This window comes from Lonchura striata, chromosome 19 (genome assembly GCF_050655825.1).
Source record: "Lonchura striata isolate lonStrDom1 chromosome 19, ASM5065582v1, whole genome shotgun sequence".
Lineage (NCBI taxonomy): Eukaryota > Metazoa > Chordata > Aves > Passeriformes > Estrildidae > Lonchura > Lonchura striata.
In genome coordinates, this window is record NC_140721.1 from 10,733,555 (window position 1) to 11,012,066 (window position 278,512).

The following is a 278,512-nucleotide window of genomic DNA, read 5'->3' on the forward strand; positions in this document are numbered from 1 at the left end:
TCTGTACATGGAAAAGAGTTTTCAGTCTTACAGCATGAATTACCAGCTCTGAGTGTTTGATATCAGTAATAATTAAGTGTGGCACCTGTGCAAAAATAAAATTTTAGGATTCTAGATTAGGGGTCCAAAGGGGACAAGATGGAGGAAATTGGGTGTGCCTTGTCCTTTTTCTCCTTCTCCATGCCCTCCATGTTTCACTGTGGTGTTGGCATTTTTCTGTTGGTTCAGGCTGGGGACACACTGTCCAACGTAGGTGACAGATATTGGCACGTTATTGTAAATCCAGCCCAGGGAGTTTCTGGTATTTAATGTTTGTCACATCCCACTGAGGGCAGAGCCCCACACGCTGCCCTGCAGGACAGAGCTGGGCAGGGCAGCAGAACATGTGAGAGATAAACAGAATAAACAACCTGGAAACCAGAACAGACGAGTTATGGCTTCTGCTTTGGCAGCGGGGCTGACAGAGACTTTCTGCAATCCAGGGATCATCAATAGCACAGATTCTGAAACTTGCCCATCCCTGGCCAAAGCCCAGGGTCCCCAGGGATGCTGTCCAGTGCTGTCCAGCAGGGACCATCCTTTCCCATCCTTTTCCATCCTTTTCCACTGTTTTCTTCCACAGCCAGCTCAGCCCAGCAGGGAGCTCCACACCAAATTCCTCGTGGGAACCCCTTGGCTCCCTCAGTCATCCCCTCTGCAATGGGACATCCTGGTGGGCTCTTAAACCCCTCCAGAAGCCCCCTAAAGACCCTCCAGCATTGCCCTGGGTGTGTGGGGCTGGGAGTTCCCTTGGGCACACAGCCCTCAGTCACCAGGACCTGGAGCCCATCCCTGATCCTGGATTTCCTCAGGAGGCTCCATCCCCCAGGGGCAGCAGCTATGCAGCTCCAGGAGGGGCACAGAGGGCAAAAAAAGAGCAGAGAAGTATCAAATATGACTCACTTCAGGGTCTCCAGGATTTTGGCTGGCTCTGGCTTGGAGCTGGCTCAGTGCAGTTCTCCCCCTTGCTCCAGTTCCTGCCAGGGCTTTATTTCCCCATCCCAAAAATACAGAATGAACAGAGAAGCTCTGGAGGATTCAGGCACTTGAACACGTCACAAATGTGCTGCTTCATAAATCCTGGTGTGGCTGAGGGCTTGGAAGCTGCAGGAAGGGATTGATGGATGGCTTTTTCCATTCTTATTAAGCCTAAAAAAACACTTTCCCAGGAGCCATAAGGCCTTGATGCCTCCTTCCTCCTGTCTTTGGGACACTGAAGGGAAAGAAAAAATAAGAATATTCCTTCTCCTGCCATTTCCTCAACTGGACATGGAGCAAATCCCCTCAACTCTGGAAGGTTTTGTCTTCACACTTGTGCAGGTGGGGCTTGGTCAGGGAATTCCTGCTGCACCTGGGGCTCTGAGGGAGGGCTGGCTGTGCCAGGCTCTCCATGGGCACAGGACCCACCTTCCTCTGCCCCTTGGTGACAGAGCCCGGAGTCCCAGGGCTGTGATGGATAACCCTCCATCCTGAGCTCATCAGCCAGCACATCAGCCTCCTAAAACTTCATATTTTTGTGCCTCCAGGTGAGGATAGAACACCTCCAATCCATCATTTCCAGCACAGCAGGAAGGATGTGGCTGCAGTGCCAAACTGTTGCTCTGGGAATGGTGTTCATGACTCAGCCACCGCTCCTGGTGGAACTGGATAAGAATTAACCCCTCCTGTGTCCCTCTGCCACCTGCAAGGGCAGCTCTGAAGGGTCCGATTTGCTCCTAAATTTTTGTTGCTCTTCCGTTCTGAAATTGGAAACTGCCATGGCCAAAGATGGTTGAAAAAGTCACACAGCCTGAAGGCTTTTCTTGCACAAATCACAGAGTCACTGTGGTTAAAAAACTCCTCTGAGATCATCAAGTCCAACCACCCAGCACTGCCACAGCCACCACTGCTCCATGTCCCCAAGTGCCACATCCACAGGGACTCCACCCCTGCCCTGGGCAGCTGTGCCAGGATTGGACAACCCTTTCCAGGAAGGAATTTCCCCAAAATCCACCCTGAGCCTGCCCTGAGGTTCCCTCTCCTCCTGTCCCTGTTCCTGGAGCAGAGCCCAACCCCCCGGCTGTCCCCTCCTGTCAGGAGCTGTGCAGAGCCACAAGGTCCCTCCTGAGCCTCCTTTTCTCCAGGCTGAGCCCCTTCCCAGCTGCCTCAGGAGTTCTCCAGCCCGTTCCCAGCTCCTGGGTGTTTCCACCCTGATAGTCCAAAGCTCGTTAGTGCTGACTCAGCACCTTCACTCAGTGACTGTCACAGCCTGGGCTCTCTGAACAGCCAGACCTTAATCCCTTGGGATTTCACCCATTAAAAAGCCAGTAAGGACCCTCAGCCACTTGCCATGCGCTGATGGCAGTTGGTGGCCACGAGGCCGTGCTGATTTTTTTGGGCTGTGATGGGTTTGGGAGTGACAGACACTGAGAGCTCAAAGGAAAATGTCCAAACTTGCAACTGATCCAGGCCAGCTCTTATTAGAAATGCAAGGAAAGAAACCAGGCATATGCAGGTAGCACCAGGATGATTTATTTTATTACCCCTACAATTATTATTAGCACTCAGAAGCTCCTGAGGCACAGCAGAATCATTGGAATAAAACATGGAAGCAAAGTGCAGAGAAGGAATAGAAGTGAGGTATGCAAACACCCCATGCCCCAGGAAATATTGTGACCCGGCATTTCCACTGCTGTGAAAATGGGAGCCTTCCCTGGGAAAGCCAAGGAGCTGTTTGGAACTGAAGTTTAAAGGTGGCAGCACAGAACAGTCCTGGATTGTGGAGGGAATGCCACGACTGGGGGATGACAGGGAGATCACCTCTGGGCACCCTGGGGCTCTGCTGGAGCTGGAGCCTGGGTGGACAGAGGGGGCTCAGCCCCAGGGCACAGCCAGCCGTGCCCCCAGGCTGCCCCCGCAGCCTCCTCCTGCCCCAGGGCTCCCGGGGGTCCCTGCAAGGGGACGGGCCGGGGCTCCTCGGGTCAGGAGCAGAGGTGGGAACACCTCCTTGCCTTCCCTGCATCCCTGCAGCCTTGCTGGGCTCCTGCTCGCTCCAGGGGCCATGGGGATCCTCCCACACACCCAGATTTGCCTGGGTGTCCATCTGGGATCCTCTCCCATCGAGTCCTCTGGAGCAGCAGCTCAGCCCAGCTCAGTAAACTCATCAAACCCCTCAAACCCATCCAATTCATCCAACTCATCTGAGTCATCCAATTCATCCAACCCATCCAACCCATCCAACTCATCCAACCCATCCAACTCATCCAACCCATCCAACTCATCCAACCCATCCAATTCATCCAACCCATCCAACCCATCCAACTCATCCAACTCATCCAACCCACCCAACTCATCCAACTCATCAAACCCCTCAAACCCATCTGACTCATCCAACCCATCAAACCCATCAAACCCATCCAACTCATCCCTGTGGACTGAGCAGCTTTAGGGCTGGCGGTGCCAGCACAGGCAGGGGTCACACCCACACAGAGCAAAGGCCACCACAGGTCACCTTGTGTAACTTTTCACCCGTCCTGGAGCCCATGGCCTCAGCAGGGCCCTGACTGCTCAATGCCAGGGATCAGGAAAGGAGAAGAGATGGAAAACCAAAGGGCTGGGACATTATTCCTGCAGCAGAAGCCTGCGGTGGTTCCAGACCTGAGCCTGTAGAGCAAGAGACTAAAAAAGGACAGGAAAGGAAGAGCTGACCAAGCAGGACTCTCTTGGTTATCCTGAACAGCCCTAGGCCTCTCTTGGCTCCTTGGTTATGCTCTCCTGGTTATCCCACTTGCTCTCCCTGGGTTTTAGTGTGGGCCTGAACCTGCCGAGCTCACAGCAAAACCACTCATGCTCCCAGTGAGCTCAGGCAGACATGAAACACCTCCTTTGAAGCAGGGAAGACATTTGGTTTTGCAGAAGTGTTCCTTGTGCTCTGCCCAGGAGGATGTGATTGGGAGGACACAAAGCTGACATCAAGAATTCCCTAAATCCAAGTTCTGAAATGCATCTGCCATGGAGCCCCAGCTGCCCAGGGTGAGGTGTTCACAGCAGCTCCTTTGCTGGCTGGGGCTTGCTCCCTTCTCTGCATGTGCCAGCAAGACTATTTCTATTTTTCAATCAAGTCTCCATCAGTGTTTTTTCTTCTTTCCTGAGTTTTGTTGAATTTCAGGACTGGGCCAGTTCGAGGTTATCAGTAAAGCTTTCCTCAGCTCGTTGATGTGGTGCTGAGGGCCAGGTCAGGGTGGGGTTATCATTCCAGACTTTCTCTGCTGGCTGATCCAAGGGGAGGCAGAGAACTCCACAGAGGGGGTTCCTGGCCCTGGGACCTTGGGCAGGGCTTTGCTTTCAGTTCAGTCGCTGCTGCCCTGAGCACACCAAACCCAGGCTGGGGTGGATTAAGGGCTCAGCTCCATTCATTTCCCAGGAAATCAGGTCACCTCTGGAACAGCTGGATTTCCCAGAAAAAGAGGAGGCTGCGCTAGGAGGGGATGGGGACGTTTGCCCTTCAATTCAGTGAGGATGAGAGCAGGCACAGCTGGGCCAGGGAGGTCTTGTCCCTTGGCCGGGCACCAAAAGCAGCCTCAGCACCTGAGGCCACAGGCAGCAGGCTCTGGAAGGAGCACCAGGCGTGTTCCACGTGCAGAACGTGCACCAGGAGCCTGGGAAACCTGCCCTTAACGGGGTTCTCACACAGAACTGAGGCAGAGGACAAAGTCAGAACGCGGTTCAAGCAAAGACAGAAGAAAGAGATCTCCCAAAGCTGCTGGCATTGCCAAACTGCAGTGGGAAGGGTGAGGGGCAGGGGCTGACCCAACCCCTTCTTCCAGAAGTCGCTGCTGTGCTCTCAGCACTGCTGCAGCTGCGGCTTCCCTGTGCCTTTAACTGGAGTTTCATCCCGCAGCTGCCACAGACCCCTGTCAGGGTGATGAGTGTCAGCACTAAAGGCTTTGCATTTTTAATCGAGGAGCAAAGCTCTCACTGAAGGGAAGCTCAGCCGAGCAGCCCTCCTGCCTTTGGAGCTGCCTCTGGAGGGGAGCTCAGTTTTGCCATGGTTTATTTGTGCAGAATGTGCTGTACCCGCTGCTCTGCACAGCAAACTCAGAGCCCCGAGCGAGCCCTGCCCAGCCGAGCCCCTGGGCTGCCCAAACCCTCCCCAGACAAAGGTAAAACCCTGCTGTGCCACCGCCGTCCCTTCCTGGGGAACTGATGAATAAATAATCCCACTTAACTCCACTTGACCCCTATCGTTAATATTTACAGCCGAGGGAAGGCAGGGCAGGGCTGGGGACCCTGCCCTGGTGCCACAAAGCTGGAACAGAGATGTAAACAGCCCCCCAAGCATCCCCGGGGTGATGGTCCTGCAGCACCCATGGGCGCAAGAGGCTGTGCCCGTGGAGGGGCTGCTCTGCTGCATCCCTGGGAGATGTGGCTCCAGGAGGGGTTGGGAAAAGCCCAGCAGGGTGCTCGGGAGAGGCTGACCCAGCTCTGGCAGCTGCTTTCTCACTCCCACCACGGAATCCAGGCCTTTCTCCCTAAGCCTGGCTTTGGTGTTCAAGGTTTAACAGCAGCAGAACGAATCCCTGGCCAGCAGAATCCCAGGGAGCACCGGGGGCACAGGAGTGAATCCAGGCCAAGGGGTTAAAGTCTCACAGCATTGCTTTGTTTGGGTCCATTCCTTGGCTGAATCACACTGGGCAGGGGCAGGGGGCTCCAGCAGGCAGAGCTGGGGCTCAGGGAGCTGGGACCATCCTCCAGGAGCACCTGGAACCCTCTGGAGCAGGGCTGTGTCCACAGGGGAAGTGTGTGAGAGCCCGGGGAACCTGGAGCCACAGCACCACCAGGGCTTGTGGGGACGTTTCTGGGCTCCTGCCCCGTGGAAAAGGAGCTGATCAACATCCTGGAGCTGCCTGTCCTTGCTCTGCACAGCAGATTTACAGCACAGCCCTGCAAGGACACAGCTCCCTGTCCTCGGGAGGACAGGCACTGCCTCTCCTCCTCCTCCTCCTGGCCCAGCAGCTCCTTCCCTGGCTCTGAGACCCTTTAAAGAACCCCCAGCCCTGGTTCTTCCCTCACCTTCCCCAGGTTCAGCTGTTGTCCCCTCCCTGCTGAGCCAGCCCAGCAGCACAGGGGCTCTGCAGGGACCTGCCCGGGGTCACAGCAGCCTCTGGTCCCCTCCTCTCCCTCATTGCCAGCCCCCGAGGCACCAAATCCCTGCTCTGCCTCCCAAAGCCCTCTGCTGTGTCCATCCCCATCCTGCCGGGCTCTGGGAGCCCTTCCCTGCCCCCTGCCCCTGCACTCAAATGTATTCCCATGCTCCCAGAAATTCACATGTTAACCGTGATGGGAGTAAACCTTTTCAATTTAACAATTTCCAAGTGCCCGAGGGCTCTCGGCTCCCGTTGGTTTCCCTCTCCCTTCCCAGTCCCACAGCCCAAAGGAGCCCGTTCAGGGGAGATCCGCCCCTGCTGGCCCTGCAGGGCTCCTGGAGCCGTGTCTCCCTCTGGAACACAGCAAACAGCTCCAAGTGACAGCACCGGTCATGCCACCAATCCCTCCCATCCTCCACCATGCTCCTGGAGGCTCACTGGAATTTTTGCCACGAGGTTTTTTGGTTTGGTTTCATGGCTTTATTCCCTCCACCCTTGCAAACACGAAACTGCTCCTGCTAAATGCTGTCCTGGCTCTTCTGGCTCTTCCACTCTCATCCATTTCCCCATTTCCATCCCCCTCCCTGCCGTGCCCAAGCTTTTATCTCATGCATCATTCATCCCAGCTTAGTGCCTTCTTTTAGGGCAGCCTTCAGGGAGCTGCAGATCTCCTTGAGTTCCTCCTCTCCTCCTGCCTTGCCCTGCTCTGCACTCACACACACTTTCCCTGGAGTTTTCCTGGGAATGCTGCATCCGAGGCAGAGCAGGAAGGAGGAGAGCAGCCTCCACACACCTTGCAGCAAACCTTGGGAGACTTCCATGAGCTTTTTATGTGCAGAGCCCAGCCGTGGGCTGGGCTGGGCTGGGCTGGCAGCTCTGGCACTGACACAGTGCCAGGGTCAATCTGTGGTGTCCAGCGTGGTAAAACTCCAGGTGGAATCATCCAGGAGCTGCCAGGAATGTTCCCCTGGGCTTCGGGAGTGCCCAGGGAGGATGCTGGTCCTGCTCCCAGCACTCCTTTGGGAACAGCTGCTACAGATCCCATCCCTGCACTGCCAGCTGGAATTTTAACTGGGATCAAGCACCCTCAGGCCACTGAGGTGTCCCTGCAGCTGCCATCACAGTGGTGTCTGTTGGAACTCAAAATGTCCCTCAGATATTTTTTGGAGGTTCTAGGTCCGGGTCAGAAGCATTTGAGACCCTGGCAGGCAGCTGGGAACAGCTGTGATTTTGGGTTTGAGCCATAGAATGATTTACTAACCTTGCAGGAAGAACAAGAAGTCACAAAAGTTTAGATATTAGAGTAGAAGTAGTCACAAAGTAGAGGGAAGGATTTTTTAATATTTTACAAACACCTGTACAGGGGGTTTTTACTTTGTACATGGGGGTCAAAGGTTTTAAGATAGAGGAATGTAGGCCAGTCCTGTTTCCCCTCTTTCTTCTTCCTTACCTCCATGTTCTTAATGATATTAGCACTTATAGATTAGTTTAAAATAGAAAAGCACCATTTAATATAAATAATAAATATTGGGGAAAAAGCTGTAAACATATATCACGTAATGTATCATATAAAAAATAGCAGCAGCCAAGGGCAAAGAGAAAAAAAAAAAAACCAAAACAAAAACAAAACAGACAGAGAGGGTGTCAAGAGTGTGTGTGCCCATGGCAGGGGCTGGAAGAGGTGAGCTTTAGGGTCCCTTCCAACCCCAAATGCTCTGTGACAGCTCATCACAGCACAAAGCTCCCCCAGATCCCCCAAAGTGCATTCTTGGTGATACAAAGGACAGTTCCTGGGGAGCAGGAACTGAAAGACAAAACACAAACAGGAGGAAAAGCTTGGGAAGGGCTCTCCAGCCCCTTGGTGGAACCTCCCAAATTTCTGTTGGTGACAGAGGCCTGTGAATGTCCCAGCTCTGTTCCTGAGCCTCTGTAGGAGGTAAAAGCTGCTGAGGAATTCCCCCCTGTGCCCAGGGCTGCCAGGAGAGCTCCAGCTGGGATTTGGGCTGTGGCTGGAGGGGGAAGGAGGAGCCAGAGCCATCCCCACCTCCCGCCATCAGGAGATGCTCTGGGTGTAATTCCCAGGAGTGTGGGACAAGCACACGGCCAGAGTTTCTCCACTGGGCCAGAAATGCACACATAAATAAAAATAAAAATAACTCTAAATCTAAATATAGCAGGTGCACGCGGCAGGCACGAGGTTTTCCATCTTCCTTTTGGGGTGTTGGATGCTTGGCTGCTGTGCCCCAGGGGCTGTGGAAGGGCTGCAACAGGGAAAGCCATATCCAAAGCAGCCCTGGAGACCTCCTGGGAGTGCTGGAGCTTCCCCAGGCTGGGCTGAGGCACAGGGGAGGTGCCTTCAAGGCAGCTCAGCCATATCCAGTGGCAAATCCCACGGATCTGGGATGTTGGGGCTGATCCCAAGGCCGTGCTGGGATCCAAGGCTGGGATCCTGGGAGGAGGGGGGCCCATCCAGCTGTGCCCAAAGCACATCCCAGGAGAAAAGCAGGACACCAGGAGTGCTCCAAGGTGGGCTGATCCCACCTGGAGCTCCAGGCCTGGGGCAGGGATCAGCTCCAATCCCTTACTCAGCGTTTGCAAAGCCCCACTGGCTGTGGAGGGGATTTCAGATTAAGCTCTTTAAGCAACAAAGCAAGATCTCTCTTTTAAACCTCTGCTTAATCCCATAATCTTGAGGGAAGGCCTCTCCTCCCCCTGGGGGAAAAGGAAAAGGAGTTTTTTTTGCTGAGGGAGACATAATGACTTCATCCCCACAAAACTGAGTGATATTGGCTGATTGGGCACAGAAGGCCTTGGGGAAAGATGGATTTTGGATAACAGATCTTGAGGGGGGAAAAAACCAGATACCCCCAAACCACCCTAAAACCACGGGAAGAGACAATGGGAAGGGGGAAAAGGGTCCTGCTCTGGTGGCCTTGAGGTGCAAAGAGCAGAGTGGGTTTGCCTTGGCTGGATTTACCAAATCATTGGAGGATTTGAGGAGTCCCGTGATGGGACAGGGAGCCAAATCCCCCAGTGCACAGCTGGCAAGCAGGAGCTGGACATTTGGGATGGCCCAGGGCAAAGCTCAGCTCTTTCGGGAGATATTTTGGGATGGAAGGCACCTCTGGAGGCTCCAGCCCAAGCTCCTCACCCAGGGCCAGCAGTGGGGTCACTCCAGGGCTGGTCCAGGTGATAAAACCCTGCAGGGACTGAAGCCTGCCCTGCACCTCCCACCTGCCAGGGAGGAGCTGCCACTGCCCTGTGCAGGAGGTTTGGGATCTCCAGGGCCTCCAGGCACAGGGAAAACAGAGCACAGGAGCACAAAGCCTGGGGGCTTCACTGACCGAGCTTTGAAGGCTTTAGATGGGAGATAAGAAACATCAAAACCTCACATTGTGTCATCAAAGGAGGAGTGAAGTCTGCAAACAGCCTAGAAAGTCCTGAATGCTATTGATAAAAAATAATATTGAATCTCTAAGCAATGTGAACACTCATTTTCTCTCTCATGCTGATTTTGCTATGAATATTTCTGAGTTTATTCAGCACTGCTCATAGTTAAAGTGATTTCAGCACTAATACCCAAAGGAAGGAGCCAGTATGGGCTGGAAACCTGTTAGAGATGTGGGGCAGGAGGCTCCTGCCAACATTCCTCCAGAACTGCTCCTCCCTGGGTTAAAGTCTGGGGTCTCAGTGTGCATGGTGGGAAAAGCCCCTCCTTTATTCACATAACTGGTTTTTATACAGTTTTACAGACCTCGAGTGGGACTCCAATTAGTCAGGAGCTTTCTCACTAATTACTTTATTGGTCAGTAACAAGTTGTTGCCCTGAATTGATTGGTCACTCCAAGCCCCAGTGTGTATGTGTAGGAAAAGTTGTTTGTGAGAGATAGTTTTCATTTTCCTATCTGACAGTGTAAAACCAGTTTCTACAGGTGCTGTTCCTGGTTTTTACCCAGGAACAGATTGTTGTGTCAATGAACTGCTCACACCAGGATTGCTTTAACACGGGAACTTGCAAAGCCTGACAAGGCCAGCCACTGAAATAACAGAGCAGGCCTGGTTTTATGAGGCCTTTCTTTATAATATTTCTACCTTACTGCAACACTTTTCCCTGGGGAAGACAAGTCTGTCCAAAGTTCCATCACCCAGTGCTGCCAGCAGCCCTTGCTGCCTCACAGGAAGGTGTGGGGGTCAGTCAGAAAGACAAAAAAAGGAACTGGAGTTTTACCTGCCCAGCCTGAGCTGGGAAAGCAGCACATAAAAGTCCAAGTGAAAGCTCCAGACTTGAACAAAAGCATCTCCACTGCTCTGGCTCTCAGCTGGGATGGCTGGGACTGGGATGGAGCTGCCCCAGTCCAGAGGGGCTGAGAGAGGATGGGAGCCCCCAAATCCCTGAATCCCAGCAGCCACCTGGATGTGCCCTGCAGGGAAAGGGGAAGAGGATCTGAAGCTGTTTGAGGCTGTCCCCTCCTGTCAGGAGCTGTGCAGAGCCACAAGGTCCCCCTGAGCCTCCTTTTCTCCAGGCTGAGCCCCTTCCCAGCTGCCTCAGCCTCTCCTGGGGCTCAGCCCCTTCCCAGCTCCGTTCCCTGCCCTGGACACGCTCCAGCCTCCCAGGGACATCCCAGAGTCGAGGATCCCCATGCCAGGATGCACCAACAGCAAGGACGGCACCAAACCCATTTCCCCGCAGAACTTCCCAGCCAGGTCCCGTTTCCACAATTTGGTGGGACCAACCTCCCCGAGGGGACCAGTGCCACCCTCCCTCAGAGCCATGAGGCTCCGGAGATGAGGATGGATTGACAGGAGGCTCCAGCTGCTCGTTTAGCAGCTGATTATTGCTGCCTTTGATGCTCTCCCCGCTTCCCAACCAAGGCGTGTTCAGCACTGAGAAGATTTAACAGCCCAGCCGAGCCCAGCCCTGGCACAGAGAGGGAGTTTAGCAGTGCTCGATTTCCCAAATGGTGCCCCAGAGGGGAGGATTATGTTGTTATCAGCATCCCTAAAAATCGCGGTGATGGGAATAGCAGAGACAGGGAAAGGATGGAGGATTTCTGCTATCAGGATTTCACCACCTTTTTACCACCAGGTTTCTGAATTTTTTCAAGAGGTTTCTTTGGGCTTGGTTGGTTGTTTTTATTTTTTTCTGGAGTAATTCCTTGCAAACCTTCTCACTGACTTCAGTCTGTCCTCAAGTGATGAGGATTTTATGATTTAAATTTTTTTATATGGAAGATGCCCCCAGTCACTGTGCCCTGAGGGTCTGAGTCCCCATGTCCAGGTGAGGCATCCACCCACCCCAGCAGCTCCAGAGGGCCTTGAGTTTGTCCTGAAATGGGATGGGGAGAAGGTGGGAATACATCCATGAGGCAGAACCTGGCCCCAAGGAATCCCAGAATGGTTTGGGTTGGGAGGAACCTTAAAGCCCCTCCAGTCCCATGGCAGGGACACCTCCCACTGTCCCAGGCTGCTCCCAGCCCTGTCCAGCCTGGCCTTGGGCACTGCCAGGGATCCAGGGCAGCCACAGCTGCTCTGGGAATTCCATCCCAGCCTCTGCCCACCCTGCCAGGGAACAATTCCCAATTCCCAATCTCCTACCCAGCCCTGCCCTCTGGCAGTGGGAGCCATTCCCCGTGTCCTGTCCCTCCATCCCTTGTCCCCAGTCTGGCTGGGTCGAGTCCCTCCCTCCTGTCTCAGTCTGCAGGTGACAAAATGAGGACGATGCCCTTCCTACAATTAATTCCCATCTCTTCTTCCTTCCCCTTCAGGGCACAGCAGCAACTTCAACATCATAAATTATTTAGGAGCGGAGCCAGATGAAGCCAAAGCTGATGGATGACAATGCTGTGCTTGGGGGAATGTTTTCCTGCTGGAGGGTTTTTGGAAACAAATATATTTATCCTCATTCCAAACTGAAACACAGCCCCCGTTGCAGGTGACTCAGGCCTGAGTCAGGATCCAGCGGGAGCACAGCTGGGAAGAGCCCCTGGAGCAGCCAGGAGGGGTCCAGGCTGTGCCAGGGAAGGGGGACTGGCCCAGGCCCAGGAGTCCTCAGGGCTCCTCAAATCCTCCCTGGCTTTAAGAGGTTGAAGTGATTTTTGCCCATTTTGCCCCTCGGATGGAACTTTCAGGTTGGGTTTGGAAGCACCAGGCCCCCCTTTGCAGGAAGGGGCAGCCAGGACACGCTCTGAGCCTTGCCTTTGGCAAAAGCCCTGAACCAGAGCGGGGGCAGCTCTCTGGGGGTCCTGGGCAGCCTCGGGGGCAGGAGGGAGGATGGGGAACCCCAGCAGTACCGTGGGCTGTGATCCAGATCACACCCCATGGAAAAGGGGCTGGGATTACAGGTATTGAGTGAAGAACACTTAGGGCTGGTCCTGGACTGTGACACCCGAGAGGTTCTCCCTGGCCAGGAGCTTTCACTGCCCTTGGCAGAACAGAAACCCTCCCTGAACTCGGGCACTTTTTCCCGGAGTGCATCCCAGGCCCTGAAAGCCTCCCCGAGCAATCCCAGCCCCTTTTAGCTCCACCAGGAGCAGTTCCAGGTGAGGCAGGAGGTGCTGTCGCTGTTGAGGCAGGACAGGAATGAAGAGACTGACTCAGAAGGCTGTGAGAATAAAACTCCAGTTTATTCAAAATACAACACTCTTTATACAGAGCTCTGTGAGGGCCAACTCCATTGGTTCTGAAGTGAAAACAACCCACAGCATTGGTGCAGAGTGCTTGACACACAGTGACAGAACTTAACTATAAAAAATGTGAAAAACAAGAGATATAAAGAATTATTTACATTCTTTTCCAGCTCTTTCCCAGGCTTCTGCCTGGATAGAAACTCTCTGTTTCTTTCTTTGACTGAATCTGAGACCCACAAGGTGCTGCTGTTGGAGGGCAGCAATTCAGCAGGGTCCCAGAGCAGAATCCTGGAGCAGGATCCTAGAGCAGGGTCCCAGAGCAGGATCCCAGAGCAGAGAACCAGAGCAGGGTCCCAGAATCCCAGAGCAGGATCCCAGAGCAGGGTCCCAGAGCAGGATCCTGGATCATGATCCCAGAGCAGAATCCCAGAGCAGGATCCCAGAGCAGGGCCCCAGAGCAGGGTCCCAGAGCAGGGTCCCAGAGCTCCAACTGTGCCAGCCAGGTCCCCAGTTCCAGGTGTCCCCAAACAGCCCGAAGGTTCTGTTCTGGGGACTTGTGTTCTCTGGTCCCTCTGGAAGTGCTGGGTGTGAGCACAGCCTGGAGGGATTTGGGCACTGGAAGATTCACTCTGAGCACGAGGCAATTCCTGTGGCACTGCAGGAGCAAATCCTGCCCCAGCTGCTCCGGAGCAGCTCCAGCTGTGGCCCAGGTGGGTGTGCTGGTTCCACCCTGCCTGGCTGTCCAACAGGGCAGGGGAAAGCCCCGTTCTAGGCCATGGCAGGTGCCAATTCCCATGGGAACACCGTGGCACTGACCCCGTGTCACCCACGCTGTCCCCTGCAGTGCCCTCCCTGCCCAGCGCCAGCGGGGAGGAGCAGGGAGAGGAAGGAGGGAACGCAGGGACACAGAGAGGATAAGGAAGGATGGAGGGAGTGTGAGGACAAAGGGGAAACCAGGAGATGGAGGGAGGGAGCACAGGGAAGATCAAAAAGGTTGGAGGGAACACGGGGAGCACCAGGGAGAGGAATGGAGGGAGCACAGGGAGCATCAGAGGACATCAGAGGCCTCTCAGCTCCAGCAAGTCCTTCCAGCTGAGCCCCGTGGAGCTGGGACCCTGACAGGGACTGGGTGTCCTGGAGGGCTGCAGAAGAAATGGCACCAATGCTAAGGACAGAGCAAACACAATTTTTCTTTGAAGCCCCCCTGGATTCTTGAGGGAAGGCACCGTCAGAGTTATGGAGCACCTCACACCACGAGCTGATTCCTGTGGCAGCCCCAGGATCCTCCAGCACTGGGGCTCCTCTCCCAAAGCAGCTCCTGCAGCAGCCAGCAGGGAACTGGGATGGACTGGGAGGGTTCTGCCAGGGAGGTGGGTACGGGATGGAGGGAATTTAGGAAAGAGAAGAGGTGTTGAAGGGCCAGGATCCATCGAGGGGAATGTGGGTGGGTCCTGCTGGACACCAAACACACCCAAAATTCCAGCTGATGGTCCAGGGTTAATGGGAGTCTTGTGTCCAGGGTGGGGAACAGAGCTGGGAAGGGCTGAACCCCAGGAGCAGCTGAGGGAGCTGGGAAGGGGCTCAGCCTGGAGAAAAGGAGGCTCAGGGGGACCTTGTGGCTCTGCACAGCTCCTGACAGCAGGGGACAGCCGGGGGGTCGGGCTCTGCTCCAGGGAACAGGGACAGGAGGAGAGGGAACAGCCTCAGGCTGGGCCAGGGGAGGATCAGGGTGGACACCAGCAGGAATTTCCCCATGGAAAGGTGCTCAGGCACTGGAACTGCCCAGGGAGGTTTGGAGTCCCCATCCCTGGAGGTGCCCAAGGCCAGGCTGGATGGGGCTTGGAGCAGCCTGGGACGGTGGGAGGTGTCCCTGCTGTGGCAGGGGTAGAACAGGATGGGCTTTAAGGTTCCTTCAACCCAAACCATTCTGGGATTCTGTGATTTTTTTAAAACATCCTCAGGAAAGGCACCCACCATCCATCACTCACAGACCCTCCCAGTGTTCTCCCTTCCACCCCACATCTGTTAGGAAAGCTCTTATACAACATCTGTGCTTCTCATCTCCTTCCAATCAACCTCCCACCCTCCCTGACAGACAGACCCTGCTCAGCAGCCACACCAGAGGCAAAACTCCTTTATTTTCCTTCTGCTTTAGAAACTCTTTGTACAGCTTAAGAAAAGAGGTTGCTTTTAAAAAGCAATGGAATCCCCATGCCAGGGATGTTCCATCTACAGCACCGAGCACACCCAGCTGAGCCTGACAGGGCCCTGAAGGACTGGACCTGGTGTTTAGGGCTGCTGGGAGTGGGATAAACTGTTCCTACAGCTCATTCCCAAAGCCATGAGGTTCGAAGACACTTGGGGAGGTATCAGAAGCTGCAGCTGGTATCCATAGGGGTGCTGTTACACCATTCCCAAGGTTTGGCTTCTTGGCAATGGGGTTTTTACAGGAAATGTCACCAGTGTTTAAAATATCTGAACAAAGTCCCTAAAATGATGCTCCCAGCAGGGATCAGCTTTTGGATCTGGGTCTGGCTGTGGCCCTGATCCAACTTTGTGGGGCTGAAATCCACTGGCATTTTTCCTTAGGGCTGTGGAATGTTTTGCTGCCAGGCTCTCCTTACACAGGAGTCCAAGGAACCCTCTGGCCCCACATCCCACTCCAGCCATTCCCCACTGGGGAGATCCCAGCAGTGCCCCCCACCCACTGCTGCTGAACCGGTTCTGATTTATCTCGAGATAAGAACGCTATCAATATTTTCATCCAGGAAGCCCTAAAAACAGGAGGGAAGGGTTAAATCCAGGCTTGACCCTCTTCTCAAACATCAGGATAATCCAGCTGGTCCAAAATGGTGTCAGCCCGAAATGGAGTCCGGGGAAGCCCAGGGTGAGGCAGCCCCAGCCCTCAGCACCCCGAGATGTCCCGTGCCTTGTTCTTCCGCTGGAATCTCACATCCAGGGGGTCAAAGCCCCGTTCCCTGGCGCCAAAGAGGGCCCAGGGAGGAGTCCTGGCCGTGTAGTCGGCCGCCGTGAAGGTCCTGGAGCCGCCGCTCCGCTGGTGCTCCCTGACCAGCTCCTGGAAGCGGCCGTAGTCAATCCAGGTCCTCCACTCGCCGTCCACCCGGAACTGCAGAGAGGAGACAGTGAGGGAGCACCAAACGCAGCGTGTGCTCAGAGCTGGGGACAAACCAGGATCCCCAGCTGGTGTTTCACTAATTCTGCATCACCTGGAGGTGCAGCTAAAGCCAGCCAGAGGCTCCTGTAAGATCCAGCTTTAACAGGAAAATGGGAGGAACTCCCAAAGCCAGCAGAGAACCAATTCTCCACCTCTGCTCTCCCTTGTGAGATCTCCCCAAAGATTTGCTTCCAGCTCTGGAATTCTCAGCACTGGAACAACCTCATCCTGTTGGAATGAGCCCAGAGGAGGCCCAGGAGCTGCTCCCAGGAGGAGCCCTCTGCTCTGGAGCCAGGCTGGGAGTGCTCACCTGAAGAGGAGAAGGCTCCACGGAGAGCTCAGAGCCCTTTCAGGGTCTGAAGGGGCTCTGGGAGAGCTGGAGAGGGAAAAGGGCTAGAGAGATAGGATACAGGGAATGGCTCCCACTGCCAGAGGGCAGGGATGGATGGGATATTGGGAAGGAATTGTTCCCTGGGAGGGTGGGGAGGGGCTGGGATGGAATTCCCAGAGCAGCTGTGGCTGCCCCTGGATCCCTGGCAGTGCCCAAGGCCAGGCTGGACAGGACTGGGAGCAGCCTGGGACAGTGGGAGGGGTCCCTGCCATGGCAGGGGTGGCACTGGGTGGGCTTTAAGGGCCCTTCCAACCTGTCCCAGGATCTCCATGAGGGCTGCACTGTTGGATGCTTTGCTGGAGCCTTCAAAGTACCAATTTCCCTTCCACTTTTCAGGAGGCAGGATCCTAAAATGCCTCCCAAAACCTTCCCAGGCCTTCTGACCTTGCCCTTGACACTTCCACGGGAGTGGGGAGCTGGGAGAACTCTGCAGGACAGGGGTGGGTTTGGGGCCACGCCCAGGTACCCCTCGAGGAGGGACCTTGCCAAGGTCACCCCAACCCTGAGCGTGGGACTGCGGCTCCAGGGCAGCACCAGAGGGACGTGCCAAGGGATTGGGACAGATTTGGGATGGATTTGAGTGACTGTGGACAGGGAAGGAGGGCTGTGTTTGGGAACAGGGGAGATGAAGAGGTTTAATGACACAAATCCTCTTTCCATTGAAGAATGGCTCACTTTGACAAGCTGGAGCTGCATTTGTCTCCCAGACATGCTCTGCCCATTTAGCCCCAGCCTTGGCTGAAGCTTTAATTAGGATTTATCTCAGCTAAGAGCTTATTACGCATTTCATCCAAAAAAAGAGGGAAAACAGACCGGCTCCTTGGTTATTGTGGATTTTTTTCCCCCCAAACTTGATGGCTGTGCATTTCAAATGACACTTGACTTTGTGCCCAAGAGCTAAAAGCTTTTTTGGTTGGGAAAACTGCTGACACCCCTGAAATTCTGCAGTCAGCCATGGTTGATGCTCCTCCATCCCTGCCCATGGAATTACAGCGCGTCCCTGCTGGAGCTGGAGCCAGGAGGGGACACTGCACAATCACAGCACTGGGAGCCAATCCTGGCATTAATCAAGGTGCCCAAGGCTCATTTTTCTTGTGCCAAGGTGGGGTCGTGTGTGAGGCCACCAGGAAAGCAGCGGCAGAGGAGATATCGTGTCACCTGTAAAGGAAAAATCCTGATCCCAACGAGGATCGGGGCTCTGCAGAGCTGAGCTCCCCACCAGGGGTGAGGAGTGGCACTGGATGGGCTTTGAGTTTCCTTCCCACCCCGAGCCACTCTGTGATTTTGTGACCCCATTCCCACCAGAACAACCAAGCTGGGATCCATTCCAGAGCAGATCAATCAATATAAAGCCACCATTTCTAGTGCAGTGACAGCACAGCCAGGAACCACAGTGCCAGAGGGGCAGGAGTATCATGGGGAGAAATGGCTCCTGCTGAGGAATAAATCCCAAACCCAGAGTGGGGAAGAACAGCCCCAACTGCCCAACTGGGATTTACAGCTTGGATTTAACAATGTTGTGATTGTTCCACGGGGAACAAAGATTTAGAGCTCAAAGCAGTTTCACAGCATCCATACAACAGGTGAGCCAACCCTAAACATCCCCGGGATCCCAGCCTAACACAGGCAGGTGTTTTAGAGAACTGTTCACTGCCAGTGGAGCCCTTCAGGGTGATAAATATATGGACACAAGGTAAATGGCTGGGAGCCCTCCCCTGGTTCTTCCCTAAGCTGGAACCACAGAGTGTGACAGCTCCTTCAGCTGGGCCTGGGCTGGGCTGCAGAGGGAAACTCTCCCTCCCTGAGGGCTCTGCCCAGCCCTGGGGTGACTCAGGAGTTTCCCTTGGGGTTCCAGGAGCCCCTGAGCTCCAGTCCCCAGGGTCCCAGCACCCACTGCTCCACACAGACGTGGCACGGGTGCACAGCCAGGAAAACCCTGATGGAATTCTGCAGATCCTCCAGGGCAAGGAGCACTGCTCCAGGCAGGCATTACTGATGGGATACAAGAGGCACAGAAATGAGGGGAAACTTTAAATCCCAGGCAGGGAGGGAGCCCAGAGGTGCCTGTGCCACCTCCCTGCCGAGGCAGGGCCATCCCAGAGCCCAGGGCACAGCATTGTGTGCAGAGGCTGGGCAGGATCCCCGCTGAGGGAGACTCCAGCCCCTCCCTGGGCAGCCTGGGCAGGGCTGGCACTGCCCAGGGCAGAAGTTGTGCCTCCTGTGCAGGGGCAGCTCCTGGGCTCAGCCCTGCCCGTGGCTCTGGTGCCACTGCTGGGCCCCGGAGCAGAGCCTGGGCCCTGCTCTGCCCTCCCTGCACACAGGGACAGCCAGGCCTGAGGGCCCCTCTCAGCTGGGGCTCCTCTCCAGCCCGAGCAGCCCCGGCTCCCTCAGCCTTTCCTGGCACAGAGATGCTCCAGGCCCTCCTCATCCTCACACCTGAGCTGGCCCCGCTCCAGGAGCTGCTGTCCCTGAGGATGCAGGGCTGGACACAGCACCCAGAGCTGCCCCAGGGCTGGGATCCCTCCCTGACCTGCTGGGTCAGGACAATGAATTAATTACCAATTCATTAACCTCAGGACACCACTGGCCACAGGGCCTGTCCCTCACAGAGCCCCCAGCCAAACTGGGAGAGATCCATGGATCCATATATGCAAACTGGGAGAGATCCATACAGCCAAACTGGGATAGATCCATATATCCAAACTGGGATATATCCAAACTGAGATACATCCACAGATCCAAACTGGGATATATCCAAACTGAGGCAGATCCACATATCCAAACTGGGATAGATCCATAGATCCAAACTGGGACATATCCAAACTGAGATAGATCCATATATCCAAACTGGGATATATCCATGTATCTAAACTGGGACAGATCCATACATCCAGACTGGGATATAGCCATGTATCAGAACTGGGATATATCCAAACTGACATGGATATATCCATGTATCCAAGCTGGGACAGATCCAAACATCCAGACTGAGATAGATCCATAGATCCAAACTGGGATAGACCCAAACTGAGATATGTATCCAAACTAAGACAGATCCATACATCCAGACTGGGATATAGCCACATATCCAATCAGAAACTGGGATTAAATGGAGAGCCAGGTTCCCTGGAAGCATCTGCAGAGCCTGGCTGAGCCCTCCCTTTGCTCCTGAAGTCCAGGAGTGGCTCTGACCAGGACAATTCTATACTCCTCTTAGGCAGCAGATTCACAGCTGCTCTCACTGCAGCAGGAGCAGCTCCTGCTCCCAAAATCCATCGACATTCCTGAAGAAGAGCCACGCTCCAGATTTCTTTTCTTATCAACATATTAGTAGAGGCAGTTTGGGGGGTGGGAACATGTGCACAGATTAATGCCAATCCAGGAGGACCATGCACTACATTCCCCCAGACATGAGCACTGCTGAGAAATAATCCCAGGTGCATCTGACAGGATAAAATATGGGAGAGAGGCTGGGATGTGACACAGGGAATGCTGAGGAATGGAAGGCAGCTAAAACCAATTATTTTGTCCTACCAAGGGTAATGTTGTCTTTTCTCCATGCTGGCACAAGGAGGCTCCTCCTGAGCCTCCCCTGGCCCAGCCTGAGGCTGTTCCCTCTTGTCCTGTTGAGGATTCAAGGATACAAAGCCCTCAAATCCAACAGATGGATTTTCCCTGAGGGATGCACAGGATTTAATGGTTTAATCCGGAAATTTTCACGAAGTTTTAAAGACCATACACCAAGGAGTCAGCCCCACAAAAACCCCACAAACAAACAAAAACCCCAACCCAGAACAACCAAAACCTGCCCCTTCCAAACAAAACAAAAATAACCATAGATAAAACCCCACAAACCTCACCCCAAAAGATGAACCCCCAAAATCACAATAAACAAAAATAAAAGAAAACAATACAATTCCCCCCAAAAATCCAAACTCCCAAAACCAAACATCCTAAAACAGGAACAAAACCCCAAACCCAAATGAAATGCCAGAAAAAAACTCCAAATCCCTCCCCCTAATATAATAAACCCAAAAAAACCCAAAAGCAAGCAAAAAAAAAACAAACCCAAATCAAACAAAAAGAGCCCTCCAAGCCAATCCCCAACCCAACCCAAGCTCACCAAAACCAAACAAAAAACAAAAACCAAAGCAGCCTATGACTCCTCCCAAAGTAAACCAAACCCCAAAACAAAACAGACAAATGCAAAAGAACCCCCACAAGAAATCCCAAACCAAACCCAAATGCCACACAAAAAACAAAACCAAAAAACAACCCAACCAAACAAAAACCCAAAGCCAGCAATGAAGCACTTGGTGCACAGAGACTTTTGGGAATTTTTTGGCATTCATTTTTTGGCATTCCCAGCCTGCAAAGATCCCAATCCCTGCACTCCTGAGCAGGAAGCAGAGGGAGGTTAATGAACTGGTAATTAATTCATTGTCCTGACCCAGCAGGTCAGGGAGGGATCCCAGCCCTGGGGCAGCTCTGGGTGCTGTGTCCAGCCCTGCATCCTCAGGGACAGCAGCTCCTGGAGCGGGGCCAGCTCAGGTGTGAGGATGAGGAGGGCCTGGAGCATCTCTGTGCCAGGAAAGGCTGAGGGAGCCGGGGCTGCTCGGGCTGGAGAGGAGAGCTGGGGCTGCCCCTGGATCCCTGGCAGTGCCCAAGGCCAGGCTGGACAGGGCTTGGAGCAGCCTGGGACAGTGGGAGGTGTCCCGGCCATGGAGGGGGTGGTATTGGATGGGGTTTAGGTCTCTTCCCACCCAAACCATCCCCTGACTCTGATCCCATAAGCAGTGGGATGCCAGGCACACAGCCTCTCCACAGCCCAGTCCATGGGGCTGAAGGAAAACTAGCCCAGGGACACAGACCTGGGAATATCCAAGCCTTAAATGCCTCAGCAGCTCTGCAGAGAGGATCTGGGAGCAGCTGCCAGCACCACAATGCCCATCAGTTTTAGCTGGGAACAAGGAGCAGCCCTGCAGTTCACCCTCAGGGACTTCAGCCTGTGCTCAGCAGCCATTGGAGGTGTCAGGGCACAGGGAACACCTCCAGAGGCAGCACATGGAATGCTTGGAGATGGAATTCACTGCTCTGCAGATTGAATTCATTCACTGTTCTGGATCCCCAAAGAGTGGGACAGCCTGAACTGCCCTGAAGTGAGCCCAGCAGTGCCACAGTCCCTGTGCTGATCCCCCTGACCCCGGGGTGTTGTTCCAAGGGAAGGTTCCTTATGTCAGATTTGGGGTTTTTAATCCCTGCCCAGCTGCCCAGGGAGCCAGGTCTTCACCTGGGCAGCTCCCACTCCCAGGGATGGAAGCCAGGTAACTTCAGCACAACGGAGAACTGCTTCTCATCACTGACAGCCAGCCCAGCAGAGCCACCTTCCTGCTGCCAGGAGACACGGGAAAGGGAGAAAACCTTCGGGAATTCCACCATTCACAGCTGCTCTAAGGAGGCTGCTCGGCTGCTGAGACACTTTGGTCACACCTGGGGTCACCCTGTCCACACCTGGGGTCACCCTGTCCACACCTGGGCTCCACACCATCCCCTGCTCTGCTACAGATCCCGGGATGTTCATCTCTTTGTGACCCTCTGCCTCCAAGTCTCCCCGTGATGCTGTCCCTGGATCTGGATCACAAGGACAGCTGCCACTCTCTGAAGGACAGAGGCAGGAAGGAACTGAACGTGATGGACTCTTTGTCCCTGATGCACCCCTTGTCAGGGGATGTGCAGCTGGGAGTGAAGTGCTTCCTTTTCCTCCCTAAATATAGCTGGGATGCTCAGCGTGGGATGCTCAGCATGGAACATTTCAGTGCCTGTCCCCGAGCTCTGGAGCTGCCCAGGCCCACCCCAGCAGGAAAAGGCCAAATGCCTCCTGGCTGGGATGGTTTTGTGGCTGAAGGACAGGGATGGGCACCTCTGGCCAGGCCGTTCCCTGTCCCCAACACCTGCCCTGGAGGTGCTGTGATACCCCCAACACTACAGCCACACAGAATCCTGGATTGGCTTGGGTGGGAAGGGACCTTAAAGCCCATCCCACCCCTGCCATGTCACCTTCCATGATCCCAGGCTGCTCCCAGCCCTGTCCAGCCTGGCCTTGGGCACTGCCAGGGATCCAGGGGCAGCCACAGCTGCTCTGGGCACCTGTGCCAGGGCCTGCCCACCCTCACAAGGGTGTTTGGGTATGGGAAATGAACTTATTGAAGGGATGTCCCCAAAAACCTGTCCCTTTGTGGATGACCCTGCTATGCTGGAGAACACAAGGCTATCCCAGACCACATCCAACAGGGAGAGAATCCAGCTGGTGAGGCAAGGAAGGGCTGGAGCACGAGGGAGTGTCTGGATCCAGGGATGGACACTGCTTGTGCAGTCTTTCTGGGGGCTGTTGGTCCCTTCTCCCAGGAACAAGGGACAGGACAAGAGAAAACAGTCACAAATTGTGCCAGGGGAGGTTCAGGTTAGATATCAGGGAAAATTTCCTCACTGAAAGGGTGGTAAGAGCCTGGCACAGCTGCCCAGGGCAGGGCTGGAGTCCCCATGCCTGGAAGTGTCCCAAAGGCAAATGGATGTGGCATGTGGGGACATGGTGGTGCTGCTGGGTGGACAGTTGGACTTGATCTTGGAGGGCTTTTCCAACCAATCCCAGACCTATCAGATTAATTAAAGCATAAAGGGCTGATGGCAGCAGGGTGCTGAGCCCACACTACTCATGCCACCCTGTGAGCTGAGACCTCCAGACAGAGCAGGCACTGGAATTTTGGGAGCATTCCCTGAGCTGTGCATCCCCCAGTGAGACAGAAATCAGCCCTGGGGTCACAGGGATGCTGGGACATGGAACCCTCCTGTCCTGCCCCAGAGCTCTGGGATCCCAGTGCCTCAGCACCCACTGAATCAGGTGTTATAAAGCCCCAGGGAGCTGGAAAACAACCACCTGCTCCAGGGGGGAAAGGGTTAATGAAGAAAACGGGCTGGAAGTGCTTCAGGACAAGGACACAAGGGTGGAACACGCATGGAAAGCAAATCCAGCGCCATAGGGCACAGGGACTTAGTCCAGAAATGACCAAGATATTGAATTTCCTTCAGAGAAATCCTCCCTGCGAGGCAGCTGCAGCACTCTCAGGAGCTCTTTTGGTCCTCCTGCGGGTGCACTGACTGTCCCAGCCAGGAACAGCAGCAGCCTCAGGCCTCTCTCTGGAAAAGGTCCCTGGAATTAGCTGTTCCATTAGAAAGTTGCTGCTGTGTCAGTATCTCATCCCATTAGTTCAAAGTGATGCCATAAATCCCATTTTTGTGACCATGGTTTATGGGATTTACTCAAAAGCAAAGAGAATCACTCAAGAATTCAGCACTGTTGTGTAGGAATGTGCCCCCTGTTGATGGAGTGACCAAATTATCCTGTCTGCTTAAAAAGGAAAAAAAGCCCAGAAGTTTCCCTCCTCAATTTGCTAAAAAGACACCTCATAGGACCTTTGAGACTTCACCTCAAACCTGGGGCTGCCAATTGGACAGATGACAAAAGGTAATTCACTAGAAAAAGAAGAGAACAAAGGAAATAATCACTTTTGTGGAGTGTTTTAGCAAGAGCAAGAGCCTCTTGTCCCTAACTCAGTTTTTCTCTGTAAGAGCTTTGTTATTTTGCCTTTTATTAAACCTTTTTCTGTTTCCAACACTACTGGGGAGCAGAGCACAGGGGTTGTTCTCTGGGGTGAACTTTAGGGCTGTGGGAAGGGTAAGTGCAAATCCAACACCTTGCTGTGAGGATTCAGTTTTTAGGACTTTTTTGAGCTCCCCAGGGATCCAAAGCTCTCTGAGGTTCAAATGGGACCCTTAAAATCCCCTTTCTCCCTAAATCCCTGCCCCTGCCAGACTTCAGAGCTCAAGTCCTGAACTGTCACTCATCACAAGCAGGTGCCAATCAACGAGTGCCATCCATCCCAGGCAGCAGCTGCAGGATGAATTATTCCTGACACTCCCAGACTCTTTCCTACAGGCTGGTGTTCAATGGCAGCATTCAACTTTATCAGGAGCATTGTTTGAACACCTCCAAACTCAGACCTAGGAAAACACAGTTAAATAAATCACATTTCTTAATGGTTTTTATTACACTTCTCCTGCAACTCCTTAATTTTTTAAACACTCCTTTGATTTTGCAATTACTCACTCCAGTTTAATCAATCCCAGAGCACAGGTTTTCCTGCAAATAATAGGCACTGACAGATTATATTCTCCACTAGAGCCTGAAACTCAAAAATTAAACCCTAATGGAAATAAATTTATTTTTTATTAGCTATTTTAGCACTGAGGACAGATTGTTTCCCACAGACACCCTCTGCTAATGGCTGTGGAAGTAGAAGCAGCTGTTGAATTCCTCCTGGACAGGTACCAATTTATTCTCTTTGCTAATGGTGTTACTTAAATTCTGCCTCAAGAAGGTTTCTGCAATCTGTTTGTTTGCTTTCCTGGACTTTACAATGCAAAAGGAGGTTTTGCTTTCTCAGGAACAGTTGCCAGTGGCAACAGCCAGGAGTGAGGCTGTAAATAAAACCAATTTAAGGTGAGATCAAACACAACCAGTGCCAGGTGTCCTGGTTTTCTCTGCTCCTTCCCACCTGCTTTCTTTGCAGATTCCAAAGTAGATTTAGATTGGATATTCAGGAGAAGTTCCTCCCTGGGTGGGCAGCCCTTGGTACAGGTGCCCAGAGCAGCTGTGGCTGCCCCTGGATCCCTGGCAGTGCCCAAGGCCAGGCTGGACAGGGCTGGGAGCAGCCTGGGACAGTGGGAGGTGTCCCTGCCCATGGAATGGGATGGGCTTTAAGGTCCTTCCAACCCTTTAGGGTCCTTCCAAAGCATTCCAGAAATCTACAATTTGACCAGGTGCTCAGCAGGCATACTATTATCTTTTTCTGCTATCGTTCTATTAATCTTTTCTGAAGCTCAGAAAGCAAATATGTACTCATTATTTTTAATTTCCTGCATCCTTTAAACATATTTTTTGGCATTTCACTTGTATTTGATTTCCTTTCCAGTACTTGAAGGGGAGATAGTGATGAACATTTCCAGCAGGACCTAATGCAAGGGCTGATGGGTTTAAATAGCAGCAGGGTCAATTTCCATTGGATATAATATTGTTTTACCATGAGGGTGGTGAGGCCCTGGCAGAGGCTGCTCAGAGAAGCTGTCATGACAATGCAGACCCTGAGGGGCTGGAGCATGTCCAGAAGAGGGTACAGAGCTGGGAAAGGGCTGAGCCCCAGGAGAGGCTGAGGCAGCTGGGAAGGGGCTCAGCCTGGAGAAAAGGAGGCTCAGGGGGACCTTGTGGCTCTGCACAGCTCCTGACAGGAGGGGACAGCCGGGGGGTCGGGCTCTGCTCCAGGGAACAGGGACAGGAGGAGAGGGAACAGCCTCAGGCTGGGCCAGGGGAGGCTCAGGGTGGATTTTGGGGAAATTCCTTCCTGGAATTTGCTGTCCAGCCCTGGCACAGCTGCCCAGGGCAGTGGTGGAGTCCCCACCCCTGGAGGGGTTTAACAGCCCTGTGGCACTTGGGGACATGGGGCAGTGGTGGCCTTGGCAGCGCTGGGGGAGTGGTTGGGCTTTTCCAGCCCAAATGATTCTGTGGTTCTGTGATTCAAATGTGGTGATTCTGCCTCTGGAGAGGTGGCTCAGAGCAACAGGAAAATAACAGAGCATCCCTTGGCTCCGAGTGGCATCCGGGGGTGTGAAGGGCTGGAATCCTGGGCACACCATGGATTCTCCTGGCTAGTGGGAAGCTTTGGAATGGACTGTGGCAGCAGCTCTCTGGCCACAGAGAGAAACACAACTTTTCCAGGCCTCTCTGGGAAAAGTCTGTGAGAAGATCAGACAAAAGAATGAGAAGCCATTCTTATCTCAACCTGCTGCACCTGTTGTTGGGAACATGTGGAATGTGTTGCGGAGATTTGTTTACCAAAGGATGGTTTCTTAATTTGCCAATGGTGATGGGTTTTGACTGAAGGACCAATCAAGTCCAGCTGTATTGTAACTGTATAAAAAAGCAATGGGTTTAATACAATAAAGCAATTGATCAGCCTTCTGTGAATCATGGAATGCTAATTATTATCTGTCTGGGGGCCAGCTGCAGTGAAAATGGGCTGCGCAGGGCAGGGGTGGAGCCCCATCCCTGGAGGGGTTTAACACAGGTGTGCATGTGGCACTTGGGCACATGGGGCAGGGGTGGCCTTGGCACTGCTGGGCTGCACACAAAGACCCCAGAGGGCTCTTCCAGCCTAGGAGAAGAAGGCTGTTAGAAGCAGAGAAGGCAGCAGTGCCCTCCCCAGGCAGGCTCACCTTGCTGTGGGCCAGCAGCAGGCAGTTGGAGTGCTCGTGCTCGCAGGCGATGCCGTAGTCCGGGAGCAGCCGCGCCAGCTCCCGCACGAAGCTCACCACCTCCCCGTGCCACGGCACGTTGGCCATGGTCAGGCTGCTGGCAGAGCTCTCCCCGCAGTAGGTCACACCCTGGGGACACAGGGAAATGGGACAGTCAGCTCAGCTCAGCCCCCCAGCCCTGGCAGTGCCAGCCACAGCAGAACCTGCAGCTGCGGCTCTGCCCCCTCACACCCAACCCCACGGCAAGGTCACAGATCTGGAGATGGCACCAAAATGGGTCCCTCCTGCAGTGACACACCCCCAAAGCACCGTGCCAGGTGTCCCCAGCAGTGACACACAGGCTGGCCTTGATCCTGCAACACTGCTTGAACAGGAAAAAGCAGGATGCTCTCAAGTGACCAAGGGGTTGGAAACATGACAAGTCTGAAGAGTCCCATGGGCAACCAATGCCCTGTCAGTGAGACAGTCCCAGACATCCTGTCCATGTGCCACAGAGGGAACGAGCTCTGGGCCTCTTCCTTCCAAGCCCAGGCTGTGATTTCTGCCCTACCCTCCTGTACCTGTACCCAAACCCAGCAGGTCCTTGGGTGGGCCGTAGCCACCCCGTGCCCATGGAGGTGATGGGCACTGGGAGCATCCCTGGCACAGGAGAGACTGACACAAAGCTCAGTCCCTCCCTGGTGGGACCACTGGAGCTTTGGGAAGCAGCTTCTGGGTCATGTTCTGGAGGCCCCCCCAGAACTGACCCTGAGAGGTGACATCATTCAAGGACACCTCCCCTGCAGATCCTGGGGTGCCAGGGAAACAGGGCTCCTGCTCCAGCTCCCTCCCCAACCCCCCCAGCTCACATGGACAGAGAGCCCAGAGCAAGACTCGTGTCCCTCTGTCCCCACACAGAGCCAGGACATGAGCACTGCTGCTCTGGGGGACTGCTCAGGGAGTGCAACAGCTCCAGCTCTTCCCCAGCCCATCCACCCCATTCAGCTTCTGAATCCAGAATTCCTGAGGCTGGAAAAATCCTCCAGGATCACTGAGTCCAGCCTGTGACCAGTCTCCACTGTGTCACCCAGCTGAGAGCACTGAGTGCCATGTCCAGCCCTGCCTTATCCTGCCTCACCACTCAGGGACCAGCTACTCCTAATTTGGAGATGTGATCACCTGAACCTCCCAAATTACTGATTTAGTCTCAGCCATGATGTCACTTCCTCCTTTCCTCCCTCCCTCCTTACACTTTCATGGATGTTATGTCTGGCCTGCTTGTGGTTTTCCCCCTGGGAAGAACACTTTGACCTCTTTAAATGGAATTTGCATCCAGGTTCATGTGTGGCACCTGCTCCAGCTTGCCACCATGCTCCTAATTCCTGATTTACCTGCACTTCCTTGGACATGGAACGTGCAGACAAATCTTTGCCAACATTTTCAAACAGAGCACAGTGCACACACAGGCTGCAGGAGCAACAGCCTGCTGCTACTTGGGAACTCTACAAGTTTTGGAAGCAATTACTTTCTCACCCATAAATTTATGAGGGACTCCCCCCATTAATCTGCCTAGGCACCATAACTCAGAGCCAGCCTGAAGGAAGACTGACAGGCCACAAGCCAGGGAGTGCTCAACAGGAGCAGGCTTTTTTAGCTCTGTAAGTCTGAACCCAGAGTTTAAACATGTTTGTTCTTGATTAGTCAGTGTTATATCAGAGCAGCCAGCCACTCAAATCAGGGGTTTGGATCCCTGTTGTGCTGTGTTTTGCTTTGAATCCATGTTTGCCCCTGTTCTCCTGCCTAATCCCCTCCCTTTCCCAGTTGCCAGTTTTCCCAAGCCCTTCCCTAACCTCCTCCCTTCCAAGTTGTCAATCCTCCCTATCCCTGCCCCTTTCTCCAGAGAGTTCTGTGTCTGTCTTGTTGCCCTTGACACCCCATTTGTTATTTATATTATTCCCCCCTCCTTTTTCCCTGATAGACTCATAAGCTATTTGCCTCACCTTATACTCCTCTCTTACCATATCCTCATTGGTTCCCCAAAGTTAAGCTGGAGACACACAGCAATATTCTCTCTGCACTCATTATCCAGATTATGATTTGAGCAGCATGAGAAATGTATGAGTATAGAGGGGGGAGATTCTTCAGAAGCCCCAACATGATTCATGCTCTCAGCAAACTACAAAGGTATCGTTTACAAGCAAAGGAAGCACAGAGGCAAATGGAATAACTGAGCGCTTGGCTGGCTGATTAATTCCCAGCACAAATCAATGGGAATCAGCTTCCAGCACACCGAAGGAAAGCAGCTTTCAACTTCCCCAACTTCTTCAAACTGGATTTAATTAACAGCTGATAGCACTTAAAACCCATGTGGAGTTGATGAGGGCGGTCACGTTCCGCTTTGCAGGAGTACATGAAGACAGTTATTAAGACATCAAGAATTAAAAAGGAAAGGATCCCATTGTTCACCCGGAGCTCTCTCCCCAACCTCCCTGTGGCAGGAACAGCAACGATTCTGCCTCTTAATTACCTGCTTAATAAGGATGCTTTGAGCAGCCTAATCCACAGAGCTCTGGCCAAGTACCTTGAAAAGCAGAAGCCTTTGAAAAGCATCACAGCTCTTCTGGTTCTGCCAGGATGAATCCAGAGCAATTGTGCTGGGCACTCTATGGAGTTCACAGAATCATGGAATGGGTTGGATTGGAAAGGACCTTAAATCCCATCCAGTGCCACCCCTGCCATGGCAGGGACCCCTCCCACTGTCCCAGGCTGCTCCCAGCCCTGTCCAGCCTGGCCTTGGGCACTGCCAGGGATCCAGGGGCAGCCACAGCTGCTCTGGGCACCTGTGCCAGAGCCTGCCCACCCTGCCAGGAGCAATTCCTAATTCCCAGTATCCCATCCATCCCTTCCCTCTGGACACAGCCATTCCCTGTCATGTCCCTCCAGGCCCTTGTCCAAAGTCTCTCTCCATCTTTCCTGCAAGCTCCCTTCAAGTCCTGGAAGGTCACACTGAGGTCACCCCAAATGTTCCCAGCCCTCCCATCCTTTCCTCCCAGCAGAGCTGCTCCATCCTTGCTCATCCTGGAGCCTCCTCTGGGCTCCTCCAGCAGCTCCAGCTCCTCCTGTGCTGGGCCCAGGGCTGATTTTCGGCTCTAAGGGAGCTGATTGAGCACAAGTGGATTGCTCAGAACCTGTGCCAGGGTGGCTGCTGATGCTGTGGGAAGCAAGGGAAGCACATTCCTGCCCCCAGGACCTGGCTCCTGCCCCGGGATGCAGACAGCCAGCACTCCTTTCAACCAGCAGGGCTCTGAAGGAAACAACTACAGCTGACAGTGCTTTGTTTCTCCACTCGCACTCCAGACTTCCCAATTGAATTACTGAACAAAACAATTCTCTTCACTCTGGGCCCACAAATTATAAATTTAATTGAGGCTCGTGCAAATTAACAGAGAACGAAGTGTAGGCCAAGCTGCTGAGTGACAGAGACACTGTTTAAAATCTGGGCCAGCCATGACCCCAGACAAATATCAAAAGCCTCAATGCCACACTGATTGCCATCTCTGCAATGAAAACATTCCTGAGCTGAGTAGCAGCACTCCCCAAATTACAGCCACAAGGCCTCACAAGGCTCCTGCTGCAGTGGATTCAGCCAGGATTTGACTCCTTGGCTGCTTTTAATCATCACTTTCAAGCTGATTTAACAAAGGCCATCAATCCTTTGTGTCACTTCAGTCTGCAGGGAGGACTGGAGATGGTTTCCACCCATCAGCCTGGAGAAAAGGAGGCTCAGGGGGGCCTTGTGGCTCTGCACAGCTCCTGACAGGAGGGGACAGCCGGGGGGTCGGGCTCTGCTCCAGGGAACAGGGACAGGAGGAGAGGGAACGGCCTCAGGCTGGGCCAGGGGAGGCTCAGGGTGGACATCAGGGAAAAATTCTTCATGGAAAGGGTGGTGCAGTCCCCATTCCTGGAGGGATTTAACAGATGTATGGATGTGGCACCTGGGGACATTGGCAGTGCTGGGAGTGGTTGGATTCAGTCCTGCAGGTCCCTCCCAGCCCAAATGACTCTGTGATTCTCTAGCAGCAAGTGGCCAATGCTGGTCTTTTTTCAGGTGTGAAAATCATACATTGCTTAGGTTTATTCACAGCAGGCACCAAAATGGGTGATTCAGCTTCACCTCTTCATCTAAATTTCAGCTGGGATGGCAACAGGATTCTGAATGGATGTTTGACAGGTGGGGGCAATCACCTCTTACTGCATGCAATTAAAAACTCATTAAGGCACAGCTCATTTTCCTCATTATTTTAAGCAATTAAATAATCTTTACTGTTTAATTTGACAAGAGTGAGCAGACTGGGACAGACACCTCCCTCTGGCCCTTCCTTGCACACATGTACTTGGGTCACTTCAGTTCTGCAGCCAAGCCTCTGGTACTGGAGGATCTGCAGGAGCTGGGCTGGACACTGAGATTATCCAACTACATGAACAAAATCAGCAAGCAGGGAAAGAGCTTCCTAGTGACTGAAAACCTTCACAAAGGCTTGGAAGATTCTCTGCCATGACTTGGATCCCTGCTGTGCCCAAGTCCTGCCCTCAGACACCATGGCATGGACAGGCTTGGGATAAAGGGCCAGCCTGGCAGCCTTGGGTTTCTTCCTTAAATTCTGAGGGATAGGGGGAAGCAGGAAGGCTCTGCTCAGGCTGGAGCTCACACCAATGCTGTGAGCTGAGTGCCAAAGCTTCACTCTGCCCAGAGCAGCTGTAGCTGCCCCTGGATCCCTGGCAGTGTCTGAGGCCAGGCTGGATGGGGCTTGGAGCACAGCAGGAGTGGCACTGAATGGGCTTTAATGTCCCTTTCAACCCAAACCATTCCATGATTCTAGAATTCAGCAAGGACAGACCCCTCAGGCTGAGCCCAGTCACTGACCTAGCACTGCTGAGCTCACCCTAACCCATGTCCCCAAGTGCCATGTCCAGTCATCTTTCACATCCCTCCAGGGATGGGGGCTCCACCCCTGCCCTGCACAGCCTGTGCCAGGGCCTGGCCTTCCTTTCAGTGAAGAAATTTCCCCAAAATCCTCCCTGAGCCTCCCCTGGCCCAGCCTGAGGCCATTCCCTCTCCTCCTGTCCCTGTTCCCTGGAGCAGAGCCCGACCCCCCGGCTGTCCCCTCCTGGCAGGAGCTGTGCAGAGCCACAAGGTCCCCCTGAGCCTCCTTTTCTCCAGGCTGAGCCCCTTCCCAGCTCCCTCAGCTGCTCCTGGGGCTCAGCCCCTTCCCAGCTCCGTTCCCTGCCCTGGACACAAAAATGCTGTACATCAAACAAACCTCTGGCTTTCAGAACCCAAAGATGGCAGCATGGGAATGAAAGGAGTTCTGGCTTGTTCCAAACCTTAAATACAACCATCAGCTCTCTACAAGTGTGACAGTGACACACTGGCATTAGAACAGATTAAGGCAATAAATCAATTTGATGCATTTTTAATGACTGAGTCTCCCTTTACTGTTGGCTTAAGTGGGAGAATGGGGTCCCACAGAGTTACAGCACTGTGAGCACTCATGGAAATGAGAACAAGCATTAAGCCCTGCAAGAATCTAAATCTCTCTCCATCCACCCCCTGAGCCTCTCTGGAGCAACACTGGATTAGCTCCTTCATCTGAAATGGACATCATTTATCCCAAGTCTTCAACCAGAAAATCCCCAAGCTCAGCCCCATTGTCAGGCAGAGCTTTGCACAATCTCCTCATCACTCTTTGCTGGCTGGCTCTGAGCACCACCTGGTCCTTGGCTTTTTACCCTGGCACACTGAGGGGCTGGAGAAAGGAATGCTGAGGCCTATGCACATCCCAAGTATGCTTTATTCCCAAAGGAACACAAAAAATTACTTACAGTCAAAAATACCAAGTGTTTTGGGGAAAAATGCCAAGTCTCAAATGTTGTGTGAGCAGCACAGTTTGAGGCTGGACCTCCAGTGCCACCATCCCACTGCTGGATTCTGGGAATGTTAGCCAGCCCCTCCCTGTCCCACCTCACAGGAGAGCTGTGTTCAGAGCTCCCAGAATAGGGTTCAGAAATCCATGAATTTCCCTGTCCCAGCTCCCACAGACAGGGTTCAAAAATCCATGAATTTCCATGTCCCATCTCCCACAGACAGGATTCAGAAATCCAGATAAACCCCTGTTTCACCTCCTACAGACAGGGTTCAGAGATCTATGAATATCCCTGTCCAGCTCCACAGACAGGGTTCAAAATCCATGAATTTCCCTGTCCCAGCTCCCACAGACAGGGTTCAAAATCCATGAATTTCCCTGTCCCAGCTGGAGGAGCACCAGGAGTACACCTGTGAGCCCTCACCTGTGACCCTCTATTTCCTTGGCAGAGCAAGGCAGGCTTTTTCCAGGGTAGAGCTGGACTGTGCCAGGACTGTGGCACTGGGAGGCACAGGGAAGAGCAGGGAGACAGATGTTTGCCCTGGAGAGTTCCTGGGGGAATCAGTGCTGGAACATCCATTGGCACCGCCTGATCTCACTAATTAACATTAATGCCCCAGGCAGAACCAGCCCCACAGCCTCTGCTCCATCCCTGCCCTCCCCTCCCTGGCACGATCCTGCACAGCCAGGGAAACACCCAGGAAGGTGGAAAACCGAGGGGTTTTCTCCAAACCAAACTCCAAAGCCGAGCAAGGGTGAAGCTCCCAACTTTAGCAGCATGCCTAGAGAGAAAAACTCTCCATGCTGACAGAAGGTATCAAACCTTCACAGCAAAATCCAGGCTTTTTTTTCATAGCAGTAGTATAAAAAGGTTAAAAAATATAAAAGAAAAGGTTAAAAAATGAAAGAAAGTTAAAAAATATATTCAAGAGAAGGAAAAGAGAAAAGAAAAAGGACAGTCCAGGAGTAACAGAGTTGCATAAACTGCTGTGCTCTCTGCAGGAGCTGCTGGGTGAAAATGCTCAGAGCATGTGGGAAGTGCCTTTTTTATAAGTTTGTAAGGTTTTTTTACAGTCTCTATTTATTGAATTGATTAAGCCCACGATAAAGCCCCTCCTGCCCTGTTGTATCTCACATCTGCTGGCAGCCCTCAAATCCAGCCAAACACAAACACATCACTGAACTTTCCACCTTTTCCCTGGCAAACCTCAAGACCAGGATGGGAAGAATCCTACCCCAAACTACCAGCTGAACCTGGAATATTTTGTTTTAACTGATAGTTGGTATAAAGAAAGAATATCTATTTATCTTTGTCTCTGATTATTCTGTTACCTTTGTTTTCACAGAAATACAAAGAAAGGCCAGAGAGTGATGAGTCTGTTGGGCAGAAATCGAGGCTGGCTGGTCTAAAGTTTGGTTTGTGGCACAGGCAAACCTGCTCCAAAGGCACACACAGGATACTAGAAAACACTACACATTCACTAATATTAAAAGCAAGAGAGGAGTTTCTTATGCATCACTTCAGAAGAATTTGACTCACTCAGAAAGTTTAGACTAAAGGCAAGGGGAAAATGGGGACAAAACAATGGAAAATACTGCTGGAAAAACTTAAACAGCTCCATGTAGCTCACCTTGACCTCAATGAAGTCTGGTTTCCCAAGGGATATCAGGTCAGCATAAGCTTTGAGTTCATCCACATTCCAAGCTTTCACCAGGGTCAGCCTATAAACAGTGCGTTGTTGCTGGAATAAAGGAAAAATCCCATTAATATCCCATGCTGACCCAGGAACAGGGAAAAATTCCATTGACATCTCATTCTGACCCAGGAACAAAGGAAAAATCCCATTAATATCCCATGCTGACCAAGGAACAAGGGAAAAATTCCACTGACATTCCATGCTGACCCAGGAACAAAGGAAAAATCCCATTGACATCCCATTCTGATCCAGGGAAGATGTTCCAGTCTTGCATACAGATTCAAACAGGAAAAAGAAATGAAATAATTATTTTATTCTAAGAACTCAGAGACCGAAGCAAACCTGTTCCTTGAGGAAATCTGCTCCGTTCACCTGGGCTGAGCCACCTGGTGCCACACAAATCCTCCCTCTGCAGACCTCACATCCCAGGCACTTTGTTTTGTTAAACAGGGGTTTAACTCAATGGCAAAATAAGCAGGAAATGTCTCTCAGATTTGCTTCCCCAGGCACAAAACCTCCCTATCATTTACAGATGTTTTAGTGCCTCCAGCTGGATCAGCACTGGGGACTCTCACAGAAACATGGAATGATTTATGTTCGAAAAGCCCTCAAAACATCGAGTCCAACCTTGACCCAGCACTGCCAAGGCCACCACTGCCTCATGTCCCCAAGTGCCACATCCACAGGGCTGTTAAACCCCTCCACCACCTCCCTGCACAGCCTGGTTCTGTGTTTGACAACCTTTCAGTGAAGAAATTTCCCCAAAATCCACCCTGAGCCTGCCCTGGCCCAGCCTAAGGCCATTCCCTCTCCTCCTGTCCCTGTTCCCTGGGAGCAGTTCCCAGAACTTCTCTGCTTGGAGTTATTCTGATTTTCACTCCAAGGGCTGCTCTCCAAAGGAGTCACTGGTGACAAAAGGCCTCTCAACACAAGCACTTGACCATGGAACAAATCCACTCCTCACTCCTCACAGCCACTTGTTTCCTTCATCTTCTACTGATGTTCTATTTCACTTATTTTTGGAATTTATTGTTATTTATAGAGCAATTTTCTGACAAATCTGCAGTTTGGATTAACTCCTTTGCTGTTCCTGCATACTGTGGACTGGAAAATGTAAATACTGATCCCAGTGTGGGCATCAGGGGAGAGATTGGGATTCTGCCCCTGTGCCCAGGTGAGACCCCACCTGCAGAGTGCCCCAGCCCTGGGCCCAGCACAGGAGGAGCTGGAGCTGCTGGAGGAGCCCAGAGGAGGCTCCAGGATGAGCAAGGATGGAGCAGCTCTGCTGGGAGGAAAGGCTGGGAGAGCTGGGAATGTTCACCTGGAGAGGAGGAGATTTGGGGTCACCTAACTGTGGTCTTGCAGAACCTGAATGAGCTACAGGAAAGATGGAGAGAGACTTGGGACAGGGGATGGAGGGACAGGACCAGGAGGAAGAAATTCCTCCCTGTGAGGGAGGGGAGGCCCTGGCACACGGTGCCCAGAGAAGGAACATTTTAGTCCTTCAGAAACTGACTGCCACGTCAGTGAATTCTGTCCTCTGTATAAAAATCAAGGTATCACTCACCTACCCCCCATTTCTGTGTGTTCCACAGGGGGAAAAGTAATTTTACACCAATTTGCTATGCAAACCTTCTAGGTTATTTACTAAGCAATAACTAGAAGAGAAACAAATGAACACCAGGAACATCTTCTTCCAAATATGTCAAGAACTAAACCAGCTGACCTCTACACATGGCATTTAAGCAGATATTTAAAGAACAAGAAATTCTTGTGATTTGAATGGATTGGCAAAAGAAAGGTCAAGAGACAAGCAGGAAATCAACTGTTAATTACTGAAGAGAGAACAGTAGAGGAGCTAATACAGAAAAATAAACACGGTGTTTGCACATACAGGGGAAGAAGAAAGTAGAGGGAAAAGATCTGAGAAGGAAAATCTGCAGTGCACACACCCGTCAATCCTGTGCAATGATTGGATACCAATTAACGAGAACTGGCTCCCCAAAGGGCAGCTCCCAGTGGGGAACAAGTGCAGCAGCTTCAAGGCACCAGTAAATACCAGTTTGTATTTAACATAACTGGTCCTGTTTCACAGCAGCCCCAGTGAGAGCAGCACATCCTCCCAGGCAGGGAAGTGGGGCTTTCTCCCGTTTAAATCTCATTTTACTGCTCTCCAATTCACATCCCAGCTCATTGAGAAGTTTAAGGTCAAGGACTTCATAAAACTAAACGTGCTATCAGAGAATTTAAAGGGCTTCTCCCCCCCGGGGCAGCCCTGCCGAGAAACAACTGCAGCCTCTGTGTGCACCACTGCAACACCTGAGCTACCCCATAACCTGCAGAACTCACCACAGCTGGGCAGGGAGAGCACAGAAGGAAACTGAAACTCTGCCAAAGGCAGAGAGCAACCAGGTAGAAAAATCAGAAATTAATCTGGAGAAGCCTCTTTCCAGAGGGCAACATCTCTGCAGTGCTGTTGAGCAGAGAAACACTGGTAGAAGGCACAGATCAAAATGAGTAATATCCCAAAACGTTATCTGGGAGCAATCCTTGCAGACTGCCTGCAGTACAAACAGTCAGGCTGTTTTATTCATGGATTATTTGTATTTGTTGTACAATAGGGCCCCAGGAGATCCTCTCATAAGCACAGCAAAACAAGAAATAAAGAGCTTAAGCCGTGAGAATTTAACGATCTAAAGCATCAGGATATAAAAGCAGCCCAGGATGCTCCACACTCGGTGTTGTCACAAAAAGCAGCTGTTACTCCACTCCAGTCATGAGGAGAACACAGAGGAAGAGGAGTCAGTGAGAAAAACCCTCCAGATGGGTGGCAGTGAAGGCTGTGGGGCTGCTTTATCTTTGTGCACAGACCAGCCTGGAACGGAGGGGCAGCTCCCAGGGTCCCAAAAATGCAAGTTGGGAACAGCCACCTGAAACTCCTGAGGGTGAAGGAGGGCAGAACGAGCCAGGGAAGCTCCAACCTTTTCCCTTTGGGCAATTCCTGCTAAAATCCTTCCAGGCTACCCCAGGAAGCACTGCAGCCCTTCAGTGTCAGGACAGGGCACCAGGGAGGATCCTGAGGATAAAGAATCCTTCCACTAGGTGGATCTGAGATCTTGGTCTCAGCATACACTGACCGACACATTTTGGCCCCAAACCACTACTCATGGAATCACAGACTGGTTTGGGTTGGGGCCTTAAAGGGCATCAGCTCCAGCTGCTGTGGGCAGAACACCTCCACTAGAGCTCCTGGGTGGAGCCAGTATCCAAACATCCTCAGAAAATGAGGGGATTTTGTCAGAGGTGTGGCTTCACACAGTACTGGATGCTCTTCTTGTCCCCCTTGCCCCGGGCACTGTCACAGCTGCCAGGGCCCCCTCCCTGGCTCATGCCTCCCTGCCTGTCCCCTTCAGAGAGCTTGGTGATGTGGGGTTATGGGGCAGCTTTCTGTGGGGACAGGAAAAGCAGACTGGAAGCTGGGCCAGGGCAGGGTTAGCTTGGATTTCAGGGCAAGGTTCTTCCTTCAGAGGGTGCTGGCACTGCCCAGGGAATGGGCACGGCCCCGAGGCTGCCAGAGCTCCAGGAGCTCCAGGGATGCCCAGGCTGGGATTGCTGGGGTGTCTGTGCAGGGACAGGGGTTGGACTGGATGATCCCTGGGGGTCCTTCCAGCTCAGGACATTCTGTGATTCCATGAAAAAGACCAAACCTTCTGTCCCAGGGTGTCTCATGCCCAGTCCCACACCAGCAGTGCCCCATGGCCAGAGCTCAGAGTCAGGACTGGGATTACCCTGACACAGTCAGGACTGGGATTACCCTGACACAGACAGGGCTGGGATTATCCTGACACAGACAGGAATGGGATTACCCTGACACAGACAGGGCTCCTTCCCGTGAGCTGAAGGCTTAGCTGAGCCCCCAGGGTGCTGCACCCCTGCCCCACTCCAGCAGCTCCTGAAACACACTGGGAAGCTCCCTGGTGCATCTTGGAGAGCAATGGGACAGCTGCCATGGGCCAGCCCAGAGCAGAGGGGCAGTGCTGACTCTGAGCCTGCTCCCAAGGCAGGCCATTATCCCTGGAAGCCATCCTCACATCCTCCAGCCTGTTTCATGTACCAATGGATCCCTGCTGCCTGTGCAGGCTTTGCTGCTGGCCCTATCTCTAAGGCACAGATCTGGCCAAGCCTCAGCCCCAGCCCAGGATACCTCACCAGAGGACTCAGTGTCACTCTGGCAAAGTGCTCCCTTCCACGAGGGATTTGGGCTGCTTCTTTTTTATAATTTCTTTTTAATTCTCTCCTCCTCATTGTTCATCTTTTCCTAGATCCAATGTAATTATTCTTCATGAAACAGCAGGTCTAATCCCAGGAGGAAAAGGGAACACATCACCTGCAAAGAGCAGGACACAGGCTCTGTGTCCCTGGAGGGACACGGGCTTGGCTGGGGCAGAGAGCAGCTCACTTCTCCAGGTGGGGCAGAAAGCATCTCCACGCCCTCACCTTGGATCCTGTCACTTGAACTCTTTTGTTCAGGCAGAGTATCAATGTCCCCCTGTTTGGAAGCAAACAGAACTGCACCGAGATTTTTGTTTCAGCTGCTGGCTTAGGTTCAGGTATCCTGAACACTCGCATTCCTTAGGTACTGATAAAATTATTTTATTGCCATTTCATCTACAGACTCCTCCACAGAAATCCCTATTTTTGCAGCTAACAAATCTCAACATTCTCAACAGAAACACAGTACAGCTGGATGAAAAAAGCACTCTCAGGGGGAGAGAAAATGACGGTGCAAACGCTAAACAGAACCTACCCTTTGTTTCACACAACTTCACAGCCCTTTCAGCACTGGATGAGGAGCAGGAACCACTTCAAAGGCAGCTCAGGATTTTCTTCCTCTCTTCAAGGAAAGGCTCCACTTGCAAAAACTCCTTTCATGGCACAATCTCCGAGTTTTTGAGCTGGCAGGGGCTGCTCTGACGGTGGCACGGGCGGGTGGGTGCAGCCCCAGCCCCGCAGGCTCAGCCCGTCCCTGCCCGGGTTATGCAAGCAGCCAGCGCTGAATACAGATAGCAAAGCGCTTTTCACACTTGGAAATGACTTGTCACAGGGATGTGGATCGGGAAGAAAAGCCCCTGCAGCCAAATCTCTTCCCCACAGCCGATAAGGAACTGCTTTATGCAGAAACCTTAGCAGGGAGGGAAGATCCAAAACACAGCCCGAGGAAATCTCAGATCCCAACCAGATTCCAAAGGTTTCCAAAGCCCTGCAGTTCAGCCAGAGACAGAGCCCCTCTGAAAGGACGGGAGGTCACTCCTGCCTCTCCCAAATCCAGCTCTCAAGGAGCTCCCAGGAGCTCTGCAGGTCACACAATCCTGGAATGATTTGGGTTGGGGGGATGTTAAAGTGCATCTCATCCCACCCCTGCCATGGCAGGGACAACCCCCACTGTCCCAGGCTGCTCCCAGTCCTGTCCAGCCTGGCCTTGGGCACTGCCAGGGATCCAGGGGCAGCCACAGCTGCTCTGGGCACCTGTGCCAGGGCCTGCCCACCCTCCCAGGAACAATTCCTGCCCCATATCCCATCCATCCCTGCCTCTGGCAGTGGGAGCCATTCCCTGTGTCCTGTCCCTCCATCCCCCATCCCCAGTCCCTCTCCAGCTCTCCTGGAGCCCCTTTAGGCTCTGGAAGAGCTCTGGGCTCTCCCTGGAGCCTTCTCCTCTCCAAGTGAGCACCTCCAGCTCTCCCAGCCTGGCTCCAGAGGTGTCCCAGACCTGGGAGAAGCTCTATGGCCTCCTCTGGACTCTTTGTAGGACCCATCACACTCCAGAGCACCACCAGGGAAGGCTCATACCCTTGGAAGGATACAGATGAATCCCTTATTTTGGAAACCAGGAGCTGTGAGTGCTGGGGAGTGACTGTCACCCCCTGTGACACTCACTGCAGGGCCAGGGAGGGCTCAGCTGAGCACATTGCACAGAGCTGAACCCAGCACAGAGCACAGAAGTTTTCAGCTTCCTTTCCTCAGGCAAATGAGCATTAAAGCAAACCCTGAGCAGGCTCTGCTGCGTAGGAACCCACAAACCCACGAAGCATTGATGCCATCAATACCCAGGTGAGAGCAAGTGCAGCCTTTGTCTCCAGTGCTAAAACTGGTGCTCATTAGCATAGGCTAATTAACACATTAACTCTGCTGTGAGACACCAGCAAAGCTCAGAGCAGGGCTTTGAGTGCTCCAGAAGTCAGTGCTGAACCCAGGCTCCACCTGAGGCTCAGCTCCAGATCCCTGAGCTTCACCCTGGATTGTCCCCACGTCATCCCCAGGATGGGGACAAAGCCACCCTCACCCTTTTGTTGGACCCTGCACAACATTTCACCTCGTATTAAAGGACCTTCTTTGCTTCCTGTCTGGGTGTGGAGAAAAGCAAATCCAAATTATTGATACTCAGGTACTTGGGGATGTGGATTTTCCATGATTCTGGAGTTTCTGAAGGTTCAAAAGCTGTAGATGGATCACTGGGCCCTGTGTTTTCCTGCCTGCAGTGACCCAAAAGTTACTGTAAACTCTGAGCTTAACTGGAATCGAGACATTTCTAATTCTGAGAGGCAGCCTGGAGTTTTCAGCCACATTGCACTTCCAAAAGTGAGGTTTTATTTGGATTTGGATAAACCAAGTTTATTACTGCATAAAACAAGCAGAAAATCATTTGTTGTTACATGGGCATAACAAAAAAGCCAAATACGGGTATTTAAAGTAGGGCTCAGAACTTACCCAAGATCTGTGTTTTCTAGTATGTCTAAGCACAAAAATATCTCTTTAGGTGCTCAACTTTTCTCATCTGAGATTTAAAACCTTTCCTCAAAGCAGATGGAGTGTGTAGCACCTCTACCCCTGGCTGGGAGGTAGAAAGGGATGGTCTTTAAAGTCCTTCCAACCCAGCCCATTCCATGATTCTGTCATCTGAGTGCTAATGCCAAAGCAACTGGGATGTTTCTACAGAATAACCCCAAACTTAAACAAAACAAACATAAACCCAAACCAAAACACAAACCTGGCACTACTTTTCCATGCAAAAGCCATTCCTGCTCCTTGTGAGGAAATCAGGCAAAAGAACTAATTAGGGAATCAGGAAAAATACAATTACAAGGTGATGTCCACATGATGAGGACTGGTCCTGCATCTTGTCTTGAACCTGGAGCCTGAGGTAGTCCCTTTAAAGCAGTTTTTAATTCTTCCAGCTTTAATGTAAATGTGTAAGATCCAAAATTGTCTCTCTGAAGTATAATTATTGTGAAGAGCCAAGCCTAATCTCTATATGAAATTCCTTGTTCTTCCAACGCCTTGAAGATAAGATGAAAACTGTCCTGAATAATAATGAGGAAAACAGCGAAGTTGGACTTTTGGTCTGCATCAGGCTTTTTATCACCCAACACAACTGCCCTGGTGTCTCCCCCACCTCTGAAATCCTGCCTGGAAAGAACAAGAAAGTTCTGCAGTGAGATTAACTCAACAGCATTAATTCCCAAGCTGGAATTTTACACCAGAAAAGCCCCTCAGCCTCTGCACAGCCCTGCTGATGTATGAAGCACAGGAATAAGGGATCAGGACTGGCAACCAAGGAGAATAAAACACCAAATTTCACTCCCTCCACACTCACTCCTCCTGTACTCGCTTGTAATCTACTTTAGTGCTTCATACTTCAGCAGAAATTAATCAGATTATTGAAAAATTTCTAGATATAAAACAAAGTACAGCAACAACTTTGTTTTGAGAGCTGAAAATGTTGTTCTTAAGTTAATCCATACCATGACTGTTCTTCATTCATTTTCCATGGACTCGGTTTTAACACACTTGCCCTTGGAAATCAGCACCAACAACATTCCAGTGATTATTCCTTTCTTTTCCATATTTCCAGTGCAGTTTCAAGGAATCATGTAAAATTTATACCCAGGGAAAAAGAAGCCCAATGCAAAGGGACTTAAAATAGAACAGCACGAAAACAGATCCTATCAAATCAGCAGCAAAACCCACTTCAAGCTTGCTGTTAACCAGGCTGAGCTGGTTCTTCTCCCAGGAAAGGGTGGATGTTTAACTGCACAGAGGCAGGAAAAGCATCAGCAGGAGCCTGGGGGTGCCACAAGCACAGCACTGCCAGGCTCCAGCCGGGCAGAGAGTGGAACAAAAACCCCTTCCAGCAGCAGAAAAGTTCCAGTGAACTCCTGAACAGTCCCTGTGACTTTCACAGGACCCCAGCAGCAGCCTGGCAGGAAATGCTGCTGTGAAAGCTCCCAGGACAGGTGGGATCAGGACCTTTTCCATCCCTGGGCTGGAGCAGCAGCTGCTGCAGCAGCAGGGACCTGCCAGGCACATCCCAGGGGACAGGGCCTTGTCCTGCCCCAGCTGCTGCTCTGCCTCATGACAGGAGCTCAGCCAGCCCTGACCTTGGCTCCAGCCCATCTCTCCCTTCCCCCAGAGCTGCTGGCTCTGGAGAACCCCTAGCTCCTTCCCTCTGACCACAGGGATGGCTCCTCCTCTACTGCCCAGGACAGGCAAAGGCACAGGATGGGAGACACTGAATGGGGTCAGGGGGGAAAAGCCCTCCAAGGTCCAGTTCAGCAGCACTGAACTCACTGAACTTCCGCAGCACTGCCAAGGCCACCACTGACCATGTCCCCAAGTGCCACATCCTCAGGGCTGCTCAATACATGCTCGTGTCTGGTCAGATGTGGGAAAGAAGAGGCTTCAGAGGGGGGAGAGCTGAAGGAAAATCTGGGACTTGGTCCAGCCTCCTCTCCTGTCACATTCCCCAAAATGTCCCAGACACAGCTCCACAAGCACATCCTGATGTTCCATGACCTGGTCTCTCAGGCCTGGAGAGTCACCATGGCAAAGCTGTCATCTCATAGTGACAAACCTATCACCTCAGGGCACAGTCAGACCCCAGCAGTGCAGGGAAGGCAGGAGAAACACAATATAAAATAATAAACTACAGGGGAGTTCCAAAGAAGGGGTTGGGAATGGAACAGAGCTGGGAAGGGGCTGAGCCCCAGGAGCAGCTGAGGGAGCTGGGAAGGGGCTCAGCCTGGAGAAAAGGAGGCTCAGGGGGACCTTGTGGCTCTGCACAGCTCCTGACAGGAGGGGACAGCCGGGGGGTCGGGCTCTGCTCCAGGGAACAGGGACAGGAGGAGAGGGAACAGCCTCAGGCTGGGCCAGGGGAGGATCAGGGAGGATTTTGGGGAAATTTCTTTATTGATTGGGAGGTCAGGCCCTGGCACATCTACCAGGGAGGTGGTGGAGTGCCCATCCCCAGGTGATGTGGGCACAGGGTCAGTGGTGGAAATGGTTGGACTCAGGACCCTGGAGGCTTTTCCAGCCTCAGTGTGGCAGGAGGAAGTTGGCCTCTAACAACAACACATCAGCATCTTAACACAGACTGGTGAAAGCTGAGAAAGAGCCTGAGAGTGGCATTTGCTTGGGCAAAAAGACAATGGGGGAGAAGAGCAGCTCAAAAAGAGCAGCTCAAACCCAGCCCCATTCAGGCAAAGGCTGGGGCTGAGGCAGGAGCTGAACATTCCCAAAGCCACTCCAGCTCCAGGGCTGGAGCCCAGCTGCCCCCCAGCACTGCCAGCTGCCCAGGAGTTTTCAGCCATCCCAGTTGTTTCTACACCCAGCCAAAGACTTGGCTGCTTCCTCACAGATCTCTGTAGTTGGAAATCTCAGGCAGGAAAACAACTTCCCATTAAGATTTCCCATGGGCCTGAAGGAATATTCAAAATCACTGTTTTGCTCAGCCATAGGGCATACAGGGAAGGAGAAAAAACTATTTAAAATAACCCTGTAATACCAAAGGGTTGAGGGAGTAACTGCAGGATCAGCCTGGAGGAGGGAATGTTTTGGGGTGATGCATCTGTCGTCTCCCATCACCTGAAGGATTCCACAGGAAGGATGGTGAGGGACTTGGCACAAGGGCCTGGAGTGCCAGGACAGGGGGAATGGCTTCCCACTGCCAGAGGGCAGGGTGAGATGGGATATTGGGAAGGGATTGTTCCTGTGAGGCTGGCACAGACAGGAGCTCAGCCACAGCCTGGGAAGGGGTGACTGTATTTATGGGAATAGTGACACTTGTTATCCTGGGAAATAACAGACCAGCAATGCAACTTCCAGTGATGAAAGCAGAGATTAAGCTGCCATAAAAACATAATTACCTTGTTAAAAAACACTCTTGCAGGCTGTGAAGCAAATGATTTATATTTTTCTTCTGGGTTTTGTCCAAATGATTTAAAATAGATCTGCAAACCCCACCAGGGTTGCTGAAAATCCTGCCCAGTTCACTTCACAAAGAGCAGCGTAAACAAGGATCTGACATAAATTTCTCATATTGATTAAGCAATCCTTGCAAATTCAGTGCTCTTGTAAAGCCTTAATTCAAGAGTTGGGCTCTAAAAGAAGAACAATTATGGGCTTTAAACATTTTAAGTGCCCATTCTGGTAAATAGGTGAGCTTGAGCTGGGGCTGAGAGAACTTCTGCAGGTGCTGGAGCTGAGTGGGGGAATGATAAAAACCCCAGCAAAGAATTTACTCAAGTCCTGGTGCCTGGGGATTAACAGTGCAAGGTGTGCTCCACCTGAGGAGGGGATACCTGAAAGTTCAACACCTCACATTACAACACTCCTTTAGAGACCCAGGGTCCATGAAATGCCTTCAGATCCTGCTGCTCCCACAGCAAGCTGGACTCTGAGAGCCCAGAGGAAGATCAGAGTCCCCAGGATTGTTAAGCAAATTCCAACTCTGAGCTAGAAGGACATAAAAGCAATGATGCAAACACACACACACTTGTACAGCTCTGTAAACAGTTGTTTTCTATTACATGTATTTATTATGGATCATCAACTCTCCAGTTTCAGGGCTCATCACCCCCAACACTCCAGATCTGCTGGGTTTAGCACTAAGCACTTACAAAGATCATTTGCACTGCATCTCATTTGGTTCTTGCACCAAACGGATTTTGTTCCCCTTGTCCCATCACTCTGTGCCTGTGTAAAAGTCCCTCTCCCTCCTTTTCAAAGCCCTCTTTAGGCTCTGGAAGGGGCTCTAAACTCTCTCTGGAGCCTTACCTTTTCCAAGTGAACACCCCCAGCTCTCCCAGCCTGGCTCCAGCCCCTGGAGCATCTCCATGGCCTGCCCTGGACCCACAGTTCACATCTTCCCTGGTGAATTCTATGAATTACCACATTATAACCAGAATTATATGAATTTCTGGGAATTCAATGAAAGATGCCCCAGCTGCTTTGCAGCTTCAGAGGGGACTCTGAATCCTTGAGTGGCATTCACAGTCTCTGGACAAAGAGACATAATTCTGTCTCTCAGGAGAAACACAGAGAGAAGAAGAGAAAATAACCTTTATCTCTGCTCCTTTGTTTTCCCCATGTGGAATTTGGTGTGGAGATTAATTACCTGAAGTGATTGCTGGATTGGGTTCTGGTGAAGGTTGTTTGGGTTCAGTGACCAGTTGGATCCAGCTGTGGCTCAGGCTCTCAGCAGGAAGTCACGAGTTTGCCAGTTAGTTGATAGATAGGTAAGTAAGAAGTAAGTATGTAAAATAGTATAGTATCTCTTTAAATAGTATATTAATGTAATATAGTATAGTTTTAATAAAGAAGATCCTTCAGCCTTCTGATCTAGAGCCAGACATCAGCATTTCTTCCCTGAGTTGGGGTTTGCCCACATTTTTTTACTACATCCTTGTGCTGCAGTTCCTGCATTTCTGCCATTGCCAAATCCAACAGCAGCTTCATCCAAGGAGAACACACAGGGCTGGGCCCCCAACTACACAACCTGCAAGTCAACAGCCTCCAGAGGAGTCACTGGAGCAGCCATGGAAACCATGGATGGTCTGTGAGGTCACAGCCAGCTCTTAGAGCCAGCAGCACCCAGCTGCCACCCCCAGCTCCCCATGTCCTGCTGGGGGTGGACAGGAACAGAGCCAAGGCACCCACACACCCACGGCACCAGGGAAGCAGCACTCCGTGGCATGAGCCTGTTTACTGCCCAAAGTCACCCTGACCAAGGCAGTCTGGGGTCTCTGTGACCCACAGGAGCTGAACTGGGAGCTGAGGGAGCTGATCAGACAGCAAGACTGAAGGTACAGCCATTCCCTGAGCTCTGCTGAAGGATCCTGCCCTGAAGGTCCCAACAAACTAAACCAGGTCCAGTCCCCTTGAAGCCAAGCACCTGGGTCTCACCCCAGGGCAGGAGAACCTCCCCAGGGCCACCAAGAGGGCACATGGCACTCAACAGCCCTGGGCACCCTGTCCATGTGTCCAACTGTCTGTGTGCCCATGTCCGTGTGTCTTTGTGTCCATGTGTCTGTGTGTGTCCCCGTGTCTACATGTCCCTGTGTGTCCCTGTGTCCACGTGTGTCTGTGTGCCCATATGTCTGTATGCCCCTGTGCCCATGTGTCCCTGTATGTCCCTGTGCCCATGTGTCCATGTGTCCCTGTGTCTGTGTGTCCCATGTGTCTGTGTGTGTCCCATGTCCCTGTGTGTCCCTGCGTCTGTGTGCCCCATGTGTCTGTGTGTCCCTGTGTCTGTGTGTGTGTCCCATGTGTCTGTGTGTCCCTGTGTCTGTTCCATGTGTCTGTGTCCCTGTGTCTGTGTCCCATGTGTCTGTGTGTCCCTGTGTCTGTGTGTCCCTGCGTCTGTGTGTCCCATGTGTCTGTGTCCCTATGTCTGTGTGTCCCATGTGTCTGTGTGTCCCTGCGTCTGTGTGCCCCATGTGTCTGCGTGTCCCCGTGTCTGTGTGTCCCTGTGTCTGTGTTCCATGTGTCTGTGTCCCTGTGTCTGTGTCCCATGCGTCTGTGTGTCCCATGTGTCTGTGTCCCTATGTCTGTGTGTCCCTGTGTCTGTGTGTCCCCGTGTCTGTGTGTCAGTGCAAGCCTAGCTCCAGCACTCCAGCCCTGTCCCCCAAGCACCCCTGCACTCAGCCCATCACAAGCACCCTTCAGGAACGGATTTCTCCCCCTCCAAAGCAATGTCCTGCTGATTCTGCCTTTCCCAAGCCCAGGAGGGTGTTCCTACCATCACCACATTCCCAGAAAATCCCTTTCCTAGCTTGCAGTGTTTCTGTCTGTTAGGCACTGCCCATTGCAGATGAGCAAACACATCGCTCCTGCAGGTGTTTTGTCAGCTTGTCTTTCCTGAAATGCCAAATGCAAGGATCCAGAGGAATGGATTCAATGAACCCAACCAATGCCTCTCACCTGACTCCTCGTGTGAGAGCTGCTGTGATGGCTCAGGGAGGAGAGAAATCCAGAGTTAATGCATTTAGGAACTTCAGTGTGGTGCACTGCCCTGCACAGGCCCAACCTGAGCCATTCAGCCCCGTCAGCTCAGCTTAATGGGCTGAAATGAAACCTTGGCTGGAAGCAAAGTGAAGCCCCAAGTTTCCCTTGTTGCCACAAGGAGAATTTTAGGGCTGCTCTTTTCCTTCTGGAGAGTTCCCTTAAAAACACACATGGGATCAGTCTCCTCAGGAGGCCGCTCCGTGAAAACTGCTCCAGTTCACAACCAGAGAACAAAAATGTGCCCAAATGTCCCCAAGGCCACAGAGGCTGCTGGGGGAGCTGGGAGTTCCCAGAGCCAAGTCCAGGGAAGGGAATAGCCCGTGGCTGGTGGTTGGGTAATTAATAACCTGGAAAGGGAACAGAGACTGGTTTGAACCAAGCTCCCTAAAAGCCAAGGCTGGCATCTCTCAGGCAGCTTCTAGAAGAGCTCCAGGCAAAGGAGAGATGCTCTTGAACAGAGGGTAAGAATTGCAAATGCTCCCTACATTTCTGCAGCAGAAAAGCTGGGCAAGCTGGAGAGTGTCTGCTGCCTGAGGAGGGAAGGGATGAGTGCAGCTGGATGGGGAGGAGGAGGAGGAGGGCCCAGTTACTGCCACTTCCCAAGACCATGGGATGGGGCAGGGCTGCCCTGTCCCAACCCTGAGGTGGCACTGGGCACCCTCTGCCAGGCAGGAATGAGAGGAGGGGCTTCACCTGGGATGATGGATGGGAAGAACAAGGATTCCACCCACTGCCTGTGCCTGGGGTAGCCACAGAACCGTCCCTTCCCCCAGCCTCACTCCCTGCCTCCCCAACACACACAGGACAGCAGCTGGAATAGCACATCCCTTTGACTGGAGCTGTGCTATGAACATCTCCCCCCTTCCTTGCCTGCAAGCAAACCAGGAGGGACTGGCACAGCCAGAGAAATGAGATTTTGCTCCCTCAGCAGCCAAGCATCTTGCTGAAGCCTGGTTTGGATTGCTGTGAGGACACTGAAAGGACAGGGTGGATTTCAGAAGCAATAACTCCATATTAACATCATACCTGTGTCACACTCCTCAGGCTGTATTGCCCAAGGCTTTCACCACAAGTCTCATTAGCAATCCTATTAAAACAAGAACACAGCTGGTGGGAGCATTTACTGTGCAGAAGAGTCAAATTCTTCTAAATTTATAGTGGCAAAATTGATTACTGATTCTAACATCTGTTGCAGATTTTACATTTAAATTCTCCTTAAAAAATCCCTCTGCTCAGAAACATCAGACATGGCTCCCCTCCCCCAGGAGCCACATAAATCATCTCCCTGCAAATCGAATCTGTCTTTTCATAAAAACAATTGTTCCTGTCATTTATTACAAAATAATCAGCACTAAAACCTGCTGAGGATATAACTCAATGTATTTATGCTGTTTGTAATTACACAAAGACAAGGGTAACATGGGAGACAGGATAATGTTGGGAAAAACAAAAAGAGTCAAGTAAATAGCAGCAAATGCAAGGCTGGGAATATTTAAATATCAAACTGGTCTCTTCAACACCCAGGGCTGCAACAAGAGCTACCTGTGAACAGTGTGAAAATGCAGACCTGGAGACAGCAGTGGGAGATGGTTTTGTATCTCGTGCCTTCCCCTGCATAAACCATTCCTAGCACGTGCCAGCAAGGAACATCCAACCACCAAACCCAGGCACTGCCTGTGTGTGATATCCTAGCACAGGCAGAGGGAACCATTTCCCTTCTTGATCTTTTTTTAATAAAGGAAAAACCCAGGTGTCTGCTCCACCTCTCCCAGCGAGCCCTGACCCTGGTTCTCCAGGAAATCCTAATCCCCTTGAAGCAGAAAGAGCTTGAGGGCAAGGTTAGATCCCAGATCTGGAGCAGTGCTGTGTGTGATGTCCAAAGGCACAGCCTGAGCTCCTGGCAGTGCCAGTGAGCTGCTTCCTTTGCTTTGTGACCCTCCTGGAAGGACAGGAAGGACAAGGTTCTGCCCCATCATCAGTTCCCACAGTGCCATACCATCCCATTAACCTGCAGGGCTCATTCCTGCTCTGTGCATGGCTCCAGGCTGTCTGAGAGAACACTGGCACCTGGCCCCTGCTGGTCCCTGCAGCTCAGCAAGTCCTGCCAGGCCAGCCCATGCATGGCACAGGATTCATCATGAGGAACTCAAGGGGTACAAGACAGAGCAGGTGACACCACACCAGGGCTGGAAGACGTTCCTCAGAGCACAAGTGACAGGAGGGACCTTCAGCCTAGAGCACAGCAGGCCCATGGACACCCATGGACCAGCAACCACTTATTCAAGAGCTGTTTTGCTCACCCCAGGTCAGGAGGAGCATTCCCAGCAGGTCAGGGAGGGATCCTGCCCCTCTGCCCAGCCCTGGAGGCAGCTCTGGGGTGCTGTGTCCAGCCCTGCATCCTCAGGGACAGCAGCTCCTGGAGCGGGGCCAGCTCAGGTGTGAGGATGAGGAGGGCCTGGAGCATCTCTGTGCCAGGAAAGGCTGAGGGAGCCGGGGCTGCTCGGGCTGGAGAGGAGCCCCAGCTGAGAGGGGCCCTCAGGCCTGGCTGTCCCTGTGTGCAGGGAGGGCAGAGCAGGGCCCAGGCTCTGCTCCGGGGCCCAGCAGTGGCACCAGAGCCACGGGCAGGGCTGAGCCCAGGAGCTGCCCCTGCACAGGAGGCACAACTTCTGCCCTGGGCAGTGCCAGCCCTGCCCAGGCTGCCCAGGGAGGGGCTGGAGTCTCCCTCAGCGGGGATCCTGCCCAGCCTCTGCACACAATGCTGTGCCCTGGGCTCTGGGATGGCCCTGCCTCGGCAGGGAGGTGGAGTGGGCTGCATCCCCATTCCAGTTCTCAGCAGAGGATTCCCATTTGTCCCAGCTAATGCCCCTACTGCTTGGGAAAACACTCGCTTTATGGACAACAGCCAAGACAAATTCCCAAAGTTCCTCAGCCTGCAGAACTGGATCCAGTCAACCTGAGGGAAACAGAGCCCAAACCAAAAACCCGAGGATCCCAAATCTGACTGGGGGGGTAATGAGAGCTCACACACAATGGGTTGTTTTCTTGCTCAGCATATCTAGTTAAAGGTATTTTGGAAAAAAAACCTCAAGTTAGTATTAAAACCTCCAGGGATGGAAAATCTCCCCCTTCCCTCCTGAGCTGGACCCTCATCATTGGTTTGCAATTCATTCCTCATTGCACAGGGATTAGGAAGCAGCAATGGCTGGAAGAAACATCTTTTAGCAGAGATTTCTCATCCTGATGATGAGACAAGGATTCACATCCTCAGGGCCTGCTCCAAGAACTTGTCTATCAAGCCAAGTCATCTCTCAATCACTCTTACAAACTCAAGGCTGTCAGAGGGTGAGGTTCCAAAACTCAAATGTGGTGTTTGGGAAGGGCACAGCCTAAATTGCACCTGCTCACGTCTTTCCTTTCTCTCTCCATTTAATTTCAGGGCCAGAGGACTCAGGACAAGAAACAAAGGAGCCTTTGGGAGTCTACCTGCTGTTTAACATAAATTCCTCTCTCAAAAAGTGCTTCTCAGCACAGAAAAATTAGCATGGAGATCATTTCAATGACAGCAGCTCTAGAAAGGATCAAACTTGCTCCAAGTAGCAGTGGACAAAGTGTGTGTGTGTGTGTGGGGGGGGTTCATGTTGTTTGCTGCAGAGAGAAATAGCACAAAAGGTTTTTATCTTTTCTTCCTGGGCTTCCTTTGAAAATGGATGTAGCAACTAATCAACTAATCCCTGACATGTTGGATGAGGCTTGTCAGATCATCCTGGAACAATTTGTTATTAAATTCATCCTTTTACTGAGGCTCAAGAACTTTGTGCAGAAGTTCAATTAAAAGCATGAAATCCATTATCAGCATAACTGTGCCAAGGCCAGGCTGGATGGGGCCTGGAGCAGGCTGGGCTGGAAGAAGAGGTTAAAATGAGGTGAGTTTAAGGTCTCTTCCAACCCAAACCATTCCAGGATTCTGAAGTTCTATAACCACCTCACTGGGACAAGAAGCCCATCTTTCCCTAGGCCCTCCCGTATTTAACAAGACCTGGGCTTTGGCTGGAGGAAAGAGAACAGCCAACACAAGCATCCTCTCTCCTTTCTCACTTAAAACCATTTCTTTCCCTCTTCCTTTCTCCCACTTCTCAGTCTGGATTACCAAACCAGAGGATTTTTTTGTTACCACCCACCCCTGCAGCCTCAGGCAGGGAGCAGGGAGAGAGCAGGACCAGCACCTCCCAAATCCCACAAGGGTGATCACAGCAGGTACAACTCATGTTCCTATAAACTCCCTTTGCCCACTTTTATTTTTCAGTGTGCTCAGCTCAAAGCTGCCCATGACTGCTCAGCAGTGACTCAGATGAGCTGCAGTACCAGCTCCTCTCCACCTTGGAATGACTGAATCAGCCTGGAAGGGTTGTCAGGCACTGGGAAAAACTGGGATTTGTATTTGTTTTCAGATAAATTAACATCACCTTCCCAACACAGTGCAGCAGCATTCCACACCCAGCCTGGAGAAGGGTCTGCATTTCCCAGGAATTTGCAGGTGCTTTAGCTGCCACCACCTCCCAGATTCACAATCCCACAGAACAGCTCTGGGCAGGGCAACTGGGAGGGGAACAGAGAGCTGCTGCTGCCCAGGAACACCTGGAGGTTTTGGGAACCAAAATCCTGTGTTTGATCAGTGCAGGGATTGTCCCCTGTGCTGGCACTGCTGAGGCAGACTCCAACCCAAAGTCAGTTTTCTGCCCCCCAACAAGACAGACCCTGAGGGGCTGGGGTGTATCCAGGGCAGGGAACGGAGCTGGGAAGGGGCTGAGCCCCAGGAGCAGCTGAGGGAGCTGGGAAGGGGCTCAGCCTGGAGAAAAGGAGGCTCAGGGGGACCTTGTGGCTCTGCACAGCTCCTGCCAGGAGGGGACAGCCGGGGGGTCGGGCTCTGCTCCAGGGAATAGGTGATAAAGAGAAATGGCCTCAGGCTGTGCCAGGGGAGATTTAGGCTGGATATCAGGGAAAATTCCCCATGGAAAGGGTGGTCAGGCCTTGGCAGGGGCTGCCCAGGGAGGGTTGGAGTCCCCACTCCTGGAGGCGCACAAGGAAGAGCCAGACATGGCATTCAGTGCTCTGGGCACAGCTTGGACTGGATGGGCTGGGACAGCTTTTCCAACCTCCCTGATTTTGGGATTAAGAGAAAACCAACAAACAGCAGCTTCCCCAAGAGTTCCTGCTGCCCCCACGTGAGATGCTGCCTCGTGCAGCTGAGCAGGGCTGGCAGAGCAGGGTTTCAACTGGAGCAACCATTAATTGGCTCTCGTGTTATCAGTGTTTCAAGGACCCTTCAAAGTGTAGTTGCTTGGAGAAGAAAATGCACCTGCTAGTGGAGCTACTTTTCTCCTCTCCTCTTCACCTTGACCAGAGTATTTTTAGCTGTATGGACAGACTTGCCAATACTTTCACCTTCAATTGTTTGCAAGGAAACTTCTCCCAGTAATGAACACTCAGGGTCAAGAGAGGCAGCAGGAAAGAAACCATGGGCAAAAGCAACTTCCCAAAAGGTTTTTTCAGTACTTTATGCCTTCAGTATTTTAGCTCTACTTCTTCCCACAGATTTCCCTGCTCACAGAGAATTTAGTTTCCACTTCATTTCAATGTCCTTAGTGTTTGGCCTGAGGTTTTGCATAGGAGAGCTGCACCATCACACACAAAGCACCTGACCATGCTGCCCACATGCCTTTGCAGCAGAAAGTGCCACTCAATTCCTCTGAGTCCCACAGATCCACTAATCTAAATTCATTTGGCAGAGAATGGTCCAAACACTGTCATCTGAGAAGGCTGGAAAACTCATTATTCCTACAAAACCTCATTATTCAAAAGCAACAGTCTCTCTTGGCTGTTCATCCCAGCAGGTAACATGTCAACAGCTGCCAGATCAGAAAACACAGCCCTGGCTTCCACCAGAGCCCAGGAGCAGGAACAAGAGAGGCAGACATGCTTGTGAGGCACTCTTCTTATCCACTCATGTGCTGCTGGGGCCAGAAGTGCTTCATTAATTACTCCAAAGCTCACCTGTCACACAGAGCCTGAGCTGACACCACCCCGAGGCCCCAGACCACTGCTCAGCTGAGTCCAACACGCACAGGGCAAAGCCTCCCCTGCTGCTGTGCTCAGAACCCATGGGCTGGCTCTACCTTCCACAAAAAAAAAGCAGATTTCTCAGGAGCAGGAAGGTGACAGAGCTACTGAAATCCAGCACACACATTTTAATGTCCCTCATATGCTGCCATTTCAAAGGAGCCCCTGAGAGCCAGAGCAAAGGAACACAGGGGCTTTACAACTCTTCCCTGTATTTCCAGCTTTCCTTCAGCAGCCTGTTTTTAGTGTAACTCCTTTGTTAAGAAATCTATTATTTGATAATCTCTTCATCCCTCACAGCACTTGTTATTCACAGCATTTACTGCCCCATTTGACACACACATTCTGCCCTGGAAACCCACTCAAACCTGCTGTACTTCATACACCTGAACACCCCAACCATGGAAATATACTCCCAATACACCCAGAACCCACTCCATGGTCCATCTTAAAACCTCTCAAGTCTTCTAGTTCTGCAGAAAGTAGAAGCAGGTAAGGTGAGAAGGAAGAAAAAGAGGTGGTGAGTCAGCAAAGTGTAGAAGGAAGAAAAAAGCCATTTAAAAATCCATTCTTAAGTGGGTACCTTTTCAGCTAAGGCCTTTAAGCTGTCTAGAAACCTCTGCCAGAAGTCCTTGAAGAGGGGTCGGTCAATCCTCCTCAGGCTCTCCTTGGTGCTGGCATCCACACTGACGTAGAGCTGGGTCACAGGCTCCAGCCTCCTGCAAAGGGAAAAGGGAACTGCTGCTTTCACAAATCTGCAGCTTGAGTTTGTGCTCTCCTACAAAAGCAGGAAGAGGAATTGGACAATATTTCCAGGGAAAGTTCATCTTTGCCAAGTGTCATAACCACACCAAACAGCCCCAAGGCTGAGAACTCACACACACAGCCCTCGGCTGACAATGTCTTTGGCACTTCCTCCCTGCACCAGGGCAGATTTCACTCCAGTGGAGCTGTGACACACTGGGAAAGGCTTCCCAAAGGAAAGGGTTCAGGTGAGGCACGGGGAGGTTCTGCAATTCACAAAGCTGTGCCCTTTCTCCAAAATCTATTTGGCCCATGGCAAAATAATCCCATTCAAAAGAAATGGACAGCAGGAGGAATTTCTCCATGGAAAAGGTGGTCAGGCACTGGCAGGGGCTGCCCAGGGAGGTTTGGACTGCCCATCCCTGGAGGTGTCAGAGGAAGGGTTGAATGTGGCACTCGTTGCTCTGGGCTGGGGACAAGGCAGGGATGGGGCACAGATGGAACTCAATGATCCTGGAGGGATTTTCCAGCCTTAGGGATCCTGTGACTCTGAATTTAGCCCTAATTCAGCCAGTTCCTACTGCTGGACATGCCAAACTCCCTTGACCTGCAGTAGGATCACCAGTGACATTTTTGCAGGGATATCAAAGCTGTTTAGAAAATAAATCCACACACAAATCACAGCTGTGTTCTCCTTCCATTGCCAAGGTTCTCATTCCACAGAAATCCTGGAGCAGAGCCTTTCTGGTCACAAGTGCTGGTCCCAGCACCTGGGAGCCAAACACCAGGAACTCCTGGAGGAACTAAACCTCCTTTGCCATGGGATGAGCCTGGGTAGAAGCTGATCCCTGTCACCATCACACCAAGTCATGGAGGACAAGAAGGAGAAGGCCAGGACATGCCCAAATCCCTCCATCTTGACCCCGTGAATCCTAGTCTAAAAAATCCCAAAATTCTACATTTTCACCCTGCGTTAACTCAACTACCACACTACTCAAACCCTTGTGGCTTGTAATTCCTCATACAGAGTTGGTAGTTTTTTCCACGGGTTAAAATGGAAGCCACAGGTGTTTTTGACTTCATGCCAGGGTCTCCAAGCCCCCTGCCAGGGTCTGGAGCCAGCCAGGGCAGCCAGAGGGATGTGCTGGACTCCAACAATCCCCTCCATAAATGCCAAGGGAATAAAGGAGAAGCAGCAGCACCACAGTCCATCTGCAAAAGGATCAAAGGGATTAAGAACAACCTAGAAAGGAGCTCCCTCAGAATCCCAGGATCACTGAGGCTGGAAAAGCCCTTCAATGTCACCAAGCCTAGCCTGTGCCCAATGCCCACCTTACCACCAGCCCAAGGCACTGAGTGCCACATCCAGGCCTTCCTTGGGCAGCGCCAGGAATGGGGACACACCTCAGGTTGGAGACAGAGCCTTTCCACTGAGAGAAGTGACCAAGGCAGGGAGTGTAACACACCCACCCCTCATGGCACCCCCCAACCCGGGGGCTGCAGCATCAGCAATCACATCCCAGTGTACCACAGAGCTCCCAGCATTTGGGGGCAGCATTTTGGGAGTGTTTTGTGTGAAGTCTGTAATGAGCAGGCACCAGTCCCAGCTTCATTTGGTTCTCTAGAGAAGATGAGGAGAAATCAAAAGCTATTGTTCAGCTGCCAAACAGTGCCACCTAAAAATACACTGTCACCCAAAGGTGACAGGGACAAGAACTGGCCAGAGTGAGACTGATCAGAGCTCTTTGTGTCCAGAAAAATCCACTTAATGTGGACACTCAACCAACCATTGGAACTCATTCTCTGTGTGTGTATTTAGACAGCAAAATGAAACAACCCAGAACAAACTGAACATTTCAGGTTAAAATCTGAGTTTTGTAAACAAGTTTCTCTGGACTGGCAACCCAAGCCACAGACTCCAAAATGACCAAATATTCTGGGCCTAAGTGAAGTGTTCAGTTTCCAGGAACACTGAGCCAAACTCTTTCTTTACTCAGTGCTGCCTTTGCTTAATTAAAAGAGGCCTTAGTGAAGATAGAGCAGGTGCTTTTCAAAAGAGGGCCTAAGAAAAATCATCCCTTCTCAAACCTAGGGACAGGCAGGAGCCAGACACAGTCGGCATGGGGGAAATGAGGAATTTGAACTGATCCAAGGGAGGGATTTCAGCCTCAACAGGAATGGCCTACAGGGCTCTGCATGGCTGGGATCAGAGCCTGGGTGAGCTGGGCACATTCTGCCAAGGGGAACAAGGGGGAACAAGGAGAGAGGGTAGCCACAGGTGCAGAGAGAATAAGGACACACACTGGTGTCCCTGGGACAGCTCCAGTGTAGAATAACAGCAAATCCAGCTGTATGGTACCAGGAGGGATTTGCTAGCTCAGACACCTGAGGTGAAATCCAGGAGACCAAATCCATGGCATTTACACATGGATGTAAGCAGAAATCCCAAGCTGAAATCTTCAGCTGACCTGTGCCATCAAATAAATCCACTTCAGGCCTCCAGCCCTGAGGTGGCTTCACCAGGCAGGCAGGACAGAGCCCACAAGGACCAGGAACAGCAACATCAAAAATGACCGTTTGCTGGTGGGCATTTATAATCATCTGCTCATTATTGGCATTATTATTGATCATAAAGGCAAACCCAACACACGAGGGTTGTTCACAGCCATGGATCAGAGACAGGAGCCAGGTACAGGTTCAACAGGAGATCACCTGGTGTAAAACCTCCCTCAGGTTATTGTGAGCTTGCAGCAGGTGAAGCTGCAGCCCGAGGAGAGGAGGAGGAGGAGGAGAAGAGGAAGGCACAAGGGGCACCCACAGAAGCCCCTGTCCTGAATCCAGCAACACCCCAGACCACACTGCTCTCTCCCAGAAGGGGCTGGGAGGGACCTTAAAGTTCATCCTGCCCTGGGCAGGGACACCTCCCACTGTCCCAGGCTGCTCCCAGCCTTGTCCAGCCTGGCCTTGGGCACTGCCAGGGATCCAGGGCAGCCACAGCTGCTCTGGGCACCTGTGCCAGGGCCTGCCCACCCTCCCAGGGAACAATTCCTAATTCCCAATATCCCATCCATCCCTGCCCTCTGGCAGTGGGAGCCATTCCCTGTGTCCTGTCCTCCATCCCTTGCCCCCAGTCCCTCTCAGCTCTCTTGCACCAGAGGTCACCCTGCCTATTGCAGGATGAACTTTTTGACTACAGCTCCTCTGCTGACAGCACAGAAGTGAGTTGGGTGCCTACTTCAGTTCCCATATTAAGTAAATCATCTGCTTTGATGAGCCAAAGATCAGTTGCAATTTTTAAGACAGCAAGACTAGCATTTTATCCCTTTCTTTTTTTGTTTCTTTTTAAAAAGATTCAGCAGATCTGAAAAGTGCAGCTTCAAAATAGTGTGTGCTCTCTTTTTAAACTGCTATATTTAGGAAAGAGCAATTTCTATCTACCAGGCACATAATACATTACTTTAAGTAACTTGATTACACAATTATTCAATCATTTGGAATGCCTTTGTAGTGTATAATTACTCACTCCCAAACTGCCTGCAGCCCCCCCTCAGAGCCAGATCCAGACCACGAGGAGTGCAAAGGAAGCTGTCCCAAGAGCACAGAGGAGGAGCTGGAATGAGCTGGATGACACACCAAGGCCACTCTGCCCACAGCTCCCGGGCTGGATTTGCTGCTGTTCTCAACTGCTGGGACTCTGAGCAGCCCCAGCCTCCCTGGAGCCTGCATTTCCCCACGTGCTGCACCTCCTTTCTACACTTTGGTAACAGCAGCCTGGGTGCTCCAAAGCATCACAAAAAGCGATTTTTTACCTTTGGAAAGACTCTGAAAGAGTTCATTAAAGTGTTTGGAAGATTCCACTCAAGTGCCCCTGAGGGAGATTAAGTGGATCCCACTTTGCTGATGAACACGTGCTTGTCACCCCTGCTGATCCTGCTGGGGATGCTGGGCTGGACAGAGCTTTGGGCTGAGCCTTTACAGCTGCTCCTCTGGGGTCAGAACAAAGACCAGCCCCAAAAGGCAATCTCTGAGCTCAGTGCCCTGCTCTGGCTGCCAGAAGGACAGAAGTTATTCCTGCCCCAGACACAAACCACAGCTCACTCACTGCTCCCCTCCTGCCATGCCTTCAGAGATGCCACATGCCATCCTCTCCACTTCTGTCAGCAATCACCATTTGTTTAGGAGGTACAGAAAAGAATCAAACCGACGGGGAGAAAGGGATGAGAAGGAGCATGAGGAGACTGAGGTTAAAATCAGATGCTGAGGGGGATTTTTTATTGCCAGTGCTCATGTGGAGCTGACTCTGAGCAGCCACTAAACAGGATTAGGACACAGGTCAGCACTCCAATGTTTCAGAAGCAAGTTTAGCAGGAATTTCCTGCAGCTCTTACCTGATCTCCTCGGGGAACTGAGCGTTGGTGACCAGGAAGGTGGAGATGCCATGCTGGTGCAGAAGCCTCACAAAGCTGTTGATGTGTGGGTACATGATGGGTTCCCCCACCAGGGACAGGGCACAGTGCTTCACTGCCAGAGCTTCCTCCAGCCGAGCTGCCTTCACTCCTGACACACCTGGAAAGGCGAGAACACTCTTAAATGAACAGTGCATGGGGTCCTGAGCAACCTGGTCTGAGGGAAGGTGGCCCTGCCCATGGCAGGGTTGAAACAAGGTGATTTTTAAGGTCCCTTCCAACCCAAACCCTTCTGTGGCTCTGTAACAAATCCCCTTCCCAAACATCTGTATCCAAAACACACCCTGGCACAGAAGGGCTGAGAAGAGCAGCTGGAGCCATCCCAAAGCAGAGGGGAGACCAGGTCAGAGCCAGGGCTCTGCAGCACCCACTGCCTGGGGCTGGGTGTGCCCTGGGCACTGCTGAGAGCAATGTGCTGGTAACACTTGAGCCAAAAATAAACACTGAGCCAAGCTCTCCACTGCTGAGACCTCGGGGTGCTGCTGAGTGCTGAGACACAGCCACACACACAGGGCAGCTCAGTGCCTCTCCCAGCAGGTGTGTGCAGAAAGCAGCCTGGGTCATGGCTGTGCCTCCAGGAAGGACAGCTGAGCACAGCTCCCCAAACACAGCAAGGGACTGAACTCGACTGCAAACACAGAACAGCTCCACAGAGGATGTGATCAAAAGAAAACCCAGCACATGGCACGGTCATGAACAGCCAGTGAGCTTTCAGAAGGAAAACACAGGGAGCTCAAATGTAGCATCCATGTGAAAACACCACCTGAGTCCCACTCCTGATGCCCACGGGAGGGAGGGGGAGCTGGATGCTGCTCAGCCCACCCACACCTGACCAGGTGCTCAGGACCCTGGATGAAATCAGCTGCCTCCAAACAAGCTTTTGTTCCAAATCTGTCACTTCACATTTCTCTGACGTGCCTTGATGTACTCAAATCCTATCTGAGGCTTTGGACTGGGGGCTGGTCTGTTTTAAAGATAAAAAACAAAGCCTGGAGTGTGAATCCAGGTCCTCAGCTCCCTTCTCGTTGCCTTGACGCTGCAGTACAGAAAATTACAGCTCTGCTGCAAAGCCCAGATAAAAGAGGTGTTTGTGGATATTGCTCCAGCCTCACATAGCAAAGCTGGTTTGGAATCAGAGCAGGGCTCAGTGCATTTTTAAGCAGGCAGGCTCAGTCCTGAGGAAGTGACAGGACTAATGGTTATTTCATTGAAACCTGACAGCACTAAATGAGAGCTTTATTGGAGAAGAAAGCAGCATCTCCAGCACACGCTGAGATTAAGGACTAAGTTTCACATTCCTAAAACTACTGCAAGTCAATTTTGGAATTAATTAATTTCTCTCTCTCAGCATTTTGCATCTGGACTCTGATAATTACCCTGCCAGCTTTATAAGCAAAAGAACAAAATCCCAACATCCCCTAAAGTTTGAGTGGAACTTTCCCAAAACACTTTACACCAAACCTAGTACATCCACCCAGGGGAGGGAGTGGGTTTGTACCATTTGAGTGCACAAACCACCAGCCCAGCAGGCATAAACTGTCCAGGATTGGTGTATTCCAAGAGGGCAGGGACTCTCCTGAATCCCTATGGCTCTGCTCCTGCCATCAGCTCCCAGCAGAGCACATCTCCCTGGAAAATCTGATTCCAGCTGCTCCACTAACTTGGGAAAAGACAGCATCCCCTGGCACAGCGCTCTGGGGAGGCTGGGGGCTGACTCTGGTACCCCTGTGAGGACCTGAGCAGCACTACAAGAGCCTGGGAGCCAGAGGGATGAGAGCCCTGCTCTATCCACGCTGATCCATGGGTACTCCGAGGATCTCCTGGCACAGGTCATACATTTCTCTTTGGTTTTTTCCCTTCATTATCAGACTCCCACTCTCCCATTCCTGAGTTATGTTTCCCTCCTGTGTGTGCCCTTTGCAAGGGCACAGAGATTTACAAGTCACTCCTCAGAAAAATGTATCCATCAAATAAACTTTGCAGCCTCGCTCCCTATCAGTGAGGTGTCTCTCCATCATTTAATCCAAGAGAGAATTATGGGGCTTTAATGGCTGTGCTCTCCAAACCCAGCACAAACTGTGGCAACACTAAAGCAGAAGATGATTTATCATCACCCACAGGCTCCCAGAGTATAGAGGACTATCCTGTAGGGTATCCTAAAGGATAAAGGGACACAAGAATTCTGTTCCTTCTAAGGAAATCTCATTTTTACTGCAATGGGTCAAATGAATAAAGCACCAGATGAGCTCACCTGTTTCTCTGGCCCACGGAAGGGTGTGTGCATGGATCTGCCTGCAAAGCTGTGGGACTGGGACTGCAAAGAGCAGCACCAATTTATTCAAAAGGCTCAGGGAGGTACCTGAGCAGCATCCCCAGACACTCCAGCCCTGAGGACTCCCTAGCTAAGACACTTCCTGTGTTTTGATTCCTCAGAAACCCAAACAGTCTATGTCAAAGGCCAGGGTCCAACACCTCAGCCCTGCTGGGACACCTCTGGAGTCCCTCTGGGCTCCCAGCCAGTGCTGCGGGATCAGACACATTAACGTTGGGAAATGGAGATGGAATCCAACCATTCCCCCAGCCCTGCAAGGTCACCATCAACCCATGTCCCCAGGTGCCATTCCACACAGTTTATAAATCCCTCCAGAGATGGGCACTCCACCTCCCTGACAGCTGTGCCAGGGCTGGACAATGAATTCCAGGAAGGAATTTCCCCAAAATCCACCCTGACCCTGCCCTGGCCGAGCCTGAGGCTGTTCCCTCTCCTCCTGTCCCTGTTCCCTGGAGCAGAGCCTGACCCCCCGGCTGTCCCCTCCTGTCAGGAGCTGTGCAGAGCCACAAGGTCCCCCCTGAGCCTCCTTTTCTCCAGGCTGAGCCCCTTCCCAGCTCCCTCAGCCTCTCCTGGGGCTCAGCCCCTTCCCAGCTCCGTTCCCTGCCCTGGACACACCCCAGCTCCTTGCTGTCTTTCTTGGAGGTGCCCAGGACTGGAGGTGCCCCAGCAGTGCCAGCACAGGGGACAGAGCCCAGCCACAACCCCTCCTCCCCTCCCCACAGCCACTTGGGGACCACCTCACTGCTCCAGCAGGTGGTTCCTGTGCTTTTGCTGGTGTTTTCCTCAAACATCAATCCCAGTAAAGGCTCCTGGTGCCTGTGCAGAGCTGCTGGGCTGGCTGGAGAAGCCAGGCTCCTTCCTCCAACCCTGGCACTGGACAGGGGGACTCTGCTCTTGCCAGAGCTGAACCTTTGCCTGTCCCCAGCTCAGTTCACTCACTCTGCTCCTGCTCAATTTGGCTTTTGCTGCTTCCACTCTAACAACACTTCCCCACACACCTGAGGGAAGAATGATGTAAAATTCACTACATGGAGCAGGAGCTCCTGGGCTTTTCTTACCAATTTTTCTTCTCCTTAATAAACCTTTGACTCACAGCAGCTAGGACAGGAATGTTGCCATCTAGCACTAGAAAAATAAACCAGCCTTTATTTTCCCACTTTACAGCACAGTTCTAGTCCAGAGCTTTTCTGTTGTCTCCTTTCCCAGTTCCAGATCAAGGGTAACTGTGCTCAGATGCACAGGCACATTCTGAGTAATATTTATGAATTTGTTTAACAAAAAAATAGGCTCCAAAAAGAGAGAAGTGGGATGTCCTGACAGGCCCCTGACACTTCAGCAGTATTTCAGATGCTGAAAAGTCTATCCATAATCATCCCCTCTCCTCAGCCCATTTTGGGAAGACAGCAGGGTCAGAAGGTTATTCCTCAGTGCAGGGTGATAATGGCTCTTCTCTGGAGACTTGAAAGCCTCCAGGGCTGGAGGGTCCCCACTGCACCAGGCCTCACCCTGGCTGAACAAACTCGTTTTGATGTGTAACTTCACCCTCCCGAACAGAAACCAAGTCTGTTGTCCCTTGCTCTGGGGACAGGGACAACAGTCGGATGGGACTCCAGCATGGACAGATCTGATCTCCTTCAGAACCTCCCAGTGCTCAGAACCAAGGAATAACTCAGGCTGGGAAAAACCTCCAGGATCATCGAGTCCCAACCCTCCCCCAGCACTGCCAAGGCCACCACTGCCCCATGTCCCCAAGTGCCACAGGGCTGTTAAACCCCTCCAGGGGTGGGGACTCCACCACTGCCCTGGGCAGCTGTGCCAGGGCTGGACAATGAATTCCAGGAAGGAATTTCCCCAAAATCCACCCTGAGCCTGCCCTGGCCCAGCCTGAGGCTGTTCCCTCTCCTCCTGTCCCTGTTCCCTGGAGCAGAGCCCGAACCCCGTGGCTGTCCCCTCCTGTCAGGAGCTGTGCAGAGCCACAAGGTCCCCCCTGAGCCTCCTTTTCTCCAGGCTGAGCCCCTTCCCAGCTCCCTCAGCTGCTCCTGGGGCTCAGCCCCTTCCATGCATCCATTGGCTTGACCATGCTGCTTCTCCAGGTGCCCCTGGGGTAAAGCCCTGCCATGAGTGTGCCTCTTACCCGCCGCCCCCCAAATTTCCCTGCAGATCTGCTGAGGCTGTTTCAGTACCACCATCCCCTAGGGCAGGGGATGTTTGACACAGTGCCAAAGAAACCCCAGGCTCAGGAGTGAGGCTTCACTGGAGCTGCTTCTCCAAACCTGCCACGTGAGGAGAATGAAGCCCATGGGGCCCTAACCTGAGCTATTTTTCCACCCATTATCCAACTGCAGAGATTGAGACAGAGCAGCTCTGCTCTGCTGACAGAAGGGCTTTGTGCCTGTCTCATGCTGGATCCATTGGATTCTCTTTGAGCACAGACAACCTAAACAACCGGGTTCCCAAAATGACAGCCAAGGCCAGGGCTCATCTTACACATTTTATGGCTGTTCCACTCCATTTGTGCTGCTCAAGGCAGCTGGGGAGAGCAGAACCCTGGAGCTGTCCCGCCAAGGTGGCCAGCCCTGCCAGCACACACAGCTGACCTTGGCACAGCAACCAGATCATCACATTTGGGAAATAAAACCCCCAGCCCTCTCTACAGTTATAGACACAGAATACCAAACTTGCAGGGAATTTCTGTGGGAAGCAAGCTGCAGTGCTTTCCAGAGGTGGAACTGCAGCTTCAGTCACAACCACATGTACTGAATAATTCCTGAATATAAAAATCCCCTGCTTGCTGCTGTTTCATTATTCATGAGACAAACACAACCCAGAAGTTCCAGGGCTAACACAAAGCTGGGTGTTAAGGCTGGCAGTGTATTTCCTGTCACGTAAGAGGCTGATTGCTTTTGCTTCCTACCTGCCCTCACTCCTCCAGAGGAGCCAGGATCCCCAGTCATCCAGGCTGGCTTTAACCACTGTGGAAGGCTCTGTGCACACCAAGGGAAAGGATTTGACAACTACCAGGATGCACCAGAGACAACTCCACTCTACTCCCTCCAAACAGCACACACTCAGTGGCTGAGCCTCATTCCAGAAGACATTAAACATGCCACAGCAGTTTCTTCTCCCCCATCTCTTGATACCCTGAACCTCAGGCCTCCTTCCCAGAGGAACAGAATGTTCTCACCTGTTCTGGAGATTCTCCTCTAACAGCACCAGGGGTGGGGACAGAGGAGTTACCTTTGAACTGCCTGATCATGTTCTGGTGCTTCTCGAGGGCCTCCTGCAGGATCAGCTCAGGCTGGTCCATCTTCCACCGCCACTCGGTGCCCACGGGGTTCGTGTGGTGTCTGAGGGAAGAGGGGACAGTCACTCACTGCCACCTGGAACACACCTGCACAACTCACCTGCCACCTGGGGACTTTGGCATCAACAACATTCAAAGCAACAAAAGACCCTCAGCAACTCCTGCTGCTGCCCCAGCCTTTGGGTGTCACCTCTGAACACAACTCTTATACCCCTCTCCTTCTGGTATCCCAGAGGAAGGAATGGTCCTTGTGGATAATATTACACTTTATACAGATATTTTGAAGCACAGGTGAAAGGTTTCTAATCTAAAATAATATCTGCAAAAACCTCTGTAAAGAAAGGGAAACTGGCTCTGCCTCCTGTTCTGCCCACAGCTGCACCAAGCTCTGGAGAAAGGAGGTCCCAGACCATTTTTCGTTCCATTTCAAAGGTACCAAGCACCACCCTGAGGACAGGATTTGTCTGTACCCCAATCTTTGTGTGGTGCTCTGGTACCAGGAAAGATGAGGGCAGGCTCCTCCAAATCCCCCTGAAGAGAGCAGGAAGCCTGCCCTGTACCAGGGATCCATTCCTGGGGGATCTGGGTCATCTCCCAGATTTTAATCCCCTGACCCAAGCAGATTGCACTGGAAAAATCCCAGATCTTCCATCTGAAGAACAGCTGGGCCACACTGGGGTGGGAAGCCAACCTTGCCTGGAAAGGATCACTGTCCCCATATTTTGTTTTCTTGGAAAACAGCAAAGCCAGCCCAGGTAAAGGGACCCAAGCATCTGGAATACCCACGGAGCTCCTCCTCATTTCTTACTTTATTAGCATGACAGGATCATCCAGCCCTTAAATATCATCTTAAGGAAGTCAATGGAATTCTGTGTTTTCACCTCCTTGCTCTCTCTCCATCATTTCCTGCTTCATCCCAAAATATGCTCCAAAAGTCCCTTCAGATTTTCCCTACCACTCCCCTGGCAGCCCACAGAGTTCATTAAAAGCAGAACATCGTGCAGGGTCTTTCAAAAACCTCCTGGACTGACCCACCTCTGGACAGGAAAACAAGGCCAACCAAAAATACACTCCTGACACTCTGTTTTCCAGCCAGGTGACCTCTGCTTCCTGCACCCTTCTCCACCATCCCTGGATGTTGGATTATGCCTTGTTCTGACCCAGAGATGGGGCAACTAAGAGGCACATTAAAAACTTTTATTCCATTTTCAGTCTCATGAGAAGGCTGAGACCATACAGACGTTATTTCACTCCATCACAATCAGAACTATTTCCTAATTACAACACATTATAAGCATTTCTTGGCCTATCAGTTTTTGCCACACCATGCTGTAGATGCCTTAAAGCCAATTATCTAAAATTACCCCTCATGGGTCCTACTCCAGTGCATCTTTCATAGTTCTGTTTCTCCAAAGTCTTATTCGCAAGGCCATCCTTTGAAACTTGTTTCTAGCTCCACTTCTTGTTTCTAGCTCCATTTATCTCTCAACAGTATCTGACCTATTCCATGGCATTTCTAAGTCAGCATTTCTTATCTCAAAGTTTACATACACCTGCACACTATGGGAGCCTTCTATCAAGCTTTGAGAATGCTCTACAAATCCATTTCCCACATTTTCCCCTCTCTCAACTGGAAAACCTTCTTTGATGGCCTTGTTCATCATTTGTCATGCCCAGTAAAGTCCATAAGGCACCATTACTAACATTGTCACTATAACAATGTGAGGGTGGGCAGCCCTGGCACAGGTGCCCAGAGCAGCTGTGGCTGCCCCTGGATCCCTGGCAGTGCCCAAGGCCAGGCTGGACAGGGCTGGAGCAGCCTGGGACATGGGAGGTGTCCCTGCCATGGCAGGGGTGGCACTGGATGGGTTTTGAGGTCCCTTCCAACCCAAACCAGTCTGGGATTCTGAAACTCTCCGAGTGAGAAACACCTGCACTGTCTGATAGTCCTAAAACAAATTCCAAACCCAGGTTCAATAAAATCAGGCCTTTGGCCCAAACATTTCTTCATCCACTTCAAGAGCAAAGATTCAAACACTGTTCTCAAACTTCACCACCTCAAGGATACTTTAAGCCAAAACAGCTTTTTGAATTTCCCGTTTATTTCCCCATCTGGCAACATGGAAAGTTTTCTGAATGTCAGCTCTAAAAGGCATTTATAAAACTTTTCCATGTTTAACTGCAAAACTTGTACCTTGTATATTTAATAGGGCCAGCTGGCAGGAAATCAATAGGCTCTGGGTGCACCCTGGACACCTATTAGTGTCCAACAGGCCCTGCATTTTTAACACATCCTACTGTTTAATAAACACACCAGGTCAGGTCTACAGAGCTGCTTATTTGGCAAAAAGGAGGTTCCCTGCCAAGAGGAGGATAAAGCAGTAATGCCTTGGGCTCAGGAGGTATCAGAGCCACCTTCCCACTGCCCCCAGGCTCTGTGAGCTCCCATCACCCACCTCTGGCTACACCAGCACTGAGCAGGAATTTGTGTCAGGGATTCCTTCCTTCCTTCCCAAAGTAACACAAGTAAAATGAAATCTCACCCAAACCCACACACAGCAGAAAACCCTGATTTTAGCAGAGATTCCAGGTGTGAAACAGGTTTGGTGTACTCCTTCAGAGACACCTCAGTGCCACAGCCCCACAGCTGCAGGGAACATGATGGGAAGCTCCTGCTGGCTGCCCTGGAATCTCCCCAGCCACCCAGCCTGCTCCCATCCAACTTCCCCTGCAGTCTCAGCACATTTCTGATCCACCAGGAGCCTGGGACAGCATTCCCAGTGTCCCTGGCAGGTTCTGGGACCCCTGTGAAGGTGCAGCTTCCCAGGGCTGTGATTTGCCTCCCCAGTTGCTTGGGGGCTATTTTAATGAGTCAGCTTTTGCTTTATACATTCTGCAACTGGTTATTAAGAAGCTCTGAAGGCAGAGACAGCTCAGGCATAAAATATCATTTACTGCAGGCATTGACTGAGTCAGGGTGATACCTGGTGGGGAACAGGAAGGTGAGGAAGTGCTGGTGGCAGTGACATGAGAGGACAGAGCACATCACTCCCAGGGAGGGCAGGAGCAGAATAAAAATAAGAAGAGGTCAAGAAGAAGTATCAGTGAACCCTAAGAGCCAGCAGGGAGATCCCAGAGGAGAAGAGCTTAAGGGAAAAGAACTTCAGGAGAATTGGCAGTTTTAGAAGCCCTATTAAGGCAGAAGTGCAAACTGCAGCAATAAAAAGCAAAGACAAAACAACAAAAATCAATCTGCTCTTCTGCAGCCTCATGAGTCTCCAGCTGCAAACAAAAGAAGGAGCACAAAAACACAGGGGCATCAGCAGAAAGGGGAAGGCAAAACATCAGCCATGACCAGGAAAGGACACACAAAAGATATCCTAAGGACTTTCCCCGGAATGATGGGAGGAGAAAGAGGGAGACCACAAAAAAAGATTGACTAATGCACAAGCCAACCAAGTTTAATGTTCCTGCTGGTACAAAAATAAACCTGGCTGTACCTTTTCTTCTGCACCTCCTGAGAGCAACAGGAGGAGCCCAGCCTGGGCTGAGCAGAGATCAGGACTAAGATACAGAATCTGAATTCAAAGTTTTCCCTAGGATGGTTAAAGTCACCCTGGAGCAGGCTGGATAAATTGGCTGACAGGACCAGAGGGTGCCAGGGGTGGCTTAGACTGGATATTAAGGGAAATTTCTTCAAGGAAAGGGTTGTCACAGGGCAGTGAGGTGGAGAGGTTTAAAAGTCCCATGGATGTAGCACTTGAGGACAGGTCTGGTGGCCTTGGCAGTGCCGGGGGAGCAACTGGACTCAAAGATCTTGAGAGGGCTTTTCCAACCAAAAGAATTCTGTGATTCCCTTCCAATTGAAACCTTAAAGATGATTTTCAGCATTTCAGCTCCATCCCAACTCTGAGATGCTCCCTTTCTAAAGAGCAGGATCTCCTGAAAGGCAGGTGATGTTCAGTGTCCTGTGCTTGTATCCACCCACTCATCCCATACCTGAACCTTGCTCAGCACAGCTTCCCAGACCATTCCAAAACTCACCTGGATGTCAAAATGTGTAAATTCCCTTTAAAAGCCCCCAGTCACCGCCTGCATGAGTGACTGCTGGACCTGGCACCATCCCCTGCAGGGACACCCAAGGCCCACCGTGGACATTTCACAGCCCATAATCTGTTTATATTCACTACTGAGGCCATAAATTTGGGAGCTGATTGTAACAAGTCCCAGGACCTTCAAGAAGCCCAAGTCCAAGAGGTCGCAAAGTGCTATAAAATGAAAATCAGATATTTCAACCCACACATAAACATTTTCTCCTAAAAACACCTCAGATGTCAAAGCTGGTAGAGCAGCACATGAAGGCACTGAGACTTTTTTTTACCACTTTTTTTACCAGGGGCATGTACTGGGCACACTAATGTGCTGTCCCTCACCCCAATTATTTAGTCATTTCAGGAGCTCCTGGCAGACAGGCCCAAAATTCAACAAACCAATGAAAAATCCAATGTGAGGGATGAACCTTGGTCACAACCAATCCATTCTGGATACAAAACCATAACCAAACTGAAACCCTGGGAGAAAAGAGCAGCAGCTGGGCAGAACCAGGGCCTGGGGGCTGGATGTGCTCAGAGACTCTGAGCTTTCAGGCTCAGCTTCCAGGTGTTCCAAACCCGCAGTGTTCACTCCTTTGATATCAATACTCCCCATTTCCCCGAGGAATTTACCCTCTGGAATCAAGTTAGATATTGAGGAGAAGCTTTTGTTTTCATCTGTTTTCAGTTTCTTCTTAATTTTTTAAAGACCTTAAGTACTTCTCTTATGACAGATTATTAATTTTTAATCTCTGTATTTTGCAGGGCTTACTGTGATGCCTGGCTTTGGGCCACCCACTGATTTAATGTCTGAACACAACTTCAGTTGCTGTCTACAAGCATAACCTGAAACCTCCAAGCACATGTAAAAGCATGAAAGTTACAGCAAAAGAAATATGAGCCAATTTCTTCATAGGATATTTCACTCTGTCTGGTTTGCTGCCTCCTCAGATGCAAAAGTAATAAACCATATTAATTTAAATCTTATTTAGCTGTTCCATCTCTCCACAATAATTGATTGGGCTTTGGACACTGAGCCAAAAATCCTCATCAAATCAGGTCTGCCTGGTGCCTGTGCTGCAGGGAGGTGTCACAGAGCTCTGAACCCACACTTGCTCTAATTGATTAAAAGATTTGGTCACTTGTACATTTCCATTTAGGCAATTAAGCCAAAGAGACACAGCCTCAGTGAGAGCAGCTGGGAGCAGGGATGGAAAGGGATAGACTCTCTTGGAGGACAGGATTATGACTGGGGATGTTGCAGTAATTCAGGTGTGGGGTGTCCTCCTCAGTGCTTTTGATGGAATAGCATTGGGGGACATCAAACAATCCACCTTGGAGAATCATGGAATGTCCTGAGCTGGAAGGGACTCCTAAGGATCATGCAATCCAGCTTCTTTCCCATCACAGACACCCCAGCAATCCCAGCCTGGGCATCCCTGGAGCTCCTGAAGCTCTGGCAGCCTCGGGGCCGTGCCCATTCCCTGGGCAGTGCCAGCACCCTCTGAAGGAAGAACCTTGCCCTGAAATCCAAGCTAACCCTGCCCTGGCCCAACTTCCAGTCTGCTTTTCCTGTCCCCACAGAAAGCTGCCCCATAACCCCACATCACCAAGCTCTCTGAAGGGGACAGGCAGGGAGGGGGCCCTGGCAGCTGTGACAGCTCCCGGGGCAAGGGGGACAAGAAGAGCATCCAGTGCCGTGTGAAGCCACACCTCTGACAAAATCCCCTCATTTTCTGAGGATGTTTGGATACTGGCTCCACCCAGGAGCTCTAGTGGAGGTGTTCTGCCCACAGCAGCTGGAGCTGATGCCCTTTAAGGCCCCAACCCAAACCAGTCTGTGATTCCATGAGTACTGGTTTGGGGCCAAAATGTGTCAGTCAAGACCAGCCAACTCCAGTGATATCCAATTCCCAGGGAGAGCAGCTGAACTGCAGCATTCTTGCCAAAGTGAGGAAGAGAAAATAAACAGGCTTCTTGGCCTTTCCTTCAGCTACCCGGGGAGAGCTCGGTGGTTGTTGGAAACACTGGCAGAATCCTGAAATTGTTAAAATCCTGAAAGAAGAGATCAAGAAGAAAGAATCCCAGCAGCCTTATCTGCAAGGCAGCATGCAGAGCCGCACAAGGAGCCCAGCACAAAACCTCTATGAACAACATACTGCCAGAAGCAGATCAAAACTGGGATTTCACATGTCTGCAGCAGCACAGATGGCACCTGCTGCTCAGGAGCTGCCTTGTTTATCCTGCCCAGCCATCAGGGCCTGCAGTTCCACTTCAGTCTCACACACAAGGTGTGGGGGATAAAACAAGAAGCACAGATAGGCCTGACTACAAGGTTTGGGAGCTGGGGTGGCATAGGATCAGTGGGAATTGGGTGTGGCAAGGAGGGAGGGAAGATCCCTCTCACAGCCCTGGAAGGCTGCAGCAGCCCAGGCATAGGAGCTGGAAAAAATCACCAAAAAGAAACCTTATTTCAGCAGCAGCTCTGGTTTAAGTCAAGCTTAATGTCCTGAGATGAGCCTCAAACTGAGCCTTACATCTTCCAACTTAAACCATCCAGTTTCCAGGGAAGGATGAAGATAGCCAGCTGCATTCCATATGGGAGAGTCCAACACCTGCCACCCACCTCACCCAGAGCAGGGAAATAAATGAATCAATGCTGAAACCTCTGAGCTCAGTGCCCTGGGAAGCCGTTTCCTTGTACTCAGGTTGGAGCCAGCAGGAAAATCAGCACTCATTGTCATCAGGCTGCTGCTGCTGCCAGATCCCTCTGAAGTGACAAGTGACAGTGACAGGATGATGAGTTAGAGAAACAGGGAACAGTGCCACCTTCTCCAGGTCTCTACACTAATGGACTGATTTATCAATTATTGATAAATCTGTACTATCTCATCTATCAGTTTCTGCACTCTCCAGTTCACACCTGCTGGATTGCCCTGATTCAGCCTATTCCACATCCAGGCTGCTACCAAAAATTCCTGAATGAGGGCATTTGGAAGAGAAACTGGGAAATGCTCTGTGGAGCAATGCTGGGAACAAAGCCCCTCATCCTGACCACTTCTTGTTTGCTGTTTGGGATGTGCCTTGTGTGTGGGGACAGAGGGATAAGCACAGGCAGGGCAGTGTCCCTCGCAGCACAGTCCCACTGCAGGACTCCATGAACACCACGTGGAAAACAGACACAAGCAGAAGGTTTTCCTGGCCAGGCACTGCCCTGCTCTGAAGCAAAGCAGAAGCTGCACATTAAAGGTGCCATTTGCTGTCTCCTTCCCAGCCAGGAAAGCCCAGGATGAGGAAAGCCCATCCAGAGCACCAAGAAACCCTTTGGAACAGACTCCCAAATGCAAGCTGCAGAGGATGCCCTGTGTCCAGTGCTCACATTTAACATGGGAGACAGCTTCCTAGCACCCACCAGGTTAGGGAAGTCCTTTAAATGACCCCATGAAATACCTGCATTATTAAAACCTGAGAACTATGGAAGACAGAAAGGGGCACTCAGAGGAATTTGGATGGCTCTGCATGGAAATATTATCAACAATCCCAGAATGGTTTGGATGGGAAGGAACCTTCAGGCCCATGTCATTCCACCCCTGCCATGGCAGGGACACCTTCCACAGGTTCAGGTGCTCAGAGAATACTCACTGGGATGCTGGACCACCATCCCCCAAGCTGGGGGATGGAATGGGTGTTATTGGCAGCCTGAGGTAAGGTTTGAGTCCCAGAGGAAATACAGCTCCCATGGGATGACTTAGCAGGGTGGAAAACAAAAGAGCTCAAAGCACAACCTCCCTCTCCTCCCACTGCAGACGCTCTCACGTCACTGCTGGCATTTCTGCTGAACCTCAGCCTCTTTTCCCAATCCCACCCTGCACTCCCCCAGCCTGGCACACACCTCCCTTGGAAGCTCAGGCAGGAGTGAGTGAGTAGTGCTAGAGAAGCTCTGATCCAGCACAGCTCCTTTCCTTCAGGATTTCACCACAAAGTCAGTTCTCTGAGGAAAGGGGAGACTTTCCTTACCATTAGGAAGTTACTGAGTTGAAGATAGGTTGTCCTGCCTGGAAAGAAGGAGGCTCAGGGGGGACCTTGTGGCTCTGCACAGCTCCTGACAGGAGGGGACAGCCGGGGGGTCGGGCTCTGCTCCAGGGAACAGGGACAGAGGAGAGGGAATGGCCTCAGGCTGGGCCAGGGGAGGATCAGGGTGGACATCAGCAGGAATTTCCCCATGGAAAGGTGCTCAGGCCTTGGCAGGGGCTGCCCAGGGAGATTTGGAGTCCACATTCCTGCAGGTGCCCAAGGAAGGGCTGGATGTGGCACTCAGCACTCTGGGCTGTGACAAGGTGGGGCTGGGGCACAGTTTGGACTGGGTGATCCTGGATGGCTCTTCCTACCCCAGTGTTTCTGGGATTTATCAGCTGCTGTTTTAAGAAGGCAACAGTCACCGAATGATCACTTTTCACTTGTTTAGAGCAGTGGAATTGGTGGGGGTGAAGGTACATGAAATATGGACATTGGTCCCGTTTCCAAAGACACAGATTTGCTCAGCACCTCGGGGGTCCACACAGCACACCCAGCCCAGACTCCCAGAGCACAGCTGGCTCAGGGACAGCTGGCAGTGTCCCACCCTGGCCAGAGCCCACGGGTGCCTTACCTCCAGCAGAAGACACACTTGTTGGCACAGGCCAGGCTGGGGGTGGCCTCCATGCAGCGGTGGCTCTCAATGCCATAGAAGGTGTGCTTGTAGCAGCCCCCGCGGCCCCGCAGCATCGACTGAGGGCAGGGAAACACACAGCGAGTGTTAAAAACCTGCCTGGGGCCAAACTGAGGGCAGGGGAACACACACACCACCAGGAGAGCTAAAAACCCAGCTGGAACCAAACTGAGGGCACAGACACACACACACACAGACACATAGGAGAGCTAAAAACCCTTATAGGACCAAACTGAGGGCACACACACACACACACACAGAGGAGAGCTAAAAACCCTTATAGGACCAAACTGAGGGCAGGAGAACACACACACACACCAGGAGAGCTAAAAACCCAGCTGGAACCAAACTGGAGGCACACACACAAACAAACAAACACACAACAGGTGAGTTAAAATTTCCCATGTACACACACACACACACAACAGAAGAGTTAAAATTTCCCATACACACACACAAACACACAACAGGAGAGTTAAAATTCCCCATATACACACACACACAAACAAACAACAGGAGAGTTAAAATTCCCCACACATACACACACACAACAGGAGAGTTAAAATTCCCCATACACATACACACACACACACACACACACACACACACACACACACCAGAAGAGTTAAAATTCCCCATGTGGAGCCAAACTGAGGGTGGCTGTGGATCTGCTCCCTTCAGCCTCCTCTGACTTCAGCTCCAAGTCCAGCAATGCCCTGAGCAGGGCTGAGGGACACCAGTGCCACCTGCCCCAAAAAATTCCCAGCTCCCTAAAAAATGTGACTCACTACATGCACCCTTGCAGCCAGACTGCATTTAGGAGGTCAAACTCATCCCTGTGTTAGAGGAGAAAGACCCTTAAGCTGCTCAGTCCCTTCTCTGGCAAACCCCAGCACATCAATGTGCTCTCCTGCAGCTTTTCAGCCTCAGCCCATGAAGAGCAGGTGAAGCCTCTTGAGCTGCAGGAAGTGTTCCTGGAAAAGCCCACTCAGAAGCAACAAGGATCCATTTCAAGCCTGTCCTGCTGAACACTCCATTCTTTTCATTTATCTGGCAGAGTATTTCTTGCAGCACTAAATTAAATAAATGCCCTGACCTTATAAACCCTCATTCAGAGCCGGCAGTGGCTCCAGCAGGAGGCTGCACTTCCCTTCCCTGCACAGCCACAGCAGCTTTCCCAACAGGATTCAACTCCTATTTATCATGCAGGCTGCTTGCAGAAAAGGCTGTCTTTCATTAGCTCAGTTAAATAATAATAAATTAGAAAGAAACTTTACTACTCTCAAGGGAAAATCTGAAATAAAACACAGCAGCTTTCAATCTGTCTTCCTCTTCCTGGAGAGTCCTGGTGATCCAACAGAAAGGAGCAGCAGGGAAAAATCTACAGCTAAACCTAACTGGCTGTACAGGTGGAATATTAAATGACATGGAAAGTGCTGTTGATTCTACCCATTCTTCAAATGAGAGAGACTTCAGGAGATTCACAAATTCAGGAGAGCAAGTTATATTTGACTTTTCCTAAGGCAAACAGACTCTTCCTAAAACATACAGGGTTTCTGTTTTTTCTGGAATTTGACAGAACCAAATCTTTTCCATCTGAGATACCTCTATGAAACTCCACTTGATAGTTATCCTGCCAGCCCTGCTCCTGCTTTCCTCTGATATAAATCTCCACAAAGGCTCCTGAAGGCTCTCACACACTGGTGTGAACTTGAGGCAAAGCCACTGCCTGGAACCAATTTCAGCTCCGTTTTATTAGAAGACTTTACATTCAATTCCTGCTTAAGCTAAAAATAGTGTGAGCCCATCTAAGCACACAGAGCTGCTATTTATTTTGTGAAATGGCTTTACAGTGCTGCATTAAAGTCTGGGTCGTTCATAAAAATAGGTTCCCTGCCTTTCTCAGTCAAAACATGGAAGTTTGGCAAGTTTTTCTTTAAATGTTTTGTGATCATGTCTGCCACTAACAACCAGAGAAGAGGGAAATGGGTGTAAGAGTGACCAGCAGTGGGATCAGTGCATCCCACACACTCCTGACAGCCCAGGGTGGGCTCTCTATGCTGCTCAGGAGAATAAGGCTCTTGAAACACTTCATTGACACCAGGCACTGCAATGAAAACTCTCTGCAGCCACCCTGGGATGGCATCCTAAGGGCTCTTTCAAAAATAAACAAAGTTAATCATGCAGCAAAGGAGAGCTCAGCCAGCCAGGACTGATCACTGCCACAGCACAGGAATTACAGATGTGCTGGCATCTTAACAAGGTGCTGATTCCAGAGGTTCCCATCCAGGGATGCTCAAGGGTGCAGGATGTTGCAACATGGTGGGTGAAGGGCTGAGCCCCAGGAGCAGCTGAGGGAGCTGGGAAGGGGCTCAGCCTGGAGAAAAGGAGGCTCAGGGGGACCTTGTGGCTCTGCACAGCTCCTGACAGGAGGGGACAGCCGGGGGGTCGGGCTCTGCTCCAGGGAACAGGGACAGGAGGAGAGGGAACGGCCTCAGGCTGGGCCAGGGCAGGCTCAGGGTGGATTTTGGGGAAATTCCTTCCTGGAATTCATTGTCCAGCCCTGGCACAGCTGCCCAGGGCAGTGGTGGAGTCCCCACCCCTGGAGGGGTTTAACAGCCCTGTGGCACTTGGGGACATGGGGCAGTGGTGGCCTTGGCAGCGCTGGGGGAGTGGTTGGACTCGATGATCTGAGGGCTTTTCCATCCTTAATGATTCTCTGATCAATACTGCTCCCCAAATATACAACATTAGAGACTTGTGAGCTCCAGAGGGCCATGCCAAGGATAGCTGAAACCGCACCTACCCTGAAGGGGCTGCAGTTTATTATCGAGGGCTCTGTGCCTCTGCTGGGAATATTTTTAAGTCTGGAAACTGCTTGAAGTTCCAGCTCCTCCAGGATCCACATGCAGGGCTGGGAGGAGGCTGTGTCACACAGGTGCACTCATACCCACAGGTGTTGTACACAGCCACATCCACACTCGCCCCACAGAGCAGGGAAATCATTAGCAACAGTGGAATCATTAACACCTCCCCTGCAAATCTGATCTGATAAATGCTGAGAACCAGAGGAACCCTGACTGTCACAACCCATCCCCAGCACAGGGGGTTCAAACAGCCTCAGGTGTGGCAATGGCTGTGGTACCCCTGTTCCACAACCTCACACCAGGGATACAAACTTCCCACTCTTCCCTCACGTGGATTGCAGTGGGCAGAAGATGTTTTAGTAGACAGCAGAACAACAGGAAAAGCCAGAAAAGGATGTTCCCAGCTCTATGTCACAACTCTGTTCTCACTCTTTGCAAAGGGGTTTTAATAACTGGAAATGCAAGGTTATAGCTTGAAAGATGGAATTTGGGTTTGTGCAAATAATAGCACGTTTTAAAATGATAATTCACCAGGAAATTGGAATACCTGAGCAAGTCTCTAGCATTGTTTTTATGTATGAAATGAGAGAAGGGAACAGAATGTACCTTTGTCCATCGGCAGAGCTTCACCCCAGAATGGCTCCCAATGAGTTTATAACCTGAAAACAAAGCACAAATCATCAAACAATTGAGTTCAGCCTGCAAGAATTGACACCCAAAACATACCAAGTGCTATCTAGAGTGACTGACACCATGGACTCAATGTTGCTCTTCCCCACTGGCCCCAAGGTGACACCACCAGCAATGGCAGTGTCCAGGGACCTCAGCCAACTGCAAATGGTTTCTTTTATGGGACATGCATTGATATTGCTGAGTCTGGTTTGAATCAGGTGCCCAGGGGACTCCTGCATGGACAGGATGGCAGAGCCTGGCTAGCCCAGGGACAGCTCACAGATCCAGAGCAGGACAGGGAACGAGGAGCGTGTCCCTGGCCCCTGACCCCACAACAGCTCCCACCCAGCACCCAGGATCGCTGTCCCAGCCTGCAGGAGGGAGGGCACAGGAGTGGAACACAACCAGGGCTCAGCCTGAACCCCACCTCAGCTTCACCAGTTCCACGGAGGGAGCTGCTCCTCCACACCCAAAGGAAAGCTGAGCTCAGATCAGCTCCTCAGTCCCCAGCCAAGATCAACACAATTCTATTCCAATGGGTCCTGGAGGATTAATTGCACAATGTTCGTTAAGCACTAAGCGCTATTATTACCCAAACTGCCCGAGTGGGGCTATATTCCTCTTTGAGAAAAGTGCTTAGAGGCCAATATGTCTGAAGGATTAAAAATCCCTCCAAAATCAGCATAAAAATAAGAGGGATTTGAGACACCTCACTGTGTTCCTCACAGCGACATTCACACATCACTGGCCTGGCTGTCCCCAAACTCAGCACCTCTCAGCTGCCTCCTGCACCTTTCTGCTGCTCTTTTTAACACTTTCAAGACAAGGAAAAAATAAGTCTCCTTCCTGCCAACCAGCACAAACTTAACAGGGAAAAAGCCTTCACCTCAGCAAACTGGCCTTCAGCTCCTCCACAGCAGCAGCACAACTGCCCTGCCCTGCTCGTCTGTCCCTGAGCTGCTCTGGCACAGCAAGGTCCCCAAGCAAGGAGAGAGCAACTGCATCCCAAAGTCCACCACACCTGCAAGGACACAGAGCCAGCCAGGAAGTGCAGGAGCAGCAGCTGCCACACCAGCTGCAGCAGGCAGAAATTAAACTGAGTGCACACAGACAGGGCTAACAGGCAGCCAAACAATGCTCTGCTCCTGCCACTCCAACCCAGCAGGGACCTACCCAGGCTCCTCTGCCCATTCCACTTGATGGTGTTTGATCCATCTCCTCACACTGGAATATACAGGCAGAAGGTGGGACAGGGACTTGGTACAAGGGATGGAGGGACAGGACACAGGGAATGGCTCCCACTGCCAGAGGGCAGGGATGGATGGGATACTGGGAATTAAGAATTGCTCCTGGGAGGGTGGGCAGGCCCTGGCACAGGTGCCCAGAGCAGCTGTGGCTGCTCCTGGATCCCTGGCAGTGCCCAAGGCCAGGCTGGACAGGGCTTGGAGCAGCCTGGGACAGTGGGAGCTGTCCCTGCCTTGTTCCCTTAAAGTCCCCTCCAGCCCAAACTGTTCTGGGATTCTGTGACAGCCCTGCTAAGACAGTCCCCAAAGCCATGTGCAGTCCTGGAGCCACCTTTCCCTCAGACTGACTCAGACTCAGAGGAAGCTGGTGCAGGTTCCAGGGACACAGCCACACACACAGAGCTGCACGTGGCTGGAACCCAACACTTCCCTGCCCTGGCTCTGTCCTGCCTCTTTCTGCAGCTTTTCTCTGCAAACAGCTTGTCCAGCAAGGTCTAATCTCAGCTGAGACCTCTCTGCTAAAATGTGTGTCCTTTGTGGATGAGCAGCTGAAAGGTGCTGCATTCCTCCTCCCTCTAATACAGCTGTCCAAGGCACACTCTGCTGCTGTCACCCAGCACAGTCCAAGCCTTATTTTTCCCATTTCTCCAAATTCAGCACCATCAGTCATATAAGATTATTCTCTCACAGATCACTTGTCAGTAACAGAAACATCGCTGCTTTCAAATGGGTTTTGCAGCAAAATTACATTGGAAATAGGACATGCCCACCCAGATCTGCTCCTGAACTGTTTGAGGGAAGAGAGGAAGCAAGGTGCCAAGCTCCAGAGCTCCAGCATTTTCTCTTAGGTTCCTTAAATCGACTTCCACATGTGGAGCACCCACAGCTTCCTTTAAAGGCCAAGAAAATTGTACATGTTCAACATCCAAACAGTCTTACACACGCCAGCCAGCTCCGGGGATGACAGGGGGGTTACTCATCTCTGTCACTGCCAGGAGTCCCAGCTGTGGTGACAGGAGGGAGCAGCAGAGATGTGCACAACCCTAAAGACACAGAACTGGGGTCCTGCACCATGTGGGGAACTGGGAGAAGGTGTGGTCACCCAGCACTAGGTGCTGGCCATGCCAAGCTTCTGACACTTGGGAATGAGAGAAAATACCAGAGGCCAAGGTGAGAGACATTTGTTCCACCCCTGCTGCCAGTGAGCAGAGACTCTACAACACTGCAAAGCCATTCTTCAGCACTGGCTGCACTGCTGGGAAGGAGGCAGCAGAGCAGTCTGGGCCAAAAGAGAGGACAAAAGGTCAAGCAAGAAACTGGGAGTGTCCTAAAATCACAGAACTGTTCTGGCTGAGAAAACCCCCTGAGATCATTGAGTCCAGCCGTTCCCCCCACTCAGCCTTGTCCCCAGGTGCCACACACACAGGGCTGTTAAACCCCTCCAGGGGTGGGAACTCCACCCCTGCCCTGGGCATCCCTTTCAGTGACAAATTTCCCAAAATCCACCCTGAGCCTGCCCTGGCCCAGCCTGAGGCCGTTCCCTCTCCTCCTGTCCCTGTTCCCTGGAGCAGAGCCTGACCCCCCGGCTGTCCCCTCCTGTCAGGAGCTGTGCAGAGCCACAAGGTCCCCCTGAGCCTCCTTTTCTCCAGGCTGAGCCCCTTCCCAGCTCCCTCAGCCTCCTCTGGGTCTCCAGCCCTTTTCCAGCTCTGTTTCCTGCCCTGGACACACCCCAGTCCTTCAATGTCCTCTCTGCAGCGAGGGCCCAAATCTGACCCCAGGACTGGGGTGTGACCTCAGCAGTGCCAGCACATGGGGACAGCACATCCTTACTGCAAATCTTCAAATTAAATATGTCAAAACTGTCATCAAAGCCCACCTGAGTGTCTCTAGCCCTGCTCCCACACTGCAGCTCCTGCTGAGCCTCCCTTCTGGAAGCTCAGGCCAGCTCCACTCTTCCAGCAGCTCTGCCACAATGTCCCTGTGGCTCTGCCAAGGCCAACAGTGTTTGAATCCATCCTCCTGATGGCCCCAAGTCTGGAGCTGTGGGTGCCAGGACTCCCTGTGAACACATTCCCCCCTTGCTCTGAAGGGCTGTGACTCGTGACCAATAACTCTAAGTGGATATTTGGATACAGCACCTTCCAAACAATCCAATGTTTGATGGACCTGCTGTTCCCCACCCCTGTGTTCCTTCAGACATTACAGCTGAACAAACCAATTCACTTATTATTTCCACAGTCTAAGATGCAAAGGATCCCTTCAATTATGAGCAGGCTCACAGTAGTCAGCTCAGCTCCCAACTAAAGGACAAGAACATCTCATCTGAAGGTTGGGTATGAGCTGATCCTGCTCTAGATGATAAATTTTAGATAATCTAGAAGCTTGCCAAACTTCACTGAAATTAAGTGTCACTTTTATAGACATGAATTAAGCTTTTAAACAACCTTTGGGGTGAAATGAGTGTTATCAGGCAGTAACACCAGGCTGAGGAACATGTGGTGATTGCTCACCCTGACAGGCCAACTGGAGTTTAATAGAGCACAGAGGGACTAGAGAGATGGCCAAAGTCACAGCTCCTGATTGCTCCAGAGGCTGGGGCAGGATTGTGCTCAGCTCTTTGGAACCACATTACAGCATTTCCACACCATCCTGGAAATAAGAGTTTAAAAGTCCTTTATCTGAAATTCAAAGAACTCCTGGAGGGATCCAGCTGAGCTCTCAGCACTGAGCCAGGACACTGCTGTCTGTATTCCTAGGGCACATTCCAGTATTCAGGTGCTCTGGATGTGGTTTGCCACTTTACCAGTGCCAGACACACATCCAGTCTTTCCAAGCTCCTGGACATGGATGAATTATGTCCACAATGGAGCAAAACTGTTATTTTTAAGAGCAGAGCAGGTCAGCTGAATTTCTACAAGCACAAGTGTCCCTATCAGGAGCCATGTCACACCCCCTGCAGGCTCTGAACAACCCTGAGAGCTGTGCTGAGCGGCCTTCAGGGACTGCAGACCATCCCCAGGTGACAAAATGTCCAGAACAAAACTCACTGACACAGAATCCCTGAGGTTAGAAAAAACCTCCAAGACCATTCATTCCAAGCTGGGCCCAATCTCCACCTTGTCCCCAGCCCAGAGCACTGAGTGCCACCTCCAGCCCTTCCCTGGGCACCTCCAGGGATGGGGACTCCAAACCCCTCCTGGGATGGGAACTTCCAGTGCCTGAGCACCCTTTCCATGGGGAAATTCCTGCTGGTGTCTACCCTGAGCCTGCCCTGGTCCAGCCTGAGGCTGTTCCCTCTCCTCCTGTCCCTGTTCCTGGAGCAGAGCCCGACCCCCCGGCTGTCCCCTCCTGTCAGGAGCTGTGCAGAGCCACAAGGTCCCCCTGAGCCTCCTTTTCTCCAGGCTGAGCCACCCCAGCTCCCTCAGCTGCTCCTGGGGTTCCAGCTCTGTCGGAACTCAAAATGTCCCTCAGACATTTTTTGATGTTCTGGGCCCAGGTCAGAAGCATTTGAGACCCTGGCAGGCAGCTGGAAACAGCTGTGATTTTGGGTTTGAACCATGGAATGATTTATTAACCTTGCAGGAAGAACAAGAAGACACAAAAGTTTAGACGTTATAGTAGAAGTAGTCACAAAGTAGAAGGAAGAATTTTTGAGTCCTGTACAGGGGGGTTTCTGTTTTGTACATGGGGGTCAGAAGTTTTAAGATGGATTTGGGATTTGGGCCTGCCCTGTCCTCCCTCTTTCTCCTTCCTTACCTCCATGTTCTTGGTGATGTTGGCACTCACAGATTGGTTTAGAGTAGAAAGGCACCATTTAATATAGGTAATAGGAATTGGGGAAAAGCTGTAAACATGTAACATGTAATGTACCATATAAAAGATAGAAAAGCACCATTTAATATAGGTAATAGGCATTGGGGAAAGGCTGCAAACATGTAACACGTAATGTACCATATAAAAGAGAGCAGCAGCCCTGGCGGGGAGAGAAGAAGCAGTCGGGGTCAGAGAGGATGTCAGGGTGTGTGTGTGCCTCTGCCTGAGCTGTGAGCAAACCACAGCAGCTCCAGGAGAAAAATCTTTTAGATAACTTGCAATAAACTGCCTTGAGACTGGACAACAGAGACTGCTGAGCCTTTCTTTGGAAGCACAGGCTGGAGGAGAGACTTTTCCACCACATGGAGCTACCCCCAACCCAGGGTGAGTTCCAGCACAGCCCCTTCCCAGCTCTGTTCCCTGCCCTGGACACTCTCCTTCATGGTCTGCATTGCCCTCAGGGGCCCAGGGCTGCCCCCAGCACTGGAGATGCCCCAGCAGTGCCAGCACAGGGGACAATCCCTGCTTGGTTGTCACCATCCAGTTCAGATCTCTGCATCACCAGAAGTTTACTTTGACCTAAAATCCCAAAGCAAAAGATTCAATACTGAAAGAAAGAAGAAAAATATGTGGTTGAAAAATCTCCAAAAACCACAAGGAAAAGACCAAGCTATCCTTCTCCAGGAGTGCAGGCTCTGTGTCTAGATTGCAAGACAAGAGGTATTCAATTGCCATCTGTTAGAGGTATGGCAGTTATCTTCTCTTAATTGGGCAGTTTTCCTTATCTCTTCCACAACCAGTCCTCTCTCAGGGGAGACATCTGCTGATAACAGGCTATTGAATGTCACTGGTGACTGATAAAAGTTGCAGTATCCCATTGGGAGATGCTCTGCCCAGAGGGAGGAGCCAAGCATTCCTACCTGGATATAATCTTGAGTTTCTGGAACACCAGCATGGCTTTTTCTGCACTGGATTTCCCAGAGGAACAGCTGCCTCTTCCACTGTATCTTCAGAGGAAATCTAAACCCTTTTCTATAGGATCACTGCTCTCACAGAACCACAGCTGGCACTCCAGGAGGACTGCAGCCTTAATTCTCAATTGCACTGCTGCCAACACCCTGTCCAACAGGGGCTCAGGTTGTATTCTGACTCTGTCAGTGTTGTTTTGTTTCACTGCATTGTTTATTTTATCTTTTTATTTTCTTCCCTAATAAAGAATTGTTATTCCTGCTCCCATATTTTTGCCTGAGAGCCCCCCTTAATTTCAAATTTATAACAATTTGGAGGTAGGAATCTACTTTTTTTTTTTTTTCCATTTCAGGGGAGGCTCCTGCCTTCCCTAGCAGACACCTGTCTTTCCAAACCAAAACACTCTGGGAGCTGGGAAAGCCACTCTGAGGCCTCGCTGTGCCTCCAAACTCTGCTAGCTGTCACAGGACTGCCCTGAGAGCAGCAAATCCAGCTGCCACTGCTGCATGGAGCTATCCAGCACTCTCCTGCAATAAAACCACTGCTTTGAGGCTGGGATTATCTGCTACAGCTGCAGCTCAGGGCACTCTCACACTAGCAGAAGTTTTACAGGGAAAAAATTCCCAATTTCCTGCGGTTCTGAAAGAGTGCAGTTTAACAGGGCCAGAGCTGAAGGTCGGTGACAGCAGGATCCATCCCCACCACCTGTAAGGACCATTTTCCACATTGAAACACAACTGCTGCGCTTGAGTCACCACCCAGACAAAGAATACTCGAAAATTAATAATAACAAGAAGGGAGAAGGAGGAGGAGAAGGAGGAGGAGAAGGAGGAGGAGAAGGAGGAAAAGAAAAGAAGGAGGAAAAGAAGGAGGAAAAGAAGGAACCTGTTTAGATTATATCAGTATTTTATACAAATCTAGAAAAAAGGGGACACTGGGAAGTGGAATTCTTCAGATTGCTGAAGCATGACAAGAGATACCTCCAGGTTCATTTCTAGAACTGCTCAACATTGAAGAAATTCTTACCAGGTCCACCAAGACCTATTTTAGATCGTCTCTTTGTTTGAAAAAATGTTCTTAAAAAGTATAAAAGGCTCATGATTTGGGAAGCATTGCTCCCATGAGCTGAAAGCAGGAGTGGGACAGAAGCAGGGATCACTGGACTGTCCCTTGTTAGCACAAAGGGATGGGAGGTTTGGCCTCCCAGCTGCCTCAGATCCCTGTCACTGTACACAACACAAACATCTTGAACGCTTTCAAGACACAGTAAAAGCCCCCTGGGGGCAGTGAAAGGGATTGAGCTGCTGCACAGACAACCCAAAGCCAACCTAGAGCCAGGGAAATGAGACTGGCACAGTTCAGGGGTGGGAATGCCAGGAGCTACCACAAATTCCAGCCTCCACAGCTGATCATAAGACACCTCCAGGATTCTCAAAACCTGGCGTTTCCCTTTGACTCAGATGTGTCTTTTAATCCAAGAGCACCTTTCCCTCTGAAGCACAGGACTATAAAAACTCCCACAGCCAAAGGCACCATTTCCTGTCCAGTGATGGAAACATTTGCCAGAAACAGCCTCAGAGAGCACTGCCACTCCCACCTGTACCAACACCAGAGAAAGGCAGCAGAGCCTTCTGTACCTGGCCCCTTTGTCCAAAAGCACCACCAAGGCAGAGCATTCCCACAAAGGGATCCGTGGACTGGTTTGGGTTGGAAGATCAAAGATCAATCAATCCAACTGGTGATTCAACCATTCCCATGGGAATGCTCCCCACTGCCAGAGAGCAGGGATGGATGGGATATTGGGAATTAGGAATTGTTCCCTGTGAGGGTGGCACAGGGTGCCCAGAGCAGCAGTGGCTGCTCCTGGATCCCTGGCAGTGCCCAAGGCCAGGCTGGAGACATTGCAGCTTGGGGCACTCTGGGACAGTGGAAGATGTCTCTGGCCAGGGCAGGGGGTGAGATGAGATGAGCTTTAAGGTCCTTTCCAACCAAAACCAGTCTGGGACTCTGCAATTCTTTATTCACAGAAAAACTCAAGAAATCTGCAAGCACTTGGTGTTTTTAAGAGCTGTTCCTCAGTGTCAGCTTTGGCTGAAGTCTGGAATGGGAGGTTCCACCTGCACAAGTCTCCTCCTGAAGCACCCAGAACACACCAAAGGTAACACACAGAACTGCTGACTGCTATGAGCTGCATCTCTTTTCTGTTCTGTTTTCCTGAGACACTTTTCAGTCATTCATGGCACATTCACTTCTCCACATTTCCATTTGCCTGAACTGTCCCCTTGTGTGGGGCAAGTGTCACATTACAAAGAAAGGACAGCAAATTTTATCCTTGCCTGAACATATCCTGTACTTTGTTCCAGCTTAGACTTAATTTCAAAGCCCAATACTCCCCAAAGCCCTGCCAAAACCTAAAACAAATCAAAAAAGGATGCACTTCAAATATAAATGTGTTTATTTTTATTTTCCTCTTTGTCATACATTCTACCAGCTCTGGTAACACATGAGAGAAGAACCAGACCCCTAAATGTGATTTATCGATCTCCTCTGCTCCTGCTCAGGTGCTGCAGCTGTGGCAGCACATCAGAATTGCAGTCAGCTCTCCACCAGCTCCTGGCAGCTCTCACACAGTGGGGCTTAAGCATCTTCTGCTGCCTGAATCCCTTCCTTTTACCTCTGTGTTTGCCCTTCATTTACTGACATTTCCTAAAGAATTGATCTCTGTGCCTGGGCATGGTCACTATATTTATTCTGCTCACCACAAGTAATTTGTTAGCTAGCAAAGTAATTTTTAATCTGCCCACAGCCGGTATTTGATTTCTGTAGCACATTCTGGGGACTGCACCAGTATCACCAATCCCAGAGCCAGCTGTGGGCTGCTAGTGCCACCTGGAGTTAAACAGCTCCTCCCAAAGCCTGCCAGATCCCAAACTCTGGAGCACAGAGCCTGCAAAGCACCCAGCCAGCAGCACAGGACATTTCAGAGGCTCAGCACAAAGAGCCAAGCTGAGCTGGGCACAAGAGCTGCAGGAACTGGGAACCTCAGCCCAAGAAGGGCCAGCAAAAGCCACCAAAGCTTTTAGAAACCTGAACTCCAGGCTGGTAAGCACTTGAAAAGCCCAGTCTTCAGTCAGCCTCTTGCCTGCCTTTCCCCACTAAAAAACACAGGCCAAACCACAGATTTAGCACAAAGTCAGAGCACGACAGTTTAACTGGCTGCTGAAGCCCAGACTATTTCTTAATGCACCACTTGTCTTTGCAGACAAGTAAAATAGAGGTGTCCTGGGCACCCTGGGGCTAAATTGTAGCCTTCCTTAACCAGTAAGGACAGAACCAACTGGACTGCAGCAAAACTATCCTTGTGGGACAGAATAATTTATCCAATGTCAGCAGGGTCAGCCTTTGGCATCATTAACCCATTCCCAGAGTGCTGCCAGACAGGAAGAGCAGGGATTTGTTTGGCCCTCTTACAGCAGGAGAGAGCAAAACAAAGAGCATGGCAGAAACACAGTGTGAGCAGCTTAAGAAATCCAGGAATGGTCTGACCTGAAGGAACCTAAAACCCATGCAGTGCCACCCCCTGCCATGGGCAGGGACCCCTCCCACTGTCCCAGGCTGCTCCCAGCCCTGTCCAGCCTGGCCTTGGGCACTGCCAGGGATCCAGGGGCAGCCACAGCTGCTCTGGGCACCTGTGCCAGGGCCTGCCCAGCCTCCCAGGGAACAATTCCTAATTCCCAATATCCCATCTACCCTGTCCTCTGGCAGTGGGGAGCCTCCTCAGCAAACATTCAGCTCTCAGGGCTTTGGGCTCACTGCTCCTGTTCCATTCCTGCCCCATTAAAGGAAGCGCATCAGAGCTGACCTGGGGCTGCTGAACAACCCCTGTGACATGCCAGGGCTGATGGAGGTGTCTGGCACTGAGACTCATCATGTCTGATCCCCAAATAGCTCAGGCAGGCAGTGAACAATTCCTCTCCCAGCTGCCAGCATCCAGCAGGATGTGGCTGGCTTCAGTCAGACCATCAGCGTCAATAAAACATTTGGCAAATCCAGGAGCAGCTGTGACTGATGATGCCACCAACCCCAGCAGAGCACAAAGTCCTGGTCAGCCCCTGAGTCATGAACAGCCTGACTGGAAGGGAGCACAGGGATCATCCAGTGCAGCCCTGGCCCTGCACAGACACCCCAACAACCCCACTTGTGCATTCCTGGAGCTCTGGCAGCCTCGGGGCCGTGCCCATTCCCTGGGGAGCCTGGGCAGTGCCCAGCACCCTCTGGGGGAAGAACCTTTCCCTAAAATCCAACCTGACCCTCTCATGACACACTGAAGGATGTTTTGGATTTTTTGTTTGTTTTACAGAAAAAGAAAACCCTACTGTGTTTTTCTACTTTCATCTTTCCTATTGAAACAGCAGCTCCAGACTCCCTCACCAAGGATTTAAATGTACTTCCTGAGAAATCAGGAACACTGGAAAGGCTCATGAGTCCTTCACCCTATATTAAATCCTTCTGGCACCCAGGCCAAGCAAAAGCAACTTTCAGCCCAAAAGGGATTGTGTCAAAAATTTACAAGCAACCCCAAAAAGCAAATGTGGAATTGGGCTGTATTCACCAAGCACCACAGGAAATGTGAACATGGAAAGCTTGTTTCTACTTTCAGTTTATTTCATTTCTTTTTGGCTACACAGAATGACTGAAGCACTACCAGGAGCTCTGCAAACCCAACTAACAACGACTGCCAGCCTCTCCACAGTGCATTGGCACTCACCAAAGCCTCAGAGCTGTGCTGCTGTTTCAGGTGGAGCTGGGCACTGATGGAAATGGAATTGGAATTGTCTTGCCTCTGCCTGGGACTTTCAAAAGCAGCTCTTGCTGAGAACCTGCTATCAAGGTATCTTGCTGTTATCAAGGTACCTGCAAGCAGGCAGCTTCAAGGGTTCATACCTCTGCAGCCCAATGGGGAGGCTAAATTTAGCCAATTTAGCCAATGCCAGGGCTAAAATAAAAACCTTTGCTTAAGCACTGCTCCCTTTACCTCGAGGAAGGTAAATTGCTTTGAAGGTGAATCCACAGTGAATCCATAGTCTGAGGAGATGCTGCTCCAAGGAAAACCTCTTGTTATGCAACTGCAGTATCAAAGAACAGCTCTCCCTGAACCACTAATACTCATTTTCCTTCTCTTGGGCTAATTATGCCCTCAGGGATACTCTTGAAAAGACACTGAGCCTACACCCAAATAAACCAGTTGGTGGAAAATAAATGAGATAATCTTTTGACTACACTGCACTTGTTATTTTAGGGAGAATGATGCTGAGGGAAGAAGGGAATTGTTTTATTTCTGTAGCCACAAAAGCCTTTCTGGTGTGTTATTTACAGGGAAAAATGTTATATGACATAAAAAAAAAACCCACAATGCAGTTTCTCTTTCTTACAGTTGAGTGACCACTGAAGAATTTGGTGAGAGCAGAGGAGGGAGAGCTGGGAGAGGCAGCTGGGATGTGAGGACACAACAGTTTAGAGTCTTTGAAAATGCAGATTTATGTAAGCAGATCCTACCAGTGGCTCCAATACTGGCACTACCATGAGCACTGCAGGAAGGGAAAATGTGGACCCGCTTGTCTGGATAACAAATTCCTGTCCTTGGAGTGTCACAAGGAAATCAGAGCTCTGTGGGGAGCCTTCTTAGAGTCAAAAGAATTATGGCAGAAAGACTTTCCAAATGGCCACTTTGTACAAGAGCACAGTTCCATTCACACCCAAACTCAAATGAGGAGGGACTGGTTGTTGGAACTTAGGTTTGGTTTAGGGGTTCTGTCTAGTGGTAAAGTCTTTCTTCTAACATGTGCTTTTAAAGAAAACTTAGCAGTTTCTTGTTGTTTGGTCTCAAGGTAGTTTATTGTAAGCTATTTAAAAGAGTGTCTTTTTTGGCTATTGTGGTTTGGTTAGCAGCTTAGGCAGAGGCACACATACTCTTTATACCCTCTCTGACTGCTGTCTTTTTCTTCCCTCCCCCCAATTTTGGGCTGTTGCTATTTTTTATACGGTATATTATGTGATAAATGTTTATAGTTTTTTTTTAATATCTATTACTTATATTAAATGGTGGTTTTTTATTTTAAACTAATCTGTGAGTGTTAACATTATTAAGAACATGGAGGTAAGGAAGAAGAAAGAGGAGGAACAGGACTGGCTTACATTCTTTTATTTTAAAACTTTTGACTTTTACATATAAAGTAAAAACCCCCCTGTATAGGTGTCAAAATTTTCTTGTATAATACTAAAAAATTTTTCTTTCTATTTTGTAATTATTTTTACTGTAATATCTAACTTTTGTGACTTCTTGTTTTTCTTGTAAAGTTAGTAAATTATTCCATGGCTCAAACTCAAAATCACAGCTGTTTCCAGCTGCCTGCCAGGATCTCAAATGCTTCTGACCTGGGCCTGGAACCTCCAGAAATGTCTGAGGGACATTTTGAGTTCCAGCAACTGGTGAGACCAAACCAAAGGGAAATGCTCCAACCACCACACAGAACACAGGGCAGGGCCAGCACAGAGCACTGCCCCCATCCCCTGCTTTCTTTAGTAATAACTAAATATATGAATGTGAGAAACTGCATTGACTTGTTTGTTCATCAAAAGTATGAAATTAGGATAAAAGGGGGGGAAGTCGGGACATGGAATTTGCAGGCTGGACTGGTAACCACAAACAAAGATTGTGAAAGATTTTGCAGGACTGGCTGGAACTGATAACCGCAGTGGAAACCCATTGTTGCTGAAAACTGATAAACCACAGTGGAAGGAGACACACCACCCCACTTGTGAAATCCATTGTTTTTGGGACTGATAACCACGGTGGAACGAGACTCACCACCCCCACTCATGCAAGATAAAAAGGGACTGAAGAGAAGGAAAGGGTGTCAGCTTTTGGTGGAGCCAGGCTCCCAGCTGAACCCAGCGCTGTTTTGCTTGCTATCGCTTGCTGTAATTAATAAAATTATTAATTGATCTTAAAAGGCTGAATCAAATTATTCGCCTCAACTTATAACATGAATACATAAAAACAGAAGGCTACTACCTTAAACACAAAATCAAGTAAAATATAAATACAATGCAGTCAAATACATGACAAACAAACCCAAAGTAACTGCCACCACACCATACCTTCAGGGATGAGACTGAAAAGATGGACTGGTCCAAGGACTGCACTGGCCCCAGCCAGCAGCAGCTCCCTGAGGGCCATGAGGAGAAGGCAAAGTCTCTGCCACTCCTTGTTGAGCCCTTGGGTCATTCCTCACACTTTGCTTCCCAGCTGTGCCAAGGCTGATGCCAACCCAGTGACCAAAGCTGGCAGCCATAGGCTGGGCAGAACACTGGGCACTGCAAAGCTCAGGCCAAAGGGCAGCTGAGCCCTGGGGCCAGCAGGGCTGGGCTGCACAGCTGGACTGGCCCAGCCCTCAGTGATGCAGGGGCATTCTCAGGAGCTTCCAGGGCAGCCCCATCCCTAGAAGTGCTGAATAATTGTGATGTGGCTCTTGAGGTCACGGCTTAGTGTTCAACATGGGCGTGATGTTGCATTGGTGGTTGAACTTGATCTTAAAGACCTTTTGCAACCTTAACAATGCCATTATTACGCTGATTTAGCAGCAAACACTCCACCCCAAGAGAGAAAAGAAACCAGACCAAACTCCCCTTTAGTCTCCATGTAAGCAGCAATGGGAAGCTCACATCAGCCTCCTCCTGGCTCTGCCACTCCCAGCTGAGGCTCCTGAACTGCAGGGCTCAGTCTGGCTCCCCTCAGGCTGGTCCTTTGCTTTAAAGAAAGACATGAAATTCACTCTAACTGCTCTCATTGGAGAGCTGCTGATCTAAACATCTACTGGATGGTTAAAATTAGTTTGAACTAATTCCTTTTCTGGAAACAGTGTTTCAGCAACAAATCAGAGTTTGAAACGGAGATAAAAGCAAGGGACAAAGTTGCAAAACAGATGCAAAGTTGATCATTAAACACTCCCTGACAAACCTACACTGCGGGAGCAGCAGTGTGGGACCATGGGCACATCTCTCAAGCTGCCCCAGCAGATACATTCAACCATGGGAGCTCCAGGCACTGCATGAGGAGCTGCAGCAGAGTGTCCTGGGGGCCAGGAGGGCCACTGGGATCATCAGGAAGAGCATTCCCAGCAAGTCAGGGAGTGATCCTGCCCCTCTGCTCAGGCCTGGTGAGGCACCACTGCTGCAGGGCTGTGCCCAATTCTGGGCTCCACAGCTCAAGAAAGACCAGCAGCTCCTGGAGAGGGTCCAGTGGAGGCCAGAAGGATGATCTGGGGTCAGGAGAGACTGTGGGAGCTGGGCCTGGTCAGTCTGGAGAAGGGAAGGCTGAGAGGAATCCCATCAATCCATAAAATATCCCCAGGGGTATCAGAGGGTTGTACCAGGCTCCGTTCAGTGGTGCCAGTGACAGGATGAGGAGCAAGAGCCATGAACTAAACCACAACAAATTCCATCTTCACCTGAGGAAAAACTTCTTCCCACAGAGTGCAGAGCTCTGGAACAGCTGCCCAGAGTAGGCTGGAGTCTCCCTCTATGGCCACATCCCAAACCCCCTGGGACACATTCCTGTGCCACCTGCCTTGGTGCTGTGGGACTGGGTGATCTCCAGAGGCTCTTCCAGCCCCAGCCATTCCGTGTGTCCTGTCCTGTCTGTGGGTCAGGCCTGCCATGAGAGCCCAGGGCAGCCCCTCAGCCACACAGAACCCCTCTCCCACTGCTCTGCTCAAAGCCAGCTCCAAGGCTCCAAGCTGTGCCCCAGCTGCTCTGGCAAAGCCTCACCTTGTTTAGTGAGAGCCTCCCTCAGGGCTGGGGTGATCATCTCTCTCCTCTCAGCTCCAGCAGCTCCTTCCTGCAGCTCCTGCTCTCTCTGTTGGAAGAATTACAGGGAATTACAGCCAGTTAGAGCCAGGCCTCACCTCCAACACTGGGGCACACCTGCTGGATTGACTCAAGCCAAGTGCCACACAGCAATTCCTCTCATCCTGCATCTCATCCTTCTTCCCAGCAGTGACTTAGGGCAGTAAACTGGAAAAGAAATACCCCCCAGAACACCAGTTTTGTCCCACTGACACAGCAATAAAATTCCCAAGGATATTTTAACAACCAGGGAGTGAAATCTCATCCAAGAGCAACTCCAGGTTTTAAGCCCCAATGTTTCATGAGTGCACAATAACCAAACCAGTGTGTGCCTGGAGTGCCACTGCTTGGGAGAGCTCAGGGAGCACAACCAGGAGTTCACAGAGCAGCTGCTGGAGCAGCAGCCACCTGCACCACCAAAATTCAGCCACAGCAAAGGCCTGCAGGAAAATGCTGCTCCCCCTGTGCTGCCCACAGCAACCCATGAAGGTCTGGCTTCCAGCTGCTTCCACACACAGCTAAGCCCTGAGCAGGAGTTGCAGATATTGAGATAAAGTCATAGGAGGAGAAGCAAACCCTGGCACGTAACAAGTGGTGACTCCCCTGCTGTGTGAGTGTCACTGCTGAGACTTTATGGGTATTCATTGTTTCATGTCTGCACAAAGAAGCATCAAAGTGGAAATAATTACTTGGATATTTCATGCAACTTGTAATCTGTCAGTCCTTTATGGCTTTCATTGAAGGAGTTATAGATAAACAACAAAAACCAGCAGAGGACATTTTGTCTTGACAACATTGAGGCTATTTTGCATCCAAGCCTCTTTTGTGCCAAAGCCATGGAAAAGTTAATGGAAATGCTTTCAGTTTGAGTCTCCTCACCAACTGTCAGCATCACTAAGGAAACCAGTGCTCCTGACTTGCCAAACTGCTCTTCATAAACAGGGAGAGGAGTCTGGCTGCTCCTGCACATAAACAGACTGCTTCTGTACCTGAGCAACAGCTCAGAAAATAAAAGGTGCCTCCAAAGAAAAATAAATTTGAATATTAAAACCCCCACACACAGAAGTTCAAGGACAAAACAGAGCTCCTAATAAACACTTGAGAAGGAAATAGGAGAGTAAAACATTTAGTGACAGAGATTATTACCTTCCCTACTCATTTTGGATAAAACTGCCCACAGCCTCAGGGATGTTGTTCAGAAATGTATTTTTCAACAACCAGTGCCACAACATGGTCCTTTCTGAAGGAGAAAGCTGTATCCACCCTCTACTTCCTTCCATTCAGCTTCCTGAGCCTTTAGGCAGGACTTCATTGGTTTCTCTAACACATCAAAACTCTCCTGGAAGCCTACATCTAATAATTAATTGCCATTTAGTGGGTTTTAAAGCTCATTTATTGAGCCTTGATCTTAATTTATCAGCAAGACTCTTCAACAGTAAAATATTAATATTGCTGGGAAAGCTTCATGCATAAGGAAGGACGGAGATAATAGATAAAAAACTTCATCTTCCAAGTGCTAAATAAAGAGCTTGTCCTGCCACAAGGCATCACTTAACCTAGGCCACAGGCAAGGCCCTACCTTAGCACAGACTGAGACCTGGGCTAGAGGAAGGAAGCCCTGCCCATGGCAGGCAAGGGGAACTGGAGGAGCTTTAGGGTCCCTTTCCACCCAAATCACTCCCTGATCCTGTGATTTGGGAACCCCTCAGAGTCCTGAGCAGGATTTAAACCTCCTGGTCTGTGCTTTACCATCTCAGGCCAGGCCAATCCTCCCAGAAGAGCTAAATCTCCACTATGGAGCACATCCTAATATTAAAAACGCAGTCATTGAATTAACTACAAATTAGAGATCCCATCCAAGAAAGCCTCTAAACAAAGTCCTTCTGCATGTAAAACATTTGCATTTCTACCTGCCCGTCACTGCAGCACCTGAGAAAAGCACTTCAATAGAACAACATCCAATTCCTACGTGACAGGGCAGAAATACAGTTCAATTATGATTTTTCCCTCACAGGGAGGATCACAATTCTCCCTGCCCAGACCCCGATGTGAGAGCCTGTAAACAAAACCATGCTTTGTTTTTCCCTGTCCTGCAATACTTGATTTGTTCACTTTGGCAGGGCACTGGCTGCACGTACTCCTGGTAGGAAATGGAATTCACTGCACAGGCATTTTCACTTCTTTGCTTAATAAACCTTTCAGATCTGTTATTGAGGGTTGGAGAGGAGGGGAAAAAAGTTAACTTTGCCCAGAGGAAACTTCTCCAGTTGTGGTGATTTAGTAGAAAGCCCTGCAGTAAATCCAAGGCAAATCATTGTCTTTCCATAACAAATCAAGCAAGCAGTGACAAGAGCCAGCTTTTTAGGCCCATGTAATACTTCACTGCCAAAAACTGGAGGTGCAGCTCACAAAGAAGTGGGCTCAGAGATGAGGAGAACCTCTGGATACACCCCAATTCCTTGGAAGGCTCAGCAGGCTGGAGGGGTTTGGTTGTGGATAAAGCCAGCTGAACCTCTGCAGCACCCTTCCCTTTCCCTCTCACACAAGCAGCACAACAGGCAGAGGCAGCACATTCCCAAGGCAAGGAAAACACAATTTCCATGCACCAAGATTCCCTGCCCCAGGACAAATCCCAGTGCCAGTGTTTCAAAGGGTTTCCTCCAAATCTTCCAAACTTAGCCCCAGCCACCCCCAAAGGTGGCCACCAGGATGTGCTACTGCCGTTTGTCCTTCCTGCAGTGCCCTCTCCAGGATGGCCAGGTGCCTGACACCTCCCTGTTTCCCACTTTATCCATCAAGCACTCTTCAAAGTGATCAATGCAGGGGGGAAAGAATAAAAAAAGACACTGAAACTCCACACAGAGGCAGAGAAGGTTGTGGCTGGTCAGACTCAGGAAGAGGAGGTTGTGTGGAGACCTCAGAGCACCTGCCAAGGTCTGGAGGGGCTACAGGAGCCTGCATCAGGAACTGGAGTGACAAAACAAGGAATAACAGGTTCAATCTGACAGAGGGAAAGCTGCAGTTCAATATAAGGAGACATTATTTCCTGTGAGGATGGGCAGGCCCTGGCATGGGGTGCTCAGAGCAGCTCTGGCTGTCCCTGGATCCCTGGAAATGTCCAAGGCCAGGCTGGACAGGGCTTGGAGCAGCCTGGGATAGTGGAAGGTGTCCCTGTCCATGGAACAAGATGAGCTTTAAGGTCCCTTCAAACCCAAACCATTCTATGATTCTCTAAATTAACTGCATTTAGCACTTTTAGCCTCATGGCTCTATTTACTGATGTGCCATGGCAGGGAAAAAAAAAAAAACCTCCCCTAAAAGATTTTATTCTCAGAAAAAAATTTACACCCAATTATGACTCAACTTCTTTCCTGCCTAACCTCTCAGTGGTCAGACAAAGGGAAGCCCTGGCCTTGCCATGATTTACAGCCTCATCCACCTACAAGCTCCAGGATCTTTTCCCAAATGAAAAGCATTAAAGCAAAGAGGAACATACCAGGGCTGGAGCCAGCACTAACAGAACAGCACTGAGGGAACGCTGGCCAGGTTGTCAGAAAAAGCTGCCTGGCAAGAAGGATTAGCAACACTTGCCCAGGAGCTGAGGAATGAACTATTAAAGTTCATGAATTGCATGAACGAGAGTTAAACTTCACAGAGCAGAGCTCTGGAAGCAATGCCCCAGGGGCAGCAGGACAGTCAGCAATGCTGGCAGTTCCTCCCCTCCTCAGCCTCCTCTGGCAGGGGCACCAGAGACAGGACCCACATGGGGATCTGGGGAGCTAGTGGGACCCCAGGCTGACCGTAGGAATGGCACTCCTTTCCTTACAAAACAACCTTCCTGGAGGGCCGAAATACATGGGAAAACAGAGATAGGGAGCCCACTCCACAAAGACGCCTCTGAACACGAGCACAGGAGCAGAGGGTGCACTCTGGGGACCACCCTCCTGCAGGAACACAGCTGTGGCTGTCACAATTCAGCTGTGACAGGCAGAGACAGAGCTGCAATCTGCTGAGCCCAGGGATGAACACCCCGTCAATCCCACAGCACCCTGGCCCTCGCTGCTGTCAGTCACCAGCAGAGACAGCCTGGAGCTCCTGCAGCAGAGGAGAGCTGAGAACTCTGAGTGAGCGAGCTGTGAACCAGCTAACAGCCCAATAGACAGCAAATCTTATTAAAAACAGCTGCCAGAGCCTACATAATCACAGGCTATACACCCACCCCAGCACTGCCCAGTGGAGCACAAAGGCTGAGAGCAGCACAAGCAGTGAGAGGGGAACAGGGCAATGAAGCACCTGGCCATGACTGAAACATCAGCTGCCTGGGGCACAAGGGAAAATTGGGGCAGGTGCTCTCAAAAAGGGCCCTAAAGTCACAGAATCGTGGAATGGATCAAGAAGGACCCCAAAGCTCACCCTGTATGGCAGGGACACCTCCCACTGTCCCAGGCTGCTCCCAGTCCTGTCCAGCCTGGCCTTGGGCATTGCCAGGGATCCAGGGGCAGCCACAGCTGCTCTGGGCACCTGTGCCAGGGCCTGCCCACCCTCCCAGGGAACAATACCCCATCCATCCCTGCCTCTGGCAGTGGGGAGCCATTCCCCATGTCCTGGCACTCCATCCTCCTTGTAGGCTCCCTTCAAAATCGGGAAGGCCCCTGAGAAGTTCTGTCTGATACCAAAAAAAACCCAAATTCAGAAACAGGACTTTTCTCTCAAAGTAGAAACCCCTGTGAATTTTAAACAAGGAGGTGGAATCCCCATCTCCCTCCCTATGCTGTAGGATACAGAAGGTCCCTGGTGTTGTCCTGAGGCAGCAGCTCCCAGCTAAACAAAGGAAAACAGACCTGCTGCTTCATCCTCATGGAGGGAATTTTCCATTTCCTTTTGTCTGAAAAGTCAGTGCTGAGATTTCTGGACATTTACAGCATTTAAATCCCAAACTCCTGCACACAAGCAGTGACAGGAGCTTATGCTGCCATCCAAGTGCATCAGCCTGAAAGGGCACTGAGCATCTTCCTTGAAATGCAGAGGCAAAAATGATCCCACCAAAGTCACTTTCTCACAGATTCAACATCAGCTCAAGTCCTGAAGGACAAGAAACCTCCCAGGTCACAACTTTCCAATGTATCTGGAGGGCTGCACAGGGGGTTCAGAGTGCTGCACTGAGCTCCAGCAGCACTACTCTGCTGTAGGACAGCTTTTACAAGGTGCTGCTGAAGCACAGCTTCAACTCACACACTGCTGACGGCCCCTGCCAGAGTTTGTTTGATTTGGGAGACTTCCTTGGACAAGCCAGGAAGAAGATTGATTTTGAAAGGCACCAAAGGAGTCAAAACTAACAATGTGTCTGTGTCCAACCAAAAGGCACTGCTTATACTTGAAAACTGAGCCATATTTTCACGTTTTCTTTCTTTTGTGCTACGAAAATGCCAACTGAAGCCCAGTTAACACAGTTTCACAAGTGTCCCAAATGCCCAAATTCAAACCAGTAAGATTTTCCATTCAGTCTTTTCTGCTCTCTCACACAGAACAGGCAGCACACAACCTTCCACACTCTTGCCATCTTCTGCAGTTTCTTTTTTAAACAGATCTGTAAAGACTTCTCCACTCCTTTCCTCTCCATGAGTTCAGGACTAAAAGGAAATTTAATATTTAATTTCAACAGCAATTTTTCAAGTGGTCAAAAAAAACCACAGAATCCTGGAATGGTTTGGGTTAGAAGGGACTTTAAAGTCCATCCAGTGCCACCCCTGCCATGGGCAGGGACCCCTCCCACTGTCCCAGGCTGCTCCCAGTCCTGTCCAGCCTGGCCTTGGGCACTGCCAGGGATCCAGGGGCAGCCACAGCTGCTCTGGGCACCTGTGCCAGGGCCTGCCCACCCTGCCAGGGAACAATTCCTGCCCAATATCCCATCCATGCCTGCCCTCTGGCAGTGGGAGCCATTCCCTTGTCCTGTTCCTCCATCCCTTGTCCCCAGTCCCTCTCCAGCTCTCCTGGAGCCTCTTTAGGCTCTGGAAGAGCTCTGGGCTCTGCCTGGAGCTTCTCCTCTCCAGGTGAGCACTCCCAGCTCTGCCAGCCTGGCTCCAGAGCAGAGAGGCTGTGCTGCACTGATTTGCAAAATTTCAGGAAGTCTGCTCAAATCTGTCATTAGAAAAGTAGGAGACTTAAAAAACGCACAGCAAAAAGAAAACCACCTGAGAAATGGAGCACAAAGTTGGTGAGAAATGGTGAACAGGAGAGCTGGGCTGCTGCAGGGTCAGTCCTGACCATCTCCACCAAAGGACGTGGTCAGGAAAAGGCTGCAAATCAATACTCAGAGCTCTCAAATACTTTTACCAAGGAAGTCACTGCCACGCCACATGTTAGAGACTGCAGACTGCACATCCAGACACAGGTTACAATAAAGTTATTTTTGGGGGGGGGGGTTTCTTTGCCTTTTATCTCTCACAAGCCTCACTCAGAAAATGCCTCAAGATCTCTTATAATTTTGTTTAGCAATTGTAATCCTTTCCCTTAGCCAAGGTTTAGAGAAAAAAGATTTGAACCCAGGAAAGGAGAAGGGCAAAGTGTCCCTATGGCAAATCCTGCTGTTAATGACAGAAGTAGTCCCCAAGAAGTAATTTAATTTCTTAAGGCTCATTTTAAAATGTAGACTCACATTGTATTCTGAGCCACAGTAGCACAGGTCAGAATCTGGCCCAGAGCAGCTACTGCAGATAAGGGCACATTTTTCATAAAGAAATCCTTCACCCATTAAAAGCCAAAGCTTTTGGAGCTGTCCACGTCAGTTTTAACTGCAAGTTACATACTCAAATTTTGTTCCATTTGGTTAACATATCATTGACTAGTCTTTCCTCCTTTCAAAAGTTCCTAGCTGTAGCAGAAAGTTGCACACGATCCTTGGTCTGTAAACCTAAGGCATTAAATGCCTCACTGCCCACTGCCCCACTCCAACCAAACCCAGCTTCCTTAAGAGTTCTTTCACCCAAGGCCTGCAAGGTTTGGGCTTCCACAGCAGCCCCAGGCACCAAGAGCTCCCGGGAAATGCTGGAAGGGGTGGGATTTACAATGGCTAACCCAGGGGGACTTTTCAGGGACCAAAGGGGCCCAGGGACACAGAGGGACACAAACCAAACACACTGGGGCAGGGTTTGGCTCCTGGAAACTCTCAGTGTGCTCCTATCAATCCCTCTCTCTTTCCATTGCAAATAGCCTGTCAGCATCATTACACTCCTTATTGTAGAAAACATGAGCATTAATCTCAAAATTGCATCAACAAATATGCCCATTTGACTGCTTCCAAACCCATCAAACAAAGAATCAGGACATTATTATTGCTATTACTCATGCCTGAAGTTTAGAAATGTGAAGGTTAATAAAGTCATTCTGTTCCCTGGGAATGAGTGTAGATGGATCTGTCCTTTCAGCTGATCTCCCAGCTGGGGGAGATAATCCACACTAAGAACTGGTGTCCCTGTTATTAATGGCACCTTGCAGGCCACAAACACCATCAAAGTTAATTTTCCCTGACAAACCCACATCAAAGGAGGAACTCTAGAGGAAAGGCAAAGTGTGCCACAACCACAAAACTCCAAAGTCTACCTCGTTCTTAAATTCATTAAAAGCCATCAGCACATATAATGAGATTTGGTAAACTCATGTGGAATTTGCTGTTGGATCAGCTACCAGATAACATACTTGAATATATTACCAATATCTACCCAACCTTGTGTCAGTTTGGGCTCAGACTCAGTGTGCCGAAGGCACCATCACCATGAGCTGTGTAACTTCACACTCAGCAGCTCTTCAAAAATCCATCTTTTCCCTAACTCAGTTTGTAATAGCTATAATTCAACCTGGCAGAGAGGTTCTGGCATTCCCCTGGAACTCCTGAATCCATCTGCCTGGTCCACATGGCTGCAGGAATCCAGTACCTGCTTCAAGCCCTTTGACAATACTTTACAAACCTGCAGAATATGGGGGGGAAAGCTGTAAGACAATCTCAGCCTTGACTTCCATCAAGGCAAACAACAAAAGGCAGATGTAAAATGAAATTAAGATGACCAGCAGAGATGTGAGCAAGGATTTATTAGATTTCTCCACAGCCTCACTCTGCCATCCCAGAAAAGGCAGGACAATAAGGAATTCCAACTATCTGTGCCAGCACAGCTGCCTTACCTACTAGTAAGTCTCACAAGAGCCAATCCATGCAGAAGAGATGAAAGCTGGACACAAAACCATTCCAAATTAACTACAGTGCACAAGGCAGAACCTGCTGTTCCACATCCCATAGGCAGAGGGGTGAATACCCAACAATGACACCCATAGAACTCCTGCTGGAGAGCATCAGGCACATTCCTGACCCAAGGAACTCTGAGGAAGAAAAACTGTCTGTGACATAACCCTAAAGATATCCAAGTTCCTCTCAAGACTTGCTCACCTGTGTGTGAGCAGTTCAGATCTCAAAGCCCAGAGCGCTTGGCTGCGTGGACAAGGAGTTCTGGAGAACAGGTTAGGTCAGGGAAAACAACAGTGTCACACCCATTTTACACAGTTCAGCATTCCATGAGAGGGAAAATGGGTAAAATGGCCAAAGGCAGAATGACTCACCTGGTACAGGAAAACTCTCAGTGTAGACTCGGAGCCTAGAAAGGGGACAGGACTTAAACAGAGGTGCCCTTATGCACACTCAGAGTGAGCTCTCAGGCCCACACCAACACTTTCCCCCTCAGGATTTGATCTTCTGCAGGAGCAGTGTTCAGCTCTCACAGCAGAACAGCTCTGACAGCTCCTCCAAGGAAAAGGCTCAAAGGATCAACACCTGCAGGTTCCAGCTCCAGGTGAGTGTCTGTGTTTAGGCAGCAGCTGCCCCTCTGATCAGGGTGGCACTTGGGACACAGCCACAACAACCTGATCTGCAGAGTCACAGCTACTGCAGAACAGGATTACATCCAACACCCAGACCTCTCCTGGCTCCAGCAGAGCACCAGGAAGGCTGAGGAGAAAGCAGTTTGGATCCTGCCTCAGCCAAGGCACAGACAGCAGTGAACTTTCTCTGCCTGTACAAACCCACACCACACTGACCTCAGCACTGACTTCTTCCAGTGAACAGCAGAAAGTATTTTATTGCTATGCTCATGTTTTATTTGTAAACTGGCCTATGACAGGTGGTTTTCCTGGGTTATGCTGCTCCTCGATCGTGACGTTGCTATATTCTGTCAGTCAGGGAAAGCTCAATGCCCAATTCTTCACACGACCGCTGGCTGTCACCACTGCCCGGCAGAGCTGGAGCACCGCCCAGGAGCTGCCGCACACCCCGCTCCCTTTTGGCCGCTGACCTCTAGTGGCGAGCACAGGAGAGAGGAGACAGGAACAACGTTCATGTTCTCCACGAGGAACCGCGGTCCTTTCTCGCTCTGAAAGGGAGCCAGAAGGTTCCCCAGCCTTCCCTCACGGGCTGCGGTGCACAGGCCGATCCCGGCTCCGGGGCAGAGCCCTCTCACAGCAGCCAGCCTTGCCCCATCACTGGGGCTCCTCTCCTCACAGAGCTGGCTACAAACAGCAGCGTTTGATTTACCTCCTTCCCCTCCCTAAGGGGAGGAACAGAGATCCCGTGCTCCCCTTGCAAGCTCCTGCCCTCCAAGCACACACACTCCTGTGAGCCACAGCCTGGCTTCAGGTAGCCCAGCAGTGCCACCTCAGCTCAGACCACCGATGACATTGCTGTATTTTCACAGAGTCACAGAGCAGCTTGGATTGGCAGGGACCTGAGACCATCTCATTCCACATCACTTCCACAGGCAGGGACACCTCCCACCGTCCCAGGCTGCTCCAAACCCCATCCAGCCTGGCCTTGGGCACTGCCAGGGATCCAGGGGCAGCCACAGCTGCTCTGGGCACCCCATGCCAGGGCCTGATTTTGGGAAACAGCTGTGAAAAGCCCCACAGTGCAGACACACCCAAGGTAGGGAAGGTGTGATTACAGAGAGGTCGGTTTGGTGAGAAGGGCATGGACAGCACCATGCAAAGGTCCCTGAGAGCAAAGGGGGTCAGCAGATGGGCTCAGAGCACATCACAGGCCACCACCCTGACCAACAACTGCTCAGCCAGCAAAGGCTGGGGAGCACAGCAAGGCCCTGCAGCTGTTCCTCTCCCTATTGCTTGGTATGAGCGAGGCGAGTGTGACACATCCCTGTTCAGACTGAGCACAGGAAAGGGACACCAACAGAACCACTGGGAACAGGACCCAGCAAAAGCCTGGGATGGAGCAGGAACTGGGGCTGGGTGACATGCCCAGTGTCTGAAACACAGACTTCACCCCAGGGCAGCAGTATCAAGGAAAGGTGCTCTGGCAGCTGGGTGCTCCTGCTGCATCTGCAGCTCTGCCCCTGTCCTCACACCTGCATTTCAGTGACAACCCACAGGCAGTACAGGAACAGGACTTGTGTTCAGCCACTGCACTGGGAATCTCAAGTGCAGTCAGATCCAGTGATAGCTCTGCAAGTAGATCTTCCTTTAGACTGGAAGTCACAGGTTACCGCTGCAGCATTTGCTTGGTAAGCAAGCCACAGAGTCAGTCTGTGACTACACCAAACACATCTCCAAAGATGTTCTTTTTGGCAACAGGTGTGCTTCAACAGCTCGTATTTTACTCTCCCTTTAACCAAACCCTACAAATTCAAATCCAATCAGTTCTATTTTAATCAATCAAGATGCCCAGTTTACAAGACCTGACCATTCCACACCCCCTCTAACAGCAGTACCTTTGCTTTCTTCATGTAGCCCATGACATTGCCAAGATCTTCAACATCAACTACAGAATCTGTGCCTCCAGCTTCCTCCTCACTACTGGTTTCAAAGAATTCCTCTGCCTATGGGAGAGAGCAGAGAAAAAAACATTAAGCATTTATCTCACTGGTAAATATAAGACTAAGCTAACCAGTGCAATGAGCTTTCCTCATCAGTGAAGACCACTCAAGTAATAGCCTACCAAAACCTGTAGGACAGAAATAGAACCCTGAACCCCTTTAAACCCAAGTGCCTTGCTGATAGCAAGATTTATTCCTCCTGTTCTGCAGCAGCCAGCACTCCCAAACCCAGCCAGAAGAACCACTTACTTTCCTATAAAATTCAACCCAGCAATAACTTCCAACCCACAGTATATGGCTCGAGGGAGGATTAACGTGCCATAGCAGCTCTGGGTCTCGGACTGGAGAGCAATAGAAAGGATTTCTTAGTCCAAATCTGCAATCAATAAACACTCCAGAAAAGAGAAATGATTACAGGCAGACACACACAAAGAAGAAACAGGACTTGCTCAGGTAACACACTCCAGCTGCCTTTGGAAAACCCTGGGATGCAGGCAGAGCAGCTGAGCTTCACCAGGTTGAAGTGGAAGCAGGTTAGTGACTCATAGGGAACTGAAGGGTCCCCTTGGGCTTGGGACATGGCAAAGGCTCTGCTGAGAACCCAGCCTGGTTCCATGGAGCATATGTCCCAGCTCTCGGGGGTCTGGGGGTCGAGATAACCCCAAGATCATAAAAAGTCTTTTTCTCCCAGCCTGCACAGCCAAAGAAGTTGGAATGAGCAGGGTCGGCTTCTCAAGGTTGTTTATTTTCTCCTATCTCTAACATGCTTTCTCAAGGAGCTGCAGTCTGTCCAGCAGGTCAGTCTGTGACAGACTCCCACACCCTTGGGGTGATGTTACCATTTTATGCTAAAAACTATGTGTACTATGTTTACAATAACGTGCCAATATCTATCATTTATGTTGGACAGTGTGTCTCTACCTTAAACCAACATAAAAGTGTCACCATCACAGCAAGACATGGAGGGCAAGGAGGAGAAGAAGGTCAGGACACGCCCAAATCTCTCTCTCTCGTCCCCTTGAACCCCTTATTTTAAAACCCTAAAATTCTACTTTTTCACCCTGGGTTAATTCAACTACCACACTACTCAAACCCTTGTGGCTTGTAATTCCTCATACAAAGCTGGGCTGAAATCAAAGCCACAGGTGTTTTTGACTTTGTGCCAGGGTCTCAAGCCAGCCAGGGTAGCCAGAGGGATGTCCTGCGTTCCTACACCCAGCCAGGAGCAAGACTCCCTCATCACACAAATGCCATTGAGCCTGGGTCCATCACTAATCCTTTGGTCCTTCTTTCGGATGGCTCATTCTACTTGTTTTTGCCATGGGATCTCAGCTCTCTTCTCCCCCTGCTCCAGAACAAGTCTCAGGCTCCCACAGCAGCCCTCTGGACTGCAGGAAGAAGTGGAGAAGTCAAACAGTGCTCCAAATAAAATAAGGCCTCAAGGATTTTGGCTGTACCTCAGTGTTCTCCTGCTCCGACGTCCCATGTTCATGGTCTGAGCTTTCCTTGCTCTGCTTCCCTGAAGATTTGCACTTCCCCTTCTTGCACTTCCCACTGCAGGGCTTCTTTTCCCCTCTGCAGAGTGCCTGGAGCCGAGTCAGGAATTCGGCTTTCCAGGCCTCAAAGTCAGCCTCAATGCTGCCATGCTTGCTCTGGGCCACATTGCTGTCCCCCTCAGCCCGAGTCATGATCCTGCTGGCACTCAGCATCCACAGCCACCTGTCCATCCTCCTTCCAACCTAGGGCAGGAGGAAGGGTTGGAAAGGAAATTAAACCAGGACCAAGTACAAGCAGCCAACCAGAAAAGCAAGGATCAGCCCTGGGAAGAGCCAGTGAGCTGCATGGCACTGCAGGGTAAGGACCTGGGGAGTCCCTCGCAGGTGCTGGCTCAGCACAGACACAGGGCAGCCTAACCAGCACCACACCCCCTCAGACTCCACTGGAAAATCCCTCTGCCATCCATGGGGTGAAGGGATGGGCTCTGGGAACAGACTGCTCTGTGTGGTGCTTGTTGGTCAGAATGGCCACATGTGTGACACACTGCCCCAGCTCTGAACATAACCTGTGACAAGTGATGCCATTTTTCTGTGTGAGGTAAGACCAATGATCAGGCAGAGGTACTGCCACAGTTCACATCAGAGAATAAAAAGCTAAAACCCACATCATAAAAAAGAGCCACGTTTAGAAGGCAGCAGCTTACAGTGCTGTGCCCTCAGGTGACTGCAGAAAGCTTTTGAAGTTGGGAAACGATCTCCGTAAGGATTTACCAAATGTGTTACCACACCTCCCAGTGCCTGTGGGACTCATTTCCCATCTGAAATCCAACTGCTTCAAAGCTGAATTGCCCAGGTGGCCAAGAAGGCAAATGGCACTGGCTTGTACCAGCAATGGTGTGGGAGCAGGACCAGGGAGAGCAGTGACTGTCCCTCTGCAGCAGCACTGCTGAAGCACCTCCAGTGCTGGGGGTACTTTTGGGCCCCTCACCCCAAGAAAAACCTTGAGGGGCTGAAGTGTGTCCAGGGATGGGAACAGAGTTGGGAAGGAGCTGAGACCCAGGAGAGGCTGAGGCAGCTGGGAAGGGGCTCAGCCTGGAGAAAAGGAGGCTCAGGGGGACCTTGTGGCTCTGCACAGCTCCTGACAGGAGGGGACAGCCGGGGGGGTCGGGCTCTGCTCCAGGGAACAGGGACAGGAGGAGAGGGAACGGCCTCAGGCTCGGCCAGGGGAGGCTCAGGGTGGACACCAGCAGGAATTTCACCATGGAAAGGGTGCTTAGGCATTGGAAGGGGCTGCCCCAAGAGGTCTGGAGTCCCCATCCCTGGAAGTGCCAAGGGAAGGGCTGGATATGGCATTCAGCACTCTGGGCTGGGGACAAGGTGGGGATCAAGTACACAGTGGGTTCAGTGATCTTAGAGGCTTTTTCCAATCTCAATGGCTCTGATATTCTGCCCAAGCCCTAAACCCAGTGCCTCACCCAGTCAGCACAACAGCTGCAATTCCCACACAGACCACCAGCCTCATTTGGGTTTGATGCACTTCATGCAGCTGAGGCTGTTGAGGAGCAGAAGCCAAGCAGGGAGCTGGAGGGACACTCACTGTGTTGTAGTGATCCACATAGGCCGAGTTCCCCAGCCCGAACACGGCATATCTCAGGCCCTGCAGGAAGCTTTTCCCAACACGGAAATCATTGGCTGCCTCTTCCAGCCACTTGCAGAACCAGGCTGCGCTCTCCGGGGGCTGCCCCTCTGTGTAGGTGGCCACCAGGAACACACAGATGTTCCTGCTGCTTGTCTGGTCATACAAACAGGACAGGAGAAAAAAAAAAAAAAATTACTGCATTTTCCAGAACCTTGTTTGAAAGCAAAGAGTCACAACACCCAGACACCTGGGAGAAATCAAAAGACAAGGCTGTCTCCTGCTGGGGTGGGATGGTGCAGGTGACAATCCCAAGGGTGCTGAACAATTTGCACAGTACCTTAAATTAACAGAGAGAGGTCAAGCTGAACAGGGACACAGTGACAGAGCAAAACTGGACATCCAGCCTCATCAGCAGCTTCCTGACCCAACTCCTTCATCAGGGAAGTACGCCATGGATAAATACTTCAAACTTCTTAATTTCACATTTACAGGTGTGTTAGGGGCAGTATCAAATGCTGGCAATTCATACTGATACCTGAAGGAATTCCCAGCATGTAGTTCCCACCAAAACTTTTTGTTAGGATTAATTAGAACTCTAAAGTAGCATCTATCAATACTGACGGAAGAAAAACCCATTAAGGATTACTCCACATAAATACACCTCACAAGGAGTTTCTATCTTAAAAGCCTCTAAAGGCTGCAGAGGCATTGCCACCTTCCTGCTCTGGTTCTGAAACCTGTCCAGGTGTACAGGGCACCTGGAGTAACCTCTCTCACCCAGCTCATCCCTGAGTTACAGAACTAGCTCATACAGAGTCACTGTCACAACAAAATGTCCAACCAGTGGTTCAAAATTCTCAAAATGTAGGTATTTTCTGCTGAGGACTGATGGGCTACATTTGCATAGGTAGAGAGGCAATTCAACACAAAGCTTGGGGGATTTCCAGAACAATAGGAGACGAATACAAGAAGGAAATAGCTTTGACAACCCCAGGAAAAACTTGTACTTGTTACTGGTGTTTATGCCATACCCACCTCCTCTGCTAAACCATCTTCTGGATCATAGTCTCCCATGTTAATGACTTCCACATGCAAATTAAGGGAAGTAACAGCTTCAGCCAGAACCTTGGCAAATCTCTGAATAAAGAAATATTGGAAGTTATCAATTACTTCAAGCCACACAAGCCCTGCTGTGCTCAGCCACAAGACTTCTCCCAGCACAGGAAGAATAATGACACAGGTGGCCTGGACAACTGGTACTGCAATTCCTCACATTAAAACAAAAATGGAGTACACTGGCTGAGAGTTACAACATTATAATGACTAATCACTTCACAGCTACACATACAAATTACATTTCTTCACAAGAAAGCATCAAACCCAGAATTTCTCTCTACAAAGCCTTGCTATAAAATTAAAATTATAGTGCAAGAGTGAACTTTTAGCTTTATAATCAACCTCTCCTGCACACCTTGCTTAAAGGAAGGAGGAAAATTGTTACTTTTATTTAATTTTTCATTTATCTTGCACATTGGGCAATGATTGTAACAAGCTAATCAATGTGCTGATGAACTCCCAGATCTGTACCCAAGGTAGTGTTTTAAGGCAAGCAACTTTCTCAGATCCCAACAATATTTCAAAGCAATTTCACAGATGCGCAATAAAAGTACAGATACCTTTGCTGTGCCAGTCTGAGAGCCATAGAAGATCTTCACTCCAGCAACATGGACCTCCTGTGCCTGATGGGGGGCACATCCATTTCCCAGTTTGTCTGATGTTCCCTCAGGGGAAGATGGATTCCTATGGGATTTCTCACCCTATGAAACAAGAGCTGTGTCACATGCAATCCCTTCTTCAAGGGCTGTCAAACCAAGAGCATTTAACATTCAAATCACGGGACCACTCTCAGTAACAGACAAAGCATTTTGGTTCCTCTGACACCCAAACAGACCAGGACCTGCTTTCCTGACCTAAGGCACGCTACAAATACCCACTTGTCCGGGTATTGATACAGCTGAACCTCCCAAGTCCTGCAGCAGATCTTTACCCACCTGCAGGAGGAGGTTTTCAACTCCTGAATGGCCTAATTCCCTCCCATCCCCAAAACAGCCCAACCCTGTCATTAGCATCGTGAAAACATGAAGGTGCAAACACTGGGCACAAGCAGAGGGGTTTACCTGGAGTGACAGAGCAATCCAGGGGAACACATTCCCCCAGGAACAGTGTGAGGAGTGTCCCGCTGAGCTCTGCCCCAACATCAGAGCAACAAGAGTATTAGTGACCCACAGACACAAATAAGCCAGGCCGAGGATCATAACCAGATAACCAAACTGCATTTGGGATTTGCAACACCCTCAGCAGGCCCACAGCAGGTGCCTTTAACCAGTCACTACTCACTTCCACCTAGGTTTTTGGGGTATTTTCAGAGAGAAGTGCTGACAGGCTCCATTACCTTCCTTTTGGTTCTGGTGGTGGTGAACTGAATGACAATCCAAAGGCTGATCCCAAAAGCAACAGCAGAATAGACGTAAAATCTGTGCAGCCATACGGACACCAGGCAAGTATAGAAGTAGCTCCACATATCCATTGAGACATCTAAATCTAAAATATCACAGATTCCTACAGAGTGAATATGGAATGAGCATACACAAAATAATCACAAAGTACCCACAGCCTCACACCATCAGCTATTGCCCAGGCTTTGCAGAAAACAGCTTCTGGCTAAAGACAAGGCACTAAAATTGAATCAAGAAGCATTCACCTCCTCAGGTGTGTCAGATGAGCTCCAAGCTAGGACTCCATACTGTCAGAGGGAAACTCTGGGTTTTTCCTTATAGGGCAGCACTGTTACAAGGAAAAGCAGAAAATACTTGTGCTGTCCAAGTGCCTGAAAGGAAAAAGATCTTATGAAACATCCAGTGGGTCATACTGGCTTTAGTTTTACACAATCCAAACAAATGCAGTTCTCTGGAATGAGAAAGCTCCAGTGCAAGGGGGAAATCACCCACACAGAAGAACTTTCTGCTGAACACAACCCTTGCTTACACACATTTGATGTCACTCTGATTACAAACAGAGCTTCAAGAGCAGACTGAATAATGGATTCAATTGGAAACACTTTCACAGAATTCTATTATGCAAGTGAAGCTTGATTTGGAACCACTGAGATGTTTTAGGTTGGTTCAGAACATTCAGGGCACAGTAAGCCAGGGTACAGCCAGGAAAGCACCTGCATGATATCTGCGAATATCTGTTTCATATGGAATATTCAGGCACTCCAACAAGGCTGGATTGTGATACTTATTGACTGAGGAACACAGCTGACACCCTTCTACTGTGATCTGCAGCTTGGATCTTGTTTTTGCAGATATCAGTTGAGAGCACAAAATCCAAGTATTCCAAGAGGCTGGAAACTCATACTGGCTGGTACTCAGGTTACCAGACCATAAGGATAAGAAGAGGGCCTTAAGCAGCAACACTAAGACTCACAAAAGTGAAGGATCAAGAGCACTTGCTCAGTGTTCCCAGTCTTACCCAAACCAGCTATAGGGATTCCCTTAACCTCTATATAACTTCCTCAAATGCAACACATGCTACACATATTCAAGAGAATTTTAGCTCCAGAACAGGCACACACACACGTGCTCACTATTATCCCCTACACAACTACACAACCCCCTTATGGTTATCACCCCACAAACACACACCCCAGCCCTTCACCCTCGTGGTTATTCCTCCTTACACGGTTAATGCCCCTCTCTCCCCCAAATACCCCTCACGGTTATCACCCCACCACCCTCACAATCATTAAACACCCCCACCTCAGAGCTACCACTTATGGTTAATAAATCCCCCCACGGTCATTACCCTCACCCTCTCACAGCTATATCCGCTCACAGACGCGGTTATTACATCCCCTCACCGTTATTAGCCATGCACACTTTATCATCCCGCAAACTCGGTTATTAGCCCATAGACACATCATCATCCCACAAACTCGGTTAGTAGCCCACACACGCGGTTATTACCCCACAAACACGGTTATCAACCCATACACACATTATTATCCCACAAACTCGGTTAGTAGCCCACACACGCGGTTATTACCCCACAAACACGGTTATCAACCCATACACACATTATTACCCCACAAACTCGGTTAGTAGCCCACACACGCGGCTATTACCCCACAAACACGGTTACTAGACTCCCCCCTCACGGCTATCACCCCCGGACACAGCTATCGCCCCCAGCCGCGGCTATTCCGTCCCGCCCATCACAGCCCTCTCTCCCTCACGCACACAGCCGCCGCCCCGGCCCCGGCCGGCTCCGAGCCGCTCCCCGCCCGCTCCCTCAGCCGCCGTCGCCGCTCCCGCCCCTTCCGCCCGTGCCGCCGTTCACTGCCGGGCCGGGGGCGGAGCGGCGGCCGCCATGTCCATCTTCACCCCCACCAACCAGATCCGCCTCACCAACGTGGCCGTGGTGCGGGCACGGCGCGCCGGCAAGCGCTTCGAGATCGCCTGTTACCGCAACAAGGTCATGGGCTGGCGCAGCGGAGCGTGAGTGCCCGGGGAGCCCGCGGGGAGGCGGCTGGGGCCCGGCCCGTGTGCGGAGCCGGCGTGAGGGCGTCGTAGCGGGCACCCTGTGCGGGGACTCGGCAGCTGCTGGAGAATGGTTGCAGGAGAGGGGTCGTGGATCAATGGAACAGTTATTCATTGATAGCTCTAAGACGCCAGAATCAGAATCAGGCTGTGTCTGGCCTGGGAACAGAGCTTGGGAAACCGGCTCTGTGTCTAGGCCTGGGAAACTGTACAAGGTCTGTCTAGGCCTGGGAAATAGAACAAGGTCGGAATGAGATAATAAGGATGAGCATATCCTTGGAGATATGCTTGTACAAGAATAGGCTGTGTGACAAGATGTGCCCAGAGAAGATGGGATGTACCATGACGACGTGACTAGAGATGAGAAACTTGGCTTAAGAAACCTGGCTGTAGTTGTAAATGCACGTAGGCTAAACATTACAAAGACCTTTGTAAACTGACCAACGAGAGCTGCTGCTGACTTTACTTGTAGCAAACCCTATATGAACTGACAGGATTTTTGAACAAAAGGAGCTTGCTTATCAATGGTACCGATCGTGCTTGTCTTCCCCACGGCCCACATCGGGCAGTGGAGCCCGTGGGGCGTCGGCAGTGACCGTGCGGGCCCGGCTGTGGGTCTGAGCCCGGGAGCACCGTGCCCGCGCCTGGGCAGCGACATCTCCGTGCTGGAAGGTTCCGGCTGTGCTGGGTCAGCCTGTGCTGAGTCAGGAGCTCCTTCTCCGAGCTGAACGCAGCTGGGCTCCTGGCATTGCTGCTGTGCTGGAGAGGGGCTTTGAGCAAGGTGTGCAGTGCCACGGCAAGGGGCAGTGCTTTCAAACTGACAGAGGGATGGATAGATGGGGCATTGGGAAGGAATTGTTCACTGCGAGGGTAGGCAGGCCCTGGCACAGGTGCCCAGGGATGCTGTGGCTGCCCCTGGATCCTTGGCAGTGCCCAAGGCCAGGATGGATGCGGTTTGGAGCAGCCTGGGACAGTGGAAGGTATCTCTACCCATGGCAGGAGTGGAACTGGCACCATTCTAGGATTATTCTGAGTTTTCTACATTTGTCTTAATCTCTAGGGAGAAAGATCTCGACGAGGTCCTGCAGACACACACAGTGTTTGTCAATGTCTCCAAAGGCCAGGTGGCAAAGAAGGAAGATCTGGTTAAAGCATTTGGGACAGATGACCAGACAGAAATCTGTAAGATGGTAGGTTTCACACACTTTGCTTTATAAAAAATGTGAGATTTAGTCACTCAGTTAGGTGGTTTGTACTGAAGGGTGTTTGTAGAATACTGCTATAGGTGAAAGGGTTGTTTGTTAAGAAATTGATAAAAAGGAGTTGTAGCTCTATTTTGCGGTTTTAAATTTGGCATGTGCGTGTGGCTGGAAGGAATTCTGTCTAACACACACCTTGCATGCATCAATGTGTCTGGACACAGCCAGCACTGAAGAGTTCCTCACATAAGATAAGTTATTAAGAATGCAGGGAAAAGAAGGGGACAAGTTGCTTACTTGGGAGAGCTCCCTTAAGTGTTTAGTAACAGATCTAATTCCTTAGTCCTTACTGGTGGGATATGAACTGTGGACTTGTTCTGGTTGAAAAGATTTCAGTAACTCTCTTGAGCATTGACCTGGAAGCCAGGAAGGACATCCTTCTCCTGGGGTCACCAGGCCCAGTATCAACAGCTGGGCCAGGGAGGGGATTGTCCTGCTCTGCTCTGGGCTGAGGCAGTTTTGGGTGCCACAATATAAGAAAGATCTGAAGCTGTCAGAGTCCAAAGAAAGCTGCAAAGAGGGTGAAGGGCCTGGAGGGATCACGCAAAGAGCAGTTGAGGGCACTTGGTCTGTTCAGCCTGAGAGACTGAGGTCAGACCTCATCAGGGTCGACAGCTCTGATCTCTGCTCTGTGTGACAGGGCCAGGGCCCAGGGAATGGCTGTGCCGGGGCAGGTGTAGGTTGGATTTTAGGGAAAGGTTCTTCCCCCAGAGAGTGCTGGGCGCTGCCCAGGGAATGGGCACGGCCCTGAGGCTGCCAGAGCTCCAGGAGCCTTTGGACACCACTGCCAGGGATGCCCAGGGTGGGATTGTTGGGGTGTCTGTGCAGGGCAAGGACTGGATGATCCCTGGGGGCTCTCTTCCAACTCAATATATTCTGTGAAATCTGTGCTTCTCTCACTGCAGTTTAGGATTTCTGTGGTGAGTTTTTTTGTCTGAAGCCTTTCCAGTGCTGTCTGTTGTAATGGTTCACATTATTAATTTGGTTATTGTTTGCTGCACTTCAAATCTCACTCAACCTTTCAAGCAGCTGTCAAATTTAACAAAATTACTCAAAGCTGTCAAATTTAACTTGTCACTCTTCATATCCACGCTGTTCATTAACCCATTTCTGTGGCTAAAACAGATTTTATCCAAAGGGGAGCTGCAGGTGTCGGACAAGGAGCGGCACACGCAGCTGGAGCAGATGTTCCGAGACATCGCCACCATCGTGGCTGACAAGTGTGTGAACCCCGAGACCAAGCGGCCCTACACGGTGATCCTTATCGAGAGGGCCATGAAGGACATCCACTACTCTGTCAAACCCAACAAGAGCACAAAGCAGCAGCTGAGTTTCCTGCAGTATGCAAGGTGCTGCCATCCAGGGGAATTCCTCAGGTCTCAGCCAAAGAGGGATCAGCAGAGTACCAGGATCTGAGGCCTGCACAGAAATTACTTGTCAGAACTCAAAACGTCCCTCAGACATTTCTGATGTTCCGGATCCAGGTCAGAAGCATTTGAGACCCTGGCAGGCAGCTGGGAACAGCTGTGATTTTGGGTTTGAGCCATGGAATGATTTACCAACCTTGCAGGAAGAACAAGTCACAGAAGTTTAGATATTATAGTAGAAGTAGTCACAAAGTAAAGGGAAGAATTTTTGAGTGCTGTACAGGGGGGGTTTAAGTCCTGTACAGGGGGGTTTCTGTTTTGTACATGGGGGTCAGAAGTTTTAAGATGGAGGGATCTGGGCCTGCCCTGTCCTCCCTCTTTCTCCTTCCTTACCTCCATGTTCTTGGTGACGTTGACACTCACAGATTGGTTTGGAGTAGAAAGGCACCATTTAATATAGGTAATAGGAATTGGGGAAAAGCTGCAAACATGTAACACGTAATGTACCATATAAAAGATAGAAAAGCACCATTTAATATAGGTAATAGGAATTGGGGAAAAGCTGCAAACATGTAACACGTAATGTACCATATAAAAGAGAGCAGCAGCCCTGGGCAGGGAGAGAAGAAGCAGTCGGAGTCAGAGAGGATGTCAGGGTGTGTGTGTGCCTCTGCCTGAGCTGTGAGCAAACCACGGCAGCTCCAGGAGAAAATCTTATAAAAAACTTGCAATAAACTACCTTGAGACCGAACAACAGAAGAATATTGAGCCTTTCTTTGGAAGCTCGGGTTGGAGGAGAGACTTTTCCACCATGTGGAACCACCTCCAACCTAGGCGTGAGCTCTGGCAATTACTCAGCTATCTGGCAACTGAGTGCTGGAGAGAAGCAGCTTCTGAAACTCAGGCAATTGGTTTGCTAAGAATTCAGCAAAGGGAGAAAGAAAGGGAAAAAACCAACAGTGGTACACTTAGAACCAAAATAAAAGGTTTATGATTTATGCTAATTGAGGTGGCATATCAGGTTTGCATCTGAGACATGTGGGTTTGTGGTGTTGTGCAGTATAGCAATTTAATTTTTTTTCAGATAGCTTTTAAGTGTTCAAAGTGATCACAAACAACAGGAAGTCTGCCTTTTCTTGTTCATCTGTCAAAAGAGCATGACAGCAACCTCCCTGCAGCAGAGCAGCTGTGCCCAGCACTGAGAGATAGCTCTGAAGCGGGGGAAAAGGTTTGAGATTTGGATCTGGGTTTTAAGCAGATGTGCAAGTGCTCTTTTTCTTGTCCAACAGGCCCTGGAAGTGATCAGGCAGCTGAAGGAGACCATGCAGATTGAACGTGCTCACATGAGGCTGAGGTTTATCCTGCCAGCAAAGGAAGGCAAGAAGCTGAAAGAGAAGCTCAAGCCACTGATTAAAGTTACTGAGAGTGAAGACTTCCAGGAACACCTGGAAATGGTAAGTAAAAACAGTCCCTGGGGTTCAGGTTTGATTTGAACTACACATGTGTATTTTACTAGGAGATGAATTCATAGAAGTTGTTTAGTGGAAGTTGTTTACATAAACTGAAGGCTTAACAGAGATCCTGAATCAGAGCTGCAGTTGGGAAGTTTTAATTTCACAGAATCCTAGTGGTATAGGCATGGAAGCAGCCTTTGGTATCCAGAGGTTGCTGCTCCAAGCTGACTGCACGGTGCAATTCCTCTTAGCAGAGATGATCCTGCAACACTGATAAATCTCTGTCACATGTGGAATGTTACTGTTACTTATTTGGTGCCTTCTGTCTAGATTTTAAGGGTGGCTAATTATTTTTTTTTTTAAGTTGGTGTGTGGTAAAGCACAATTTGTATTAAAATCTTCATCCAAGCAGATTAGAACGCAGCAATCCCAACTGGCAAAAGCCATGTCCAGCATGGGGAACTGGAAATGTAGAGTTCTGTGGAAAGATTGCTGCCAGAGAGAGCTTGTCAACTCTTCAGTGTCCTCCTCAGTAACTAGCTAGGATTGTTTTAATGAATGTTAGGTGTTGGGAAGGGGCTGATGAAATCCAAACATTCTTGGCTGACTGATGAAATGTGGAACATTCCAGGTGTGCCTTATTGACCCAGGCTGCTTCAGGGAGATCGACGAGCTGATCCGCAGTGAGACAAAAGGGAAAGGATCCCTGGAAGTGCTCAGTCTGAAGGATGTGGAGGAAGGAGATGAAAAGCTTGAATAACAAAATCTTCTGCAGCAGATCTGCTTCAACAACCTCCCCGCAGTGACTGGTGTAGCCACTCTTCTGTTAGGCCTTCATGGTTTTTCCAATCTCTTGCTGCCAAATATTTTCTGACACTAATCCTTTGGGATTTTTCCATGCAGTGTGGGTGGGTTTTTTTTTTTTATCATTTTACACTTTCTTGGTTTACAGATGTCTTTGCCTGAAAGAAGATTTTGTGTCAGAGTTGCACTAATGAGGACTGAGTGAGGGTGTGGTAGGAGGTTACTCTGGCTTTGCTGTAGTTTCAGGATTGCTGTTGAAGAGTGTTTGAGTGATTTGGTGCCAATTGTTTGTACCTTCAAGTTGTCAGTGTTGAGTGGAAGATTGCACTGAGAAGTGGCTTTGTATGTGAGGAGAGGGACCTGAACAAAAAAAGAAAAAAAGAGAGCTGCACTTTCGCTTCTAAACAGGTGCAGTGTGGATTATGTCTAAAAATCAGTCTCTTGGCAGTGTGAAAACGGACTTAGGCTTCCATAATTGGCTACTTGGTCATTAAAGTATTTCAAAGGACCACTCATAAAGAATTCCTTCACTGGCTGTAGTAGCACTTGCTGACGTAGAGAGATGATGTTCTCCAAATAATTTATTTATAGAATATATTTAGCTACATTAATAAAAACAAATGATCATCTATTTATATATTATAGATACAGAAAGAAATAAGATAATTATTTTTGTTAATAGTAGAGGAGATTTCCCCAGCTGTGGCAATGCTTTTGTAGGCTGAGGGAGTAGCCTGTGCTTGGGAGCTGCTGCTTTCACATGATAAAATTAATCTCAAACAGGCAGTGGTGGCCTCTGGCCATGGAGCCAGACAGGCTTTTGTTGGACAGTAATTCCCAGCAGGAATTGTTTGTGTGTGCCCCTTTGCTTTTTAGTGCAACAGAACAATTCTGGCAGCTGTCCTTTATCCTCTGTCTTTTTTTTTTTTGCTACTCTCTAATCCATGCATGGAATTACCAGGCAGCTCCTGAGGCATGGGATATAGTTCTTGCTAATTCTGTTAAATCTTGCTGCAGCTGTGTTAAACAAATGATTTGAAGTTGAAAAGGGGAAGAGAGGACAACAACGGGGGAAGGAGATACTAAAAATACAAACCACCAGGCAAAGCAGATATGGTTCAGTGATTAAAAGCTAAATCAGCAGGAATTTGAGGAGCCTTTAATATGACATTCATGTTTCCATGCAGTAGCAGGCAGCAGGTGGGGAGCTGTGGGCCAGCCAGAGAGATCTCTCCCAGGTGGGCGTGGTGTTCTTTGGTTGGTGTTGCCTTCCAGAGCCTCCCCCCTTGTGGGAGAGTTAAACAGAGCTGGGTTTGTGCTGCTGGCCTTTCCTCTGCACCTTAACTCATTGTGAATTCCATCTGGGAGAGTGGGAATCAGCTGGAGGGGGGGAGGTTTGGCATGTGAGGTGGCTGCAGGGCTGTAGCCTCAGTCCACAGCTGCCCCTTGGGAGTGGATTTCTGCAGCAGCCAATTTGTGCACACTCATGCAAGGCCAGGATCAATTCCTTCAGCAGTATTTTGGGAGGTCCTGCCTCTCTAGAGCTTGAATTTTGCTGAGTGCAGGTGAAACAGATTCCTCAACTACTTCATCCATTTTAAAATGCTTTTGTTTGCTCCCAGGGTTTTAAATGCTGCCTAGGAAATGCAGGGGTGTAGTGACTGGATATGCCGTGGACAGGGCTCAGTGTGGACAGCTCTGTGTGCACAGGCAGCTCCCTGTGTCCCACCCTGGGCTGCTGTCTTCATGGGCCCCTCTCTCCAAGCACACTCCCTGAAGATGATCATGTTGATATTTAGCTTGTCACTGGCAATTAGCACTAACATGCAATTCATAAATGTGCAAATGAGATACTGAGCAAGAGCTTCAGAGGATATTGTGTCAGTAATACCTGTTTCACAATTCTTTAATTTCTTGGTTTGCTGTGTCTAACACCTTGAGCATAACAGGATGGCAGCAGATCTGGAGTTCCAGAACCTGAATCTAAGCAGATTCATGAGCTTGGTGCTAGGAAGGCAATTTCTTTATAAAGTCTTTTTCTGTAAATCCAAACATTAAGGAATTTCCCTGGTTGAGGGAACTTGAGTTTATTTATGGACAAATAAAGATACATGCTGGCATTTCTTGTTATGTTTGTAGTTCAGCAAGAACGTATGGTGAGCATCAGAATAAAGCTCAGGATTTGTCTTTGCCCATTCCAACAAGAGCATAACTCCCTGCACAACCATTTCCTGGCTAATTAACTGAAATTTTTAAATAGGTGGGCATTTAAATAAGCTGGCAGCCTCTGGGAGAGCACTGCTGGTGTGTTTGGGTACACAGGCACATATGTTTGCCCTGAAATTGTCCTGTTCCTGTGGGGCTCAGAATGGTCCCTGACAGCTGCCACAACAATGGAAGACAAAGCTGGAATGCTCTGCCCCCTCCTCCAGTGCCAGAGCTCACCCTGGGTCGGGGGTGGCTCCGTGTGGTGGAAAAGTCTCTCCTCCAACCCGAGCTTCCAAAGAAAGGCTCAGCAGTCTCTGTTGTTGGGTCTCAAGGCAGTTTATTGCAAGTTATCTAAAAGATTTTCTCCTCGGGCTGCTGTGGTTTGCTCACAGCTCAGGCAGAGGCACACACACACCCTGACATCCTCTCTGACCCCGACTGCTTCTCTCCCTGCCCAGGGCTGCTGCTCTCTTTTATATGGTACATTACGTGTTACATGTTTGCAGCCTTTCCCCAATGCCTATTACCTATATTAAATGGTGCTTTTCTACTCTAAACCAATCTGTGAGTGCCAACATCACCAAGAACATGGAGGTAAGGAAGGAGAAAGAGGGAGGACAGGGCAGGCCCAAATCCCAAGTCCATCTTAAAACTTCTGACCCCCATGTACAAGACCTAAAATCCCCCTGTACAGCACTCAAAAATTCTTCCCTCTACTTTGTGACTTCTGCCATAATATATAAACTTTTGTGACTTCTTGTTCTTCCTGCAAGGTTAGTAAATCATTCCATGGCTCAAACCCAAAATCACAGCTGTTTCCAGCTGCCTGCCAGGGTCTCAAATGCTTCTGACCTGGACCCAGAACCTCCAAAAATGTCTGAGGGACATTTTGAGTTCCGACACTCCAGGAGCTCATTAATCAGTTGTTAATTAACCTGTTCGCTGCAGAAGTGGTGAGGCGGGGGCTGGGCCGTGGCCGGTGGCAGTTGGCAGAGCCACGGTGACAGTTCAACGGTGGAACCCTGCGCTCCCAGCGCTGAGATACCTCCTGGGGCAGCCGGGCCTCGGCGTCTGTCCCACGGGGACTGTGAATGGTGGGCTGAGGGATGGAGGCCCCCGGCGGCACGCGGGGCCCCAAGGCCAGCCTGAGCCAGCGCAGCCAGGAGATGCGTGTCCTCGTGGACCTGCAAGGTGCTGCCTCGGGCTGCTCGGGGACAGGGGTCGCAGCCCCCTTGTCCCACACACTACCATTGGCTGCCTGATGTCCCCCCAGAGCAAGGCAGGAAGATTTTCGCTCAGTCCTGCGAGGAAAAGCTCCGGCAGAACAGGGAGCTGCTCCCCAGCCTGCGGACGGCCTTGCAGGAGGACTCCAATATCCTGGACTTTGTCCTGAAGGTACCAGCAGGTCCTTCCTGCTGCACCCCTGCCTGGTGCTGGGCCTGCATCCCCAGCCCCTCCAGGAGCTGGCAGCACAGGCCAGCAAAAAATGTCATTCCCAGGCTGACAATGGCCATCCCTTTGTTTCTCCCCTGCCCACAGTACAACAAACTCCCCATTAAGGATGCTTTTGGAGAGGGCCATGAGCTCGTTCCAGCCACTGAGAACCTGGAGGTAATGGCAGGGCTGGGGTTTCTCATAGGGGCTGGGGCTCTGGGGACACTGAGAACACTGCATGGCAGAGGGACATGGTGCCAGCACCAGGACAGCCCTACGGGGCTGCTGTGGAGACACGGGGTGTTCATGTCTGGTCCAATGGGGCCTATCCATGCAGCCCCTTTGTCCCAGCAGCCCTCCTGGCTGTCCCACCCCACGTGTCCCTGGCACTGCCTGTGTTCATACAGGGTGCAGTTGCATCCCTGGCAGAGAGCTGCTGCCCCTGCCCTTCACTGCCTGTCCCAAGGTTGTGCCCTGGTTACAAACCCGTGGAGATCGAGGCGCTGTGCCTGCAGAGCTGCCTTTGCCCAGAGGCCTCGTGCAGTGACAGTGGTGCTGCTGCTCTCTGACAACATCCCCATCTGGGCCCTGATCGATTTTATTGATCCCCAGCCCTGCTCCATGGTATGCAGAGTCCCTAAGCCCAGCCCAGCCCTGCCACCAGCAGTTGCCCACCTCTGCCTTATCCCAGCCAGCCCCCAGAGCAAAACTCACCCAGACCCTATCCTGTCAAAGCAGTGACAACATCATGGAGCAGTGTCTCGGTGTCCCCAGCTCTAGTTTGGGGGGAGTTTTCTGGGAAGCACCCTGTTCTCCTGCAGCATCCAGCCTGGAAAATGGTCTCATGCCCATCCAGGTGGCCATAAAGAAGATCGAGGCCCAAGTCCATGACCAGGTGAAGGTGTGTGACATGCTGCAGCACCAGCTGAAGCAGTGGAGCCAAGCCAGGGACGAGCGCCAGAGGCACCTGCAGGATCTGCAGGGTGCTGAGACGGATCCTAAGTGGCAAGAGCCACAGTTGCAGGTACCCAGGAGCCCTTCCTGGTGTGCCAATACTCATGAGGGGCTTTAATCCAGGCCCTGCACCCCCAGCTGGGCACTGGGCTTGGCACACGTAGTCACTTTGTGTCCTCCCCCTGTGTCTGCCCCAGACCATTCGCCAGCTGGGCAATGAGATCGAGAAGATGCTGATGAAAATTCACAGTGGAGAGATTATGACCAAACGGTACCTGAGGCTGCAGGAGGTCCTGAAGAGGGTGAGCTGCTCCTCACTGTGCTGATGTTTCACCTGCTCTCCCTGCAAAGGCACAGGGGGCCCAAGGGGCTGTGTCCCAGGGGACACCCGGCTGGTCCCCTCCATGGCCTGTCACAGCACAGGGGACCCTAGTGGGTGATGTGCTGTGGCTCCCTGTGTGCCAGGAGCTGGTGTACCTGCCTCGATGCCTAGACCTCCTGTCTGGGATGACTGTGACGTACCACGAGGAGCTCACAGGCCAGACTAGCCTCCAAGCCAACAATGTCATCAAGGTGAGATAACTGGGGCCCTTTCCCACCCTCCAGTGCCCACAGACAGCACCATGTACCTGGGCCTGAGAGCAAGGGGCAAAAGAGATGGAGCTGTGGTTGCCCACAGCACCCAGAGGCCACCATAGGTTCTGCCAGGTCTCCCTCTTCTCTCCTGGGGCTGGGGTCAGACTGAAGTACCAGCCATGGCAAAGGCAGTGTGTCCCAGAACCAGCCCACCTTGCTAAGTTTCTTTCACAGCCTATTTCCACACACTGGGGTCACTTTTGACATTGGGCATCCCAGGAGCTCATCCAGTCACTCAAATCAGATTCACAGAATGGTTTGGGTTGGCAGGGACCTTAAATCTCATGTCATTCCAGCCCCCTGCCATGGGCAGGGACACCTTCCACTCTCCCAGGTTGTTCCAACCCTGTCCAATCTGACCTTGGAACTTCCAGGGATCCAGGGGCAGCCACAGCTGCTCTGGGCACTCTGTCCCAGGGTGTCATCACCCTCACAGGGATGAATTTCTTCCCACATCTCAATCTAAACCAATACCTGAACCTAATAACCAACCTGTAGAAAGATCCAACTGACTTTGGCAGCAACTCTTCCCTTCTCTGTTGTACTCCAGAAACTCATGGCTGAGGCAGGACCCCAGGTCTGTGTGGAGAAGCAGCTCAGGGACCAGTCCCTGGCAGAGCAAAGGAAGCACATCGAGAGCCTCCGGCACGAGGAGGAGAGCAAAAGACAGCAGAGGCAGGTGAGCTGGGGCTGGGGGCAGGAAGGGCTGGGGGCAGGTGAGCTGGGCCTGGGGGGCAGGCAGGGCTGGGGGGCAGGAAGGGCTGGGGGCAGGTGAGCTGGGATGTGGGCCAGGTGAGCTGGGATGTGGGGCAGGCAGGGCTGGGGCCAGGTGAGCTGGGGGTAGGTGAGCTGGGGCTGGGGGCAGGAAGGGCTGGGGGCAGGTGAGCTGGGCCTGGGGGGCAGGCAGGGCTGGGGGGCAGGCAGGGCTGGGGCCAGGTGAGCTGGGATGTGGGCCAGGTGAGCTGGGATGTGGGCCAGGTGAGCTGGGATGTGGGGCAGCCTGCAGTGCTGAACCCCCAGGGCTGACAGTGACTGTCCTTGCAGCAAGCTGTGTCCATGCTCTCTGCAGAGCAGGAGCTGAGCTCCTCAGAAACAGTGGTGGGTGAGTGCCTGGCTGGGGCAGGGCGGGGGGATGTGGGCATGGCCACGGGCATCCTGCCCTGCTCCTTCCCTGCCTCCCCAGGTGCTGACCTGGAGGGCGCCATGGCCAAGATGCAGCGCGAGGCCTTTGTGACCGACAAGATGGAGAAGGCAAAGGCTGCCCTGCAGTGCTCCTGCCTCTGGGTAATGGAAAACCCATCCCTGCTCAAACCTGGGGCTGCTGGCACACTGGGGAGCTGTGAGCTCTCTGCTCCCCCCATTTCCTGCGGAGTTATGTGCTCTTCTCTCCTGGAGCCCCACAAAGCCCCTCTTTGCAGGCAGGCATGGAGCTGCATTTCTTCCCCATGAGCAGAAACTACAGAGCTCCATGGTGCTATAAGCCCCCTGAGGTCCCAGCAGGAGCATCTTGGGCTGAGTCCTTGTGTCTCCCCTGCCTAGGACATCCCCAGCAGCATCCAGGCGCAGAGGAAATCCCTGGAGAACCTGCAGCAGTACATTGATGAGTGCCATGAGGAGGGGGAAGTGCTGGAGGAGACACTGAAAGAGATGGAGTTGAAGCTCGCTGAACTGAAGTTTAACCAGCCTGACAGCACCAACAGGTGCTGCTGGCCTTGCACAGCTGTGCCAACCAGGCCACCACCTCTGGGGGGGACGTGTCCCAGCAGGCACCCTGACCTCCACCCCACTGCAGCCACACACTCCTCCCGCACTGGGAGGGTTCCTGAGCTCCCAGTTCTGCTGCTGGCAGAGCACCCAAAGCTCCCACTGGGGTCCAGGAGCTCCTGTCTCCTTGCTGGGCATGGGAATTGCTGCCAGCAGCATAGAGCTGGCCTGCACTTGGGGGTGGGGCAACCTGAACAGCTTTAGGAGCAGTCTGGGGTGCCCCTGCACCTCTCTGCAGCTGTGTGATGTGAGTGTGGCTGGCTCCAGGCTGCGGGAGAAGGAGCTGAGGGAGAAGCTGAAGCGGGAAGAGGACCGGCGGGATCAGATGCGAGCCCAGATGTTGAAGAGCCAGAGGCGCCTGGTTGAGTTTGAGAACATCATTGACAACATGTTCCTCCACCTGCAGGGCATCCCCATCCCTGGCAAGGTACCACGGGCTCCGGGGAGCAGGGCCATGCAGATAGGGCAGCACGGGGACAGCTGGCACAGCCACCACTGCCACCAGGGCCTGGCTGTCCCCAGCAAGGTGGCTCTGTCTCCCCCAGGAGGATTCAGGTGCGGTGGTGGGGCTGGAGGAGAAGCTGCAGTACTGTGAGCAGAAGCTGCAGTTCCTGAAGGAGAAGTTTGCCGCTCGGCCCGAGGACAGCACTGATGAACGCAGCGAGGTACGGGGGCTCTGGCCCTTGGTGGCCCTGGGGACACACACAGGGCCTTCACAGATGGCCACCCACATCATCCTTCCTCAGTAAGGCCATGGAGCAGCTCAGCCCTGTGGGAATCCAGAGCTTCCCTCTGGCTGCCCTGGAAGCTCTGGGATCCTGGCAGGAGTCAGGAACCCCCTGGACAGAGCCCCCAGAGACACTGGCTGTGATCTCTGTCCATGGAAAAGAGTTTTCAATCTTACAGGATGAATTGCAAGCTCTGAGTGTTTGAGATAAGTAATAATTAAGTGTGGCATGGGTGCAAAAGTAAAATTTTAGGGTTCTTGATGAGGGGTCCAAAGGGGACAAGATGGAGGAAATTGGGTGTGCCTTGTCCTTTTCCTCTTTCTTCATGCCCTCCATGTTTCACTGTGCTGTTGGCATTTTTCTGTTGGTTCAGGCTGGGGACACACTGTCCAACGTAGGTGACAGATATTGGCACGTTCTTGTCAATCCAGCCCAGGGAGTTTCTGGTATTTAATGTTTGTCACATCCCACTGAGGGCAGAGCCCCACATGCTGCCCTGCAGGACAGAGCTGGGCAGGGCAGCAGAACATGTGAGAGATAAACAGAATAAACAACCTGGAAACCAGCATAGACAAATTATGACTTCTTTGGCAGCAGGGCTGAGAGACAGAGACTTTTTACAATCTCAGAATCATCAATACCTCAGATTCCGATAAGCCCCGGATGGCTGGCACCGGGCACCCGTGGGGTACCTCAAGTGTGGCACCCTTGGGTTGGAACACCCACCTGTCCCCCAGCACTTGACCCAGGCTGTCTTCCACAGACTTTTGCCAAGGTCAGGAACCTTCTGGAGGAAAAAACTGCAGGTGAAGCACGGAACCTGAAGATTTCCTTTGAGGATGAAGGGGCTATGGAAGATGGTAGGAGAGCACAGTGGGACATATCCCACTGACTGTCCCAGCCCCTGCCCCCTGGGATTTTTGGGAGTCCTTGTCTGTTTCCCACTGGCCCTGCAACCCACAAATTGCCCCCAGATCTTGAGGCCAACCTTGGCTGTTTCCACAGCTTCAGATGTGAGTGGTGGTTTAGGCAGGGGTGGAGGAGAACGAAGGCAGCTGGTGGCATGATGAGCACCAAGCCACTGCCGGAACAAGGAGAGATGTTGTGGGGCAAGAGAGGACACTCTAATCTCCAAATCACCTGGTTCTGAAGAATAATCAGTGCTTGGTTATGCCTGTGGGTGTTCCTGGAAGAGGCAAAGAGCTTTTGGCAGCTCACCACCTTTCTTTAGCAAAGCAGGAGCTGTGCCCACCACACGGCAGCTCCAGACCCTTATGGGAAGCCCCAGCAGCGTTGGAGATGGGCCACAGTGGTGGCACCGCCAGGTCCCACAGGTCACCCTGGGATGCTGGGGTGGAAAGGCCCACAAGGACTCTCCTGGAATCCCATGAGCCCAACAAAATGTGCCAGGTTACCCAGGGACATGGGCACAGCAGAGGTGGCCTCCAGACCCTCCTCAGCCCCTCCTCCCCACTCTCCCCTCCAGACACCTTGGATTTTGATGAGGAAGACCATGAATACATCCCCAGCCGGGAGGACATCAAGAAGCAGGGGCTGCAGCTGATCCAAATGAACACCAGACGTCGCAAGAAGAAGTAGCCGTTTCTCCACGTGAGCTCTGAAGGCCCCAGGCCACCCCTTGTACCCTTTTCCCAGCAGGTTTAATAAATCAGATCTTCTTCATTGCTCCCAGTTCCATGGTGAGGCTGGAACAGGTGATCCTAGGTCACTTCTGTCACTCACAACACGTTGGGGTCCATTCTGAGGGGTTCTGAGGTGGGTGTGGAAGTGGGGATGGGCTGGGTTAGGGACAGCTTCAGCCCCTGGAGCAAAGCTGGGGCTGGCCTGGCAATCTCCTCCTTGGTGCTGTGGGGCCAACACCTTCCCAAGACCTCTGATGCCTCAGGGGCTGGAGCCTCTTTGAGCCAGTGATGAAGAAATGTGGAGAAATGTGGTCCCTGAGTCCTGTGGGGCCCCCAGGGTGGGAGTCCTCGTTTCCGTGCATGGAGAGGAAGGGCAGAGTCTGCCTGGGAAGAAGAGACCCAAAGCTGAGCTGAGCCCCCAGCCTGGAGACTCTCCCCTCCCTGCTCCTGCACATGTGTCCTGCAACTCCTGCCCTGGGCCTGGAGCAAGCCCCAGGTGTCCCCAGGGCTGCAGGAGGCTCTGGGGGTCAGGAATGTCCTAGAGGCTGCTGCTCCAGGGTGGGATCCCTAATCCTGCTGAGGGGCACCCACCGTGTCCCCTCTCCTCTGGTGCTGCAAATAGATGGTGCTGTTTCTCCAAAAACAGCCAGAACCGAGGGGCTCTGCCTGTGCTCCTGGGCAGAGCCAGGACAGGGGCACCTTGTCCCCTTCCACACGGAGGGAGCCTTTCCCTGCCTGTTCTGCTCGGCCCCTGTGCTTCATGTTGGCATCTTCAATGCCATCAGCACCAAGGGGAGGAACGGCTGCTGCTCCCAAGCCTCTCAGCACTGTTCCTGCTGGGTCTCGTGGAAATGGGCATTATCTTCACAAAATACAGCAACTCTTGGGGTTTTTCAGGGAAGCTCCAGAAATAACATCACGTGTCAGTAAAGGCATCTCCTGGAGCTTCCCAGAATCCACAGCCACAGGTGGCTTCTTCTGCAAGTAAAGACGAGGCTGCAATTGCATATCCATCTGTTCATGTCGTGTTCTCATGTGCCCACCACAGCCTCACCACCGTTACAGGGAAAAGTTTTTTCCCAATATCCCATCCATCCCTGCTCTCTGGCAGGGGAAGCCATTCCCTGCATCCTGTCCCTCCATCCCTTGTTCCCAGTCCCTCTCCAGCTCTCCTGGAGCCCCTTTAGGCTCTGGAAGTGGCTCTGAGCTCTCCCTGGAGCCTTCTCCTCTGCAGGTGAGCACCCCCAGCTCTCCCAGCATGAGAAACCTGTCAAGCTCTTGGTCTGGTCTTTCCACACTGGCTGTGGGGAACAGGGAAGTGGGAAAAGGTATGGAAGAGCTGGAGCTGGCTGGAGGCTCCACCCTGTGTCCTATTTTCTGGCTGGAAGGTAATTCAGGGATGGTTTAGCTGCCTTTACAGGAGGGGCAGAGCAGCAGCAGTGGGGTTTCACTTCTCTGAGCTCCTCCTGCCCTGAACAGGAGATCCAAGGGCTACCTGCTCCATCAGGAGCATCCTCTGGATGTGTTCAGACACAGCATCTCAAACCCTCATCACAGCTGCCAGAAGAGGGGAAGGGCTGTCACCTCCAGCCAGCAGCTCCCAGGCACACAGATGGAGCTGGGCACAATCGGAATGACAGGAATGGGAGCAATGGGAATGACTGCTCCTGGCTCCCCTGGATCCAGGAAAAACAGGAATGGGAATAATTGGAATGACTGCTCCTGGCTCCCCTGGATCCAGGAGAAACAGGAATGGGAGCAATGGGAATGACTGCTCCTGGCTCCCCTGGATCCAGGAGAAACAGGAATGGGAGCAATGGGAATGACTGCTCCTGGCTCCCCTGGATCCAGGAGAGATGGTACCAGGAATGGATGTGACAAGTGGAGAAGAGGTACTAGAGATGGGGGGAAAGAGCTGGAGGCAGTGCCTTGGTTTCTGGATTTGAAAAGATGGGAGGAGGTGGGGCTGATGGGGCTCTCCCATAGGGGAAAATATAATTAATTCTATAAGGAATAAATAAATAAATAGGGAAGGGGAAAATGGAAATGGAAAGGAAGGGGGAAAGGAAACAACAGGACTGATGTCACCTGAGGTCGCATTAGGTGTCAGGCACAGCCCATGGAAGGAGATGGGAGGTTTCCTTTTCTGCCCTAAGAAACCTTTATTCCCTTCCTCCAAGCTCGGCTGGAGCTCCAGCACGGATGCTGCAACCAGTGCCAGGACTGGTGAGAAACCAAAAATAGGACACTGGGGAATTGCATGGAAGCATTTGCCATGTGGAAATATCAGTCTCTGCCTTGGGAAGGCTGGGTTTGAGTGGGTTTGGGGCTTTTTATTTTTAAAGGTGTGATGAAAATCACATGGAATGGAGTGCAGGGAAGGGTGGGCACAGCTGGGGATGGCACTGGAGCATCAGTGCTGGGTTTTATCCTCTGGGAAGAGGAACTGGGTAAATCAGCCAGTCTAGGACCAAAGGCAGAGGCTCTGCTGGCTGTTCTGGGGAGGAAGAGGCAGCCAGGGGATCCTTATTGGAGCTGCAATGGTGGGATTTGGGAGGTTTGTGTATCCCAGTCTCTGGGGAGAGAGCTGCTTCTAGCCGAGGAAGCACAAACATTTTCCATTCCCATGTTGATAAGAGGGTTAATAGGGGAGGATGGGGGGGTTTGCCTGGTGAACAGCAGGAATTGGCACCTCAGCCACAGTGGGGCTCAGCACCCTGGGCCAAGCAAGGTGGGGCTGAGGCAGTGCTGGTAAAGGAGGGAAGGACCCCAAGGAGGTGGGATCTGTGCTCTGACCCTCAGCAAGGGGAGAAGTGGTTGGCAGCAGAGCAGTGGGTGGGGCTGGCAGGTCCCACAAGGCAGCTTTCCTCCACAGCAGAGACCATGGACCACTTCAGACCATTTTGGTAGCCTCCTCTGGGCCTGCTCTACCAGCTCCATATCTGTGCTGGGATGAGCTGGAGGCAGCTCCAGAGAGGTCTCAGGAGAGCAGAGCAGAGGGGAGCATCCCCTCCCTCCCCTGCTGCCCACCCTCATGGGATAAGTCCAGGACACACTTGGCTTCCTGGGCTGCCAGCACCCACGGCCAGGTCATGTCCTGTTGCAGATGACATAATCTTCCCACAATGTCCCATTTGTCACCCAGCAGAACCCCCAGTTCTCATCCATCCATCCATCATCCATCCATCATCCATCTATACATCCATCATCCATTCATCATCCATCCCTCCCCAGCCTCTGTTGTCCCTGGGAGTGGCTCTGCCCCAGGTCCCTGCCCCTGCACTCAGCTGGGCTGGATCAGCCTGAGGGCTCTGTGGGGAGGAGAGGGAGGGGCAGGGTTTGGGATACCGGGGAGCAGGGTGGGATAATGGGATGCAGGTGGATGATGCCCTCTGGGAGGCAGCTGGAGATGCAGCCCATCCATCTCTGTGCTGCTCTGCCCACCCCTCCTGCTCCTCCACCCAGCAGGTCCTGGGGGACCCAAATGGGGGTGACTGGGCACAGGTACTGGAGGTGTCTCCTGGCAGGGCTCCCCACCGGTGGGGGGACACCCAGGGACAGCATGTGAAGGGCAATTCCATCCCCTGCTCCCATCCCAGCCCCACACCAGCAGCACCCAGCACCCCAAGGCACATGAGAGGGGGACAGCCCTCCTTGTGGCCCTTATCCCAGAGCTGGATCCCAAGGGGCTCTCCCGCCACACCCTAAGCTGGGTGTCCCTGTGAGTGCAGCACAAACCCCTCAGTGTCCATTCTGAGCCTTTTCCAAAGGAACAGGAATTGGGATCAAAAGCCCACAGGGTGGGCCACCACCAGCCTCAGAAAGTGGGTGCCCAGGGCCAGGGGATGCCCAGGGCCAGGGGATGCCACAAGGGGTTGCAGACAAGCCAGGTCAGCTGTATTTATTGAGAACGGTTGTGGAGGGATAAAAATATTTCCACTACTCTATAAGAATTTATAAACCTATACTCTCTGATCCATTAATAAACGCCTCTAGGACCATCATGCCAAGGGAGGGGCTTCTGTAAGAAAATAGCGAGATTAAAAAAAGGAAAGCGCTAAAGATTCCCTGCAGGGCCCTGCCTGGAGGGGCCCTGCCCACGGGACCCCTGCTGGCACGGGGACACGGGGGACACAGGCCGGGTGCTGCCCTGGCACCCTGCAGCCCCAATCCCTGACCCCCGGCCGGGCACAGACCCACCAGGCACGCCCCACCTGGGGGACCCCGGCTCAGGGGCACTGATGGGGACATCCCCACGCCAGAGAGCTCCCACTGATCCCACTGATCCCACCACTCCCAGTCCTGCCTGCATCCTCACCATCCCCTGTGGGCTTTCCCACACCCAGGAGGGGCTTGGATCCATCTCCCCAGGGATGCTGCGAGACACAGCAGAGCTCACCCTGGGGACACACAGTGGGGCTTTGCAGGAAGCTGGGGACATCCTTGGGGACACAGGGACACTACACAGAGCCCTGCAGGGTGGTGACATGGCTGGGAACATCCCAGGGGACACAGGAATGCAACATAGTTCTGTGGGAAAGCAACACAGATGGGGAAAGTCTGAGTAGGGCAGCAATACCAACCAGGACATGGTGGGGAACATGGGGACACCATGGGGGACATGGGGACACGCAGCAGCGCTTCGCTGGGAAGCAGCACAGACAGGGAAATCCTTGGAGAATGCACAGGGCTGCTGTGCCAAGAAGCAGCAGGGACAAGGACATCCTGGGCACACAGGACACCACAGACAAACAAGTGGCAGCAGGGGCTGAAATTCCAGCCAGGGTCGGTGCTGTTGCCATGGGGTGAGAGGTGCCATGGGCACAGGACACTCATTATTGCTTTACAGGGCCAACATCACGGCAGGCTGGGGGTGCCCAGCCTCTGATTTGGGGTTCAAGGGATTTTCCCTGGGGACGTTGATTCCCCAGTGCTCCTTGTGCCCTGCTGTCATCAGTGGGGACAAGGTGAGGACACAGGGCTGGACACTGACAAGCTTCAGTCCCCCTGCACTGGTGCTGGCACGGAGCAGGATGGTGGCTGTCCCTCCATCCCCTCTGTCCCCCGTGGTCCCCAGGAGTTGCTGTCCCTCCATGCCAGCCAAGGCCAGGGGAACAGCCCGGTTCCCCACAGCAGCTGGGGCCTTTGGGGGGCTGGCACCAGTGTCCCCCTTTCCTCTTCCCTTAAGCCAGGTGAGCATAAAGGCTGTAAGCAGGGAGCCCAGGGTGACACGGGGACAAGGATCATGCTGTGGGGACCAGGCTGGCCAGAGCTGTGGAGAAACGGGATACCAAAGCTTGGGGGACCAAGCTGTGCCCAGTGAGTGACGGTGAGCTGTCCCCTCGTGTCCCCACGCTGTCCCCTCGGGCGCTGGGAGGTTGGATAAGGCGATGCCGCAGCTTAAGGTTGTGGGTGGGTGTTGGTACCGAGTCTGGCAGCAGGGCCGGGCGGTGGAGCGTGATGTAAACATTTCTGATCGGGGCCAGGAGGAGGAGGAGGACGAGGAGGAGGAATGGGCTAGTGCGAGTCCTTCATCTGCTTCTGGATCTTCTGGAGCATCTCCTGCATCCGCCGCAGCTGGAAGGGAGCAGAGCCAGGATCGTGGATGGTGCCAAGCCCCAGCCACGCTCCCGTGCAGATGAGGCTCGTGTTGAGCATCCCAGACAAACTGGGATCGCCAGCAGCCAGGGAAGCCCTGGCCTTGCCATGATTTACAGCCTCATCCACCTACAAGCTCCAGGATCTTTTCCCAAATGAAAAGCATTAAAGCAAAGAGGAACATACCAGGGCTGGAGCCAGCACTAACAGAACAGCACTGAGGGAACGCTGGCCAGGTTGTCAGAAAAAGCTGCCTGGCAAGAAGGATTAGCAACACTTGCCCAGGAGCTGAGGAATGAACTATTAAAGTTCATGAATTGCATGAACGAGAGTTAAACTTCACAGAGCAGAGCTCTGGAAGCAATGCCCCAGGGGCAGCAGGACAGTCAGCAATGCTGGCAGTTCCTCCCCTCCTCAGCCTCCTCTGGCAGGGGCACCAGAGACAGGACCCACATGGGGATCTGGGGAGCTAGTGGGACCCCAGGCTGACCGTAGGAATGGCACTCCTTTCCTTACAAAACAACCTTCCTGGAGGGCCGAAATACATGGGAAAACAGAGATAGGGAGCCCACTCCACAAAGACGCCTCTGAACACGAGCACAGGAGCAGAGGGTGCACTCTGGGGACCACCCTCCTGCAGGAACACAGCTGTGGCTGTCACAATTCAGCTGTGACAGGCAGAGACAGAGCTGCAATCTGCTGAGCCCAGGGATGAACACCCCGTCAATCCCACAGCACCCTGGCCCTCGCTGCTGTCAGTCACCAGCAGAGACAGCCTGGAGCTCCTGCAGCAGAGGAGAGCTGAGAACTCTGAGTGAGCGAGCTGTGAACCAGCTAACAGCCCAATAGACAGCAAATCTTATTAAAAACAGCTGCCAGAGCCTACATAATCACAGGCTATACACCCACCCCAGCACTGCCCAGTGGAGCACAAAGGCTGAGAGCAGCACAAGCAGTGAGAGGGGAACAGGGCAATGAAGCACCTGGCCATGACTGAAACATCAGCTGCCTGGGGCACAAGGGAAAATTGGGGCAGGTGCTCTCAAAAAGGGCCCTAAAGTCACAGAATCGTGGAATGGATCAAGAAGGACCCCAAAGCTCACCCTGTATGGCAGGGACACCTCCCACTGCCCCAGGCTGCTCCACGCCCTGTCCAGCCTGGCCTTGGGCATTGCCAGGGATCCAGGGGCAGCCACAGCTGCTCTGGGCACCTGTGCCAGGGCCTGACCACCCTCCCAGGAACAATACCCCATCCATCCCTGCCTCTGGCAGTGGGGAGCCATTCCCCATGTCCTGGCACTCCATCCTCCTTGTAGGCTCCCTTCAAAATTGGGAAGGCCCCTGAGAAGTTCTGTCTGATACCAAAAAAAACCCAAATTCAGAAACAGGACTTTTCTCTCAAAGTAGAAACCCCTGTGAATTTTAAACAAGGAGGTGGAATCCCCATCTCCCTCCCTATGCTGTAGGATACAGAAGGTCCCTGGTGTTGTCCTGAGGCAGCAGCTCCCAGCTAAACAAAGGAAAACAGACCTGCTGCTTCATCCTCATGGAGGGAATTTTCCATTTCCTTTTGTCTGAAAAGTCAGTGCTGAGATTTCTGGACATTTACAGCATTTAAATCCCAAACTCCTGCACACAAGCAGTGACAGGAGCTTATGCTGCCATCCAAGTGCATCAGCCTGAAAGGGCACTGAGCATCTTCCTTGAAATGCAGAGGCAAAAATGATCCCACCAAAGTCACTTTCTCACAGATTCAACATCAGCTCAAGTCCTGAAGGACAAGAAACCTCCCAGGTCACAACTTTCCAATGTATCTGGAGGGCTGCACAGGGGGTTCAGAGTGCTGCACTGAGCTCCAGCAGCACTACTCTGCTGTAGGACAGCTTTTACAAGGTGCTGCTGAAGCACAGCTTCAACTCACACACTGCTGAGGGCCCCTGCCAGAGTTTGTTTGATTTGGGAGACTTCCTTGGACAAGCCAGGAAGAAGATTGATTTTGAAAGGCACCAAAGGAGTCAAAACTAACAATGTGTCTGTGTCCAACCAAAAGGCACTGCTTATACTTGAAAACTGAGCCATATTTTCACGTTTTCTTTCTTTTGTGCTACGAAAATGCCAACTGAAGCCCAGTTAACACAGTTTCACAAGTGTCCCAAATGCCCAAATTCAAACCAGTAAGATTTTCCATTCAGTCTCTTCCGCTCTCTCACACAGAACAGGCAGCACACAACCTTCCACACTCTTGCCATCTTCTGCAGTTTCTTTTTTAAACAGATCTGTAAAGACTTCTCCACTCCTTTCCTCTCCATGAGTTCAGGACTAAAAGGAAATTTAATATTTAATTTCAACAGCAATTTTTCAAGTGGTCAAAAAAAACCACAGAATCCTGGAATGGTTTGGGTTAGAAGGGACTTTAAAGTCCATCCAGTGCCACCCCTGCCATGGGCAGGGACCCCTCCCACTGTCCCAGGCTGCTCCCAGCCCTGCCCAGCCTGGCCTTGGGCACTGCCAGGGATCCAGGGGCAGCCACAGCTGCTCTGGGCACCTGTGCCAGGGCCTGCCCACCCTCCCAGGAACAATTCCTGCCCAATATCCCATCCATCCCTGCCCTCTGGCAGTGGGAGCCATTCCCTTGTCCTGTTCCTCCATCCCTTGTCCCCAGTCCCTCTCCAGCTCTCCTGGAGCCTCTTTAGGCTCTGGAAGAGCTCTGGGCTCTGCCTGGAGCTTCTCCTCTCCAGGTGAGCACTCCCAGCTCTGCCAGCCTGGCTCCAGAGCAGAGAGGCTGTGCTGCACTGATTTGCAAAATTTCAGGAAGTCTGCTCAAATCTGTCATTAGAAAAGTAGGAGACTTAAAAAATGCACAGCAAAAAGAAAACCACCTGAGAAATGGAGCACAAAGTTGGTGAGAAATGGTGAACAGGAGAGCTGGGCTGCTGCAGGGTCAGTCCTGACCATCTCCACCAAAGGACGTGGTCAGGAAAAGGCTGCAAATCAATACTCAGAGCTCTCAAATACTTTTACCAAGGAAGTCACTGCCACGCCACATGTTAGAGACTGCAGACTGCACATCCAGACACAGGTTACAATAAAGTTATTTTGGGGGGGGGGGTTTCTTTGCCTTTTATCTCTCACAAGCCTCACTCAGAAAATGCCTCAAGATCTCTTATAATTTTGTTTAGCAATTGTAATCCTTTCCCTTAGCCAAGGTTTAGAGAAAAAAGATTTGAACCCAGGAAAGGAGAAGGGCAAAGTGTCCCTATGGCAAATCCTGCTGTTAATGACAGAAGTAGTCCCCAAGAAGTAATTTAATTTCTTAAGGCTCATTTTAAAATGTAGACTCACATTGTATTCTGAGCCACAGTAGCACAGGTCAGAATCTGGCCCAGAGCAGCTACTGCAGATAAGGGCACATTTTTCATAAAGAAATCCTTCACCCATTAAAAGCCAAAGCTTTTGGAGCTGTCCACGTCAGTTTTAACTGCAAGTTACATACTCAAATTTTGTTCCATTTGGTTAACATATCATTGACTAGTCTTTCCTCCTTTAAAAAGTTCCTAGCTGTAGCAGAAAGTTGCACACGATCCTTGGTCTGTAAACCTAAGGCATTAAATGCCTCACTGCCCACTGCCCCACTCCAACCAAACCCAGCTTCCTTAAGAGTTCTTTCACCCAAGGCCTGCAAGGTTTGGGCTTCCACAGCAGCCCCAGGCACCAAGAGCTCCCGGGAAATGCTGGAAGGGGTGGGATTTACAATGGCTAACCCAGGGGGACTTTTCAGGGACCAAAGGGGCCCAGGGACACAGAGGGACACAAACCAAACACACTGGGGCAGGGTTTGGCTCCTGGAAACTCTCAGTGTGCTCCTATCAATCCCTCTCTCTTTCCATTGCAAATAGCCTGTCAGCATCATTACACTCCTTATTGTAGAAAACATGAGCATTAATCTCAAAATTGCATCAACAAATATGCCCATTTGACTGCTTCCAAACCCATCAAACAAAGAATCAGGACATTATTATTGCTATTACTCATGCCTGAAGTTTAGAAATGTGAAGGTTAATAAAGTCATTCTGTTCCCTGGGAATGAGTGTAGATGGATCTGTCCTTTCAGCTGATCTCCCAGCTGGGGGAGATAATCCACACTAAGAACTGGTGTCCCTGTTATTAATGGCACCTTGCAGGCCACAAACACCATCAAAGTTCATTTTCCCTGACAAACCCACATCAAAGGAGGAACTCTAGAGGAAAGGCAAAGTGTGCCACAACCACAAAACTCCAAAGTCTACCTCGTTCTTAAATGCATTAAAAGCCATCAGCACATATAATGAGATTTGGTAAACTCATGTGGAATTTGCTGTTGGATCAGCTACCAGATAACATACTTGAATATATTACCAATATCTACCCAACCTTGTGTCAGTTTGGGCTCAGACTCAGTGTGCCGAAGGCACCATCACCATGAGCTGTGTAACTTCACACTCAGCAGCTCTTCAAAAATCCATCTTTTCCCTAACTCAGTTTGTAATAGCTATAATTCAACCTGGCAGAGAGGTTCTGGCATTCCCCTGGAACTCCTGAATGCATCTGCCTGGTCCACATGGCTGCAGGAATCCAGTACCTGCTTCAAGCCCTTTGACAATACTTTACAAACCTGCAGAATATGGGGGGGAAAGCTGTAAGACAATCTCAGCCTTGACTTCCATCAAGGCAAACAACAAAAGGCAGATGTAAAATGAAATTAAGATGACCAGCAGAGATGTGAGCAAGGATTTATTAGATTTCTCCACAGCCTCACTCTGCCATCCCAGAAAAGGCAGGACAATAAGGAATTCCAACTATCTGTGCCAGCACAGCTGCCTTACCTACTAGTAAGTCTCACAAGAGCCAATCCATGCAGAAGAGATGAAAGCTGGACACAAAACCATTCCAAATTAACTACAGTGCACAAGGCAGAACCTGCTGTTCCACATCCCATAGGCAGAGGGGTGAATACCCAACAATGACACCCATAGAACTCCTGCTGGAGAGCATCAGGCACATTCCTGACCCAAGGAACTCTGAGGAAGAAAAACTGTCTGTGACATAACCCTAAAGATATCCAAGTTCCTCTCAAGACTTGCTCACCTGTGTGTGAGCAGTTCAGATCTCAAAGCCCAGAGCGCTTGGCTGCGTGGACAAGGAGTTCTGGAGAACAGGTTAGGTCAGGGAAAACAACAGTGTCACACCCATTTTACACAGTTCAGCATTCCATGAGAGGGAAAATGGGTAAAATGGCCAAAGGCAGAATGACTCACCTGGTACAGGAAAACTCTCAGTGTAGACTCGGAGCCTAGAAAGGGGACAGGACTTAAACAGAGGTGCCCTTATGCACACTCAGAGTGAGCTCTCAGGCCCACACCAACACTTTCCCCCTCAGGATTTGATCTTCTGCAGGAGCAGTGTTCAGCTCTCACAGCAGAACAGCTCTGACAGCTCCTCCAAGGAAAAGGCTCAAAGGATCAACACCTGCAGCTTCCAGCTCCAGGTGAGTGTCTGTGTTTAGGCAGCAGCTGCCCCTCTGATCAGGGTGGCACTTGGGACACAGCCACAACAACCTGATCTGCAGAGTCACAGCTACTGCAGAACAGGATTACATCCAACACCCAGACCTCTCCTGGCTCCAGCAGAGCACCACGAAGGCTGAGGAGAAAGCAGTTTGGATCCTGCCTCAGCCAAGGCACAGACAGCAGTGAACTTTCTCTGCCTGTACAAACCCACACCACACTGACCTCAGCACTGACTTCTTCCAGTGAACAGCAGAAAGTATTTTATTGCTATGCTCATGTTTTATTTGTAAACTGGCCTATGACAGGTGGTTTTCCTGGGTTATGCTGCTCCTCGAGCGTGACGTTGCTATATTCTGTCTGTCAGGGAAAGCTCAATGCCCAATTCTTCACACGACCGCTGGCTGTCACCACTGCCCGGCAGAGCTGGAGCACCGCCCAGGAGCTGCCGCAGCATCCCGCTCCCTTTTGGCCGCTGACCTCTAGTGGCGAGCACAGGAGAGAGGAGACAGGAACAACGTTCATGTTCTCCACGAGGAACCGCGGTCCTTTCTCGCTCTGAAAGGGAGCCAGAAGGTTCCCCAGCCTTCCCTCACGGGCTGCGGTGCACAGGCCGATCCCGGCTCCGGGGCAGAGCCCTCTCGCAGCAGCCAGCCTTGCCCCATCACTGGGGCTCCTCTCCTCACAGAGCTGGCTACAAACAGCAGCGTTTGATTTACCTCCTTCCCCTCCCTAAGGGGAGGAACAGAGATCCCGTGCTCCCCTTGCAAGCTCCTGCCCTCCAAGCACACACACTCCTGTGAGCCACAGCCTGGCTTCAGGTAGCCCAGCAGTGCCACCTCAGCTCAGACCACCGATGACATTGCTGTATTTTCACAGAGTCACAGAGCAGCTTGGATTGGCAGGGACCTGAGACCATCTCATTCCACATCACTTCCACAGGCAGGGACACCTCCCACCGTCCCAGGCTGCTCCAAACCCCATCCAGCCTGGCCTTGGGCACTGCCAGGGATCCAGGGGCAGCCACAGCTGCTCAGGGCACCCCATGCCAGGGCCTGATTTTGGGAAACAGCTGTGAAAAGCCCCACAGTGCAGACACACCCAAGGTAGGGAAGGTGTGATTACAGAGAGGTCGGTTTGGTGAGAAGGGCATGGACAGCACCATGCAAAGGTCCCTGAGAGCAAAGGGGGTCAGCAGATGGGCTCAGAGCACATCACAGGCCACCACCCTGACCAACAACTGCTCAGCCAGCAAAGGCTGGGGAGCACAGCAAGGCCCTGCAGCTGTTCCTCTCCCTATTGCTTGGTATGAGCGAGGCGAGTGTGACACATCCCTGTTCAGACTGAGCACAGGAAAGGGACACCAACAGAACCACTGGGAACAGGACCCAGCAAAAGCCTGGGATGGAGCAGGAACTGGGGCTGGGTGACATGCCCAGTGTCTGAAACACAGACTTCACCCCAGGGCAGCAGTATCAAGGAAAGGTGCTCTGGCAGCTGGGTGCTCCTGCTGCATCTGCAGCTCTGCCCCTGTCCTCACACCTGCATTTCAGTGACAACCCACAGGCAGTACAGGAACAGGACTTGTGTTCAGCCACTGCACTGGGAATCTCAAGTGCAGTCAGATCCAGTGATAGCTCTGCAAGTAGATCTTCCTTTAGACTGGAAGTCACAGGTTACCGCTGCAGCATTTGCTTGGTAAGCAAGCCACAGAGTCAGTCTGTGACTACACCAAACACATCTCCAAAGATGTTCTTTTTGGCAACAGGTGTGCTTCAACAGCTCGTATTTTACTCTCCCTTTAACCAAACCCTACAAATTCAAATCCAATCAGTTCCATTTTAATCAATCAAGATGCCCAGTTTACAAGACCTGACCATTCCACACCCCCTCTAACAGCAGTACCTTTGCTTTCTTCATGTAGCCCATGACATTGCCAAGATCTTCAACATCAACTACAGAATCTGTGCCTCCAGCTTCCTCCTCACTACTGGTTTCAAAGAATTCCTCTGCCTATGGGAGAGAGCAGAGAAAAAAACATTAAGCATTTATCTCACTGGTAAATATAAGACTAAGCTAACCAGTGCAATGAGCTTTCCTCATCAGTGAAGACCACTCAAGTAATAGCCTACCAAAACCTGTAGGACAGAAATAGAACCCTGAACCCCTTTAAACCCAAGTGCCTTGCTGATAGCAAGATTTATTCCTCCTGTTCTGCAGCAGCCAGCACTCCCAAACCCAGCCAGAAGAACCACTTACTTTCCTATAAAATTCAACCCAGCAATAACTTCCAACCCACAGTATATGGCTCGAGGGAGGATTAACGTGCCATAGCAGCTCTGGGTCTCGGACTGGAGAGCAATAGAAAGGATTTCTTAGTCCAAATCTGCAATCAATAAACACTCCAGAAAAGAGAAATGATTACAGGCAGACACACACAAAGAAGAAACAGGACTTGCTCAGGTAACACACTCCAGCTGCCTTTGGAAAACCCTGGGATGCAGGCAGAGCAGCTGAGCTTCACCAGGTTGAAGTGGAAGCAGGTTAGTGACTCATAGGGAACTGAAGGGTCCCCTTGGGCTTGGGACATGGCAAAGGCTCTGCTGAGAACCCAGCCTGGTTCCCTGGAGCATATGTCCCAGCTCTCGGGGGTCTGGGGGTCGAGATAACCCCAAGATCATAAAAAGTCTTTTTCTCCCAGCCTGCACAGCCAAAGAAGTTGGAATGAGTAGGGTCGGCTTCTCAAGGTTGTTTATTTTCTCCTATCTCTAACATGCTTTCTCAAGGAGCTGCAGTCTGTCCAGCAGGTCAGTCTGTGACAGACTCCCACACCCTTGGGGTGATGTTACCATTTTATGCTAAAAACTATGTGTACTATGTTTACAATAACGTGCCAATATCTATCATTTATGTTGGACAGTGTGTCTCTACCTTAAACCCACATAAAAGTGTCACCATCACAGCAAGACATGGAGGGCAAGGAGGAGAAGAAGGTCAGGACACGCCCAAATCTCTCTCTCTCGTCCCCTTGAACCCCTTATTTTAAAACCCTAAAATTCTACTTTTTCACCCTGGGTTAATTCAACTACCACACTACTCAAACCCTTGTGGCTTGTAATTCCTCATACAAAGCTGGGCTGAAATCAAAGCCACAGGTGTTTTTGACTTTGTGCCAGGGTCTCAAGCCAGCCAGGGTAGCCAGAGGGATGTCCTGCGTTCCTACACCCAGCCAGGAGCAAGACTCCCTCATCACACAAATGCCATTGAGCCTGGGTCCATCACTAATCCTTTGGTCCTTCTTTCGGATGGCTCATTCTACTTGTTTTTGCCATGGGATCTCAGCTCTCTTCTCCCCCTGCTCCAGAACAAGTCTCAGGCTCCCACAGCAGCCCTCTGGACTGCAGGAAGAAGTGGAGAAGTCAAACAGTGCTCCAAATAAAATAAGGCCTCAAGGATTTTGGCTGTACCTCAGTGTTCTCCTGCTCCGACGTCCCATGTTCATGGTCTGAGCTTTCCTTGCTCTGCTTCCCTGAAGATTTGCACTTCCCCTTCTTGCACTTCCCACTGCAGGGCTTCTTTTCCCCTCTGCAGAGTGCCTGGAGCCGAGTCAGGAATTTGGCTTTCCAGGCCTCAAAGTCAGCCTCAATGCTACCATGCTTGCTCTGGGCCACATTGCTGTCCCCCTCAGCCCGAGTCATGATCCTGCTGGCACTCAGCATCCACAGCCACCTGTCCATCCTCCTTCCAACCTAGGGCAGGAGGAAGGGTTGGAAAGGAAATTAAACCAGGACCAAGTACAAGCAGCCAACCAGAAAAGCAAGGATCAGCCCTGGGAAGAGCCAGTGAGCTGCATGGCACTGCAGGGTAAGGACCTGGGGAGTCCCTCGCAGGTGCTGGCTCAGCACAGACACAGGGCAGCCTAACCAGCACCACACCCCCTCAGACTCCACTGGAAAATCCCTCTGCCATCCATGGGGTGAAGGGATGGGCTCTGGGAACAGACTGCTCTGTGTGGTGCTTGTTGGTCAGAATGGCCACATGTGTGACACACTGCCCCAGCTCTGAACATAACCTGTGACAAGTGATGCCATTTTTCTGTGTGAGGTAAGACCAATGATCAGGCAGAGGTACTGCCACAGTTCACATCAGAGAATAAAAAGCTAAAACCCACATCATAAAAAAGAGCCACGTTTAGAAGGCAGCAGCTTACAGTGCTGTGCCCTCAGGTGACTGCAGAAAGCTTTTGAAGTTGGGAAACGATCTCCGTAAGGATTTACCAAATGTGTTACCACACCTCCCAGTGCCTGTGGGACTCATTTCCCATCTGAAATCCAACTGCTTCAAAGCTGAATTGCCCAGGTGGCCAAGAAGGCAAATGGCACTGGCTTGTACCAGCAATGGTGTGGGAGCAGGACCAGGGAGAGCAGTGACTGTCCCTCTGCAGCAGCACTGCTGAAGCACCTCCAGTGCTGGGGGTACTTTTGGGCCCCTCACCCCAAGAAAAACCTTGAGGGGCTGAAGTGTGTCCAGGGATGGGAACAGAGTTGGGAAGGAGCTGAGACCCAGGAGAGGCTGAGGCAGCTGGGAAGGGGCTCAGCCTGGAGAAAAGGAGGCTCAGGGGGACCTTGTGGCTCTGCACAGCTCCTGACAGGAGGGGACAGCCGGGGGGGTCGGGCTCTGCTCCAGGGAACAGGGACAGGAGGAGAGGGAACAGCCTCAGGCTCGGCCAGGGGAGGCTCAGGGTGGACACCAGCAGGAATTTCACCATGGAAAGGGTGCTCAGGCATTGGAAGGGGCTGCCCCAAGAGGTTTGGAGTCCCCATCCCTGGAAGTGCCAAGGGAAGGGCTGGATATGGCATTCAGCACTCTGGGCTGGGGACAAGGTGGGTTCAGTGATCTTAGAGGCTTTTTCCAATCTCAATGGCTCTGATATTCTGCCCAAGCCCTAAACCCAGTGCCTCACCCAGTCAGCACAACAGCTGCAATTCCCACACAGACCACCAGCCTCATTTGGGTTTGATGCACTTCATGCAGCTGAGGCTCTTGAGGAGCAGAAGGCAAGCAGGGAGCTGGAGGGACACTCACTGTGTTGTAGTGATCCACATACGCCGTGTTCGGGCTGGGGAACTCGGCCTATCTCAGGCCCTGCAGGAAGCTTTTCCCAACACGGAAATCATTGGCTGCCTCTTCCAGCCACTTGCAGAACCAGGCTGCGCTCTCCGGGGGCTGCCCCTCTGTGTAGGTGGCCACCAGGAACACACAGATGTTCCTGCTGCTTGTCTGGTCATACAAACAGGACAGGAGAAAAAAAAAAAAAAATTACTGCATTTTCCAGAACCTTGTTTGAAAGCAAAGAGTCACAACACCCAGACACCTGGGAGAAATCAAAAGATAAGGCTGTCTCCTGCTGGGGTGGGATGGTGCAGGTGACAATCCCAAGGGTGCTGAACAATTTGCACAGTACCTTAAATTAACAGAGAGAGGTCAAGCTGAACAGGGACACAGTGACAGAGCAAAACTGGACGTCCAGCCTCATCAGCAGCTTCCTGACCCAACTCCTTCATCAGGGAAGTACGCCATGGATAAATACTGCAAACTTCTCAATTTCACATTTACAGGTGTGTTAGGGGCAGTATCAAATGCTGGCAATTCATACTGATACCTGAAGGAATTCCCAGCATGTAGTTCCCACCAAAACTTTTTGTTAGGATTAATTAGAACTCTAAAGTAGCAACTATCAATACTGACGGAAGAAAAACCCATTAAGGATTACTCCACATAAATACACCTCACAAGGAGTTTCTATCTTAAAAGCCTCTAAAGGCTGCAGAGGCATTGCCACCTTCCTGCTCTGGTTCTGAAACCTGTCCAGGTGTACAGGGCACCTGGAGTAACCTCTCTCACCCAGCTCATCCCTGAGTTACAGAACTAGCTCATACAGAGTCACTGTCACAACAAAATGTCCAACTAGTGGTTCAAAATTCTCAAAATGTAGGTATTTTCTGCTGAGGACTGATGGGCTACATTTGCATAAGTAGAGAGGCAATTCAACACAAAGCTTGGGGGATTTCCAGAACAATAGGAGACGAATACAAGAAGGAAATAGCTTTGACAACCCCAGGAAAAACTTGTACTTGTTACTGGTGTTTATGCCATACCCACCTCCTCTGCTAAACCATCTTCTGGATCATAGTCTCCCATGTTAATGACTTCCACATGCAAATTAAGGGAAGTAACAGCTTCAGCCAGAACTTTGGCAAATCTCTGAATAAAGAAATATTGGAAGTTATCAATTACTTCAAGCCACACAAGCCCTGCTGTGCTCAGCCACAAGACTTCTCCCAGCACAGGAAGAATAATGACACAGGTGGCCTGGACAACTGGTACTGCAATTCCTCACATTAAAACAAAAATGGAGTACACTGGCTGAGAGTTACAACATTATAATGACTAATCACTTCACAGCTACACATACAAATTACATTTCTTCACAAGAAAGCATCAAACCCAGAATTTCTCTCTACAAAGCCTTGCTATAAAATTAAAATTATAGTGCAAGAGTGAACTTTTAGCTTTATAATCAACCTCTCCTGCACACCTTGCTTAAAGGAAGGAGGAAAATTGTTACTTTTATTTAATTTTTCATTTATCTTGCACATTGGGCAATGATTGTAACAAGCTAATCAATGTGCTGATGAACTCCCAGATCTGTACCCAAGGTAGTGTTTTAAGGCAAGCAACTTTCTCAGATCCCAACAATATTTCAAAGCAATTTCACAGATGCGCAATAAAAGTACAGATACCTTTGCTGTGCCAGTCTGAGAGCCATAGAAGATCTTCACTCCAGCAACATGGACCTCCTGTGCCTGATGGGGGGCACATCCATTTCCCAGTTTGTCTGATGTTCCCTCAGGGGAAGATGGATTCCTATGGGATTTCTCACCCTATGAAACAAGAGCTGTGTCACATGCAATCCCTTCTTCAAGGGCTGTCAAACCAAGAGCATTTAACATTCAAATCACGGGACCACTCTCAGTAACAGACAAAGCATTTTGGTTCCTCTGACACCCAAACAGACCAGGACCTGCTTTCCTGACCTAAGGCACGCTACAAATACCCACTTGTCCGGGTATTGATACAGCTGAACCTCCCAAGTCCTGCAGCAGATCTTTACCCACCTGCAGGAGGAGGTTTTCAACTCCTGAATGGCCTAATTCCCTCCCATCCCCAAAACAGCCCAACCCTGTCATTAGCATCATGAAAACATGAAGGTGCAAACACTGGGCACAAGCAGAGGGGTTTACCTAGAGCAACAGAGCAATCCAGGGGAACACATTCCCCCAGGAACAGTGTGAGGAGTGTCCCGCTGAGCTCTGCCCCAACATCAGAGCAACAAGAGTATTAGTGACCCACAGACACAAATAAGCCAGGCCGAGGATCATAACCAGATAACCAAACTGCATTTGGGATTTGCAACACCCTCAGCAGGCCCACAGCAGGTGCCTTTAACCAGTCACTACTCACTTCCACCTAGGTTTTTGGGGTATTTTCAGAGAGAAGTGCTGACAGGCTCCATTACCTTCCTTTTGGTTCTGGTGGTGGTGAACTGAATGACAATCCAAAGGCTGATCCCAAAAGCAACAGCAGAATAGACGTAAAATCTGTGCAGCCATACGGACACCAGGCAAGTATAGAAGTAGCTCCACATATCCATTGAGACATCTAAATCTAAAATATCACAGATTCCTACAGAGTGAATATGGAATGAGCATACACAAAATAATCACAAAGTACCCACAGCCTCACACCATCAGCTATTGCCCAGGCTTTGCAGAAAACAGCTTCTGGCTAAAGACAAGGCACTAAAATTGAATCAAGAAGCATTCACCTCCTCAGGTGTGTCAGATGAGCTCCAAGCTAGGACTCCATACTGTCAGAGGGAAACTCTGGGTTTTTCCTTATAGGGCAGCACTGTTACAAGGAAAAGCAGAAAATACTTGTGCTGTCCAAGTGCCTGAAAGGAAAAAGATCTTATGAAACATCCAGTGGGTCATACTGGCTTTAGTTTTACACAATCCAAACAAATGCAGTTCTCTGGAATGAGAAAGCTCCAGTGCAAGGGGGAAATCACCCACACAGAAGAACTTTCTGCTGAACACAACCCTTGCTTACACACATTTGATGTCACTCTGATTACAAACAGAGCTTCAAGAGCAGACTGAATAATGGATTCAATTGGAAACACTTTCACAGAATTCTATTATGCAAGTGAAGCTTGATTTGGAACCACTGAGATGTTTTAGGTTGGTTCAGAACATTCAGGGCACAGTAAGCCAGGGTACAGCCAGGAAAGCACCTGCATGATATCTGCGAATATCTGTTTCATATGGAATATTCAGGCACTCCAACAAGGTTGGATTGTGATACTTATTGACTGAGGAACACAGCTGACACCCTTCTACTGTGATCTGCAGCTTGGATCTTGTTTTTGCAGATATCAGTTGAGAGCACAAAATCCAAGTATTCCAAGAGGCTGGAAACTCATACTGGCTGGTACTCAGGTTACCAGACCATAAAGATAAGAAGAGGGCCTTAAGCAGCAACACTAAGACTCACAAAAGTGAAGGATCAAGAGCACTTGCTCAGTGTTCCCAGTCTTACCCAAACCAGCTATAGGGATTCCCTTAACCTCTATATAACTTCCTCAAATGCAACACATGCTACACATATTCAAGAGAATTTTAGCTCCAGAACAGGCACACACACACGTGCTCACTATTATCCCCTACACAACTACACAACCCCCTTATGGTTATCACCCCACAAACACACACCCCAGCCCTTCACCCTCGTGGTTATTCCTCCTTACACGGTTAATGCCCCTCTCTCCCCCAAATACCCCTCACGGTTATCACCCCACCACCCTCACAATCATTAAACACCCCCACCTCAGAGCTACCACTTATGGTTAATAAATCCCCCCACGGTCATTACCCTCACCCTCTCACAGCTATATCCGCTCACAGACGCGGTTATTACATCCCCTCACCGTTATTAGCCATGCACACTTTATCATCCCGCAAACTCGGTTATTAGCCCATAGACACATCATCATCCCACAAACTCGGTTAGTAGCCCACACACGCGGTTATTACCCCACAAACACGGTTATCAACCCATACACACATTATTATCCCACAAACTCGGTTAGTAGCCCACACACGCGGTTATTACCCCACAAACACGGTTATCAACCCATACACACATTATTATCCCACAAACTCGGTTAGTAGCCCACACACGCGGTTATTACCCCACAAACTCGGTTATTAGCCCATAGACACATCATCATCCCACAAACTCGGTTAGTAGCCCACACACGCGGTTATTACCCCACAAACACGGTTATCAACCCATACACACATTATTACCCCACAAACTCGGTTAGTAGCCCACACACGCGGTTATTACCCCACAAACACGGTTATCAACCCATACACACATTATTACCCCACAAACTCGGTTAGTAGCCCACACACGCGGTTATTACCCCACAAACACGGTTATCAACCCATACACACATTATTACCCCACAAACTCGGTTAGTAGCCCACACACGCGGCTATTACCCCACAAACACGGTTACTAGACTCCCCCCTCACGGCTATCACCCCCGGACACAGCTATCGCCCCCAGCCGCGGCTATTCCGTCCCGCCCATCACAGCCCTCTCTCCCTCACGCACACAGCCGCCGCCCCGGCCCCGGCCGGCTCCGAGCCGCTCCCCGCCCGCTCCCTCAGCCGCCGTCGCCGCTCCCGCCCCTTCCGCCCGTGCCGCCGTTCACTGCCGGGCCGGGGGCGGAGCGGCGGCCGCCATGTCCATCTTCACCCCCACCAACCAGATCCGCCTCACCAACGTGGCCGTGGTGCGGGCACGGCGCGCCGGCAAGCGCTTCGAGATCGCCTGTTACCGCAACAAGGTCATGGGCTGGCGCAGCGGAGCGTGAGTGCCCGGGGAGCCCGCGGGGAGGCGGCTGGGGCCCGGCCCGTGTGCGGAGCCGGCGTGAGGGCGTCGTAGCGGGCACCCTGTGCGGGGACTCGGCAGCTGCTGGAGAATGGTTGCAGGAGAGGGGTCGTGGATCAATGGAACAGTTATTCATTGATAGCTCTAAGACGCCAGAATCAGAATCAGGCTGTGTCTGGCCTGGGAACAGAGCTTGGGAAACCGGCTCTGTGTCTAGGCCTGGGAAACTGTACAAGGTCTGTCTAGGCCTGGGAAATAGAACAAGGTCGGAATGAGATAATAAGGATGAGCATATCCTTGGAGATATGCTTGTACAAGAATAGGCTGTGTGACAAGATGTGCCCAGAGAAGATGGGATGTACCATGACGACGTGACTAGAGATGAGAAACTTGGCTTAAGAAACCTGGCTGTAGTTGTAAATGCACGTAGGCTAAACATTACAAAGACCTTTGTAAACTGACCAACGAGAGCTGCTGCTGACTTTACTTGTAGCAAACCCTATATGAACTGACAGGATTTTTGAACAAAAGGAGCTTGCTTATCAATGGTACCGATCGTGCTTGTCTTCCCCACGGCCCACATCGGGCAGTGGAGCCCGTGGGGCGTCGGCAGTGACCGTGCGGGCCCGGCTGTGGGTCTGAGCCCGGGAGCACCGTGCCCGCGCCTGGGCAGCGACATCTCCGTGCTGGAAGGTTCCGGCTGTGCTGGGTCAGCCTGTGCTGAGTCAGGAGCTCCTTCTCCGAGCTGAACGCAGCTGGGCTCCTGGCATTGCTGCTGTGCTGGAGAGGGGCTTTGAGCAAGGTGTGCAGTGCCACGGCAAGGGGCAGTGCTTTCAAACTGACAGAGGGATGGATAGATGGGGCATTGGGAAGGAATTGTTCACTGCGAGGGTAGGCAGGCCCTGGCACAGGTGCCCAGGGATGCTGTGGCTGCCCCTGGATCCTTGGCAGTGCCCAAGGCCAGGATGGATGCGGTTTGGAGCAGCCTGGGACAGTGGAAGGTATCTCTACCCATGGCAGGAGTGGAACTGGCACCATTCTAGGATTATTCTGAGTTTTCTACATTTGTCTTAATCTCTAGGGAGAAAGATCTCGACGAGGTCCTGCAGACACACACAGTGTTTGTCAATGTCTCCAAAGGCCAGGTGGCAAAGAAGGAAGATCTGGTTAAAGCATTTGGGACAGATGACCAGACAGAAATCTGTAAGATGGTAGGTTTCACACACTTTGCTTTATAAAAAATGTGAGATTTAGTCACTCAGTTAGGTGGTTGGTACTGAAGGGTGTTTGTAGAATACTGCTATAGGTGAAAGGGTTGTTTGTTAAGAAATTGATAAAAAGGAGTTGTAGCTCTATTTTGCGGTTTTAAATTTGGCATGTGCGTGTGGCTGGAAGGAATTCTGTCTAACACACACCTTGCATGCATCAATGTGTCTGGACACAGCCAGCACTGAAGAGTTCCTCACATAAGATAAGTTATTAAGAATGCAGGGAAAAGAAGGGGACAAGTTGCTTACTTGGGAGAGCTCCCTTAAGTGTTTAGTAACAGATCTAATTCCTTAGTCCTTACTGGTGGGATATGAACTGTGGACTTGTTCTGGTTGAAAAGATTTCAGTAACTCTCTTGAGCATTGACCTGGAAGCCAGGAAGGACATCCTTCTCCTGGGGTCACCAGGCCCAGTATCAACAGCTGGGCCAGGGAGGGGATTGTCCTGCTCTGCTCTGGGCTGAGGCAGTTTTGGGTGCCACAATATAAGAAAGATCTGAAGCTGTCAGAGTCCAAAGAAAGCTGCAAAGAGGGTGAAGGGCCTGGAGGGATCACGCAAAGAGCAGTTGAGGGCACTTGGTCTGTTCAGCCTGAGAGACTGAGGTCAGACCTCATCAGGGTCGACAGCTCTGATCTCTGCTCTGTGTGACAGGGCCAGGGCCCAGGGAATGGCTGTGCCGGGGCAGGTGTAGGTTGGATTTTAGGGAAAGGTTCTTCCCCCAGAGAGTGCTGGGCGCTGCCCAGGGAATGGGCATGGCCCTGAGGCTGCCAGAGCTCCAGGAGCCTTTGGACACCACTGCCAGGGATGCCCAGGGTGGGATTGTTGGGGTGTCTGTGCAGGGCAAGGACTGGATGATCCCTGGGGGCTCTCTTCCAACTCAATATATTCTGTGAAATCTGTGCTTCTCTCACTGCAGTTTAGGATTTCTGTGGTGAGTTTTTTTGTCTGAAGCCTTTCCAGTGCTGTCTGTTGTAATGGTTCACATTATTAATTTGGTTATTGTTTGCTGCACTTCAAATCTCACTCAACCTTTCAAGCAGCTGTCAAATTTAACAAAATTACTCAAAGCTGTCAAATTTAACTTGTCACTCTTCATATCCACGCTGTTCATTAACCCATTTCTGTGGCTAAAACAGATTTTATCCAAAGGGGAGCTGCAGGTGTCGGACAAGGAGCGGCACACGCAGCTGGAGCAGATGTTCCGAGACATCGCCACCATCGTGGCTGACAAGTGTGTGAACCCCGAGACCAAGCGGCCCTACACGGTGATCCTTATCGAGAGGGCCATGAAGGACATCCACTACTCTGTCAAACCCAACAAGAGCACAAAGCAGCAGGTGAGTTTCCTGCAGTATGCAAGGTGCTGCCATCCAGGGGAATTCCTCAGGTCTCAGCCAAAGAGGGATCAGCAGAGTACCAGGATCTGAGGCCTGCACAGAAATTACTTGTCAGAACTCAAAACGTCCCTCAGACATTTCTGATGTTCCGGATCCAGGTCAGAAGCATTTGAGACCCTGGCAGGCAGCTGGGAACAGCTGTGATTTTGGGTTTGAGCCATGGAATGATTTACCAACCTTGCAGGAAGAACAAGTCACAGAAGTTTAGATATTATAGTAGAAGTAGTCACAAAGTAAAGGGAAGAATTTTTGAGTGCTGTACAGGGGGGGTTTAAGTCCTGTACAGGGGGGTTTCTGTTTTGTACATGGGGGTCAGAAGTTTTAAGATGGAGGGATCTGGGCCTGCCCTGTCCTCCCTCTTTCTCCTTCCTTACCTCCATGTTCTTGGTGACGTTGACACTCACAGATTGGTTTGGAGTAGAAAGGCACCATTTAATATAGGTAATAGGAATTGGGAAAAGCTGCAAACATGTAACACGTAATGTACCATATAAAAGATAGAAAAGCACCATTTAATATAGGTAATAGGAATTGGGGAAAAGCTGCAAACATGTAACACGTAATGTACCATATAAAAGATAGAAAAGCACCATTTAATATAGGTAATAGGAATTGGGGAAAAGCTGCAAACATGTAACACGTAATGTACCATATAAAAGAGAGCAGCAGCCCTGGGCAGGGAGAGAAGAAGCAGTCGGAGTCAGAGAGGATGTCAGGGTGTGTGTGTGCCTCTGCCTGAGCTGTGAGCAAACCACGGCAGCTCCAGGAGAAAATCTTATAAAAAACTTGCAATAAACTACCTTGAGACCGAACAACAGAAGAATATTGAGCCTTTCTTTGGAAGCTCGGGTTGGAGGAGAGACTTTTCCACCATGTGGAACCACCTCCAACCTAGGTGTGAGCTCTGGCAATTACTCAGCTATCTGGCAACTGAGTGCTGGAGAGAAGCAGCTTCTGAAACTCAGGCAATTGGTTTGCTAAGAATTCAGCAAAGGGAGAAAGAAAGGGAAAAAACCAACAGTGGTACACTTAGAACCAAAATAAAAGGTTTATGATTTATGCTAATTGAGGTGGCATATCAGGTTTGCGTCTGAGACATGTGGGTTTGTGGTGTTGTGCAGTATAGCAATTTAATTTTTTTTCAGATAGCTTTTAAGTGTTCAAAGTGATCACAAACAACAGGAAGTCTGCCTTTTCTTGTTCATCTGTCAAAAGAGCATGACAGCAACCTCCCTGCAGCAGAGCAGCTGTGCCCAGCACTGAGAGATAGCTCTGAAGCGGGGGAAAAGGTTTGAGATTTGGATCTGGGTTTTAAGCAGATGTGCAAGTGCTCTTTTTCTTGTCCAACAGGCCCTGGAAGTGATCAGGCAGCTGAAGGAGACCATGCAGATTGAACGTGCTCACATGAGGCTGAGGTTTATCCTGCCAGCAAAGGAAGGCAAGAAGCTGAAAGAGAAGCTCAAGCCACTGATTAAAGTTACTGAGAGTGAAGACTTCCAGGAACACCTGGAAATGGTAAGTAAAAACAGTCCCTGGGGTTCAGGTTTGATTTGAACTACACATGTGTATTTTACTAGGAGATGAATTCATAGAAGTTGTTTAGTGGAAGTTGTTTACATAAACTGAAGGCTTAACAGAGATCCTGAATCAGAGCTGCAGTTGGGAAGTTTTAATTTCACAGAATCCTAGTGGTATAGGCATGGAAGCAGCCTTTGGTATCCAGAGGTTGCTGCTCCAAGCTGACTGCACGGTGCAATTCCTCTTAGCAGAGATGATCCTGCAACACTGATAAATCTCTGTCACATGTGGAATGTTACTGTTACTTATTTGGTGCCTTCTGTCTAGATTTTAAGGGTGGCTAATTATTTTTTTTTTTAAGTTGGTGTGTGGTAAAGCACAATTTGTATTAAAATCTTCATCCAAGTAGATTAGAACGCAGCAATCCCAACTGGCAAAAGCCATGTCCAGCATGGGGAACTGGAAATGTAGAGTTCTGTGGAAAGATTGCTGCCAGAGAGAGCTTGTCAACTCTTCAGTGTCCTCCTCAGTAACTAGCTAGGATTGTTTTAATGAATGTTAGGTGTTGGGAAGGGGCTGATGAAATCCAAACATTCTTGGCTGACTGATGAAATGTGGAACATTCCAGGTGTGCCTTATTGACCCAGGCTGCTTCAGGGAGATCGACGAGCTGATCCGCAGTGAGACAAAAGGGAAAGGATCCCTGGAAGTGCTCAGTCTGAAGGATGTGGAGGAAGGAGATGAAAAGCTTGAATAACAAAATCTTCTGCAGCAGATCTGCTTCAACAACCTCCCCGCAGTGACTGGTGTAGCCACTCTTCTGTTAGGCCTTCATGGTTTTTCCAATCTCTTGCTGCCAAATATTTTCTGACACTAATCCTTTGGGATTTTTCCATGCAGTGTGGGTGGGTTTTTTTTTTTTATCATTTTACACTTTCTTGGTTTACAGATGTCTTTGCCTGAAAGAAGATTTTGTGTCAGAGTTGCACTAATGAGGACTGAGTGAGGGTGTGGTAGGAGGTTACTCTGGCTTTGCTTTAGTTTCAGGATTGCTGTTGAAGAGTGTTTGAGTGATTTGGTGCCAATTGTTTGTACCTTCAAGTTGTCAGTGTTGAGTGGAAGATTGCGCTGAGAAGTGGCTTTGTATGTGAGGAGAGGGACCTGAACAAAAAAAGAAAAAAAGAGAGCTGCATTTTCGCTTCTAAACAGGTGCAGTGTGGATTATGTCTAAAAATCAGTCTCTTGGCAGTGTGAAAACGGACTTAGGCTTCCATAATTGGCTACTTGGTCATTAAAGTATTTCAAAGGACCACTCATAAAGAATTCCTTCACTGGCTGTAGTAGCACTTGCTGACGTAGAGAGATGATGTTCTCCAAATAATTTATTTATAGAATATATTTAGCTACATTAATAAAAACAAATGATCATCTATTTATATATTATAGATACAGAAAGAAATAAGATAATTATTTTTGTTAATAGTAGAGGAGATTTCCCCAGCTGTGGCAATGCTTTTGTAGGCTGAGGGAGTAGCCTGTGCTTGGGAGCTGCTGCTTTCACATGATAAAATTAATCTCAAACAGGCAGTGGTGGCCTCTGGCCATGGAGCCAGACAGGCTTTTGTTGGACAGTAATTCCCAGCAGGAATTGTTTGTGTGTGCCCCTTTGCTTTTTAGTGCAACAGAACAATTCTGGCAGCTGTCCTTTATCCTCTGTCTTTTTTTTTTTTTGCTACTCTCTAATCCATGCATGGAATTACCAGGCAGCTCCTGAGGCATGGGATATAGTTCTTGCTAATTCTGTTAAATCTTGCTGCAGCTGTGTTAAACAAATGATTTGAAGTTGAAAAGGGGAAGAGAGGACAACAACGGGGGAAGGAGATACTAAAAATACAAACCACCAGGCAAAGCAGATATGGTTCAGTGATTAAAAGCTAAATCAGCAGGAATTTGAGGAGCCTTTAATATGACATTCATGTTTCCATGCAGTAGCAGGCAGCAGGTGGGGAGCTGTGGGCCAGCCAGAGAGATCTCTCCCAGGTGGGCGTGGTGTTCTTTGGTTGGTGTTGCCTTCCAGAGCCTCCCCCCTTGTGGGAGAGTTAAACAGAGCTGGGTTTGTGCTGCTGGCCTTTCCTCTGCACCTTAACTCATTGTGAATTCCATCTGGGAGAGTGGGAATCAGCTGGAGGGGGGGAGGTTTGGCATGTGAGGTGGCTGCAGGGCTGTAGCCTCAGTCCACAGCTGCCCCTTGGGAGTGGATTTCTGCAGCAGCCAATTTGTGCACACTCATGCAAGGCCAGGATCAATTCCTTCAGCAGTATTTTGGGAGGTCCTGCCTCTCTAGAGCTTGAATTTTGCTGAGTGCAGGTGAAACAGATTCCTCAACTACTTCATCCATTTTAAAATGCTTTTGTTTGCTCCCAGGGTTTTAAATGCTGCCTAGGCAATGCAGGGGTGTAGTGACTGGATATGCCGTGGACAGGGCTCAGTGTGGACAGCTCTGTGTGCACAGGCAGCTCCCTGTGTCCCACCCTGGGCTGCTGTCTTCATGGGCCCCTCTCTCCAAGCACACTCCCTGAAGATGATCATGTTGATATTTAGCTTGTCACTGGCAATTAGCACTAACATGCAATTCATAAATGTGCAAATGAGATACCGAGCAAGAGCTTCAGAGGATATTGTGTCAGTAATACCTGTTTCACAATTCTTTAATTTCTTGGTTTGCTGTGTCTAACACCTTGAGCATAACAGGATGGCAGCAGATCTGGAGTTCCAGAACCTGAATCTAAGCAGATTCATGAGCTTGGTGCTAGGAAGGCAATTTCTTTATAAAGTCTTTTTCTGTAAATCCAAACATTAAGGAATTTCTCTGGTTGAGGGAGCTTGAGTTTATTTATGGACAAATAAAGATACATGCTGGCATTTCTTGTTATGTTTGTAGTTCAGCAAGAACGTATGGTGAGCATCAGAATAAAGCTCAGGATTTGTCTTTGCCCATTCCAACAAGAGCATAACTCCCTGCACAACCATTTCCTGGCTAATTAACTGAAATTTTTAAATAGGTGGGCATTTAAATAAGCTGGCAGCCTCTGGGAGAGCACTGCTGGTGTGTTTGGGTACACAGGCACATATGTTTGCCCTGAAATTGTCCTGTTCCTGTGGGGCTCAGAATGGTCCCTGACAGCTGCCACAACAATGGAAGACAAAGCTGGAATGCTCTGCCCCCTCCTCCAGTGCCAGAGCTCACCCTGGGTCGGGGGTGGCTCCGTGTGGTGGAAAAGTCTCTCCTCCAACCCGAGCTTCCAAAGAAAGGCTCAGCAGTCTCTGTTGTTGGGTCTCAAGGCAGTTTATTGCAAGTTATCTAAAAGATTTTCTCCTCGGGCTGCTGTGGTTTGCTCACAGCTCAGGCAGAGGCACACACACACCCTGACATCCTCTCTGACCCCGACTGCTTCTTCTCTCCCTGCCCAGGGCTGCTGCTCTCTTTTATATGGTACATTACGTGTTACATGTTTGCAGCCTTTCCCCAATGCCTATTACCTATATTAAATGGTGCTTTTCTATCTTTTATATGGTACATTACGTGTTACATGTTTGCAGCTTTTCCCCAATGCCTATTACCTATATTAAATGGTGCCTTTCTACTCTAAACCAATCTGTGAGTGTCAACATCACCAAGAACATGGAGGTAAGGAAGGAGAAAGAGGGAGGACAGGGCAGGCCCAAATCCCAAGTCCATCTTAAAACTTCTGACCCCCATGTACAAGACCTAAAATCCCCCTGTACAGCACTCAAAAATTCTTCCCTCTACTTTGTGACTTCTGCCATAATATATAAACTTTTGTGACTTCTTGTTCTTCCTGCAAGGTTAGTAAATCATTCCATGGCTCAAACCCAAAATCACAGCTGTTTCCAGCTGCCTGCCAGGGTCTCAAATGCTTCTGACCTGGACCCAGAACCTCCAAAAATGTCTGAGGGACATTTTGAGTTCCGACACTCCAGGAGCTCATTAATCAGTTGTTAATTAACCTGTTCGCTGCAGAAGTGGTGAGGCGGGGGCTGGGCCGTGGCCGGTGGCAGTTGGCAGAGCCACGGTGACAGTTCAACGGTGGAACCCTGCGCTCCCAGCGCTGAGATACCTCCTGGGGCAGCCGGGCCTCGGCGTCTGTCCCACGGGGACTGTGAATGGTGGGCTGAGGGATGGAGGCCCCCGGCGGCACGCGGGGCCCCAAGGCCAGCCTGAGCCAGCGCAGCCAGGAGATGCGTGTCCTCGTGGACCTGCAAGGTGCTGCCTCGGGCTGCTCGGGGACAGGGGTCGCAGCCCCCTTGTCCCACACACTACCATTGGCTGCCTGATGTCCCCCCAGAGCAAGGCAGGAAGATTTTCGCTCAGTCCTGCGAGGAAAAGCTCCGGCAGAACAGGGAGCTGCTCCCCAGCCTGCGGACGGCCTTGCAGGAGGACTCCAATATCCTGGACTTTGTCCTGAAGGTACCAGCAGGTCCTTCCTGCTGCACCCCTGCCTGGTGCTGGGCCTGCATCCCCAGCCCCTCCAGGAGCTGGCAGCACAGGCCAGCAAAAAATGTCATTCCCAGGCTGACAATGGCCATCCCTTTGTTTCTCCCCTGCCCACAGTACAACAAATTCCCCATTAAGGATGCTTTTGGAGAGGGCCATGAGCTCGTTCCAGCCACTGAGAACCTGGAGGTAATGGCAGGGCTGGGGTTTCTCATAGGGGCTGGGGCTCTGGGGACACTGAGAACACTGCATGGCAGAGGGACATGGTGCCAGCACCAGGACAGCCCTACGGGGCTGCTGTGGAGACACGGGGTGTTCATGTCTGGTCCAATGGGGCCTATCCATGCAGCCCCTTTGTCCCAGCAGCCCTCCTGGCTGTCCCACCCCACGTGTCCCTGGCACTGCCTGTGTTCATACAGGGTGCAGTTGCATCCCTGGCAGAGAGCTGCTGCCCCTGCCCTTCCCTGCCTGTCCCAAGGTTGTGCCCTGGTTACAAACCCGTGGAGATCGAGGCGCTGTGCCTGCAGAGCTGCCTTTGCCCAGAGGCCTCGTGCAGTGACAGTGGTGCTGCTGCTCTCTGACAACATCCCCATCTGGGCCCTGATCGATTTTATTGATCCCCAGCCCTGCTCCATGGTATGCAGAGTCCCTAAGCCCAGCCCAGCCCTGCCACCAGCAGTTGCCCACCTCTGCCTTATCCCAGCCAGCCCCCAGAGCAAAACTCACCCAGACCCTATCCTGTCAAAGCAGTGACAACATCCTGGAGCAGTGTCTCGGTGTCCCCAGCTCTAGTTTGGGGGGAGTTTTCTGGGAAGCACCCCGTTCTCCTGCAGCATCCAGCCTGGAAAATGGTCTCATGCCCATCCAGGTGGCCATAAAGAAGATCGAGGCCCAAGTCCATGACCAGGTGAAGGTGTGTGACATGCTGCTGCACCAGCTGAAGCAGTGGAGCCAAGCCAGGGACGAGCGCCAGAGGCACCTGCAGGATCTGCAGGGTGCTGAGACGGATCCTAAGTGGCAAGAGCCACAGTTGCAGGTACCCAGGAGCCCTTCCTGGTGTGCCAATACTCATGAGGGGCTTTAATCCAGGCCCTGCACCCCCAGCTGGGCACTGGGCTTGGCACACATAGTCACTTTGTGTCCTCCCCCTGTGTCTGCCCCAGACCATTCGCCAGCTGGGCAATGAGATCGAGAAGATGCTGATGAAAATTCACAGTGGAGAGATTATGACCAAACGGTACCTGAGGCTGCAGGAGGTCCTGAAGAGGGTGAGCTGCTCCTCACTGTGCTGATGTTTCACCTGCTCTCCCTGCAAAGGCACAGGGGGCCCAAGGGGCTGTGTCCCAGGGGACACCCGGCTGGTCCCCTCCACGGCCTGTCACAGCACAGGGGACCCTAGTGGGTGATGTGCTGTGGCTCCCTGTGTGCCAGGAGCTGGTGTACCTGCCTCGATGCCTAGACCTCCTGTCTGGGATGACTGTGACGTACCACGAGGAGCTCACAGGCCAGACTAGCCTCCAAGCCAACAATGTCATCAAGGTGAGATAACTGGGGCCCTTTCCCACCCTCCAGTGCCCACAGACAGCACCATGTACCTGGGCCTGAGAGCAAGGGGCAAAAGAGATGGAGCTGTGGTTGCCCACAGCACCCAGAGGCCACCATAGGTTCTGCCAGGTCTCCCTCTTCTCTCCTGGGGCTGGGGTCAGACTGAAGTACCAGCCATGGCAAAGGCAGTATGTCCCAGAACCAGCCCACCTTGCTAAGTTTCTTTCACAGCCTATTTCCACACACTGGGGTCACTTTTGACATTGGGCATCCCAGGAGCTCATCCAGTCACTCAAATCACAGATTGACAGAATGGTTTGGGTTGGCAGGGACCTTAAATCTCATGTCATTCCAGCCCCCTGCCATGGGCAGGGACACCTTCCACTCTCCCAGGTTGTTCCAACCCTGTCCAATCTGACCTTGGAACTTCCAGGGATCCAGGGGCAGCCACAGCTGCTCTGGGCACTCTGTCCCAGGGTGTCATCACCCTCACAGGGATGAATTTCTTCCCACATCTCAATCTAAACCAATACCTGAACCTAATAACCAACCTGTAGAAAGATCCAACTGACTTTGGCAGCAACTCTTCCCTTCTCTGTTGTACTCCAGAAACTCATGGCTGAGGCAGGACCCCAGGTCTGTGTGGAGAAGCAGCTCAGGGACCAGTCCCTGGCAGAGCAAAGGAAGCACATCGAGAGCCTCCGGCACGAGGAGGAGAGCAAAAGACAGCAGAGGCAGGTGAGCTGGGGCTGGGGGCAGGAAGGGCTGGGGGCAGGTGAGCTGGGCCTGGGGGGCAGGCAGGGCTGGGGGGCAGGAAGGGCTGGGGGCAGGTGAGCTGGGATGTGGGCCAGGTGAGCTGGGATGTGGGGCAGGCAGGGCTGGGGCCAGGTGAGCTGGGGGTAGGTGAGCTGGGGCTGGGGGCAGGAAGGGCTGGGGGCAGGTGAGCTGGGCCTGGGGGGCAGGCAGGGCTGGGGGGCAGGCAGGGCTGGGGCCAGGTGAGCTGGGATGTGGGCCAGGTGAGCTGGGATGTGGGCCAGGTGAGCTGGGATGTGGGGCAGCCTGCAGTGCTGAACCCCCAGGGCTGACAGTGACTGTCCTTGCAGCAAGCTGTGTCCATGCTCTCTGCAGAGCAGGAGCTGAGCTCCTCAGAAACAGTGGTGGGTGAGTGCCTGGCTGGGGCAGGGCGGGGGGATGTGGGCATGGCCACGGGCATCCTGCCCTGCTCCTTCCCTGCCTCCCCAGGTGCTGACCTGGAGGGCGCCATGGCCAAGATGCAGCGCGAGGCCTTTGTGACCGACAAGATGGAGAAGGCAAAGGCTGCCCTGCAGTGCTCCTGCCTCTGGGTAATGGAAAACCCATCCCTGCTCAAACCTGGGGCTGCTGGCACACTGGGGAGCTGTGAGCTCTCTGCTCCCCCCATTTCCTGCGGAGTTATGTGCTCTTCTCTCCTGGAGCCCCACAAAGCCCCTCTTTGCAGGCAGGCATGGAGCTGCATTTCTTCCCCATGAGCAGAAACTACAGAGCTCCATGGTGCTATAAGCCCCCTGAGGTCCCAGCAGGAGCATCTTGGGCTGAGTCCTTGTGTCTCCCCTGCCTAGGACATCCCCAGCAGCATCCAGGCGCAGAGGAAATCCCTGGAGAACCTGCAGCAGTACATTGATGAGTGCAATGAGGAGGGGGAAGTGCTGGAGGAGACACTGAAAGAGATGGAGTCGAAGCTCGCTGAACTGAAGTTTAACCAGCCTGACAGCACCAACAGGTGCTGCTGGCCTTGCACAGCTGTGCCAACCAGGCCACCACCTCTGGGGGGGACGTGTCCCAGCAGGCACCCTGACCTCCACCCCACTGCAGCCACACACTCCTCCCGCACTGGGAGGGTTCCTGAGCTCCCAGTTCTGCTGCTGGCAGAGCACCCAAAGCTCCCACTGGGGTCCAGGAGCTCCTGTCTCCTTGCTGGGCATGGGAATTGCTGCCAGCAGCATAGAGCTGGCCTGCACTTGGGGGTGGGGCAACCTGAACAGTTTTAGGAGCAGTCTGGGGTGCCCCTGCACCTCTCTGCAGCTGTGTGATGTGAGTGTGGCTGGCTCCAGGCTGCGGGAGAAGGAGCTGAGGGAGAAGCTGAAGCGGGAAGAGGACCGGCGGGATCAGATGCGAGCCCAGATGTTGAAGAGCCAGAGGCGCCTGGTTGAGTTTGAGAACATCATTGACAACATGTTCCTCCACCTGCAGGGCATCCCCATCCCTGGCAAGGTACCACGGGCTCCGGGGAGCAGGGCCATGCAGATAGGGCAGCACGGGGACAGCTGGCACAGCCACCACTGCCACCAGGGCCTGGCTGTCCCCAGCAAGGTGGCTCTGTCTCCCCCAGGAGGATTCAGGTGCGGTGGTGGGGCTGGAGGAGAAGCTGCAGTACTGTGAGCAGAAGCTGCAGTTCCTGAAGGAGAAGTTTGCCGCTCGGCCCGAGGACAGCACTGATGAACGCAGCGAGGTACGGGGGCTCTGGCCCTTGGTGGCCCTGGGGACACACACAGGGCCTTCACAGATGGCCACCCACATCATCCTTCCTCAGTAAGGCCATGGAGCAGCTCAGCCCTGTGGGAATCCAGAGCTTCCCTCTGGCTGCCCTGGAAGCTCTGGGATCCTGGCAGGAGTCAGGAACCCCCTGGACAGAGCCCCCAGAGACACTGGCTGTGATCTCTGTCCATGGAAAAGAGTTTTCAATCTTACAGGATGAATTGCAAGCTCTGAGTGTTTGAGATAAGTAATAATTAAGTGTGGCATGGGTGCAAAAGTAAAATTTTAGGGTTCTTGATGAGGGGTCCAAAGGGGACAAGATGGAGGAAATTGGGTGTGCCTTGTCCTTTTCCTCCTTCTTCATGCCCTCCATGTTTCACTGTGCTGTTGGCATTTTTCTGTTGGTTCAGGCTGGGGACACACTGTCCAACGTAGGTGACAGATATTGGCACGTTCTTGTCAATCCAGCCCAGGGAGTTTCTGGTATTTAATGTTTGTCACATCCCACTGAGGGCAGAGCCCCACACGCTGCCCTGCAGGACAGAGCTGGGCAGGGCAGCAGAACATGTGAGAGATAAACAGAATAAACAACCTGGAAACCAGCATAGACAAATTATGACTTCTTTGGCAGCAGGGCTGAGAGACAGAGACTTTTTACAATCTCAGAATCATCAATACCTCAGATTCCGATAAGCCCCGGATGGCTGGCACCGGGCACCCGTGGGGTACCTCAAGTGTGGCACCCTTGGGTTGGAACACCCACCTGTCCCCCAGCACTTGACCCAGGCTGTCTTCCACAGACTTTTGCCAAGGTCAGGAACCTTCTGGAGGAAAAAACTGCAGGTGAAGCACGGAACCTGAAGATTTCCTTTGAGGATGAAGGGGCTATGGAAGATGGTAGGAGAGCACAGTGGGACATATCCCACTGACTGTCCCAGCCCCTGCCCCCTGGGATTTTTGGGAGTCCTTGTCTGTTTCCCACTGGCCCTGCAACCCACAAATTGCCCCCAGATCTTGAGGCCAACCTTGGCTGTTTCCACAGCTTCAGATGTGAGTGGTGGTTTAGGCAGGGGTGGAGGAGAACGAAGGCAGCTGGTGGCATGATGAGCACCAAGCCACTGCCGGAACAAGGAGAGATGTTGTGGGGCAAGAGAGGACACTCTAATCTCCAAATCACCTGGTTCTGAAGAATAATCAGTGCTTGGTTATGCCTGTGGGTGTTCCTGGAAGAGGCAAAGAGCTTTTGGCAGCTCACCACCTTTCTTTAGCAAAGCAGGAGCTGTGCCCACCACACGGCAGCTCCAGACCCTTATGGGAAGCCCCAGCAGCGTTGGAGATGGGCCACAGTGGTGGCACCGCCAGGTCCCACAGGTCACCCTGGGATGCTGGGGTGGAAAGGCCCACAAGGACTCTCCTGGAATCCCATGAGCCCAACAAAATGTGCCAGGTTACCCAGGGACATGGGCACAGCAGAGGTGGCCTCCAGACCCTCCTCAGCCCCTCCTCCCCACTCTCCCCTCCAGACACCTTGGATTTTGATGAGGAAGACCATGAATACATCCCCAGCCGGGAGGACATCAAGAAGCAGGGGCTGCAGCTGATCCGAATGAACACCAGACGTCGCAAGAAGAAGTAGCCGTTTCTCCACGTGAGCTCTGAAGGCCCCAGGCCACCCCTTGTACCCTTTTCCCAGCAGGTTTAATAAATCAGATCTTCTTCATTGCTCCCAGTTCCATGGTGAGGCTGGAACAGGTGATCCTAGGTCACTTCTGTCACTCACAACACGTTGGGGTCCATTCTGAGGGGTTCTGAGGTGGGTGTGGAAGTGGGGATGGGCTGGGTTAGGGACAGCTTCAGCCCCTGGAGCAAAGCTGGGGCTGGCCTGGCAATCTCCTCCTTGGTGCTGTGGGGCCAACACCTTCCCAAGACCTCTGATGCCTCAGGGGCTGGAGCCTCTTTGAGCCAGTGATGAAGAAATGTGGAGAAATGTGGTCCCTGAGTCCTGTGGGGCCCCGAGGGTGGGAGTCCTCGTTTCCGTGCATGGAGAGGAAGGGCAGAGTCTGCCTGGGAAGAAGAGACCCAAAGCTGAGCTGAGCCCCCAGCCTGGAGACTCTCCCCTCCCTGCTCCTGCACATGTGTCCTGCAACTCCTGCCCTGGGCCTGGAGCAAGCCCCAGGTGTCCCCAGGGCTGCAGGAGGCTCTGGGGGTCAGGAATGTCCTAGAGGCTGCTGCTCCAGGGTGGGATCCCTAATCCTGCTGAGGGGCACCCACCGTGTCCCCTCTCCTCTGGTGCTGCAAATAGATGGTGCTGTTTCTCCAAAAACAGCCAGAACCGAGGGGCTCTGCCTGTGCTCCTGGGCAGAGCCAGGACAGGGGCACCTTGTCCCCTTCCACACGGAGGGAGCCTTTCCCTGCCTGTTCTGCTCGGCCCCTGCGCTTCATGTTGGCATCTTCAATGCCATCAGCACCAAGGGGAGGAACGGCTGCTGCTCCCAAGCCTCTCAGCATTGTTCCTGCTGGGTCTCGTGGAAATGGGCATTATCTTCACAAAATACAGCAACTCTTGGGGTTTTTCAGGGAAGCTCCAGAAATAACATCACGTGTCAGTAAAGGCATCTCCTGGAGCTTCCCAGAATCCACAGCCACAGGTGGCTTCTTCTGCAAGTAAAGACGAGGCTGCAATTGCATATCCATCTGTTCATGTCGTGTTCTCATGTGCCCACCACAGCCTCACCACCGTTACAGGGAAAAGTTTTTTCCCAATATCCCATCCATCCCTGCTCTCTGGCAGGGGAAGCCATTCCCTGCATCCTGTCCCTCCATCCCTTGTTCCCAGTCCCTCTCCAGCTCTCCTGGAGCCCCTTTAGGCTCTGGAAGTGGCTCTGAGCTCTCCCTGGAGCCTTCTCCTCTGCAGGTGAGCACCCCCAGCTCTCCCAGCATGAGAAACCTGTCAAGCTCTTGGTCTGGTCTTTCCACACTGGCTGTGGGGAACAGGGAAGTGGGAAAAGGTATGGAAGAGCTGGAGCTGGCTGGAGGCTCCACCCTGTGTCCTATTTTCTGGCTGGAAGGTAATTCAGGGATGGTTTAGCTGCCTTTACAGGAGGGGCAGAGCAGCAGCAGTGGGGTTTCACTTCTCTGAGCTCCTCCTGCCCTGAACAGGAGATCCAAGGGCTACCTGCTCCATCAGGAGCATCCTCTGGATGTGTTCAGACACAGCATCTCAAACCCTCATCACAGCTGCCAGAAGAGGGGAAGGGCTGTCACCTCCAGCCAGCAGCTCCCAGGCACACAGATGGAGCTGGGCACAATCGGAATGACAGGAATGGGAGCAATAATGGGAATGACTGCTCCTGGCTCCCCTGGATCCAGGAAAAACAGGAATGGGAATAATTGGAATGACTGCTCCTGGCTCCCCTGGATCCAGGAGAAACAGGAATGGGAGCAATGGGAATGACTGCTCCTGGCTCCCCTGGATCCAGGAGAGATGGTACCAGGAATGGATGTGACAAGTGGAGAAGAGGTACTAGAGATGGGGGGAAAGAGCTGGAGGCAGTGCCTTGGTTTCTGGATTTGAAAAGATGGGAGGAGGTGGGGCTGATGGGGCTCTCCCATAGGGGAAAATATAATTAATTCTATAAGGAATAAATAAATAAATAGGGAAGGGGAAAATGGAAATGGAAAGGAAGGGGGAAAGGAAACAACAGGACTGATGTCACCTGAGGTCGCATTAGGTGTCAGGCACAGCCCATGGAAGGAGATGGGAGGTTTCCTTTTCTGCCCTAAGAAACCTTTATTCCCTTCCTCCAAGCTCGGCTGGAGCTCCAGCACGGATGCTGCAACCAGTGCCAGGACTGGTGAGAAACCAAAAATAGGACACTGGGGAATTGCATGGAAGCATTTGCCATGTGGAAATATCAGTCTCTGCCTTGGGAAGGCTGGGTTTGAGTGGGTTTGGGGCTTTTTATTTTTAAAGGTGTGATGAAAATCACATGGAATGGAGTGCAGGGAAGGGTGGGCACAGCTGGGGATGGCACTGGAGCATCAGTGCTGGGTTTTATCCTCTGGGAAGAGGAACTGGGTAAATCAGCCAGTCTAGGACCAAAGGCAGAGGCTCTGCTGGCTGTTCTGGGGAGGAAGAGGCAGCCAGGGGATCCTTATTGGAGCTGCAATGGTGGGATTTGGGAGGTTTGTGTATCCCAGTCTCTGGGGAGAGAGCTGCTTCTAGCCGAGGAAGCACAAACATTTTCCATTCCCATGTTGATAAGAGGGTTAATAGGGGAGGATGGGGGGGTTTGCCTGGTGAACAGCAGGAATTGGCACCTCAGCCACAGTGGGGCTCAGCACCCTGGGCCAAGCAAGGTGGGGCTGAGGCAGTGCTGGTAAAGGAGGGAAGGACCCCAAGGAGGTGGGATCTGTGCTCTGACCCTCAGCAAGGGGAGAAGTGGTTGGCAGCAGAGCAGTGGGTGGGGCTGGCAGGTCCCACAAGGCAGCTTTCCTCCACAGCAGAGACCATGGACCACTTCAGACCATTTTGGTAGCCTCCTCTGGGCCTGCTCTACCAGCTCCATATCTGTGCTGGGATGAGCTGGAGGCAGCTCCAGAGAGGTCTCAGGAGAGCAGAGCAGAGGGGAGCATCCCCTCCCTCCCCTGCTGCCCACCCTCATGGGATAAGTCCAGGACACACTTGGCTTCCTGGGCTGCCAGCACCCACGGCCAGGTCATGTCCTGTTGCAGATGACATAATCTTCCCACAATGTCCCATTTGTCACCCAGCAGAACCCCCAGTTCTCATCCATCCATCCATCATCCATCCATCATCCATCCATCATCCATCTATACATCCATCATCCATCATCCATTCATCATCCATCCCTCCCCAGCCTCTGTTGTCCCTGGGAGTGGCTCTGCCCCAGGTCCCTGCCCCTGCACTCAGCTGGGCTGGATCAGCCTGAGGGCTCTGTGGGGAGGAGAGGGAGGGGCAGGGTTTGGGATACCGGGGAGCAGGGTGGGATAATGGGATGCAGGTGGATGATGCCCTCTGGGAGGCAGCTGGAGATGCAGCCCATCCATCTCTGTGCTGCTCTGCCCACCCCTCCTGCTCCTCCACCCAGCAGGTCCTGGGGGACCCAAATGGGGGTGACTGGGCACAGGTACTGGAGGTGTCTCCTGGCAGGGCTCCCCACCGGTGGGGGGACACCCAGGGACAGCATGTGAAGGGCAATTCCATCCCCTGCTCCCATCCCAGCCCCACACCAGCAGCACCCAGCACCCCAAGGCACATGAGAGGGGGACAGCCCTCCTTGTGGCCCTTATCCCAGAGCTGGATCCCAAGGGGCTCTCCCGCCACACCCTAAGCTGGGTGTCCCTGTGAGTGCAGCACAAACCCCTCAGTGTCCATTCTGAGCCTTTTCCAAAGGAACAGGAATTGGGATCAAAAGCCCACAGGGTGGGCCACCACCAGCCTCAGAAAGTGGGTGCCCAGGGCCAGGGGATGCCCAGGGCCAGGGGATGCCACAAGGGGTTGCAGACAAGCCAGGTCAGCTGTATTTATTGAGAACGGTTGTGGAGGGATAAAAATATTTCCACTACTCTATAAGAATTTATAAACCTATACTCTCTGATCCATTAATAAACGCCTCTAGGACCATCATGCCAAGGGAGGGGCTTCTGTAAGAAAATAGCGAGATTAAAAAAAGGAAAGCGCTAAAGATTCCCTGCAGGGCCCTGCCTGGAGGGGCCCTGCCCACGGGACCCCTGCTGGCACGGGGACACGGGGGACACAGGCCGGGTGCTGCCCTGGCACCCTGCAGCCCCAATCCCTGACCCCCGGCCGGGCACAGACCCACCAGGCACGCCCCACCTGGGGGACCCCGGCTCAGGGGCACTGATGGGGACATCCCCACGCCAGAGAGCTCCCACTGATCCCACTGATCCCACCACTCCCAGTCCTGCCTGCATCCTCACCATCCCCTGTGGGCTTTCCCACACCCAGGAGGGGCTTGGATCCATCTCCCCAGGGATGCTGCGAGACACAGCAGAGCTCACCCTGGGGACACACAGTGGGGCTTTGCAGGAAGCTGGGGACATCCTTGGGGACACAGGGACACTACACAGAGCCCTGCAGGGTGGTGACATGGCTGGGAACATCCCAGGGGACACAGGAATGCAACATAGTTCTGTGGGAAAGCAACACAGATGGGGAAAGTCTGAGTAGGGCAGCAATACCAACCAGGACATGGTGGGGAACATGGGGACACCATGGGGGACATGGGGACACGCAGCAGCGCTTCGCTGGGAAGCAGCACAGACAGGGAAATCCTTGGAGAATGCACAGGGCTGCTGTGCCAAGAAGCAGCAGGGACAAGGACATCCTGGGCACACAGGACACCACAGACAAACAAGTGGCAGCAGGGGCTGAAATTCCAGCCAGGGTCGGTGCTGTTGCCATGGGGTGAGAGGTGCCATGGGCACAGGACACTCATTATTGCTTTACAGGGCCAACATCACGGCAGGCTGGGGGTGCCCAGCCTCTGATTTGGGGTTCAAGGGATTTTCCCTGGGGACGTTGATTCCCCAGTGCTCCTTGTGCCCTGCTGTCATCAGTGGGGACAAGGTGAGGACACAGGGCTGGACACTGACAAGCTTCAGTCCCCCTGCACTGGTGCTGGCACGGAGCAGGATGGTGGCTGTCCCTCCATCCCCTCTGTCCCCCGTGGTCCCCAGGAGTTGCTGTCCCTCCATGCCAGCCAAGGCCAGGGGAACAGCCCGGTTCCCCACAGCAGCTGGGGCCTTTGGGGGGCTGGCACCAGTGTCCCCCTTTCCTCTTCCCTTAAGCCAGGTGAGCATAAAGGCTGTAAGCAGGGAGCCCAGGGTGACACGGGGACAAGGATCATGCTGTGGGGACCAGGCTGGCCAGAGCTGTGGAGAAACGGGATACCAAAGCTTGGGGGACCAAGCTGTGCCCAGTGAGTGACGGTGAGCTGTCCCCTCGTGTCCCCACGCTGTCCCCTCGGGCGCTGGGAGGTTGGATAAGGCGATGCCGCAGCTTAAGGTTGTGGGTGGGTGTTGGTACCGAGTCTGGCAGCAGGGCCGGGCGGTGGAGCGTGATGTAAACATTTCTGATCGGGGCCAGGAGGAGGAGGAGGAGGAGGAGGAGGAGGAATGGGCTAGTGCGAGTCCTTCATCTGCTTCTGGATCTTCTGGAGCATCTCCTGCATCCGCCGCAGCTGGAAGGGAGCAGAGCCAGGATCGTGGATGGTGCCAAGCCCCAGCCACGCTCCCGTGCAGATGAGGCTCGTGTTGAGCATCCCAGACAAACTGGGATCGCCAGCAGCCAGGGAGGAACCCTCGGATGCACCTCCAGACGCTGCTGGCTGGAGCAGCAGCCGCCGGCTTGCTGCAGGAAGGGTGGCTCCTGATGGCTGTGGGCTGGAGGGAATGGGGACGGAGGTTTGGGTGCTCAGCCTGCCCCACACTCACCTCCTCATCCTTCTCCCGGATGAGCTTCTCCGTCTCCACGTCCGGCACCGGCGGGATCACGGGGATGGGGAAGTCTGTGCCACTCTCCCGGGTCAGCTTGCTGTGGGCAGAGAGAGGAGGTGAGGGTGCTGCCCCAGCCCCCCAGGGACATTCCTCTGAGGATGCCCCAACCCCTGCAGGTCCCCAGCTCTCCCACACAGCCCCTGGGCCCCATGGCCATCATCAGAGTGGCTTTTTCCAGGCAAGGGAGATGTGAGCGGCCCCAGACCCCAAAAAGGCCATGCATCAACCAAGGGGGGGACCCAGGGACTTCCTCCACACCCCATTCTGGGGAGAATCCCACAGCAGCTGGGCTCTCCTGGGAGAGTGTTTTCCCTGCTGCTTTAAAACATCAAAACCTCGGCATCTCCCCTCTGTCCCTTGGCCTCAGGATGGGCTCTCTAGGCACTCCACCGCCCTGCCAGCCCCAGGGATGCCCCACACCCTTTTCCCAAGCCTCTGCCCCAATTCAGGCCCATTCCAGCTGGAGAGAGCCGCGAGCATCCCCCCGAGGCCACGCCGCCACGCAGGACCCAGGCCAGTCGATGGCTCCTGCCATGCCCCTGGCACTGGCAGGGATCGGCTCTCCCACCCGTCCCCTGTGGATGCCACGAGCCACTCCAGCGGGTGACAAGGCCGGGACACCAACAGCGGCTGGCAGGGTCACGCGTGCTGCCACATGCCACCGCCACGTGCCACCGCCTGCACGGCCCCTCCGGGCAAAGGGGTGATGGACACGGGTGGGGCACGGGCAGGACAATCCATCCCTGCCCTCGGGTCCCGCTGTGCTGTGCCGGGGGCTGGGCCAGCGCCAGGGACCAGGGACGGGGTTTGGCCGCCCCGGGAGCCGCTCTGGAAGGCGCTGCCCTTGTCTCGGCTTTGGCCGTGGGAGTCGTGGGGAGCGCGTGCAGCTCCTGCCAGCACCACGACGCTGGAGCCAGGCACCAGCAATGGGGTGAGCGGCTCTCGGCACCCCAAAATCGCATCCCTGGGAGGGCAGCACGACGGGGGCACCTGTCCCTTGGGCAGCCCTCAGTGCCACCAAACAGTGACACATTCCCAAACCTGAGTGAGCCGGGGTGACACCACTGGCACATAACGTCCTTTGGCACTCCGAGGGCAGCTTGTGTGGGACACGAGTGGGTGGCCACAGGGCCAGCTCGCCCCGAGGGCAGCTGCCTGGGCCTTGCACAGGCACAGAAGGACCAAGACAGCGTTGGGTACCACAAGCACTTTTATAGAGGGGCCAGGGGGTGGCAGGGGGAGCAGGGCGAGGGCCAGCGCACCGCTCCCGGCTCAGTCAGTGGAGCAGTCCCCGCAGCACAGCCTCAGCACCGAGGGATGGCTCCTGCCCCGGGGCACACAGGGAGAGACACTTAGAGGTGCCTGCAGCCACTGCCAGCCCCCACAGCACAGCTTCAGACCCACAGAGCCTCCACTCGCTCCCACACTGCTCTGACCCCTGGCTGGAGGGTCCCACCGGGGACCCTGCCTGTGGGGGCTCCCTCAGCACCTCGAGGTGGCTAAAGCGGATGTGGGTGCTGTGAATTCGGCTGACCCACGAGCAGAGCCCCAGCACTGGCTTTTGTTGTGCTCTTGCTCTGGTGCCGGAGCCTGCGAGGATGCAAGGGCCCCCTCCCTGTTCGAGCATCCCCCCACAGCCAGCCCCAGGGGGATGCAGGATCAAAACAGAAAGGGGATGGGAACTAGGAACTGGGAATGGGAATTGGGAATGGGGATGAGAATGGGGATGGGAACTAGGAAAAAGAATGGGAATGGGAAACTGGGAATGGGAAACTGGGAATGGGAAATGGGAAATGGGAATGGGAAATGGGAATGGGAAACTGGGAATGGGGACAAGGAATGTGAAACTGGGAATGGAAAACTGGAAATGTGGATGAGAATAGGGATGGGAACTGGGAAGGTGTTGAAGCATCCCCCAAGACACACCCAGCCCAGAGGGGACACACAGTCCCCCTTGCTGCCAGAGCACACCCCTGGCCCCAGCCCCAGCCCTGGAGACACTGCTGGCACATGCCCCTCAAACCAGCCCCAGCTCTGGGGAGGTGCAGGGTCCCCGTTGCTACCAGAGCATTGCCCCAGGCACCCCGGGGCCACATGCTGCCCCTCACTGCTGGGGTGTCTCAGGTAAGACAGACCCAGCCTCGGGGGCTGCAGGAGCATCCCTGCAGGCGCTCCCAGCCCAAGGACACAGGAGGAGCCCTGCACCACACCGGGCTCAGCCCTGACCCGTGACACCCCGGGGACAGGAACCCCCCGGCCCAGCCCGGCCCGTACTTGCGGTTCCGCTCCTTGACCACCATGCGGGTCATGCTCTGGATGCACTGCGTGCGGTAGTTCTCGTAGTGCGTCTCCCGCGTCACGTCCTTCAGGTCCTGCATGTGCGTCCTCACCAGCATCGTCCGCAGCTTCACGAAGTCGCAGTGGGACGGGTTCTCCACTGCGGGGGACGCGGGGTCAGGGGGCCACAGCCCGTCCCAGCCCCGGGGTGTCCCCGTCCCCAAAGGCCGGAGGGCGCCGGGGACAGCCCAGCGTTACCTTCCACGATGCCCCAGGGGTAGAGGCGCCCGCGGACGCGCCGGCCCTTGGCCTCCACCACCGTGTTGCTGCCGATGACGGCGAAGGGGATGCTCTCCTGCAAGAGCGGGGGGGATCAGCGGGCCCTGCCATGACCCCCATCTGCCAGGACCCGCAGTCCTCCACGTGTCCTCCTCAGCCGTGTCAGCCAAGTTATTCCAAAGGCCCGGCTGTGGAGAGCCCCAGTGGGACAGCAGAGGTCATGGCATGGGTTTTCCCCACCCAACCCCCACTCCACCAAGCTGTAAATTCACCTGTGGGATCTTGGTGACATGTCTGGCTAGTGAGATATGTGCCAGCCCCTCCATGCTGGGGAGCTTGTGTGGCCCCAAAGAGTCCTGCAGGTACCCCAGGGTGACGTGTCCTCCTGGCCACAGGGCTCTGCCCCTCCAGTGACAGAGCTGGAGGAGCCAGACCCACCTTCAGTGCCTGGTCTTGCAACTTGAACTCCTCATCCTCGTCCGAGTCGCACTCAGGGAATTGGTAGATGCGGATGCCGTAGTGGTCGATCTCCTCCCGGATCTGGAGGCAAACAGCCCCCTGAGGGCAGGGCTCCAGCCTCAGGAAGGGTGTGGGCGATGCCACACAGGGCCAATGGCACCCAAAAGCCTGGTCCCACCAGACCAGATGTCACGGGCACCCCCCAGTCCTTCCAACCCCCAGCTGACCCCTGGGCAGATGTGTCCTTGGTGGCCATGGGGGCAACATGGTCCTCTACAGTGCTTCGAGCTTAGGAAATGCTCCAGAGCAAATTCCAGACAGGAAATGGATGGAGACCCCAGGGCAACTCCATGCCCAGGGACCTGCTGGGACAGCTCCCAGCTGGCCCACCTCCCCTCACCTTGTTCTTCATGCGCTCCACCTCAGCAGGGGTCAGGGTGTCAGCCTTGGCCAGCACGGGCACGATGTTCACGCGCTGGTGCAGAGCTCTCATGAACTCCACGTCCAGGGGCCGGAGCCTGCGGGGGGAGCCTGGTGAGCCCTGTCCCACCGAGCCCCGGTGCCCTGGCTGCACGGCAGGGCCGCCCGTACCCGTGGCCGAAGGGCGAGATGAAGTAGATGCAGCAGTGCACTCGGTTGTCCTGGATGTTTTTCCGGTTGAGGCCACTTTCGTCACGGAAATACTGCTCGAACTGCTGGTCAATGTAGTCGGCCACTGGCTTCCAGCTGCAGGGACAGCGAGGTGACACCGAGTCCTCTGTGAGATCCCCCTGCTCTCTGTGGACCCCCGGCTCAGTATCTCCATGGCTCAGCACCTAAGCCCAGCGAACCATGGGCATCCCACCCACCACGAGGTGTCCACCCTGGGGAGACCCCCCACCCTGTGGCACTCAGCATCCCACCCACCCTGGGACGGTCCCCACCCTGTAGCACTCACCACTCGGTGTTGTTGACGGCGTCCCCGAAGCCTGGTGTGTCCACGATGGTCAAGCGCAGCTTGACCCCCTTCTCCTCGATGTCCACCACGTGCTTGGTGATCTCCACCGTCTGCGTGATGCGCTCTGCAGGGAGGGACACATGTCACCAGGGGAGACACCAAGTGTCATCCCCCACCCTGTGTGACCTGGCTGGATCAGCCCTGACACACGGCATGCTCCAGCCCGGGAGAGGATGCTCCATAGTCTCCACATGCCCATGGATGGGCACTCATGCCTTGGTGGTGGTGCCACTGCCAGCCCAGGACCCCAGCTCAGGCAGCACAGGGGTCTGCTGGGGCTGGGCCTTGCTGCAGGAGCATTTCAGGTGACCCCACAGCTCCAGGCTGCACGTGCCCCTTCACCCCAGGACCCTCCATGTCCCTGCATCCCCAAGGATGCTGCATTGTGTGTTTTGGCTTTCACTCCAAGCAACGGAAACAAATCAAACAAACCCCTCGAACTCCTGGGGATTTGGGCAAGTTTGGGCCATTTTAATTCAAAAATTGGCTGCAGCTGAACTGGCACTCTGCCCCACGCCCTGACTGTCCCCAGCCTCCCAGAAATGCTGCAGCTCCAGCCAATCCCCAGCAAGCCAGGGCTTGTTTTCCCTGTGGAAATAAAGTCCCTGTGGGAGGTCCCCATCCTGTGCAGGGGGCTCCCCACTGCCTCAGAGCGATCCCTAGTGCCAGTGGGCAGCTGGCAAAACAGCACATGTCATTTCAGGGGAGCCTGCCTGGCCAGGGAGAGGGGCTGCAGCCCCCAGGAGCATCCCAGGGCTCTGCCACCGCCCTGGTCACCCAGGACACCCCTGTGGAGCGTGACTGTCCCCCTGACCTTCAGCGTTGAGCAGCTTGCGGTCCCTGTACATGTCCGTCAGGAAGAGGCTGTTGACCAGGGTGGACTTGCCCAGCCCCGATTCCCCTGAGAAAGCAGGACAAAGATGAGGGAGCAGCCAGGATCCCCCTCCCCAGTGCAGGGTGTTTGGGATGCAAAGGGGGGCCAGCACCCCCAGGCCGGCTGGAGCCCCGTACCTGCCACCATGAGGGTGAAGTCAAAGCCCTTCTTCACAGACTTGCGATGCACCTGGTTGGGCAGCGTGGCAAAGCCCACGTACTCCTTGTCATCCTGCAGAGGGCACAGGGGACATGGGACAGGGACACCACCAGCCCACTTCCTATGCTGAAAAGCCCCCGCTTCGCTTCCCCCTACCCGCCAAGGGATTTCCAGGGTTGCAGTTCCAGGGGATGCGGCCATGCCTGCCCATTTGTGTTCACAAGATGGCAACACCCTCCGTCCCGCAGCCCCTCACGCCACGTGTGTGTCCCCCCTCCCCAGGGACACATCCTGCACCTCGGAGGAGTCGTAGGGGTCCAGCTGTCCCCAGGGGCTCCGCGGGCGGTTGGGGCTGGGGGGCGGGGGGGCGGCAATGTGCTGCTGGAAATCCGAGGGCCGGGAGCGGGAGAAAATCCTGGAGTCCCTCTCGTCACTGGCTTCGTCTGGGGGGACCCTGGCCACGCTGCCCAGGGGCTGGCCAGGCTCCCGCCGGCTCTCCGGGGCCTCCACCTTCCTGGAGCTGTCAGCTGGTGGGCAATCCCGCAGGAACTGGCTCAGCTCAGCCTCGTCCGAGTCCTCCTTCAGGAAACGTTTTATCTGGGGACCAAGGGAGGAGGTGACACTGGTGGTGGCAGTGCCAGCCCGACGTGGCACCACCCAGCTCAGCCTCACGACCCCCCAAGCCGCAGCAGCCGGACACATGCACCCTAAAGGTGGCGGGGATGGGAGGAGAGACGGGACACGGCCACCCCACGGGAGCAGCCACCACCCTGGGGACAGCCGTGGGTACAGCCATGGGGATGGCAGCGGGGACAGCCGTGGTCCCGTGCACCTCGGGCTCTTACGACTTGTGCCGTGGGGATGGCAGCCAGCTCCTGGCACTCCTGGGGACAGGGGTAGGCACCTTCCCCCTGGGCACCCCGCCGCTCCTCGGGGTCTTCTGGGGCAGCCAGGACCGCCCCGCGCCCCATGGCCTGCCAGGAGGGCCGGGAGGGGGCCGGAAGGAGGCAGAGACACCAAGAAGAGATGAAGAGCGGTTGGAGGGTGGCCTGAGCGGGGCTGCAGCCGGGGGAAGGCAGATGGGGGGCAGGGGTCCCCTGGTGCCCATGCCCCCCGCCCACTGCGGGGTGTCACCACAGGGGCCCCCGTCCCCGCAGTCCCGGGAGAAAACCAGGGCAGGGGACATGACCAGGACCCCGCCATCCCCTACCCCTGGCTCTTCCCGGGGGGCTGGGGGGACGGGCAGAGCTGCCCGTGGGGCGGCGGGGCTGGGACGAGGGACGATGGCTCCACATCCTGTTTACAAGCGCTGGCGGGAGGAGATGCGTTCCCAAGGGCGCGTCCGGCAGCGGCTCCCGTGGGACCAAGCCCTGCTGCCAGCAGGCACCAACGTCCCCAAGGCCCCAAGGCAGCTGCCAGGCGACCCCAGCCCCAAACAAGAGGCACGCAGCGGCCGGGGGAGCCGTGACCCTGCGGGCTCCCAGCTGGGGGAGTGCCCCCCCAGAGCGGGGCGTCGAGGCGAGGTCCCTCCATGGGGACAAGTGTCCTCCCCTGCGCCGTGTCCCCGCTCGCTGGCGGTGCCGGCGGCGAGGGGAGATGCTCGGAATCAGCGGGCTGGAAACAAGGTCACGGCGCTGCCCGGCCTCGGCGCCCGCACGCCCGGCCCCGCTCCCGCTGCCCCGCGGCCACAGCGCGGGGACCACGGCGCCAGGCTGGGGGGCACAGGTGGGACCCCCGTGCTCCCCGCTGCCCCAGCGGGTCCCGAGTGCTCGGTGGGTCTGTGTGACCGCAGCATCCTCTTCCTCCCCGCCCTTGACCTGGGGGTCTCAGCGCCAGCCCCAGCGCAGCCCGGCCGGGGACACTCGGGGATGGGAGGTGATGCCACCAGCGGCGGCGAGCGCCTCCAGCCTGCCGCTCCATCCCTCGGGGCTGCAGCCCTTTGGGGCTCGCCCTCATCTCCCACCCCCGGCGAAGCCGATGACTTCGGCAGTGCCGCGGCACCGAGGTTCGCGCTGCATCCCTGGGGGTCCTGCAGCAAGCGCGGCCCCTGGCAGGGCTGTCCCAGGGACGGAGGATCAGCTGCGGCACCTTCCCGCAGAACCGGGGTGCTCCGTGCCCCCCACCCCCTCTCTCGCCCCGCCGGGGACCGGCGCTGCCCCCGTACCTCTTGCCCAGGCTGCAGCTCGGGGCAGGTGGCCATGGCACAGCCAGCGTCGCCCGTGGCCAGCAGAAGATGCCGAGTGGCACCGGCCGCGGCGAGGGCTGGGGAGCAGCATTAGCATAACTCCACCCTGGGCAGGTCCCGCCGGGCACCCAGGAGCCAGGCACGGCCCCTGCGAGGGGCACGGCGGGGGAGAGGGACCCCTGGCAGAGCCACAGCCAGCTCCTGCCCGGCCGTGAAGGTTTCAAGGACCAGCTGTCATCAGCCAAGGGAGGTCCTGGGTGGGCTGCAGGACCACCAGCACCCTGGGCTGAACACACAGATTGGCTACAGCCCAGGAGGATGCTCAATCGTCGGGAATGCCTCTGTCCCAGGACAAAACCCTAACCCTAACCCTAACCCGCTCCATCCTGGGACAAAACTCCCTCTGTCCCAGGATAAAATTCCTCTCCATCCCAGTGCACACCACGTCCACTCCCACTGCCCATCTGGAGCATCCCCCAGCAGGGCTCCACAGCCTCTTTGAGGTCAGAAACCCAGTTTTCCCACACTTTTGCACCTGACACTTAAAGCTCCCCCAAGTGGCTTCAAGCTCTTGCTCGAACTGGGCCTGGCTAGGAAGGACCAGCCCTGGCCTGGGAGAAGCAGCTACGCTGCCCACCACGGGGATCTCAGGCAAAAGCTCCGACATTCCTGCCTCGACTTTGCCGGCTCATCCCTGGGAGGGGAAGGGTTAACAGTGCCCCAGGAGGAGCCGTGGGTGGCAGTCAGGATTCCCCAGCTGTCACTTCGGGGTCAGCAGGGATGGTGATTCACCTTGATGCGTGTCGAGATGCATCAGAGCAGCTCAGGCGCGATCCAGGCTCTCTCGGCCACTTTCCCAGCCCGCACTCCCGGCAGGAGCGGGGATTTACGGCAGCGAGAGCCCGGGGCAGTGCCGGTGCCCCCGTAAGAAGATTACACACGCGGCTGAGTGTGAGCCGGCCTCACAGCGGCCCCGCAGCCCCAGCGATACCCGCACACGCAGCCTCGTCCCCCCTGTCACCCCGCATCACACCGTCCCCGCGCGGTGACAGCCCGAGGGGGGACACGGGGGCAGCCTGACCTCACAAAGCCACCGGCTGCCCCTGAGCATCGTTCCACAGGTACCACATTCCCACGGGAGGTGTTTTCCGCCTCCGCGTCTGCAGGGAAAGGAAGGGAACATCCCGGCGAGGTGCTGTCCCTACCGCCAGGCCGACAGAGGCCTTCCCAAGCCCTCTAAAGGTGACACCCAGAATGCCACCCGCGGCACAGCCACGGTGTCACCACGACTGACTATTCCAGGCACAAAAGCTCTCCCAAAAACACGAGCCCTGCGCAGGACAAGCCCCCAGCAAAAGCTCAGCGCTGCCAGGACCAGGGAGACGGGATCTGGGCTCTGCCTGCTCGGCCCCGCCTCTGGATACACGGGATGCTCCCGCTGCAGAATCAGGGGACCCCCAGCTCTGCCATCCCACCCATCAGCAGCATTCCAGACGGGAAATTGAGTCTCCCGGCAGCTCCGAGAGGAGCAGGGTGCTGGGCACCCCAAGGATGGGGGCAGGCTCTGGGCAGGGGGTCAGCACCGGGCAGGCGAGCACTGGGGATGGGAGCCACAGCCCTGGGTGCAGCAGCTGCAGTCCCTCTCCCGCAGGGAATCCTCCAGCTTTAAGGGCCTGTGAGCACCTGAGTGGGGACCCCAGGATGGGACCATGGCTCCCTGTGAGCCAGGGCATGACAGCGAGGCCTGTCCAGGCTGAAAACCAGGTGACACCTCAGCGCGTGGGGCCGGGCAAGGTCTGACCCACTCCGAGCCGGGAGCAGAGGCCCGGGAGGGGGGACCAGTGCTGATGCTGCTCCTCCGGGCCAGCTGGGAACTGCCCTGGGGACAGAGGGATGTGGCACTGGTGGCAGGGGCAGCGGCTCTGCCTCTGTGGGTCCTTCTGGAGCACCTCCAGCCCCAACTCTCCCCACGTGCGTGGGTGAGGAAGTCCCCAGCTGTGACCGCTGTCCCCCGCGATGTTCCGGAGGCTGCTGTGTGCATCCCACAGCCACAGTCTGGAGCCTGTCGGGAAGGCGCTCGGCTGCGACACGCTCCGCCAGCCGCCCTCCTCCCTGCTTTCCCTGCATCCAGCTCCGGAGGAATGTGCCGGGCTGGTTCCCACGGCGGCTGCCGGGGCAGCGCGGCCGCAGCGCTCCCCACCGAGGCCGCCTGCCCAGCGGCCACCAGCCGGTGCCACGCAGCCCTCCGTCCTCATCCCGAGCCCGGACACAGCCCCAGGTCCCCGCGGAGACGTGGCCCGGCCGGGCGGCTCCTGGGAACCTGCCACCACCGCGGAGGAGCGAGGCAGGACGGGAGATGCAGAACAAGCTCCCGCGGGTGGGAATGGCAGCGGCGGCTCCGGACCTTGCCGGTGAGTACCGGGCCGGCTCCCTGCGTGTGACGGTCCCGGCCGAGGGCCCGGCCAGGCCGGCAGTGCCAGCAGCGCCGCAGCCCGGGGACCTGCCAAGAGCTGGGAACCGATGCTCGGCGCGGAACCGCACCAGAGCGGCTCCCGCTGTCCGCGCACGGACACGCGTGGGGGGAGCGCAGGACGGGGTGACACGCAGGTGACGCTCCCGAGCGCTGCCCCGGTAAGGGACCCCGCCTCCCCCGGGGCTGCCGCTCTCCGCACCGGGCAGGTGCTGCCCCGCCGCCCGCGTCCCCCCCGCGCTCCGCTGCGGCACCGGCGGCCCCGGTCCGCTCCGCCCCCGCTCACCGTCACCTTCACGGAGGGCAGCGGGCTGCGGGAGCGGGGCGGTGCGGGGCAGCCCGGCCCGGGCCGCTCCACGTCCGCCCGGCCTTACCATGGCTGCGGCGCCGGGCGCCGTCCGGGAGCGGCGGCTGCCGATGGGCACGGCCGGGCCCCGGCGGATTAGCAGAAATAGCAGCGGCGGGGGCGGGGGCGGCCCCGGGGCGGGGCGGGCGGGGGGGCGGGCGGGGCGGCCGCTCGGCATCACCGGCACCGGCACCGGGCACCGGCACCGGCACCGGCCCCGGCACCGGCACCGGCAGCAGCGCCCGGCGCCGCGCACTGCTCACGGGTACAGGCAGCAGCAGCGCTCGGCGTCGGCACCGGCACCGAGCAATGTGCACCGGGCACCGGGACCAGACACCGCACACCGGGCACCGGCACCACGCACTGGGTACCGACACCGGGCACTGGGCATCAGCATCCAGCCCTGGCATTCGGCTCGGGCATCAATACCTGGCACCGGCACCGGGCACTCGCTTTGGCACTGGGGCCGGGCACCGTGCACGGCTCTGGCAGCACTCACTGGGCACCGGGAACTGCACTGTGGCACCAGGTAGTGGCACAGGGCAGCAGCACCAGGCACAGGGCTCCAGCAGCAGCCCTGGGGCACCAGCGCCAGGAACAAAACACTGCAGCAGGGACAGGGCACCAGTACCAGGGACAGGGCGCCAGTACTGGGTGCCGGGCATTGGCAGGGCCCAGTGCAGGCAGTGGGTACGAGGCCCCAGCACCAGTTAGTGGCGCAGGTGAGAGGGAATGGTCCCCGTGACAGTGAGTGACCTCCTGGCAGTGTCACCAGCACCAGGCATTGCACTGCAGGTACTGCGCAGGAGGCTCCACACCAGCCACTGGCTCTTGGGAACACTGGGCACCACTTAGGGGGTGTTAGGTACTGGGAAAACACCCCAGCACCACACGTCCCACATCACCTGCTGGGGACCAGGGACTGGTGACTGCACTGAGCCGGGGTCACCAAGTCCCAGTCTCCCAGAGTTCCCGCTGCAAAATCCCAGCCTGCCTCCCCCTCCCGAAGCCCTTCCCGGGGCTGCTGAGCCATCCTGCCCCTGCCTGGTGGGCTGGCAAAGGGACCCAGGCACCCAGGCTGGCCGTGCCCCTCTCCCCATCCCCACCCCCATCCCACCTCAAGGATGGCAGCATCTCCCCGGGATGCCCCCGGCCCCGAGCCCATGTGAGTGGCAGTGGCACGCGGCTGTGTCCCCGTGTCCCTGAGGGCAGGGAGGATGCTGGCACCGCGGGCGGGGTTGCCCGGAGCGAGCGCTCGTGTTCCGGCATGAAAGGGGCCGGGGGAGCCTTGGCCGCGGCGGCTGCTCCCCGTGGCGAGCAGCTGGCAGAGCTCAGCCCTCCCCCAAATTTCAGTCTCCCGGCCCAGCTGCTCCTCAGCACTGTCCTTGTCCCACCTCAAATTCACTCCAAGCCAGGGGGCTGGCGAGGTCACATGCATTCCCAGCACATCCCTCTCATGAGCTTCTCCTCACTTGCCTCAGTTTCCCTGCCAATGAAAAAAGCCAGTGGTAATTCCCCAGGAGGAAAAGATAGATCCGGCCCCAGTCAGGCTCTGATTGAAGCTTTGTGACTCCACAGGGACTATCTCAGCCTTGTCCCCAACCTTATCACTGCCTGGAATCTCTTTCCCTCGGACGTTATAGACCCAGGCCGTGTCCAGATTGGCTCTACATTCCCTTTATTCCCATAAATAACCACCACAGGCTCAACACAGCCTCAGAGAGCACCGGTGGCCACCTCGACCCTGTATTCGGGGGTCCAAGCAGGGGCAGGCAGGGGCAGGCAGGTGAGGATGGCTGTTTACATCCCTAATCCCCACAGCCAGCGCTTTCCTCCAGGATTACCGGGGATTAGGGGCTCGGGGGCTCCAGGAGCTCAGCCTGGGCTCTCCCTGCCCTTCAAGGAGCAGAGCTGAGCCCCGCGGGGGTGGGAGGGCACTGCCGGGGTGAGCCGGGCGCTCCCATCCCGGCACTGTGGGACGAGCTCGGTGCCCTCGACCTGGCCAGCTGGCACAGCCCGGAGCAACCACCCGCTTTGCTCCGGTAGCCCAGTGCCCATCGAGGCCGGGGAGCGGCAACCTGGGCTTTACCGGGAGCATTAAAAGCTGAAAGGATCAGCTACAGAGCGGGAGGGGACACAGGCGCTGCATGTTCCTGCCTGGGAGACGACGCCAAGGGGAGCGATGGTGATGCCCAGGCAGGGTGGCACAGCTGGAGAGGTCCCCAAGGTCCCCGAGGCACCCCGGGGTCCCTCGGGCCGGCAGCAGCAGCAATGCTGGGTCCCGGCCCGGCTGAGAAGTCTCCGCTCGCTACCGGGGCCCGGAGCTCTATAATTACCATGGGAGGCCGAGTTATTTTGGGAAGCGGCTTTGCTGCTGCCAAAGCTTTTATTCCTCCAAACCAAAACAAGATGGAAAGAGCCCAGCCCAGGATGCTGCATCCGGCGGGCGTGGGGAGTTTAACCTCCTCGCTGCCGGCTCCCCCCGCCCGCCCCGGCATCGCCCAGCACTGCCTGGGGCTGGGGCTGCCCTGGGGGGCTCGGAGCAGGGTCAGGGGGGAAGATCTGGGGTCATGGAGACCACAGCCAAGCACGGGATGGGGCGGGGGTCAGTCCCATCCTGGTCTGCCGGCAGGTCCAGAGGCCACATGTTGGGATGCTTCCCTGCATCTGCCGTGAGAATCTCTATTTTTAGCTCTCTCTTGTCCCATCTGGGGGCCTTCCCAGTGCGGTGGCTGGGCTGAGTAATACCGTGTGCAGGGAGCAGAGCACCTCACTGCAGTGACACATCCCGGGGGACAAAGCCCTAAGGGTCCGTCCCCACAGCCACCGAGCACAGGCAGAAGTTCTGCTCTCCCCTCTCCGAAGCAGCCAAACAGACTCCAAGCTGGGAATAAACTCATTTTTCCACTGTGGAAAGGATGAACCACATCAGGCACCCTATGGTGCTCCCCAAGATCTGCTCCACCACAGGGATGAGGGGGGGTCTGTGCTCAGGGTGGACCCTGAAAGCCTGGGATGTAACTCCTGCCTTTTGGCCTCTTCTCCATGGTGTGAGCCCAGAAGGGCTGCCCGTGCCTGGGCTGTTCCCTGTGCTTGAGGAGCCAATATAGGGCATATATTATATATATTAATATAGTCTATGGCAGCCAATAGCCCCCAAACCCATGGTCTGGGGTCCCCCAAACCCAAACCCCACATGCCAGGGTCTTCCAGCTCCCCAGACCCACATATCAGGGTCTCCCCATCTTTGGGCTGTCTTGCAGGGAGCTCCTGCTCAGAGTAGGGGGGCCTGGGGGTTCTAAGGGCCCACATGCCCCAAGTCTGGGTAGTGCCAGCCCCTTGGAGGGGTTTGGACATGGGACGTGCTCTAAAGGATGGTGTCACAGCAGTGGGGAAGGTATCTCAGCCACCCAAACCCACGAGCCCATGTGGTCCCACCCAAGCCCTGCCCTCAAAAGGCCCCGCTCCCTCCTTGGACTGAACCTTCCCACAGCTCATCACGTGTCACCAACTCCCAGATCCCTCCCAAAGGACACATCAGTCGATGCTGCCCGTCCCCTGCTCCTGCCTGGGGACCTGGTGGCACTGGGGAATCCAGGAGCACCCATCACTTCCCTCCCCTCTGGAGCCCCACTGCGAAGGGGCTGTGCTGGAGCTGGGGGGAACAGCAGTGGGAGTGAGAAGCCATTTTCCCCATCAGAAGCAGCTGAGGCTTCCAGGTACCCCCAGCTGTCCCCTCCCAGGTGCCTGTGTCCCCACAGGACCAGCAGCTGGGTCAGGGGTGGGCCCCACATGCCCCCAGCTGGCAGAGAGGGGCAGGATGGCAGAACTGCATTGCCAGGGCTGTGTTCATAAATGCCATGTTTATACAGACCTTACAAAAACTGCTGGCAAATGAGGTGGGAACTGCTTCCCATGGGATTTTCTTGCCTAGATTTGGCCAGCCCCACCTGTTAGGGAGCAGAGGACACTGGAGGGGGGACAGGAGCTGCAGTGACAGCCCTTCTTCCCATCCCCATATCCCACAGCTCACTCCAGCTACGGGGGAAATTGAGGCAGACAGGTCCTGACACCCCACCACTGGGCTTGGAGCTCCACCAGGGCTTTGGGTGTCTGATGCTCCTCATGGAGTCACCAGTTCCTGCTGACATGTGTGAACGTGGCCCCTGTCCCAGTCCAGGCTGCAGAGGGGAGGTGTGACAGTGACACCCAGTTATGGGGGGAGGGCTGAGGCTGCTCCAGAGCCACACAAAGCCCTCGTTCCTGAGCCAGGGGAGGGATCCTGTACCCAGGGGACAGAGGCGGCTCTGGGGACAGGATCAAGCATGACAAACACCCTGCAGAGCCACGTGCCAGATGCAGGATGGGAGATCACAGGGGTGGAGGACAGGAATGACCCCAGGATGTCTCTAGTCCAGCCTCTTGGTGAGGTGGAAAGGGCTCCAGAGGATCCCAAAGCCATTGCCTGCTCACCACTGGAAAATCCTCATGTGGGGGCGAGTCTTGCTGTGGCCAGGGATGGGGACCAGACCTCATGTCCCCATGGAGCTGGACACCCCAGCCAGACCCCTATGACCCTCCTCCAGCTCCACACATCCCTGTGCAGCCAGGTGCCCTGGTGGGATCCCAGGAATCCTTTTCCATCTCCACACATCCCTGTGCAGCTGGGTGTCCTGGCTGGTCCCCAGCACCTCTTCTCCTTGCACATCTCAAGCCTCATGAGGAGCCTCTGCCCATTACCCCTGTCACAAGATGTCCCCCAGGAGGGTCCCAGCAGCACCAGTGCCCACCCTGCCAGGATTCTGGGAGAACCTGCCCTTCCTCCTTTCCCCTGGAGTCCCAAACTTCCCCACGAGGCAGGTGACAAACCCACAGCTGACACTTCATGTCTGGATCTCTCAGTTGTGCCCTTCCAGAGCCACTGGTGCCTTTGGCCACCCCCTTGGTGGGGACACCTGGCTCCCCACATGCCACCATTCCAAACTGGGGTCAGACATGGGCAGGACCCTACCAGAGACATCCCCGGGAGGGCACAGAGCAGGACCTGGGAGGAGACAGTGCATGCAGTGGCAGCTCTTGGTGGCCTGTGACGTGGTCTGGGTGGCCTTGTCCCTCCTGGGAAGGGATGGCTGGAGGGGACAGCCAGGTGCTGGTGATGGGATGAGTCCCTCCCACAGGCACTGGGTCAGGCTGGACCAGGGCTGGATTTGGGCACAGGGTGCTGCACACCTCTGGAAGGGACTCTCGAGTGACAGCATGGGGCCACTGCAGTGCCAGAGCCACCTCTGTGGGGGTGTCTGGGGGTGCCAGGGGGTGTCCCAGCTGGTGGCGTGGTCTGGGATGAGTTGCTGATCACAGGGGTGACTGAGTGGCCACTTGGTGTTGTGGCCAGCTGCTGGCTCTTGCCCCAAGGGCCACCAGCAAGTGTCCCAGTGGTTGTGGTGTCCCTGGCACCACCAGGCATCCCTGCACCCTGCTGGGTGAGGGGCTGGGGGGGGTCCCATGGGTTTGGGGGTTCCTACTGCAGGGCTGAGGGTCTCCTGGGGTCCTGCTCTCCTGTGGCAGCAGGGGACTGGGGTTTCCCAGGTGTGATGGCCACAGTGGGTCCCTCAGCCCAGCATTCCCAGGGAGTGACAAGTGTCCTGCTCTCAGGGCAAAGAATCAGCACAGTGGGGTGTCACCAGGGGCAGTGTGGTGTCACCAAGGAAGGTGTGACAAGCCTGTGACACCAGGCAGGGTGTTGGTCCCTGTCCCTCACTGGGGCACTGGGGAACAGGCAGTCAGGAACCACCCCAGGAAAGGGGACCGAGCCACTGCCACTACATCCCCTCACGTCCCTCTGGAGCAATAAACCACGAGGTTTCCTGGAGAGGGTTCCAGCCTGGATCCTGGGACCCCTTCAGGCTCCTTCTCCAGCTGCAGCATCACATCCTTGGGGATATCTCCCCAGTCCCATTCCTTCCCTGTCACTCCTCCCTCAGCTCTTTGGGTTCCAGCTTCCAAAGCTCACCGTCTACCAAGGATGGAGCTCTCCCACTTGGAGACCTTAGTTTGGTTTAAAAGGGTGTTGAGGACAGAGGGACAGCACAGGAGGACCATGGCCTACCCCAGCATGAGCCACCTCACGTTCTCTGGGGCTGCTTTTACACCAAAAGCAAATCAGCTCCACGGCACCGATGGTCACAACGGCTCTGTCACCACCCTGGCGTGACCGGGCCAGCAAGGGGACACAGCACTTGGAGGCCCTGGTGACATAAGCAGGGATGGCACCAGTCCCAGATGGGGGCACCCACAATGGGATGGGGACAGCACAAAGGGGGACAACAGTACTGCCCCCGCGGGGGTGAGCGAGCTGTGGGTGCCACCATGGCCAGTGCCACAGCCCCACCCTGGGCAGAGGGACCATCCCCTCCTGCCTCAGTTTCCACAGGAGCTCCCAGCCCCCCGGGGGAGGCGAGCGATTGCCAACAGGCCGGGCAGCGAGCGGGGAAGGATTTATTGACTCACGGCTCGGGGTACATCACAGTTTGAGCTCCCTTCCCGCCTCCACAGAGGACGTCACCTTGGACTTCCCGGGCAAAAGTGCACGGAGAGGCTTCACAGTTTGATCCCTTTGGGAAAGCAGAACCGAGGCAGTGACAAATGGCAAACGCTACGTCGTATGAAAAAATAATACAAACTCTTCTCTTTAAATATCTTACAGAAAAATGAACCTGAATAAAGAGCATGAAAAGCACCGCGTGGCGCAACCCCCCGGGCCCTCCAGGGCAGGGGGACTGAGATGAGCCGCAGCCCCACGTCCCTCTGGGGCACCCGGCGTGTCCCCGGGGCGGCGTGGTCAGGGCTCAGCACGGGCAGCGGAGGTGTGGCGCTGGCGGGGACCGCTACGTGCCCGTCCCCACACCACGGGGGTGCCCCCCACCACCCCACCCCTCGCTCAGCCGGGGGTGCCGGCAACCCCCCGAACCCGGGCTGCCGGCGGGAGCAGCCTCAGGGCGTTGCTACGAGGGTGCCCTGGGGGGCCGGGGGTCCCTCCTGTGTCCAAGTGCAAGTTCAGGGAAAGCCAAGGCACCGCCGCAGGGCAGCCCGGGGGCTCGGCGGGGGCAGCCCCGCTGTGCAAAGGGGAGGTGAGCCAGCGTGGGGGACGCGGGCACGGTCCCCGCGGCGCGGCCAGCCGGGCTGGTCCCGGTGGGCAGAGCTACGGCATGAGGGGTGCCCGGGGCCATGCGGCCCCGGGGAGATCCGGCTCCCCGGGGTGGGCGGCGGGGCGGGGGCACGTCCGGGGGTCCAGCCCCGGGGTGAGGCAGCCCAGGAGCGGCGGGTGGCGGGCGCAGCTCCTTGTCCCGCGGCTGCAGAGGGGCGCGGGCGGGGGCTCTACCACGGGGCCGCGGGCAGTCCCCCCTCCCGCCGGTGCGTCTCCCCGAAGGCTCGGTCCAGCTGCTCCAGCTGCGAGCTCAGCGGCAGGTGGATCTCCAGGTGCATGCGCAGCGTCTCCAGCCACTGCTCCAGCTTGGCGAAGGACGGCCTGCGCAACGAGGGGGACACGAGGGGGACACGTGGCAGCTCCGCCGGCTCTGTCCCCACCCCGTTCCCTGCCCAGGGACCCCTGGGGATCCCCACCACCCACCGCTTCTCGGGGTCCAGGTCGCAGCAGCAGACGGCGATGGGGAAGAAGCTGGGGGGGCAGGCGGGGGGGCAGTAGCGTTCCAGGAAGCCCCGGACGTTGAGGCCGAAGTCGGTGGTGCGGGGCAGGTAATCGGGGTCGGCGCTCACCCGGCCGATGATCTGGGGGTAGTGGGCTCAGCACCAAGGGGGAACCTCAAACAGGGACCCTTAAGCCCCAAGGGGGAGATGCCCAAGCCCCAGGAGGGAGCCCAAATACAATGAAGAAACCCCAAGCCGAAGGGAGAGACCCCAACAGGGAGACCCTTAACCAAAGGAGAGAGGCCCCAACTCCAAGGGGGGACTCCAAGTCTAAGAGGGGGAACTCAAGCACTATGAGGACCTCAACCCCAAAAGGAGGACCCCAACCCCAAGGGGGACCCCAAGCCCAAGGGAAAAAGCTCCAATCCTAAGGTAGAGACTCTAAACACCCCAACCCCAAGGGCGACACCCCAACCTTGGGGGAGTGACCCCAAATGCCATGAGGACCCCAGTGCCCATGCCAGACCCCAGCCCCAGGGGCACTTGCCTCGCATAGGACGATGCCGAAGGAGAAGATGTCCACCTTCTCATCATAGCTCCTCCCTGCAGACACAGGGCCAGGCCATGACACACATTCCCATCCCAGCCCCACCAATCATCCCCTGCCTGGGGACAGAGCCCTGGCTGGTCACATTTCCCTCACCATTGATCATCTCGGGGGCCATCCAGTAGGGGTTCCCCACCACTGTGTAGCGTTTCTTGCGGTCCGGTTTCTTCAGGTTCTTGAGATGTTCGGGCTGGCTCTTCTCGTCCACCATCAGTCTCGCCAGCCCGAAGTCAGCCACCACCACACTCTTGTTCTGGGGGGCACAGGGAGGGGTGAGGCCTGGGGGAGCCACACAGGGACTGAGAGCACCAGCCAGGCTGGGGGAGGCCAGCGCCAAGGTGGGACTCACCTCCCGCACGAGGCAGTTGTGAGAGTTGAGGTCGCGGTGGATGATGTTCATGGAGTGGAGGTAGGCCTGAGGGAAAGGTGGGCTGAGAGCAGGGGCACACCTATGCCATGGTCCCCCCACTCACCGGTACCTGCCCCACCCACCCATCCCATGGTGGCACCCACCATGCCAGCGGCGATGTCCTTGGCAAAGCTGACCCGCTGGCTCCAGGGGTAGTGGCTGTCCTGGGGGACAGGAAGGGGAATTTGCCAGGAAATAGAAAACGAAGAGGGGTCCCCCAGTCCCCTGTGGCTGTGGGGTGGTAGAGGACCAACTTGCCTCCCCCAATTCTCACCATGTTCTTGATGAGGCTCCTTAAGGTGCCCCCTTTGATGTACTCTGTGATGAAGTTGAGCCTCTTCTCCTTGTAGAGCACCCCGATGAATTTGAGTACGTTGGGGTGCTCCAGGCAGCGCATCACCTTCACCTGCAGGAGACCCCCTCAGCCCCGTGTCCGTGACACCCCAAGGCTCCCACACCCCCTGCACAGAGCTGCTGCTCGTGGGCTCAGCAGGCAGGGCTGCAATCGCGGGGCTGGGTCACCCTTGGGTTCGTGCAACCTGGGGGATTAAGGACAGGGGACCCTCACCTCCTTGAGGAAGGTCCTCTGCGTCTCCTCATCGAAGCGGATCAGCTCCTTCATGACCATCACCTCGCCTGTCTCCCGATGCGTCACCTGGCCAGGAGTGCAGGGACTCAGCCATCCCCCTCCATCCTGGGGAGCCGAGACCCCCACGCTTGTGTCCCCTGCCCACCTTGATGGCCTGGCCGAAGCAGCCCTTGCCCAGCACCTCTCCGTGGATGAGGTCTGAGGGGCGGAAGATGCGGTGGGCGCGGGACACGACGCGCAGGGACTCGGAGCGCCCGATGTCCTTGCGCTGGGACGCGGGAGAGCCCACGGAGCCCGAGCCCGGGGACTTGTCCGTGCTGCAGCTCCTGCTGCAGGATGGAGGGCAGAGGTCAGTGGGGCAGTGCTCGGGGCAGGGGGGACCCAGCAGGGGAGGGAGCAGAGCTGGCCTTACGTGACAGCGCGCTGGCGCATGGCAGCGGGGTCCCCGCAGGGCGCGGGGGCTGGCAAGCGCAGGGGGCTGCACAGGGCAGGCAGGGGGCTGTCTGCCAGCCCTGGCTCCTGGCCCAGGGGCTCGTGGGGGTCGTGCTCGATGGTTAGCTGCAGCAGGCGGCTCGTCTCCTGGATCAGCAGGTCGATCTGCACAGGGAAATGACGATGGGGCAGGTTTGGGGACGCGGCGGAAGTGGGGCTGGCTGGGGTGTGACAGGGGGACCGTACCTCATCCAGGGGGACGTGGCCGATGGGGGTCCCGTTGATCTCCAGGATGCGGTCACCAACGTGGATGGAGTTTTTCATGTCAGGGCTGATGCAGTCCGGGTCCACCCTGCGGGGACGGTGGGGTCAGACCCCCGACACTGTCACCATCAGGGGGGTGTGCTAGGACACTCCCAACGGGTGTGTAAGACCCCACTGTCACCTCCTGGACGAGGACATGCTGTCACAGTCTCCACAAGCCACCCTAACCACACAGGGACACGTGTAGTATCCAGAGCCCACTCTGGCATATGAGGCAATGCCAGCACAGTCAGGGACACACCAGCACGGCCCCCACAAACCCCCCTGCAGTTGGGCACACGTCACCACGGTCCCAACAGGCCACCCCTGGACAATGAGGACAGCCTAGCACCACCCCTCCTCCTCCCTGGGATGGATCCCAGGGGCAGAAGGGGCAGGGGATGCCCCAGCCCTGGGGAGGGGCCGGTGGCAGGGGGACAGGGACGCACTCTCGGACGCGCACGGTGCGCGGGTGCTCGGTGCCGCAGCCCTGGTCGATGGACACGGAGAAGCCGCGCTTGCCGTCGGAGCAGGCGGGGATGGACACGAGGGTGACGGTGTGGGGGATGCGGGAGGCCGGCGACTCTGGCAGGATCTGCTCGATCACCGGTGTCACCACCATCTGGTAGTAGCAGTGGCCGCTGTGGGGAGCAGAGCGGGAGGGTGGGTGGGGGTGCCAGGGGACGTGTCCCCCCGGTCTCCCCAGAGCAGACGTACCAGTAGAGCTTGGAGCGCTCCACCAGCGCGTAGGTGTCCCCGTCCCCGATGAAGGCGCGGCAGTTGAGGCAGCTGAAGCACTCGGGGTGGTACTTCTGCTCCCCGGCCACCTGTGGGCAGTGCCATCAGCCCCGGGACCCCTTGTCCAGGCACCGAGGGCAGGGCCAGGGCTCGGAGGGGCCTGGGAGTACCCACGGGTGCACTGGGGCCATCGGTAGGGCAGGCTGAGTCATGGAAAGGTGGGGACAGAAGTGCCACCAAGCTAGAGGTGGCTGCACAAACATCTCCCACCACCCTGAGCTTCTCCCCTGCGTTTCCCAACCCCAGCAAGGACCTGCAGGATCTCCTAAAAGGTAGGCGGCATCCATGACACACCCAGTGGTGCTGGGGGTCTGCACCCCTTTCCCACCTCCCCTGCTCCTCAGGAGCTCAGCACAAGGCTCCGTGTCCTGGGGACCCCGTGGTGCTCACCATGACCAGCCCCTTGGTGATCTGCTCGGAGCAGCCGTGGCACAGCTCCCCGAAGCGTGCCCAGTAATCCTTCTTGCAGTACAGGCGCCCATCCTTCTCGTAGTACTGGTGTGACAGGGAGGCCCCGCACTCGCAACACCTGCGGCAGGGACAGGGACACCCTTGTCACCTCGTCCCTACTGTCACCCCGGGGCACAGCCAGTGCTTGCCCACCCCACTCTCTGGGCAAGCATACTTCCTATGTAGCTGCAGGGCCACTGCATCAATGTGTCACCATCCCCAGGGTGACAGCAGGTGATTCCAGAGGTGACAGTGCAGGCTGGGGCTGCAGGGACACATGGGGACACTGGGGTGGACAAGGGACAGGATGTGGGGCAGAGAGAGGCATGAGGAGGGAAGCGCCAGCCCTGCATGGATGTGCCAGCCTGGACAAAGACACACAGACGGATGTACCAGACTGGTGACAGACATGCCACCCTGGTGACAGAAGTGCCAGCCTGGCACAGATCTACAGAGGGATGAGACAGACTGGTCACAAGTATGGCAGCCTGGTTACAGAGGGACATCCCACCCTGGTAACAGATAGGGCATGTCTCTCTATCCATGACTAGGGTGACATGCCAGTCTGGTCACAGACATACAGAGGGAAGTCCCACCCTAGTCATTGGTCTGCCACCCTGCTCACATTTGTCACAGCCTGGTCATGGGCACACAGAGGAACATGTCACCCTAATCATGGATAGAGGGATGTCCACTCTGGTCACAGACACACACAGGGACGTGCCAACCTGGTCATAGATACACAGAAGAATATGCCAGACTTGTCACTGACACGACACCGTGGTGACAGATGTGCCAGTCTGCGTGTGTCTCTGGCACAGACACACAGAGAGATGTCCCAGCCTGACCACAGGTGTGCCAGCCTGGCACAGACACACACAGAGAGATGTCCCAGCTTGACCACAGGTGTGCCAGCCTGGCACAGACACACACAGAGAGATGTCCCAGCCTGGTCATGGACACACACAGGGATATGCCAGCCTGGTCATGGATACACAGAGAGATGCCCCACCCTCTGTGGGACAGATGTGCCAGCCTGATCAGGGACAGAGGGTCATGCCCCCTTGGTCATAAACTCCCCACCCTGGCACTGACAGCCAGAGGGACACGCTAGCCTGGCCAGGGCCATGCCAGCCTTGGGACAATCTGCAAGGGATTCAGGGGTGGGGGAGCTGCTGGGGGGACCAGGGGGTGACAACAGCAGGGTGTGCCCAGGGGTGCAGAGGGGCCTGTCAGTTCTGGGATACAGCAGCAGGGGTACACATCAGACTGTGCAGGAGGGGACAGGGGGTACCAGAGAGGATTGCTGTGGGGGTGTGGGAGTGGCTGGGGGTGCAGAAGGGGAGCCAGAGAGGATTTTCTATAGGGGAGCGCTGAATGGGTGCAGAGGATGCTGTGGAAGGGGTGCAGGGGGCTGCAAGGTGGGAGAACCTCTTGGGGAGGGGGCTGAGGGATGCAGGAGGAGCTGTAGAGGATTTCTTGTAGGGGAAGCTGTTGGGTTGCAGAGGGGGTACGGGGGGGGCTGTAGGGGATTTCCTGTGGGGGATTTGCAATAGGGGATGCTGTGGGGTGTGAGGGGTGCAGAGGGGGTACAGGGGGGCTGTAGGGGATTTCCTGTAGGGGATTTGCAGCACGGGATGGTGTTGGGTTGCAGAGGGGGTACAGGTGGGCTGTAGGGGATTTCCTGTAGGGGATTTGCAGCACGGGATGGTGTTGGGTTGCAGAGGGGGTGCAGGGGGGCTGTAGGGGATTTCCTGTAGGGGATTTGCAGCACGGGATGGTGTTGGGTTGCAGAGGGGGTGCAGGGGGGCTGTAGGGGATTTCCTGTAGGGGATGTGCAGTACCAGGGTGTTGTTGGAGGTGCAGGATTGCTGCAGGACACTGCAGGGGATGCCGGGGGTGCCCGGGGACTGTCGCAGTCCCCCCCCCCGCCCCCGGCCACGCAGGTGGAATACCAACCAGCGGTGACGTCATGGCGCGGAGTTTCCCCACCCCATGACGTCACCGCACGAGGACTCCCCCTCCGATGACGCAGCACCAAACCTCCCCTGGGCTGGGGGCGGGGGCAGGGAGGAGGAGGAGGAGGAGGAAGAGCAGCAGGGGGAGAAGAGAGGGAGAGGAGGGGGAAACGCAGGACAAGGGGAAGGGGAGGGGGAGAAGGAGAAGAAGGGGCGAGGCAGAAGAGGAGGAGGAAGGGCAGGAGCAGGAGGAGGAAAGCTTTCAGCAGGCCCAGCGCTGCCGGAAGCCGCTCATCCGGGGGGACCGGATCCATCTGCGGCCCCGTAGTGGCTTTGCTCTGGCTGACGGCCCAGAGCGGGGCAGCCGAGCACGGGGGACACAGGCTGAGCCCCCTGAGCCCCCCGGGGCTCCCTGGGGTGCAGAGCCCGTCCTGACCCGCTCCCACTTCAATCCCACTGCCACTCACTTGGCTCCAGTGCTCAGGACGCGGCTCTTCCTCAGCACCGCCGCCAGCATCCTCCTCCTCCAGCAAGAGGGACACACCCCGGGGACAACCCTGGGTAGCCCAGCCCCACAGTGAACCCTCTCAGGTCCTGGACACCCCTGTGCCCCCTGACCCGGGCCCTTTCTCCTTCTCCTTCTCGGGGCTCCAACAGCTCGAGTGAAAGAGGAAACTGGGAGGGAGGGGGGCGGGTGACATCAGCCACACGCGCCCTGTCACCCGGCAGGAGGGGACAGTGAGGGACAGGCAGCAGAGCCCTCCGCCAGGCCTGGCCTCAGCTGGAGCACCCCAGGAGCCACAGCCACGCTCCAGCGAGCGAGCGTGTCCCTGCCGTGGCTGGAACGGAAGGGAGCATTGTCCCTGTCCCTGCAGAGCAGCCCACTGTCCCTGATGCCATCCCGGTGTCCCTAAGGCCATCCATTCCAATGTCCATGACACCATCCACCTCGGTGTCCCCAGCGTCCCCGCTGTCCCTGGCGGGTCCCACCTGAAGCAGTCGGCGTGCCAGTCAGCCTTCAGCGCCTGCAGGTACTGCCCATCGTAGATTCCCTGCCCGCAGCTCGCACACACCGGCAGCTCGGTCCCTGCAGCCAGGGGAACACAAGGGACAGGGCTGTCACCCTTCCAGCCAGCCCCGGGGCCACCCACAGCCACAGGCGGGACCAAATCCCTCTGCCCGGGGTGGTGAATCCCATCCCCTGCCCACTGATCCTGCAACGGGTCAAGGTCGGTGGTGGCACCCATGGCCCCAGGGCTGGTGACAGGGCAGGGGCAGGACAGGGCAGAGGAGGCAGCATGGGGGCACAGAGGGGCAAGGGATCCAGGGAGGATGGCGGGGTGTAGGATGGCTGGTGGGTGCATGGGGGGACAGCAGGATGAGTGCTGGAGGGGTTTTGGGGGACACAGGGGGGTGCAGAGTGGGTGCTGGGGCATGCACAGTGCAATGGGGGGACATACAGGGGGGTGCAGAGTGGGTGCTGGGGCATGCACAGTGCAATGGGGGACACTGGGAGGTGCAGTTGGGTGCTGGGGCATGCACAGTGCAATGAGGGGACACAGGGGGTGCAGAGTGGGTGCTGGGGCATGCACAGTGTAATGGAGGACACAGAGGGGTGCAGAGTGGGTGCTGGGGCACGCACAGTGCAATGGGGGACACTGGGACGTGCAGAGTGGGTGATGGAGGATGCAGAAGGACACACAGGGATGCTGGATGGGTGCTGGGGGATGCAGGAGAACACAGAGGGGTACAGAGGGTTCTGGGGGATGCACAGTGCATGGGGGGACAAAGAGGGGTGCAGGGTGGGGGATGAATGGGGGACACACAGAGGGGTGCAAGGTGGCTGCAGAGGTCCTGGGGGTGCAAGGTCTTGGGGGGGTGTGGGGAGCTATGAGGGGCCCAGTGAGTGCAGAGGGGAAGGAAGGCATATCAGGGATCTGGGGGTGCAGGAGGGATGCAGGTTGGAGGGCATGGGGACTGCAGGAGGGGCACATGGAGGGTGCAGGGGGAGATGTGGAAGTGTGGGGATGCAGGGGGCATGTGGAGGTGCAGGAGGAGATGCAGGCTGGACAGGGGTGCAGCAGGAGATGCAGGAGGGTGCAGCTGGGAGGGGCAGGCAGGGATGCAGGGTGGATGCACAGTTATTGACATGGAGGATGAGGGAGATTTGGGGGTGCAGGGGAGAATGCAGTTGGGTGGCAGTACAAGGAAGGATGGGGGATGGAGGCTGAACTGGGGGAACAGGGAAGATCTGGGGGTGCAGAAGGGATGCAGGGTGAACAGGGGCCATGCAGAGACATTTGGGGGTGTGAGGGGGATGTAGGCTGGATGGGGTGCAGAGGCATTCAGGCCAGGGGAGTGATGTAGGGTGGGATCCAGGGTGACATTTAGGGGAGCAGTGGAGGATGCAGTGGGTGATGTGGGCTGGACGAGTGAGAGGTGCAGGGGGCGATTTGTGGGTACAAGAGGGATGCAGGGTGGCTGGGGAGCGCAGGGGACGTGTGGGGGGCCACGGGGAACGTAAGGTGCAGGACAGGCACTTCAGAGGGGGGCGTAGGGTTGGAGGGTGATGCAGGCAGGCTGTGGGGAAGGCGCCGGGTGGGTGGGGGAACACGGGACATCGGGACGCAAGGGGGACACAGACCAGAGAGGGATGCAGTGGGGGATGCAGGAAGGGATGCGGGCTGGATGAGGGGGTGCAGGGAGGGATGCGGTCTGGGTGAGGGGGTGCAGGGAGGGATGCGGTCTGGGTGAGGGGGTGCAGGGAGGGATGCGGGCTCACGGGGACATTTGGGGATGCAGGGGTAATGCGGGCTGGGTGGGCAGTGCAGGGGGCACGCTGGGGGTGCATGGGCGCGGGATGGGGATGCCGAAGAGGAGGCTGGGGACGATGCGGGCAGGATGCGGGGGGCCGCAGGGCGGCGGGAGGGCCCGCATGAGCCGGGCTGAGGGGGCGCGGGGCCCGAGCGGCGGCGGAAGCGCTGAGTCAGCCGGGGGGGCTCGGAGGGTCACGCACCTTCGTCCTCTCCCATAGGCTCGTCCCTCCAGGTGCAGCAGAGCAGCATCAACCTCATGCAGGCGCGCTGGCGGCGCCGCGCCGCGCCGGGGCTGTGGCGGAGGCGGTGCCGCTGCCGCTGCCGCTGCCGCTGCCGCTGCCGCTGCCGGTGCCGCTGCCGGTGCCGCTCGGGCCCCCCGGCCCTGCCGCTGCCGCTGCGGCTCCGGGCGGCACCGCGGCGCCTGCACCGCGCCTGCGCGGCCGCGCGCCGGGGCGGGGCCGCGGGAGCGCGGGGCGGGGCGGGGCGGGGCCGGGGTGGGCGGGGCCCGGGGGCGGGGCCCGGAGCGAGCAGGAGGGAATGGGCGCGGTGGGGCCGGGCTCGGGGGGCGCGGTGGGGCCGGGCTCGGGGGGCGCCGTGGGGCCGGGCTCGGGGAGCGCGGTGGGGCCGGGCTCGGGGAGCGCGGTGGGGCCGGGCCGGGCTCGGGGGGCGCGGTGGGGCCCGGGGGATGCGCACGGTGGGGCCCGGGGGATGCGCAGTTCACGGGGCGGAGGGGCCGTCCTCACCCTCCGCTGACCATCACGAGTGTCCCCAGCTATGCCAGGCCAGCCCCGTGTGCAGGGCACACCCGCTACTGGCCATCACGGGTGTCCCCGCGTGCCGCAAGCTGTCACTCCGGTCAGCACACAGATTTGCCCGTGGGGCATCACATGGGCGTCTCTCTCGCTCCCCACACTGTCACCACGGGATAGAGCACGGACATCTCCCTGCATCCCCAGGCCACCACCATGGCAAGGGGCACGGGCCTCATCCTGCCTCTCGGGCTTGTGGGATAAGTTATGGATGCCCCCTTCATTCCATGCACTGTTACCATGGGACAGCACATGGATGTCACCCCCTGGGCTGTCACCAAGGGCAGGGACAGCACGATTGGTCCTGAAGCTGTCACCAAGCACAAGGCACAGACATTTTCCTGCACCCCCAGGCCCCCACTGTGAGTCAGAGCACAGACCTTTTCATGGGTCCTGAGGCTGGCAAACTAGGACAGGGCAGAGACATCCCCGACACCTCAGGCCAGGGCACAGACCTCCCCCTGGAACCCTGGCTTGTCATTGTGGGAAAAGGCATGGGCAACCCTTAGGTCAAAGCTGTCCCCCCGCCCCTCCCGTGGGTCCCAGGGCTGTGACCATGCAGTGGGACAAGCAACAGCCCTGAAGCAAGGACCCAGCACGGTTCCAGGCTTGTGCAGTGGCACGGGCTGGGGCGAACCCCTGCACCATTGCCACCGCCGCAGGGAGTGGTCATGGACATGGAACACAGAATCCTTTAAAAACTTGTCCTTTATTAGTCTGTCAGAAGCGAGTCCCTCTGTATAGGGCGTCCCACCCAGTTATAGCAAAGTGAGAAACGTGAAGGGACCGAGCCCCTCCTGCCCGCGGCCCCCCCAGACCGGGGAGGGCGCGGGGACTGGGGTGGGGGCCAGGCTGACGGGGCCATCCCTCCCCGCACAGCCCCCGCTGCCGGCATCCCCTTCCCTCCCTCCCTCCCTCCCTTCCTCCAATGTGGGGTGCCCCTCATCCTGTGTCCCCCCCCGGGGTCAGCTCTGGGGCTGGGGAGGGGCGCGACAGCCCGGGCCCCCCAAATCCCGCAGAGAGCGATAGCACCAAGGGGGACGGCTGCTCCCCGCCGATTATTCCGCGCTCCCTGCCGGGACCGAGGGGCGGGGGGCCGGGCGCTGCCGGGGAACGCGGGGTCCCTCCGGGTGCCCGGCCCCGGGATGGACGGGGGGTGTCCGGGGCTTGAGGAGAGGGTGTCTCAGCTTTGCTCGGATTTACATTCTGGACCATGCAGTAGCACCAAAGTTCATGAGGTGATCGGTGACGGAGCGTTACTTCCGCTTCCTCCCGCAGTACTTCCCTGCCGCGCAGCCCGCGCCGCCTGCACGGGGCACGCCGTGAGCTCCCTGCCAGCGCCCCGCAGGGATGGGACCGGGACTGCGGGCAGGACAGGCCCCGAGAGCCGGCACCGACTCACCTCTAAAGCCCAGCGCACCCAGAGCTCCTCCGTAGGGTTTGGGGGGCTTCCCTGCAACGGGAAGGCAGGGCAGGGTGAGCGGGATCCCCGCGGGGATCCCCAAAACACCCCGCGGGGAGAATGGGTACTCACCACCGAATCCCAGGCCGCCGACCCCGCCTGAAAGGAGAGCGAAGCCCTCAGCAGGCACGGAGCACCCCCGCTTCTCTGCCCCGCACCCCCCAGGCCGGTCCCCGGCTGAGCCCTGCCCCCGGGGTCCCTCCCCAGCCTCTGGCCGTGTCCCCATCAGCTGGCCAGGGTGCGTGCTCAGTGCCGAGCTGGGGGTGGTACCTGGAAATACCGGTGATACGCCGAAGCCTGGAACTCCAACGCCTGGGAAAAAAGCAACAGCCAGTGACAGCCGATGACAGCAGTGGCATTCTAGCGTGGACTGGGGACAGCCTGGCTGGGATCCCTTGCTTACTCCAGGAACAGGAGCTGATGCAAAAGCCGCCATGCCCACCCTGGCACCTCTCTGGCTTCCCAGTGCTCCCCCAGGCAGCCTTGTGCCCAGCAGGGAATGGCAGCAGCATGGGGACAGCAAGCGGGAACGAGTGTGGCAGGACCAGGGACACAGTCCCACACCAGCCCCAAACTGCAGCACTCACCTGGCTGCAGCCCCCCAGCACCAAAACCTGCAGGTGGGTGAGCCCCAGTGAGGGTGAGGAGCGTGAGCACAGCCATGGGCATGTGGATGGGGACAGGGACTGGAGTCACTCTTCCAGCCCCTCTGGCTGTCCCTTACCTGGCTTGGGAGGTTTCCCAGCAGCTCCTGGATACAAGAGTCCTAAGTCAGAGGGGACCACCAGTGCAGTCCCTGCCCGGACTCATGAGCCCAGGGCATACCCAGACCCTTCAGGAGGGGCCCAGAGGGTCCTAGGAGGGACCTGCATCTCCACACACTGGGGACAGGGTACAATACCATCCCCTGTTCCCATGGCATGGGCAAGGCTGGGGCTGTGAGCCTCAGTCCTTCTCAACAATGGCAATCCCTTTGGATCACCCCCTGGGAACAGGGCAGGTGACAAACAGGACAGGGGACAGTGACAGTGCAGGGTGGAATTATACTGTGAGACTGGGAGGAGACAGAAGTGACCCACAGACTCCCTTTCCTTCTCATGGTTCTGACAGCACTCCGCTGCTGCTGCTGCTCCCTGCAGCCCAGCTCTGGGGAGCCTCACACCGGGACCAGCGTCACTCACCGAGGCCACCAACTCCGAGCCCACCGACTCCAAGGCCACCTACAAGGAGTAGCCTGGGTGAGCACCAGCAGGGACAGACAGTGTCCCCAGTATCTGACCCACTCCTCATCCAGTCCCAAGTGTGCTCATCCTTTCTCAGGCAGCCCTGCTCCCACCATGCCCAGAGGGAGCATTCCTCCAGCTCCACCCCTCTAGGGGAGCATCCCTCTGCCTGCACATCCCCACTGCCTGGGCTCAGCTCCTGCCAGCACTTACCTGGGAGGCCACCAACCCCTGGGACTCCAACCCCAGGAACACCTGCCAGAGAGACACCATTAACACCTACACCTGTCCTGCACAGCTCCAGCTCGGAGCACCCCCAGCCCCTGCCCAACCTGCTGGGGTGGCCCTGGCACCCATGCTGGGAGTCCCCAGCACCCATCTCACAGTACCAGAGGGGCTTCAGCCCCTGCATGACACATGAAGGAGAAAACTATCCTCAGTGAGCCCAGAGCAGGGGGTACAGGTGGCACTTTGCACCCATGGGTGATGGCACACCCCTTCCCACGCCTGGGCCATTGGGGCAAAGTGAGCAGGCAGGGGATAGGAAGAGAGGTCAGCACCCCGATGGCCGCAGGAGAAGGGTGTCTGAGGCGGCCCTGGGGCAGGAGGCAGGGGTACGTACCGAATTTGGGAGGTTTAGCACCAGGCTGCACCCCTACTTGGGGGATGCCTGCAAAGTGAGTGAGGACACCATGGTTAGGACAGTCACCCCCACACCACTCTCATGTGCCACCACCCTCCATCCCACCCGAATCCCTCCCTGCCACCCCTTCAGGTGGCTCGGTGGCTTTTGGCATTCCCAGCCACCACTGTCCCCAAGCAGGGCGGGACAAAGCATGTACCTGCCCCGGGAACGATGCCAGTTCCAGGTACTCCTACCCCTGGCACCAAGCCGGGCACGCCACCAACACCGGGTGTCACTCCAGGCACTCCGCCCACGCCAGGTACGGCCCCTGGCACCCCCCCAACCCTGGCACCTGTAGAGAGAGGGGTGAGGCAGCAGGCGTGATCCCCACGCTCAGGTGGGATGATGTGCCAGGCCTGGGCGCTCATGCCCAGCATCCCCTGCACTGCTCAGTGCCACACCAGGGCTGGCAGGGAGCCTGAGGGGCTCCCCAGGCTGACTCACCAAATTTAGCTGCCTTGGCTGCTGCTTTGGCTGCTGCTGCTGGACCTCCAACACCTGGGCACAGACAGCAAGGGGGGGTCAGCCCCTGGGGAGGCCTCACAGCAGCCTTGTCTGCATCCCCCCAGGGGACACTGCTGAAGTTCTCCTCAAGCCTGTTGTGCCCCCACAACTGCCCCCACACCAGTCAGGCTGCCCTCACATTCGCCTTCCTCCTCCTCACCTGGGACACCTCCAACACCAGGAACCAGGCCACCTACTCCAGGAACCAGGCCACCCACGCCAGGAGCCAGGCCACCCACGCCGGGAGCCAGGCCACCCACGCCAGGAGCCAGGCCACCTACTCCTGTAAGGAGAAAGAGAAGGACTGGGCCTTCAGCTCAGGAGAAACATGGTAGAAGGAGTTGGATGAGAAGGCATGGCAGGCTAGGGGGTGAGGGGTGGCTGGATGGATCACGAGATGGATGTGTGGATGGATGAGGAATGGTTGAAATGATGGTAGGATGGATGAATTGTTAGATGGATGGTGAGACGGATGAATGAATGGATACTGAGATGGACACATGGATGGTGGGATGGCCAGATGGACAGGTGGATGGAGGGGTGCTGAGATGGATGTGCGTGTGAAAGGGGAGTGGTTGAATGGATGGTGGGATGGATGAATGGAGGGATGATGAGGTGCACTAATGGTTGAAGGGATGGTGAGATGGATATGTGGATAGACAGATGGATTTGTGTATGGATGTGGAGTGACTGAATAGAGGAATGGAGGAAGTACAGATAGATGGACAGGGAAGGAGACAGATGGACACTGAGGTGGTTGTGTGGCTGGCTGGGCAAAACAGTGTATGGATGGACCAAAGAATGAGAAGATGGTGAACTCAGACTCTCCACGAGGCTGAGCTCTCTGAACATCATCCCACATGCAGCCCTTTGGGGAGCTCATCCCTCAACCCTATCCCAGGGGACCCCAGGCACTGCTGAGCCTCACCCCCTGGGGTGGGGATGAGCAGGAGACAGGACATGCGGGATGACTCCAGAGAGATCCCGGCTTACCGTACTTGGCTGCTTTGGCGGCTGCTTTGGCAGCGGCTGCTGGGCCTCCTGGGGGACAGGGAGAGGGAGAGGGTCAGGAGTGCATTCCACCAGCACTGCTGGGGACATCTGAGCATCCCTTGGGCACCATCTCACCTGGAACGCCGACCCCAGGCACCAGACCAGGCACGCCAACACCAGGCACACCCACTCCAGGAACACCCACTCCGGGGATGCCAGCGCCGGGCACACCGACACCGGGCACACCGACGCCGGGCACACCGACGCCGGGCACGCCTCCTGCTCCTGCAGAGAGGTTCAGGGATGTGTGTGAGGGGGCAGACTCCATAGCAGGAATCCCACTGACCTCCACAGCACCGGGGTGTCCCCACCTCTCCTGTGTGCCAACACACCTCCTCCCTCCCTGGGACAGCCGATGGTGACGGTGGTGACAGTGGTGACTCACCGATCGCCGCCGCTTTCGCTGCAGCCTTGGCTGCGGCCGCTGCTGCTGGGCCACCCACTGCGGGGACACGAAGGACACAGTCAGGGTGCTGCAGAGACCAGCATCCGTCCAGCGGATGGTGGCAGCCCATCTGCTCACCTCCAACACCGGGCACAGCACCGGGAACCCCAGGCACACCAGGAACGCCTGGGACACCAGGGACACCAGGAACTCCAGGGACACCAGGGACACCAGCAATGCCAGGAACACCAACACCTGCAGGGAATGAGACGGGAGAAGTCAGATCTGGCTGCAGCAACAGCTGAAAGGCTGGGCCTCATTTGTCTCTGTCTCATAATCATGGCCTGGAGAAAAAACCATCCACAGCCATTTCCAGGACAGACCCAAGCAGGGCAGGAGAGGGAGCAGTTGCTAGACCCAGAGAGAAGCAATCCAGGATCCCGGCAGGTTTTGCAGGGCAGTGACCCTGGGCCCTGCAGAGCACGTACCGTACTTAGCTGCCTTCGCTGCTGCCGCTGCCGACGGCACCCCTGGGGACAAGGGAGACAGGGACCCTCAGCCACCACGGCCCCGCAGAGCCGGGCCATGGGGACAGGGCTCCTGGAACAGTCACCTGCCACCCCGGGGACACCTCCGACACCGGGCACGGCCCCGGGGACACCTCCGACACCGGGCACGGCCCCAGGGACACCTCCGACACCGGGCACCAAGCCAGGGACACCTCCGACTCCGGGCACGAGGCCGGGGACACCGCCCACACCGACACCGGGAACGCCGGCGCCTGCCGGGAACAAGAGGGGACAAACCAGGGCTGGCTGCAGCAAGAGCCCAAAGGTGGCACTTGTTATGGTTCTGTGTCACCATTGCGCCCTGGAGAGCGGAGCATCCACGGCCTCACCCAGGAGGAACCTCAGTGGGGCAGGGCAGGGGTTGCTAGACCCAGCTGCATGCGCTTCTGAACCCCAGCAAGTTTTTGCAGGATGGTGACCCTGGGCAGGGGCCCCTGTGCCTGGAATCTCTGCTCTAATGGCAGCAACACTGAGCCCTTGGCAGCATATCCTGCAACAGACCTGCTGCTGGAAATGAATTTGATACAAAATCCAAAGATTCAGATGAGGCCAAAGCCATGGTTTGGGGCTCTTTGTTCATGTCCAAAAGGCAGCCTGGAGAAACCATGTAGAGGCAGAAGGTTCTGCCCTGCAGATGGAGCCAGGCCCAGGAAGAGCAGCCAGGAGCTGGGCTGAGCATTCCCCGTTTCCCCTCAGGAGCCATCCCAGGGGACCCCCGTTCCTGGGCACCCCCGTGTGTCAGGGTGGGCAGGGGGCAGGGTCCCGGTGGCTGTACCCGCAGAGCACGTACCGTACTTAGCTGCCTTCGCTGCTGCCGCTGCCGACGGCACCCCTGGGGACAAGGGAGACAGGGACCCTCAGCCACCACGGCCCCGCAGAGCCGGGCCATGGGGACAGGGCTCCTGGAACAGTCACCTGCCACCCCGGGGACACCTCCGACTCCGGGCACGGCCCCGGGGACACCTCCGACACCGGGCACGGCCCCGGGGACACCTCCAACACCGGGCACCAAGCCAGGGACACCTCCGACTCCGGGCACGAGGCCGGGGACACCGCCCACACCGACACCGGGAACGCCGGCGCCTGCCAGGAACAAGAGGGGACAAACCAGGGCTGGCTGCAGCAGGAGCCCAAAGGTGGCACTTGTCATGGCTCTGTGTCACCCTTGCGCCCTGGAGAGCGGAGCATCCACGGCCTCACCCAGGAGGGAGCCCAGCGGGACAGGGCAGGGATCAGCCCCGTGACCCTGCCAGCGATGGCCAGGAAGTCACCAGCACAGGGACCACAAGGACCCTCATCCTCAAGGGGCCCAGGGTGCTCCTTGTCACAGGGACATCAAGCCTTGCAGCCACACGGGCCACGGAGGAGAAGTGGCTGGGTCTCCCCAGCAGGTGTCTGGGAGGGCACTGGTCAGACTGGGCAGCTGACAGCCTGGACCTGCTGGCACACGTTGGTGCCACACGGACAAGCATCAAGTCACTTCTGCAAGGACTGATGGTCAGAGGGCTCTGTCCTCATCAACAGCAGGGCCACCACAGCACTGCTGACTTCCTGCCCAAATTCCTGAATCCCATCCTTCCCTGGACAAGTGGAATGATTCTTTTCTACAAAGTGTGGAAGAGAAATGTAAGGGAGGGGACATCAATGGTTGAACCCTCAGATGAGAGCAGCTATTGACCATAGCTCCACCGGGGCACTCCCAGGGCTCTGCAGTGAAGATGGAGGAGGAGGTCCTGCGACCTGGCCAGGCACCAGCTGCTGGCTCTACCTTTTGGAGCAGCATGTGGAAGCCAGTCCTGCACAGAACCTCAGGGCCAGTTCTGTCTCCTCCATGTACACAAGCTCCACCTTGGGGTTGTTATGGCTGCTGGATGCCGGGGTCTTGCTAGACCCAGTTGGATACACTCAATGGATCTCAATCTTCCACCAAAGTCTGGAGGACAACGACCCTAGGGAGGAGTTCCTCTGACAGGAATCCCTGCCCTAATGGCAGTAGCACTGAGCCCTTGGGCAGCAGATATTTTGTCAGGTCTGCTACTGGAAAATAGATTTTGTACAAAATCCAAGAAATCAGAGGAATCCAAAGCCATGGTTTGGGGCTCTTTGTTCATGTCCAAAAGGCAGCCTGGAGAAACCCCGCAGAGGCAGAAGGTTCTGCCCTGCAGATGGAGCCAGGCCCAGGAAGAGCAGCCAGGAGCTGGGCTGAGCATTCCCCGTTTCCCCTCAGGAGCCATCCCAGGGGACCCCCGTTCCTGGGCACCCCCGTGTGTCAGGGTGGGCAGGGGGCAGGGTCCCGGGGGCTGTACCCGCAGAGCACGTACCGTACTTAGCTGCCTTCGCTGCTGCCGCTGCCGACGGCACCCCTGGGGACAAGGGAGACAGGGACCCTCAGCCACCACGGCCCCGCAGAGCCGGGCCATGGGGACAGGGCTCCTGGAACAGTCACCTGCCACCCCGGGGACACCTCCGACTCCGGGCACGGCCCCGGGGACACCTCCAACACCGGGCACGGCCCCGGGGACACCTCCAACACCGGGCACGAGGCTGGGGACACCGCCCACACCGACACCGGGAACGCCGGCGCCTGCCGGGAACAAGAGGGGACAAACCAGGGCTGGCTGCAGCAAGAGCCCAAAGGTGGCACTTGTCATGGCTCTGTGTCACCCTTGCGCCCTGGAGAGCGGAGCATCCACGGCCTCACCCAGGAGGGAGCCCAGCGGGACAGGGCAGGGATCAGCCCCGTGACCCTGCCAGCGATGGCCAGGAAGTCACCAGCACAGGGACCACAAGGACCCTCATCCTCAAGGGGCCCAGGGTGCTCCTTGTCACAGGGACATCAAGCCTTGCAGCCACATGGGCCACGGAGGAGAAGTGGCTGGGTCTCCCCAGCAGGTGTCTGGGAGGGCACTGGTCAGACTGGGCAGCTGACAGCCTGGACCTGCTGGCACACGTTGGTGCCACACGGACAAGCATCAAGTCACTTCTGCAAGGACTGATGGTCAGAGGGCTCTGTCCTCATCAACAGCAGGGCCACCACAGCACTGCTGACTTCCTGCCCAAATTCCTGAATCTTATCCTTCCTTGGACAGAGGAGGGATTTTTTCAACTCAATATGGAGGAGATAGGCATCAACAGTTTGACCCTCAAAGTAGAGTTGGCATTGTACATGGCACTTTGTTGAGATTCCCCGGGCTCCACATGGAGATTCCCAGAGCTGCACAGTAACAATGTAGGAGAAGTAACAATGTAGTAGAGTAACAATGAAGGAGAAGATCCTGAGACCTGGCGAGATAAGTGCTGGCTCTGTATTTTGGAGAAGAACATTGACCCCCAAAACTGTGTGAAAATTTCAGGGCCAGTTGTGATGCCACCCTGGTCCCAAGCTCCAGACTGCCCGGCTGCTTGGTCATGACTCTTGGCCCCACTGTAGCCCCTTGGAAGTGGTTATACCTGATGGATCCCACCATCCCACCACATTTAGGAAGAAAATAATTTCTGGGCAGAGGCCACTCTCCCAGGAATCTCTGCCATAATGGCAGCAACTCTGAGGACTAGGGCAGCAGATCCTGTGTCAGACCAGCTGCTGGAAATGGATTCGATGCAAAATCCAAGAATTCAGAGGAATCCAAAGCCATGATTTGGGGCTCTTTGTTCATGTCCAAAAGGCAGCCTGGAGAAACCCCGCAGAGGCAGAAGGTTCTGCCCTGCAGATGGAGCCAGGCCCAGGAAGAGCAGCCAGGAGCTGGGCTGAGCATTCCCCGTTTCCCCTCAGGAGCCATCCCAGGGGACCCCCGTTCCTGGGCACCCCCATGTGTCAGGGTGGGCAGGGGGCAGGGTCCCGGTGGCTGTACCCGCAGAGCACGTACCGTACTTAGCTGCCTTCGCTGCTGCCGCTGCCGACGGCACCCCTGGGGACAAGGGAGACAGGGACCCTCAGCCACCGCGGCCCCGCAGAGCCGGGCCATGGGGACAGGGCTCCTGGAACAGTCACCTGCCACCCCGGGGACACCTCCGACTCCGGGCACGGCCCCGGGGACACCTCCGACACCGGGCACGGCCCCGGGGACACCTCCGACACCGGGCACCAAGCCAGGGACACCTCCGACTCCGGGCACGAGGCCGGGGACACCGCCCACACCGACACCGGGAACGCCGGCGCCTGCCAGGAACAAGAGGGGACAAACCAGGGCTGGCTGCAGCAAGAGCCCAAAGGTGGCACTTGTCATGGTTCTGTGTCACCATTGCGCCCTGGAGAGCGGAGTATCCACGGCCTCACCCAGGAGGAACCTCAGTGGGGCAGGGCAGGGGTTGCTAGACCCAGCTGCATGCGCTTCTGAACCCCAGCAAGTTTTTGCAGGATGGTGACCCTGGGCAGGGGCCCCTGTGCCTGGAATCTCTGCTCTAATGGCAGCAACACTGAGCCCTTGGCAGCATATCCTGCAACAGACCTGCTGCTGGAAATGAATTTGATACAAAATCCAAGAATTCAGAGGAATCCAAAGCCATGGTTTGGGGCTCTTTGTTCATGTCCAAAAGGCAGCCTGGAGAAACCCTGCAGAGGGAGAAGGTTCTGCCCTGCAGATGGAGCCAGGCCCAGGAAGAGCAGCCAGGAGCTGGGCTGAGCATTCCCCGTTTCCCCTCAGGAGCCATCCCAGGGGACCCCCGTTCCTGGGCACCCCCGTGTGTCAGGGTGGGCAGGGGGCAGGGTCCCGGTGGCTGTACCCGCAGAGCACGTACCGTACTTAGCTGCCTTCGCTGCTGCCGCTGCCGACGGCACCCCTGGGGACAAGGGAGACAGGGACCCTCAGCCACCGCGGCCCCGCAGAGCCGGGCCATGGGGACAGGGCTCCTGGAACAGTCACCTGCCACCCCGGGGACACCTCCGACTCCGGGCACGGCCCCGGGGACACCTCCGACACCGGGCACGGCCCCGGGGACACCTCCGACACCGGGCACCAAGCCAGGGACACCTCCGACTCCGGGCACTGCTCCTGGACCTGGAGGGAAACAGAACAGTCAGACCCCCACAGACCCCCCACTCTGCCACGGTGGGGCCATGGTCTGTCCCAGGGTCACAGGAGTCTCTTGGGCATCGGCTTTGTGGTGGGCTCCTCACTCATCCTAAAGTAGCTCCTCGGGGTACCCTGGATGTACCCAGGAATTTGATTCCCAGCTTCCTACACCCATCAGGGGCCTGGCCACCCAGGATTCTGGGGACTCTTAGGGTCCCCCAAGGCTGTGACTATGCATCCCAGGTGCCTCAGGGCTGGCACGCTTTCTCTAAATGCTCCAATGTGTGATTTGCTCCTCGCTTTTCTCCCACGGAGCAGCCAAGGGAGGAGCAGCAGAGATCTGCATCAGCAGGAGCATCCCCCACTAGGGAAGGACAGCTCAGCACAGACACAGAGTCCCGGCTACCCCGCTGGCACCTGGCACTGCAAACCCACATCTGATGGGGAGACCACTTGTGATGGGCGTGCTCTGCCCCCTGCCAGGCTGCTGCATCCCGAGGGGCCCTGTCAGCCCTTCATCACTGCTGGAAAAGCTGCTGGAGCTGGGACAGTGGGCAGGGAGAGCACCCCAGAGGATGGGATAGGGGCTGCTGGGGCAGCTGTGGAGCTACCCAGCCCCTGGCACTGGTACTCGGCTTATCCCTGTCCCGAGATCTGTCCAAGGCAGCAGGAACTCACCAAAAGCTCCTGCCTTTGCCGCTGCCTTCGCTGCTGCTGCCGCCGCTGCCAGTCCTCCGACTGCCGGGATGGCGGGAGAGAGTCAGGGACGTGGGATAAGGGAAGGAGACCCTCCCCAAACCCCAGGACAGAGCCCTCTCATCGCCTCACCTCCAACTCCTGGGATGCCACCGATGCCGACACCGGGTGCAACTCCCGGGATGCCGCCAACGCCGGGCAAGACGCCGGCTCCTGCCGCGGAGACAGCGCGGTCAGCGGGGACACCAGCATCCCCGGAGCTGGCAGGGAGCGAGGGAGAGAGGGAGCAGCTCCCTGCTGGGGAATGGGTGCCACAGAGGGCGACTCACCAAGTTTGGCTGCTGCCTTCGCCGCCGCCGCCTGTGCTCCGACCCCTGTGGAAGGACGCGGGCGCTGAGCCACCGCGGTCCTGAGCCCATTCCCACCTCAGCTCCCCCACCCCGCAGGGACCCTGGGGACAGAGCACTCCTGCCAGCATCTGTCCCCCTCTCGTGTGGGAGGTGCTGCTCCCCGCAGAAGCCGGGCAGTGCCCAGCTCCCGTCCTGGCAAGGTGGCACGGTGTGCGCTGCAAGCCGTGCCCGTGCCAGTTCCCACCCTGGCGCTGCGGGGTCGGAGCGTACCTGTCCCGGTGGGGTATCCTGCCTTTCCTGCCAGGAGGCCGGCTCCTATCCCGCCGGGCCTGAGGCCTGCAATCACAACACAGCGGCAGAGCCAGGTCAGGCACTGGCCAGGGGAAGGACAAGAAGCCAGACAGAGCAGCTCCCTTGGATCTCCTGGCCCTGGCAGCAGAGCGTGCGAGGGGATGCGAAAGCCAGCTCCTCCCCACTTGAAATCCCAGTTCAAACATCTCTGTCTGGAGTGGCTCAGGATGTAGTCTATGGATTAACAGCTCCCAGGAATGCCAGGAGAGTTGAGTTCCTAGGCTGGCCCATAGCCACCATGGGCAAGGCATGAGGTCCCCAGTGGACCACCTCACCCCCAGGAGCAGGATATTCCTCACACGGCCCTGAGAGTCGGTGGCCACGAGGTCATGGTGGCAGCCAGGGGAGCCACAAGGAATGAGGACACAAGCACTCACCATGGGGCAGCTTACCATTGGTGTAGGGTAGTCCATAGCCACCTGGGGACGAGAGGAGGGGAAAGGAGAGGAGAGAAGGAGGAGTTAGCACCTGGCTACTGCCGGCCGTCCCCTCTGCCCCACAGCACGGCCCCGCTCTGTCAGGGCCCTGCAGCACCGGCCCGAGGGGCTCCATCCATTGTGGCAGTGAATCCTCCAGGATACAAACCCCCGTGCTGGACCTGGGCCAGGAGATGCTGTTCTCCCTCACCTTGGAAGCAGTGACTGAAAGAGCCGCCCCTCTGAGCCCAGGCCGAGGGCTGTGGCGCCTGAAGCTGTTCTGCAGGAGCCTCCCAAGACCCCGCTCCAGCGAGGGGTCCCCCAGGAGCCCCGTGGCAAGAGTTGTACCCAGCTGGCTGCACTCTGGCCAGCTCCGAAGGAAAGGTTTTAATTGGAATCAGGACTTGGGAGCCTTGGCTGAAACGTGACCTCGTTAGGAGTGAAGGGACAGGGAGGGATTATGAGCTGGGATGTGGTGGCCAGGGAAATGTCTCCTTGCGAAAGAGCCGGATCCCAGCCCCTGGAATGGCGGGGATGCCCCTGACTCAGCAGGGACCGTGGGCTTGGCAGCCAGCAGTTCCCAGCTCCCATCCCTGCTGGCAGCAGCCCGAGGCCATGGGCTGCCACATTCTCGGGGAGGACACCTCGAACTGCACGCAGGGTGGGGGCCATGGGCAGGGATGTGGCTGCCTGCAGCCAGGATGGAATGATCATGGCGCAGCATCTCCTTGAGCACTGGACACCATCCCCTCCCAGCAGCCAGCATGTGGGGACCAGATTTCCCTCCATCCTGCCAGGCAATCCCATGGTCTCCCACACCAGCACGGCAGTGCTGGCAGTTCACAGTGAGCTGTGCCTGGTGTCCCCCACCTTGAGGGCCACCCTTGCCCATCCAGGGCTACGTTATCAGCACTTTGCTCACCCTAAAGCTGGGAAAGGGGTGACACACATGGAGGTGACTCCAAGGGTCAGAAGTCCAAGCCTGACATCTCCAAGGGTTTTGCTGGGTCCAAATCCAGCTCCCCACCACTCCCAGCTGGATGGGAGTGCAGCCCCTGCCCTGGGGCTGTGTCCGTGGGAATGTCACCAGCACCGCCAGCAGGCTCAGGCCGATGCACACAATGGAAGGGCTCTGTACAAACCAATGTCACCCAAGCACAGCTGGACGCTGGGGAGTGGTCCCCATCCCTAGGGCATCAATGAGACCCTGACCTCAGCCACAGCTTCAGACTGAGCCTCGAAGGAGGTGGGTGACCCCAGGGCCACCTCCTGAGCGGGGACAGTTCAGGAGCAAGTAATCTAAAGAGATTATTTCCCACTGAAAATGTTGTTTGTCCCACTGTCCCCTCATCCCCTCTCAACCTGGACCTACTGCAGCAGGGGCAGTGCAGGGGACAGCCTACGTGTGGCAGCCCCAGATGCACCTACAGCATCAAGGCAAGAGCCTCCACAGCCAGCAGCACAGTCTGTCCTTGCACTGCCAGCCCTGAGCCCTCAGAGCTGACAAAGTGGCATCTCCCAGCACCCCAGGAAGGTCTGGAGACACCCCCACTGTCCTGGTCTCTATCTAAGGCCAGGATCTAGGCAGGGTCCACCGGCAGCAGGGCTGAGTCTCCTTAAGGATCATAACTGCTGGGCTGCAGGAAACCAGAGTGGGCCAGGGATCCCTACTGCCGCTGCTGCTTGTGGCCATGGGCCCTGCTGGGGGGAAGCCAGCACAGCTGCTGGGGCTGGAGCTGGGCTGGGGTGTGCTGCCTGGGGAGGGCTCCTCTCACCGAGGCTCTCCTGCCTCCAGCAACTTGTGTGGGTGCATGGGGAAACGCCTCCGATGCACCCCCCAGCACCCCAGGGGTGAGGGCCCTGCCTGGATGGGGCTGCCCTCCTCCTCAGGATGCACTGGGGAGCATCAGGTGTCAACATGGCCCCTGGAGGGCACAGGACCTGCCACTGTCCCTCCTTGGGCATGGCTGCCAGGGACAGGGACTGGCATCTGGCACAGGACTGGGAGGGGACTGTGCCAGAGCAGCCCGGGCTGGGAAAGGGGTGCTGAGCTCCCCCAGGCTGACCTGGGCTGGGGCTGAGCCCCATCTGGGTGGGCAGTGGGGACAGAGATCTGCCTGGAGCCCCCAGGTGGCCTCAGGACACCCAACAGAAAGCAGACTGTCCCAGCAGCAGGTGGCAGGGACACCCCAGGGTGTCCCCAGAACGTGACCCTTCCTACCTTAAACAGCCGGAGAGGGGCACGGCATTGTCCACGTGAGCCGGGGGCAAGACCACAGGCAGAACCCCAGGAGCTGCCCCTGGGGTGCCACAGGCAGGGCACAGCAGAGCCCCTGGCTCTGTCCTGCTGTCCCAGTGCCAGCACAAGACACTGCCAGGTCCAGGGGACCCGTGGGCACCGTGCCTCAGCCCCGGGGAGCGGCGGGTCCTTCTCCTGGCACTGCAGGGGATCCTTCACCCACAGTGAAGCTGCTCTGCTGGCTGTGGAGCTTACCTGGCAGCTTAGGAGCTTTGATGGGATAACCCAGAGGGACACCGGGCTGCTGACCTCCAAAACCTCCCAGTCCTGCAAACCAACAGCAGACTCTCACCTGGAGCCCGCGCCACAGCTGCCACCAGTGCCGGAGGGAGGGGGGTGCCCCAGGGCACCCCGGCAGAGGAGAGTGGGGGGCTTGGGAAGCCCGGAGGTGTCTTCTGGTATGGGGAGACCATGGCCATGAGGAAGAGGCTTGGGAAGGAAGAGAAGAAACAGGCAAGAGAGATGGGACACTCACCAGGGATTCCTCCGAAGGCTCCAACTCCTAAAACGAAACACAAAGACACCTGTGTGAGCCCTGGGCTGCTCCTGGAGGCCCAAATTACCCTAAGTGGATTCAGCTTTAGGTTGGCTTCACTGCCAAGTGCCCTGTAGGGCTGTGACCCCAAAAGCTGGGCTGGGGTACCAAGCTGCAGCCCAGTGAGAACCCCCAGTGTTCCAAGGCGACTGAGGGGACCTACCTGGGGCTTTAGGCTTGACTCCAGCTCCAGTGGGGACTCCAGGCAGCACTCCCACTCCAGGGAAGCGAACACCTGGAGCAGAGACCAGAGGGGTGAGCTGGGGCCTCACTGGGGATGTCACTGCTGCCCAAGACCCCCACACCCAGCTTCCAAATCCCTGTCACCCATGGCACCCTCACCCTCGAGGGCTTGCTGGGAGTACCCTGTGCCAGCTGCCCAGGCCTGGAGCTGCCTGTGGAACAGACTGGGAGCCTGCAGGGAGCATTCCAGAGGGGTCCCAGTGGTTACAGCAAGGCACAGCCAGGCCTGGGCAGTGCTCTCTGCCCTGCTGATGCTCGGTGGCCTGGGGCCAGACAGGGCTCTCCAGCCCTTCAGGGCAGCAGCCAGTCTTGTGGCCTTGCGGTGCTTCGGGTTGGATTTTTGGGTTTTGAGTTTCATTTTGGTTCGGGGTTCTTTTTCCCCCTCCTACAAATGTCTTTCATTATAACTCGAGCATTTTCAGACATGGAAAAGACATTCCTGACCAGCAACATGCTTCGGACAGTGTCGAAACATCTTGTTTTCACAAGTTTTCCTCCCCCAAATTACTTTGCGCTGAGGAATTCCTCTCTCCCGCCACCTCCTCCCCCTCCTTCCCCTGCGCCAGCCCTGGTGGCTGTGCCAGCTCCTCTCCCAGTGCTGGTGCTGCCTGCTCCCGCCAAGCTTGGCACAGGACAGAGGTGCCGGGTCCCCCATGCCTTTGGCACGGTGGAAATGTCACTGCAACCTCAGCCAAGGGGTTTGGAAGCTGTGGGGAGCAGCAGGACGCAGGCAGGCGGCAGGGCAGGGTGCTCTCCCCACGGGGGTGCTGACACTGGGTGGGGACCACATGGGAGGTTGGGGGCATCCCCTCGGAGCTGGGGTGCTGCTGGCAGGATTGGGGATCCCCTCGGAGCTGGGGTGCTGCTGGCAGGATTGGGGATCCCCTCGGAGCTGGGTGCTGCTGGCAGGATTTGGGATCTCCTCAGAGCTGGGTGCTGCTGGCAGGATTGGGACCCCCTCAGAGTTGAGGTGCTGATGGTGGGGTGGGCACCCCCAGCTCACCTGCTCCGGGGAGTACACCGCCTGGAAAAGCACCAGGAATCCCAGCACCTGCAGAGAAAAGAAATTCAGGGATGTGGGGCCCGGATGGAGTCGCTCCCCGCCCCGGCCCCGACGCCGGGGCCGTCACCTACCTGGAATTTTAGGGGGTTTGCCCGCCGCGCCCAGGCCGGGCTGCACCGCGCCCGGTACCGCGGCACCTGCGGGCAGCAGAGAGCCCTGAGCCCTGGCCCGGCTCCTGCCCACCCCGGGAGCTCTGCCCCAGGCTCGGCTCTGCTGGGAGCGAGGGGTATTTCCTACCTGTGGAGACCCCGAGGCCACCGGGACCACCAATTCCACCCACGCCTCCAATGCCAGCACCTGGGGGCATTGGGAAGAGGGGTGTACCTGTGGCTGGCCGGAACGGTGCCAGGGAAGGGACAAGCTCAGGATGGCCCTTGGGGGGTGAAGGGGGTCCCCTGAGGATGGGTCCCCCACACTGGGCACAAGGACCGGGCAGGGTGCTACCGGGGCTCGGGTTTGGCCAATTCCCCATGCCTGGCACCCTCCAAGTCGCTGGGGAGCCCAGTGAGAGCATCAGCTCCTGCCTCCGGGGGAAATCTGTCCTGGCCCAGACTCCCCGGGGACACCAGGAGTCCCTGGGGGCCTTGCCCAGACCCCCAGCACTCACCAGCTTTTGCAGCAGCCTTGAGCGCCGCGGCCGAGGCGGCTCCCGGGAACACCCCCCCGGGGAAGGCGGCTCCGGGGAACAGACCCCCAGCACCTGTGGGGACAACAGTCAGCATCAGCACCCTAAAAAGCAGCTGCAGAGAGGGTGTCCTGCCCTGGCGCTGGGCACAGGGGCGGTGAGCTGTGGGGGCTGCTTGGCAGTGCCAGGGCTGGTGTTAGGCTGGGCAAGGTGGCATTAGCAGGCACTGCCCTGTCCTGCATCCCCCAAATTCGTGCTCCCATCCACGTCCCGCCTGGCACACACAACGCCTGACACCCCTGCAGTGGGTGCTGACACCCCTGGAGCCCTGGCTGTCCCTCTGCTGCCAGCCCTGTGGGGACCCCAGGTGCCTCCTCTCCTGTGGGGTCACCCCACTGTGGTGGATGGCATCATGCTGGGGGACCTCAGGGTTGCCTCTTGGGTGGCTGTGGTCCCTCAGCTCTGGGAAGGTCACCCAGCCCAGATGGGACCCACGCAGCACGCTCTGGAGAGCCATGGAGATGGGGACAAGGGATGGGCTGTCCCCAAGGTGGGTGACATCACCCCGGGGACGGCCCAGAGCAAGGAGGACAGTGGTCAGTGCTCACCTGGCTGCAGGCCAAGGGGGCCGAGTCCCCCAAGTCCTCCGACCCCCCCAAGTCCTCCGACCCCTAGAAAGAGAAGCGGGGTGAGGTGGGGGTGGCCAGGCCCGGAGGGACAGAGGAGTCCCTGTGGCACCATGGGGATGGGAGAACAGCCCGGGGATGGGCACAGGGATGGGTGACAAATGTCCTCCATCCCATCCCTTCTGCCTCACCCACCCCCCATCCTGCCAGGCCACAAGGGGACAGAACCAAAATGTTTATGGCTGAGGAATGAGTCCCCGGGTCTCTGGCCAGCGCTGCCTTCCAACATCTGGGGCTCATCAGGCCTCGCTCCCTCCAGGCGCAAATTCCGGAGCCGCTGGCTCCGGGCGCGGACACCGCTCCGGCTGGGCCCTGCAGCCGCCCCGCGTTTGGTTTTAATTACGCCGAAATAAAGGGCCTTGTTTTTCTTTCCACGAGCTGAAATCCGAGCAAACGGAGGCTGTCAGCCCCCGCCTCGGGCTGCAGCTCCCACTGCGCAGCCAGAACGACTCGGGGGGTCGGGGGCACAGCGGGGACCCCTGCCCCGGGCACAGCGGGGAGCCCTGGGGTGGGCACGGAGCAGACCCCGGGGTCTGCATCTCCCCATGGGGATCAAGGCACCGGGCAGAGAGTGCCAGGACAAGGGGGAGTGGTTTGAACCGAAAGAGGAGAGATTTAGATTCGATGTTAGGAGGAAATGCTCTGCTCTGGAGGTGGTGAGGCCCTGGCACAGGGTGCCCAGAGCAGCTGTGGCTGCCCCTGGATCTCTGGCAGTGCCCAAGGCTGGGTTGAATGGGGCCTGGAGAACCCTGGGACAGTGGAAGGTGTCCCTGCCCATGGCAGGGGGTGGAACTGGACAAGCTTTAACGTCCCTTCCAACTCAGGCCATTCTATGATTTCATGATTTCCCTTGGCCCCAGCTCTTGCATGCTCAGGCCCTGCTGCCCCAGGCTCTGTGCCCTCCAGCTGTGCATCCTCCTGCCAGCATCTCCCCTCTCTCCTGGTGATGTCCCCTCTCCCCAGCGTTCCTAGGCCAGGCAAAGGCCAGCACGGGCTGCAGGAGCCTCTGCAAAAGCTGCTTGGCCCCGATGGCAGGCAGGTGGAGGCACTGCCAGCTCCCCACCAGGACACTGGATCCTGCTTTGCATCTGCTCCCGCAGCTCTGGCGTAGCTTTCCAGGCAGGAAGCGCTCCCAAAGGGTGCTTTGGGAGGCTGGGGGCAGGGGCAGTGCCGAAGCAGGGTGTGGGAGGGAGGCTCCAGTGGCAGGATTAGTGTGGCGGGGCAGGCTGGGTGTGCCTTGGCCAGCTGGGGTCCCCCTTGGCCACGGGGAAGCAGCGTGGGGGCGGCAGTGGCTGGGAAATCCCAGCCGCTGGCATGCCTGGAGGTGCTGAGAGCCAGGGAAAGGCTTCTTACCTGGTTTGGGAGGTTTCCCTGCAGCCCCGAGTCCTAGGGGAGAGCGAGTGGAGGGAGAGGGGTCAGAGCTCTCCTCCCTCCGAGCGTGCCAGGCAGGGCACACCTGGGACAGGGCGAGCCTGGTGGCAGGCTCCCTGCCCAAACAAGGCAGATCTGCTGGGCATCCCGCCCCTCTCCCCAGCCCAGCACAGCCTGTCAGGGGGTCCCAGCACTCACCTGCTCCCAAACCTCCAACTCCAGCACCTGCGAGCAAGGGCACAGTCTGAGCACCGCCCCAGGAGCACCCAGCACCCACCCAGGCTCCTGAGAGTCCCTGGAGAGGTGGGGAGGCTCACACGGGTGTCAGGGGGTGGGCCATCCCCCCGGCATGTCCCCAGGATTTTGACTGAAGGCCTGGGGGCAGGCTGTGACCTCTGAGCACCTCCTGTGGCCAGTCCTGGGCTAGGTAGGGGTCCCCAGGGTAAGCCTGGCACTGCCACCCAGTCATGTCCCCACACCCTGGAGCTGATGCTGAGTCCGTGCTGAGCAGCCAGACAAGATGTCCCCATGTCACCTGATCCTGCCTGGCAGGTCCCCAGCCTTCCACGCTGTCTCAAAGGCATTCAAGGACCCCGGCAGGCACCTGAGCATCCTTGCAGACAGGGTGATCCCCCTCCCAATGGTGCCTGAGCTCCCTTACCTGGGAAAAAACCTCCTCCTGGGACTCCCCCTCCCGGGATAGCACCAGGAACCCCTGCAAGAGAAGACCCCTGGTTAGAATCCCCCCAGAGGTCGCAGGCAGGGGGGCAGGGGGCTCTCCTGGCTCTCCTGCTGCTCCCTGCGGAGGAGTTGGGATGTGGAGCTCGAGGGCAGGTCCCTGCCTTGCCCTGCATCCCTGTTTGGTGACAGTGGTGGCAGAGCTCAGAGGTGCCCCAGCAGCACCTGGCCTGCGTGGGAAGGAGGAGGGGACACGGGCTGGCTGCTGTCCAGCTCTGCTGCCAGCTCCTGCCCCATGCCACAGCCAGGGCTGTCCCCATCCCCTCCAGCCTCATCTGCCTCTGGGGGGGTGTCTGGGCACGGCCAGGGCTGTGGGGCTGTCCCAGTCCATCCCCACAGCCCCTGACAGTCCTAAGCCATGCCTGAGCATCTTCTGGGGCTGCCCCAGGATCCTTGGATGTGTCCTGTCTGCAGAGGTGCCAATGGCAAAGGGCAGCTCAGGACTGAGGTGACACTGCTGAGACCCATGGAACCTCGCTGTGTCCCTCTGCCTGTCTGTGTGGCACTGAGGTCACCACCCAGGTACCAGCACTTCCCAGGGCATCTCAGCTCATGCTCAGAGCCGCAGGAAGGTGCTTTTGGCTGTTCTGTACGCTGGCAGTGGCTGCAGGCCACCAGGCTGCCACCCCAGCTGCACCGGGGCCGTGGGTGGGCTGGGGACACGAGGGGCTGCAGGGCAGGAGGAAGCTCCTCTTCTGGCAGCGGGAGAGGGGCCGTGGTGGGGTTTGCAGGACACAGCAAGGCAGGGGGGTGCCAGGAGGCTGTGGGGGGCTGCCGTGGCCGCAGTCCCCGTGGGGAGCTGCAGCCAGCCCTGCTGCCTGCGCTGCCACAGGGGATGGGCTTCAGGGGGCACAGCTGGGACCTGAGGACCCGCAGCGGCCTCTCCAGGCCCGGGAGGTGGGTGTGTGCAGTGGCACAGCCCTGGCAGCACCGCCACGGGCTGTACAAAGCCCAGGGGCTGGGCAGGGCAGTGCCAGCACCGTGGGGGACAAGCAGCTGGCGGGGCTGGCACCACACAGCAGAGCACATTGTGCTGCACATCTCCATCACAGATGTGCGGCAAACTCTGGGGAGCATCCCCTGCACTGTGCCCCACCAGTGGCAGGGGAGAGGGTGTCCCTTGGGCTCTGCTCACGTGTCCTTTCCACCCTGGGCACCCAGAGATGCCCAGTCCCTCACAGGGATGCACCAGGGTGTCGGGACACACCCGTGGGTGACAGGAGATGTTGGGACGCTCGGTGACAGGACAGGACATCAGCAAGGATTAGCAGCAGCAGAGGGAGGAGCCGTGCCAGGAGCCGTCACACAGCCCCAGGCCTGTGTCCCCTCCCGAGGTGCCGCCGGTGTCCCTTGGACAGGAGGGGACGCGTGCTCAGCCCTCTGGCTGGGCTCCGGAGCAGCTCCTTCTCCCGGCCAGGGCTGACAGATCGGCTCCTTCTCCCGGCCAGGGGTGACAGATCGGCTCCTTCTCCCGGCACATTCCCCGCCCACACCACCCCCCCACCGCCTGGAAAAACACAACTCCAGCTCCTCCTGCCTTATTTCCCAGCAAACTCCAAGCGCCATTTGTCCCTCCCAGCCCCGCTGCCGCGGGGAGCCACTGCCAGGGACAGTGGCACTGCCAGGGACCCTCTGGCACAGCCAGGGACTGTCCCCCCCTGGAAGGGATGCTCAGCCCCCATCATCCTCCCCAGCCTCAGACTCCAAAGCCAGGCGAGGTCCCTGGTGCTGGGGTGACAACGGGGGACCCGGACTGACCTCCCCTACCCTCTGTCACCCTGTGCCAGTGCTGGAGACTCCCAAGGAAGCTGGGACAAGGACTTCTCACAGCATCGCTATGGTGTGGGGAGCACACAAATGTCCAGGTGTCACCTGCCTACAGTCCCCACTGCCAAACTCATCCCTTTTTCACCATCACCACCCTCCCGGGGCACCCAGGCTCCTGCCAGGAGGGTCCCACTGTGGTGAGGCTGTCACTGCCCCCTCCCCAGGCACCATCCCAGAGACAGGGCTCCGTGCCTGGACACATTCGGGAAGGTTGCAGAGGTTGATCTGCTGTTCCTTGCCCAGATCAGGAGGTGGGTGGGGGGCAGGTGGTGGTGCCATGTGGCTTTGGGGGGATAAACCTTTCCCTCAGGAGCTCTTCCTGACCAGCTCTGCTGCTGGGCACGGCCGGATCTGCACTGCCCTGGATGTTTCTTCATGAGCTGCTCCCTCAGAACCCATCTCGGGGCTGTTCCTTGGTGCAGGCACTGCTGGGGGGGTCTCTCCAGATCCCCCCAGCATCTCCAGTCCCTCCCCCTGGCAGCACCAGCGAACACCGAGGTGTTGGTGACAGCCCGCACACTGGTGACACCGTGACCACACTGGGCTCTCCCATCACTCTCTGGCCATCTCTGTCCTTGCCCAGCCTCAGGGCCAGCAGCCCCCAGCCCAGTTTGGGGTCTGTGTGCCCCTATTTGTCCTCTGCACTCATTCCCTTGGCACATCAGGGAAGGGGAGACTGAGTCAGCAGCTTCCCAGCGCTGAAGGAGCTCCATGCTGCCTCTGCTCTCAGCCTGCCAGGACCCTGGGAAGGGGATTTTCCTGGGCTCCCAGCCTGTCTCCTGGGCTGGGCTGGCTGTAAGCCTGCATCCCACCCCAGGGACGGCTTCTCAATCCAGGGGCCAGAGAACTTGCAGCCACTCGTGCAGCCCCAGCTGTGAGCCGTGGAGGTGCTTAGGATCTGCTGTGGAGTCTCCTTGTTTATGGGAATGGGACTTTTCCCCCCACAGGTGTGGATATCCATGCTGTTCTGCTGCCAGAGCTGCTTCCGATCCTGGCTGGATCGGCTGCATCATTTTTATCTGCTTGCAGCTCCCTTCCCAAGCCAGAAATGCAGAGGATTTCTCTATTCCATAGGTTTGGAGACTGAGACCAGGATGGAGAATCCAGCACAGGACACCCTGATGCCTCACCCCCCTCTGCGCCCGTGGGCACCCGCTGCTGGAGGAGCCTCAGTGCAAAACCACCAGCATTTCCCCTCTTCCCTCACTCCTGTTTTCTTTTTCTTGGGAGAAAGTTATGGAAACATTCAGTCTCCAAGCGACTTTGAAGCTGTGCTGCATCCCGGGCCGAGCTTGCTGGTAGCAGCTCGGGGGGAGCGGGGGGGCTGCTGCCGGGGCCTGGCTCCTCTCCAGCTCCCCTGAAGCTCCAGCTTTCATCTCCGAGCGCTGGTGGAGCTGCCAGCTGCGAGGGGAGGGAGCAGCCCCGCCGGCCAGGGTCTGCTGGGAGGGGAGATGCCATCCCAGCCCCACCCTGGGGACCCTGGCTGTCCTCGGAGGGTCCCCACAGCCCCAGTGCCTGCCCCTCTGCACCCACCCGAGCTGCTCCCCATGGGCCCAGAGCCTGCAGGGCTGGGACCTCCCCAGGGCCCCTCTTGACCCTCCTGGGGGTGTCAGTGCTGAGGGATCCCCAGTGCTGCACACAGGAAGCACTGAGGGATGGGTGGAAGCACTGAGGGATGGATGCCCTGCTCCAGATGCTGAGACAGGCTGCCCTTGGCACCTCTAGGGAATCACGGCACCTCCCCCCTGCAGTGACCTGTGTCCAGCTGTCAGATCCCCACAGTACCAGCACAGCTCTGCTCCCCAGGCGTAGATCCCCAGGGGCTGATCCTGACCTGCTGCTGGGGGTTTCCTGAGTGCTGCCAGCTCAGCCCATTGGCACTTCTCTGAGGTGACAGCCTGGGTATGAATCCCTCAACCCTGGGATGTCCAGGAGATTTTGAGCAGTCAGTGCTGGAGGACATGGCCCTGACCATTCCCAGAACTCCGAGATCCATGCCACCATGCCTCTGTGCCAGCTCTGTCCCCAAAGGCTGGCTTGCCAGGAGCAGGGGTGAGGCACCAGAGGCACTGCTCAGCCCTCCATGGGAGAGACTTCTCCCATGTCCCACCAGCACTGGGACCATCTCCAGGGTCAGCTCACCTCTTCTGTGAGCTGCTTCCCAAACCAGCAAACACGCCCGGGCACTGAGCCGGGGCCCAGAGCGAGGCCAACAGAACCAAACTGCTCGGGAACTGCTGCAGGATCTCACCCAGGGTCCAAATTCCTCCAGAGACAGTCCCAGCTGGCCATGGCTTGAAGGATCAGAACAAAGCCAGCCTGCAGCAGCAAGCCACATCTCTCTCACTGCCAAAGGTGGAGTGTGCCCAGGACTGAGCACGTCCCATCCAGCACCCTGAGCAGGATTAGGCACCAACAGCAGCTCAACTTCCCAGGCAGCTCCAGGCTCTGGGGTCCCACTGCCTGTGCAGCCAGGGCCAGCCAACTTGAGCTTGGGGTCCGTGAGCTGCAGGGCACAGGGAGATGGAGCTGCTCAGGGCTATGCCCTTGGTGACAGGTGGCCCAGCCTGTGGCTGCCCTGGTATTCATCCTGCCCTGGCATTGCCCACAGCATCCTGCCTGCTCTCATCCTCCAGTCCTCAATCCTCTCTGTCCAACAAGCCCCAGTCAACAGCCCTGGCACCAACCCCGTGACCGACGGTGCCTCTGTCCATCGCACGCTCTCCTTGGCACAGCCACCCGGCTCTTCGGAGGTGACTGTCCCCTCCCTGGTCGTGCTGTCACCTCCTCAAAGCCTTCTGCCCAGTTTGGCCACTTCAGTGGCGGCTCTGAATCTGTACTCAGCGGTTGTCCCCACCTGGGTGGGAGCTCAGCTCCCAGTCTGATGCCAAGACAGGGGCTGGTCACCAGGCAGGCATCGTCTGTGTCACAGGGCCGGGACATGGAGCCCTGCGCTGGGACACGGAGCCCTGCGCTGGGACACGGAGCCCTGCGTTGGGACACGGAGCCCTGCGCTGGCCGGGCTGTGTCACAGGGCCGGGACACGGAGCCCTGTGCTGGCCGGGCTGTGTCACAGGGCTGGGACATGGTGCCCTGCTCTGGCTGTCGCCTCCCGGCCCCGGCCGCGTGTGCCACACCTGCGTGTGCCTGGGCTGGGCTGTCACACAGCGCTGGGACCGTGCTGGGACAGGGACCCGCCGCTGGTGGCACTGGGGCGGTGGGGGCGGTGGGGGGCTCCCCGGCACCCCCAGCCTGCGGTTCGGGTGGGTCGAGCCGCTCTGCAGCTGCAGCAGCTCCGGGGCTGTCACGGCCACACACCGAGCAGCCGCTCGCCCGCATGACTGCGGGATGCTGCCAGCCACCCACCGCCCCGAGCTGCCGCTGCCATCGCACCGCGGGGTGACAGCGGACACCTCCCACAGCCCCTCGCGCTTCTAAGTCCCATGGGAGTTTGGTGGCCACCCCTGGTGTCCTGCCTGCGTGTTCCTGAGCCTTTCGTACCTCCAAGCCTCTCATATTCCCTAGCCTCTCATGTCCCCAAACCTCTCGTGCCCCCAAACCTCTCATGCCCCCAAAGCTCTTGTGTCCCCAGACTCCTGTCTCATCAGGACACCCCTCGCAGCCTCCCTCTGACAAATGCTTGGCGCAGCGGTGCCGTTACCGGCTGCTCCGTGTCACCCTCGGTGACATCCTGTCCCACCCGGGCATGGCACAAACCACCTGTCGGTTTGGGGAGCAAAGAGCCCTCGGCAGAGGTGGCACCCGAGGCGTGCCCACCCACCCCCGGGGAGGCAGGCAAGGTGGGTGGCTGTCCCTGGGAGGGGCAGGGCAGCCGAGGGGCAGGCGAGGGGCACCCGGAGGGTGTGGGTGTCGCAGCCCCGGTGCCCGCGGAGGGTCCCCGTAGGAGCGGAGCGAAGGGCTGGCCGGGGTACGGAAGAAGCCTTCCGTTCCTTACCTCCTTGCTGAGTAGCCGGGAGGATGGAGAGGAGGAGCAGGAGGACTCCGGGGAGGAGGGGTGCAGCTGCCTGCCTTGCCATCTCTTGAAGCAATGCCCCCGTGCTCCCGCGGGCTGTGTGTTTTATCCCAGAGCTGCTTAATTGTTGCTTCCAAGGATGCGAGGGGAAGGGGAGGGGGGCGAGGAGGGAGGGGAAAGGGAGAGGGAGCGGGGGGGAGAGGCACAGGACACTACGTCATGAGGAAAGGCCAAACACACACGAGTCTCTCCCGCCGATTGGGCTGGGCTGGCTGCTCGGGGAGGGTTTTTTTCTCCCCCCCCCACCTTTTTTTTTTTTTTTAATTCCTCGCTGCTCTCTCCAAGCCGGCGCGTCTCTGCCAAAAAAGCTGGAAGTGGAGAGGAGCTGCCAAGGCAGGCGGTGGGGGAGGACAGGGGGGCTGCTCCCACCGGCATGGGGACAACGGGGGCTTCGGGTGGTGGATATGTGTCGCAATGTGTCGCATCGCCACTGGCACCTGAGTGGTCTCGCATCCCGGGTGACACCGCGGGGGTTTCGCATCCCAGGTGGCATCGGCCCGAAAGGGGCCTGGGGGCAGGTGAAGGGATGGGGGTGTCCGGGGCTGCAAGCGGGAATTCGGGGGATGCTGCTCCAGTTGCGGGGTGCGAGGGATGGGATCGGCCGGATGCCCGGTACCGTGCCCGGTGCCAGTGCCTGGTGCACGGAGCCCGGATCTCGGTGCCAGTGCCAGTACCATTGCCCGGTGTCCGGATCCCGGTGTCAATGCCAGGTGCCCGGATCCCGGTTCCAGGTGCCGGTGCCCGGATCCTGGTACCGCTGCCCAATGCCCGGGTCCCGGTACCAGTGTCTGGATCTCGGTGCTCGGATTCTGGTAGCGGTACCGGTGCCGGTGCCGGTGCCCCGGTGCCGGTGCCGATGCCGATCCCTGTGCCGGTGTCCCGGTGCCGGTGCCGATGCCGGTGCCGGTGCCGGCGGCCGCCGGCGGTGGCCGTTAGGTGGCGGGCGCGGGGTGTGTGGCCGCCGGCTGGACGGGAAAACCGGGCATTTTTCAGGAAAACGTGCAGCCGGACCCCGGGGATCCCCTCCCGGCCAGAGGTGCCCTGGGGACATGCAGCGCCCGGCCTGGTCGGGCTGGTGATGGACACGCGGCCGCCGCGACCCCCAGAGCCGGGCTAGAGCCACGGCCAGCCCCAGCCCCTTCAGGGGCTCCGGGTTCCTTCAGCTCCAAGCCCTGCGTGTCCCCACTGAACTCCTCATCCCCCTTCTTAGGGGGTGTCTCTGGACAGGGCTTGGGGACCAGCTGGGCAGCAGCGAGTTAAATGGTGGGATCAGTCACAGTGTCATGGAATGGTTTGAGTTGCAAAGTCCATCGTGTTCCACCTACTCCATGGACAGGGACACCTTCCACTGTCCCAGGTTGCTCCAAGCCCCATCCAACCTGGTCTTAGACACTTCCAGGGTTCCAGGGGCAGTCACAGCTGCTCTGGGCACCCTGTGCCAGGGCCTCAGCATCCTCACAGAGAAGAATTTCTTCCCAACATCTAATCTCTCACTCCTCTCTGTCAATATGAAGGCAGTCCCCTTATCCTGTCCCTCCATCCCTTGTCCCCAGTCCCTCTCCAGCTCTCCTGGAGCCCCTTCAGGCCCTGGAGGGGCTCTGAGCTCTCCCTGGAGCCTTCTTTCCAGGTGAGCATCCCCAGCTTTCCCAGCCTGGCTCCAGAGCAGAGGGGCTCCAGCCCTTGGAGGATCTCTGCGGACTTCTCTGGACTTACTCCAGCAGCTCCACGTCCTTCTCATGCTGGGGGACCCCAGAGGTGGATAGAATACTGCAGGTGGGCCAGAGTAGGAGGGGAGAATCTGTGTGGAGAATCTCTGTGTGAATGAGAATCTGCTGTGTGGATGAAGGGCAAAGAATGCAAAATCACCCCTTCCACCGCAGGTCCAACACTGCCCCTTTCCCGCATGCCAAGGGTTTGAGATTCTGCTCATCCCAGTGCCTGGCTCCTCGTGATCCAAACGCGCTGGGAGTGGGAGCATGTGCCCGAAAATGCCCAGTCTGCACCCACTTCCCGCAGGGCTCCCGGCATCATTCCCCCATTCCCCAGGCTCCTTCCGCGGCTGCGGAAATTGGTAAATCAGCAAATCCCGCCGGCCCCTCTCCGGCTGCGCGAGGTGCGAAGGCCCCACCTGGCCGCCCACTCAGGGAAGTGTGAACTCACTCCACGCTCGGGGCCGGCCCTCCGGAGCCTGCCTGGCGGGCTTATCCCAGCTCCCACTTTATTTTAGGGAAAGTACTGATGGCTACGACCGCGGGGATTCCGGGAGGTGGAAATCACGGAGCGTTTTGCCCTCCACACCCGGCGCCGGGACGCACCGAGGAGGTGGGGGAGGTGGGCTGTGCGTGAGCCCCTGGGTGGGCTCCGCATGGAGGCGGATTTTCTGTTCACAGGGCAAAGGGCTGCGGGCTGGGGACAGGGGGACGAGACAGGGGACGAGCATGGGCAGGGACAGCGCAGCCGGGCTGGCCCCATCGGTCCGTCCGTCCGTCCGTCCGTCCGTCCCGCCGGCGTTGCCAGGTGATGTAATGCTTGAGCGAAAACACACGCGGTCGTTCAACGCCAGCTCCCCGCTCCTGAGGAGCGACGCGGGAGCAGATGGACGCGGGGATCGGCAGCTTCGCAGTGGCTCCAGCAGCCTCGGGGCCGGGATGTGGCCCTCGGGATGCGGGGCTGGCCGGGTGATGCATCCTCGATGGGAGCGTCTGCAAAACATGCAGAGAGCAGGGCTGGGAAAGCGGCCTCGCTGGGAATAAGAACTGGGGCAGTTGGCCGGCTCCGAGCAGCTCCTAGCCTTTGCCAGTGAAACGGCTCTGACTTTTGAATGCGTGTTTTGTACCTAGAAAGAATAGATGTGAGGCAAGATTTCCCCGCCCCTGGCACTGGCGCTGGGGAACGGGATCCAAACCTTTTGTGATTTGGCCGGGGCGCTCCGTGAGCCGCCCGCGGGGATGGGCTGGGAGCGCTGCCCCGAGCTCGCAGAGTGTCAGGAGGAGCTGCGGGAAGGGCGCAGAGACGGGCACGGTGTGACGGCAAAAGGGGCGAAGCAGAAAGCGCTGCCCACAGCGGGGCCCGTGCGGAAAAGGGGGAGTTTGCTGCACGGGGCAATATCGGGGTGAGAAAACCCACGGCGAGGGCTGCAGCAAGAGCACCTGCGGCCACAGCCTGTGCTAACATGGGGTCAGCTCCGGGAAGGATGGATGCTTCCTGCAGCCGGGCGGCGGCAGGTGTAGCTTACACACGGCTCCCCCAAACGCTGACATAGTTGCTGGGGGAAATGCCAAAGAGCCTTACGCGGCTGTGACACGCGCGGGGAGCTCTCCCGGGGGTAACACCGACGTGCAAAACACAGAAGTAAACACCCCTTTGCCATAGCTACGAGGATCCCCACACCTGCTGGGCCCCCCGGACCCCAAGCCTGCTGCTGGCGCTGTTGACGGCGTTGTCATAGGAAACGGCGCTGCCGGGGTGTGCCGGGCCCTGCGGCGGATGCGCTCAAAGGAAAGGTATGTGCGAGGGGCAGGTCACACGCATGGAGTGGCCTCGTCACCGTCCCAGGGAAGCTGAGGCTGGTACGTGGCTTTGGAACAGCCAAACTCGCCGCGATCGTGAGGGCCTGGAGTCTTCATTCCTCCCGTGTCTCTGGGGTGTGTGCCAGGAAGGTGGTGAAGGGAGCTGCCTCTTCTGATGCTGAGCATCCGTAGGTTTTCCTACCTTGGTTCACCACTGTGAACTGCTGACCAACAGCATATCCATCACCCCTGGATATGCTGTAGGAGGGACACTCCAAACCAGAGTGACAGTCTGAAAAGGACACCTCTGTCAGACATCCCAGAGAAAATCCTCTCAGGGCACGGAGCAGGAGGATTGTGAGGCATGGACAGGGCTCTGTGGTACCTGGCAATCAGGACATCTGCTCAGCCTTATTTTCAGCAAGCAAAACCTTCTTGTTTTGCCAAGTCGCCCGCTCAGAGGTGTTTTCACCAGCCCACTGTTGTCCCCATGGCTCTCCTGATGTTAGAACACCGAGGATCTGAGCATGGGTCCCCATCTCCATCTCCCCTGTGCATTCCAATGCATCCTCCAGCACCTTCCCTGGAGGAACATTTGCCCCTGTGCACAGCCCCACAGGGTACCCACATGGGGCAGCCAGGGAGCCATCCAGCCTCGGTGTGAGGCTGGAAGACACCACGGAGATATTCCAGTGTCATGGGAAGATCCCAGGATAGCAACATAGAAGCATGGAATAACCTGCATGGAAGGGTCCTTAAACATCATCTAGTTCCAATCTCCTTGCCCCCACTAATCCCAGGTTGCTCCAAACTCTGTCCAGCCTGACCTTGGACACTTACAGGATTGGATTTTCCCAATTGTCCCTGTACACTTGGTGCTGGGGTGTTTGTCAAGGCAGGAGAAGCATTTTCAGCTCTGCAGGGGCTGCTTGAGGACTGGGGGGGCTCAGGCAGCCCCTCCCTGGCAGGTCCCTTAGTCTGTTGCATTTGAAGGCTCTTGTGATCCCATCCATATCTGTCCTATCCTTGACTTTCCATGAGCTCCTCCTTCCCTGGCAGTCCCTTCCCACGGCTGTCGTGGGAAGGTTTTGCCAACACAATGATGCTGCTTGGAGGGAGCAGGGCTGGAGCAGCAGCCCAGAGCCATGGGGGGATGCTGTTCCTTGACATGACCAACAGAAACAGCATCACCTTTCCAGCACCAGAGAGCCACTTGAGATCTCTTGGGAATGTTTGTCATTGGAGACTCCTCTTGAGGAGAAGGGGAGACATCTTCCCCAGCCCCTGGCAGAGACCCCATCCCAGGTTTCTGTTTTCTGCTGGGCATGAACAACCAGGACCAGATCCATATCTCCTCCTTGGTAACCCATCCCTCCAAAGATGCTCTCCTTTTTCATCTTTCCACCAATTTTGGTGCCTGGTTCTGCTCCCCTTTGGCCCCCTTTCTCTCCTGCATCCATGACTGTGCCACTGCAGGCCACACTTGGCTGCAAGCTGTGCTCCAGCTCTCCTTGCCTTGGGCTCAGCAATGTCTGTGGTGGTGCCTACTCTGCAGGCTTTGCCTTTGCCCTTCCCTCGCGGATAACCAGCTCTCCATGTGCTTGGAAGAGCTGTGGATGTGGCCTGTGAGGCTGGATTGTGTTGGAAGTGGTGCAACCACAGGAGAGCAGATCTCCATCCTTGGGATCTCCATCCTTGGATGCATTCAAAACGTGCCTGGACACCGCCCTGAGCAGCCTGACCCGGCTTTGGAGTGCTCCGGGGCTGGGCTGGGGACCTCCAGGCATCCCTTCCAACCGAAATCCTTCTCTGGTTTATATCGAATTCTCTCTGGTATTTCTGCAGTTCTGGGAAGCCTTCAGTGGTGGGTTGTTGAACAGCCTTGATCTGATGCTGGCCAAGGAGGGATTTAGTGGTCCTGACTCCTTCCATCTCATTCACTTTGTCCTTCTCAAGGACAGCTGAACATCTGCTGCCCCTAGGTAACTCCAGGCCGCCGCTCCCCGCCTGGGTGTGAAACCTCTGCTGCCTCCACCCCCAGCTCTGACCTGCCCTTGGAGCTTGCAAGTGATTGTTTTCATCCTGCTCCCACTGTCTGGGGCTTTCCAAGCGTTGATTAAAAGGTACCATCACTGCAAAACGTGCTGTGCCTGAGTGGCTGCAGCTTTCAGCGAGGGAGACTCGGTGTTTACTGGAACGGTCAGCACCGATTCCCTGCCAGATGTCAGCTCTGACCCCCAGCAGTTTCAGCAGCAGATCCGCTTAAAAATGGGAAGATTGTTTTTTATTCTCGAAAGAAAGGAAAAAGATCAGGGCATGTTTATCATGGAGATATTGCTTTGTACTGCCTGTGCGCTCTGCCGTGCCCAAAGTGTGTTCAAAGAGACTCTCAAACCTCCTTTGTGCAGGGAGCAGGGCTGGAAAATCTCAACCCAGAAGGGGAGAACTGAAGCAAATCATGAGCGACCGAGCACAGAGATGGAAGTGGTTGCACTCAGCCAGAACATGAACTTTAGACACTGCCTGTGCTCCAGTTTGTGTCTGCAGCACAGAGAGGCCCTGAGGAAAAGGCGGTGGAGCTCTATTATCTCACAGCCAGATCCTTGTGGTGCTGAGGGGAAACAGAGAGCAGGCAGGGCTGGGCTGCCTCCCTCCCTCCCTTCCCACTGCACCCTGCAAATGCCAGTCAATGGCTCCCAGAGCCCTGATAATTCCGACCATGACTCACAGACCAAAAATCAAGAGCAGAGTTTCAAATTAAGAATTATTAAAAAAAAAAAATAGCACATACTGGGTAGGGTTTTTTTGTGTTCTGCTTTTTAAGCCATAAGGTTTATGCCTCTGGCTTTTCTGTGCATCCAGAAGGGCTCAGTCTGCCTTTCAGCAATGTGAAATATGAGCCTCCCTCAGGCACAGAGCTATGGGAGAAGGGAATGAGAGAACCTGAGAGGCGAGTGATGCATTTGCTGATGGTAACAACACTGTGGGTCCTCAGAGGATGTTCTTTCCGCAAAAATCCCTTGAGGGGAACTGTAACTCCCCACACGATTTGGAGAACAATGTCCTGCTTTGAGCTCACCTGGAGGCTGGAAGGGACTGACCTTGAGATGAGTTCCCTGTGCCAAAAACACTTGTCAAGGTGGGGATCTGGCTCAGCAGCCACCTCCAGCCTCCAGACTCCCAAAGAGGCACCACATGTGTGATTAAAAGCCTTGCAACCCTGAGACCTGGAATGTTCTTGTCTCTTTGCTGGGAAATGACAAATCCTGCAAAAAGGTAAAAAGGGGCTTTGCAGGTGGGTACATCAGGGCAGGCTGGTGCCAGGTCCCTCTGCCACCCTCCCAAAGCTGCCCAGGAACCTGCAGTTTTCCCATTATTTTCCCCCTTGGGAAAGCACCCGCTGCTGGGGACGGTCACCAGCCACAGCTCTGTCCTGGCAACTGGAAATGTGACTGTGGGATTGAATGGCTTTAATGAAATAACCTGGAGAGGAACCTGGGGAAGGGATACAGGAGGTCCTGGGTCTGGGGGACTGCCAGGCTGGTCTCCACAGCAATGCAGGGGTGGGGACAGAAGGAGAGGGCAGAGGGGACCAGGGAGTGGGATGAGAGGTGGCTGGACTGAGGCAAGGAGAGCTGGAACATGACTTGGAGCCACGTGCAGCAATGGGGTCATGGATACAGGAGAGACTTGGTACCCAAGGATGTGGGGGGGGGGGAAACCAGGTGTCAAAATTGAGGGAAAGATGAAGAAGGAGGGATCAGAAAGGGATGGATGGTCACCAAGGAAGGGCTATGGATCTGGTCCAAGATGGGAAGGTGAGGAGGAGAGGTCAAACACCCTGTGGGATGGAAGGGACCTGTTCTCAGAGCTGGCAAAAGAGGGAACAAGAAGAGCTGAGGCTTTGTCCCAGAGACAGCAGAGGGGTCAGGGGCTGAGCAAGGGCTGGTGACACCAAGCAGAGGTGATGGTGGCCCAAAAGTCCCTGCATGGGCTGAGATCAGGAATGGCATCTGTGATGGAACAGAGGAGGTGGGGAGGCTCCTGCATTCATCCCAGCACCAGCCAGGATTCCCTCACACCTCCTGGCGCTCCTCCAGAGCTGCATCCCTGCAGGACTCTGCCAGTGCATTCCTGGCCACCTCTGGGCCACTCTTCCCGAGTCAGTGCTGTTCTCTAACCTTCCTCCCTGGGCAGCAGCAGCAGCTCCTCCCCCAGACGGGCTCTGCCTCTGTCTCTCCCCACGGCTGTGGGGCGCTGGCCCGCACTGTCCCGCTCTGCAGCCGTGCCTGTGCTGGGAACATCCTCCCCGACACGTCCCAGCCCGTGCTGCCCTGAGGGACGGGCTGGGAAGGGGAGCCAGGTCACCACCAGCCTGCAGCCCCCCGCATCTCCGGACCCCAGGGACGCCTGGCACAGCGGGCAGGGATCACGAGGAGCTCCCAAGGGCGTCTAAAGGACGATGCAGAGCCTCTTTTTGCTACATCCTCCTGGAGCTTGAGGAGAGAAACCCCTTGGTGTGGGGTGACGGGCAGCCTTTTTGGGGCTGTTTCACTGAATTCATTCTGTCTCTCTACCAAGCCCCGCTCCGGGTCTCAGCTTCCCGGGGGAAGCCGTGACTTTGTCCGTCTGCTGGGGCCTGGCCGCGCTCCCGAGCGGCCCGGGGAGCCGCTGCCCGGTGCTGGCAGGTCTCCGCGTCCCGCTTCGCAGCGTGTCTGTGCCGGGAGCAGGCGCGGCTCGGCCGGGCTCGGCCGCTCGCTGCGCGCCCTGGCCGCGCTCCGGCACCGGCGCAGCGCTGGCCCGGCCCCAGGCACGCCGCTTCCTCCCGGCAGCGCGGCCAGCCGGAGTCAGCCGAGGACACAGCCGGGCCGGCAGCGCGGGGATGCAGGGCCGGGCTCGGGGCTGGGCAGCCTCGTGGAAGGGCAGTGGGAATCTGGGAATTGCTATCGTGGGTCCTGCTGCCAGATGTGCTGCTTGTTTCTTCCGCCAGGTGTTGGGGTGTTTCTGTCCTTTGCCAGCGTCCTGGAATTTGGGGCTCTTCCCTAATGTCAGAACTCCCACACCGTTCCCTCCAAATTGTCCAAACAACCTGTTCCCTCCAAATTGTCCCTCTTGCACAGCCGTTGCTAAATTCTCCTCCCATCTGTCAGGTTTCACCTGTTGTCTCAAAGGATGTCACCTCCATCCCTCAAGTCCCTTATTCCCGCTGAGACAGCAGGAATGTCACTGTCCTCCTCTCTTTTATTCCCGGAAGGACGGGCTGAACAGGGGCGATTCCTCCTGCCTCATGCTCCTGCCTGCCGGTGTTTGAAGCTGCTGCTCCTCATGATGTGAGTGCCCTGGCATCAGCCATGTGCCAAAAACTGCCTCGGGGATGGGCAGGGATGGGAGGTTTGAAAGCTTTTCAGGTTCACCTCTGCGCTGCCACCCAGATCCCATTGCCCACGGTGATGCTTTGGCTCAACTCGGCCAGTTAAGACATCATTTGTAACTAGCATGTGGATAATGTTTCAATTTAATTAATTCAATTAACCTTTGACTGCAGAGTGTTGCTTTCGGCGAGGTGAGCTGCTCGCTGAAGAGGTTGCAGGCAAATAGAGCATTGATGAAATATGTCACCATTTCAAAGGAAAATTTGGGAGTATTACAATTTGGATTGTATTTCAGGAGTGAACCCATAAAGCAAACACAGCCATTGCATTTCAGGCTGAAACAGGCTTTTTTCACTTTGAATCCAAATTATTAGGAATTTTGTTTTAGTTCCAGGGATAGAAATCACAGAGATACTGGGTTTAGGTAAAACTGATAAGCATCAGGCTTTTAGGTCCATTGGAATTGCTTAGGAAAGCTGTTTTCCAGAGGTGCTCCAGTGTTGGATCAGGTCAGAGGATGGTGAGTTGTGGGGTGGTCCCAGAAAAGTCTTCACAGGTGCAGATAGATCAGACACCCACCGGGTGCTGGCCCACTGCTGTCATGTCTTAATCGAGGGGGATGCAAAAAGCAGCCAAGCACCCAAAGAGCAAGATGGGACCGAGGAAGAAGAAGCAGTGGCAATATGAGCTCCCCTGGGGGTGCTGCAGGAGAGCATCCTCTGGAACAGCATCACGAGACGCAGGTTTCAGGTGGCATTTGTGAGGGTAGGTATTCTCCCAGGGAACGGGCGGCCAAGCCCCTCCGGAGCTGGGGGTGCCGGGCAGTGCCCGTGCAGGAGGCAGCTGCCCCGGGCAGCACCGGCGCTGCCTGGCACAGGCACGGGCCGCCCTGCCATCCCTGCTGGAGCTGCTTTTCCTCGCAGCACTTCACAACTCAGCACTCCCGAGTTAATTAGAGAACCATCTGCCCCCTTCTCGCACATCATAAAAGCGTGTTTAAAGGCGGGCGATAAAAGGGAGCGTCAGGCCGGGTCACTGCAGGCTCCGAGCCCGGCGTGGCCCCGCCTGCCGCGCTCCCTGGCCCGCTCTCAGCCCAGGTGGGAACCATGTTTGAGTCCATCTGAACTTGCTCTGCTGCCAGCTTCCTTGAGAGACTCCCAAGTATTTCACAGCTCTCTCTCAGGCACGCTTTGTTCTCTAACAGTCTCCCGCAGCCTGTCCCTGCTTAACTCTCCTGGCTCCCTCTCACTCCGGGTGCTGAGTTTCCGTCTCCCAAAGGAAACTTGGGACCTTGCCTGGTGCCAGCTCGTGGCAGTGGCCAGCAGGTCTGTCCCTGGTTTGGTCTTCAGATGGCTTAAGGCTTTTCCAGGTGGCTGTGGACAGCGCAGCCCCTGTTCCCTCCCTGAGCACGCAGGGTGCAGGACACGACCCAAGAATGGCTTTGGGCGCATCCTTGGGGACATGGGCACACGAGACAGTGAGCACACAGGGACAGCTGGTCCAGTTGCACTCGTGCCCGTCACTGTAAACATCCAGAGAGCTCCTCTTCCCTCACTTCTGCCTGGAGGACATGTTTCCCTGCCATCCTGGTGTGCAGAGCGGAACAACTCGCCAGATGTTTCATGTTAAAAACTCCCTTTTCCTCCTTTCTGCTTGCTTTAAAGAGTTTCAGACGGGGAGGTGAGGACCCTGTCTGCTCTGCTGAGGACCACCTAATCTGATCAGGTCCCTTCTGGCACGAGGCACGTCCAGGCTGCCATCAACCCCACATTTGAATATTGAGATGGAGTGCAGCCCTGGGCATGGAGCCACAGAGCAAATTGGGTGAACAGAGAGCCGTGGAGCTGCAGAACCAGAGCCTGCAGCATCCTGCAAACCCACAGGGCTGTTTCCAGGAGTTCAGGGTTGTGGAGAGTCACCAGTGTTGTGGTTCTGTGCAGCCTGAGGAGGTCACTGGGAATGGGGACCTGCTGACTATCTGCACAGGGGTCTAAACTGAGAGTAAAATGGAAACATGTGTGCCAGCCCAGCTGAACAGACTTTGGAGAGGGTCCACCACTGGCCGCTGTGTCCTCTGACCAAGCACAGAAGGATGGGGAGATACAAACATCCTGCTGGTCAGTGCTCCAGGAACCTGGGATTGGAGAAGGGAGATAGCTCTGAGAAGATGATGTTCAGTGGCTGGAGAGAGGGAAAGTCACTGAATCACAGACTGGCTGAGGTTGGCCAGGTCATCTCCACCCCACTACTCAAGCAGGGACCCCTGGAGCCAAACACCCATGGATCGTGTCCCTTGGACTGTGTCCATGGCTTGGAACAGGTCCATGGCCCATTGTAAGATGGATAGAGGTGAGGAGCTGTACCCTGGGACACTTCATGAAGGCCAGGACACTCTCCTCTGGTGGAGCCAATCCTCCTTGTCCTGCCTGGGGCTCCCAGCAGTTCTCTCTCCTGCACACCTGTGGCACCGTGACTTCCCTTTCCTGTAGCACCAGGATCACCACCAGCATCTGGAAGAACATTCCCAGCACGTTCCCCAGTCTGATGGAGAGGCTCTGGACAGGGGACCTCAGCCCTGCTCTCCCCCAGGGACAGGGGCAGGGAACAAGCAGAGCCCCAGCACGTTCCTGGTGTTATTGCAGCCCCTTCTGACATGGGTTTCAGCATCTCCAGGGCCACTGGTGTCCCAAGCCCCAGCACAGCCAAGGAGGCTTGGTGAGAACTGTACACTCTGTCCCTGCCAGCCTGGCATGGTCCCTGGCTCCGGGACAGCCCTGCCTGCTTGTGCTTACCCAGATGCCTGGGACCTGGCTGTCCCAAAAGATGCTGAGCTGTGAGCAGCAGGCCCTGAGCCATTTTTGCAGGCTTTGCTCTGCATTCCTCTTCCCTTGGGCTATGTTTAGAAAACTTTACAGCACACACTCCTACTCCAAAGCCATTTTTCTGCATGATTAAATTGCCACAAGAGAGAGGAGGAGGTGGAAGCCAAGGCAAGGCCACGGGCTCTGTGTGTGCCTGAGCCAGGTGCATGGCAAAAGCAGCATTGGTGTTGGTCTTCCCTGGATTTAGCAGGGTTCCCTTGTTCCTCTCCCAGTGGATTGGTGTGCATAATCCATGTCTCACACATGGCATTGGCCAGGGCCTGGGGCATCCTATCATGGATGGAGTGTTCAGGAGGACAGGGAGACTCTGGCCACCTCGTGTCCCTTGCTCTTGAGCCACTCTTGGAAGAGCTTGATGGACACATCTCTCCTGAGCATGGGAGCTCTGCTGAGCTCTTGTCTCCTCCTTGGACATCACTCTGCCTTCACAGCCAGGTGTCCAGCTCTCTTTGCTCCTGAAGCCTGGGGAAGTGGGGTCACCTTTCATTAGGACAAGCATTAAACATTGCCCTTTCTCCCCAGGCTTTGGCACCACTCGTCTCTGCGGTGCCTGAGTGGGGAGGTTATTAAGTGAGTATGAACATCCTTGAGTGTAATCCACACGCAAATGCTAAATTAAATTGAAACCAGAAGATCCCTTCAGCAGCACGGTTTATTGCCATTAACCCTTGGGTGACACTGACTGGACTTCCCCTGCAGTGCCAGGAGGAAATGGCTCACCTGAAACTCCAGCTCTGGCCTGGAGTTGGGGCATGGACAGACACATTTGGTGCCTGTCCACCTCCAGCTGCCAAGCCCCATATGCAAACCCAGGAGTGCACCAGGAGAAGGTCAGGCTGCTGGAGTTCACAACTGGAAGTCAGCAGCATCCCAAAGGGGAGATGCCCCTCCCAGTCCAGGAGAGCACCCTGGAATGGTCTTGTGGTGCACCCAGAAGGGTTCCCTGCTGCCCTGCACCCACTGGAGCCCTTTGGAGGCCTCTTTGGAGGAACTGCGAGGAGAGCACCTGCCTCAGACAGAAATCCCAGCACACCTTGCTACAGAGATTTTTGGGGGAATCCGCAGGGGATGCCCAGATTTTCTGCTCTTCTCTCCAACCTTCCTGTGCCAGGTGCCGCAGCTCAGAGGAGGCGCTTGGATGTGGGACCACATTTGACCATGGGGGTGCAGAGTTCCCACAGGGACAGGGAGAGGATGGACTAGGCAAACTGCCAGGTGGCCCATGGAGCACGGGGAGAGGGCCAAGGAGAGGAGAGCAGATGGAGCTGTGGTGCCGCTGGGCTGTGGCGAGCGAGGGCAGAGCACTGGCCAGTGGGAGGAGGGAGAGAGGAAGGAGGGAGCACAGGACAACCCAGCGTTTGCAGCGTTAAGGCAGGGCCACACCAGCCTGTGCTCATCCACCTGCTGCCTGTTCCCCTTCTGTGATCTCCTCCTCCCCTGCAATCCTTGCCCTCTGCTCTCCCAGTTGCTCCATCCCTCGTGTTTCTCCAGCCACCCTTTCTCCTCTCACCAGGTACCATCACCAGAGCCAAGCTGGAACCATGCCATGGGGTTTTCCCCCTCTGGCTCGATGCAAACCCCTCTTTGCATCCCAAAAACCTGCCTGGGGGCAGGATTTCTCTGGGACTCCAAGCTTTCCCTGCCCCACTCGTGCCAGCAGCTGCAAGGGATGTTGGCAGGAGGCAGAGTGACCTCAGCGACGCGGAGCTGGTCCCAGCTCTCCCGTTCCAGGGAGCGCAGGCAGCTGCCAGCGGGAGCCAAGGTGCATGAGGGGAAGGCTTAGGACATGGCTGGCAGGGCCACGGCCACCCCCGCTCCAAGAACCACAAAAACTATGTAAATGAGAAACTCAGCCCCTTATTTATGAGACTTCGCGATTCATTTTTCATTTGGGGAAGGCGAACGAATGAAAATATGAAATATTTCTCCGATGACACGGTTTCCACCCAAGAAAGCACATTCCTTGGAGGCGATGTGCATGTGCACGGGGCCCACGCGGGACCGGGCTGGGCGGAGTCCGTGGTGGGACAGCAGGGAAAACCTTGGTGAACTGGAAATCCCTTCTGGGGTGCTGGAAGGGCCAGAACTCAGGGCAAGGGACAGAGCTCAGCTGGTCCAAGTAGGGAGGAGGAGGTTGCACCTCATTTACAACCAGAGCAAGGATTCATCTCCCTTCTGCCCACTGAGAACAGATCTTCTCCTCCCAGTATCTGCAAAATGCTCACTCTGGTGAGGCCTGGATTTCCCAAGTATGTCCAAGTGTTCTCATTTATTGCCTTAACAGATAAAATTCATTACTCAGTTGGCTCCTTCAGGATGGCCTTTCCAAGGTTAGTGTTTCCATGTCCTTCATGAGCCCCAGAGGGAAAATCTTATTTTATTTTACAAATAAAATCTATGGATTCAGCATCCACACGATGTCATGGGCCAGACCTCGCTGCCTCCCGGCAGCATCAGTACCACAGACCAAGCACATTCCACGTTATGGTCCTGCCTATTCCCACTCTTCATTCCTGGGAAGTTTGGTCCAGCCCTTTACCTTCTCCTGGTCCTGAGGCACCAGAGGCGTTCTCCACCAGCCTGAATCTTTCTGTGCCTCTTCCAGCAGCCTGCCTTAGCAGAGCCCTGCAAGTGGGATTCCCCAGCTCTGCAAGGAGCTCCTGTAGTCCCCTGATTCAGGGACAGGAGACTGCCAGGGCTCCAAAGGGACCTGTCCCTGGTGCTGGCTGAGGAGCCCCACCCCTGCTGGCCCTCCCCAGTCCATGCTGACTTTTTCCCATGGGAGCCATGCTAAACTGGAGCCAGTTCCTGTAGGATTGGGGTGGGCTGAGACCACCACTGGGTTTGGTTTCCAGGGGACATCACCATGATCCACCCTGTGATGACTGAGTTGATGTCACAAGCAATGTGATGTATTTAGGGTAGTCCATCCCAAGATCACATTTAATCTCCACTCTTCTCTGCTCACATCAACCCATTCCCTTTATTGACCCAGCCACAGAGTCTGTCACTATTTGCACCTTCCCAAGGTCCAGCTCAGCTTGACTTCTGGCAGTTCTCACTTCCACTGGGCACTTCCAGCTCCTCAGACAGACTTTTCCCTGAAGATTTGCCTGGTCTCTTTAAGATCTGCTCACTCTCACTGTGATTTTAATGGGCAAACCATTGTTGTGAGAGGTACCAAGATTTGTACCTTTGCCTTGAAAATCCTGCAGCCTCTAGACTCTTCAGCTCAGTTGACTTAAACCCCTAAAAATCTCCCAATACGGGAAAGAGAAATCCACCTGCACTGATCTGGCAGGGGTTACTTTTCAGTCTGTTTTAGATGAATCCTACGTGGCCAATGTGCACATTCCACAACTGGCTTCTCCATCGTGTTCCCCCGACAGCAAAGTCCAAGTCTAAAATAGTAAATTCTGGAGCCATCTATCAACTGCCACGTCCCAGAAAAGCCAGTAGCATTTGCTCTCCAATCTATATCTGGAAGTGAAAGGCTCCCTCAGTGACAGCAAGATTTATGAGTGGTTGTGATCAGGGGACATGTGCAGGCTGCTCACTACAGGGCCTAAAAAGGACTTGGGCACAACCAGTGGGAAAAGTACCCTGGGGCTGTGCTGGGCTCCTGTTCCACAGTCCCTTGAGCCCGGCTCAGCCAGGACATCCCTCTACAGATGGGACAGAGGGTGTCTCTGTCCCACCTCCCTGGGGGATGGGGACAGACCTCATCCTACCCACCACTTTTACTCCATGATGCCTTCAGCGACTCCAGCAGCCTCCAAGTGAACTTGAACATCACCAGGAACTTCTGTCCACAGCCTCCTTTTCCCAAGATGAAGATCCAAATCTGGTGGCAGCCACAGTGCTCTGGAGATGCCCATTTCTCTCCACTTAGTGTCTTTAGTCCTGGAGACACTTCTCCCAAAGTAGAGCCTGCAGCCAAAGTCACTCAAACCTCAGCACATCAACCCTCAAAGGCCTTTCGTCTGAGCAGGATTCTGTAATACCCCCACTGACAGATTGTTTTTTTGCATGGCATTCCCCATCCCACAGGTAATCCCATGCCCTCACTCATCCCTTGTGTCCTCTCACAATACCAGGTGTCCTGTGAGGAGCTCCATGGGCTCCTGCTACAGCACACAGCATGGTTTGGTGTCAGTCATGTTTCTTCCTGAGCTCTGTCCTCCCCTAACCCCAGCCCTGCCCAGCCCCTCGTCTCCTTGAGCTGGGTCCTTCGTTGACCATGCTATGAGCAGGAACCTGGGGGTGATTCCAGTCACAGCCATTTTTACCCTCAACAATTTGTCCCACACCCAGATCTACCCTTAATGAGACTTTGGGATGGCCATAAAAAGTGATGTGCTGGGGTGAGCCCTGTCCTCACCAGGACGGGAAGGGACTGGAGCAGATGGTGCCTGAGGGGACAGTGAGGGATTCATCAGTGAGGGACTGTCTAATTGCTGTTTTCAGCTGCCTAATGAGCTACAAAGACAGGGCCAGACTCTTCTCAGGAGTGTGAGAAAGATCCAGGGGCTGCCAGCACAAGCTGTGATGAGAGAAAATCCAGCCTGAGGTGAAGAAAAAGAAAGATTTGCACAGCAAGGGTGAAAATCCTCTTTGGAGATGTTCACAACTGGCCTGGAAAAAGCCCAAAGCCACCTGGTCTCTCCTTGGAGCTGGCTCTGCGCGGAGGCAGCGATCCCTCCCTGCCTGCAGCTCCGTGCTGTACTACGATGTCCTGCAACACACGGTCCTGGCTTTCATTCCAATTAAAGGAACTTTTTTCCCCAAGTATAAACAGACTGCTCCTTTCAGGGAAATCTGCTGGCCTCTCTTCAGAGCCAGGGAGCCACATCGCCGGTTATAGCCCGGCCATTGATTTATTGGTGTGACCACAGCCAAGTTGGACAGCGCTGCCGAGCCGAGATCCAGCATCCTCGAAAGGCAGGAGAAACCCAGGCCATCAGCTTGTCCATCTCATCCTAATCCAGCGTAGGGCCTTCACAATCATCAGCATAATCAGCTCACAGATGAAAGCCACTGGGGGAGTGCATCCATCATTGTTAGGCTGATTAGAGCTAATTCACAACATGTCTGTTTTCGAGAGATGGTGTCTTTTTCTCTGCCTCGCTTCCTGTTTGCAAGCAGGCTGCAGCAGTCTTTAATTAATTGTGGCTTCAAATTATGCCGGCACTTCTCAGGGAATAAATAAATCTTCCCTGAGTGCGCAGGGTGTTTCGCTGGGAAGGCACAAGTTGGAGGGGAGTGAGGGACATCTCCATGGGCAGGGCTGTGTCTCTGTCCCAGAGCCTTGCCCTGTGCCAAGGCCCAGGACTGACCTCCATCCCTTTGGAGCTGAGCTCCCCTGTTCCTTGGCCGTTCCAAGGGCTGGTTCCTCTCCTGCATGTGAACGGCCTTTGCAAAGCATCTGCGGCCCAATCCCGATCTGCCCAAGGAATCCAAGTGATTTTTCCTTGGGAATTACTTTCACTACTTGCTCCGCTGTTGCTGTCAGAGGGCCATGAGAAGTGATTGCCATAATGATGGTTGAAATCCAGTTTCCCTTCTAAGCCTTTTTTCATGTTATTTAAGGCTCAAATCAACTCTTTTTTGGTTGAAAGTTTCCACTCTTGGGTTCAAGCCAAAAGTGGATTTTTCAAGAAATTGGAACTGACTGGGTTCAGTCATTTCTGAGTCACACACATGGAAAAATACACATTTCCCCCTCGTGCTCCACGGAGACACTTTGGGCATGTACAACTCAAAACCAGCTGGAACAAGACACTTCAGACTTGGCTTGTTTGAGAGTCCACACTGAGGTGTAAAAATCACGACAGGTTTGGAGATGCTCACACTGGCATTTTCACACTTCCCTCCCCAAAAGAGCTGTTGAGTGGTGTGCAATAGACAAGAAGACACTCTGTTCTCTCTCTTCCCCCCCTCCCCTTCTTTACATCGCTCTCTCCAATGGGATAATCCCAGGGGATTAGCATTTAAAGTAATGAATGTTTAAAGTTATCGAGAGAAGAATTCCAGCAATGCTCAAATTCTTCCTAAGCCCCTTAAATGGAGCCGAACTGAGGAGGCCTCAAACAGGGAGACATCAGTCAGCTCCTGAAGTCCAACAGAGTCAGTGCAGGGATTCCTCAGTCCAGGGCAGACATGAGGACTGTCACCCCAAGTGGCCCAGCAGCGGGGACAGCGCTGGTGCCACAGCCCTGAGGCAGTGGGAAGCAGTTTGCTCCATGGCATTTCCAAGGGTTCCCTGGGACTGAAGAGGCAGGGACACAAGTCAAGTCTCAGCCACCAAACCTTTAACCAAAACCCCCTTTTTTCTTCCCCACATAAATTGTGTCAAGACCACATGAATCTCACTGCCAGAATTTTCTGCTTTCCCCTCCTTGAGGCAGGGAATGGGCATGGAATGAGGAGTCACCACGAGACACTCCCAGGACAAGCAGCTCCCAGGATAAGTAAGCACACTTGGCCAGATGAGTAGTGTGTATTCGCCACCAAATTTGCCCCTTTTGTGCCCAAAATATCAGCTAGGGGAATCAGTTTTCACCCCAGCCCACAGCTGTGGGATGCACAGGTGTATGGCTGCGGCAGAAGGGTTTTCCTAAGGAGATAGCCGAGGAAGACTCTAGGTTTGAGGATTTCCCAAAAGGCCAATTTTTGAAAGCAGGTTCTCGGGCCCAGGGTTTCCAGGATGCCCAGGATGCCAAGACTGCCCGAGGTGTTCCAGGGGCTCAGAGTGCCACAGAGTGCTCAGAGAGCAGCAGGAGGGCTGTGGTCAGATGAGCCCCATGGCCTGCCCAATCCCCCATCTCTGTGGGTTGGGTAGTGTGGGCCTGCCCAGGACCAGCCCTGCAATCCCTGGGGAGCAGGGCTTCGATAAACTGGGTATTTCACACCCTTCCCTGCCAAGGAAGGGTGGAAGTGGGAGGGAGAGGCCAGGAGGTGCAGAAGGGGCTGGGAGAGGAAACCAGCAGTATGAGTCATTGCAGCTGATGGGCAGGATACCCACAGGAAACGCCTTTTCCCCTGGATAAGGTGTAAGGGACAAGCTGGCACCAGCCCCTGGGCACAGGTTGTCCCCAGCTGGGTGCAGGGCACAAATACAAGCAGCAGAGCCAGACAGAAGCTGGCAGACGCTTTACTCAGCTGTTTTCTCAGCTCCTGATGTTCTGCCCCAGGGCTGGAGGGTTTCCTGCAGTGTTGCCCATCTCCCCAGCAGCCCCGTGACCAGAGGACACCTTCAGTCCTGCTGAGCAGCTGGTACATGAGGAGTCTGGGAAAGCCAGGGCTCTTCCTGTGTGTTCCCTGGTTTGGGCAGAGAGCAGGATGATGGTGGTGTCCCAGCAGAGGTGGAGAATCATGGAATGGTTTAGGTTGGAAAAAGGAACTTAAAACTCATCTCATCCACCCCCTGCCATGGGCAGAGACACCTTCCACTATCCCAGGCTGCTCCCAGCCCTGTCCAGCCTGGCCTTGGGCACTGCCAGGGATCCAGGGGCAGCCACAGCTGCTCTGGGAACCCTGTGCCAGGACCTCACCATCCTCACAGTGAGGAATTTTTTTCCTAATATCCAATTGGAATCCTGCTCTCATTCAATTTGAACCCATTCCCCTTTGTCTTATCACTCTAGGCCCTTATAAATAGCTTCTCTCCATCTTTTCTGTAAATTCCCTTCAGGAACTGGAAGGCCTCAATCAGATCACCCCGAATCCTTCTCCAGACTGAACAATCCCAATTTTCTCAGCCTTTCCTCACAGCAGACCTGCTCCACCCCTCTGATCCATTTGTGCCTCCCCTGGGCTCACTCCAACAGCTCCGTGTCCTTCCTTCTGTCCCTCCCTGCAGACAGGAAGACACTGTCCCCTGACTTCCTCAAAACACCTCCTATAAAATGATGGAGCTGGTGTTTCAGAGCATGTTGTGGAAATCCTGCCCAGTGGGTCACTGCAGGCTTGTCCCCAAACAAGCCCTGGAGAACAGCACAAGGCAGTTCCAATGTGGAAGGAGTGCAGATCATGCTGCCCATCAGGGCTCTGCAGCCTCTCTGTCCTGGACAGGCACCTTCTTCAAGGCTGAGGCCACACAGGGGCCCGCACGCTGTGAACACCCTCTGATGAGTCCCTGGATTGTGACAAGGGTCCAGAGTGAGCAAATGTGGCAGCCACAGAAATGTCCCACATGGAACTGAGCTGGGGTTGGCCTGGCTTTGGCGAGGCTGAACCTTCCCAACAAGCTGCCCTGAGCTGGAGAGTGGCTTTGGGCACTGCACAGGACATGCCTGGCACTGGGATGGAAATCCAGACTTTGACATGAGCAGGGGCTCAAGGCAGGCAGGAATGAAAGCTGGGAATGGTGTGTGATGCCAGGACAGCGACCCTAGGAGTGTGGGATCACCACTGTGGGACTTCTAAACTGCCCCATTCCACACTGTCACCTCCAGACAAAAGCACCTCCTGCAGCTCCCTGAGCAGGACAGAAACCCTGTCCCAGCTCCCGGGCGATGGGTAAGGGATGATGGAAAATAATGTGGGCACAGCAGAGGAGATCGGGGGAAAGAAGCAGATGCCTCAGCCTGGGACTGGAGCAAAGCTGGTGTCCACACCAGTGCCCAGGGATACCCACAGGATCCAAGAGGAACGGCACAGGGGTCCAAGAGGCTCGTGGGTGCTCTGCCATCCCACCCTGCCCCAGCCCTGGGCCCAGGCACTTCCACACTGGCAGAACTGCTCTGGCTGCTTTGCTGTGACTGCTTTTCCATGTGTTTAACCTGACTTTTCCCCACTAAAGCCCATTTGATATCCTGCCTGCCACGAGAGGAGAACAGTCTGTTCCTTCCCCTCTGGAGCTGTTTTACGTCTTTGAAAGGACCAGCACGACTGCCCTTGCCAAGGCTCTGGGAGCCCCATCCTGACCTCCAGAGCACTGTGCAGTGTTCCTCCCATGGACAATGTCCTTCTCCATCTTTTCCTTGCCCTGCCATCAGCAGGGGCAGCATGGCCAGGGCCCTGGCACCCATCCCACGGTGCAGCCTCACTGACACGTGTGTGGGTCACTCCAGCTGGGCCTGGTGGGTGCTTGGGGTCCCACACACCCCAGGGAGGGCACAGATGGCGTTACCTGCAGAACACCCCAAAGCTTGGCATTAATGGGACAGGATGGCTCGAGTTCCCCACGGCTGCCAGGGCAGGCTGGGAGCACAAAATCTCCAATCCTGCAGGGGCAGAGCAGCACCCAGCACCAGCAGGGTGTGGGGAAGGATGCTGAGCACCGATGCTAAACCAAAGAGGCACCCAGGGGTGGCCCCTGAACACAGCAGCTCTCCTGGAACGTGGTGGCAAGAGCTGGCCTTGGTGTGGGACTGTGGGTGGCATGGCCAGGGAGGTCCCCGTGCCACCACAGGGACGCCCCCGTGCCACCACAGGGATGTCCCGTGCCACTGGCTGCAGCCCTGCTCGCTGGCCTCCCTGCACAGTGCCAGGGGCCAGGGCTGGGCTGAGGCAAAGCAGGGCCAGGCTGGGGCCGGGGGGGGGAAATGCAGGCACCGTCCTTACAGCTTTTGGTCTTTGTCCACCAAAGGGTTTTGGGGTGGGGGTGTTTTATATCTCGATTTTTTTGGAAGGGTTCTGGTTTGATTTCCTCCTCCGCCAAGCACTAAGCAATCGTTCTTTCCCCCCTTGGCAGGAGCTGCCTGTCTCGTGGTGTTGACCTTGGCTGGGTTTTCACTGCGGCTGGAGCAGACTCACACCATAAATTCCCTGTCTTCTAGGAATCCAGCATGGGAAAGAAAAGAAATGCAAAAGAGAAACGTGGATTAAAATATTTTGCATCTTAGCACATAACAAAAGGGGGGCTGGCACTGAGCAGCAGATGACTTCCTCGAGCTGAGAGGTGTTCCATGGACACCCCAGGCTCATGGCCCCTGTGTCTGTCACAGGTGTGTGGGGACAGGAGCTGCCCTGTCCTGGGAGAGAGCCATGGCAGGAGCACACACAGACGAGCATCGAGCACCGGTGCCACCTGCACCCACCACACGCCCTGCTGCTGTTTGGGGCAGCAAGAGAAGCTGGTCCAGGTGCCTGGGGTGGGATGGGGGCCCAGAAGGGAGGCTGAAGTTTTGCAGAACAGGGAAGTGCTGCTGGGGCAGGACTGAGGTTAGAGGTAGGGTAGGGTTAGAACTGTGCCCTTGCCAGCACTCATTGCCCAGAGCACGCCAGCTCCTAGTGTTGGGAGTGTCCCTTGCCAGTGCCATGGCCAGTATTCCCACAGCTCCCAGGGTGGTCAAAGCCACCTTGGCCAGTGTCCCCAGAGCGTCTTGGTCCCAACATGGATGATGAAAACCATCCTGCCCAGCCCCAGTGCAGAAACCTCATCAGCAAAGCCCTGAGGTGAAGCAGCCCACACCAAGTAGTTGTTTTAAGTGATTGCTTTCCCAGTCAGGTGAGACCAGCACAGCCCCAGCTGGATCCAGCAGAGCCACCTTGGACAGAAAACACAGCAGGGACTCAGGATACAACCAGCCCAGCATCCCCAAATGCCAGAACAACAATCCTGCACAGGCCCCAGGATGTGGAGGAGAGAGGACAAGTCCTGAGCCTGGCATGTCCAGGGTCCTGCTGGGTGTGCAGGAGCCCAGAGGAGCTGGGCACTTGGGCACCCACCAGTGCTGCTGGCACTGCCAAACTCCTGCTGCTGCACAGAGTCAGAGGGGTTTGAAGCCAGGCCATGGTGCCTGAGCAGCCAGGGATGAGGTGTAAAAGTGTCCCCAAGCGTGACTGTGTCCCCTACATGGAGGGTCAGGACTCCTGCACCCTGCCAGGGCTTGCAGAGCCCAGTGGCAGCCTGGTGACTCAAAAACCCAGCTGGGACCCCTTCCCCCCTCTCTCTCCACTGGATATTAGCTGAGTACAGCCAGCAGGGAGAGGACAGGGACACCTGAAGGTCCCCCAGGAATGGAAGGACATGGCCATAGGTTATGGGCAGTTTGAGAGCTGACAGGAGATAAAATCCTTATTTCCACAGAGGGGAGAGAGGCTTTCAGTGTATCAGGGTAAATCCTGGGCCTGGGCTGGGAACTGCAGAGCTGTGAATGCAGCACAGGCAGGCCCATCCTGAGGAGGGGTCCCAGGGGGCTGAGCCTTGACGTGGGGAGAGGAGTGGTGCTGTGCCGTGGGGAGCAGCTTTGCATCTCCTGTGCTCTGGGAATGCCAAAGCATCGTGTATTTGACACTGGAAAAGGGCCTCATTTCCCAGAACTGTAACCTGCTCTAAGCCCAAGCAGCTGGAAGGAGGCCCTGAGTCCCCCAAGCATGAGTGATGGTTCTCATCTCTCCTCAAACACTTCAGAGCAGCCATCCCCACTGCCCAGCCTTGGCACAGCTCCTTCCTGCTTCCCAGAGCTTCCCAGGACAGGGAAGGGGAGAGGGAAAGCCTGAACAAAGCCTCCAAATGGGCTGGGAGGAAAGAGGAAATTGATAAGGAATGTGAAGAAAAAGGGCCACACAGGAAAACCTGCGGGGAGCAAATCATAGAATCACAGAATGGTTTGTGTTGGGGGAACTTGAAAAACTTGAGAAAACCCAACCCCTCCAAGGACAGGGACACCTTCCACTGTCCCAGGCTGCTCCACCCCTGGCCTTGGGCACTGCCAGGGATCCAAGGAAAGCCACAGATGCTCTGGGCACCCTGATCACAAAATGTCCTGAGCTGGAAGGAGACCACAAGGATCCAGTCCGACTCCTGGCCCTGCACAGGAGGTTGGGTGGGAATTCCCTTGAGAGCACATCATGAAAGGGTACACCTGGGAATGGTGTAGGGAGCTCCTTCCTCGGGGCCTGCAGGTGCAAAGACCTCTGCTGGGTGTGCACATTGTGTCACAGATTCTGCACCCTGCCAGGGGCTGTGCCCTGCTCTCTGCTCCCACTGCCCATCCACAGGGGCTGGGCAGCAGGAACAGAGCAGGATATCCTCCCATGTGACGGGGAAATGGGGAAAAATGGGAAACCTGAGCAACACCAAAATGCTGAAGGGTAATGATGGCCCAGGAAAGTGAGTGACAGCTCCATAAACCTGACCCAAAACAGGCAGGGGAAGGATTTTGGGCAGTGTGGGAATCCAGAGCTTCCCTCTGGCTGCCCTGGCGGGTCTGGGACCCTGGCAGGGGTCAGGAACCCGCCTGGACAGAGCCCCCAGAGACACTGTCTGTGATCTCTGTCCATGGAAAAGAGTTTTCAATCTTACAGCATGAATTACAAGCTCTGAGTGTTTGATATCAGTAATAATTAAGTGTGGCATGGGTGCAAAAATAAAATTTTAGGATTCTAGATTAGGGGTCCAAAGGGGACAAGATGGAGGAAATTGGGTGTGTCTTGTCCTTTTTCTCCTTCTTCATGCCCTCCATGTTTCACTCTGGTGTTGGCATTTTTCTGTTGGTTCAGGCTGGGGACACACTGTCCAACGTAGGTGACAGATATTGGCACGTTCCAGCCCAGGGAATTTCTGGTATTTAATGTTTGTAACATGCCACTGAGGGCAGAGCCCCACACGCTGCCCTGCAGGACAGAGCTGGGCAGGGCAGCAGAACATGTTAGAGATAAACAGAATAAACAACCTGGAAACCAGCACAGACCAGTTATGGCTTCTGCTTTGGCAGCGGGGCTGACAGACAGAGACTTTCTACAATCTCAGAATCATCAATAACACAGATTCCGACAGGCAGGATCCCTCTGCCAGTGTGTGTGGCTCTCTCCACATCTCTGCATCACTGATGCTTTGGGTACTGATGCCTTAGGGACAAATCTCTATCTGAGACTGTGGCATTCCTGCCAAAAACCTGCTGGGAGCCATGGATGCAGTGGAACAACCTCGGCCCTTCCCTTGCCGTGGGCAGGGAGCAGCTCTGGGGTGTCCTGGTGTAGGAGGTTACAGCACCTGTGGTTACCCTCACCAAGGCTTTTATCCACCAGAATGTGGTTGTGGTGGGAGGAGAGGAAAGGAGAACGTGGAACAGGGAAACCAGTCCTAGGGAAGGGGCTCGGAGGGGCAGGTGGGGTGGAAGGGGACTGGGTGGCACCAGGAACCCCCCGCATGCAGGCAGGGGCACTGGGGGACAGGGAGGTGAGGTTTGATCCCAGGCTGTGCAGGGAAGGAGTGATGGCAAGAGGGAGGTGGAGGACTAAATGGCATCAAGGAGAGTGGGAATGAGCATCACCCTCACATCACAGCTGTGCAGAGAGCCTGAGCCCCTCTGGAGCACACGAGATCCTTCTGCAGCATCACTGGCACTCACAGTGATCAGCTCCCTCTCAGCTTCCCAAAGGATGATCCCAGGGTGGTGTCTGTGGCCGTGGAGCAGGGCTGGGCAGCACAGGAGGGAGCAGAGAGAGCAGCCAGGGGGTGCCCATGGCCTGGTGCTCCAGGCTGCAGCCACAGGTCGAATGCCGGCCTGGGAATTGCTCCTGAGGGACCCATTCCCATTCCTGCTACCACAGGCACCCTCCCGGGTAAATCCTTCCCATCAATTTTTCCGAGCTCCATCTTGAAACCAGCCAGGCTATTTGCAGTGCTGGCCACGTGCCAGGGGTTTGTAGTTCACCAGAAATGTCGTGTTTGTTTGTTTTTTTCATCTGGGCTGGGGCCAGGCTGGATCCACACCAGGGTTTTTTGGAAGTTTCCGGTGCACCGAGCCTCCCCAGCCCCACAGCTGCTCCATGAATCGAAGCCTTCAGCTCCTTCCCAGCTCTGACAGCACCCAGGGCTGCTCCAGGTGACCCTCCCAGGAGCCCACCAAGGGCCCACCAAGGGGTCCCCTTCCATGGTGACACAGAGGTGCAGAAGCCTCTGAAAACGATTTTTGACGAGGCTGCTGGGCCACAGTTTTCAGCTCAGTGCAGGTTTGGCCCTCGCTGACCCCAGGAGAGGCTGTCCCAGGGCTGCCTTTAGTAAGGAGGGGATGGTTCCTCTCCCTGCAGCATAACCACGTTCACAGCCAGCTGACAGCCATCTGCTCCTCTGCCAGCACGCTACTCCAGCTAAATAGCTCTGATCCCTCCTGCTGTTTACTCCCAGATGTATTTATAGACCAGTCTCTCCCAGCCTTCATTTTCCTAGACTAAACAAGAACAGCATTTTCATGCTTCTCTCCTCAAACCGGGTCTCTTTCCACCTGCCTGTTCCTCCTCTGCCCACGGAGCCCCTCACGGTGCCCGTGGGCGAGCAGGGCTGGGGCAAGGCCAGCTTTTGGCACTTCCCCCTTGATAGCATGGGGACAAGCCAGTCCCCACCGTGACCACTTTGCCAACAGGGATTGTCCTTTACAAGGCCACGGTGGCAACTCCTGTGTTCCCACACTGCTCTTCCATTCCTGCTTCACCTTTCATGGACACCTCTTGTTGGGGCTGTGCAAATACCTGACTTTGCCCTAATATTTCTCCCAGCCCAGCCCTTCCAGGCTATTTGGATCATTCTCTGTGCCTGTGATGTCGGCCTGTGTCAGAGGCCTGTGTCCCCCTGCGCTGGCACTGCTGGAGCACCTCCAGTCCTGGGGTCAATGCTGGGCCCCTCAGGACAAGACACACCCTGAGGGGCTGGAGCATGTCCAGGGAGGGGAAGAGAGCTGGGAAGGGGCTGGAGCCTCAGGAACAGCTGAGGGAGGTGCCCAAGGAAGGGCTGGACATGGCACTCAGCGCTCTGGGCTGGTGACAAGGTGGGGATCAGGCCCGGGTTGCACTCAGTGATCCTGAAGGGCTTTTGCAAGCTCAGTAATTCCTCGAGTCTGTGATTTTCTGTGTCTCTTATCTCTCCCATTTGGCACTCCAGCAAATTATTAGTGAGGCCACAGTCTCTGGACCAGCTCCAGCACCTGCTTTCAAGCCCCAGCTTATCCTGCAGCACATTCTTTTACTGCCCTCCCTCCCAGTTCCTCCCCATCCAGCAGCCCAGCCTCTGTCCCTGTTTCTCCACCTTTCTGCTCTATTTCCATACAGCTCCTTCCCACCCCCTTTGCCAAATGAAGGGCAGATGGACAAATCCTGGCAGCAGCCCCAGCAGACACACCAAGCCCATCTCTGGTGCTACAGGGGAGCGTGAGCAGCCTCCTGGGTCTAGAGACACAGACACCTCTGTGTCCATGGACTGACAGGGAGGTCTTGCTCCCAGTCACCAGTGCAGACACAGGGCTCCAAACACTGGGGAGTGCAGGCACAGGAGCTCCAAGCACTGATTCCTGATATCCACTGGAACATGTCAGCTGGGAGAATGCTGATGCCTCTAGTCCCACCACCCTCAAGGTCCCTGTCTGGAGCTTGGCAGCCACCGAAGGAGCAATGGGCTGGTTTGGTATGGTGGTGAGGAGACCAAAGGCAGCAGTAAAATACCCCTCAGTGCATTTATCAGCTGGTTTAGCCCAGATCCTGGGAGGATGCATTTTTAAAAGAAAGTTGCTCCTGGTGTAATCAAAGCCTGGGAACCTCAGGTTGGGGTTGCTGAAGACTCAGGATATTGCACACAATCCCAGAATGGCTGAGTTTGTAAGGAATCACTGGAGGTCACCAGTCCAACCGACCCAGGGCCATCCCAGAGCCCAGGGCACAGCATTGTGTGCAGAGGCTGGGCAGGATCCCCGCTGAGGGAGACTCCAGCCCCTCCCTGGGCAGCCTGGGCAGGGCTGGCACTGCCCAGGGCAGAAGTTGTGCCTCCTGTGCAGGGGCAGCTCCTGGGCTCAGCCCTGCCCGTGGCTCTGGTGCCACTGCTGGGCCCCGGAGCAGAGCCTGGGCCCTGCTCTGCCCTCCCTGCAGACCTGCACAAGATGATCTCTGCTCCTTCCCCTCCTGCTGGACGAGTCCCATTGCAGGGTCTTGGCACTGCTGGGGAGAAGGACATCCCCAAAGCACTGCAGAAAATCCAACCATCGCTCCCCAGAGGGTCTCCCTGCCCCTGGGGCTCACCAAAAGCCAGAAGGTTTCTGCCCAGCTTGAGGTGGTGGCTGTGCCACCTTCACAGGGACAGCACAAATGAGGTGCCAGCCTGGCTGGGAGGCTGCAGCAGCCTGAGGCACAAACGTGTTCAAGAGAGTTCACTGTGAGCGAGAGGGAGAAGGGACAGCATCCCAACCAGTAACAGTGCTTTCTGGTCTCAGGAAGAGCCAGTTTCCTAAATCTGAGAACAATTACGACCAAGATTGTCTTGAAGGAAGAATTTAAACAGAACAGAATGGGAACCATGGCTGGGAACCATTCAGAAATACTTTCCAATGAGCCCGAGTGTTGGCTAGAGGCAGCGGAGCCTGGACGATTGCAAGACCCATCAGACCTCCCTGGACTGGCAGCTCATCCCTGTCCCCCCCTGCCAGAGACCTCGGCAGCGCTGCTCACACACACAGCGCCCATCTGCATCGCTGCTTTCTAGGAAAAGTGGCTCCGAGGAGCAGCAGCCAGAAGGGCTTTGCCCCGGGGCTCACTGAATTGTCTGCCTGGTTCCCCACCCCGCTCTGCAGGGAGAGAGCGGAGCTCTGCTCAGCCCTCCCTCTGTGCCCTCAGGCTTGGGCAAAGTCCTGCTCCTCATTAGGAGAAGCAGCCACAGCAGGGGATTTGTTTTCTCCTGTGTTTTGCCCTCCCTTTTCTCAGCCCCGGGGCTTGTCTGCGCTCCTGCTCTGGTCCCAGAGCCCTGCACCTCCTCAGGAGTCCTGAGAGCAGCCTGAGTGTGGGGCAGCAGCACCATGAACCAGGGCTGCCCAGGGTGCCCCACCGGGCCCAGAGCTGCCCAGCAGAGCTGGTGAGCACCCAGGGACACTTGGCAGCCACTTGGTGTCACCTTTACGTGCAGACAGCCCGGCCCCACCGCTGCAGGGCCCTCCTGGGTGCTCTGGGATGGACATCACCCCACCACGGAAACAGGCTCCTCTCTGAGCTGAAGACACAAACGCAGCAAGCACAGGTCCTGTGACAGATGGGAAAAGAGACATTTTTAGCTGTCAGTACCTTATGCTGGAAGGAATTAAAGGAGAGAGACCGTCCCTGTGGAGGGTGGTGAGGATTCAGCTCCGTCAGACCCAGGTGGACCATGGGAGTGGCACCATGGAGAGACCATGGTGGGTTCTGGAAAGGGGAAAGCTCTCTGCACTTCATTTCTACCCCTGCTAAGCCGTGTCTGGTTTATCCCCTGCCTGGGAGAAGCAGGGGCAGCACAATGCATGTGGGCATCCAGCTGTAGTTCCTGGGGACAGGGACTGTGCCACGCAGAGTTTAGACAGGAAACACTCATTTGCTTTGCCAAAAATGTTTATTTTGTTAGGAAAGAGACAGAATGTCTTAACTCCACTAATGCAATATAAGAATTCTGCTCATAAAATTGAATTAATTTCTGTTAGGAAACCCTGCCTCTGCTGTTCTCCATGGCAGCAGCCACATCCTCACATCCAGCTCTCCCACCGTCACTGCTGCTGGATTTGGATACAGCCAGGTCTCCCCTGTGGGGAGAGGGAGCTGGAGGAGCTCCAGGTACAGTGGGGATGGCCAAACATTTTCCTCCCAGGGACGGTGCAGGGCACTCCAGGTGCTGTTCCAAGGAAGTCCATGGTGGCTGCCAGCACTGCATTGTCACTTGTCCCTTATTTGGGTACAGGAGCCACTCTAAGGCAGGGGGTGCTCCCTGACCATCCATCAGCACTTCGCAGTGCTGCTCCCAGGTGGCTTCAGGGAAACTCAAACAGCCCAAAGGCTGGTGGGATCCAGGCAGAGAAGCTGTGCACTCAGCCTGGCTACAGCAGAGGGGTCAGAGGCTCCAGACTATCTCTGCCTTTCCATGGGGACAGCAGTGCTGGCACCTGCACCTCGAAGTCTTTCCCCAGGAGCTTGACCACGAGCTGTGCAGCTGCAGCATTTGGTGCCCATGTGTGTTCCTCTGCAGCCACGGACCAGGCACTCGTAGGGAGAGACTCCAGAACAGATGTAAACAGGAGGGGAAGCTGCAAAGATCTGTCCCTCACTCAGCTGCTCCCCAGCGAGTTATTTATCTCAGGTATCCAAACGCAGGTCGGCATTCCGATGACATGAGGTTAATCCCAGCCTGTGCACTGCTGCGTCCCAGCAGATCTGTGCTCTTGGACCAACACCCAGCCCAGGGCGGTCACAGGTCTGACCTGAGCCCCTCTGTGCCTTGCTCCACTTGCTGTGCTCTGCATGCAGGTCCTGGCTAGAAAACTGAGCTCTGCTGCTCCAGGGAATGCCAGGTGTGTGGAGCTGATCCCCCCCACTCTTGGCCAGACCTGGAGTCTGAGCTCTCTGAAGTGATAGGTCGTGCACTGCAGTCAGAAACAACTCCCAACCACTGTGGCAGTTTTCCTGAGCTCCTCAAACACCTCCCTGTTATTTGCAGCTTCGAAGTTTCCAGACAGAGATATCCACCCATTTTTCTTTTCTTCCTCTCCACTTTTCGGGGCCATAAAAATCCAGTGTGTCTAGGATATGTATTCATTGCACTTTTCCAATTCCACCCACAGCTTTTCCAAACCTCCTCACCTCTGGAAGAGCTACAGAAGCAGCAAAAGGAAAACTGAAACCCAGGAACGCACCACAGCAGGGCTGTGCCAAGTGTAAGGACTTTGAGAGGATCAGCGGGACAGAGGAAAAAGCCTCTTCAGAGTTGTTTGGAGAGAAACAGATCCTCTTCCCCAAAAGGATCAGCTGTGTGATGCTGACATGCAGCCAGATCTAGCCCTTGGCCCCACAGCTGATCCCCGAAGCCTGTCCTTGGATCAGTGGCAGCTGTGGAATCCCCCCAGGGGTCTCAGCCCCAGGGCTTTAGAGGATGTAGGGGTGGCTGCTGTGTGTCCAGCAGCACTGGTGTGGGCAGGAGCAGCATGGAGAAAGGGGTGTGGGTGGATGGGATCCCCCCAGGCTGGCACTGGGGTGTCATGGGGAGGAAAGAGGAGGGAAAGACAGAGAGAGCTCTGTGTGCCTGGAAGTGAACGCTGGAAAAGAGAAGTGGACAGAAAAGATGGCCCTTGTTCCCTGCATCTGAGCTGACACCAAGCACCACCTCTGCACCCCCTGAACCCACATTCCTCGAGTCCAAAGGTGTCCCTGGAGCATCCCACTCCCATGCTGAACCTTCCCCATGGTGCTCCTGCTGTCCTGGACTGCTGGTGCTGTGCAGCAGGGCAGGGATAAGCTCAGTGCTGCACACAGAGCACGTGCACTGCACACAGACCTGGGACACCTGGAGGGGGGCTGGCTGCACCTAGAGACACATCTGGGCACATCTGTCGTCGGGGAAGTCCTGTGGGACCGGGAAGAGGGGCCAGCACTCCTGTGCTGAGCGTGGTGGAACCACGGGAACCTCATGGCATGTTCTGCACATGGCCCAGCCCCAGGTTCAACATGAGCCATCTGGACTTGCATCAGCACCGAGGGCTTTTCAAAGAGCGTCCCGTTCACAGCAACCAGCCTGCAGGCTGATGTTCTCCAGATGACACTGTTGTCTTTGGAAAGGCTCCTAAACACTTGAAAAACACCTTCAGCCGTACTCCGACGCAGCCGAGCAGGACTGAGATTAGAAATTGCACTTGACAGTGCTCAATCTGCCCAGTGGGATTAAAACCAGATCCAGTTCGTGTCTCTGCAATTACACACCTCCCATCCATAGGCAAAGGGCTTTCACTTTCATCTGACATCAGGGTGTGCACTTTTTATTCCTGCTTAAGCCTCAGCTGAAGGACTCTTGAGAGTATTTCAAAGCAATCTCAAACTATTCTGGACAGATGTTGCACAAACTGATTTCAAAACAGTGGTGGTCCTGACCATGACAGCCCAGAGTTTAATACCATTGGATTCTGGGATCCTATTGGGACAGCAGACTGAGGATTTTGAAGTCTACTGCACCAAATCCATTAAGGCAGTGCTGATAAGGCCATGTACTTTTGTTTCTACAGCAAGAGACAGCACCTCACAGGCAAAATGGGAGCCCTGGCTGAGTGATCCAGAGCTGACAAAAAGGTGGAGGGGTTGGAGAGGTGGATGACAGCTCTGGGATCATCCATTTGGAATGGGGACACTGTAGCACCCTTTGGGACTATCATCAGCCACCAAACACTTGTCTCTCAGTAATGCAGCCACTGAGGATGAGCACAGTTGTTGTTCACAGCCCACACCCCAAGAAAACACATTGGAAACCATTTGTTTCTCCAACCTTATTTTTTCACTGGACATCATGCCATCATGCTGATCTTTAAAATCGAGTTTTTAAGAATTTGATCACCTGCAAGTGAGAACTGAGAAGTTTCCCTCCAGATCCTGCAAAAATCCTGACACTCTTTCCAGGAGGAGCTACAGTTCCTCGTCTTCCCTCTGGGCACTGCTGCCCCAGCAGAGGGACTGTCCCTTCCCAGAGAGGTGTCCCTGGTGCTACAGATCTCCAGGAACAGTCTGTGCATGAGATTTGAGCCAGGGGTTCGGGATCAGCTCTGGGCAGAGAATTCTCCTGGGACTTGTCACTGGTCTCTTTGCCAGGATAAGTGTGTGAAGGGGTGTCGGAATCTGAGGTATTGATGATCCCTGGATTGTAGAAAGTCTCTGTATGTCAGCCCCGCTGCCAAAGCAGAAGCCATAATTGGTCAGTGCTGGTTTCCAGGTTGTTTATTCTGTTTATCTCTAACATGTTCTGCTGCCCTGCCCAGCTCTGTCCTGCAGGGCAGCGTGTGGGGCTCTGCCCTCAGTGGGATGTGACAAACATTAAATACCAGAAACCCCCTGGGCTGGATTTACAAGAACGTGCCAATATCTGTCACCTACGTTGGACAGTGTGTCCCCAGCCTGAACCAACAGAAAAATGCCAACACCACAGTGAAACATGGAGGGCATGAAGAAGGAGAAAAAGGACAAGGCACACCCAATTTCCTCCATCTTGCCCCCTTTGAACTCCTAATCTAGAATCCTAAAATTTTACTTTTGCACCCATGCCACACTTAATTATTACTGATATCAAACACTCAGAGCTTGTAATTCATCCTGTAAGACTGAAAACTCTTTTCCATGGACAGAGATCACAGCCAGTGTCTCTGGGGCTCTGTCCAGGGAGGTTCCTGACCCCTGCCAGGGTTCCAGGGCAGCCAGGGCAGCCAGAGGGAAGCCCTGGATTCCCACAGAGGGGGAGGCACAGAGGTGGAGGGGAAGCATGGAATCAAGGAATCATAGAATGGATTAGGTTGGAAGGGACCTCAAAGCTCCTCCAGTGCCCCCCTGCCATGGCAGGGACACCTCCCACTGTCCCAGGCTGCTCCCAGCCCTGTCCAGCCTGGCCTTGGGCACTGCCAGGGATCCAGGGGCAGCCCCAGCTGCTCTGAATAGAAAAGAGGGAAGAGGCTGAGACAGCGCTGTGGGAATCCAGAGAGCACCAAGGTGCTGGGGGAAAGGGAGCCTGGAGAGAACAAAACTGATCATTCAATCGCCTCCGGTTTGCTGCATATCTCCAAAGGCAGCACTGGTATTTGGGGCTTTAATTTGGCCCAGGAATTAATGAGCTCCCAAAATCAAAGTTCAAGGAGATGGCTGGGGAATCCTCATTGAACACCCACAAAGCCAGTCTGGTTCTGCCAGCCTGAAGAGCACACCTGGGGAGGAAACACTGCCAAGGGAAAGGGAAAGGGAAAGGGAAAGGGAAAGGGAAAGGGAAAGGGAAAGGGAAAGGGAAAGGGAAAGGGAAAGGAAAAGGAAAAGGAAAAGGAAAAGGAAAAGGAAAAGGAAAAGGAAAAGGAAAAGGAAAAGGAAAAGGAAAAGGAAAAGGAAAAGGAAAAGGAAAAGGAAAAGGAAAAGGAAAAGGAAAAAGGAAAAGGAAAAGGAAAAGGAAAAGGAAAAGGAAAAGGAAAAGGAAAAGGAAAAGGAAAAGGAAAAGGAAAAGGAAAAGGAAAAGGAAAAGGAAAAGGAAAAGGAAAAGGAAAAGGAAAAGGAAAAGGAAAAGGAAAAGGAAAATACTCCTCTGAGAGAGGAAAATCTCTCAGTGCATGATTCCCCATGGGCACCCAGGCAATGGTACACACAGGGACTGGAAAATCCCCTTGGTGACAACTGATGCAGGCTTGGAAATCTGCTGAAAGGAGCTTTTGGAAAAAACTCCTCATACTGAGCACAACCATGTCAGAGCTGGATGTGAGGCGATCCTGCATCATGGGACAGAGAGGCAGCATGGAAAAGATCCTGCTGGAGGCTGTTTTGGGAAATATCTCGGGGGGAGAATATGCCAGATGGCAGCGTGGGACTGCACTGACCTTCAGATGGGTACAGAGATCTGGGGGGAACCCACAGGGGGAACCCACCCTGGCTGCCCTCTCCATGCCTGGACCTGGCTCCAGTGCCCTCCTTGGGAGGAGAGGAACAGGCATGGCGAAGCTTAGGAAATAATGGGTAACATGTAATTTTAGAAAATCACGTTGTCCTTTCATAAGAGCAGCTCAAAATGCCCCTCTGGCACTGCAGCAGTTCTGACAGAGGAACCAGCTGGCAGCAGGGAGACAGAGATAGCAAAGCCCTGCAGAGCTGCTCTGTGCCAAGGAGAGGAGAACGCTTCAGTCTGGGATTGAGTTTGGTGTGAAAATGGCTTGTTCTGCTCTGCCTGCCAGGGAAAGGGCTTGGAGAAAGTGGCAGAGGTCAGAGGTTCCCATGTTTTCATCTGGATCTTCACCAGTTCCGCTGGACAAAACCCAGCCTTCCTGCTCCTAATGCCTTATCGAGGAGGTGCTTCCTGGGACTCCCTGGGGCTGGGCTGTGCGTCCAAAATATTTCACAAAAAGATACTGCAAATATTTGGGACACTGAGGGCAGTGGAGTTCACAGGGATCATATTGTACTACAGGGGAAAATGCCAGAAGAACAGAAGCAAAGTCCTGAAAAGCTCTGTGAGGAACTTAAAGCAGGCAAATCCTCCATATTAAAGAAATGAAATAAATAGTTGAGGGAAGGTTGAGCCACAGCCCCTTGGGAGCTGCCTGAGCTGCCACCCAGACCTGCTGCCCTGGTGGCTTCCCTTGGTCTCCCACCCACACACCAGTGCATGACAGCAAATGTTCCCTGAACCTGCTGGCTCATCCCAGACCAGATTCTGTTCATTCCCATTGGAAATGTACAGAAATGGATGGGGTCATTCCCTGGGATAACCCCCAGCAGGGGCTGCTTCCCTGCAGGGAAGTCAAGGCTCTGCTCAGCCACCGCCACCTCCTCCCTGTAGAGCCACACTGGGAGCCTCAGGATTTGGGTTATTTGAACAAGCTAGAAGGCACAGGCTAAGAAAGAAACCTGGGAAAGCTCTGTGCTGGCTGATCCTCCCTTCAGAGCCATCAGGAGCCTCGACGGAGAAAGCAGCTGCAGGGGGATGTGTTCCCTGGCACGGGCACAGAGCCCTGGCACAGGTCAAACCCCAGCCTGGTAACGCCGCCGGCCTGGCAGCGTGGGGGGAGAGTGCTTAGGGACAGGAATCCTTCCAGAATCCCAGGCTGGCTCTGCTTGGGATCTGGGTAAGGGACGTGCCCGTCCAGGCACCCACTACCCCAGAATCACCGTGGCTGTGGAATGAAGTGTCAAACAATGCAAGACCTCGAGTACTAGGAGCTGTCAAGCCAAACAAATGAGGACAGTAGTTCCAGAAATTAGAGACACAATCCAGCGTTGGCATCAAGTCGTTTGTATAATTAATGACACACTAGTTCTCAATTAGCATCGCTGCAATCCAGAAATAGCATTATTAGAGACTGCAGCACCCAGCCATGTAATGGCACATGAAGAGCTGCAGTCCGAGCCATGACCCACCTACTGTGCTGGCCACAAAGAATGGGCCAGAATTCCCTGGGAGGAGCTCCAGTTTCTGTGGAGAGCAGCCTAATGAGCCTCAGCCTAATGAGGTCATGGAAAACACTGTCAAATGCTTGAGTGAAGGCTTGACATACCTTCAGATACCTGAGCTTTCCCATCCGGATCCCATTCAGCACTGCTGAATTCCTGGACAGCTGCCCTGAAACTGCAGCCCTCACCTAGAGAGGCTGAGAAGCCTGAGCTGCTTCCAAAACCTTCCCTGCTGAAATCTGGGGAGCCCCACAAACCCCACGGGGGGGCCAGCAGAAGGCACATGCTGGTGGGAAACAGCTCTCCAGGTTTTGCAGACACCAGGAATGGGAAGCACCAGGCAGGCTGCTGGAGGGGGTCCCCCTGTGGCACCTGGGGGACAGGAGCTGTGCCCTCATGGGTTGGGGTAGCCCAGGGCTTTGTGCTGGAAGCAGGAATCACAATCACTGAGTGGTTTGGGTTGGAAGGATCTTAAAGTGCATCCATGGACAGGGACACCTTCCACCAGGCCAGGTTGCTCCAGCTGAACACGTCCAGGGATGCACCAACTCCTGCAGTGTGCTGGTTCAGGGGATCCATCCCCCATTGGAAATTGTCCCAGGCCTGTGGTGGATCTCTGCTCAATCCCTCCCAGCCTTTTGCCTTTGATGTTTGCAAATTGCTGTTAGATTAAAGGCTGCATAAGTTCCAGAGTTAATGAAGACAAATCCACTCCTCTGCAGGAATCCCCAGGGAATGTCCTGCCCTCCTTCCATCTCCTGGGACAGCCCATTCTCCAAACCGTGCATGGAAGAGGGCAGAGAGCCCTCCCTGCCACGGGAGACCTCCCTCAGCATCCCCAGAGCACAGGACCTGCTGCAAGGAAGCAAAGGAGCAGAAATGAGTCTCTAAAGCAGGGACAGTGGAAGTGGGGACCTGGAGAGGACCCAGCTGAGCAGCACCGGGGCTTCAAGGGCTTCCTGGCATGCCATGGCACCTTCCTGGCCCCACTGGGAATGCTGGTGTGTGGAGTCCAGCCATCGTGCTGGGACGGAGGTGCTGGAAATGGCACTGTGAGCCAGCACCGGCTGCAGCCGCCTCTCCTTGGCTTCAGCACCCGGAGCCATCTGGGCCTGCCGGGGGGCGATGGAGCCCGGGAGCTCTTGTGGCTGGAGGGATCCTGGGATCCGAGCCAGCCAGGGCCACTGGGAGCTCCCAGGAGCAGCCCTGGGAACAGGCACACCCCACATTGTCAGCCCAGTGCCAGAGCACGGGGACAGCGCCGGCCTCCCCTTTCTCTGGGCGATGCAGAGGGAGCAGAGGTGGGGCTGGAGCAGGGAAGCACATCCAGAGAACTCGTCACCCATCCCGAGGCACTGGAGCCACACAGGAGCGGAGGTGTGCATGGGGGGACCAGACAGGACCTGCACCCCGGGGCTGATCCAACGCACCCGGATCCCAGGATCTGCTGGGTCACTCCACCCGTGCCACAGTCCCTGAATTCTCTGGTGGTGCAGAGCTCTGCCAGGCGTGTCGCCAGCATGTGTTAAGCCCTCATTATGCCTGCTGGTCGAAGTTTAATGGGTTGTGACGGAGCCCTTTGGAGATATCTAAATAATCTCTGCTAATGGATCCCATCTGTTGGTCCTCGGGCACCAGAGCCAGTGCTGACAGCCCAGTCCAGCTGCCTGGGCACCTGCCCAGCAGGCACTGGGTACCGCTTGTTGAGGAGGAGATGTGCCATGTGCCCCTCCCCGGGCTTCCTCTCCCTCCCAGCACAGCCCAGACACTGGCACCAGCCACGGGCCCACGCTGGGAGAGGGGGATGTCTGCGAGGGGTGAGCAGGGCTGCTCTGAGGAGTGCAGGAAGGCCAATGGCTGCTCCACTGCTCAGATCTCAGTTTCCCCTGGTCCCTTTCCCAGCTCTGGCTCAGCTGTGGTGGGATCTCCCCAGGATCATGAGCAGGAACTCAGGTGAAGGTCCATGCCCATGTCAAGACTGGGAAGTCCTGGATGAGCCTTGGCCAGGGTGTGCAGGGACAGGATCAGCCTGCAGAGGTGGCATAGGGAGGTCACTGGGGACCTGGGCAGGGAGACACAGGTCCTGTGCAAGTCCTGCAAAGGACAATCCCTTCTCAGTGGCAGAAGGGAGCAGGAGATGACCTTCAGAGCAGGAAGCTTTCGAGTAGGGCATAACAGGGCAAACACAGTGACTAGAAATGTCCAAGGCCAGGCTGGACAGGGCTTGGAGAAACCTAGGGTAATGGAAAATGTCCCTGCCCATGGCACGGGGTGGGACTGGATGGGTTTTATGGTCTCTTCCAACCCAACACATTCCATTATTTCTGTCTGGCATTCAAGGGAAAGCCTGTTCCTCTGAAGCCAGGCTTCAATGAGTTTTGGTAACAGGTGGCAGAGCCTCCAGACAAAAATTGCTCCACTTCAATGATGTAAAATCCATATGGGATGCAAGAGGGGGCTGCAAAGAGGGGGATGTGGCAGTGCTGGATAAGAAAGGCAGCACCTATGGAATGACCAGCAGAGCTCAGCGGGATGGCATGTGAGCCCCAGCATGGGGGTGCCAAAGGCCCTGACTCCACAGAGAAAATTTGAAGTTGTGTGCCCCTCCCTGCTGTCATGAGAGGGTTAACAGCAGACATTGCACAGAGTTGTGGCAGGGGCTGCTCCCACGATTTTCCGTTATCCAGCAGCCCTCTGTCACGCCGGAGCTATTTATGAGGATCTTCCCAAAGTGGTGCTTGCGTGCTCCGGCCATAAATCACCAGAGATGATATCTGAGTATCAGCACCAGGCATGAGACCTCACCTCTGCCAAGTCCCAGCTGCAAGGAAGCCGTTCCCTCCTCCCCGTACACATCCCTTGGCTGTGTGGGTGTCCAGGGAACGGCCGCCCTGGTGCCTGCCAAGGTGGATGTGTCAGTGGAGCTCTTGTCCAGCTCTCCATGGGCAGTGTCCAGACACAGGCAATATCCCTCTCTTGGAGAGGACTCGGGAGCTCATGGACCTCTTCTGGAGGAGTTCTCCATGGTTTTGTGCACTTGCTGCACTTCCACAGGGACAATCCTGGTGACACCCATCGTGAGCACCAAGCAGTGTCTTGCCCGTCCCCAGCCTTGCTGTGGCAGTGGCTGGGGCTCTCCTGGCCCACGGCAGCAGAGCTGTGGTTCAGGAGCAGGGTTCCATGGTTCCAGGCTCCCAGGGAGCGCAGGCACAGGACTGAGTCAGCCATGGCATCTCCTGCCTGGCATGGGATGTGTCCATGGCCTTGGGGCAGCTGGAGGTGTGCTGGCCTCAGGGTAGGGGACACTGGGAAGAGGCTGGTTCTCCTGCCAGAACAGGCCCAGCAGAGAGCATCCTTCAGGTTGTGGGAGAGATGTGAGACCCCTGCTCCAGATCTGGGATTGTAAGACAGAGGTGTTGCTCCAGGTACATCTCCTGAAGCTCCAAGAAGCACACTGGGTGCAGGGATAGGATGACTTCCAAAGCACCTGATCATGGCCTGGCCCCACCTCAGCAAGCACCGGATCATCTTACTTCAACCTCACCCAAATCACCTTGCCCCTTTCCCAGGGCAGTGCTGCCTCCTCATTTTCTTTTCCTCTTAGCCCTGGACCTCATCTCCAGAGTCACCAGGAGATGGGCGCTGCTGGGCACAGGTCAGTGCCACTGCTGGCCATGGGTCAGTGCCACCGCCAAGGGCACCCACGGCCTCTCCTCTGCACAGTGCAGGCACTCACAGAGGTGGGGACCTTGCCACGGCCCTGTGACATGACCATCATTGTGCAGAGCCAGAGCTCCCCAGCCCATCCCAGTCACTCTGGGAACACCAACTGGGAACACCAGCCAAGATGCTGCTCCAGCCCCTGCCCTGCCTGGAGCTCCAGGGCTGGATTTCCACACTCTGCCTGCTCTGCTTCCCTGTGTCCAGGCTGGAAATCCCAACCATTGCAGCAGAGTGCGTAGGCTCCTTCCTGATGAGCTCCACTTGGAGTCCAGCCCTTCCCTCTCCTAGGCCTTCATCCAGCAAAGCACTTAAGTGCTCCCTCCTCCCTAAGTGAAACCAGTGGGGCCACTCAGGCGTTTCATTCCAAGGCAGGGATCACCAGAACCACTGGCCTACAGATATCCATGCCAAAGCCCATGTCCTGCTTCTTGGATACAGATCCTTGAGGACTCCATTTGGTTTTGTTTAATTTTTGCTTCATCCAGACCCATGAAAACAAGGAAGGTGCAGGACCCAGCCCTGGAGCACAGCACTGAGAAGCTCAGTACAGGTTCCCTGGTCAGGCCCACATATTCCATACCCACCTCTAGGGAAGGGAAGCCTTGCTTGCCAGGCTCCTTGTTGCCTGGTTTCTGTGTTCCTCGGGTGGCTGCAGCTCTCCAAGGCTCACAGCTCCTCATTATCCCCCAGCACAGAGGGCCCTACCCAATCACATTGGTGGGTAAGAGCTGAGCTTGTTCCCAGAGCTTCTGCCTCCCTGTGTCTGCTGCCATTTGGGACTGGGTTGTTGTGTCCTAGCACATGTTTTTCACACATGTGTTCCTATTCCCCTCGAAGCCAGTGAAGGAGAAGTGCCAAGATGTTGCAGTCACAGCATCACTGAAGCCCATAAATATCACGCTTGCCCTGCTCCCAACGTGGACATGAAAGGAGCTGTGACTCGGCCCAGCCCCATTTATCCTTCAGACACCCAGACTGTGGAACATGCTCCTACTTTCCGCCAGATGTTCTGGTTCTGCTCCTTTTATTGTTTATTTCTTGAGCCTCTGAGCCGGTCCCTGGCCGCGTGTCGTGCTCAGCCCAGCTCCTTGAAACCCTTGAGTCAAGGATTTCAGATGTGCTCGTTTGGAAAGTGTTGGGAAAACAAGGGAAAATTACTGCCCTTGAGATTGCATCCTTGACCAGAAACCTTGGAGCGAGATCAGGCCTGATGCATTTGCACAAGGCTTGGAACACGTGTCCTGGTGCAGCAGCACGGCTCCCGGTGCTGCCAGGGAATGACGCTGCTTCCAAAGGGAACGTCCCCCCATCCCGGGCAGGGACCCCTGCCCCAGCACCATCCACGGGGACAGCACTTCCAGTTCCAACGAGGAGGTAGTGAACATGGAAACCTCTTCATTTCCAGATGGAAATGGAGACATTCTGAATGAGAGGAGTTATCAGGTGTTACAATACGCTCAGGCCATGTTTTCCCCCATTCCCCGGACCCCTGTGACTCTGATCAGATAAACCTGGAACCCTCCTTCCTGCCCTGACAGGGTTGGCAGAGAGCCAGAGAAGCCCTCCCTGTCTAGAGCCTAGATACACCCCTGACCCTTCCCATTGGCTCTCTTTGCCCTGCTCTTTCCCCTGGACATCATGGAATAAAGAGCTGCAAAACCACATCAGGGTAAGAGCCTCTTTTGGAAATCTTTGCCCATCTCCTGATGTTCCTCCTCTCAAGGCCTCGGATCTCTGGGCTAGCCTGATAATTTAGGGGCTGAGAGAGGAGAAACATCAATAAGGATTTCAGCCCTAAGCAGTTTGGGGTGCTGCCCTTATTCCCTGTGTTATTCCTGTTCTCTCCATTCAGCCACTGCCTCACAGATGTCCCTGTGGCCGGTCTGGTGCTCAGACCCTTTCCCTGCACATGGTGAGCAGGTGAATTAGATCTGTGCATCAGGAGCTGCTGCAGGGACCGTGCTGAGGGACTTCTGGCTGCCCAGAAGTCCAAGATTACCTCACTCTTAGCCCTAATCCCCTCTGAAGGACCTACAAGGGCAGAAGTTGTGAGGAGATGTTGCTTGCCCCACTGCTGTGCTGGATCCCAGCAGCACGGACTGCCTGTCTTTCCAGAGCTGCAGCCCTGGTTTGGATATGGGATGCATTAAGGGATGTGGGTGTCTTTGGATGTGAAACCATCCATCCACATTGCAGGGCAGCCAGTGCAGGACCCCAGCAATGCTGGGCATGGACAGGAGCTCCTGAGGCTGCCAAACCTTTCCTCAGCACTGGCTCTCCTGTTGGCTGTGGGAAGGCTGCAGGTCCCCATCTCCTGAGCTGCTGGGTTTCCCTGGGATCACAGCAGGACCACACTGATGTCCATCAGAGGCAGAGGAAGAGGCAGAGCCAGAGCTGGGAAAGGGAAAAGGGGAAACTGCAACATCTCCCATGTTTATGGGCACTGTGCTGGGGTGGACAGCGAGACAAGATGCCCAGTGAGAGAGCCAGCATTGGGCTGGGTCTTGTGCCAGTCATGGTACCTTGCTACAGACCTGGAGATCTCCAGAGGCTGAGTTACCACTTGTGAAAATTCAGGCTCACACAGGTGACAGAGACAAAGGGCTGGAGCAACGTGGGAGGAGCGAGTCCATGGCTGCAACAACATCTGCACGTGGCTTCCCAAACAAGCAGCGCCTGACACACACACCAGGCTGCCACATCCAGCTGGGATTCCTCAGGAGCCACAAAATCCAGCTGGAACCACCTGAGCAGGTGATGCTGGTGGGGCTGATGGAGGCCTGGTCGGCACAGGGTCCTCAAACTCTCTGCAGGACAGCACAGTGTGGAGCCCAGCCTGCACACAGCGTCTGGCAGAGGCGCTGGGTGATTCATGTCCAGCCCTTCCCCAGTCTGGAAACATTCTTGGCATATGGCAGCTCCCAGCCGCCCCTCTGGTTAACCCTGGTTTAGCCCAGTCTGGCAGGAGATGAGGCACACATGTCCCCATTCAGCCCTTTGGCCAGCCCAGACCCAGAGCCCTGCAATGCCCTCACCAGAGGTCCCAGATCTCTCCTCTGCAGCTCCCAGGTTGAAAAGAAGCAAGGCAGCTCTAGCACAGGCAAAAAACCAGGAGGAAGGAGCTTTCCTAGCTCTCATACATCCTGGAGGGGGGGCACAGGGGGCTGCTGGTCTCCTCTGAGGTGGGGATGGGACAAAGTCGTGGGAAGGGTTTTGGGGTGAGCAAAGGGGATGCCCTGAGGGAAGGTAACATCTCATTTGGTCTGATTGCACTGGGAAAATGCCACAAAACAGGCGGCCAGGCCGGTGCCTGGGCTCCCAGCAGCTGGAACAAAACCCAGTGAGGCCAGCAGGAGCACAGGGGCTGGGTGTGCAGATATCCTGGGTGCACTGGTCACCAGCACCCACAGACTGACCCTCTCACCCCACACCAGCGCTGGCCAGAGGGGACAGTGACCCCAGGGTGAAGAGCTGCAGCACCCACGTCTGCCCAGCCCTCTGGGGTGAGCTGCCCTGCCTGTGCCAGCCCCATGAACCCAGCCCTGCCAGGCATTAGCTCATCTCCCTGCTGCTCACAGGGCTTGGCAGACACCTTCCTTCCTGCCTGTTTGGGATCCAAAGGGATGACCCCAAGCCCAAGCTGGTCTTGCTCCACCCAGCCAGGGAAGACAAGCCTGACTTGGCACCCCCTTGCTCCCCGAGCCCATCGGAGTGTGGGAAGACCCCCTGGAAGGTTCCATGCCACGGGTTCAGTGCACCTGCAGAGGGTGAGGCTCCACCATCCCTCCTGCCCACTGTCCTGGCATGGAGACGCCTGGACAGTCACCTGTGTCCAGGGTGGAGCTGAACACGAGCGGGCAGCACACGGTCTGAGCCTGAGCTTGGCAAAGGACAGAGCAGGGCGGGCAGCAGCGCACAGGCACGGGGCAGGGGTGGCCACTCTCCCCTCCACAGCGGCCAGGCCAGGGTGGCCAGAGCAGAAGGGAGCAGGCAGTGCAGCAGGAATGTGCTATTGCATGGGAGGGAGGAGATCACGGCAAAGGAATGTGCTGTGCCACGGCCAGGGCTGGGGGAGCGCGAGAGAAAGCAGCAGGCAGGAAAAATAAACTCCGTCTCTCCCAGGGCTACGGTCCTCTGGTCACAATTTTTTCCCTTCTCTCTCTTAAATAAAAATGACGTCAGCCATTGTTCTGGCTGCACAAGGGCTGCCAAGAGCTCTGGCTGTTCCTCAGTGTCCTCCAAACTGCGCTCACCTCCCCAGGCCAGGACTGAGCACATGAGGCCATTGGTTGGGGTCACCCTGTCTGCTGGTCCCTGCAGGTCCAGGATGCACCAGCATCAACCAGGATCATCATCCCACTGCCCTTTCCTTCACCTGATCCACGAGCACTACCCCACTGTGGCAGGAGCTTTTCACCAGCACCATCTCCATCACCTTCTTGAGACCCTCAGCAAGCCTGGAGCCTCCGAAACCTCCTGGGCTTGTGGCCCTGAGCTGGGAGCACTGCCCAGGGCAGGAGTGAGGGGGAAGCCTGGCAGGTCCGAGATGGTCCCCATGAGGCTGAGCACAAAGTCCTGCCCTGGCATAGGCTTTTTTCTTCTCTCCCCACCCCTGCAAAGACACGGGCTCTGCAGGAGCAGAGCTGGCCAGAGGGACTGGCAGGGAGCCACTGAGACAAATTCAGGATAAGAGTACACACCCCAGGGTGTACTGCAGGTGGGATGTGGTTCTGTGTGTCTGTGTGTGTGTGTCTGTGTGTGTCTGTGTGTCTTTCTGTCTATCTGTGTCTAAAATCAGCAGGGCTGCTCCAAACTCCTGATCCAGCCATACAGAGTCTCACAGATCTCACAGGCTGTGCTCGCTGGGGTCACTTCCTGCTGCAAGCACAGCCCCTCTCTGTGCCCTGGAGCAAGGGACCAGTCCTGTCACAGCCCCCTGACTATCACACAGGGGCTGGCTGTCACACCCAGAGGACCAGCAGCCCTCAGAGCACCAGGTCAGCCTGCTATGAGCTCTGTGGATGCAACCAAAGCCAAAAGCACAGGCAAAGAGCCCATGGGGGAGCTGGCTCATCCCACCACTCCTTGTCCAGCCCAGCTCATCTGCCAGCTCCAGGTGGATGTCAGGCAAGCAGCATCCAGCCCAGGAGCTTGGGATAGCATCACAAGACCTTCCCTGAAACTGCACATGGGCCACTGTGCTTGAGAGAAACCTGGACCAAGGCAGGGGGGACTGAGAGATCCTCCAGGAGCAGGACTTGGAACACATCCACTAGTGAAGACCCATCACTCCAAGAGGGCTGACTGCAGCCTGCAGCCACAGCAGCAAGTCTGGGTGGGCAGGACACAAGAGGGGAACAATGCTGGTGGGAGAGCTGGACCCTCCTGCACAAAGCACACCAGGAGTGGGGGTGTGAAGGGAAGCAATTAGGGGAGAACTCTGGGGAGCTCTGCTGGTGGAGCCCCTCAAGGTGAGAGACAGATGGAAAATGTGTCTGAAAGGATGATGTCCCTGCACAGCTGGAAAACTGTGCCACCTCTGGACAGGGCTGGGCAGAGACATCCACGGAGCAGATGTCACCAGACAAGCCAGGCTGGTGCCATGAACAAGGGTCAGGACTGGGCTCCTCTGACAGGTGAGACAGTGCAGGCTGGGCTGCACCAGCAGGAGTTGGCCAGCACACCAGCAGAGGTTGTCCTTGTCACCAGTGGGACCTGTCACCTGTGGGTGCTTCAGAGCCCACTCCACGGTAGGGGTAGGGGTCAGTGTTCCTTGATCACATCCAGTTAAGCCCTGTGCTCATGGGAATGTGAGACCAGAGTGGTCCCAAGCCTCCCTTCACCACTTAGTACATGTGCCACCTCCTCTTGTCCGGACATTTCCCTAAAGAAAAGCTCTCTGACACCAAGGAATTATGGACTTGCTTTTCCATATCATTATCCACGAGCTGTTAACATTCATTTCTTCCCGTGCCAAGCCCAGCCATGTGCTCAGGCAGCTTTCACCCATGGACACTTCTCTCCCTCTAAAGCCAGTACAGTTTTCCATGGTTGTCATGAATTTCACTGTTCCCTCCCCGTGCCACAGGGTCCCTGTCCTCCTGCATCCCTCTCAGGGTCCCTGTCCTCCTGCATCCCTCTTCAGTCCAGTAGGAGCTGGGTTTTGTCACAGCATTTCACAGTTTGTCTCCATTGCCTCTTTTTCATGACTCGTGCCGGCAGCATCTCCCAACACCATCAGCTCTGGGAATCCTTGGGAACTGAGGGTCCTCCCTGTGCCTCTTGTTACCCCATCATCACTCCAGCGTAGGCAAGGGACTCTGTGAAAAGAGGGGACACCCACAGAATGCCACCACTCCTGCCAGCATGTACCTGACCCATTTCCAGACCATGCCCAGCCCTGCAGCCAGTCCTTTGCCTGGTCACACACACAGGACAGGTGCCATGTCCCATCCACACTCCCTGGGACTCTGGCAGGGAACAGGGGCATTGTGCTGACCTGTCACCAGGGGCATGGTGACTGTCCCTGGCTTGCCACCAGATTCAGGGAAAGGAACTGAGGAGACCAGCCACCACTGGGTGTCCCCTCCATGGAGACCAGAACATGTTCCACACTTTTTTCCTTGAGACTTAGTCCTTTCCAGTCGCAAGGGCTGTCCCCTCTGGCCAGGGAAGCAGGACATTTCTTCCTCCCTCTGCTTACTTGTGCATCCGTGGCAGCATCACGATACATGGGATGGGTGCAGGGCCAGGGTGGACGTGCAGGGCAGCAGGAGCCCCGCTGTGCCCCCAGGCCAGGACTGTCACCCCATCCCTCCTCCTCTGTGCCCCCATGCCAGGACTGTCACCCCCAGCCCTCTGCCTCTGCTTGCATAACTGATAAACAACTTCCCACATGAAAACCGGGTGGGAAGCATGGAACGCAAAGGGAGCTGTTTCCAATTCCAGGCCTATTAAAACTTGTCCTTCCTGGAACGAGAAGAAAAATATGGTCTTGATCCTGGAGATAAGGCCAGCAACAGTTAACATGCGAGATATCTGTGAGGATTTGGGGCCATCCTGGTGGCTGAAGGGGAGTGAGGGTGTCCTCAACACAACCTGTGCAGGTCAGTTAGGTGCCCAGGGATGCCTAGTTCCTCTCCAGGGTTGCAAGGGAAAGATGATGGGGTGGAAACCTTGTTTAGGAACTGAAAAATCTGAACATGGAGAAAGAAGCCTGGAGGTGTCCTTCAGTGGAGAGACTGTTCTGTGCTGCCCAAAGATGCCAGAGCCTCTGTCTGCACACTGAGCACACACCAAGCCGAGCAAGCCTGGGGACCATATCCTTCCTTCTTCTTCCTGGGATGGAGCATCTCCTGAAACTCTGTCTGTGACTGCAAGCTCTGAGGAATTTAACAATGGGATGTCAGCACCACTGTGGGTATCTGAGAGCCTGGAGCTCTGATGTTCCTCACAATGAGGAGCCCACCACACTGTAGATGGAGCACATCATCTGCTGTCCCACCTTCATCAAACATAGACATGTTTCTCCAGAACTGGAGAGAAATTTTGGGTGCTCTCCAGTGGAGGCAAATTCCCACCCTAAAGCAGAGGGAACACACTGCAGTGTTTCCCCACATGTGGCTGTGCTAACCTGCTCAAGGCTGTGTTATAGGCTGAGAAAAGTGATTTTCCTTGATTTTCTTGGAATAACTGATTTTCAGAGTACCATCCAAAGTCTCCAGTCAGATGTGGTCAGAGCAGGTCTAATTCTAAAACTGAATCCATTGGCTCAAGGCCTTGCCCATGAGCAACCTGAAGTGGGCCCACACTTTTTGCATCCATCCTTATTTGCAACTCCTGCTTGTTGCCCGTTTTCCCCTTATTTTTCACTCCTGAGGAAAGTCTGGCTCTGTCTCCTCTGTAGCACCCCTTTAGGCAGAGGGAGATACAATCAGATCCCCCTTTCCACATCTTTCCTCCAGGCAGAACAGTCTCACCTTTCTGCCTTTTCTCACGCATCTTCCCTGCAGATGTTGGCCGTGCTTTGGCTATCACAGCACACCAGTTGGCTATCACAGCACACCAGCTGGCTATCACAGCACACCAATTGCTTATCACAGCACCCCAGTTTGCTTTCCTCACTGGAAAAGCTCACTGCTGATTCACAGTCAGCTTCCCTTCCTTGTCTCCATGTTCTGTGCTGCAGAGCTCATGCACCTGTGCTGGTTGTTCTCCCCTGGCACATGGATTGCTCCATCCCAGACTCAGGACTTGCTATCTTTCTCTCTCTGTTGACTCTCATGACCTTTCCACTATCCCACCCACTGAGTTTGTCAAACACAGTGTGGCCTCAAGGTCTCTTTGAGTGGCTCGATCTGAACCTGGACAATTGCTCCTTCCAGGGCCTTTTCCTGCACAAAAGCTGCCAGACTACTCCCAGGATCATTGCTGCTGCTGTTTTTGCAGACCAGTACAACATTTGCTTCACTCCAGACTTCTGGAAAGCAGTAGCTTCCATGTTAAATTGTCTGCTCCAGCAGACAGAGCAGCTGCTGCATTCCTGGTCTCCCCAAGCTGTCTCAGCTCCACCATGTGGATCTGGCAGTTTCTTTTTTAATGTCTCATTTTGTTCCAGCGCTTTTCCTTCTGCTACTTCAGGACTGAGACCCACATCTGCTTTGCAAACATCTGGGATGGCTTAAGGATGGATTTCTCCCTGCTCGTGGGATGGATCATGGAGGCACTGCTTCTCTGCTTCAGCACAAAGTCAAGCTCCTGTTAAGCTGAACTGTCAAAAGGACACAGTTGGGTTTCCAGGTGCTGCCCTAAAGCAAATCTGGGGGTGCTTATACATCCTTTTCTATCCCTAAAGCCATTGACAGGATCTTCCAATGGAATGAGGAAGGAGGTAAAGGTTATGATTCCATTTCAGTTCAGGCCAACGTTCAGCACTCCATCTCCAGTTAAATAATTTCTCCAGCCCCAGGGCCCTGGAGATTCTGGTTGCTCACCAGGGTAGCCAAACCAGAGGTGCTGGAAGACATCAGGGGATCTTGTGGATCCAAGTGATGCCACTGCTCCAAGGAGCCAGCTCTGGCTCACAGTAGCTCCAGGATGCTCATGGTCTTCCCTCGGAGGCCCTGACATCTCCCCTTGCCTATGGATGCCTTTCCCTGCTTCTCCAGAATCCAGGTTGGGGACTACAGTCAAAATCAAGATGTTTTTGGAATTCCCTTGATAGAATTTTTTTCCCTGCTCATGGTTTCAAAACCTTTTCTCTGCTGACAGTCCTAAAGTGATTCCTGTTCCTGCCTCTCTCTTTGCTTAAATTTTGTGAGCCCTTTGTGACTTGTACAGATGTTGAAGCAGCCCCTACATTCAGCTGGAGGATTTTAATTTAATTCCTTTTGTGGTTCAGGCATTTTTATCAGCTTCCTGATCCTCTTGAAAATTTCCCAGCTCACAAGGATCCCTCTCATTTTCCCCGTGGTTCCTCCACAGAACACTGATAGGACACTGGAGTGCCTGTTCCTGGCACTCAGGGCTCGTTGCTATAGCACTTGGTCTGTAGTTGCCTGAATGTCATTCCTTGAACAACTGCCCTGAGTTAAGAATCAGCAGTTGGACAGACTTCCCTGGGTTTCTGTAGGTGCTGGGTGAGGAATGACATCCCAGCCTCTGCCAGGCATTCAGGTATTTAACTTCTCTTCACACTGGGAAGCAGCGAGACCCAAACGTCCTAGAGCCCCTCATTCCTTGAGGCACATCATGGGGTGAACGTTGCCTCTTCATCCTTTCCTCCAGAGATGAAGTCTGAAGAGCCTGGGTCAAGGTCACTTCTCCACTGGCTTAGTGTGAACTCCTGAAACTTGGACGATGATCTTCTTCAGCCTTGGAGCTGGATTTCAAGGATATTTCTGTATTCACCTCCAACAGCTCTGCCCCACCCCAGTGATGCTGGCGCAAAGTCTTCCCAACATCTGACTCATCCACCTCACCAAGGCCTGGCCCTCCTCCTGCAGTGCCCATCACCCATCACCTCTCTGAATCTGGGCACAATCTTAGAGTCAGTGTCTCCAAGGCTGCGAAACCTTTTCCTTCACTTCTCCTCTCCCAAAACCACGATCCACCAAAACCAACAAGCATGGGCACAGCACAAAAACATGCAGGGAGCAGCTCCAGCACAGCCTGCGGAGTGTGAGCTCCCTTGGAGCTGGGTGGTGGGAAGAGCTGAGCCCTCCTCTTGCTGCATGGTCTGTGAAGGGCACTCACCTCCCCTCCTCACAAAAACTTACGGCTCTTTTCCACAGCTTTGTTCAATACCTATTTATTTAACCCTCATTTGGCACTGGCCTATCCCTTCTTGTCAAACACTCTTGGAAAATGCCCAGCTGTGATCCAATGCCCCTGGAGATCACCTTTAAGGATGCCAAGCACCACATGTAAGAGCTGTAGTCCCTCCTGGTTTTCTCACTCCTGAGGAGAGCTTGTCTGGCTGAGGAACAGACTGGTCCCTCACTGAGAGCCAGGCATGGGCTATGTACAACTCCTCCAAGTCATGAAGCTGATTTTGAGCTATCTGACAGCTAGGAAGAATGAGGAAAATGTTTGAAAATAGGAAAACATATTTATTCTGATGCTTACATAACACAGAAACAGCCGAACAGATTTTGCTCAAACTATCCCCAAATAATTCTTCGTTTTTTTGGGCTGAGATCAAGCATTAACAAATTCAATCCAAAAGGATATTTTTTGAGCAATGTATAAACAACTGCAAACAGGGGTTTCGGCTGGAATGTATGTCTCAGCCGTAGCTCAAGTGTTGCAAGAGCAGTTCGTGAGCGCTCCTCCGGGGAGTGCGGTTTGGCGGCGACGGGCGGGACTGAGCTCGGCAGTCTCGCATCCTCCCCTGTTGGAGAGGGCTCCTTTACTCTAAACTTAGAAGTATCTTATGGGATCTGTTCCACTCGTGATGGGGCCTCACTGGCAAGCAGCTCCAGTGTGTAATTGTCCCGTCTGGTAGAAATGTTCCCAACGTTTGACTCCGGCCTGGCCCCCGCTCCAGCACGTTGCCAGCACGTTGCTGCGATACCGTCTGCAGCCATCCCCGCCAGCCGCGCCCAGCCACATCCTCGCAGCTCTCCTTTTCCACTCATCGGCTTCACATCTCCCTTCATCTCTCCCCTCGTCGGCCAGGATCCAGCTCCTGGCTTGCCCTGCTTCTCTGGTTCCTGGAGGTGATGCTGAGGCAGGCGGATAGGCTGCGTTACGGGGCAGGAGTCTCCAAGGGATGGGCTGCCTGGCTCCTTGCGGTCAGCCTGGTGCCTCTTCTGTCTTCTGGGAGGGGTTGTTGGAGTCATGGACAGGATTGAGGTGGGATGAAGGAGGTCCCAAGCTGTGATTCCCTCCGAAATGTCCACCAGCTCATGGTTGGCCATAAGCTAGCCCAGAGAGCCCCTGATGAGCAGGGAGGTCACACTATTGCCTCCCCAAGTCCTTCTTCATCTCACTGAACCCCAGGAGCCGAACGCCTTCAGCAGCCACTCCGCCAGGTCAGTCCCTGTATACGGCCCCAAGAAGGCCCTGGACAGGGCCAGCTCCAGTGGCCACCAGCACCTCCCACAGCTGGCCAGGTGTTGGGGTGCAATACACAACCACTGCCCTCTGCACAGACTGAGCAGGTTCCTCTGTCCCCTCCCCAGAACAAGCACAGAGCAGTCCCGGCCACAATGTTTTGCCTGGCATGGACACGCTCTAGACGAAGGTGCTTGTTATTCCTGTCGGCTCATCCTGACTTTGTAAGGGTGACTAATGCTTTTTCTGGCTGCGAGAGGGTTTAGGGGCATGTTAACAAAGTGGCTGAGAGGAAACAGGCAGCTTCTCCCATACCCCATTGCTGGCAGCACCACCACTTGTCCCGTTTATCCAGGCAGGAGAGCTCCGGCTGTCAGGGACATTGCTGGGACGCACAGAAATGAAGATTTAGGGGCCACACAAGGACATGGTACCCCCCAAGCTGGCAGCCTGTTCCGTGTGGGGCAGCCTGCCCTCAGCAGCATGTCTGTGCAAACAATTTATTCCATGTCTGGGATCTCTCTGATACATCCAAGGAGAACAAATGTGCTCTCAGTCCAATGCTGAAATGGTGCTGGAGCCACAGGCTGAGCACAAGGTACAGCCTATTCATGATTCCAAGGAGAAACTTGAGGCACAGCACTAGAAAACTGCAAAGCTCTCGGAGCTGCCTCCAAGCCCCATGGAGGCAGCAAACCCTGGCACAATGTGGGGAGGTGGGGAGGAGCAGGAGCCAGAGGGAGCACAACCGAGTGACCCCATGGTGTGTCCTCCTTCTGTGCTCCTGTCCTGCGCCCTGCTGTCCTGGCAGAGCAGCAGGGGCAAGGAGGAAAGGCTCATCCCAGCAGAGACGGCCTGGTGGAAGAGGCATCCAGCTGTCAGCAGGTGTCCTGTCACACTCAGGCATCTCATCATGGAGGAGAGATCAGATTTTGTTTCCTGTATCCTTCTGAGAGGAACTCCTTTTCTTCCAAATCCATTTCCATTGAGAACTTGGCCTGACAGAGTGACAGATAAACATGACATTTTTTCATTCAGAAGGCTGCCCAGCACCGCAGGGCAAGGTGAATTCAGATGAAATCCAGGAACTTGGACAGCAGGGTGTCCTCTGCTCTGAGGCTGTGTGGAGGAGAAGTTGGTGTCTGCCCACTTTCCAGCCAAGGCTTCTCCAGCGAGCAGAGAGGTGATCTTCCTGCATGGAGGGAAAGAAAAATTTTTGCCATGTTTACAAGAGTACATCTCCAGGTACATGCCATGGTCTGTTGTCAGACCCCTCCTCCACAGCCCAAAGATTTCTGTTGGCTGGAGGACCAAGAGCTGGATCAGGAAAAGTCAGCAAAAGCAGATGTTTCTAGATCATCTGGCAGGACCCAAAGTCTGGCCAGGGGCCTGAAAGTGGCAGAGGCACTGCTGTCCTCAGGGTACAGCCACATGCCAGCTGCAGCTGTCCAGGTGCTGCTGGTGCAATCTCCCCTGTGGTGGCCATTCTTGCCCACTGGAGGCCACCTCCCAGTCTGCTCTGGACTCTCCCCAGCATGTCTGGGGTTGCTCTGCTGTCAGTGTGGCCTCCACTGGCTCTGGATCACTGCTTCCATTCCCAGTTCCTCTCCACAGAGGCCCGTGCTGAACAGAGCCCTTGGCTCTGGGACTGCCTTGGGCTATCAAGAGGTGCACTCCAGGACGTCAGGCCTCCGGGGTCAGGATCTGTACTGCTGCCTGATTTCCAGGGGTTTTGTCCAGGAAAGCAGCAGCCCTGTGAATGTCACCATCAGAAAAGCCTGGGAGTCACCATTCAACCCAATTTATGCTGGTCTGTGCCCCTCTGACCCAAAGCCTGTGGAAAGGGAGGCTCAACTCTGCTTTTGGAGAGAACCCCATGCCCAGCCCTGCCAGCTTCTCCTGGCACATCACCTCAGAGCTGGCATTCAGCCAGGCTGTTAGCACCTCTCTCCTCCCTGCAAAGCAGCCCTGTGCCTGGCTGGCTCTGCTCTTCCTTTCTTCCCTTCCAGCATCCCTCCCATGCCTCTCCCAGCGTCACCCGCTGCAAGGACATCAGAGGCAGCTGCCACCAGACCCTGCACATCGCTCTTGTAAATTCTCAGATAATCCCCACTGTGCTCAGCGCCACCATGAAGGGCCTTCACACCCACAAAAACTGGTTTGAGTTATTCCCCTTCTCTCCCCCAGTTCCCTTTTGGCACCTCCAGATTTATTCCTCCCATTACAGAAGTGTTTGGGATTCTTCCTATCTCTGACACAGACTGCATTCGTATGCAGAGGATGTAATTTGATTACATCTGACCCAAGCTCTAATCCTTCTGTACAAAGTCTCTGTTGTGCTCAGGCTGTACTGTTTGCCTATGTTAGGATCTTTTCTGAGTTTCATTAGAGGAAAGACTTGCTTAAATAATTTGGGAAACAATTTGGAAATACTTATAAAAGCACTGAGTTCAGAGCTGTCAGTCGTGGATTTATATTGCCTTTGTTTGTGAACATCCAGATGGTATTCTCTGACTATTAAAATGCTTTTCATTATGTTCACAATGATTATGCACTTAGAAATTCCCACAGGAAGCTGAAAACCCACAATCTGTCAGTCTCCTGCTTGAAAAGCCTGTCAGATGAGGGGCTGAAACCACTGCAGCCCTCCAGGTGACAGGACTGCTGTCACCCAGCAGGATGCACCTTGCAAGGTCAGTGAGGGGAGCACCCCCGCAGTGACCAGCACCATCAGGCACTTAAGAGAAGTGCCACAAAGGCCGGGCACTCATATCCCTCACAAATCCATCCAGACAACTCCCTGGGGACCCTCAGCCAGCCCTGCTGCAAGCTCTGAATGGGATCTGGCTTTTTGCAAAGCCTGGCCCCGGCTGTGGTGCTGAGTGCTGGGAAACCTGGCACTGAGCTCCTCGAAATCTGACTCTTGACACTTAATGACTTTCTCTCATCCAACGTGCTCTGTTATTTAACTAGGAATAGAAGTCGGATGTTGACTGCCAGACTCTCTCCATCCTCTTTCTGAAGTGCTCTGTACCACCATCCCTCCCACGTCCTGCTGCTTTCAGCATTGCTCATGTTTTTATACAAGTGCAGCAGTCGGCTGCACTCGTCAGGCACTCTCTGTGCTCCTCCAGAGCCTGTCCCTGCTCTCGCTGAGCTGTGTGGGGATGGTTTGTCCATCGTGTGCCAGGCTTGCCCCCTGGCAGCCTGCCTGCTGTCTGAGTCAGGGGGAGAACACCTCCATGCCACCTGCACCTGGCTGGGAAGCCCAGATGTCACACTGTGCAAAAGCCCTATTTCCCCTCCTGAGCCAGGCACAAGGAGCTGCTGGGTGCCCTGATTGCTCGTGTCAGAGCGGGTTTGCTCCTCCTAACAGGGCAGCCCTGCTTACGTACACCAGGAGCCAGCACCTGCTGTGTCCTCACACTGTCCCCGTCCTGGCCCTGGAGAAGCAGGTGGCGTCTGTGCCCCATCACTGGCCGACACCTCAGGGCTGCCTTAACATGCCTCGAGCCCAGGGAGCTGGGAGGGTTTGGCCCTCTCCGTGCAGCTGCAGGAGAGCTGGGGCTTTTCTCCAGGGTTACTCGGGTGCATCTCCGCCTCCTCTCCCGCTGTCTCCCCTCGCCTTCCATCCTGGGCTCAGGATGGCTGAACTCCCACCAGGGCTGAAAAGCAGCTTCACCACCACGGGTATGGCGTTTCTGCCTCTCCAAGCACTATAAAGCCATGAGCTGGATGCTCCGTTCCCAACCTGACCCTTTCTGTCCAAGATCCAGCTGTGGTGCTAAGATGCCCCAGTGGAGCCTCCCTGCACTTCATCCAGCTCCAAGAATCGCTGGACTGGACAGCCTCCCATGGGAGCACCCTTCCTCCTGGGGAAAGTGGTGACAATCTCGGCCACCACGTTTTTCCACAGCTCTGCTGGGCTGGGAATTGAGGTGGTTTTACTCAAGTCTCATGCAAGAAGGGTGCTGGGGAGGGCTGGGCTATCTGCTGGGCTCAGCTGCTCACCAGCACCCAAACCCTCACCCTTCATCAGCTCCTTGGGGAGCGCGGCATGGTGAAGAGCACCAGGGGAGGGCCTCCCCCCTCACAAATCCCAGTCAGGGTCAGCTCACGGAGTGAGGGTACACAGACCACTGTCCTAGGAGTGGCAGCCACCTTGGGAAGATGACTTTCAGCCTCCAGTGGGTCTCCAGAAGGAGCAGCAGGGCTCCAGGCTGGCTGTGTGACAGAGTGCACACACACGTGTGCCACGTGCGGCCCCACGCACTGTGAGAGCACACACCACGTTCCCAGGGAGCCTCACTGTGCTCCTGCTGATCCCTGTGTTCCCACTGTTCCTGGTGAGCCTTGCCATGTTCCCAGTGAGCTTCACATTCCCCTTGTGCTCCCGATGAGCCTCGTGTTCCCAGTGAACCTTGCCACCACACAGGACCATGTGTCTCTCTAATCAACCCCATTATGATGGTGGAACTGCCCTCCATATGGGGACATTGCCAGTACCCCACACTGGCAAAGCCAAAGGTCTGGGACATGCCCCTGGAGGGTCCTGGCTGTCTCCTGGTCCCTGGTATGGTAGGTGTGAGCAGGATCACTCCTCCCTGAGGTGAGTGACACCTGTCCCAACAGCCTCCAGGCACCCAGACAGCCTGTCCTGCTTTGCTGCCCATGCCAGGAGTGACAACAGGGCTGAGGGACATCTCTGAAGAAGCAGAAGGAGTTTAAAGACCATTAGGGGCTCTCAGCAGAAGAAGAAACCCCAAATCCCTTTGAGGTGGATGCAGAGGACTGCCGCTGCAGTGGGAGGCTGGGAACAAACACCCCCCACAAGAGAAGACCCTGGCACCAAGAGCTGGGACTTGTCTTGCTGTGGACAGGGCATCTTGTCCTCCACACATCCAGCACGCATCAAGGCTGGCTCTTACCTGCAGCCGAGCATTACCTCAGCTCTTGGGCCATGTGCACACATTGAGCTCAACCTCAGGGCTCCTCAGGCTTCATCCCACTGCAGGAAGGTCTGTGGGGCTGTTTGACTCCTGAGACACACATCCCATGCTCCTCTCACGTCCAGTGAGGGCTTTTCAGGCCATCCAGCACTTGTAAGGGTTCTTCTGTCTCATCAGACCCCAGGGGAAGAGTCTGGACCTGGGCTGAGACAGCACGGTCACACCTACGGCATCCCAAGCCAGGGCCGTGCCTTTGAAGTGTTTTTTCCTTCAGAAACACAGCCAGGAGGAAAAGTGAGAAAGCCGCCGCACGAGAGTTGGTCAGAAACATTTAGACAAGACATTTCTCCATTGGAATGTGCTGGCTCATGGAGATGTTTTGTGGAGACAGTTTGATTGTCGTTGAACACTGCCAAGAAACTGCCAGACCTGCTGCCTGGCAATGCTCCACCTCTGGAGCAGCTGCCTGGGGTATGGGCAGCCACCCAAGAGCCTGCGGAGTCTGTGAGCCCCAGGTCTCCACTCCCTGCTCCAGGAGAAGCTCAGCTCCCATGGCTGGCCCAGGTTTTGGCTGGAGGACAGAGCAGCAAGAGGAGTAGCGTGAAGTCAGCGTTCCCAGGAATTCCCTGGACCTGGGTGTCAGGGCAGCTGCCTTTGGATCCAGGTGCCCCCACCCTCCCAAAAAAAATCTGTGGACAGGACAAACTGTGTGTTGGGTTCATTCTATGTCCCAACAAAACCAAGGCTCCAAATGTCAGACTTTTGGGGGAAAAGAGACATGGTTTGTGCACCAGACCCGGAGAGGGTCTCCCTTGACCCTCTTGCTCTGTTGGTACCACGTTCCAGCAACTCCAGCAGCTCCAGGAGCTCCATCCCCTGGAGAACTGGAGGGAACTGACAGGAGAAAGCTGTGCCCATGTTCCTCTGCTGTAGGAATGACAATTTTCCCCCAAGAAGCATTTGAGCAAAAGCTGTGGAAAAGCTGTGCTAAGCATCACTATGTGCAGAAATCCTTCCTTCTGACATGAGAGGTCCATATGTGGCTGTGGCAGTGGAACAGGGACTGGATTCCCCCCCAGAGTGCTTCTTAGCACAGGAGAAAGCTTTCCCTGCCCTTGGTAGGAAAACAAAGACTGCAGTTTGTGGCCAAGGTTTGGGGTGTTTGTTCCAAGATGAAGTGTTGACTCTGGAAGGGCCCCAGCATGGGGACAAGCACAAGAGGTGGGGGAGCTCTGGTTCTGGAGGCTTTCAAACCTCAGGTAGACAAAGTCACAGCCACCATGACTGAGTACTGGCAACAGCTCTGCTGTGAATCAGACTGGTCTGGAACCCTCCAGGGGCCCCCTCCCACCAAACCTTCTGGAGTTGTGGAGAACTACACTAGCACAAATTCAAAGCTGGACCTCTCCTGCCAGGAGGTGCAGGTGCTCTGCAGGATGCTCATCATGTCACAACCAGCCGCTAATCCACAGGCACAGTCCTGCCAGCTTGATTTCAGTCAGGGGCAGCCCCAGCTCAGAAAAAGGGACAGTATTCCCTTCCAGAGGGACGTTGTTCCACGGGACAGGGGTGGATTTCTGAGAGCCAAGCGTGCTGACGGCGCGGGCCGGGGTCCAGCGAACACCAGGGCTGCGTGGTGTCATGGGAGAGGCAGTGGTTGTGTCAATGCAATGGGCTGTTGTGGGACAGGTAATTCAAGCCGGCCCCAGATTTCCATCAGAGACTAAACAATGCAAAAGCCACATGGCACACGTGGAGAGGAACAGAGCTCTGGCCGGCTGACAGCTCTCAGAAGCAGCTGAGCTGAGGCCCATCACTTGTGAGAGAGTTCCTGCAGTCCCAGTCCTCTTCTGCTCAACATGAAGACAACATGATTAATGTTAGAAATTATTAATGGCTGAAAAAACATGATTGATATTGGCTGCAGATGGCACAGGCTGCAGTGGAAAAGAGCAGCCACTGTGTCCTGGGAGCAGCAGCATTTTTCTAGCCACTTGTGAAGCCACTTTGGCAGGAGCAGGGTACAGACATGGGGCTCTGGCCCCATATTTGCAGAATGAGGGTCAAGATTCCCCTTTCTATAGGCTCGGCTTCCATGCCAGGAGGCAGCTTGAGGGTCTGGTAGGTGATCAGAGTCCCCAAAGCAGTCACACAGAGGAGCTGGGGCAGAAGCAGGGAGGCTGTGAGTGTCCTGGTGTGCCCCCACAGGAGGCTGGGCTCAGCTCCCACCCATCGCAGGGGAGGGCTGGCTGGAAGGTCTGGGAAGAGCCACAGAACTGATTATAGAGGGAAGCAGAGAGAATCGGGAGCCACGAAGCTACGGGGGACATTTTGTGATGTCCACAAATGTGTTTTGATGAGCAGCACATGAGGGTTCTGTGCAGAGGTTTGCAGAGGGGTGTTTGCAAATCCTTTGAGGGACTGACTGCATTGGACAGCCCTTCTTGAAGCAGAGGAAAAACCCAGTCCCTGGGAAGTGACAGGGAAGGAAGGTCACAGGTACAGCAGGGTGGGCAGTAACCTGTGCCCCAGCAGGAATATGGGCAGAGACAGCCCTCTGTGGTCAGATGTCAGTGCTGAAACCCCCCATGAGATAAAGGGGTTAAGAGGTCATGGAAAATCCTTTGGAGGACCAGCAGGACAAGGATGCAGAGAGCAACATCTGTCACATGAAATGCAACTGCTTTTCTCCCAGCAGCGGTGCAAGGGCTGGAAATAAACAGCTTCTCCTTGGAGCCAGGGCAGATCCCCAGAGGTCCCAGTGCCAGGGCAGCTGTCCTTGGAGCACAGACCCCTGCAGAGCAGCAGCCACCCGCTGTTGGAATCTGAGGCATTGATGATCCCTGGATTGTAGAAAGTCTCTGTCAGCCCCACTGCCAAAGAAGAAGCCATAATTCCTCTGTGCTGGTTTCCAAGTTGTTTATTCTGTTGATCTCTCACATGTTCTGCTGCCCTGCCCAGCTCTGTCCTGCAGGGCAGCGTGTGGGGCTCTGCCCTCAGTGGGATGTGACAAACATTAAATACCAGAAACTCCCTGGGCTGGATTTACAAGAACGTGCCAATATCTGTCACCTACGTTGGACAGTGTGTCCCCAGCCTGAACCGACAGAAAAATGCCAACACCACAGTGAGACATGGAGGGCATGAAGAAGGAGGAAAAGGACAAGGCACACCCAATTTCCTCCATCTTGTCCCCTTTGAACCCCTTATCTAGAATCCTAAAATTTTACTTTATTATCACTTATATCAAACACTCAGAGCTTGTAATAGATCCTGTAAGATTGAAAACTCTTTTCCATGGACAGAGATCACAGACAGTGTCTCTGGGGCTCTGTCCAGGGGGTTCCTGACCCCTGCCAGGGTCCCAGGGCAGCCAGAGGGAAGCTCTGGACTCCCACATCACCCCGCCCGTCCCCGGGGCACGGAGACATCCGAGGGAGAGCGGCCGGGCCGAGCCGGGTCCCCGGCAGCAGTGAGCGCTCCCGG

General features: G+C 54.9%; 8 protein-coding genes and 1 pseudogene across 42 annotated transcripts; 4 read left to right on the top strand and 5 right to left on the bottom strand.

Moving 5' to 3' along the window:
- Positions 1-12,766: 12,766 nt before the first annotated feature.
- Positions 12,767-110,265, bottom strand: LOC110472027 (S-adenosyl-L-methionine-dependent tRNA 4-demethylwyosine synthase TYW1). 7 transcript variants are annotated; one of them, XM_077787468.2, is made up of 17 exons: positions 110,195-110,265; positions 108,655-108,780; positions 108,346-108,494; positions 107,570-107,710; positions 106,929-107,030; positions 105,852-106,046; positions 104,216-104,497; positions 102,654-102,761; positions 91,816-91,903; positions 76,895-76,947; positions 73,362-73,480; positions 64,556-64,665; positions 58,909-59,086; positions 54,360-54,495; positions 34,256-34,366; positions 26,683-26,850; positions 12,767-15,917 (listed from the first exon to the last, which is right to left on the bottom strand). In XM_077787468.2, the coding sequence occupies exons 3-17, from the start codon at positions 108,478-108,480 to the stop codon at positions 15,696-15,698; spliced, it is 2,148 nt and encodes a 715-aa protein (XP_077643594.1). In that variant the 5' UTR covers positions 108,481-108,494; positions 108,655-108,780; positions 110,195-110,265; the 3' UTR covers positions 12,767-15,695. The 7 variants fall into 7 exon arrangements, with proteins under 7 accessions (XP_077643594.1, XP_085413234.1, XP_085413235.1 ...); XM_085557108.1 differs by having other exon boundaries at positions 108,346-108,512; XM_085557109.1 differs by having other exon boundaries at positions 110,080-110,265.
- Positions 110,266-110,295: 30 nt separating this feature from the next.
- SBDS (SBDS ribosome maturation factor) lies at positions 110,296-117,498 on the top strand. The gene is made up of 5 exons (XM_085557126.1): positions 110,296-110,452; positions 111,555-111,684; positions 112,879-113,076; positions 114,407-114,574; positions 115,206-117,498. Exons 1-5 carry the CDS (start codon positions 110,325-110,327, stop codon positions 115,332-115,334), a joined length of 753 nt encoding a protein of 250 aa, XP_085413252.1. The 5' UTR covers positions 110,296-110,324; the 3' UTR covers positions 115,335-117,498.
- A 146-nt stretch (positions 117,499-117,644) lies between these two features.
- LOC144247263 (coiled-coil domain-containing protein 183-like) lies at positions 117,645-124,789 on the top strand. 4 transcript variants are annotated; one of them, XM_085557115.1, is made up of 13 exons: positions 117,645-118,777; positions 118,860-119,197; positions 119,877-120,044; positions 120,172-120,276; positions 120,440-120,547; positions 121,161-121,289; positions 121,655-121,712; positions 121,794-121,894; positions 122,150-122,310; positions 122,642-122,801; positions 122,920-123,039; positions 123,866-123,962; positions 124,589-124,789. In XM_085557115.1, the coding sequence occupies exons 1-13, from the start codon at positions 118,693-118,695 to the stop codon at positions 124,699-124,701; spliced, it is 1,743 nt and encodes a 580-aa protein (XP_085413241.1). In that variant the 5' UTR covers positions 117,645-118,692; the 3' UTR covers positions 124,702-124,789. The 4 variants fall into 4 exon arrangements, with proteins under 4 accessions (XP_085413241.1, XP_085413243.1, XP_085413240.1 ...); XM_085557117.1 differs by having other exon boundaries at positions 118,860-118,981; positions 119,126-119,197; positions 121,655-121,894; XM_085557114.1 differs by having other exon boundaries at positions 121,655-121,894.
- Positions 124,790-137,711: 12,922 nt separating this feature from the next.
- LOC144247262 (S-adenosyl-L-methionine-dependent tRNA 4-demethylwyosine synthase TYW1-like) lies at positions 137,712-145,739 on the bottom strand (annotated as a pseudogene). The gene is made up of 9 exons (XR_014949438.1): positions 145,631-145,739; positions 143,775-143,900; positions 143,466-143,614; positions 142,690-142,830; positions 142,049-142,150; positions 140,972-141,166; positions 139,354-139,635; positions 138,146-138,237; positions 137,712-137,899 (listed from the first exon to the last, which is right to left on the bottom strand). The product of XR_014949438.1 is annotated as an S-adenosyl-L-methionine-dependent tRNA 4-demethylwyosine synthase TYW1-like (transcript).
- LOC144247245 (ribosome maturation protein SBDS) lies at positions 145,732-153,015 on the top strand. The gene is made up of 5 exons (XM_077787469.2): positions 145,732-145,888; positions 146,991-147,120; positions 148,315-148,515; positions 149,926-150,090; positions 150,722-153,015. The coding sequence occupies exons 1-5, from the start codon at positions 145,761-145,763 to the stop codon at positions 150,848-150,850; spliced, it is 753 nt and encodes a 250-aa protein (XP_077643595.1). The 5' UTR covers positions 145,732-145,760; the 3' UTR covers positions 150,851-153,015.
- A 720-nt stretch (positions 153,016-153,735) lies between these two features.
- Positions 153,736-160,652, top strand: LOC110471812 (coiled-coil domain-containing protein 183-like). 3 transcript variants are annotated; one of them, XM_085557119.1, is made up of 13 exons: positions 153,736-154,378; positions 154,461-154,798; positions 155,478-155,645; positions 155,773-155,877; positions 156,041-156,148; positions 156,764-156,892; positions 157,258-157,315; positions 157,397-157,497; positions 157,753-157,913; positions 158,245-158,404; positions 158,523-158,642; positions 159,469-159,565; positions 160,192-160,652. In XM_085557119.1, exons 1-13 carry the CDS (start codon positions 154,294-154,296, stop codon positions 160,302-160,304), a joined length of 1,743 nt encoding a protein of 580 aa, XP_085413245.1. In that variant the 5' UTR covers positions 153,736-154,293; the 3' UTR covers positions 160,305-160,652. The 3 variants fall into 3 exon arrangements, with proteins under 3 accessions (XP_085413245.1, XP_085413244.1, XP_085413246.1); XM_085557118.1 differs by having other exon boundaries at positions 157,258-157,497; XM_085557120.1 differs by lacking the exon at positions 159,469-159,565 and having other exon boundaries at positions 157,258-157,497.
- A 3,537-nt stretch (positions 160,653-164,189) lies between these two features.
- On the bottom strand, positions 164,190-176,449 carry SEPTIN4 (septin 4). Of its 3 annotated transcripts, none has more exons than XM_021540393.3 (12): positions 176,285-176,449; positions 171,553-171,852; positions 171,234-171,327; positions 171,037-171,123; positions 170,163-170,286; positions 169,817-169,951; positions 169,626-169,743; positions 169,205-169,306; positions 168,746-168,842; positions 168,485-168,647; positions 166,148-166,247; positions 164,190-165,894 (listed from the first exon to the last, which is right to left on the bottom strand). In XM_021540393.3, exons 1-12 carry the CDS (start codon positions 176,432-176,434, stop codon positions 165,835-165,837), a joined length of 1,530 nt encoding a protein of 509 aa, XP_021396068.3. In that variant the 5' UTR covers positions 176,435-176,449; the 3' UTR covers positions 164,190-165,834. The 3 variants fall into 3 exon arrangements, with proteins under 3 accessions (XP_021396068.3, XP_021396067.2, XP_085413248.1); XM_021540392.3 differs by lacking the exon at positions 176,285-176,449 and adding an exon at positions 173,420-173,559; XM_085557122.1 differs by lacking the exon at positions 176,285-176,449 and adding an exon at positions 172,101-172,452.
- Positions 176,450-182,735: 6,286 nt separating this feature from the next.
- LIMK1 (LIM domain kinase 1) lies at positions 182,736-192,622 on the bottom strand. Of its 3 annotated transcripts, none has more exons than XM_085557112.1 (16): positions 192,463-192,622; positions 190,437-190,533; positions 187,429-187,567; positions 186,958-187,067; positions 186,690-186,881; positions 186,184-186,289; positions 185,918-186,102; positions 185,651-185,831; positions 185,485-185,571; positions 185,191-185,322; positions 185,021-185,080; positions 184,857-184,922; positions 184,604-184,760; positions 184,448-184,503; positions 183,884-184,041; positions 182,736-183,781 (listed from the first exon to the last, which is right to left on the bottom strand). In XM_085557112.1, the coding sequence occupies exons 1-16, from the start codon at positions 192,518-192,520 to the stop codon at positions 183,631-183,633; spliced, it is 1,935 nt and encodes a 644-aa protein (XP_085413238.1). In that variant the 5' UTR covers positions 192,521-192,622; the 3' UTR covers positions 182,736-183,630. The 3 variants fall into 3 exon arrangements, with proteins under 3 accessions (XP_085413238.1, XP_021396078.1, XP_085413239.1); XM_021540403.4 differs by having other exon boundaries at positions 185,651-185,834; XM_085557113.1 differs by lacking the exons at positions 190,437-190,533; positions 192,463-192,622 and adding an exon at positions 189,914-190,411 and having other exon boundaries at positions 185,651-185,834.
- Positions 192,623-193,761: 1,139 nt separating this feature from the next.
- Positions 193,762-219,344, bottom strand: ELN (elastin). 19 transcript variants are annotated; one of them, XM_085557621.1, is made up of 43 exons: positions 219,120-219,344; positions 213,261-213,314; positions 212,798-212,824; positions 212,582-212,614; positions 211,151-211,213; positions 210,525-210,617; positions 210,155-210,214; positions 209,989-210,054; positions 209,858-209,905; positions 208,775-208,846; positions 208,552-208,578; positions 208,272-208,343; positions 205,754-205,780; positions 205,281-205,346; positions 204,990-205,034; positions 204,793-204,873; positions 204,643-204,702; positions 203,815-203,949; positions 203,690-203,731; positions 202,944-203,111; positions 202,819-202,860; positions 201,399-201,536; positions 201,274-201,315; positions 199,868-200,035; positions 199,743-199,784; positions 198,997-199,164; positions 198,872-198,913; positions 198,522-198,638; positions 198,384-198,440; positions 198,074-198,223; positions 197,939-197,986; positions 197,106-197,228; positions 196,886-196,939; positions 196,599-196,733; positions 196,379-196,426; positions 195,970-196,011; positions 195,715-195,753; positions 195,258-195,284; positions 195,121-195,147; positions 194,804-194,845; positions 194,606-194,632; positions 194,474-194,524; positions 193,762-194,377 (listed from the first exon to the last, which is right to left on the bottom strand). In XM_085557621.1, exons 1-43 carry the CDS (start codon positions 219,199-219,201, stop codon positions 194,328-194,330), a joined length of 3,000 nt encoding a protein of 999 aa, XP_085413747.1. In that variant the 5' UTR covers positions 219,202-219,344; the 3' UTR covers positions 193,762-194,327. The 19 variants fall into 19 exon arrangements, 16 of the variants coding, with proteins under 16 accessions (XP_085413747.1, XP_085413750.1, XP_085413749.1 ...); XM_085557624.1 differs by lacking the exon at positions 195,970-196,011; XM_085557623.1 differs by lacking the exon at positions 195,121-195,147.
- Positions 219,345-278,512: the final 59,168 nt, after the last annotated feature.

Bases quoted from the DNA above. Each gene is read 5' to 3' on its own strand.
- ELN (XM_085557620.1), bottom strand. From the start codon at position 219,201: ATGGCAAGGCAGGCAGCTGCACCCCTCCTCCCCGGAGTCCTCCTGCTC. The intron at 209,906-209,988 runs GTAGGTGACGGC...TTTTCTCTGCAG, and splicing joins CAAACCCCCTAAAATTCCAG to GTGCTGGGATTCCTGGTGCT. The intron at 198,914-198,996 runs GTGACTGTTCCA...CCTTGTCCCCAG, and splicing joins AGGTGTCCCCGGGGTGGCAG to GGGTGCCGTCGGCAGCGGCA.
- LOC110471812 (XM_085557118.1), top strand. From the start codon at position 154,294: ATGGAGGCCCCCGGCGGCACGCGGGGCCCCAAGGCCAGCCTGAGCCAG. The intron at 156,893-157,257 runs GTGAGCTGGGGC...CTGTCCTTGCAG, and splicing joins GCAAAAGACAGCAGAGGCAG to CAAGCTGTGTCCATGCTCTC. The intron at 159,566-160,191 runs GTAGGAGAGCAC...TCTCCCCTCCAG, and splicing joins TGAAGGGGCTATGGAAGATG to ACACCTTGGATTTTGATGAG.
- LOC144247263 (XM_085557114.1), top strand. From the start codon at position 118,693: ATGGAGGCCCCCGGCGGCACGCGGGGCCCCAAGGCCAGCCTGAGCCAG. The intron at 120,277-120,439 runs GTGAGCTGCTCC...CCTGTGTGCCAG, and splicing joins TGCAGGAGGTCCTGAAGAGG to GAGCTGGTGTACCTGCCTCG. The intron at 123,963-124,588 runs GTAGGAGAGCAC...TCTCCCCTCCAG, and splicing joins TGAAGGGGCTATGGAAGATG to ACACCTTGGATTTTGATGAG.
- LOC144247245 (XM_077787469.2), top strand. From the start codon at position 145,761: ATGTCCATCTTCACCCCCACCAACCAGATCCGCCTCACCAACGTGGCC. The intron at 147,121-148,314 runs GTAGGTTTCACA...TGGCTAAAACAG, and splicing joins AGACAGAAATCTGTAAGATG to ATTTTATCCAAAGGGGAGCT. The intron at 150,091-150,721 runs GTAAGTAAAAAC...GGAACATTCCAG, and splicing joins TCCAGGAACACCTGGAAATG to GTGTGCCTTATTGACCCAGG.
- SBDS (XM_085557126.1), top strand. From the start codon at position 110,325: ATGTCCATCTTCACCCCCACCAACCAGATCCGCCTCACCAACGTGGCC. The intron at 110,453-111,554 runs GTGAGTGCCCGG...CTTAATCTCTAG, and splicing joins ATGGGCTGGCGCAGCGGAGC to GGAGAAAGATCTCGACGAGG. The intron at 111,685-112,878 runs GTAGGTTTCACA...TGGCTAAAACAG, and splicing joins AGACAGAAATCTGTAAGATG to ATTTTATCCAAAGGGGAGCT.
- SEPTIN4 (XM_021540393.3), bottom strand. From the start codon at position 176,434: ATGCCGAGCGGCCGCCCCGCCCGCCCCCCCGCCCGCCCCGCCCCGGGG. The intron at 169,952-170,162 runs GTGAGTGCTACA...CTGTCCCTGCAG, and splicing joins GCCGTCAACAACACCGAGTG to CTGGAAGCCAGTGGCCGACT. The intron at 169,744-169,816 runs GTACGGGCGGCC...CTCCCCCCGCAG, and splicing joins ATCTCGCCCTTCGGCCACGG to GCTCCGGCCCCTGGACGTGG.
- LIMK1 (XM_021540403.4), bottom strand. From the start codon at position 192,520: ATGAGGTTGATGCTGCTCTGCTGCACCTGGAGGGACGAGCCTATGGGA. The intron at 185,323-185,484 runs GTGAGGGTCCCC...GGTCTCCTGCAG, and splicing joins AGAGGACCTTCCTCAAGGAG to GTGAAGGTGATGCGCTGCCT. The intron at 183,782-183,883 runs GTGGGTGGTGGG...CTCGTTGCGCAG, and splicing joins GACCTGGACCCCGAGAAGCG to GCCGTCCTTCGCCAAGCTGG.
- LOC110472027 (XM_077787466.2), bottom strand. From the start codon at position 108,480: ATGGATATGTGGAGCTACTTCTATACTTGCCTGGTGTCCGTATGGCTG. The intron at 73,481-76,894 runs GTACATTCTGTT...CCCTGCCCTCAG, and splicing joins AGCTCTGCCGATGGACAAAG to TCGATGCTGCGGGGCCGCGG. The intron at 26,851-34,255 runs GTGAGCTACATG...CTGTGTCCCCAG, and splicing joins CAGACTTCATTGAGGTCAAG to GGTGTGACCTACTGCGGGGA.